At 45.7% G+C, this 206,058-nt stretch overlaps 1 protein-coding gene across 2 annotated transcripts; it reads right to left on the bottom strand.

The window, feature by feature from the left end:
• Window positions 1–29,412: 29,412 nt before the first annotated feature.
• Window positions 29,413–205,713, bottom strand: PARVA (parvin alpha). 2 transcript variants are annotated; one of them, XM_044258853.1, is made up of 13 exons: window positions 205,518–205,713; window positions 101,370–101,459; window positions 101,217–101,287; window positions 98,841–98,943; window positions 59,018–59,158; window positions 52,672–52,787; window positions 49,356–49,414; window positions 47,100–47,119; window positions 45,718–45,779; window positions 44,926–44,994; window positions 41,891–41,992; window positions 41,058–41,130; window positions 29,413–31,444 (listed from the first exon to the last, which is right to left on the bottom strand). In XM_044258853.1, the coding sequence occupies exons 1-13, from the start codon at window positions 205,651–205,653 to the stop codon at window positions 31,368–31,370; spliced, it is 1,119 nt and encodes a 372-aa protein (XP_044114788.1). In that variant the 5' UTR covers window positions 205,654–205,713; the 3' UTR covers window positions 29,413–31,367. The 2 variants fall into 2 exon arrangements, with proteins under 2 accessions (XP_044114788.1, XP_044114789.1); XM_044258854.1 differs by lacking the exon at window positions 205,518–205,713 and adding an exon at window positions 133,457–133,484.
• Between the last annotated feature and the right edge of the window lie 345 nt (window positions 205,714–206,058).

Raw genomic sequence — 206,058 nt, 5'->3', positions numbered from 1 at the left:
AGGATATGTTTGTTTCTGTCTTTCACATAAACTTTTAAGGTCTCTTTATCTGATTCTCAAAAATGTATTGGAAGTTTTGTTGGGTTAATTTACAAGTTAACTCAGGGGTGATTGACATCTTTATGATATTGAGTCTTGCCATCCACATGGGCAAATCTTATATTTCCTTCAGGAGATTTGAAAATCTTTCTTCATACAGGCATTACACATCTCATTATTATTACTTTTATTTTTACTCCTTTTTTTTTTTTAAAAGATTTTATTTATTTATTTGACAGAGAGAGATCACAAGTAGGCAGAGAGGCAGACAGAGAGAGAGAGGAGGAAGCAGGCTCCCTGCTGAGCAGAGAGCCCGATGCGGGACTCGATCCCAGGACCCTGAGATCATGACCTGAGCTGAAGGCAGCGGCTTAACCCACTGAGCCACCCAGGCGCCCTTTACTACTGTTTTTTCCCTGAGGTTGTCAATCTCAGAGACCTATGGAAGATGGGAAAAAATATGTTCTGAGCATGGTTGCTATATTTAAATATTTTTACATAATAATTTAAAGAGAGAGAAATGTAAATAACAAATCAATTTTGGAATGATGTGGGGGAGATTAATGAAAATGTACGAAAGGCTTTATGGATCATTTTACTTATTTTAGCAAATACTTCTATATTAGCATTCTTCTATATTATATATTAGCAAATACAGGCTTTACTATATGCATCAGGTGCTGTTCTGAGTACTTTAGGATTACTAATTCATGGAGTCTCACAACAACTCTATAGAATGAGTATATTGTCATTATCACCCTCATTTTCAAATGAGGAAACTAAGGTAGACAGAAGCTTGAGGTTGAGCTAGTTGAGAGGAGCACCTGGGTTCAGACACAGCCAACTGACCTGCAGGACCATGGTCTTCACCAGATGTTTTACTACATTATATGGAGGAACAGCTGGAATAGGGAATTGGATTATTATGCCCCCAAATATTGAAATACCAACGTATAGAGGTATCTTACAGAACAAATTTGATATAATTTTTCAGAACTTGAGAAGAACCTCATGGTATCATTGACACTTTGGAGATTAGAACATGGTGGGAGAAGAGTCACCTTGATTTCAAGAGACAGCCTTATGAGAAGGGGCCAGGATGGAATGTGGGTCACCTGAGTGAGAATCAGTGAACCTGGGGGCTGGTGAGGATACCTGTGGGAATCTGTGGCAGGCCACATGGTCATGGGGAGACATTGAATGATGCCATTTGACCCAACCAATAGAAGGGACACAAGTGGCACAGGTAGCCTAGATAACGAGGGAATCACTTTTTTGCATCCTGTCCCAGAACCTCACATTCAGCTGCCAGCAGGATAACTGACAAGAAGATTTGTGAATGATTTCATCTCCAAGAGCTCTAAGAAGAAATTCAACTCTTTCTTCTTCTGATCAGTGAGGAGAGATTGGGTGGCTTAATGGGACTGGGAGGAAGCTATGTTATATATAGCTATAAGGCTATAAAAATGATTTGGTCAAATGACCACATTATCTCCCTTCGTCAGAGATTAGGGTAGTCACATGTGTACACTAAAATTCAGGGTCAAAGATTCTAAACAGGTAAAAAGCAACATAAGCATGAATGTATAAATTGCTACTGTGAAGAAGAAAAAAATTGTGGGGAAGTTAAGAAGAGATGAAGAAGATAGTTGATGTTAATTATGTGCCAACTGTGCCTGTCTGCTTTACACACATGTTGTGGCTTGGGAATAGACCATTAAGACAATGAAGCATAATAGAAAGTCTAGAAACAGATTCTTGTATTTATGGAAATTTAATTTATGGCAAACATAGCACATCAGAGAATAGTGATAGGAACACTGGGTCTCCACTTAAAAAGTTAGAGCCCAAGTTACATCCTGAAATAGGTTCCAGATGGACTATAGAGTTAAACATAAAAATAAAATGTTAGGAGAAAAGAATAAGAATATTTTATCATTGTGAGTAGGAAAGAACACAAAATTCAGAAGCCATATGTAGAAAGAAACTGATGGATTTGATTATATCAAATTTTAAAAACTTTTGAGTAACAAAATATATCCTATCAAAAAAAAGCCCAGATGAAACTTTTTGTCACATTTCTAGTAATATTTAGTGTTCTAAAAATCAATAACTACAAGGGAACACAATACAAAACACTGGGCAGAGAAATGGAGCAGGTGATTCATAGAAAAATACATATGACCAGTAATCAATGGATAGAAGTGCAATGTCTCAGTAGACCAGGAAGTATGAATTAAATGAATGATGAAATATTAATTGTTTAAATGACTTATATGTTTAAATGACTTAAAAACTCTTGGGGAGCAGGTACATTCAAATGACGGTAGAGTGAATTAAATTGATACAAAATTTTTGGAGTGAGATGTTCTTTCTTTCAGACATAACAATTCAACCTTAGAATATTCATCCAAACAGAGAAGCTCAGTGATATGAGTCTGGCTTTGCCTTTGGGAGCAAGATTGCCTGGGGTTAAATCATTGCCTGTTTGCTTATTCTCTGCTGAGTTTTTTGGCAAGTCATTCAATGTCTTTCTCAGTGTTGTTGTCTGAAAAATGGGAATGATAACAAGAGCGCCAACCTCAAATAGCTGTGGTGGATATGACTTTAGTTAATGCATATAAAGTGCTTCTATTAGCATAGTGTGGCCCTAATTGTGGGTAACCATTGCTGTTACATAAACACAATGGAGCCACGATGTTCACAGCACTATTATTTGTAAAGGTAAAAAAGTTGGAAGTAACCAAAATGGTTGCTTCAACAAGGCAGAATAAATACTAGTGAAGGCCTGTAGGCAATAGAAGAACAAGGGAAGCTGGTTATTCAGTAGCTGAATCTTGATTGAGTTCTTACTATGTGACAGGTACCGCTCCAGCATTGGAAATCCAGTAGTGGATGGAACAGAGTCTTTGGCTGGAAAGGAAAATGCTCTGGGAAGGGCTGTTCAGAAGGCAGCTGCAGAACCGTGTGCTTAGAATGGATCTATTCATGATCAAAACTAATAACAATATAAAAACTGACAGATATGTGGAATACTCAGAAAATATTGGAAAGACGCTCAACACACTGCCGTATCTGATTCCATCTTTTCGCATCTCCAAAATCAGGATGTGTCTTACAATTGACGGCATTTCAGCTAGCATAAAACATGGCGTGAGCAAGGGTTATCCTGGAGGTAGGACCGAGGGCTGGGGGGTTATGACGAGAGACTTCTGTACTTATTCTATATCCTTTAATAATGTTTGACCCCTTCCTGAGAGAGAGTGATTGTGACTTCCTTGCGTCAGAAAGCAGCAAGAACAAACCAGTTGGGGTTTGAGGAGTGCCATCCAGACCAGGTGAAGGGCTGCGGTCCCATCCTGACGCTCAGGTAAACAGCCTTACTTTGCAAATCTTAACCTGAGCTCCTTCTCTTCCTACCTTGGCCTGGGGAACTTCTTGTGCTTCTGCTCTAGGCAATGTTCTTCTGGTTACAAGTAATACAAACCCATGCATATTAGCTGAACCAAAGAAAACAGGGGAAGGGATTATTAGAAGAATAGGTGGAGAATCCAATCCTTGATGAATTCAAGGATGTGACTTGGCTTGAACAAAGATGCCTTCAGGAGCCAAGCTCAGGGTCTTTCAGGGGTTCTCTCTGTCTTTCTGTTCACCTGGTCAGCTCATCTGGTCAGCTCATCCCCCTCCTTCTCTCTTCAGGCTTTTCCATCTGCAGGATAAAAGATGACTTTCCCACTGCTACCAAATTATATCTCTTCAATTTAAGTGATGAACTGCTACGTCTAGCATCTCCGGGCCCCAGATCTAAACTCCTGTGAGAGAGAATCTGATTATTCCCTCTGAGTCAGGTGTCCATTTATGATCAGTTATCTCAGGGGTGAGGGGCAAGGCCTATGTTCAGATAATGCTATAGCCAAGGGCTACTTTGTGGCCAAAGGCATGCAACTTCTCTGGAAGGCAGATTGTGGGCAGAGCAGGACTTCTTCATTCGAGCTCATGAAGAGCTATGTTATTTTCTTGATTCTTTCTGTTCTGGTCCTAAAAGGCTTGTAAGGTTTTGGTGCCCTGTGGTACTAACATTTCCCTCCCTAGATACTACTGTTTCTCCCCAAAATGGTCCCTTCCTTATAAGCTTCTTAGTCTGGCTCCCTGGCTTTGGGAGAGACTGCTAGTTTTGCTTTCAGCGGGCTTCATCAGGTAAGACTTCACCAACCAAGCCAGTGCCCTATTGGTTTATCTCTTAGCCTTTGGATATAGAATGGTCATTTTGCAAACAGCTTCCAATGTGTCCATTTCTTCCATATCCTAGCCTAATGGTGCTGAGATAACACAAAGTCTTTTCTCAACAGCCTAAGTCACTACAGAAAAAGTCTGTTCAAGTGTACCAATGCCACTGAGGGGTGGGGGTGGGGGGCGGAAGTCAGGACACAGGGCTCCTTCCTCAGAGTTAGAGAATTTCTCCAGAGAGATATTCTGGGGTACACACAGAAGTCTCTAGGCTTGAGCTTCCTTTTTAATGTGGTGTCAAGAAATTTTCTAGTGACCGGCTCTTTGAGGATGACTGAGAACATTTTAGGTTGCTAATTTTAAATGAATAGTCCAGCTTCCATCATCATCATTATCATCGATCAGATGTAGCATTTCTAAAAGCCTGAGTGAGTCGTAATGTGGAATTTTAGTGACTCGCCTGGTGTCTGGAGTGTGTGTTAAAAGATACCAGGAAGTCCTTGAGGAAAATGAAAATGCATTGGGTTTGAGTCCTTAGGGACAGCTGCAGGGTGGGGCAGGGGAAAGGAGGAGCGGTGAGTGGGGGTGGGGTGGAGTTGGGCCAATTCCCCTCAAGTCATTTTCTTTGGAAAATAGGAAGTAGAACTGAATCTAAAGATCAGCTGAAGAAGTGGGACTCCTTGATGAGATTCTTTTAATGAATTCATATCCGCAGCGGGGCTGGAAGGGGCCTGTGCCATTCAAGGCCTGGGCAGCTGTAGGAAAGAACTGGACAGGCCAGTTCCTGTCTCTATTTTCAATTGGAGCAAAGGCGGAGACTTTGCTAGTCCTCTGCAAAGCATCCTTGGACCAATGGCGCTCCATGCATTTTTCTGAGACTTTGGATCATTTGCAGTTTGCTCCACAACTCCCACACATTTGCCTCTTCGTGTCCCAAAGCTCTCACTGCTGCAACGTTCCCATAGGAATGTGGCCCCCTGCCAAGCGACCTCATGAACATTCCATTCATCTCCTTGGCTGGGAGGCAGCAAGGAAGCCAAATTGGCTGGTTTCTTAACCGTTTGGGTCCCGAACTCACCCTGAAATGAATGGTCAAGCTTGTTGGCCGTTTCCAATAACCAGAAAGAAACACAGAAGATAAAACAAAAGAGACGTATTTATTTATTCATATGATCCCATCCGAAAAAAAAAAAAAAAACCAGCTATTTTTAAAGGTAGCCTAATGAAAACCACATTCTCTGGTTCTCCTTGTTGTGAAATCATCTTCTACCAGAAAAGCATTTTGAAGTAATGAGGCTTTGTGAGGTGTGACTAAAAACAATGTGACTATAAAAAAAAAATTTTTTTTAAAGCAAACACAGCAGAATAGAGCCATCTAAATAAAGGTTGTTGCCTTCCAAGTAATCTCAATGGGACGTTATCCTGCCATTCCAAGATCCTCAAACATGTATAAAATTCCTTTTAGGGAATTACTGGCTTGTCTTGCTCTCACTGTTTTGCTTTCTGTTTATCATTTGTTCAGCATGTATTAGATACCTCCTGTGTGCCAAGCACCTACCAGACCCTGGGCACAGAGTGATGAGATGCACTCTCATTGAGTATTTGATAGGAGAAGGTTCTCAGGGACCAGTGGAAAAAGTTAGCCCGACCTAGGTTTGAATCCCAGGTTAGCCTGGTGCGGGTTGTGTAACCTCAGGCAACTTTTCTAAACTCATTGCATCAGTGTCCTTGTTTCTTTTCTTCTTCCTTTTTTTTTTTTTTTTTTAAAGATTTTATTTATTTATTTGACAGAGATCACAAGTAGGCAGAAAGGCAGGCAGAGAGAGCGAGAGAAAGAGAGAGGAAGCAGGCCCCCTGCTGAGCAGAGAGCCCGATGTGGGGCTTGATCCCAAGACCCTGAGATCATGACCTGAGCCAAAGGCAGAGGTTTTAACCCACTGAGGCACCCAGGCACCCCCGTGTTTTTTTTTGTTTTTTTTTTTTAGTGTCCTTTTTTCTAAAATGAAGATGGTAGAATCTACTTCATAGGATTGCTCTGAAGGGAAGATCAGATGAAATGTCTAAGTAGCGATAACACGAGGCTGATACAGAGTAATTGCTCAGCAAATGAGAGCTCTTGTGATTTTAACTGTTTGAATGATAGAGCTGGTTGGACCATCTTTCTTCACGCTAGACCCTGAATACAGTTTTTGAAAAACCAACCATTTTATCATCGTGTATCTGGGTAACACAAGGTATAAATCTCAAGAGTGTACAAAAATGACAAAAACTTCTTCTTCCTCTTGAGCATCTGCCCCTGGTTCTTCTCCCAGAGATGATCAATATGACCAGAATCTTGTGTATTTCCAGATTTAACTATTCTTGGGGATTATTTCATAATAACATTTATTAGATTTTCTTGGTGAATAACTTAAAAATTATTTTTATTTTTATTTTTTCCCCAATTAATTAACATGTAATATATTATTGGTTTCAGAGGTAGAGGTCAGTGATTCATCAGTCTTATATAACACACAGTGTTCATTCCATCACATGTCCTCCTTAATGTCCATCACCCTATTACCTCAACCCTCCACCCTCTCCCTTCCAGCAACCCTCAGTTTGTTTCCTGATTAAGAGTCTCTTTTGGTTTTGTTTTTTGTTTTTGTTTTTGTTTTTGTTTTGGTCTCCCTCTCTGATTTCTCATTTTATTTTTTCTTCTCTTCCCCTATGATTCTCTGTTTTGTTTCTTAAATTCCACATATCAGTGAGATCATATGATAATGGTCTTTCTCTGATTGGCTTCTTTTTTTTTTTTTTTAAAGATTTTATTTATTTATTTGAGAGAGACCGTGAGAGAGAGCATGAGCGAGAAGAAGGTCAGAGGGAGAAGCAGACTCCCGGGGTGGAGCTGAGAGCCTGATGCGGACTTGATCCCGGGACTCTGGGATCATGACCTGAGCCGAAGGCAGTTGTCCAACCAACTGAGCCACCCAGGCGTCCCTGATTGGCTTATTTCTTTTAGCATAATATCCTCTAGTTCCAGGGGCACCTGGGTGGCTCAGTGGGTTAAAGCCTCTGCCTTCGACTCAGTTCATGATCCCAGGGTCCTGGGATTGAGCCCCACATCAGGCTCTCTGCTTGGCAGGGAGCCTGCTTCCCTTCCTCTCTCTCTCTGCCTGCCTCTCTGCCTACTTGTGATCTCTGTCTGTCAAATAAATAAAATAAAGAATCTTTAAAAAAAAATACCGTCTAGTTCCATCCATGTTGTTGCAAATGGCAGTATTTCTTTTTTGATGGCTGTATAATATTCCTGCGCACGCACGCGTGTGTGTCTCCACATCTTCTTTATCCATTCCCCTGTCGATGGACATCTGGGTTATTTCCATAGTTTGGCTATTGTGGACATTGCTGCTATAAACTTTGGGGTGCAGTTGCCCCTTTGGATCATCACTTTTTTTTTTTTTAAAGATTTTATTTATTTATTTGACAGACAGAGATCACAAGCAGGCAGAGAGGCAGGCAGAGAGAGAGAGAGGAGGAAGCAGGCTCCCTGCTGAGCAGAGAGCCCGATGTGGGCCTCGATCCCAGGACCCTGAGATCATGACCTGAGCGGAAGGCAGCGGCTTAACCCACTGAGCCACTCAGGTGCCCCCCACTTTTTTTATTGACTGGACATTCATAATTGATTTAGCCAGTCCCCTATCAATGAACATTTGTTTCTAATCTTTGGCTATGACCACAATGCAACCAAGATCATCTATGTGCCTATCTTTGACTAAGGATGATGAACCATGCAATGGGCATCTAAGGCAGTATCATCGGAATAAAGTGTCTGGTTAAAGCAGATAGTGCTGATCTGATGGGGCACATTCTGAATTGTTTTCTCAAGAAAACTCACAATTTTAATTCCTAGAATATTTATACCACTCCCTAAATGCTACCTGTTTTTGGAAATGAAGAGTCTTCACAATAATATTATTAAGAATGGTGGCATTTTAGTTCAGACAGGATTGTTCTAAAGCCCCACCGAGATACATACTACATGGACGAGGTTTTCGTTCGTTGGCACCAACGGGTCAAGGATACAGAGATTCCAGACAGCCACTCTAGGAGCAGCTGTTAGGAAGATTCACACTCTAAATTTGCTGCCACAGCTTGAGACAGTGAAATGTATTAAAATGTGCCACATCGGTTAACATGGCTTCAGTGGGATGAAGGCTGCCAATTTGGAAAGAGGGCCAATGTTCTCTGGCGGCCATCTTTACTGATGCTCAGGCCCACACAGGCTGTGTGTAGAGTTGAATCAGAGAGAATGTATATGTGAGGTTCTGGCACAATCCATGCATAAGTAAGACTCGGGGATTAGCTTTCCTGGATGGGTGATTATTTCTGAATCATGAGAGAGGCACATGTGGAAAGGAGGCAGGGAAATGGAAGTCTTTCTAAGAAGTCTCTACCGTCAGAGGCGCGGATCCTCAAATGAGCTCCATGCAAATGAAAACCGGTCCCAGTGGCATCCTGAGCCAAAGAAAATTCTTGGTTGGGGTTGAAAAAAATGTCAGATAAATAGTTTTTCCTTGCTTCTCAGCAGGCCTCAGCTATCACTGCAATCCAGATCTGGCCTCTGAGCGGTTCTGGCAGGTTTATCTTGGACCAGCTGCTGTGATGAAATCGCAGTAATTCCAGGTTTCCCTCAAATCCAGACTGAGCCAAAGGCAATCCAGGCTTCTAGCATCCGGCTTACTTCATTGCCCTCTCTCCAGTCCCTCCTCCATTTTCAAGCTTCTGATATTTTTTTTTTTTAATTTTTAATTTCTTAAAAAAATTTAAAGTAATCTCTATAACCAATGTGGGGCTTGAACCCACAACCCCAAGTACAAGAGTCCATGCTCTACCAGCTGTGCCAGCCAGGTGCCCTGCTTCTGATTTTTTTTTTTTAAAACCAAGATAAGTGTGGTAGGGAAACCCTTCCAGGGCAGCCTGGAAATCTAGAAAATGTTTATTTCAGATTAATTCCAGAAACCACTATGGAGCACTGGTGAGTCTCCTTAGGTGGGTTACGTGGTGCGGTGCTGATTGTGGATTGTGCGGTGGGTTACGTGGTGCAGTGCACTGTGGATTGTGCATCTGACAATACCCCAGGCTTCCTACGTGAAAGATCCCACTTAATCTACTGACAGCACTATGAACTAGGAACTATTATGCCTATTTTACTAAAGAGAAAACTGGGTCTTAGAAAGGTTGAGTCTCCTCCCTGAGGACTCACAGCTGGTGAATAGAAGCGTCTGAATTTGAATCTGCCTCTGGCCAGAATAGGCTTCTGCTGATTCTTGCTAGGTCATAGCACTGGCCATGGGCAAGAAGGCCTTATTTAGAGTCCAGGAAATGAGACTGGGACAAGGAAAAACTAAGGTGAACAAAAGGGAGGAAACCAAGACCCAGGCGGATGGATACAGTATGTGGACAAAGTGACAGGCTTAGCGAGGGCTGCTTACTGAATTTCTTTTTCTTTCTTTCTTTCTTCCAATTTTATTTATCTGTTTGAGAGAGCAAGAGAGAGCACAAGCACGGGGGAGAGGGAGAAGCAGGCTCCCCACTGAGCAGGGAGCCTGACACGGGTCTTGATTCCATGACCTGAGCTGAAGGCAGATGCTTAATCGACTGGGCCATCCAGGTGCCCCTTTATTGAATTTCTTGTAATTTCTTTAAAACAGCCTTCCTGGCTAGATGGGTGGCTCACTGCTTGACCCCCAAATTCTGGGTTCCCAGGAGAATGGCCACAGATCTGGCTTAGGGCATAAAGCATCCTCAACCCAGACAGGGAAATGGACTCTGACCAGAGCCCACCTCACAAATCCAGCAGCTTGTGTTGGAGAGAAAGAGGAGGGTGGACTCAGAGTGGAGCTGTGGGTTACTGAAGCACGTGATGTGTAAGGAAGAACCTTTCTGAGCAAAGCTGGCTGACAAATGTCTTTTATTTTCACCTGTGGTATCTTCAAACATGTTCTTTGGATCATCCTTAGGTAGGTGTGGAGGGCTGCTGGTAACAAAGGTCTAACAGTCAAAATGGAGGAAATGCTGGATTCCAGAAATGACTCATCAATGATTCTGACCTGAGGAAAATTCATTATCTAAAAAGTAAAGAGAGAAGCAGTATCCCACTTCCTTGACAGTGGTTTCTTCCTGGCAAAGTCTCCAGCCAAGGGAGAGGAGACATTTTAATCTCTTGACTATTTTGTTGGAAACATAATGTGAGGTAGCAGAAGTCAGGAGAAAATAACAAAATTGCCCAATTTTGCATGTCCTGGTAGGGAAAGGGCAATCTCCATGGAGTAGAGCAAAAAAGACAAGGAGAGGGTCATCTGGGTGACTCAGTTGGTTAAGCAGCTGCCTTTGGCTCAGGTCATGTTACCGGGGTCCTGGGTTTGAGTCCCGCATCAGACTCCTTGCTCAGCGGGGAACCTGCTTCTTTTTCTGCTTCTGCCTGCCACACTGCCTGCTTGTACTCTCTTTCTCGGACAAATAAGTAAGTAAAATCTTAAAAAAAAAAAAAAAAGACAAGGACAGACAAACAAAAATTGGTCTTATGATAACTTTGGGGACCTACATATCCATATACTGGCTTAACATTTTTTTGTTGTTGTTTTGTTCTTTTTTGTTTTTTTATTGGTAAGCTAGAGCATTTAGTAGGTTGAGAGGCACAGAGAATACAGTTGGCAGAAAGAAGATGGTCTCTGACTTAGGTGCACCTGAATTTGTTCTTGGGTCTGACACCCAGGAGCTGTGAGACTTTGGGCAAATAAATCCTTTCTGCCGAACAGGATACAAAAATTATCCCAAGCCCTGGCATGAATGTTTTGTATTTCCAAAATGTCTAGCATATTATGTGAGTGGAGTAAATGTTGATTGAAAATAACAAGAGTAGCACTATTTATTATTTTTTTTAAAGATTTTATTTATTTGACAGATTGCAAGTAGGCAGAGAAACAGGCAGAGAGAGAGGCGGAAGCAGGCTCCCCACTGAGCAGAGAGCCCAACTCGGGGCTCGATCCCAGGACCCTAGGATCATGACCTGAGCCGAAGGCAGAGGCTTTAACCCACTGAGCCAGCCAGGCGACCCCAAAGTAGCACTATTTAATAATGATGATGATAATGATGATGATAACAAGGTACCAGATGGTAAGCTCAGGGGTAGAGGCCCTTTGTTGGTCATCTTTGTATCTCCAGCGCACTACACACTGCTAGGCAGGTAGGAGGAACCCCCTATGTGTTTGTTGCATTAAAAGTGAACTGGCTGGCTGAGCACCAACTACACCTTTGGTTTTGAATCCTCTAGGGATTATAGCAACGAGCGAGATGCAGGGCAAAGCCCAAGAGACAAGTGATCAAGTCTCAGAGTTCTCAGTCTCAGTGGTCTTCACTCGCAAGCTCCAGAGAATCTCCCAGGCTCAGAGAGAGTTGGTCAGCTCTCCCAGGCCACTTTCTCCTTTTTCCTTGCAGACGGAACCCTGTTTGTACTTAGGGTTCCAGGCCTCCACTCCATGATTCGGGGAGGTGCAGTCCTTATACTTCAAGCCAGTCTTTCTGGTGATCTCGTTCCATTTGCCTGTGAGTGGCTTCTGGGTTGCCACGAGGTTCTGTCCTGGCCAAAGAGACACCAGGAAGGAATGTCACTAAAGGTTGCCCACTGGATAGACAAACAACATCTCCCCCATTCCCCACCTCCCAAAAAAAAACACCAAAAAAACTGTCCACTGTCCAATAACTATTGCTGAGGTTGTCTCTGAAGCCTGGACCTGAAGCAGCCATCGGAAGCCCGTGTGGAGAAGCCCTGACCTCCCCTGACTGGGGCCGAGCTGAACGTGGGAAAGAACCCGGGTCCCCGATGACATCATGGAGCCACTGAATTCACCGGCGCTGGACGACTTTTTTTTAAAATTTTATTTTATTTATTTATTTGACAGAGAGAGATCACAAGTAGGCAGAGAAGCAGGCAGAGAGAGAGAGAGAGGAGGAAGCAGGCTCCCTGCTGAGCAGAGAGCCTGATGTGGGACTCAATCCCAGGATCCTGAGATCATGAGATCATGACCTGAGCCGAACCCACTGAGCCACCCAGGCGCCCCCCGGCGCTGGAATTCTTGTTACAAAGATGAGTTTTCCTTATGGTTTAGTGCAGGCAGGTCAGAACTTGTGCTTTTTTGTGGGCCAATGCCACCTAGATAATACACTCCTTCCTGGCCTTGTTAATATTGGTTCCCCTCACTTCCTCTTCCGGGAAACTGGACGGGCCTCCACCAGGAATCCTGTAGGAGGGGATCCTGCCGTGTGGGAAATGCAGCAGGTCCTTTCCAAGCCTGGCATTCTCTGCTCCTGTGCTCTGCGGAGAGGAGCTCTGCACTGCTGCTGGAGGGGGTTCCTCAGGGCCCTGCAGTGGGGGGCAGTAGGAGTGCAGGGCTTGGAGGTAGACAACCCGAGAGGCATTCTGGTGATTCCATTACTGGTCCTGCATCACGTCAGCTCTCAGAAACTTAGTTTTCTTACCTGCAAGATGGGGGTAAAAGTAGCCTCTACCCCAAGATGAGGATTAAATGAGAAAACTATCCAAGTGCCTTTGCATGTGAACTCCTATTTATATTTACTTTCAAGAAAAAATCCAAAACAAAGAACAGAAACAACAGGATTTGGTTACTTTACTGGAAACAGAGAAATGAAATATAAAGTCATTTGTTGGAAATTTGGGGAAAGCAGCGGTCTTCTCCAGGCAAGATTTCATGGTCTTTCCCTCACCAGCTTTTCTAACAAACACCACTCTTTCTAAGTGCGTCTAAAGAGCAGCCCAGCTGGGAGCAGAGGAGAAAGAGGAGTCCCTTGGACTGTGGCCTGCAGCCCCAGTGCCACCAGCTATTAATAGCCTATAAACCCTTGGAGTGGAGCCCCGGCCCCTCCCACCTCCACCCCCGGGACAGCAGAGGGGTCAGAGCACTGCCTGATATGGTCTCAGAATACTGGTGATCCCTGGAATTCTCCCAGTTAGGGAACTTTTCTCCGGCTGGGCTGGGCCTGGCTGGGCTTCCTCGTGCAGAGACCCCAGCCTGAACTGCTCGTCAGGTTCACATTCAGCGAGCATGTATTGACCTCTTTCTGGGTCCCCAGACCACACACTACCTACCTTGAGACACACGATCTCATTGTACCCTCCCAGCAATGAGCACAGCTATCCTATGGAAATGGAACCCAGCTCAGAGAGGGGTCATGGACCGTTCAAGGTCATTCAGAGAGGAAATTCGGGTTCTAAAACCCAAGTCATGGGTCTCCAAGCCAGTGCTCTAACATTTGTATTACATTGTGAAGTCTAGGGGACCTCTGGGTCTCCCACAAGACCACCCAGATCCCCTGGTCATGCTGGCCAGGAGGGTGGGGGCCTGGGAGTAAAGTGGGTCGGGGAGCGAGGGCAAAGCCAGCCTGACCCCTGGACTCTGGCCTGGAGAAGCTGACCTGGAGCAGCTCCCCTGGGTAGGGAGCCACGGGCTCAGGGAGCATATGGAGCCCCTCCCTCCTTTTTGGCACGGGCACCTGACCCTATCCCTTCCCTGCTTAGACCCCAAGCTTGACACTTGGGGTCCTTCCTGACCGAACTCCTGCTCCTCTTTCAATATTTACTCTGATTCTGTACCTTCTGTTCCCGTCCACCCCCACTGACAGGTGCCAGGATAGCATTTTGAGGGCAAGGATCGAATCTTAGGCCTTTTTGGACCCCAGATCCTGGCCCAGCCTCCAGAGCAGGTGTGATGCTCCGGAACTGCAGGGAGAGCTGGGTCCAGAGAGCTGGGCCAGGAGGGGTGCGGCATAGGACGCGGGGCAAGGAGGCCACACGCAGAGGAGGGCCCAGACTGCCCCTTCTTACTCTGGGGCTGAGTCCAAGAGATCCTGGGCCTGGGGTGTTTGGTCGTCTCTTCTTTAAGAGTAAGTGCTAGTGTCTGGAACTTTGGGGCTGTCGAGGGCATTTGGTCCAGGCTGCTTCCAGAAGGAGTTCTTCTCCAGAGTTGGGCACAAATATTAGACTGTGAGTGTCTGTCTTCCTGGGTGCGGATGCCAGGACAGCCTACGGAGAAATGACAGCACAAGCATTTCCTGAGTGCTGACAAGATGCCAGGAATTGTTCTGGGAGCTGGTGGCCCGAGAAGCCCACCCAGAGAGGAACCGATCTAACTCAGATGTCATTTTTCCCAACAAAGAGTAGGAAGGGGTGTCTTTTCTTTCTATGACCATAGCTTTCAGAGTCTGGGGGCCTGAAGGTTTGTGTTCTCAGTTCCAATCCTGTGTGCTGCCTCCTGTTCCAGGTTGGGCAAGAGTTAGGTCTTCGTTGGGGCCTCTGATAGAAGTGATTTTTTCCACCGTGGTTTCTCTGCCGCAGGGAGCACAGCAAGCGAGAGAGGGTGCAGCTGTTGGATCATGCTGCACCCTGGGGGGCATACTCTCTTCCATGTTCCCTGTGCTCTCCCTGAGTCCCTTAGGAGGCTATCATCCCTCTTATTCTGGATGAGAGGAGACAGAAGGAGACTCAGTGAGAAGCTGGAGCTGAATCTGGAAACGCAGGTTCTGTCCAGAGCTGCTGCTTTGGTACCCACATCACTCATTCAACTCATGTGGGGCCAGCCCCTCAGCCAGGGGACAGTACATGCTCCAGGCTTTGCCCTCCATGTCTGCCCCAACCGCCAGGGTACCAGGAAGCCACAGGATGCCCTTTGAAGGAGCACGTGGTCACTGAGACCTGATGAGCCAGCCACCAGGGGACCTGGGGCTTGCGCTGGTACGTGCTTTGGACCACGGACAGTCCTGTTCCACCCCAGGCTGAGTCATCCATGGACAGTCACATCGGGTCACTCTATAGTCTCATGTTACTTGTTTTACAGCATTTCTGGGGTTCTTGCAGACCTTCCCAAACCTCCTTTGGGGGACTGGTTTCATAGGCAACCCATACTGAGCTCACGTGCTTTCTCGCTTTTATTGCCCTCACTTCCTATTACAGCTGTGCTGTTTCCTCCCATAACCTGTCTCCCTAAGAAAGGAAAGAGCTCCTATTTCAGGAGGCTACCCCGTATGCCAGGCATGGTGACATATCATCTCTTTGACTTTAATCCTTATAACAAGCCTCTGAGAGTTTATTTCCATTTTTACCGTTCAGAATGCTAAGACGGAAGGGTTTAGTACCTTTCCTTATGCGGCTAGTAAAGGGCAAAGCCAGAATTTGAACCTGGCCTTCTAACCACACCTATACTTTCCCATACACCCAGGGTCTCCTAAGGAGCTTGGCCGCTACTCTGCTGGCTCCTCAAGGTCAAACCCAAGTTCGACCTCTGCGATGGCTCCCGACTGGCTCTACAGAGCTGCTCCAGACTCTCCTGTCCCAGGTGCTCTGCTCAGTCCTTCTTCCTAGTGATTTTATTTGCTGAGAATCCTAGGCTCTGAGAGCCGAGGGGGCCTTTGGAAGTCGCCCAGTTCCCCTCCCCTGGAGCCCGAGCCTCCTGCCCGATCCTCACTGCCCGATGCAGCTTCCTTGGAGGTAAGCAGGACATGTAGTGTTTCCTCTTTTTTGGATAAGGAAATGTTTTCAGAGAGGGCATGTGGATATTCTCCATTTACCCCTGCAGGCCTGCTTTCGAACTCTCTGTACCTTCTCTGTGCCCCAGGAGTCTGCAACAGCTGGGCTCCCTTGGCTTCTGGGCAGGAGGCTGGAAGGCTGGAGTAGAAAGGAGGGTGTGAGTGCTCTCCTGTTTCCTCCCTGCCTGGCTGGCCTCAGTTTGGCGGTGGTAAGTAGGTTCCTTTACCGAAAGCCACAGCTCCTGTCCAGCGGCCTCTGTTCCTTGCAGCTGTAGGTCTTACTGGGTCCCCACAAGACCCCTGTGCCCCTGGCCCTGGCACGGTCTCAACACTGCCCAACACTGCTGGTCTCCAGCATGTCACTAACCCTCAGCCCTGCCCCCAACCTTGAAAATCATTCCTTCATGGAATTTCCATGAACCTTCCCATTGTTAATCTTGCTCACTCCTTTGGAGTGGTCCATCCATTTCCTGGAGAGACTCACCTGAGACAGAGGGGAAGTGACTCACCTAAGGTCTCTTGGCCACTGAGAGGTGCAGCTGGTTTTTGAACATTGGGTTTAGGACTCCTTGTGCCTGGGTCAGTCATGCTCTCCAGTCTTAACCTTCTGCCCAAGACTGAGCACAGGTCTCCTGCGTGCATTCCTGGAGCACCATTGCCTACTCTGGGTTACTTTTGGGGGACTGATTACCCTTGGCTCTCCTTAGGTCAATATTACTGAATGCCTGAATACCCCTGAGTCAAGACCCTTCACTTTCTCCCCCTGGCTGGCCCCCCCTTCTCAAAGGCTATCATTGCTGACCCCAGATGCAGTTCAGTCGTTCAGCCTAGGAGTCAGAGCCCAGTCCTTGAGGGCTTTTCCTGGCCTGGGGCTCAGCCCTGAACTTTAAGGGATTTCCCTGAAGCTTTGAACCAGCCAAGCTCCTGGTCACTAGCTAGGCAGGGGGCCAGAACCGTTCCCCTCTCCTGATGTTGGGTGTTAGCCACCATGTCTGCCCACAGGATTGTCTCTTCCCAGGTCCCCTCCCCCCCACCCCCGCCAGTCTTGTCTGAACTTTGAAGCCACAGTGATTGTTGCCTCTGACCACCCTTCATGGTCAGGCTCCTGATCGCCAGAGCTCTGCCATCATCCACAGCGACAAAGTTCTGAGAACTCTCTCTCCTTGAAGAGGACCCCAAGCAATGGCCAGATTTTGGAGCAGAGATACTGACATCCCTTACTCCCGACCCCTAGTGAAGGGAGCCCGGTCTGGGCACGCTGTCAGAATCTGTCAGGCAGCGTGGACTCATCACCAGTAACAATTTCGTGGGGAAACAAGAATGCCAGGAAGGGAAACTAAGGCAGAGTTCAGCTGTGTTGTGTTGGGGGAATGGTGATAGGCCACTGCGTAGACCCAGAGCCTCTTAGGTGGCGGCCCCTAGGCATGAGTAAAGTAATGTCACTGGGCCACTGAGGGTGCCCCCTGTGGGCCCCGGGGCCCACAGGATGCTGAGCGTGTGGGTGTAGGCCTCCTTGTCCGAGATGCACACAGTCCAGGGGTGTGCGTGCACACACGGGAGCAGAGCCGGGGGCCCACAGGGACTGGTGCGCCCGCCCTCCTGGTTTTCTGCCCGTTTCTCTTGTTTGCCTACGCAGGGCTAATCCCTCCCTTCTCTCTCCCCACTGGTCTATCATGAGGCTTTTGAAAAAAAAAATCATTAAGTTATGTATGTAAGTCCCCAACATGCGGCTCAAACTCATGATCCTGAGATCAGGATTGAGCTAATTCAAGAGTCAGACACAGAACCGACAGAGCCCCTCAGGTGCCCCTAGCAATGGGGTTTTTATGTTCATATCTCCACCATCGTATGTTATCCTAGAAGGATCCTACTGTCTCCTCATCGAGCCCCGTCTTGAGCTGCAATAACTTTTACTTAGTCTAGTAGACAGAGCATGCGTGTGACCTATTTCTGTCCCCTTTGGGGACATCCCCAACTGGCGAGTATTTGGTTTAAATCCTGACTCTGCAAACCCCCTGGCGCCCCAGGTCTGGAATGGCAGCTGGCAGGGGCGAGAACTTGACCTGCAGAAGGAGTGACTCTGTCCAGGAACCACATTTGGGTTGGGACCCACGTGAGTCTCGCATGTGTCATGAATGAACCAACGACTCCACTTTCCTATAAGAGGTAGAAGCAGTGTGGCTTGTGCAAAGCACTCGGGCTAGAGAGTGGTGTGGACTTGGGTTTCTACCACTTCTGAGCCGTGAAACCTGGGGCAAGTCATCACGTTTGAGCTGCTATCTCAAACGTGACGCTAATTACCCTCCCTTATGGGCTTATGAAGATGAGCAGAAATGCTTATAGATAGAGTGGGTGTCAAGCATATTAGCCACCTGAATACCATCCTGCAAAAGTAGAGGTTTTTTTCTGTGAGGTCGGAGGCCCCTGGGGCTGGCTTAGCCCAGCCACCACGCGGCTCTGTAGCCCTGGGCAGGCTGTCCTCCTGCGAGATGGCAGGGCCGGGTGCCGTGATCTCTTGGTGCCCCAGCGACAGTGGTCCGGGGTCCTAGGTGGTGGGCTTGGAAATCAGGGTGATTGCACGAGGCCAGTGGGGGCGCGATGGCAGGAACACTAGTGAGCAAATGAGATATACCTGTCGGGAGCACAGATCGTAGGACCTACAGCTGTGAGGGACAGCCCCTATGAGGGGGCAGATGTGGTGAGCCTGGGGAGAGAAGCCAAGTGGCCAGGCGCCAGCTAGGCGGACTCAACTTTCTCACCGGAACACCGAGACACCCTGGATGGATGGAAGCAAGGTACCGGTCCTTCTGTCCCTAGGGTGCGGAGGCTTCCCTTGCTGAGGCCCCTGGTGCCGTGGGAGTGCCTGGGGGAGGTCGGGGAGAAGGGGGAATCAGTACCAGGTCCTGAGGAGGATCTGTGTGGGTGCCCTAGTACCCCAGCAACAGCCCTTCCCTCCTCTGGACACTTCTAGAGGAGAGATCTGGTGTGTTGGCTCCCCGGTGTCAGGGCTGGCCTGGCCCAGCCTCCCCCAGCAGAGGAGAATCAGTGTCTGTCTGTGAATACTCGCCCTCTGTACAGGGAGGCCAGAAGTTCTGGAGGCAAAAGCTGAAGAATTCGAAGCATTTATGACTTAGCGGGATTGTTCCCAAACTGCAGGCTTCTCTAAAGAGCCTTCTGGATTTCATTGTGGTTGCTTCTCAGCTCTTACATCCTGGCCAAGGGCATCCTGGGTCTCACTATTCACTATAGCCTCTGGCTCTAGGGTCTGGGCCTCTGTGAGGCTGGCTGAGTAAATGGGCGGGTGCTTGCAAATCTTGCTGCCTGCCCCGAGGTAAAAAGCACAGAAACTGAAGTTGGCAATTCTACCCCTTTCTACAGGGTCATCTTGGCCACACCACTTAATATTCTGGGTTTTTTGCTCATCTCTCACATGGTTTGGTACTGCTGAGAACCTAGGGTAGTGGCTTTTCTAGGGGAGAAAAATCTGAGTAGAATAATGTTCTTCTAGTGGCTGTTTCTCTTGAATTTGAATAGGAGCTGCTATCTTCTTACAGATTCTGCCTCTTGCCCTTATCCCCAGTTGCAGCTGATTGGCCCAAGGGTGAGCATGTGACCCAAACGAGGCCAGAGATTATCATTCAGGCAATTATCCGGAGCCCCGCATTGGTATCGTAAGCTATAAATTTTGTGCACCATGACCAATAGCTTTCCTTTCTGCTTCTGGCTTCCCTCCCCCTCCACTGCAGACATCAGTGAGAGTGCTGGATCTGCTGGATTGATTAGTAATGTCTGCATAAGTGCGTGAGGAGCACGGTGAGTAGGAGGCCATTTGCTGACGCTGGTCCTGTGCTTGGAGCAATAACAGCAGTAAGAATTCATACCTGTCAGGGCGCCTGGGTGGCTCAGTGGGTTAAGCCACTGCATTTGGCTCAGGTCATGATCTCAGGGTCCTGGGATCAAGTCCCGCATCGGGCTCTCTGCTCAGCTGGGAGACTGCTTTCTCTCTCTCTCTCTGCCTGCCTCTCTGTCTACTTGTGATCTCTCTCTGTCAAATAAATAAATAAAATCTTAAAAAAAAAAAAAAAAGAATTCATACCTGACACCACCTCTCAGCTTCACCCAATGTCCACAGCACTCCCGTTCAGTGCCCTCGACAAGCCCTAGGTCATACAATGGTTCTGCTCAAGCTGGAACGGTCACTGTTTGAGTTGGAGCACAGCTTCTAGCCTAGAGAGAGCGAGGGGGGAAGGAGCCCCAGAGTCAGCCAAGCCCAATCAAGCCCCATACTTAACATGTGACAGCCCCCAATTAGATCTCACTACAATGAAAGAGGCTCAGAGAGGTAAAGTGACTTGCCCATTAACACACAGCTAGTGAGTGTTAAGCCATGAACCCAGATGCTATGCTCTGAAGTTCCCAGGGCTTCTGGCTGTACCTAAAACGTGTGCTTGTGCACTCTTGGCTGCGTCATTCCTGGGTCACTTGATTCCCTGATACTTCGGAGAAAATGTCGAAGAAGATGGATGCTTGGTGGCTTGCTGGCTTTTCCCTGGAATTCCATTTTGAAATATCTCATGGAGTGATTGTAAATATGCGTCATTGTGGCACCTTCAGCTTAAAACCAGCATCCACGCAGAGGCCCGTGGGAGTAATCCTGATTGTGAGTGGAGGAAGCAGGGACTTTGGGGGGGGGGGCGTCACAGGCCAGGCTCACAGAACTGTGTGTTTTCTGCAGGGTGGCCAAGCCCATCGGGGACTGGGAACCAGGATGGCTGTCACCACGCTGCTTGGGTTCCCTGCTACGGGGTCCACACGCATTCCCTGAAGCAGATGTAGGAGCCACCTCCTGACCACAGGGTGGGGACAGGACAGGGAGGGGAGGGTGATTGGAAAGGGTGGAGGGAGGGCTCACGGGCAGCAGCTTGGTGGCCCTGGATAGGCTTGGTTGCTAAACACCCAGAGTCCGGCTGAGCACCTGGGCACTTTGAAGCACCCTCCTCCCCAGCTCTTTTGCCCAGCTCACAGGCTGAGCTCCTGCCTCCAGCCTTGCCCTCCATATGCCCCTGCCCCCCACTCCCACCACCATGGGGCTCCCAGGCCAGCTGGTCAGTCCCCTCTGTGAATGATGTCCCTTCCTTCTGATCTCAAGCCTTGCTTACTGCCCGGGCTCAGCCCTACCTGCTGCAGTCCTCCTGCCTGAACCGTGTGCAGCCTGTGGGAGCCTCACCCGTGAGATGTCAGTGGCTCTGGCTGCTCTCCTGGACACAGCGGTGCTCAGCTGTCCTATCCCCCAGGTCCCTTCCCTCCCTCCAGACACAAGCCTCATGCTCAGCTTGTCTCCTGCTTTCCGTTCAAGACTGGGCAGCACCCCAAATCTCCACTCCCAGGCAAAGGCAGGCCACTTCTTTGCTGGAGAGAAAGTGAGGATCCCCAGCCACTAACACCTATGCCCCTTCCCAGAGCACCCCAGATAACCAAGTGTTCGGCAAGAAAAGACACAGAACAGACCTTTATTATTTTTTTTTTGTCCCATTTATTTGTCCCATTGTCTAATGGGACAAATAAAACATCATTAGGTTTTGATGTAGTGGTCCATGATTCATTACAGAACGGACCTTCAAAGGAACACCTTCAGAGTTTTGAATTTTTCTTCATTCAGAGTTTCTACAGTTAGTTAAGGAACCCTGCTCCATTCCCCCTCTGCCAAACAACTAACTAGATAAATACATAAACCAAATTCAAGAGGAAACCCTGTATTTGAGATGTGAAAAGTTGGAATCAAACCCCACTGATCTTGCACTTGATCCTCGTCTCTAGCCTGTGTGGCCCCAGAAGTCTAAGGTGCTTGGGCATGTGGAGGCCACGGGGAATTATGGGAAGAATAAAGACTTCAGAGTCAGAACCAGGTTTGAGTCCCAGCTGGTGAACTTCTGTTTTCTCTTCCATAAAACAGGGGTGACAGTTGCCCCTCCCTGAGAGGTTTCTTGCCCAGTTGTCCACCAAAGCCGACGCTGGGCCTGACACATGGTGGTAACCCAAGAGTTTGTCTCCAGTCTCGGCTTGACCTCTGGAGCCCATCTGTGACTCATGGCCTCCTGGCCACAAGGGGCTGGAGCTGAGCTTTCCTGAGAGGGAGTATCTGTCCCCTGGCAACACCCTCCACTTTGTACATGGCAAGCCAAGGGGGTCTGAACCCCCTAACTCCCTACAAGGAGCCTAGCAGGGACTGTGGCCAGAGGGGGTCACGTGAAGCAGAAACCTGGGAGGAGATGCAGCCTGGTTCCATGTGGGGTCTGATTCGGGGGTCAGAGGACAGTAGCCAGGCTTGGAAGTCACTCGACTGTAGTAGGCACATGGGGACGAGGCCATGCCTGTTTTGTTCTCTGCACGGTGTCTGGCAGCGTGGGCAATACTTAAATCCTTATTGAACAAGTGAATAAATGAATGACAGCCTTATCAGTCAGAGCCTGGTTGCCTCAGGAATTTCTTCTAAAAACAAGCAAAGGAGAACAGCTGCTGGCAGGAAACAGAGGTCCTCTGGCAAACAGACCGGTCTGTCTGGATGCAAAGACTTAGTGATTGGTCAGGCAGCATAGAAGTGGATTCTGGAGGCCTTGCTCAGGCAAAGGAATTCTGGTCTGCGGATGGGCAAACCGCCGAGGGGACTAAGTTCAAGAGGTTAGAACCCAAACGCTAGAGCCTGGCTGTCCGGGCTCAATGCCCAGCTCCAGCACCCGTGAGGCACAGGACCTATATCCTGGGACTCTGTTTCTTCCCTTGTATGTACCTCACAGTCTTGTAGAGGGGACTCAGTGGGATTAGTGGTAGAAAGTCCACACTGCACGTATGCAGCAAGTACCCCTGTTAGTATTAGTGGAGAGGGGGCAGAGATGATCTGAGCTGGGTTTCAAGACGTGGAGGAAGGGAACAGGTGCAGGATGGATTAGCCCAGTGGGAGACTGGTTAAGAGGTCATTGCAATACCCAGGCATGAGGGGATGAGGCCTAAATTAAGGGAATACGTGGGGCATGAAGAGGAGAGCCGTGCAGATCGGGTGGGTCACAAAGAAGTAATCAGGAGAACGGACTGGCTATGGTGGAGGGGAAGCAGAAAGTTCGAAACTCCTCCCTGCATCTGAGAGCACCTGGGAAGAAGATGGCTCCTCTGGGAGAGATTAAAAGCAGGTATGGGGAGGATAAAATTTCAGGTGGGTGTGCTTGGTTGTGCTAAGGGGAGATGTGAGGCTGGAAGTGCCCAACCAGCTGGGTGACATATCGGGGTGGGGAAGGAGACAGGCCACAGTGGAAGCCAGGCAGAGACATAAATATGGAAGACACTTGTAGGCAGCATTCGCATTTGGGGGCTGGGGTGGTGGAAAAAAGCCCACCTAGGGTCAAAAGCACAGCAGCCAGAGAGCGGGAGAGAAGCAGCAAAGTATAGTGTGTGTGTGACCTTTGTAGCAGAGTTTCTGGAAGGAGGTGACGGACAGCAGTGTCAGATCTGCAGAGCCAGGAGAAGATGGGTCGGGGTGTGCCCCATGCTGACCATGCAGAGAGCCATTACAGCTGCTGAAAAACTAGTAGCATGCTCTAGGGGTTCATCAAAGAAAGGGGCAAGGGAGGAGGCAGAACCAGCATGGAACTTTATCTTTCCAAGAGAGTGTCCCAGAGAAAGGCGTGAATCAGGGCAGACGGTGGAATTGTCTGGAGAACAGGCTCAGGGGCAAGCTGTTTTTCACCATGGGAGTCTGCATGGTTTGGCGTGAAAGCCAAGATGCTGGAGGAGAAGGGAGCTGGTCCTGGCGGAGAGGCCGCCCAGGAACGGGGGCAGGAAGATGTGAGAGGCAGTGAGATGTTGGGATGCTATGGGAAACACAGGAAGCGAACAGCTTTAATGTCTTGGTAAAGGAAGAGGGGAAGATCTAGTGCGGGGAGGAAGTAGGCAGAGGGGTCTGGGGAGAAGGTGGGGAGCAGGAGTTTGGGGAAAGTCCAGGGAATCCATGAGAGAGGACAGAGGACTCAGCGAAGGTGAGGAGCATTGTATGGAAATTGAGTAGTCCACCATACGTGTCTTTTCTGTGATTCCCTGCAGCAATTCCATGCTGGGGAGCAAGAATAAAAATGTCCACTAGTGGGGCTGACCAGAGGGTGATATGGAGAGGCAATGAAGCTTTGAGTGCAAGGACAGAGTTCAAATGACTGGCAATGGACTGGGTCTGGATTTTGGGGGACTGACAGGCTGTTTGCTGAATAAAGACAGTGATTTCTCAGCAACAAGTATGACTTTAGACAAATGACCCTAAATCTCCATTTTGCTTTAGGGTTGAATTGTGTGTTTTCTTGGAGCAACAAATCTGTAAGGAATGTGAAATCACTGATCCTGGGGGCAGGTGTCTCTGAAGATTACATGGTAGCTGGGGCTGGGTCATTTTCTGGGAGAGTCTACCTAGCGGTACTCTGGTCCTATCTTGTCATGTCACTGAATTATTTTAAATGAGCTGTATCTGTTGCCTACCTCCATTGGTGGGAATGGAGGAATCTATGTGGGAGGGGACCCTGTATTTTCTGATCCCATTTTCTGCATGGAAAGGGACCGAACTCAGAACAAGAATCCCACAAATCTTCCCTGACTTGATTGCATTCTGGTCGTGTACAATCTGGGGCCTGGCCCATGGAGTTGACTGGGATTCCTGTTGTCTTGTGGAGTTTGGTGTCCCACTCATCAATACCAGGGCACACTCATTGTGTGGGGGTGGGAATCCTCGTGAAAAGAAAGGGAGAGAAAGTTCTGTATCTTATTGATATATAGCACCCAAGGCATGCAGGCCAGGAAGCCATTTGATCTGGATGGGTGAATTTTATGAAGGAAAGAAATTGGGCAGGTCTCCTACTCAGGGTGGTTGCTGGTGAGCTTGGTCTCTCACAGGCGATGACTGACCTGGTCATGGGTCTGGACAACAAGTAATTCCAAAGCTTGAGAGAGTGGGGGCATTACGGGGAGAGAACCAAAGGTGCAGGAAGTCGAGGCTCAGGGACGGCACACAGAATGCCACCACCCACGAGCCCACAGCATTGATCACAGACTGAGAGTGTGGACGAGCTGAGGGCACTGTGGCCTCAGAAACCAAGCTTAGTGCATGCTCACTGGTCACCATTGTTATTGTCCTTTATTTTAAGGCTACTGCCCCCAGTTCCACGAGAGTTTGTATTCTCCAATATCATGATGATTGAGGAAAGATGGGGTAACCTCTGAAGCTGGAGCAGAAAAAGGCTTCCAGAAGCTGCTTTTCAGAAACACTGGCAAGTGTTTGCCAAAGGCGGACCCTGTGTTTCTGTGGGCAGCTTGCAAGGCCATTGGCAGGGTTTCCGGGAAGACGTGTGAGAGCCTTTGAGTCGTGCGGTCCCAACCCCGTCTCCCATACCAAGCCAATGTGTAACCAATTAAATATCTATCCATTGTCCTGTCCGCCTCAATAAAACATGGCACTCTTTAAAAACGGTGGCCTTCATGACATTTGCGTGTCTTGGAATGTGGCCCTGGGCTAGCAAATCGCATCTGAAGATGTGAAAACATGAAAATCGATAACAAGAAATGAAAAGGTTGTTTCACTGATAAAACCTCATTTATCTTAATCCGAGGGGCTTCTCAGAATTTCCTAAGTGCCCTTTGAAATGCCAGCATCAAAGCCAGGGCCCACGTTCCCTGCACACAGAAGGCCCAGGGGAGCCGAGGCAGAGGCCTGGATCGCTCAGGCCTCGAAGCCTCCTGAGAAGCACCCTTCTGGGGCAGGCACCCTTGGCACTGGTTTCCCGCCCCACTGCTCCCCAGCGGGGGTTTCTGGGTTTGCTGAGATTTTAAAACTCCTAGTGAAGTTAATGTACCATGGGAGTGAAAGGTATTTCACAAGACCCTAACCGTGAAGCCCAAGTGACCCACTTCTGGTAGGCTTTATACAATGGGGGAGGCGTGCTAACGGTAATTCATGCTGACTAATGTGAACCGGGGAAATGAAATTATCATTCCACCTTCAGGAAGCCTATACCTACTCCTGTCCCCAGGCTGGATGACTGCATTCCTGCCACCGCCCCTCCCCCCACACTTGTCACTGAATCCACACAGGGACCCAAGGGCAACAGTCCTCTGTGATGACAAGTTTGGGAGCACTGGGCCCCAGGGATCAGCTTTCTGGCTGTTAGTCCTTCCCTTGGCTTCACGCACACAGCCCCAACCTGTCTTCTGATCCCCTTACCCCAGAGGGTAAGGGACTTGACTTTGATGAAGAGGACCAAAATGCAGGAGGGTGGGAGCTGGCTTGGGACTTCCTGTCCTGCCAGCAGCCCCAGGGAGATGGAGAATGAGGCTATCCTCAGCACACCCAGGCTTCCAGCTCAGGCTTGAGACCAGCTTGGGGCTGGGCAGGGGCTCCATCTCCTCTCCTGGTCTCCTTTGCTCTCCAGCTGTCACCCTGGTTTGCAGATGGAAGGCCAGTCTCAGAACCCCTGAGAGAAGAAAGCAGACTGCTTTCTCACGCAGTGGCCAGAAGGCTTTTATATATACATGGCTTGCCATTTTTCTGATAAAATCCACAGGCCTCTGCTACCTCCAATCTGGTACCCCTTCTCTCTGCCTCACTCCTTGTCCTCTGTCCCTACTGGCTTTCTGCAGTTTCCTCCAGGGAGACAAGTCTTCTCCTGGCTTGGGATCCTCATCTGAGCCAATCCCTTGAACGGCAAGCGCCTCCCATGAGTAGGTGTCCCTTCGGAATCCTCACTTTTTTGGAGACTTCTCTTGACCTCACAGCCTAAGTGAGATCTCTATTGTAGCTTTTTGTATTTGTCCTCAGCGGCCATCCCCATGATCAGAGAGGATTTTTTGTGTATCTTCCCGAGTGAGCTCTACAGAGAGCCTCCTTCACCACTGGACAGGGCACAACTAAGACTTCACAGACGCTCAGCATAACTCGTTGACTCTCTGGCCAACTGGCTACATGACCCGATGAGTTCCACAGAGCACTTATTCTGCAAATTTCTCAGGGGAGGAATAGGTCCCATGGTCAGATGTAACCCGGACACGCCCTAGTCTGTTTCCCTGTAGGGGGTCATCACACACCTCCATGCAGGAAACTCTGAGATGCACTCATGTTAGGACAGAAAAAGCAAAATAAATAAATAAATAAATAAATAAAACCAAAGCTGTAGAAGGTATTTGACTGTGACTTTTTTTTTTCTTTTTTCTTAACATCTACTAACATCCTGCAAATGTACTTGAAGACACCCTAGCAAAGCAAGGGACAGGAGAACGTTTTGGAACTAGCCTGGGTTTAGATATTCCAGGAAAAAGAGAAGAAATAACAGTTGAAATTTGCCATTTGCAGATATAATTTTGCATTCACAGATACGATCTTCGTAACAGTGAGCAACCTGCACGCACGAACTTGTCTTTTGCTGAGACTTAAATCTGCAGGTTGGGAGGCTCGTGGGAGGACACAGGTCCCTTAGTGGCTGAGCAAGTCTACCTCCTACACTTGATCTTAGCCAAAAGGCCGAGAAGCAAGTCTACCTCCTAAATGGCATTTCATTTCAATGCAGTTCTTCTGTTCTTAGTATTCTCTTGAATTTTCCAATAGAGCTAAGTGAATTTGATGGGCGTGGAAGTGGCGGGGCGGTGGGGGGTGGTGGTGTTGCATGCCATATTAGCATGAGCTAAGTTCTCAGGACTTATCACTCTTGAATAGCTAGGATATTTTATGTAGGTAGGGTTCCTCAGGTGGAGCTACGGTAGATGCAGTGGGTCTCCAATTATTTCTGATCAGCCCCTACTCAGGGCAAAACTGCTTGACCTACGGACTCCACCTAGTCTCATTTTGCAGTGGAAAAATAAATGAGTGATAATTTGGGGGAAGTGGATGATGTATACATTTGCTTCAGCGCTGGAGTTTGGACAATTCCTATTTGGACCACAATGTATACATGTCTTAGAGTCTGGTTATTGGAAAATTACAGTTCCAGAAGACTTTTGATGCAAATAAACTTCAGAATGCTATGTAGGGTTAACCAAGCAACCCACAACAAAATAAACTGATAATGATAAAGCTAAGCGAACAGTAATTCATAATTAGAAAGGACTGACTATAGCCCTTGCAAATTGCAACCAGCTCAAGGCAGCCCTGATGATGGGCTGATAGAGTCTTCTCCTAGATTTTGGGAACGTCCGCTCTGGGCCTGCACGTGGGAAACGGGGGTTTTCTGCTAGAACAGATGAGCATTGCTAGGCTTGTAGCAGAATCCACATGGTACTTAGTAACCATTAGTAACTTCTTAGTCGATTACAAATTAGTAGTCATAGTAATATGAACAAATGAAAACTTAAACTGTACACATTCACCCTAATAAGCTAAAGGAGGCCTTTCAAAAAAAAAAAAAATTCAGTATAGGTCACCTGAGAAGGTCTCTGGTAACATACCCCTGACCCCCAACACACTAGATCTCCATTTCAGCTTTGGAAATCACTGTCTAGGCAGCACGCCCTCCTTCCCAGGGAGGGTTTTTATTTCCTAGCTCAGACCAGAGATGTGCATTTGCATTCATGAAGCATTCATAGTTTCACTTGGAAAAGTTTTAACGTCCAGTGTAAATCTCCATGATACCACATTAAGTGAAAAAAGCCATGTGCATGGCAGTGTGTATAATATGCTATTGATGTAAAAAAAATGATTTTATATGTGTGTTAATGCTTTATATGTCCCGAGAATCTCTGGAAAGGAATATGCAGAACAGATTCAAACAGTTGCTTCTGGGGAAGGTTACTGGCTGCTCGGGGAGGGGAGGAGGCAGACTTGGGTTTTTTCCTAGATACCCATTCATCCTTTTAATTTGTACCATTTCTATATGAACTATTAAAAATATCAACAAATGGGGACGCCTGGGTGGCTCAGTTGGTTAAGTAGCTGCCTTCGGCTCAGGTCATGATCCCAGCATCCTGGGATCGAGTCCCATATCGGGCTCCTTGCTCAGCAGGGAGCCTGCTTCTCCCTCTGCCTCTGCCTGCCATTCTGTCTGCCTGTGCTGGCTCTCTCCCCACCTCTCTCTGATAAATAAATTAAAAAAAAAAATCAACAAATGTAAAAAATAATAAAAATACCAATTAATGTAGAAGAAAAAAGCCACAATAACAACAATAAAAAACCCAGTAAGCCCAAAGAGACTGGATTCTTGGTTTTTTTCTTTTTTCTTTTTCTTTTTTTTAAGAGGTAAATCCAATTTGATTTATTTATTGTTCCGATACTTTTCTTCACCTTCAAAAAACTGTTGTGTATGAAGCAGGAGATTCTAGAATCTAAAGGAAAACCTCTAGGTGAGGGGAGCTGACAGACCCAGGCCCTAGGCTTCTAGACTGAGGGAGAGGCCGCCATCTTGAGACCGGTTCTTTAAAACCTTCCCAGTGTTCTGAGGTGTTTCTATTACCACATAAATGCAAAACACAAAAGGGTGTTAACAAGGTCCCTTGTACTTTGTACATTGGCAGCTTGAATATAAAGAAAAAAGGACAACAAAGGAGACAGAATTTGTACAGCAAAGCATGTTTAAATGAATGCATTCCTCTTATTTCGTCCCGCTTTCTGACTGCTCAAGGAGACAAAGCCATGGTTTATCTTGATTTGTTATCAGGAATTTAAATGAGCACAAACAGAAATATTATACTATTTAGTGTGTTCTAATGAAAAATGCAGTATTTCGTTAATCATGTAAAGAATTGTATTCTTTTACATAAATTGGCACCAGAGAATGTATTGCCTTTCTCTCTTAAAAGCTCCTTATGCTGAGTAATAAGTATTTCCTAGAGCAAAAAATCCACAGAAGTATGTGGTGTATCTAGATTTTTATGGTTCTGAGTTATGGCCGGTAGACAGAGAGCAAGAAATGTTTCGAAGCTGGAAGGAAATGTTTTGGACAATATGGGAGGCCTAACTTTGGGCAGGGGTGGTGATGGAGACAGAGATCAAAATTAATTCCTCAAACTAGAGGTGGGCTTTGGGCAATGAGCTGAAAATAGTGACAAAACAGGCACAGACTTTGGGTGGGTATACAGGCTGGGGTCCATCTGGCATATTTAGGAAAATTCTATAATGAAAACATAACAGTAGAATGAGTTTTTATTTACCCCAAGGCCTTAGTCAATTTAAGGGCAGATGTTAAGTACCATAAGCCCCATTCCTCTACGTGGGGGTATTCCCACCCTATGTCAAGTGTGCAAATGCTTCCCCACGTTTCCTGTCCCTCTGGTCACTCCCACTTCAGCCCCTTTCCTATGCGTACAGAACGCAGCAGCCTGGGACAAGCAGAGTCCTGTATTTCAAAGTTAGGTTCACGGAGAGGGGACACAAGTAATAGCAAACCCACGAGGAAACCCACGCAAGGAGACGGCTCAGCTTGGGTCTAAATGACTTACATTTTTCCTCGCCTGAATTAGCCAGTAACTGCTATGTGGGCAGACTTAGCCAGAAATGGTCTAAATGATCAATTAGAAGGCAAAAAGGAGTTCCTTTCTTTAAAGTTCAAGGGTCCCTGTTGAAGAGCCCTACTTCCTAAGCCCTGCTCACATGGGCCTGCGCCCAGCTCTCTGTGGTGCCTGAGTATATTGTACATTTGCCTAACGATAATGAATTGAGTACTTATTTTGCAGGAAAATATAGGGCACTTCCATTACATGCAATCAAGCAAAAAGGCTGCAGAATGCACCACTCCATTAATTTTAAACAGAATTCTTCCCAAATGTCACCCTGAAACCCGAGTATGGGGTTATTACCAATCTGAAGGAATTAAGAGTAATTTTCATTTGTACAAAGTAGTTGAGGGACATGACTCCTGCCACACACACACACACAATTAATTGAGTTAAATTGGATTAGCCGATGCCAGTGTGAATCACTGAGCCCTGACCCAGCCTGCCTAGCAGTGAGATGGGGGAGGGAGGCGGGGGCTCGTCTGTCGTGGAGCACGCAGGTGCACGTCCCCTCCCCCAACTACAGGGTGTACCGTGTACTGGGATGGGCCAGTTATTAACGAACACGTTCAAGGAAGAAAAACAAATGTCAGGCTCTGGCAAGTCACCGAACCTCTCTGAGCCTCCGTTTCCTTGTCTATCAAAGGGGATGATAATATTTGCTTCAGTGGGAATCATGAGTATGTCGGAGCACTTAGCATGGTGCCCAGCACGTAGTTTGCGACCATTAAATGGTAACTATGACCTTTATCTTCATCTTCTGAGGGGAGTCTCTTGTGCCTAAACTGGTTCCCAAATCACACTGAGGAAATCCAGACCAGGCCCCAGGATGGGGACAATGGCCAGTCAGTCCCCAGGGGTCTGGGAGGTGTGAGTCAGCCCACTGAGTTACTGATCCTTTCCTTCCTAACTTCAGCCCTGCTATCCCTGGGTGGGAGCTGGACTAATGGGAGAGCACAGAGCTGGACACGGGAACAAGCAGGTGAAGACGGCGGGGGAGGGGGCCGGCATGCCCCTCACTCCAGGTTCCGGTACTTGGTGAAGAGGTTGTACAACACTCGAAGTGTGGATTTCAGGTCACAGTTGACAATGTCTGCGTAGAAAACAAAAACACACGTGCTTTGGTGGGGCCACAGAGCCCACAGCAGGTATCCTTGTCCCCTTTCTTCTACCACCCACCTTATGTGTCCAGCATGGTCCTGGGGTGCATGTCCTGACCCCCACCCCCCCTACCCAGGACATCATCTGGTGCTCCTGAAGAGCTCCCAGTCCTGCTGGGAGAGAAAAAGAGCCTCCCCACTAGCCAACCAGAGGCAGGTGGGTGGTGAGGGGCAGAGCTGCTGGGCACGGGGGTCTCACCTCTCACTGAAATAAAGCAGACCCCGGACCCTACAGGCTTTGTTCTGGAAACAACATCGCCAGATGAGGGGCCCCTGGCCTGCCTCCCGAGTCTCACTTGTGCCCCGGGCTTCTCTGCCTTCAGCTTCTGTCTCAGAGCCAGCTCGGAGTGGTGGGGAGGAGCGGGGGTCCTGGGGCTAGAGTGGGGGGGGGCAGGTGGGGAGTTATGACAGAGCTGCCTCTCCCTGAGGGAGGGAGGGTCCCCGAGGGCACAGGAGCCCACCTGGCGGTGATTACTCTGTCAATCGCTGTCAGGAGATGACACCAGACTGCTCCTGGTGAGGACAGGGCAACGCAGCTGGGTTTGAGGCTGGGAGTTTGTGTTTTCAGGAGAGTTCTGCCATGGGCTCCCCAGGTTTTATACAATCATTTCCTCCCTCCCTCCCTTCTATTTGCTGGTCACCTTCTTCTCTAGTTGCACCCACCCCCCCAGCCCCCTGCCAGTCCCTCTGCCCCTAGAAGGCCTCCTCCCTGGTCCTGTCTCCTCCGCACTCACTCCCTTGGAGACCTGGCCTTTGAAGAGCTGGAGGAGAGAGAACACAAAAAAAGGATCCTGCCTACTATTTAGGAGGGCATATTTAGGTAAAAATTAAGGAAAAGTGAAAGAGGAAAAAAGAAAAAAAAGTGAAAGCCCAGTGACTCTAGGAGCCAGGACAGCAGTTACATTTAGGAAGAAGGCTCAGGATCACATAGCGGGAAGGAGCGCCTGGGAGCTCGGTGCTGGTTACACAGTGGCTTCGGGGCTGATGCATCACAGACCCGAATGTCGATGTTTTATCTACCTTTCTGTATATGTGATGTCTTGCACAGTAAGAATGATTTTTTAAAAATCTAACTTTGCAGAAGTTCAGATGAAGTAAATGAGGTAAATGAAAATAGCAAATGCGGGCGCCTGGGTGGCTCAGTGGGTTAAAGCCTCTGCCTTTGGCTCAGGTCATGATCCCAGGGTCCTGGGATCGAGCCCCACATCGGGCTCTCTGCTCAGCGGGGAGCCTGCTTCCCCCTCTCTCTCTCTGCCTGCCTCTCTGCCTACTTGTGATCTCTCTGTCAAATAAATAAATAAATAAATAAATAAATAAAAATCTTAAAAAGAAAAAAAAAGAAAAGAAAATAGTAAATGCCCTCGGATTTGAAGCTGGGAAAGCTCCCGCTAAGCCACTGGGAAAGAAGGGACTGGGGAAGATGTCGGAAGTCTAGTCATGCCCTGGTCCATAGGAATGGGGACTCTTGGAGATCAGGCAGAGCTGGAGGCTGTGGCTCTGACAGGCTGGGTTGTGGCTCCCAGGTTCAAGCCAGGCACGCTCGGGCCCCAGGGCCCAGGCTCTAAAAGATGGACACTGACTGGGCCACAAACTGAGGCCCAGGGCCTAGGGTTCTTCCGATCGACCCCCCACAAGCCTCATTCCAGCTGAAACCTATCCTCTTCTACCCCAGCTGGGCTTGGACCCTGCTCCAAGTTCTCTAGCTGATGGACGTGTTCATGGCCTTCCTGGGACCACTTGGGAGGTCTGGAGCTCAGCTTCCTTTCCTACTCCCATGTCAGTTCAGGTGCAGTTATAATTTTTTCAGGCACATATCGAGCCTCCGTTAACATGAGACCCTGTCTGGTGGCTCAGCTCTGCCACCTTGCCCTGCCCATCCAACATACTCTCTGTTGGCAGGAGTCCTATGCCCTGTAGGCTGACTGCTACTTTTTCCTGACTGCTTGCTGTTGAGTAGCTCTTAAATTCCGCTCAAGTCAAATGTTGAGAAGTTCGGGAAGGAATTGCTGGAGAGCAGAGAGGGACAGAGCTGAGCTCAGCAAGGGAGTGGGCATGAATGGGAAGGTTACGGTGGCACTGGGACCATGGCAACAGGGTCCTAACTGGGCTCCTCAAAGCCTCTTGCCCTCTCCAATCCATGTGACCCACCATAGGTAGACTATTTAGTCTCTGGGTATGGTCGTTCAGGATGAACACTGGACAACGTTAGGGTGTATCATTCACATTTCCAGGGCATCATTACGACAGATCATAACATAAATGGTGCCCTTGAAGTTTGCAGCTCACAACTTGTATGTCCAAATAACGATTTCACTTAAGGTCCAAATCCTAAACAATGACTTTGCAAAGCATGGTGTGAACCTTGTCCACCTTTCCAGTCTCACTTCTTGCCACGCTCTCCCTCGTTCACTCTGCACAGGTCACATGGACTTACTTTCACTCCTTCCCAATGGCTGCACTCCTCCAACTTCTTGGTCTCTATACACAGTGACTGCCTAGATTACCTCTTCCAGGTGGCTGACTTCCCATCTTTCCGCAGACCTTGGCTCAAAGCACCACCTCCTGAGGGAAGCCTTCCTGACACGTGGCCTGGGTGAGGGTACCCTGCTTTATGGTCTCAAAGTCCCCCTGCTCTTCCTTCTTGGCCCTCCAGTGCAAAATCAGTGATTCGTGTGCTCATTCGATTTAGTCTGCCTCTTCCCTGGATGGCGTGGGACTTGACCCCAGACAGTCCTTGCTCTAGCACCTAGCCTAGTAACTGGCGTGCACAGACCTCAAGAGTTATGACTAGCTAGATGAATAAATGATTGCCCTGTGTCGTGAGAGCCAAGGAAGAAAATTCTGGGAAGATGAGATAGCCAACAGGGCTACATGCTCCTAAGAGGGTCAAACTGGAAAGAATTCCCAGGGACATGACTTCCACTGATGGTGTGGGAGGGAGCAAAGCCAAGTGCTGGGGGAGGCAAAGTATTACCCAGATGAGGAATGGAGGCAGTGGGCCTGGGCACAAAGGAGGAACTTGGGGGCCTGATGGAGGACAGACAAGGATGGAGGCAGGAGGACTTGTTTTCCCCTTTTAAGGCCATGCGAGTTTTGAGGTTTCTGGAGAAGGAAGATGTCCAATATGATGGGAGAATGTCTCAAACTGACCAATTATTTTTTTTTATAAACATATAATGTATTTTTATCCCCAGGGGTACAGGTCTGTGAATCGCCAGGTTTATACACTTCACAGCACTCACCATAGCACATACCCTCCCCAATGTCCATAACCCCATCCCCTTCTCCTAAACCCCCTCCCCCCAGCAACCCTCAGTTTGTTTTGTGAGATTAAGACTGACCATTTAATTTTAAGGCCCACTAAAGTTTGAGGCCCATCTTCATGATGGCTGTGTAACCCAGTTAAAGTCCTTTAACTTCTCTGCATCAATTTCTTCACCAGTAAAATTAGGTTTTATGAAAAACATCTAGAACACATTAAGGGCTCCCTAAATGGTCGTTCCCTTCCCTGTCTTTGCCTGTTTATAGAGCTGTTGTGCACAGCTGTGCAGTCTGTGTACTGCACAACTCTGAGGGTGGGGTGCCATTCACATAGAGTAGGCCCTAGGAAACCTGACTTCCTTCTTCCTACAGGCGATCGCCTTACTAAGAAAGCCAACTGTCACAGAGTTTCAAGCAGGTCAGTAGATGGGCCATCTCAGCAAGGAGAGGGCCTCTGGATTCCTGGGAATGAACTGTGACTCCATGCTGTGTAAACAGAGCCTCCTGAAAGCCCTGGCCTAATAAGCTGTGTGATTAGCAACTCAGTCCTGCCCTGACGGCCTCTGCGTGCTGGACCAGGGCCCCTCTCTGGGAGCAGTCCGGACGGTGGAGCTCCTATTTAGAAGCAACCAGAACAGAGGCGGGCTGGCTCTATGTGAGCAGGGGAGAAACAGATCAGACCCCAGGCTACTCCAGGAAGAAAACAGCCTCCAACCAAAGGGAAAACGCTCCATGTGTGCTCCTCTCTCTCCCGGTGGCGTGAGTGCCTCTTCCTGTTCATTAGATGACCAACCAAAATGAGCTCATGGCTCTCTAGCTGATGCAGAAGTCAAGGAAGGGGAGGGCAACTCGTCACTGTGGAAACTCAGTTTCTACCCAGGAGGACGGGGCCCTCTACGGCCATGCCCTCCCTGGACCTGCTTGTGCCCGCAGTCCCCCTCATCCCAGTCTGGGGCAGTCGTTGAGTGCCTTTCTCTGAAGCTTCCCTGCCGGGTCCTCAGATCTCTTGAGCAAGGTGGGAAGACAGCTGGTGGCTCAGTGCCACCAGGTGGTGGGGGCTGGAATAAGTTGGGCAGTCACAGGCCTGCTCCTGGGGGAGAGTCTGGCCCCATCCCCCTCCCGATGGAGCTGGCTGATCCTGGACTCTGCCTGCTTACTCTGGTGCTCCCTATTCCCCACTGGGCTAGGACCCATCCTCTGGAGATGGCTTGTATTGGTGTGGACCTGCTACTCTATCTGGGGATTTTGGTATTTTCTATACATATTTAAAAAAAAAAAAATGAAAGGAGACAAACATCCAGAAAAGCTCATGGAACATATATGGGCAGTTTTAAGTGTTTGAAAGAGATCCCTGAGGTAACCAGCACCCACGGCAGAAGCATAATGTTGTCAGTACCCTTGAAATGCCCCCCCACCCACATCCCGATCACAAACCTCTCGTACCCCGCAAAGATAACAACTATCTGGACTTCTTATTTTATTTTTAAAAGATTTTATTTATTTGACAGAGAAAAGAGAAAGAGCACAAGCAGAGGGAGCAGCAAGCAGAGGGAGAAGCAGGCTTCCCACTGAGCAGGGAGCCCGATGTGGGACTTGATCCCAGGACCCTGGGATCATGACCTGAGCCGAAAGCAGATGCTTAACTGATTGAGCCACCCAGGCGTCCCAACATTGGTACCTTTGAAGAGCAGATTTTAGTTTTGCCTGTTTTTATGCTTTGCATCAGCAGAATCATGCTATGTATATACTTTTGTGATTTTCTTTTTCTTAAAATTATGTTTATAGGACTTACCCGTGTTCAGTGAGCTGTTCAGTTTTGTAAATAATTTTGAGGTGTCATTGGTTTTATTGAGATAGCCCTAATTATCTAGTTCTGCAGGAAAAGCGTTTCTCCATTTGTTGTGGTTTGCAATCGTTTTCAGTGCCTTGAAGTGGTCGTGTTGAGTCCTTGTGTCCAGTTTTATATTCGCTCCTTTTGCAGAGAAGAATCACTGACGTCCTTGTGCTGCAGTACCTAGAAGTCCTTCCCCTGATTTCTTGGTTCATGTTTTATCCTTGCTGGGTATTAATCCGTGGTCTGACTATGCCCCAGTGCATCTAGTGTGTTGGGATGTGCAGTCCCATCTCAGCTACCATGATGGTCTTGGGCTAGTTTCCTGATGTATGGACACACATACCTATGCATGCAGTACTGCATCAGACGGTGTATTCGTCTCCTATTGCTGCTGTTAATGAATTATCACGGGTTTGGTGGCTTAAAACAACCCCAATCTGTTATCATACAGTTCTAAAGGTCATAGGCTAAAGTGCGTGGCACTGGGATAAAAAATCAAGGCCTCTGCAGGGCTGCAATCTCTTCTGGAAACTTCAGGGAGAATCAATTCTCTTGCCTTTTCTAGCTGCTAGGAGCTAGCTTCTAGAAGCCTGTTCTTTGGCTTGTAACCCCTTCTGTCCCCAAAGCCAGCGATGGCTGTTTGAGTCTTTCTCGTACTGCATCACGCCAATGCTGAGTCTTGTGCTTCCTTTGTGATTATACCAGAACTTTCCAGAAGCTCCAAGATCCTCAACTTAATCATACCTGCAAAGTCCCTTTTGCCATGGAAGGTGACATACTATCATATCCTGGGGATGAGGGTGTGAGCATTTTGGGGGCCATCCTTCTGCCTACCATAGAAGGTCATGCAAAACTTCAGCTGTTACATAAAGGCAAACTAGTGCTTGAAATGGTTGTGTTTATTTTCACGCGAGCAGTTTCTGTGGATGCCCACCCTTGTTAACACTTGAAATGCTCAGTTTCACATTTTTGCCACTGTCTGGTCTGCATGCTCGTCTCAGGGAATGGGGAAGAGAACTAAAACTGAACTACTTTCCTTATTTCCAGTCACTAACCAAGGCCTTCCCCAAACGAATTGATTCCTTGGAACTCAGCTTCTTATCACCTGCCTGGAATTTTCAGCATTGTTTGAAGTCTGGCCCCAACTTTTCAACTCTTTAAATTGTAGATATTCCATCAGCCTGCTGGCTGACCGACAGCTGTGGTTCCTAGCGAGTACTAGATTCCTTCTGTGTCCCCACTTGGCTCTAATGCTAGAGTCTTAACCATATCCAGCAAGGAATCCGCTTGCATAATAATGGGGCAGGCGTGTGTACTGGAAGACAGGTGGTGTGATGTCCTAAATAAAAAGCCACCAGCTTTATGCAGGGATTTCCACTGTGTCCTCGGCTGTGATCCTGGTGCTAACACTTGGGCTACTAAAAGTTGATGAAGGCTGGGCAGCAAAACTCATCTGGGATGCACACCTAGTTCCCAGGAGATTTCAAGGTTCAATGGAACTTTGAATGTCAAACAGCACGGCAGAGAATGCATTTCCCTGAGCTTAAAACCTTTGGCATAAAAAATGCCTCCACCATAGTTGATGTGATTTCAGAGACACCCTCAAAGAATCCTCCATGTGGGCACCTTTTGTAAAGTCTGCAGCATTTACTCTTGAATCTCACTTTCCAGGTAGAGGGGCAGAAACAGAGGGGATGCTGGGGTAGAGACCTCTTCCAAAGAACAATTTCACAACATGCCGGTTCAATTCTCCTTTACGCACTGGAAATTTTCAGCATGGGCATGATGCCCAGTGTGACAACAAATAAAACAGATGTGTTTTTCCATTGCCATGGGTCAGGAAGTCTCATATTAAGCAGTTCAGTCTGTAATTGTACAAGAAATGTCCTCTAAATGCAGAAATATCCCTATAGGTTAATTGATACTGGGAAAACTAACTGTTCCGAGGGAAATGAACGCCCGACAATGGACGTATGGGGGGGGTGGGGGAGTCCTGCTGATCCGTGACCAGGAAGTTTCCTATTAAGCGGCTCAAGAACACGGAAACAGAAATGCTGGCCAGAGCTCTCCCGCCGTCTCTCTCACTCTGAAGCCGAGTGTTCGTCATCTGACTGCGGGGCTCAAAGTCCATTCCTAATGGCCTCATGACGGCCAGTGGGACCTTGGCCCCAGAGGGCTGCTAGAAGGACACCTACCTTGGTAGAGGCCCTCGGCAGTGACCAGGCACTTAGAACAGGTGACACTAAGTGAGAATAACGGATTGACTTTTGTTGGCTAGAGCCGAATTTGCCCCAACTGACGTCCTTGTGCTGCAGTACCTAGAAGTCCTTCCCCTGATTTCTCGGTTCATGTTTTATCCTTGCTGTGACGAGGCATGACATGGGGACGCAGCCCGTGTCTTCACAGTCCACCTCTCTCCTCTGGTTTCCTGCTTTCCCCTCTGGCTTCAAGTAAAGGCATTCCCACAAGATACTGTCTTGAACCTTTTTCTTTTCTCTGCATGCTTTCCTGCTGTTGAGCTTCCACTAAGCGGAAGACTTCAATTATATAACCGCAGCCCTGCTCTTTTCCCCGAACTCCAGTTCTGCTTGGTTGATGCCTCGGCTTCCTAGAGCTGACATCCTAATGTCCCCTACCAAGCTTGCTCTTTCTTCTAGGGCTCCCCAATGCTGCCGATGGTGCCCCACAGCTAAACATCTGTTTTTCACACTGCCTTCCAAAGGATCTCCCTGGAACAGAGTTCTGATCACGTCACCTGCCTGCTTAAGAACCTTCCATGTTGGGCGCCTGGGTGGCTCAGTCGTTTAAGCATCTGCCTTTAGCTCAGGTCATGATCCCAGAGTCCTGGGATCAAGGCCCATTTTGGGCTCCCTGCTCAGCGGGGAGCCTGCTTCTCTCTCTCCTCTGCCCCCTCCCCCCTCCCCCCCTCACACTTTCTCGCTCTCTTTCGTTCTCTCAAATAAATAAATAAATAAATAACATCTTAAAAAAAAAAAAAAGAAGAAGCAGCTCCCGTCTCCCACTGCCTACAGAATAAAGTCCAAACCTTCTGCCTTGGCATCAAGTCCCTCTAGGACCTAACCCAGCTTGCTTCATCTTCACCAACCATTACTCAATTTCACTCTTACTGTTCCAGCCCAGTAGGTAGCTGCTTACATTCGTTATCAGGTGCCAGGTGCTCTGCGTCAGACACCATCACGCTGAACCCTGTCAGGAGCAAGTCTCTTGGAGCTCCATTTTTATGGACATGAAAAGTGGGCTCAGAGATGGTAGGTGAGTTGCCCAAGGCCACACAGCTGGCATGCTCTGCTCTTTCACAGACAGAGCCCCGCCCCCTACCCCAGGCAGGACTTGGGCTCACACTGTCCTCCCATCTGGGATGCTGGCTCCTTTCTCCTGTTCTCCAAATACAAAAGCCCTGTCTGATCTTCCCGGGTTATCCCCGCTGCCACCGTCTCCCTCAAACCGTCCTCTGCCCAGACTGAAGTGATGTCCCTTCCTCCATTCTCTCGCTCTCTTAGTGGTACGTCTTTCAAAAGCAGTTGTCACCACTGTCATTCTGTTGTGGTTACTGGGGGCATCTTTTCCCTCCCCTGAGGGCGGCAAGTGGCTTGAGGTCAGGTTACCGCTCTGGGCATAGCGCCATCGATGGGGTGGTGCGCCCCTGGACAGAGCCTGCCTCCCTGGATGTGGAGGCATGGGGGGAGGACTGAGTGCGGCAATGGGGAGGGAACGCACCCCATCCCTACTTGTCCACTTTCCTTTAAACAGCTAGGAAAGTGCAAGCAAAAGGACCCATGGATGGAAAACATAAAATTATCTACAACACAGTGTTGACTCACCAGCACTGATAAAATGGAATATTTCAGTCAGTAAGTCAATAATCATCCGTACCAAGAAGATTCCCAGGAGAGATGAGCCTCCATATGTACAGACGCACACAGCTCCAGTGTGAGCATGGGAGGGCTGCTCGAGCAGGCTGCTCCTTCTGCATTTTTATTCTGTCTTAGATTTGCAGTCCGAACCCAGTCAATCAGGCCTCCTCTCTGGGTGGAGTTGGAGTGAGTCAAGAACAGGGGAGGCAACTCTGCTGCGAGCAGAGGACTCTGGTATCTGCCCCTGCCTGGCCGGGATATAGCTGTGTGACAGGTCAGCACCCCGTCCAGGGACAGAAGAACCTGGAAACTAGCCACAGGGCAGTTCTGGTGGCCCCTCTGCTCAGGCCTTCCTTTGTAGTCCCATGCGTGGGATCTTTATTTGTGGTTCACAAAGGATCTCCAGGACTGAGCAGCTACGCCCTGTCCCACCTCCCCCGACACATGGCAAAGAAGACTTCAGAGAAGAACCCGTTTCCCTGATGTCAAATATGAGGCTTGTCCAGTGCCCTGAACACTCATGTGCAGGGACAGGGTCTCTCAGTCCCGTCACCAACCCAGGGAAGAGCTAAGTACCTTCTGGCCGTGGCTTTGGCTTTTCCAATCCTCCGTCTTGCATGAGCTCAAAGGCAAAGGAGACGTTCAAGACCTGGAAAGAGAAATGCGGTGTCTGTGTCATTGTGCCCGGATTCCTGGACTGTTGGGAGCTCCAGGCTCCTGACCCTGGGAAGCAAAGGAGCCAGAAGTATAGCCAGAAGGCAGAGGCCAGGTAGAAATGCGGCCCTAATGTGAAGGAGAAACAAAGCTACCAAGATGGGCAGGCTGTGCGGAGTGCAGGCTGGTCGGTCCCAGCTGGCTGTTGAGGAAACGTTCCTGGACAAGTTCAAGCTCTCCTTCCTGTCCTAGTGTGTTCCTGTGTCAATGGCCAGGACTTTGAACTTAGGGATATGAGTGTGAAAGGATCAGATGGCAAGACATGTTCGAGAGGCAGAGAGTGGTTTCTGCTTTGGACCAAATGTCCTCTATCTAGAAGGCAGGTGGGGCAGCCCATGGGGGCATCAGAACCAGGCTGACCATGAGCCTCAGGTCTGGCCAGCCTTACGGCCACCATTCCCATTCTGTCCGAGGGGAGATGAGGCTGGGCTGTGCACTCGGCAGGGGCGTACGGCTAGGGGGCCAGGGCCAGACCACAAAGGGAAGGGAGAACTGTTCACAATGCTCAGGGATCTGCAAAAAGCTCCTTCCCAGCTCAGCTGTTCATCAGAATGGGCCCCACATCCCACTGCCGAAGACTCTGGGCAGATGTGAAGCTGCAGCCTTTTCCCCCACATGGCCCCAGCAGGGGTGCGGGTGGGTGAGTGGGTGGGACACACGAGCTGGGGACCTCCCTTAATGTCCCCTCCCCTTACCTTCTGCTCAAAGCTGTCCGGGGTCAGGAAGAAGCTGTGCAGGGGCACAAAGTAGCCCTCCAGGAGCCCCATGAGCAGCACCAGGTACACCCCATCTGCAAACTGCAGGGAGAAGGCCAGGTGAAGGCACTGAGGCCCAGAGCCCCCCGGCAAGCCCCATCCTGGGGGCTGGTCAGTCGCCATGTCAGCGCCCCAAAGGCTACCTCCCCAGGCAGGCTGCTGGCCAGGGCTGAGGAGCAGTGGCCTGCGTGGTTTGCTTTGCAACAGACCCGCCCCATGTCTGGCTGGTCCCACACGGGAGCCACCGCCCACAGTCCTGGTTTCAGCGACCCAGCATGTATCGAGCACTGACCATGCACCCAGCCCTGATCTGGGACCGGCACTATAGAGAGAGGTCAGGTGTGGTCCCTGTCCTTGAGGAGCTCCAGTCGAGTGGGGAGACGATGGGGAGGAAAGGCAGCAGCTGCTGTGATGGAGGGAAGCACGCTAGCCTGTGTGACAGTGACAGAGGTCCTTCACCCCCCACTGAAGGTGACAAGGAAGGCTTCTGGAGGTGGTTGTGCCTGAATGGAGAGCTGAGGGATAAGTAGGAGTAGTTGGGGAAGTTGGCGGGAGGGCGGAGGGAGGCAGGAAAGAGGGTCCAAGGGCCACAGCAGGGTGACTTCTCTTTGTCAGTAGGGCAAGATGTCTAGTGTCCTAGAGGCCTGAGCATTCTCCTGTCTCACCTCGTTCTTGATTACTGTTCGAGAGGCAGCAGGGTGTAGCTGTTGCAAACGTGGGCTCTGGAGCCAGGCCTCCGGCTGTCCTACTTACTAGCTGTGAGACTTGAGAAAGTCATGTAACTTCTCTGTGCCTCATGTTTCTCATCTGTGAAGTGGGGACGATGACAGGGATAGTACTTACTTTGTAAGATTATTGGGAGGATAAACCAATTAATATCTGTAGAGTGCTAGAACCCTGGCATGTACCCAACACCTCCTAAATCTCAACTATTGCTATTACTCTCTGCGAAGACAGCAAAGCGATCAGGATCAACTCCCTGGCTCTTGTTGGCAAAACATGACTGTGTGCTGAGGGCCACAGCGAGAGGCTGAGGGCCTGGTCCGTTCCATCAAGGGCAGTTGGGAACCTGGTCTGAGGGACAGAAGACTCCTGGGCTAAGTGGGAGGTATAGGTCTTCTGCTGACAGGGCGGCAAGGAAAATGTGCACTGGGCAATTGGGGTGGGCTTTGAGGAGGCAGTGGGGGCCTGGGCGATGGGGGACATCTGGGATGAGTAGGTATTGCTGCAGGTGGGGGATGGCCTGAACAAAGATCTAGAGATCAGCTGCATACTTGAAATTAGAGAATCTTTTAAAGGAGGTGGGCCCCCCGAACCTTTGTGAACATCAATCCCAGTTGGTAAAGAGTTCTTAAGAAGTCAGAGTTCTTGGAATCATCTCAAGGAACTTAAAACTAGACAGAATTGCCTGGAACGTGGGTTGGACCCTCTGTCTGAACTTTGCTGGGTGATCTGGTGGTGGGTCTGTGACTCAGCCTTCATGATGGGCATATTGCCTGGCTTTGAACTTGACCTGGGAGCAGCTTTCTCCCTGCATCCATCCAGCTGGCCTTCAATTTCAAAGGGCAGGGCCCAAACATGACTCATCCCGGGCCATACCAGGGCAGACAGTGGAAGAGCAGACCCCAGCATCTGTGTCAGAATCAGGGCCCTCCCCCGAAACAAGTTAACCTCTTTTTTGGGGCCTCTTTTTGGTGGTGGCTGGAATGGACTGAAAATAAAAGAATCCAATCTGTCTACTCAGGGGAGGACACTGGGTTAGGGTCAGGGCCACTCAGAACTCTGCGTGCCACTGACTGAGACCGTTCCCATCCCTGACTGCTGGTTCTGATGACTTGGTGGTTGAACCTGCAGACAGACCCAAGCATGCCTGGTAGAGGCTCCCTTTCCCAAAACTCCTTACCCATGAAAACCAAAGTAGGAATTCCGGAACTCATGCTAGCCCTCTCGAGGGAGCATCACTTTTCTAGAAGGTTCCCTGTCTTCCAAAAGAGTAGATAAAGCTCACTTTATTGAATACAGACGCCATACATCCAGGGAGAGCTCAGTGACAGACCTGGGAATTGCCGTAAACATAACAGGAGGTGCCCACGTCCTCAAAAGAAAACCATACTTCAGAAGTTCATCACAGATGAAAGGGGGGTGGGAAACACAGTGTATTATATTGTCTTAGAGTATCTCCTGATAATGATTCATTATAAGGGCAGAGAAAGCTTTACAGTGGAGAAATCTGATAGAGACTAACCAAGTGACCAAAGTTCTGTCACCAGTAATGGGCCTAAAGGACATAGTGCCTCAGAAGAGCACAGTGTTACCAGGGTTGGAAGCGTTAACTGAAAATGCAGAGCCTGAGTCTAATAATGAGGGGAAAAAATTGAGAGATGGTCTATGTATGGATCTAATAGCCTGCACTCTTCAAAAATGTCCACGTCACACCAAAAAACAAAAACAAACCAAAAAAAAAAAAAAACCAAACAAAAAACCTCAAACTATGTTAAAAAGAGACTAAAGAGATGGCCATTGAAAGCAGCCCAAGAATATCAATATCTTTGACTCTGATGATATTGTCAAAAGCAGTCAAATACCCGCAACTTCACGTGGTTCGATGTAAATAGATTAACATCTTGACGTTACAGTTGCTTGAATTGGATAATTGCAATGTGATTATTTAAGAGGATACTTGTTCTTAGAGACATCTGCTTTAGTATTTAGGTGTAGATGCAGAGAACTAAACCCTGAATGTGGCCAGATGCAGACAACTGGTGTACATAGGTGAAGAGTAGGCAGATATTTACGAGAATATCCTTGCAACTTTTCAAAAGAAAAATTAGAAAAAAAATCAGCACTCCATGCAGTTCACCCCTCTGAGCGGAACAGGATGCCCCTCCCTTAGGAGAAGGCTTCAGGATCAGTATGGAAAGCCATCCTGGCTAGCTGTGCAGGGGTGGGGCACTCGGAACAGGGCTGTCACCCACCTGGGTTTCCAGTTCTGTGACCTCCAGGTTCAGTTTATTCAGATGCTTGTTCACAAAAGTGATGAGTGTCTAAAAGAGAAGCACACGCCGGTAATGAAGATGGAGACTCCTGCCAGGGTCAGACCCTGGAGGCCACCTCTGCGATTCTACCCTAAGGACAAGGACCAGTGTGATCACACAGGACAAGGCCCAGCTGGGGGTGCCAGCCAGGGATCACTGCTGCTCTGCATGAGAATGGGCAGCCTATGAGGCTCTTCTGCCAAGCTCCTCAAGTTCATAGGAAAGGACGGCCCCCCGTGTTTGTGGTCCCATGCGCTATGTGATTCAAATAGCCAGTTTCAGGGCTGTGAAAGGGGCAGAAAATCCTGAGGGCAGAATGACAGGTGCAGTGTCCTAGCCCAGGCTGGGGAGGGGGGCCAGAGAAGAAACCACCTCCCTGGGTCCCTCCTTCCAGACCTTCCTGGTGGCAAGTGCCTGTGCCCTGGGGGGTACAGAGGTCTGAGGGAAGAGGCCTGGTTGGCTAAGAGTTCCGTGTGGATGGGAAGGCAGGGTGCTCGTCATCTCAGAATCCCCAGGAGACTCTATCCTCCTGAGGGGAGAAAGGAGTGGATAAGGTATCCCGCGGGAACAAGAATGTAAAGCGTACCTCACTTACTCGGCGTGGGGAAGCCTGGAGTGTGCAGAGAGCTGGCGAGGACACCAGGGTCGGGCGGCCGGCAAGCTATGGGCATGGGCTCTAACGTCTGGCTGCAGCCCGCTCCCCTCCCTCCCTCCCTGGCACCTCCTGCTCACCTTTTTCACTACATTGAGTTTGTCTGGTGCGTGGTCAAACAAGGTGTCAAAGGCGTCACGTTCTGGAAAAACAGGAAAAGGTAGAGTGGAGCAAAGACCTGCCTCCTGGTGGGGAAGCCCAGCCAAGAGGGCTGGATGTCAGCGACAGGCAGGAATTCTTCGGTGCGGGACCCAGGGCGGGAACTCTGGAAGCTGGGCTGGGGGCAGACATTCTGGCTTGATTCATAGCATAGGGACTTTTCTCTGTGTCCACTTTCTACATCAACCCTCTCTTGGGCTGGGGTTGGGGGGCTCTGTCAGGCCGTTTGAATTGCGACTGGTCATGTCTCTTCACTATTTATATCCGTTACATCATGATTCAGTCACAGGCCTCAAGAATTTCTGAAGCTTTTTGGAGGCAGAATGTTTTCCAAACATCAAACCATGTCACCCCCTAATTTTCAAAACCAGGATGGCCACGGCAAGCCTTGTGGTGGAGTGCACAGATGGTTGGCATGGGAGCCCCGGGGGCCCGGGATGGAAGGTGTGCTCCTGCTCTCGAGGGAGTCCGTCATTTCAGACCTTGTGCCTCAGTTTCTTCATCTGTAAAATGGCATTTGAAAACAAAACCTCCCCCAGGAGTGGAATGAGGATGAAAGACAAGAACATGTGTGCGTGTGTTCTGGAAACTTGGAAGTGTCTGCTGATCTGAGTTTATTAGAGTATTTCAAACATCATCCACCTTAAATGTGGAATTGTCGAAAGCAGCACAGCCATGCCCCCTGCCCCTTCCTCCCCTTGCTGGAGCCCTCAGGCTCTCAGAATGCAGAGCGGAAACAGTGGGTAGGACTGGAGGCAGGGAATGAGAAGAATGTCCAGGAGGGACCTGGGCTGGGAAGCTTTGTGGTCCTGGGGCCTGCCTTTTCCTGCTCTTGCACCGATGAGTAAATCTGGGACTGCCAGAGGGGTGACTGAGGCCTCGAACATTCACAGACTATATAAACAAATGCGGAGTTCTGGGAAACAGGAGCAGTACGACGTGTGATGAGGAAAGAGGGACGAGACGGCTTCTAGAAAGTCCAGACTGAGGGGGAGAGTGGACTGTCCCGAGTGTGTACGTCTGCCTCTTTACTTCCACAACACACTTGGAACACAGGGGCAGGGCCTGTCCCGAGCCCAGCAATGCCAGTGGTCTGGTGACTGACAGGAGGACTGAGCCGCTGTGGCCAGGCTTCCTCTTCCCACCAGTGAGCTGACCCTCCCTACTAAGCCGCCCTGTCACCAGGCTGATGCAGACACACATGCAGGAAGCAGGCCAAGTGCCTGTTTTTCCCAGCGGCTCCAGAATTAACGAGACCCCCGTGGCAGCCACCAGCACCCGAGGGTAATCCTATGCAACTCACCATGCCTTCCAGAGAGCGCCCTGCAGGAAAAGGAGAAAGAAAACAGTATGAGTCTTCTGTCTCTGCCCTTCACTGAAGAGCCCACAAAGCTTCCTTCCTTGGCGTTTTATTCTGCACTAAGTCTCCAATGTCGGTCGCCTTTATCTCATGTCCACCTGTTTCTCCCTTCTGTTCCACAGATACGTTGGTGCTCGCACAAAGCCTGGTATAAATGACACTTGCACAACTATTTCTTTCCCCCTAAAATCCCACTGTTGCTTAACAGCTGAGAAGGAATATCAGACCTGGGGTTGCAACATTCCCAACCACTGCACTGCCCGGGCTGCTGTGGGCATCTGCCCGGGGACATCGCTTTTGTCTTTCTCCTGGTCATTCTGTGATTCCCGCCAAAACTGCACCTGCCATTGGCTCCAAATCAGTCTCTCGAAGAGGGCAGGGACTGGGACCATACTCATCCCGGCGAAGCGGCAAAGTGCTAACAGCACACGCATTACAACAGACTACTTAGGTTTAAATCCCACAGAGCCACTTGCTTGCTGTGGGACCTCGGGCAAGCTACAGAACCTCTCTGGGCACCAGGTCTCTTAGCTCTAAAACAAGGATGATAATGAGACACACCTCAGCCGGATGTCGTGAGTATTACATGAGTTAATCCATAGAAAGACTCTACGGTAATTCTCAGTATATAGTGAGGGTTCAATACATTTTTTTCTCTGTATGTTTTTGGTTCTTATCATATTGGTTTATTCCAACTGTGCACCTACTAAATGATGACTTAGGAGGAGTGTACTGAAAAGAATAACGAACTTGGAGTTCACTGTTGGATAGGCCAAGGACAACTGCTTCTCCACCTTTGGGATGTGGGGTCTTAGGAGGTATAGGCATTGCTTTGTGTATTTATTAGGAATATCAATAGATATAAAAGTGCTTCATAAACTGTTGTTTATGTTGTTGACTTCCACCATCATGTCATGTGGCAAGATGGCGGAGGGAGACCACAGGAAGCAGGGTAGGGAGCTGACGGATTACTCCGCAAACCCAAACCTCATGTCCCCTGGTTCAGGAGCTTCTTCAGAATGTGAAAGAGGAGGTGTAGACAAGCCCAGCAAAGGGCGAAGGGTGTGTGTGTGGGGGGCAGGTCTGAGCCAGAGGACATGAAGGACATGTCACAGGACCCAGGCTAGGGGAGTAGTGTGCCTTGTGGATCAGCCGCCCTCTTGACTTCCAAGAAGAGCCCCCAGAGTGATGTGGAGGCTGCCCGACAGGCTCTCCGTGGGCCATGAACTGGGCACCTTGGGAAGGGCCACTGCCCATCTCTGCCCTCCCCTGGTCCTGTTGAAGCCACAAGCACAGTGTGGCTCAGACAGGCAGCACCAGGGCCCTTCCTCAGCCACCACTGGGGAAGCAAGGTGCCTAGAGACTGGGCAAGGCTGGAAGGCAGAGGTCAGCGGCGGCAGAACAGCCCCGCTCTCACCACAGCGAGTCCTTACCACCTCTCTGGTTAGGCGAACGCTCCCCACTTCAGAGACACAGAAACCAAGGTCCAAGCAAGTGGCAGAGTCTGGATTTGAACTCAAGTCAGGCTGGCTTAGAGGTCCCTGCTCTTTCCATTTATTTCTCTTGTTCAAGGGAACACAGAGGAAATTTGGGGCAGCAGGGAATGCTGAAAATGGCCTTTGCCTGTGGCTCAGGCCTGCCCCGCGATCTTGAGAACCCCTTCCCGCCGCATCGTGCTTTTTCTACCTCAGAACAAACTTCTCTTCCCCCTGGCCAACCTCTTCCATATTCTGAGATTCCAACTGCTTAACGGAAATGAAAAAACACAAAACACCAAGCTACCACTCTGAGGTAGAAAAGGCCTTTCTGGGTCATGGCACGTGACCAAATACATCAGAGGCAGAAAAGGAAGGAAAAACTTTGAAGGTTCACACTTTAAATTCGACCCCATGTTTATGGCATGATGATTCCATGCCAGTTGGCTTTTTCGGGGGCACACTTTTTTCCCGGAGTGCCACAAAATTAGAATTTTTCAATCACAGCTAATTCCCTCTCCCCACATCCCCACCCAAGTTTGTATCTTAAGCATTGAGAGGCATGTTTTGAATGCACGGAAAAGGCTAAACTATAATCATTGGCTGAAGTCTAATCCCTCCTGCGATCCCAATAAATGAAAACTAAATATCAGCAAATGGATGAATTTCGGAGAAACATCTGTGTTCCATTAGAGGATCGCTGGCAACAATGGTGTTGACATACTCTGTGTTACCAGTTATTTCCTCTTGGATTTGCCGAGACTGGAGGATTCCTTCTCGTTTCTGAAATGGGGGGGAGGGGGGGCGGGGCGGGGAGGAGGAGAGAAAAATATGCTTTAGAAAAATACCAAAAAAAACCTGATTAGCATTCCTGATACTGAGAAAGTTACTGGTGTTTAAGAAATGAAACCCAGAGAGGAGATAGTGCCAGAAGCAAAACGAGGCCCCTGATTTCCTGGGACTGGACCATACCATTCATGCTTAGGCGCCATTAGTGTTTATTCCAAACAAGTTGGCTGTTTCTTGGATGGTGAATCTTTTTCTTTCTTTATTGGAAGACATTTTGCTGGAAGCAAACTGTTTGCCTCCTGGAGTCATCCGCAGTAAACCAAATGGAAATGAAGGCCAGGGTGTGTCTGCCCTCCAGCTGGGGCCACAGAGGGAAGGGAAGAAACACATTAAGCAGCGGGGCTGGGCGGAGAGGACGGAGGCCAACTGGGAGAATTTAAACAGAGGGAGAGTTTTTCGGTTTTGTTTTTGTTTTTAATGGATAAATAGGGGGGCTTTTCTGGGAGCTGTACAGCCCTCAGGTAACTCGCATTTTCTCTGAGAAAAGGGTAATAAACACTCTGGAGGCCCTCAGCTCCCACCTGCCCACTCATCGGCTCATCCGTCTGTCTGTCCATCTGTCATTTGTCCACCTCCTCCCAGCAATTTATCTCTTCTTTCTTTCTTTCTTTCTTCCTTCCTTTCCTTTTCCTTCCTTCCTTCCTCTCTCTCTCTTTCTCTCTCTCTCTTTCTTTCTTTCATGAGTCAGTGTCTTTCCTGTACAAGAGTCTATGTTGGGACTGAGAGCAAATACTGTGGCACATCTGACCTCACTTCTGACCTTGAGGAATTTAGAGTAAAACAGGATAGATGAAACAGGTATGTGAGAAAGATTTCCAAGAAAGAGTCTGGGTTTATGCCTGATGGCGCAGCTCCGTTATTCTAGCAGGATCCCCCCTTCACTCTCAAAAGCGTCGTACATCAATTACACAGTAGTCCCAGGCAGACAGGAAGGGCTGAATGCGGGACAGGAGCAGGCACTTTCAGTGGGGACGGTCAGGGACCCCTTGCAAGGGGAGGGCATCCTTGAGCTGGAACTTAACAGGACACAGAGGATTTGGCCAGTCACAGGGGAGAGAGCATTCCAACAGAAGGGATGGCCTGAGTGAAAAGGCAGGTCACGAGAGCACAAATGGGTCCGGGAGGCTGTCTGGAGGGCTGGCGGCTGCCATAACTCAGTGGAGAGTCAACTGCGAGCTGGTCTGGAGTTTAAACCTCATTGTGTGGGGATGGGAGCTAGCTAGTGAAAGGAGTGTTGGAGCTCAGGAAGACCCTCTGATAGGTGTAGGGAGGGAGATCCATTTCATCAGGTCTCTAAAGTTGTTCCCAGACACGTAGACGACAGCAGTTTGGGGATGGCAAGCGGTTGTCAGGGCAAGTTCATCTACAAAGGCAGAGAACAGTGTCCAGAAGGAGCCTCCAAGCGTTAGCATGTCAGCTGAAACCTGCCTTCTTGCCTTCTTACCCAAACTTCTAGAACCTTCTCTTCTATTCTCACTAGCCACAGAAATGAGTATCCTTGCAAAATGCTTTTATGGAAGGAAAGGTAGAGCTGGATAAAGGCCAAGAGCTTATCTGCGCTAGGTTAGGAAGAACAGATTATCAAAATAAAAAAGGAAGTAAACAAGAAAAATAAGTATACCATTTAAAAGGGATCCAGTAAGGATAAATCAAGACTTTTTCCCAATTCGGCTTCAACGTGTGTATGATTTTTATGCGGGGCTACTGGTATTTGTGCCCTTGTCTTGTGACATTTTTTAGAGACATAAAAGCACATCTTCAATTTCATGCAGAATTCACTGCTTTTGAACAGAATGGAAAGGAATAACCCTTCACGCAGCTCCTGGATTCACCTTAACCTATTAGTTGTGTCTCGAGAAGTCTCTCTGGGGCTCAGTCAGTGTCTTCTGGCTAATTCTGAGTCCTGCTTTTGTGCCTATTTAAGTCGACAAAGCACGACACCCCATACAAGCTGACACGCATAGGCACCATTCTGTGCTACCTTGTCCTCTCATGAGACCAGTTCGGTCCTTTTGGCTGCACTTAGCCTTGGAACCACACATTCTCATCTCCTCTGACCCTCTGGTCACCCTCTCTCTGCTCCTTAGGTGTAATCTTGTCTCCTGGCAGACAGGGCCAAAGAGGACTGTTCCTATTATATCCCCCTGATGTTTAGCAAGTTAGGTCCTCAGAAGGTGCAGAAGAAATCCTTTATCACCAGGGCATGGCCCAGCAGCTGACCGAGGAGAGCCCTCACAACCTCCTTCCTTCAGTTAACTTCTGATCCCTGAAAAAGCTCAGCTTTTGTCCCGGAGGCTTGGCCTGGCACGGTCAGGCCAAGCCTACCAGCCCTCAGGGCTCTTCCTCACCAAGGGACAGCAAAGCCGCCATATTGTTCTCTTCTCCAGAGCCCTGGCTAACCAGAGAGTTGCTTATTAGGGGCGTTCTCCCTCACAGCATGTTTACTTGAAAAGAACAGAAACAAGCAAACAGAATGCTGACCTTTCCTAAATGGCCATAAAGTTGGAAAATGAAATTGAATTTGGGTATGTAATGGGGTTAGGAGCAGAGTGAGAGAGTTACAGGGAAAGAGCACACCCTCACTGTGGAAATTAGACGCCATATGTGAATGGAAATTCCATCCAACAATCTGGGGAAGATGACCTGAGATCCCAGCCGTGCTTCTGTGGGCAGGTGAAAAGCAGCAGTGCCCTGAATACAGGCAAGGCCAGTCAGGGGCACTCTTTCAAACACAGACAGACACACAGACACACACACACACCCCTTCATACACATAGGTGTCTGTCTCTTCCCAATACCCGTGCCTCGTCTGTTTAACCAAAAAATGATTCTCCATGGCTTGTAGGGTTTACACACAAGGAATACATCTTTTCTCCTGACCCTACTGCACACACCTCACCCCCTCCAATACACAGTACATGGACACCCTCCTGACAACAACAGGTAAACCCCAGGCACGTGCCCCACACAAGGCTAGCCCATACTCAAGCCCATCAGTTAATGCCCGATAACTGATCGCTGCCACACGCATTGGACACTGCGCTCACATCCCTTCCCACAGACAGCACATCAAGGACACTCAGCATTCATTCCACTATCCTTGTAATAAGCTCCCCAGGCTGCCTTAGCTCCCGTACAAAGTCAGCCTCTATCCCCCTTTAAGGGCGCAGATGTTTGTCGTGCTGTCTTACCTGGACCACGACCACTTGGATGGAGACATGATCTGGGAGTCGGATTGGTGCCCGGAAATACTGGGACAGAGCAACCAGCAGATGCAAGATGGCTACCAGGCTCTTGGCATGGACAGCTGAAATAAAACAGGATTTTAAAATTAGAGAACCTTCTTCCAGATCCTAGGCAAATATAAGCAGATATTCAAAACGTAGCAGTACCATACCCAATGCACCTTCTATCGTCCCATCCCCGCCGCAAAGGATCTCATGGGCCTCCCCTTTTAGGCCCCCTCAGTCTTGGCCAAGTCCCATGGAGCTGCTGCTTGGATCATGTTACTTTTGGGTTTCCCATATAGTGCCTCTCCACTCTAATCCAAGTTTCCAGTAGGGACCCTGACAACTGCTGAATTTTGAGATCAGATCAGCCCTCTGCCATCCCCATGTTTTTGCTCATTCTATTCTAATAACCATGAGCATATCTGCTCTGCCTGCTCTCTCCCTTCCCCCTTGATGGTGAACTCTTTGGGTTATCACTACTCCCCGTGTCCCAGGGCTCTATCCCAAGAACATCCTCAACAAATTGAGCACTGAGTCAGGAACACTGGGGATCCTTTCCTTTGTTCAGGGCTTAGAGTCCCTCGAGGAAGGCACGACGCATCTAAAGGGCTTTGATGGTCTTCTGAACACTGTGTATGGTCTGCGTAGGCAGGGCCCCTTAGGGAAGGGCTGGGAGATGATGTTTATGACCCAAATAGCTTCTGTAGCTACAGAGCAACGGGCTGGATGTGAAACCACTAGGGAAGGGTAGGCCACCACTGAGTTGTAGCTTCTGCAGCAACAGAGAGGAGAACATGCTACGAAAATGACAATGCTGTGATGTAATGGATACACACGGGGTCAGTTCTCTGGAGCTTCAGTTCTCGCTTGACAAGCTCTGTATTGGTTTTCCTTTTCTTTTTCTTTTCTTTTCTTTTTTTAAAAAGATTTTTAAATTATTTATTTGACAGACAGAGATCACAAGTAGGCAGAGAGGCAGGCGGGGGTAGGGGTGGTGGAGCAGGCTCCCTGCCGAGCAGAGAGCCTGATGCAGGGCTCCATCCCAGGACACTGGGATCATGACCTGAGCTGAAGGCAGAGGCTTTAACCCACTGAGCCACCCAGGCACCCCTCTGTATTGGTTTTCTGCCCGCATGACCTTGGGTATGCCATTCAATGCCTCTGGAGCCTCAATTCGCTCCTCTTAGCAAATGGGGATAACAGTATCTATGCAGAAATACAAGTTGTAAGAATTTCCAGAGATAACGTAGGCAAAGCTTTCAGCACATAGCAGGTTGTGCTATGGAATGGTTGGAAGGGTTGATGTATTTTTTTTATTATAACTCAGGAGAAAATACCTGGCACATAGGCAATTAAGTCATGTCAACGATCTCCTCGTTCTTTCACCTAAAAGGAAAGATTCACCAGATACCTTACTTGCTTTCACAGTCCTACCGGCCTCGGGTTTCTCTTTATGGGGGGGGCACTTAAGGGAAGAACCAAACATGCTCATTTTGTGTACTTAGCCCACACTGGATCCATTACCAGGGTGTCATTCTCTCTGCCCTGGGACTGAGGAACCTGCTTCAGTAGAGTCTTAAGAAATCGCCAAGAAAAGGAAATGACTCAGACATTCCTTGGGCACTCATTAGTGTTGCTTGTTATCACTGCTGTTTCAAAGAAGGCTCTCCACTGACAGCAGCAGCCCCACACCCACACACAGCAGCCGATCTGCTCCTAACTCAGCCCTCCAGAAGACATTTTTCAGTTCTGGGCTTTTGGGCATCGACCGCAATTTCACCCACGTGACAGCCTCAAAAAAAAGGCTCCCAGCATGGGAGTGACCTACTGCCAAGGCGGGCTTGCTGCGGGGGTGAGGCATCACTGGGTTTGCCTGTCTGATCAGAACTGCCATATCCCTGGCCCGTCACGGAGGGCTGTAAGGCCATTGACTAACTCTGCTAGAGGAGGTGTGGTCGAAAAGCTGGCTCTTACACACGGGTGACCTGTACTTCATCTTGACCATCTCACTAATCAACACAGAGCTGTTTCATAAGTACCATACAGATGTCAGTCTCTTCTGATGAGGGTTTTGTCCCCTGAGGAGTTTTTTAAAAGAAGTAATTATAGTTTCTCTCTGTCTCTTTCTCCTCCCACCCCCTACACACACACTACATGTGCAGATATGTTAATTATTATGTAATATATCATCATTAAAGAATTCTGGAAAACACCATGTATAATAACCAGAGGATAGTTTAGACCAGTGGTTTTCAAAAAACAATTTTTTTTTTATTAAGCAGAGAAACCCTTTGTTTAAAAGCCATTAGGCAAAACAGATGAGAAAAAAAAAGTACAAGTGCTCCGTCCCCAAGTCCTAACTGCAGCCCACCCACGGCTGACTCTCTCCTCACTGATGCCTGAGTTCCTCCTGGCAGATCATGAGGTTGGGCCAAGCACGGTTTAATAATCACTGCTTTAACAAATTACGGTATATCCACACAATGGAATAGTTTCCATGCGCTGAAGATCACTGTTGAAACAATGTAACTATAAATATTAATAATGTAATGTTAAACAGGAACAATAGAAACAATGGAAATAGACACACTTATGGATATACAGATTTAAACACATACACACACGTATGCGCACACATACACACATATGCTTGTGGCCAAGACTTAGGAATATTAAAAAAATGAAAACATGGTAGTTTCCTATTTCAAAGTTTTCTTTAGGCCAAAGATATGTCATCTTTTTCCATTAAGACAAATCCTAACAACCTTTGCATATTTGGGTGCCCGCCTCATTGCCACCTCTGAACGTGTCTCCCGGTCTCTCCCTCACACTAGACAGAATCTAGAGCCACCGTGAGCTGGCGCTCAAGTCAGGAAGGCAATGTACAGATTGAGAGCAGGGCCAAGGCTCTGCTGTATAAACTGGGCACTCAGCCACTGTACTAAGAGCTGAAAAATTTCCAAGAAGCTGCCAAGTTAGAAACAGTCCTTCAAATAGGAGCTGTGGCGGAAATATAAACCCATGCCATTTTTTCAGGAGGCAATTTGACAATACGTATTATGACCTTAGAAATGTACATATACTTTGGCCCTAAAATACCATTCCTAGCTTTTAGCCTAAAGAAGTAATTGTGGCTATGAGCAGAGAGAACTCATCAGGCTATATTTATAAGGGTGAAAAAAAAAATCTCAAAATCCATCATTAATTAAATTACTTATGATATAACCATATAATATCCTGTTACACAATGTTAAAAGTGACAGAATATTTAAAGATTTGTCTAGATCTACATCTTCTAAACATATACAGACTGAGCTCATCTTTATAAAAATAAACTCTATTTACAGAAGTATACACACATTTATTTTCCTCTTTCTTACGCCACTGTGTAAGACTTGATGGAGCATACCACCGGGTCCCTATCTCTGGGTGGGCGGCTTAGAGGAACAGCATGTGCAGGCTTAGTGCACAGGTGCCAGACTCTCTGGCTCTCATTTCTGGCTCCGCCACTTACCACTCGTGTGACCTTGGACGATGATACTCCTTTAGCAAATATTACTGTGCTTAGTAATCACCAGTCACTCTTCTAGATTTTGGGGACTCAGTAGTGAAAAGACAAAAATCCCTGACCTCGTGAAGCTTACATAAATTGTTTCTTAACTTCTCTCTGGCTCTATTTTCCCACCTGTAAAATGGGCATAATAGAATTCTTACCTGAGATGAGTGAGGATTACAAGAATCAAAAGATGTAAACTGCTTAGAATAGTATAAAGCGTACAGAAAGCACCATAAATATGTTAGATGTTTATATTTAAATGTCTTTTATCTTTGTAAATTTTTAATAACAAAAATTGTTGTGAAGAAAACAGAAAAGGAAGATTTTCCTAAAGCCCTAGATGAAATGCCTTGGTAACTCATAGCTGTCCCTGCCACATTTATCCTGACGGGAAAGGCGATACAATGTCAAACAGCCAGAGAGGAGAACAGGAGGGACAGAACTTCCCTCTAGGAGTGGGGCCCAGCACATTCCTTACGGAAGAAGCCAGTGCTGCTTGTAAACAGGCATCGCAGGGAGCTGGCCACTGGGATAATTATCTCTCTGACCTAGTAATTCAGCTCCCTTTTGGAAATCTATCTGACAGGAATAATTTGAGAGAAGCAAAAAGAGACACAACTTAAGATATTTGACTTGGCCTTATCTGATAGAAGCCATAGGCCAGCAAACGTCTTGATAGGATCAACGTCAACATAGGATTTAAACTTACTATGGGATTATCTACCCCATGAAATAGAAGCAAAAGTAAGTACAAAGACCCCATGGGAATATAGGAAATACGATCTAATATTAAGAGAAAGCAAAATACCAGACTGTATGTGACTTCATCAAGGAAAAATAGGCATGGATATGGACAGTAGTGGGCAAAAAAATGGAAATAGCTAGATGAGAATGGTAATACAGGGGACTATTGTACTCACACACCTCTCCCTGCAAGAAATGAAGGCAAATGCGAACCAAACAAATCATTAAAAGCCACTAAACACAATGGTCTTCTGGGGCACCTGGGTGGCTCAGTCGGTTAAGTGTCCAGTTCTTGGTTTCAGCTGAGGTCATGATCTCAGGGTTGTGAGATTGAGCCCCGGGCTGGGCTCTGTGCTCAGCACTGAGTCAGCTGGAAATTCTCTCCCTTCCCCCCCACCATGCGTGTGCTTGTGCTCTCTCTCTCTCTCAAATAAATAAATCTTTATTTATTATGAAGATTTAAAAATTTACAGTAAAGATTTATTTATTTGAGAGAGAGCAGAGTGAGAAAGAACACTTGTTGGGGGGGCAGAGAGAGAAGCAGACTCCCCACTGAGCCAGGAGCCTAATGTGGGGCTGGATCCCAGGACCCTGGGATCATGACCTGAGCCAACGGCAGATGGTTAACCGACTGAGCCACCCAGGTGCCCATAGATACATCTTTAAGACAAAAACAAACAAAAAACCCCATTCTTCTATCTGTCTTTCCCAAGCTGGCTTCCCTGGCAAGTTAAGAGGTGTTTTGTTTTGTTTGCAGGGGTACATGGAGATGGTCCATATTTAGGAAGCAGGAAGTAGAAAGAGATGAAAGGAAGTGGGCTCTTCATTGGAAGACTTTCAACGCTTGTGACTGTTGTGGAGTTCCAAAATGTAGCTGCAGATCCTACACATGTAATCAAGGGCTCTTCCTCTCCCCCCGCACCCCCAGCACTATTAGCAGACCCTGGGGCAGCATCCAGGGCCCAGCACTTGGCCTCTCCTCCTGCTCCTGGGTGTTCGTCAGGCAGCGGATGCCCCATTCCAAGCAGCGTGTGCTGTGTGCGCCAAGATGTAATTATACAGCAGGAGACACGCGGCATCTCCCCTCCAGTGTCAGATGCTAGAAACTTGCTGAAGAGGTTGTGTCTGGCAGCTACTGGGTCTCTAAGTTGAGGGGTAAAGATTTCCTTTTCTCTCCCAAGTTAGAAAGGCATGCTTTGTTTTGTTTTCTGGTCTTGCTGGGTCGGGCAGGTGTCCATTCTAAGTTTTTATAAACTGGATACAACAAGGTCTAGTACTTAACCCCTTGATACTTAACAGCAGAGAACACCATCTAGATGATTTTTATTAATCTGAATTCTTCTTTTGATCTATTGCAAAGAAGAAGACAACTCTGGACTCCCTCCAGGAAGCTGTTATTGCCACTGGGTTCACCGGATTTGCTGAGGTAATGCTGATTCTGTTACGGACTCATAGTGTCTGTAGCAGACTGGCGGGCCCTTAAGAAAAGAAAGGCCATTCACATTTTCCCAGGTCCTGGAGCTACACTGACTGTGCAGCCTGAATTTGAAAATCCCCTTCCAGGGCCTGCGATCTCAGCCAGATCCTTGACCCTTCTGGAAAATAGAGGGCTGAGAGGAAGGTCATGGGCTTAAGAACAGAGTCAAGTCCTCCCCACCCCACCCGGGTCAAGAAGTAGGGATCCTCACCTCCTCCCCACTCTATGAGTTAGAGACACAGCTTTCTCGAAAGGCTGTGCTGGGGCTCAGGGGGAGCTCAGTCAGGAGGAGTCACAGCCTCCTCCCAGTCTCCCACCTGCTTGCTACGAACAGCCTTTCACAGAAGCGCACACCGGACTTGGTTCTTTTCCCGGCAGTGCAGAGGAGAAGTTCTCTGAGGAAGGGCACGTCTGGTTCAATGTTAAATGGGTTTGCACCTCCCACCGCAGGCCTGCCAGGTCCCCGGATGGCCTCTCAGGGAAACCAAGGGGGTGGGCACCACAGCCCCATCCTTCTTTGTGAAACTCACAGTCCACGTTCCACTTGATGCTCCTGGGAGGAAGTTTCAGGGTTTCGTTGATCTTCTCCAGGACAGTCTGCAGCTTTTGCTTCTGAGCTATCTCAGACTGGGTGACTTCGGCAACATTCAGCTTCTCGCTCTCAAGCTTCTCTAGGGTGACAAGGGGGAGAGAGAGCAGCCGTTACCTCCAGCCACAGACCACCCCAACTCACGTGTGAGCTCGCTCATTCATTCCCTCCCATGTACACCTGCGCTCGCACGTCTGCTCGCTCCACCAGTGTATACAGAACATCCGTTATGTGAGGGACACTGCCCTCCCCTCAGCCAATGGTGGCACTGGTGACACCAGCATGGTGAGAGCTTGCGACTCTCTTGAATCCCCACATGATAGGCTCCCGGGAGCACAGAAATGGGGCATGTAACCCAGCCTGTCATAATTGAACCCTTCTCCACCACTCTGGATTCTTCCCTCTTTTCAACGCTGCCTTCTCCAAGCGTACTCTGGGACCCAACTAGAAAGCCTTGTGTGCCTCCCCTGGGCCTTTTGCACATTTCTGTCCTGTGCGTATAGGTATGTGTCGTGCTGAATCACATTTATCTGTTCTAAGCACCTTTTCCCTTATAAACCCACCTGGAATGTAACTTATTTGATGTGTCCTATTTCATAAATTCTAAAGCATACTCCTCCCCCCCACATTTTAACATGCTCTGTTATGAAATCAGAGCTTCTTCAAATTAATGGCATTCTACGGTTGTGGTCCGCCAGGTGGAAGACAGGAGCTCTCACTGCTTCATGTGGGCACCTTGGGTCCTAGCTCTTTACAGTGTGGCCACTTTCTTGTCTCAATCAGCCTAGAAGAACACTTTCCAAAAGTAGGAAATAAAAATTCTAAGGAAAAAGAAAGCTTTGGGTAATAGCAATTTAAATGATTTTTCTTTTTTTGAGTGGTACTTGTAAAATGGTATATTTTAAAATCAATTGTTCTTGAATGCAACGGCACAACCCCTTAATACTTACAGACAAAACAGTCTAATCATTTCATTGGTCTGAATTTTTATGCATTAAGACAAATTTTGGATTTCCAAACGGGAAGTATTAACTGCTATTGGATTCACCTAATCTCTCCACAACTCCTTTAAGACTGATAGAATTGACGCTCTGAAATAGGTTTAAAATGTCTTTTTCCTTTGTTTTTAAGGACTACCCTATAAAAGAATTAAACTTTATGCCAATGGTTCCCCCCATTGCTTATATAATATCTTTTATTTTTCAGTAGTTGTAGCTCATCCAGAACAAATATCCCTCGGGTAATTCTTTGAAGATGAGATTGTCCACTGGAGAATTTCCACAGTTTTTGTGGATTTAAGAATTCTTTTGTGCACCTGGATAGAATGGGCTCAAGCTCTTCTAATTTTTGGAGGCCTGAATGTTCTCCTTCTCTTCTCTTGAGTTGCTTACGGCCATCATTCTTTACTTCTAAATGCCAGGGATGTAATAAGCCTATATTTAAATGTCTTCCCCTTGATTGTTCAAATGTGAAGCGACTATGTGTGCCTTTTCTATTTTTAGGCAGTGAATTCTTATCTTGGATCCTCTCCTACTGAAGAAATGACAAGTTGTTTGTATCTTATGTTGCAATCACAATTTTGGTAGTTTGGTAGAGGCTGTCCAAAGTACTAGGTTAAGGAACCTTCTGAAACCTTCTCTTGTCTAAGAAGAAAAGATCACCAGGTTAGGATAGTGATGAGTGTCTTGGGAGAGCGCTTGGGGTAGGCGGGTGGGTTAGGGTAGGGGTGGCAGCGTCAGAAGCACTCTCCAGCTGGCCACGTTGTGGTACATAATGGCCCGTGATTTTTCATATTTATAACCTTCTGCTGGCATTGGACTTCTTAGATCGCTGAGTCTGTTTTCTAGCTCACTAACTTTTTTTTTGCACTGTTGTCCATTCTATTCTCATTTTTTAAAAAATTGGATTTTAGACATTACCTACTAGAATACTCGTTTTTTCTGTTTTTGCTGTTATTTTTGTCACAATAGTAACATTATGATCTTCTTAAAATTAAGAAAAGTTTGATTTTTAACATCTGGCATTATTCAGAGAGAGACTTTTTATGGTTTGCTTATTTCTTTTGCATTACTAATTTTGGAGAAAATGTAATTCTGCTTTACTTTTTTTTCTACTTTAGTTATGCTTTGGGTTTTTTGCTTCTAATTTTTGTGGGGTATTTTATTTTAGGCACTGATATGGGTATAATGTGGATTTGAGTAGATAGAATATCTTGAAGTAAACTTTATTAATAGTTTTAGGTATATCTTTTCATGTTCACACACACAGAGTTGTCTTCCTCTCATTCTCTTTTAATGAAAGTGAGATTACAGTGTATATATTTTTCTGTTACTTTTTTATTCATTCAAACATTTATTATGAGTATCTAGGTCAACATATATGGATATAATTCATTTTTGGGGTAACTTTTGACCACTTTTACCTACTCTGTCCACCCCAACACCTTACTTCTGGCAACCACCACTGTTCTCTTTATCTATGAGCTTTTTTCAAAAAATAAAAATTCAACATATAAGTAAGATCATATAGTATTTTACTTAGCATACTGTTCTCAAAGTTCATCTACGTTATTGTAAATAGCAAGATTTCACTCTTTTTTATGACCAAATACTACTCCACTGTATAAATATACATACACCGTGTTTTCTTTATCCATTCATCCGTTGATAGACACTTAAGTTGTTTTCATTTCTTGGCTCTTGTGAATAATGCTCCAGTGAACATAGGGATGCACATACCTTTCAATTAGCATTTTCATTTTCTTCTTTAGACAAATAACCAAAAGTGGAATCAGTGGATCTATGGTATCTTCATTTTTTATTTTTTTTTAAGATTTTATTTATTTAGTTGACAGACAGAGATCACAAGCAGGCAGAGAGGCAGGCAGAGAGTTGGAAGCAGGCTCCCCGCTGAGCAGAGAGCCTGATGTGGGGCTCGATCCCAGGACCCTGGGATCATGACCTGAGTTGAAGGCAGAGGCTTTAACCCACTGAGCCACACAGCCGCCCCAATTCATTTTTAATTTTTTAAAGAACCCCCATACTGTTTTCCACAGTGGCTGCACCAGTTTACATTCTTAGCAACAGTGCATGAAGTTTCCCTTTTCTTAGCATCCTTGTCAATATTTATTATTTCTTGTCATTCTGGTACTAGCCATTCTGGTACTAGCTCTTCTGACTCATGTTAGGTATTATTGTGGTTTTGGGTTGCCTTTCTCCGATGAGTACTGATGTTGTGCACCTTTTCATGTGTCTGTTAGCCATCTGAGAGTCTTCTTGGGAAAAGTGTTTGTTTAGATCTGTGCATTGTTGATTTCGAATGTCTCCCTCCCACCCCCCCCTTTTTTTTTACTGTTCAGTTCCATGAGTTCTTTAAAATTTGGATATTAAAAACCCTAGCAAATACCCCCCCCCCCACTTTGGTAGGTTGCCTTTTCATTGTGTGGATGGTTTCCTTTGCTGTGCAGAAGCTTTTAATTTTGATGTGGTCCCACTTATTTTTGTTTATGTTGTCTTTGCTATTTGTGTCAAATCCAAAAAAATGATCACTAAGACAAATGTCAAGGAGATGACTGCCTAAGTTTTCTTCAAGGAATTTTCTGGTTTCAGGTCTATGTTCAAGCTTAAAGACCCATTCTGAGTTAGTGTTTGTGTATGTTGTAAGACGGTGGTCCATTTTCATTCTTTTGCATGTGGCTGTCCAATTTTTCCAATACCATTTATTGAAGAAACCATATATTCGTGGCTCCTTTGTCATAAATTAATTGGCCATATATGTGCGGCTTTATTCGCAGGCTCTCTATTCTGTTCCATTAATGTACGTGTCTGTTTTTATGCCAATACCATACTGTTTTGACCACTGGAGCTTTGTAATACCATTTGAAATCAGGGACTGTGGTGCCTCCAGCTTATTCTTCTTTGTCAAGATTGTTTTGGCTATTAGAGGTCTTCTGTGGTTCCATACAAATTTTAGGATCCTTTGTACTTTTTTTTTTTTTTTCTGGACAATGTATCTTTACTTCTATCTATCTATTTATTTTCATTTGCATATAATTGACACAGAATGTTATAATAGTTTCAGGTGTACAAAAGAGTGATTCAGGGATGCTTGGGTGGCTCAGCTGGTTAAGCAACCACCTTCAGCTCAGGTCATTATCCCAGGGTACTGCGATAGAGTTCCACATCGGGCTCCCGCTGCTCTGCAGGGAGACTGCTTCTCCCTCTCCCTGCCACTCCCCCACTTGTGCGCTCGCTCTCTATCAAATAAATAAATAAATCTCAAAAAAAATAGTAATTCAACAAGTTTACTATGCTATGTTCACTACAAATGTGGCTACCATTTGTTTTGCTACATCTCCACTACAATATCATTGATTATATTCTTTATGCTGTCTTTTATTCCCATGACTTATTTCATAACTGGAGGCCAATTTCTCACTCTCCCCTAATTCTGTGAAAGCTACCATTGGAATCTCAATAGGGATAGGATTGAATCTGTAGATTGCTTTGGGTAGTACATTTTAACAATATTAATTCTTCTAATCCATGAACACAGAAACTGCTTCCATTTGTGATCTTCAATTTCTTTCAAGAATGTCTTACAATTTTAAGTGCAAAGGTCTTTCACCTCCTTGGTTAAGTTTATTCCCTGGTATTTTACTCTTTTTTGATGTGATTGTACAGGAGACTGTTTTCTTAATTTCTTTCTGACAGTTTCTTGGTATATAGAAATGCAACAAATTTTTATGTATTGATTTTGTATCCTGGAACTTTACTGAATTTGTTTGCTAGTTCTAACAGATTTTTTGGTGGAGTCTTTGGGATTTTCTCTGTACAGTATCATGTCATTTACAAATAGTGATAGCTTTACTTCTTCCTTGCCAAACTGGATGCCTTTTATTTATTTTTCTTGTCTAACTGTTCTGGCTAGGAATTCCAATACTATGTTGAATAAAATTGTCTAGGGTGGGCATCCTTGTCTTGTTCCTTAAAAAGCTTCCAGCTTCTCACCATGGGTATGTGGACTTGTCATACAGAGCCTTTATTTTATAGAGATACATTCTCGCTGTACCCACTCTGTTGAGAATTTTTATCATTAATGGATGTAGAATTTTGTCAAATGCTTTTTCTACATCTGTTGAAATGATCACATGATTTTTATCCTTCATTTTGTTAATGTGGCATATGACACAGATTGATTTGTGGATATGAAACCATTCTTGCATCCTTGGAATAAATCCCACTTGATCCTGTGTATGATCCTTTTAATGTATTGTTGAATTCACTTTGTTAATATTTTGTTGAGGATTTTTAAATCTATGTTCATTAGGGATATTGTTGCCATTTTCTTATGGTGTCCTTGTCTGGTTTTAGCATTGGGGTAACACTGGTTTTGTAAAATCAGTCTGGAAGTGTTCCCTCTTCTTCTATTTTTGGGAAGAGTTTGAGAAGGATTGGTATTAACTTTTTTTAAACGTTTGATAGAATTCACCAGTGAAGCCATCTGGGTCCTGGACTTTTGTTCATTGGGGACTTTTTAATTACTGATTCAGTTTCCTTACTAATAATCAGTTTGTTCAGATTTTCTATTTCTTCATGATTTAGTCTTGGTGAGTTGCATATTTCTAGGAATTTATCAATTTCTTCTAGGTTGTACAATTGTTGGTGTATAATTATTCATAGTAGTTTCTTATGATCCTTTGTATTTCTGTAGTATCAACTGTAATATCACCTCTTTCATTTCTGATTTTGCATCCTCTCTCTGTGAGTCTGGCTAAATGTTTGTCAGTTCTGTTTATCTCTTAAAAAAAAAAAAAAACAGCTCTGGGGCACCTGGGTGGCTCAGTGGGTTAAGCCTCTGCCTTCAGTTCAGGTCATGATCTCAAGGTCCTGAGATCGAGCCCCTCATCAGGCTCTCTGCTTGGTAGGGAGTCGGTTTCCTCCTCTCTCTCTGCCTGCCTCTCTGCCTACTTATGATCTCTGTCTCTGTCAAATAAATAAATAAATAAAATCTTAAAAAAATAAAAAGCTCTTAGTTTCACTGATCTTTTCTATTATCTTTTAGTTTTAAAACATGTCTCTATGATACATGTCTCATTCAAACATACGAGTATCTTTCTATGTCAGTACATATTGATAAAACTCATTTAAAAAATCAACCTAATTATTATGGGACATAACTTATTCAACCATTCCTCTGTAGATACATAGTCTGGTTATAAGCCACTTTTTTCCCATTTGTATTAAAGTTTCAATAAATGCATGTGTGGGTGGGCATGTGTGTATGTTACCAGCTGATTATTGCTAGTTAAAAGAAAAGCTGTTGGCTTATAGATCTTCTTCTTAGAGTCATCTTACCAAATCTCCTTATTAGTTCTATTATTGTTTATTTGAGTTTTTAGCATTCTCTGGGTATGGAAATAAGATAAAACATAGTTATCTCAATGTTGTAAGCTTATATCATTTATTTCAATTTCATAACATTTTAAAATAAAAGATTTGAGAACCTCTTCCACTATTTCTACCCCCTACTTTATTTTTAAAATACTCAACCCCCAAAATTTAACAGATCCACTCAAATATCCTTATAGTTAAATAGTAATTGCACTTATTGTTGCTAATTATTTATAGATAATTTCTTTTTCAAGACTCCTGGTTTTTCTCTTTTGCTCTTTATTAGCCTAATTTCAGCTTGCTACATGAAAATTTTCTATTGCTGAAATTTTATTTTCCCATGAAATTGTTTCTTTCATGTTTCTATAGTTCTGCAAATTGTTCATCATTAGTTTAACTTGTTGTAAAGTAATAGACATGACTTTGAAGTAGGATGCTATTTAGAAAATTTTCTCAGGATTATTTTGTGAATCTTTCACTTGTTTTTGAAGTTAGCATCCCAGTATGCTTTTGGAGAAATTATTTTTAGAAAGCAATGAAATAGTATTCAAAAGTTCTGAAGTATCAAGTCAGGGCAGAATAAACTCAATTACTCTGAATGGTGGAAAAACAGATCTTCTAAGAAACAGAGTTACTATATATAATATACTATATTAATGTAACTATTCTTCAGAGAATCAGAGTACATAAAATACTCTTTCCAGTATGAGTGATTCCTGAGTTATTGCATTTGTATTTTCCAAATATACAGAGAGGCTTTGTTAGAAAATTTTAAAAAATTGTATCACGGCCAGAGAATTTGGTCTGTATAATAATATGTTGAGACACACTTTATGGACATATTCAAATTCTGTAAGTGTTCCATATGCAGTTTTCTGAAAGAAAGAATAATCCAGTTTTGGTATGGCTGGTTAATTGTATTCTCAAAATCTCTATCCTTATTAACTTTTTTCTAAATGTGTTTATTAATGGGTATATGTTAAAAATCTAACACTGTGGTGGCAATTTATGATGTCCCTGTAATTCTGATTGTCATTTTTATACAGTGATGTACAAAAAATAGGTTTAAAGTGTCTGTATTTTCCTAGTAGCTTTATTCTCCTCAATATGTAGAGACTTTCTACAGTAATTCTTTTTATCCTAAAATCTGTTTTGTCAGATGTTAAAATAGTTACCCCAGCTTTCTTTTAATTAGTATTAGTCTAGTGTATGCAATTATTTCCACTCTTTAAACCACCCTAATGCAGGGTTTGAACTCACCACCCTGAGATCAAGACCTGAGCTGAGATGAAGAGTCAGGTGCTTAACCTACTGAGCCACCCAAATACCCCTAATTATTTCCACACTTTAAACCATTCTTTGTCCTCATAAATTAAGAGTGTCTCTTGTAAACAGCCTGTAAAAAAATATTGGGCTATCTAGTCTGAAAATCTCTGTCTTTTAAATGGATAAAGTTAATTTATATTGAAAGAGTTCATCAATATACCTGGATTCACTTCTACCAACTTACTTTTGACTTTCTATTATTCTGCTTTTCTGGTTTTTTTTTTTAATTTTTTCAATTTATTTATTTTCAGAAAAACAGTATTCATTATTTTTTTCACCACACCCAGTGCTTCATGCAATCCGTGCCCTCTATAATACCCACCACCTGGTACCCCAACCTCCCACCCCCCCGCCACTTCAAACCCCTCAGATTGTTTTTCAGAGTCCATAGTCTCTCGTGATTCACTTCCCCTTCCAATTTACCCCAACTCCCTTCTCCTCTTTAACACTCCTTATCCTCCATGATATTTGTTATGCTCCACAAATAAGTGAAACCATATGATAATTGACTCTCTCTGCTTGACTTATTTCACTCAGCATAATCTCTTCCAGTCCCGTCCATGTTGCTACAAAAGTTGGGTATTCATCCTTTCTGATGGAGGCATAATACTCCATAGTGTATATGGACCACATCTTCCTTATCCATTCGTCCGTTGAAGGGCATCTTGGTTCTTTCCATAGTTTGGCGACCGTGGCCATTGCTGCTATAAACATTGGGGTACAGATGGCCCTTCTTTTCACGACATCTGTATCCTTGGGGTAAATACCCAGGAGTGCAATTGCAGGGTCATAGGGAAGCTCTATTTTTAATTTCTTGAGGAATCTCCACACTGTTCTCCAAAGAGGCTGCACCAACTTGCATTCCTACCAACAGTGTAAGAGGGTTCCCCTTTCTCCACATCCTCTCCAACACATGTTGTTTCCTGTTTTGTTAATTTTGGCCATTCTAACTGGTGTAACTGGTGTAAGGTGATATCTCAATGTGGTTTTAATTTGAATCTCCCTGAGGGCTAATGATGATGAACATTTTTTCATGTGTCTGACAGCCATTTGTATGTCTTGTTAAAATGTCTATACTGCCTAGAGCAATCTATACTTCTAATGCCATTCCGATCAAAATTCCACCGGTATTCTTCAAAGAGCTGGATCAAATAATCCTAAAATTTGTATGGAATCAGAAGAGACCCCGAATCGCTAAGGAAATGTTGAAAAACAAAAATAAAGCTGAGCGCATCATGTTACCTGATTTCAAGCTTTATTACAAAGCTGTGATCACCAAGACAGCACGGTACTGGCATAAAAACAGACACATAGACCAGTGGAACAGAGTAGAGAGCCCAGATATGGACCTGCAACTCTATGGTCAATTAATCTTCGACAAAACAGGAAAAAATATACAGTGGAAAAAAGACAGTCTCTTCAATAAATGGTGCTGGGAAAACTGGACAGCTATATGTAGAAGAATGAAACTCGACCATTCTCTTACATCGTACACAAAGATAAACTCAAAATGGATAAAAGACCTCAATGTGACACAGGAATCCATCAGAATCCTAGAGGAGAACATAGGCAGTAATCTCTTCGATATCAGCCACAGCAACTTCTTTCAGGATATGTCTCCAAAGGCAAAGGAAACAAAAGCGAAAATAAACTTTTGGGACTTCATCAAAATCAAAAGCTTCTGCACAGCAAAGGAAACAGTCAAAAAAACAAAGAGGCAACCCACGGAATGGGAGAAGATATTTGCAAATGACAGTACAGACAAAAGGTTGATATCCAGGATCTATAATGAACTCCTCAAACTCAACGCACGAAACAGGCAAACATATCAAAAAATGGGCAGAAGATATGAAAAGACACTTCTCCAATCAAGACATACAAATGGCTATCAGACACATGAAAAAATGTTCATCATCATTAGCTTTTCTGGTTTTTTATCCACCCTTCCATCCTTGCTTTCTCTTGGACTAAGGTTTCTATTTTCTCATTTCATTTTTTCCCCATTGCTAGTAGGGAGGTTTACACTCTGTTTTATTATTTTAGTGGCCACCCCCCAAAATTTATCATGTGTATTTAATTTAATAGAAATAATATAGGCTTGCTCAATCTGACCTATTGCACTTAGCCTGTGTACTAAATAATATGGGGCTTGAGATACTTTGACTCTAGTCATACTCTTCCTGACCTAAATGCTATTATTGGTATTTTATCTTAATTTTAAAAATCAACAAATTAGACATCATTTTGATCATTTATATTCATTTAATTATTGCTTTCATCTACCCACCATGGTGATCTTTTTTATTGTAGATATAGGTTTTTATTTCATTTTATTAAAAAATTTTTTTGAGTTCACACAATGTTACATTAGTTTCAGATGTACAAAACAGTGACTCAACATCTCTGTATATTATGCTATGCTCTCCACAAGTATAGCTACCATCTGTCACTATACAGCACTATTATAATATCACCAACTATATTTCCTTTGCTGTATATTTTATTCCCATGATTTACTCATTCCATAACTGGAAACCTGTATTTCCCATTCCCCTTTGTCCATTTTTGCCTATCCTCTACCCCTTCCTTCTGGCAAGCATGAGTTTGTTTTCTGTATTTATGGATATGATTCTGCTTTTTGTTTATTAATTTGTTATGTTTTTTTACATTCCACATAAGTGAAATCATATGATATTTGGCTTTCTCAGTCTGACTTATTGTACTTAGCCTAATACCCTCTGGGACCAACCATGCTGTCACAAATGGCAAGATCTCAACGTTTTTTCATGGCTAATATTCTACTATATATACATATATACACACTTCTTTATCCATTCATCTGTCAATGGGCACTTGGGTTCCATATCTTGGTTATTATAAATAATGCTGCAAAAAACACTGGGGTACATAGATCTTCAAATTAGTATTTTTGTTTTCTTTGGATAAATATGTAGTAGTAGAATTATTGGATGGTAGGGTATTCCTATTTTTAATTTTTTTGAGGAAACTCCAAACTGTTTTCCACAGTGGCTGCACCAATTTACATTCCCACCAACAGTGCACAAGGGTTCCCCTTCCTTTGTATGCTCACTAACACTTGCTATTTCTGGTCTCTTTGATTTTAGCCATTCTAACTGGTTTAAAGTGATACCTCATTGTGGTTTTGATTTACATTTCCCTAATGATTACCGATGTTGAACATTTTCTCATGTATCTGCAGACTGTCTATATGTCATCTTTGGAAAAATGTTCTATTCAGGTCCTCTGCCTATTTTTAATTGGATTATTTGATTTTCTTGGTGTTAAGTTGTATAAGTTCTTTACATATTGTGTATATTAATCCCTTGTGAGATATGTCATTTTAAAATATCTTTCTCCTTTCAGTAGGTTGCTTTTTTGGACTTTTGTTTTTTTCTTCACTGTGCATACGCTTTTTGTTTTGATGTAGTCGCCCTAGTTTATTTTTATTTCCCATATCTTAGGAAATATATATAGAAAAATGTTGCTATGGACAATGTCAAAGAAATTACTGCTTAGGTTCTCTTTTAAGATTTTTGTGGTTTCAGGTCTTACATTTAGGCCTTTAATATATTTTGAGTTTATTTTTGCATGTAGTGTAAGAAAGGGTCCAGCTTCATTCTTTTGCATGTTGCTGTCCAATTTCCCCAACACTATTTGCTGATGAGACCATCTTTTACCCATTGTATATTCTTGCCTCCTTTGTCACACCTTAATTGACTACATAGGCATGGTTTTATTTCTGAGCTCTTTATTCTACCTACCACATGACCTTTGCTCATCATTTTTTGTTACATTTCAGATCTTTATTTTGGGTTCATTTTTCTTGTTCTGGAATACATCCTTTAGAGATACCTTTTAGTGAGGGTCTGTTGGAAGTAAACCCTCTTATGTTTGCTTAGAATGTCTTCATTTTCTCACTTAAAAATTTTTTAGAATTAAATTCAATTAACATATAGTGTATTATTAGTTTCAGAGATAGAATTTAGTGATGCATCAGTTTCACAGAACACCCAGTGCTCACTGTATCAAGTGCCCTTCTTAATGCCCATCACCCAGTTACCTCATCCCCCACTTGCCTCCCCTCCAGCCACCCTCAGTCTGTTTTCTATAGTTCAGTCTCATCTTTAAAAAATAGCTTTATTTCTGGGTAGCTTATAAGTTGGCATTTTTTTCTGAATTTTGAGGATTTCATTTCAATATGTTTTGGCTATTGTTGTTCCTGATGAAAGACAGCTTTCACTCTGTTGTTACTTTATGGGTAATCTATCTTTTCTCTCTGCTTTTAAACATTTCTTTATTTTCAGTGTTTTTTTTACAAAGGTTTCATTATAAAGTGTGCAGGTATAGATTTCTTTTATTTATCCTCTTTGGGAGTCTATGAGCTTCCTTAATCTGAAAATTCATATTATTCATCAATTCTAGAAAATTCCCATTCATATATCTTTAAATATTGCTTATTCCTCATTTTCCTTACCTTCTCCTGCTAGGATTGTAATTAGCTGTATGTTGGATTTTCTTAGAAAATCTCTGTCTTTTAATTCTCTTTTTTATTTTAGGCACTCTTTTCTCTCTAAATTGCCTTCTGGGTAATTTCTTCAGTGCCAACTTCCAGTTCACAAATTCTTCCTTTAGCTATGTCTAATCCATTGCATTTTCTAATGACTACTTTTTTGTTTTCATATCTAGAAGGTCTGTTTGGTTCTCTTTCACATTGACTTGTCCAATTTTGATAGCTAGTTTTTAAAAAAAGATTTATTTTTATTTTATTTATTTTAGATTTTATTTTATATTTTTTATATTTATTTATATTTATATTTTATATTAGACTTAGATTTTATTTATTTTTATTATATTATTATTTTATTTATTTTATATATAATACACAATAATTTATTAATTATATTATTTATTTATTTATATTTTATATTTATTAGATTTAGATTTTATTTTATTTATTTTAGAGAGCAAGTGAGCATGGAGGAGGGGTGGAGGGAGAGGGAGAGAGAGTCTTAAGCAGACTCCATGCTGAACACAGAGCCCAACTCAGGGTTTGACCTCATGATCCTGAGATCATGACCTGAGCTGATACTTTGCTAGCTGCACCACCCAGGTGCCCCTTGATAGCTACTTTTTAAAAATCATCCTTTCAATAGCCTTGTAAAATTTTTGTTTTGACAGATTTAAATATATTTTATATTCCTGGACTGATCAGTAGCTAACATATAGCATTTGTGGGATGAATTTACAGTTTATTATTTTGTTGATCTTTGTGCAAAGTGGCTTGCTTCATATGTGTTTAATTTCTGACTTTTAGCTTTTTTGGAATTTTTTCTCTGGGAGCTCTTTGTGACCTGGGTTTAAAGTTCATTCCTCTGAAAGGACATATGTTTTCTTCTACCTTGGGAAGCATTAATAATCTGGAATAACTTTTAACTGCATATTAATCTTGGTGGTTTTTTTGACAGTATAGCAAACTTTAATTTTTATTTTAATTATTCTTATTTTTAATTGGAGTACAGTTGACATATTAGGCTCGATGAACAATGTAGTGATTCAAATAATTACTTAGATTATGAAAAGCTCGCCATGTGTATCTATCATTGGTCACTATATAAAGTTACCCCAATATTATTGACTATGCTCCCCATGCTGTACCATTCAACCTCATGATTATGTATTTTATAACTGGAAGTTTGTACCTCTTAATCCCCTTCAACTATTTTTCCCATTCCCCAAGTCCCCTCCCCTTTGGCAACCATCAGTTCTCTGTGTTTGTCATTCTGTGTTTTTGTTCTATTTTTTAGATTCCACATATAAGTGAAATTATATGGTATTTGTCTTTCTCTGACTTATTTCACTTAGGATAATACTCTCTAGGTCCATCTATGTTGTCCTGAATGGCAAGATCACATTCTTTATAGCTGAATAATATGCTATTGTGTGTGTGTGTGTGTGTGTGTGGTGTGTATGTGTGTGTATATATGTATATCACATTTTCTTTATCTTCTTATCCATTGATAGACACTTAAGTTCTTTCCATAACTTGGCTATTGTAAGTAAAGTTGCAGTAAACATAGGGGTGCATGTATCTTTTCAAATTAGTGTTTACATTTTCTTTGGGTAAATATCCAGTAGTGGAATTATTGAATAATAACAGGGCATTTCTATTTTTAATTTTTTGAGGATCCTTCATATTGCTTTTCACATTGGACGTACCAGTTTGCATTCCCACCAAGAATGCACAAGGGTTTCTATTTCCCCTGTCTTCTCCAATACTTGTTGTTTCTTGAGTTGTTTATTTTAACCATTCTGACAGGTGTGAGGCAGTATCTCATTGTCATTTTGATTTGCATTTCCCTGATGATGTGATAATAAGTATGTTTTCATGTGTCTGCTGTCCATCTGTACGTCTTCTATGAAGAAATGTCTATTCATGTCTTCTGCCATTTTTTAATTAGATTATTTTGTTTTGGGTATTAAGTTGCTGAATTCTTTATATATTTTATATATACTTATATATTTTGGATACTAACCCTTTATTAGACACATCATTTGCAAATATGTTCTCCTATTCCATAGGCTGCCTCTGAATTTTCTTCATTGTTTCCTTTTATGTGCAGAAGATTTTTATTTTGATGTAGAACCAATAGTTTATTTTTTTGTTTCCCTTGCCTCAGGAGATGTATCTAGAAAAGGGTTGTTATGGCAGTGTCAGAGAAATTACTGCCTGTGCTCTCGTCTAGGATTTTTATGTTTTCAGGTCTCCTATTTAGGTCTTTACTTCATTTTGAGTTTATTTTTGTGTATAGTATAAGAAAGTCATCTAGTTTCATTCTTTTGCATGTTGCTGTCACCAACATTGTTTATTGAACAGACTGTCTTTTTCCCACTGGATATTCTCACCTGCTTTGCTGAAGACTAACTGACCATATATTTGTGGGTTCATTTCTGGGTATTCTATTCTGTTCCATTTATCTATGTGCTTATTTTTGTGCCAGTACCATACTATTTTGATTATTACAGCTTTGTAATATAACTTGAAGTCTGGAATTGTGATACCTCCAGTTTTGTTCTTCTTTTACAAGATTGCTTGAGCTATTTGGGGTCTTCTGTGGTTCCATACAAATTTTAGGATTGTTTGTCCTAGTTCTGTGAAAAATGTTGTGAATATTATCATAGAGATTGTATTAAGTCCATAGATTGATTTAGACAGTCTAGATATTTTAATAATTAGTTGTTCTTCCAACCTATGAGCATGGAATATTTTTCCATTTCTTTGTGTTGTATTCAATTTCTTTTACCAATGTTTTATGGTTTTCAAAGAACAAGTCTTTCATCTCTTTGGTTAAATTTATTCCTAGGTATTTTATTCTTTATGGTACAATTGTAAATGGGATCACTTTCTTAATTTCTCTTTCTACTACTTCATTATTAGTGTATAGAAATGCAAGAGATTTCTGTATATTAATTCTGTATCCTGTGAATTTACTGAACTCATTGATGGCTTCAAGTAGTTTTTAGGTGGTTGTTAGGGGTGTTTCCATATAGTATCATGTCATCTGCAGATAGTAGAGGTTTTACTTCTTCCTTACCAATTTGGATACATTTTATTTCCTTTTGTTATCTGACTGTTGTGGCTAGGATTCCAGCACTATATTGAATAAAAGTGGTGAGAGTAAACATCTTTGTCTTGTTCCTGACCTTAGGGAAAAAGCTGTTTTTCTCCACTGAGTATAATATTTGTTGTGAGATTTTCATATAAGGCCTTTTATTATGTTGAGGTATGTTCTCTCTAGACCTACTCTGTTGAGGGTTTTTATCATGAATATATATTGTACTTTAGTCAAATGCTTTTTCTGCATTTATTGAAATGATCATATGGTTTTTATCCTTTCTCTTATTGATGGCAGTGTATCACACTGATTTGCAAATATTGAACCACCCTTGCATCCCAGGAATAAATCCCACTTGGTTGTGGTAAATCATTTTTTCATGTATTGTTCGATTCAGTATTTTGTTGTGCACCTATGTTCATCAGAGATATTAGTCTGCAGTTCTCTTTTTCTGTGGTGTTGCTATCAGGGTAATGCTAGCTTCATAGAATGAATTTGGAAATTTTCCGTCGTCTTTTATTTTTTAGAATAGTTTGAGAAGAATAGGTGTTTACTCTTCTTTAAATGTTTGGTAGAATTTGCCTGTAAAGTTGTCCAGTCCTGTACTTTGGTTTGTTGGAAGGTTTTTTGTTTGTTTGTTTGTTTTTTTCTTTTAAGATTTTATTTATTTACAGACAGAGATCACTTTATTTATTTATCATTTTATTTACTTATTTATCATTTTATTTATTTATTACAGACGGAGATCACAAGTAGGCAGAGAGGCAGGCAGAGAGAGAGGAGGAAGCAGACTTCCTGCTGAGCAGAGAGCCCGATGTGGGGCTTGACCTCAGGACCCTGGGATCATGACCCAAGCCGAAGGCAGAGGCTTTAACCCACTGAGCCACCCGGGTGCCCTGTTGGAAGTTTTTTGATTGCTGATTCAATTTTATTGCTAGTAATAAGTCTGTTCAAGTTTTCTATTTCTTTCTGCTTCAGTTATGATAGGTTAAATGTTTCCAGGAATTTATCCATTTCTTCTAAATTGTCCAATTTGTTAGCATAAGTTTTCATAATATTCTCTTACAGTCCTTTGTATTTCTTTGGTGTCTATTGTTATTTCTCCTCTTTCATTTATGATTTTTAGTTCTTTCTCCCTCTCCCTCTCTTTTTTGATGAGTCTGGCTAGAGGTTTATTAATTTTGTTCATCTTTTCAAAAATATCAGCTCCTGGTTTCATTCATCTGTTCTATCATGTTTTGTTTGTTTGTTTGCTGTTACTTTTTAGTTTCTGTACCATTTATCTCTCCTTTAGTATTCATTATTTTCTTTTTTTCTGGTTTGGATTTTGTTTGTTCTTCTTTTTCTAGATCCCTTTGGTGTAACCTTAGGTTATTTATTTGAGATTTTTCATGCTTTTGAGGTAGGCCTATATTGCTATAAATTGCCCTCTTAGAACCATTTTTGTTGTGTCTGAAAGATTTTGTACCTTTGTGTTTTCATTTTAATTTTTCCATGTGATGTTATATTTCTTCTTGATTTCTTGGTTGGTCCATTCATTGTTGGGTAGCACGTTATTTAACCTCCATGTATTTGCACTCTTTCAATCTTCTTGAATTTGTTGAGACTTGTTTTGTGGCCTAATATATGATTTATTCTGGAGACTGTTTCATGTATACTTGAAAAGAATGTATATTCTGCTCTTTTAGGATGGAATGTTCTGAATATATTGCTTAAATCCATCTACTCCAGTGAGTCACTTGAAGCCAGTTTCCTTATTGATTTTCTGTTTGGATGATCTGTCTGTGGATGTAAGTGGGATGTTACAGTCCCCAACTATATTGTATTACTACTGATTACTTCCTTTATGTTCATTATTAACTGTTTTATGTATTTGGGTGCTCCCATGCATAAATATTTACAATTTTTATATCTTCTTGGGTTGTCTTATTATATAGCGTCTTTATCTCTTGTTATAATCTTTGTTTTACAGTCTATTTTGTCCAATATGGGTATTGATCCCTGGCTTTCTGTTGACATCCATTTGCACGATAAATGTTTCTTCAACCCCTCACTTTCAATCTGCAGATGTTTCAGGGTCTGAAATGAGTCTTTTGTAGGCAACATATAAATGGGTTTCATTTTTTATTTTTATATATTTTGTGTGTGTGTGTGTTATGTTAGTCACCATTCATCATTAGTTTTTGATGTAGTGTTCCAAGATTTATAAATAATGGGTTTCATTTTTTTAAGATTTTATTTATTTGTCAGAGAGAGAGAGAGAAAGAGCACAAGCAGGCAGAGTAGCAGGCAGAGGCCAAGAGAGAAGCAGGCTCCCCGCTGAGCAAGAAGCTCAATGGGGGCCTCGATCCCAGGACTCTGGGATCATGACCTGAGCTTAACTAATTGAGCCACCCAGGCATCCCAATGGGTTTCATTTTTTTAAAAATTTTTTTAAGATTTTATTTATTTATTTGACAGAGAGCAATCACAAGTAGGCAGAGAGGCAGGCAGAGAGAGAGAGAGGGAACAGGCTCCCCACTGAGCAGAGAGCCCGATGCGGGACTCGATCCTAGGACCCTGAGATCATGACCTGAGCCGAAGGCAGCGGCTTAACCCACTGAGCCACCCAGGAGCCCCTGGGTTTCATTTTTTAATTCACTCCATCACCCTACATCTTTTGATTGGAACATTCAGTCTATTTACATTGAAAGTAATCATTGATAGATAGCTTTTATTGCCATTTTATTATTTTGTGGTGTTTCTTCTCATTTTTCTTTGATCTTTTCTTCTCTTACTTTCTTTCATGGTTTATTGTCTTTCTTTGGTGACATACTTGGATTCCTTTTTCTTTATTCTTTGCATATCTAGTACTGGTTTTTTGATTTGTGGTTACCATCAGGGTTATATATAACATGTTCTGCATATATCAGTTTATATTAAGTTGATGCTTGCTTAAGTTTGAACCCATTCTTTACTCCTTTCCTCCTCACATTTTACATATATAGTGTCATATTTTACATCCCCTTGTGAATCCTTTGACTGGTTTTTACAGATACACCTATTTTTACTGCTTTTGTGCTTTCTACTTTTCTTACTCTTACTTATGGTCCTTCCTTTCCATGCAAAGAGTCACTTTAACATTTCTTGTAGGGCTAGTTTTGTGCTCATGAATTCTTACAGTTTTGTCTGGAAAGCTCTTTATCTCTCCTTCTATTCTGAATGATAGCCTTGCTGGATAGAGTATTCTTTGCTGCAGATTTTTCACTTTCAGCACTTTGAACATATCATGCCCCTCTCTTCTGGCTTGTAATGTGTCTGCTAAAAAAATCTGCTGATAGCTTTATGGGGTTTCCTTTGTATGTAACAGAATTTATTCTTGCTACTCCAAAATTTTTTTTATCACTATTTTTTTTTTTTTTGCATTTTAATTACTATGTGTCTTGGTGTGGACTTCCTTGGGTTGATTTTGTTGGGGGACCTCTGTGTCTCCTGGATTTGGATATCTGTTTTCCTCCCCAGATCAGGGGAGTTTTCAGCTATTATTTCTTCAAGTAAATTTTCTGTCTCCTTTTCTCTCTTCTTCTTCTCCTGAGATACCTATAATGTGACTTTTATTATACTTGCAGTCATTGGGTTCCCTAAATCCAGTCTCATTTTGCATATTTTTTTCCTCTCACTAGCTCAACTTGATTAGTTTCCATTATACTTTTTTTTTTAAGATTTTATTTATTTATTTGACAGAGAGAGATCACAAGTAGGCAGAGAGGCAGGCAGAGAGAGAGGAGAAATCAGGCTCCCCGCTGAGCAGAGAGCCCGACGCGGGACTCGATCCCAGGACCCTGAGATCATGGCCTGAGCTGAAGGCAGCGGCTTAACCCACCGAGCCACCCAGGCACTATCTTGCAGGTTATTAATTTCTCTACTTCTTCTAGCCTGCTACTCTTTATTCCACCAAGAGTATTTTAAATTTCATTTATTGTGTTCTCCATCTCTGTTTGTGTTTTTTTGGTCTCTTTATTAATGGTCTCACTTACATCCTCCACTCTTTTCTCAAGTCTAGTGAGTATCTTTATGATCACTAGTTTAAATTCTCTATCAGGCATAATACTTGTATCTACTTTAGTCTCCTACTATGGTTTTGTCCTATTTTTTTTCCCTTGGGGCATATTACTCTGTTTCCTCATTTTGTCTAATTCTGTTTCTCTGTGTTAGGAAAGTCAGCTAAATCTCCTGCTCTTGAAGGTAATGGCCTTATGAAGATAAAGTCCTATAGTGCCCTGCAGTGTAGTCCTCTGTTCCCTAGGACTTGGTGCTTCAGGAAGTGTCTCCTCTGCGTGTTGTGCATGCCTTGCTGGTGTGTCCTCTGTGTTTTTTTGTTTTGTTTTTTGTTTTTTTCCTTCAGTCTAGTCTTCCGCAGAGGCTCTTTTTGCCTGTTGTGGGCAGTTTTTGGTCCCCAGTCAGACGGGGCACATTTAACAAGATGTGAGCTGGTCTGCTTTTGAAATAAGACCTGCCACCACTGGTACTCAGCCCTGAAAAATGTGGGTCAGGAGAGGTGGTATCGGCAGAGTTTGTACCAGTTTTCTTGCGAGAGGACCTGCAGGACCAGTACTGAGGCAAGAGTGACTGGGAAGGGTGATCTACTGAAATGTGGAGGGGGAAGGGGGCAGGACTTGGTTAAGCAAGTTAGGTGGTGAGTGTAGGTGCTGTGCTGTGTTGTGTGTTTATGCAGGGGGACAGGGGAAGTAAGTGGTGGCAGCCAGCTCTTTTGTTCCTGGAGGGGTCTTCCTATGATCCCTGACTCTCCAGACCATGCTCTGAGATGAGTAAAGAACCTTCCCTCTTGCGTGCTGCAGGGGTTTTTCAAAGTGCAGTATCTCCATGGGTTATTTGTCCTGCTGTCTCTTCATGGGCTGGCACTCCGCTTCCTAACGCTCTCCCCACTCTCCTGGAACAGACCTTACTGATTTTTTTTTTTTTTTTTTTTAAATTCCAGGCTTTAAGTCCTGCTAGTTGTAAGAACTTATGAGATTTGGCCCCTTTTGCCTTCAATGCCAAATATGAGGATTCATCTTCCCTATACGGGCTCCTCAGTGTGATAGTCTGTTTTTTCACGCCCATGGCTCTCTCCCAATTGCCAACAGCCACAGTCTTTTTCACTCCCAGGCTGTGTCTGCTTGTCCTATCTTCTTCGATGTGGCCTCTTCTCTACTTTTAGTGGAGTTCCTTTTGCCAGTCTTCAGGTCCTCTTCTTGGTTATTTTTGCTAATGGGAGTATTTTCTAGTTGTATCCACAGGATGAGGTGAACTTAGGGTCCTCTTACTCCACCGCCATCTTTTCAGCCTCCTACTGTCTACGTTTTCGTAGAGGAGTTTCATGGTTTAAGGTTTCACGTTTAAGGCTTTAACCCATTTTGAATTTATTTTTGTGTTTGATGTTAGAAAGTGGTCCAGTTTCAATCTTTTTCATGTAGCTCTCCAGTTTCCCCAGCACCATTTATTGAAAAGACTGTCTTCTCCCCATTGTATATTCTTGCCTCCTTTGTCATAGATTGACCAGATAAGTGTGGGCTTATTTCTGCACTTCCTAATCTGTTGTATTGGCACAAAAATAGCCACATAGATCAATGCAAGTATGTTTTGATTACTACAGCTTTTTAGTATATCTTGACATCTGGGACTGTGATACCTTTAGCTTTATTCTTCTAAAGATTGCTTTGGCAATTTGGGGTCTTTTGTGGTTCCACACACATTTTAGGATTTTCTTCTTACAGTTTTGTGAAAAATATTGTTGGTATTTTGATGGGGATCGCACTGAATATGTAGATTGCCCTGGGTAATATGAGCATTTTAACAATTTTAACTTTTCCAGTCCATGAGTGTGAAATATCTTTCCATTTGTTTGGTGCAATTGAAAATGGAGTTGTTTTCTTAATTTCTTTTTCTGAGACTTTGTTATTAGTGTATACAAACACAAGAGATTTCTGTATATTGGTTTTGTATCCTGATACTCTATGGAATTAATTTATTCGAGTAGTTTTTCTGGTGAACTCTTTAGGATTTTCCAAGTATAATATCATGTCATTTACAAATAGTGATATTCTTACCTCTTACGAATTTGGATGCCTTTTCTATTTCTTCTCTGATTGCAATGTCTAAAACTCCCACTTCTAGAGTGGCAAGAGTGGATATCCTTGTTTTGTTACTGATTTTAAAGGAAAAGTTTTCAAGTTTTCACCACTAAGTATAATGTTAGCTAAAGTTTTCATATGTGAACTTTATTATGTTGAGGTATGTTCCTTCTAAACCAATTTGTTGTTTTTTTTTTTTAATGAATGGATGTTGAATTTTGTCAGATGCTTTTTCTGCATCTATTGAGATGATTACATGATTTTTATTCTTTAGTTTAATGTTGTGTATTACATCAATTGATTTGTGAATATTGGTCCATTCTTGCATTTCTGGAATAAATCCCGTGTAGTTGTCATGAATGATCTTTTAATGTACTGTTGAATGTGGTTTGCTAATGTTCTGAGGAGGATTTTTGCATATATGTTCATTAGGGATATTGGCTTGAAGTCTTCCTTTTTTGTAGTGTCTTTCTTTGGTGTTGGTACTAGGGTAATGTTGTCCTCCTCAGAATGTAGGGGATGCTTTCCTTCCTCCTCTTTTTGGAATAGTTTGAGAAGAATAGGTATTAAGTCTTTAAAGGCTTGGTAGAGTACAGCTGTGAATTATTCTGGTCCTGGCCTTTTTTGGTTACTGATTCAATTTCATTACTGGTAATGGGTCTGTTCTTTTTATTTCTTCCTCATTCAGTTTTGGAAGACTATATGTTTCCAGAAATTTATCCATTTCTTCTAGGTTGTCAAGTTAGTTGGCATATAAGTTTTCATACACAGCATTTTATAATTCTTTGTATTTCTGTGAGGTTGTTACTTCCATCAATTTTTATTTTATTAACTTGGGTCATCTTTTTTCTTGATGACTCTGGCTAAAGGTTTATCTATGTTGTTTATCTTTTCAAAAAACCAGCTTTTGGTTTTACTGCTCTTTTCTATATATTTTTTAGTCTATTTCATTTATTTCTCCTCTCATCTTTATTATTTCCTTCTACTACTGTTGGGCTTTGTTTGTTCTTTCTCTATTCCTTTAGGTGCAAGATTAGGTTGTTTTGAGATTTTTCTTGAGGTAGGCCTATTTATTGTTATAAATTTCTTAGGACTTCTTTCACGCGTCCAAAAGATTTGGACTTCTCTATGTCCATTTTCATTTTTCTCCATGTATATTTTGATTTCCTCATGGACCCATTGGTTGTTTAATAGCATACTGTTTAGCTTCCATATGTTTGTGTTTTTTCCAGTTTTTTTTTTTTTCCTTATGATTGATTTCATACTGTTGAGGTCAGAGGAGATGCATAGTATGGTTTCAAATTACACTTGTGGCCTAACATGTGATCTTTCCTGGAGAATGTTACATTTGCACTTGAAAAAAATGTGGATTCTGCTGTTTTTAGATTGAACGGTCTGTATGTGTCTGCTAAGTCCATCTGGTGTAATGTCACTCAAAAATACTGTTTATTTTTTTAAAAAAGATTTTATTTATTTATTTGGGAGGAGTAGGGGAGGGAGAGGAAGAGAAAAAGAATCTGGTCTAATGTTCAAAAATAGTTTCCTTATTAAAAAAAAAAAAGATTTAATTAATTAATTCATTGATTTGGGAGGGGGTAAGGAGGAGGGAAAGGAAGACCAAAAGAATCCCAAGCAGATTCTGCTCTAGGCACAAGAGCCTAACACAGGGCTTTATCTCATGACCCTGAGATCATGACCTGAGCCAAAACTAAGAGTTGGTTCTTAAACAACTGAGACACCAAGGCACCCCAATATTGTTTCTTTATTGATTTGCTCCTTGGGTGATCTATCCATTGACGTAAGAGGGTTGTTAAAATTTCCTACTTTTATTATCACTGCCAAGTTTGCCACTTATTTGTTAATATTTTCTTTGTGCATTAGGTGCTCCAAAGTTGGGTGCATGGACACTTACAGTTGTTATAGCCCCTTGTTGGACTGATCCCTTTATCATTATATAATGGCCTTGTTTTCACCTTATTGAAGCCTGTTTTAGTTTTTAAAAGATCTTATTTATTTATTTATTTGAGACAGAGTGAGCATGCATGCACAAGTGGGGGAGGAAGAGGGACAGAGGGAGAAGGAGAAGTAGACTCCCTGCCAAGCAGGGAGCCTGATGTGGGGTTCAATTTCAGGACCCTGAGATCATGACCTGAGCTGAAGGCAAACATTTAACTGACTGAGCCACCCAGGTGTCCCTTAAAGTCTGTTTTAAAGTCTATTTTGCCTATGTTTATATTGCCACTCTGGCTCCCCCCACATCCCTTCTTTTTTCATTTGCATAAAATACTTTCTTCCATTCTTTCACTTTTAATCCTTATGCATCTTTAGGTCTGAAGTGAGTCTCTTGTAGGCAGTATATAGATTGGTCTTGTTTTCTTTAAATCCATTCTGCCACCCTATGTCTTTGAAACATTAAGACCATTTACACTCAAAGTAATTACTGAAAGTATGCACTAATTTTCAGTTTGTTTTGTGTTTTCTGTTCCTTTCTTCTTTTGCTCTCTCCTTGTGATTGATGGCTTTCTGTAGTGTCATGCTTGGCTTTCTAATTTTTGACATATATATAATAGGTTTCCATGAGGTTCATATATAACAATCTAAGTATATGACAGTCTGTGTTAAATTGATGGTCACTTAAGTTCAAACACATTAAAAAAGAATTTTTACATTTCCCCCTCTACATTTTATGTATATGTTGTCACATTTACATTTTCTTATTCGTAATTTTCTCCTAATTATGGCCTTTCTTTTCCACTTAAAGAATACCCTTCAACATTTATTCTAAGGCCAATTTTGAGGTGACAAAGTCCTTTAATTTTTATTTGTCAGGGAATCTCTATCTGTTCTTCAATTCTGAATGATAATCTTGGCAGGTAGAGTATTCTTGGTTGTAGGTTTTTTTCTTTTCTCACTTTGAATATAGCATCCCATTCCTGGCCTGTACAGGTTCTGCTGTAAAATCAGTTGATAGCCTCTAATGGAGTTTACCTTTTATGTAGCTGTTTTCTTTTCTGTTGCTGCATTTGTTCACTTTTTTAAAAAGATTTCTTTTTTTTTTTTAAGATTTTATTTATTTGACAGAGAGAGAGAGAGAGAGAGATCACAAGTAGGCAGAGAGGCACGCAGAGAGAGGAGGAAGCAGACTCCCCACCGAGCAGAGAGCCCAATGTGGGGCTCGATCCCATGACCCTGAGATCATGACCCAAGCTGAAGGCAGAGGCTTAACCCACTGAGGAACCCAGGCGCCCCCCCCCCAGCCTTTTTTAAAAGAAATCTCTACACCCACTGTGGGGCTTGAACTTCTAGCCCCAAGGTCAAGAGTCACACACTCACCAACTGAGCCAGCCAGGAGCCTCGCTCTTGTGGCTCTAAGAATACTCTTTATGGGCACCTGGGTGGTTCAGTGGGTTAAAGCCTCTGCCTTCAGCTCAGGTCATGATCTCAGGGGCCTGGGATCGAGTTCTGCATCAGGCTCTCTGGTTAGCAGGGAGCCTGCTTCCCCCTCTCTCTCTGCCCGCCTCTCTGCCTACTTGTGATCTCTGTCGGTCAAATAAGTAAATAAAATCTTAAAAAAAAATTCTCTTTAATTATTACATGTCATGGTGAGAACCTCCTTAGGTTCATCTTTTTTGGGGTTCTCTGTGCTTCCTGATCCTAGAGGTCTTTCCTGACCCAGGTTAGGAATGTTTTCAGCTATTATTTCTTAGAATAAGTTTTCTGTCCCTTCTTCCCTCTTTTCTTTCTGGGACCCCTATAATGCAAATTTTTATTGTGCTTGATGTTGTCCAAGAGATCCCTTTACCTATCCTCATTTAAAATTTTTCTCTTTTTTTCTCTCTCCCTTCCTCCTTCCCTCCTACCTTTCTTTCTTCCTATTCAGCTTGGGGGTGTTCCATGACAATGTTTGTCAGATCACTGCTATTCTTCTGCATCTACTAATCTGTTCATTCCCTCTAGTGTATTTTTCATTTCAGTTACTGTATTCTTCAACTCTGATTGGTTCTTTTTTATATTTTCTTTCTCCTTGTTGAAGTTTTCAGAGTCCTTCTACTTTTCTCTGCATTCCAGTAAGCACCTTTATGATCATTACTCTATACTCTTTATCAGGCACATTGTTTACATCCTTTAGTTCATTTAGTTCTTTCTGAGGTTTGGTTTTGTTCTTTCATTTGGAGCACATTCTCCTGTCTCCTTAGTTTGCTTGACTTCATTTGTTTCTATGAATTAGGCAGAGCACTACTTCTCTTAACCTTGAAGAAATGGTCTTGTGTATATTCATTCCCAGTGTAGACTCTGTGTGCCTGGTTACTTTGGCTGGCTAGTTGGAGCTGTGCCTGCCATGGGCTATGAAGTGGGTATGGGCTGGAGTGGTCTTGGGGCTCAGGGTGTGTCCTGACAGGGCAGTTGTAGTGGGCATAAGTTGGTGCATCCCTGGGGTATCCGTACAGTGGGCATCCTAGAAAAACAGTTGAAACTGAAGTGGGTGCAAGCTGGAATTTCCCAGGGCTCTCAACACAGAGGTTGGCCTCTTGGGTCAGCTAGAGCCAAGGTGGAATGCAAAATGGGGTGTCCTGGGGTACTCCATGCATGGGATGCCCTGGCAGGGTGGCTGGAACCAAGGTGAACACAAGCTGGGAGTTCCCAGAATGCTTTGCATATGGGTCATCCTAGAGATTGGCTGGAGTCAAAGTGGGCATAAGTTGGGAGGTCCCAGAATACTCTGTGCTGGGGGTGCTCTAGCAAGCCATCTGAAGCTGAAGTGGTCCAGGCCTGGAGTGTTCTGGGATGCTGTGTGCTTGTGTCACCTTGGCATGACTGAAGCTGTAATGAGATGACCAGGGGTGTCCTGTTGTGTGCTTTGCTGGGGCCACCTTGGTGAGACAGCTGGGGCTGGTATGGGCTGGGGACCCATGGCTTGTTGAAGTGATAAGCCAGCTAAGGCACCCAGACCCTGCTCCCATCCAGGTTATCAAGGTGGAGGGGGGAATCTAAACCATAGTGCTCACCAGCTCTTCCAACCCAGAGAGATTTCCAGTAGCTTTTCAGTGGTTTGGCAGAATTCTAGGGCTGGCTTCTAAATATTCCAGTTGCTCTTCTGATTTGTTGTCATTGTTTTCTGTGCCCCTGGGTGTTGAGACTGGTGTGGGCTAGCAGCCTGGGGCTCAGTGGGTGGCAGGCTGGCTATGGTGCTCACCAGCTCCTCTGACCCAGAGAGAGTTCCAGCAGTTCCCTTGCCATTTGGCAGGGCTCTAGGGCTGCTTCATTTATATTCTAGTTGCTCTTTTAAGCCAGGCTTTTTTTTTTTTTTCCTGTATCCCAGGGCAGATGAATCTGTTAGTACTTAGTACTGTCCTTCCCCAGTGCAATTCACAGCATCAGGGGTGAACGCTTCCCCTTGCCATGTCTCTGTCTTTTGTTGTGCAGCTGTTCAGTCAGCCCATTCTTCAGAAGGAATTGCCCTATAAATAGGTATAGATTGGGTGAGTTGAGGATCTTCCCAAGTTGTCAGCTTGGACCAGAACTTACGGTCTCTGTCTTTTTTTTTTTTTTTTAAGATTTTATTTATTTATTTGACAGAGAGAGATCACAAGCAGGCAGAGAGGCAGGCAGAGAGAGAGAGGAGGAAGCAGGCTCCCTGCTGAGCAAAGAGCCCGATGCGGGCCTTGATCCCAGGACCCTGAGATCATGACCTGAGCTGAAGGCAGCAGCTTAACCCACTGAGCTACCCAGGTGCCCACTGTCTCTGTTTTAAAGTCTATTTTGCTGGTGTAAACATTGCTTTTTGTTTTCACTTCCACTTGCATGGAATATCTTTTTCTATCCTTTCACTTTCAGTGTGTATGGGTCTTAGCTCTGAATTGAGTCTCTTGTAGGCACCATATTAATGGGTCTTGTTTTTTTATCTCTTCCTCCACGCTATGTCTTGGATTGGAGCAATTAGACTATTTACATTTGAAGTAGTTATTGATAGGTATGTACTTATTGCCATTTTGTTAATTATCTTCTGGTTATTTTTGTAGGTTCTCTGTTCCTTTCTTCTTGCTCTCTTGACACTGATGACTTTATTCAGTGTTACACTTGGATTCTTTTCTCTTTATTTTTTATCTAAGAGAGGTTTTTGGCTTTTAGTTACCATGAGGTTTATATATAATAGCCTATGTATACAGTAGTCACTATTAAGGTGATGGTCATTTAAGCTTCAGTGTTTTCTAAAAAACTTCATTTTTACCCCTTTCCCTCCATTTATGTATATGATGTCATATTTTACATCTTTTTGAGTCCCTTAAATATTTCTTAAGATATAATTGGTTTTATAGTTCTTGTCTTTTAGTCTTCATACCAGCTTTATTCCCTTTAGTGTATGTCTGCTTTTATCAGTGAAATTTTTTCTTTTCCTAATTTTAAAAAGTCCTAATTATGGCCTTCTCCACTTAAGGAAGTCCCTTTAACATAAGGCCAGTTTAGTGGTGATGAATTCTCCTTTAATGTCTGGAAACTTTATTTCTCCTTCTGTTCTGAATGACAACTTTGCTGGGTAGCGTATTCTTGGTTGGAGGTTTTCTCTTTTCATCAGTTTGAATATAGCATGCCACTCTCTTTGGGCCTGAAAAGTTTCTGCTGAAAAATTAGCTCGATAGCCTTATGGGTTTTCCTTTGTGTATAACTGTTCACTTTTCTCTTGCTGCTTTTAAGATTCTCTCTTTATCGTTTTGCCATTTTAATTACTATGTGTTTTGGTGTAGATCACCTTGGGCATGTTCCTGTTGGTGTTCTCTTTGTTTCCTGGACCTGGATGTCTGGTTTCTTCCCCAGTTAGGGAAGTTTTCAGCTGTTATTTCTTGAAATAATTTTTGCCCCCGTGTCTCTCTTTTCTCCTTTTGGAACCCCTATCATGCAGATGTTGTTATTCTTGATGATGAAGAGTTCTCTTAACATATCCTCATTTTCTACAATTCTTTTTTCCTTTTGTTGTTCATCTTGAGTGCTTTCTACTACCCTGTCTTCCAGATTACTGGTCCATTTTTCTGCATCCTCTACTGTTGATTCCTTCTAAGGTATTTTTCCTTTGTTGTTATTCAGCTCTGCTTAGTTATTTTTCACATTTTGTATCTTTTTATTTTTATTTTTTTTGAAGTTCTCAATGAGTTCATTCACTCTTTTCTCAAGTTCAGTGAGTAGTTTAGGACCACTGCTTTAAACTCTTTATCAGGTAAATTGCTTATCTTCATCTTGTTTAGCTGTTTTTCTGGAGGTTTGTCTTTTTCTTTTGTTTGGATCATATTCCTTCTATTCTGTCTGACTCTCTGTGTTTCTTACTATGTATTAGGTAGGTTAGGTATGCTCCTGGTCTTAAAAATAGTGGTCTTCTATAGAATGCATCCTGTGGTGTTCAGTAGCAGAATCCCTCCAGTCACCATAAACAAGTACTCCATATATGTCCTCCATGTGCGCTGCGTATGCTCTCCTGATGCAACTGCTGTGGGCACATTGGTGAGCAACACTTGCCCCTGGCATGGCTGGCTGCAACTACTGTGGGTATGATGGTGGGTGGGACTAGCTCCCCTCTCCCTGGGGAGGGAGTTGCTCTTGAAGGGCACCTGTCAGGAATCTGGGGCTGCCACACCTAGGGGCAGGAGCTGCTTTAAAGATAAAACATGGATGGAGAGTGTCAGAACTGGTTTTTACAACTGTCCATCTAGCGAGGCTGAAGGAGGGCAAGAAAAATGATACCTGCCAGCACCTCCATTCCCAGAGAAAGCTCCTGCAGATATCTACCTCACTCTGGCACACATCTTAAATTAAATAACTCTCTTTGGTGTACATCCCAGGCAATTTTCAAACTCCTACTTCTGTGCTGGGTCTCGGTCAAGTGATACAGTGTGTTGGCCAGGGGCAGAGACTTGGCCTCCTAACCCACCACCCCCCAAGTTAAACCCCAGCAATTTTCAAAGCCAGACATTATGGGAACTTCATGGTATAGGCCCCCAAGGCCAGAGGTGCCAGATTTGGGTCTTGACCTCCTTACTCCTCAGGGAGGACCTCTAGTGCCTGTAATATCCCTCCCAAATGTAGGTCACCACTGTTCCAGGGGTTTGGTTCCCTTCCATGTCTTTTCTATCCTTCTCAATGTGGCCTTCTCTTTAAGCTCTTAGTTGTAGAGAGCTGCTCTGCTAGTCTCAACGTCGTTTTCAGAGAGAGCTGTATTACATATTAGTTGTTGCTTTAATGTGTCTGTCAGAGGAGGTGAGCTCAGGAGTCTTCTACTCTGCCATCTTCCTCTCTCCTTTCCATCTTGGGGCTTTTAAAGCCACATAAGTAGTGTGAATCCTAGCCCTAAATCTGTGTGGGTACAGACATTTGATAACGAATTATCAAGGGGAGATTTTTTTGTTGTTCCACACACATCCAAGGCTGAGACATTTATCCTTACTATCTGTGGGACAAGATTTTCTAGTTTACCCACTGAATTTGTTGCCGTTCAGAGACCCTTGGCTAACCCCTGGGTCTCTGATCCAGCTCCTCCAGGCTTTTTTCTCTTGACCCTGTATGAGTGACCTATTAAACCTTAGGCTAAAAAAAAAAAAAAAAAAAAACAAAAACCAAAAAACAGACCTTAGGCTATAGGCCATTAGGAATTAATACTTATCTTACTGGATTTATATGTCCTTTTTGGCATCAGAAAAATCTCCTTCCCTTCCACACCAATTTAGCCATGCAATACAAAAAAATATTTTTAAATTCTTATGTAGATTTTTAAAGCATGCCAAGAGGATTTGTCTGAACACCCAGTTAGCCATAATATTGAACACTAAAATCTATTTTCTTCTCTTATTAAATAGTATATCCAAAACATAATGGTAGTGAGAGCCATCATCTCTGACTTGTTCCTAATACCATATCTTTGACATGTCAAGGATATTCACTGTTAATTTTATTTAATACATTCACTGTTAGTTTCCATCTTTATATAGCTTCCTTTTCTCATGGTTTCACTTGGGATAGCTGTTAAAATGTATCAAGGATTATCTGACATTTGATAGATTATATAACTCTTGAATTTTTAAAATAAGATTGATAATATACAAGCACAGAAAAAAATTCAAGCTATGAAACTTAAGTCCCTTCTTCCCAGAGTAGTCTCAAGTTCCCTGGTTCCATTCTACAGAGAGTTAATTGTGACAATTACTGAGATGTTCTCTACATACCCAAGCATAAGATGTGCCCCTCAACTCACACACACAGTAAACTATATGCACAGTTCCACACTTTCACGTAATAAGAAACTTTAGAGAGCTTCTCTACTGCTTACAAATAAAAGAATAAAAAGAAAAATACTGCCATCCAGCTTGCAGCCAGAAAATACCTCCTCCAGTTTAAGAATAGCAGTACTCATTTTTTGCAAGTATTCTAGAATCAAGGACTGTTTTAGTGGGAAGACCTTAGAGCATGCTGTCCAAAAGAACTTACTAGTATGAGACAGATATTCATGTCTGCACCATCCAAATAGTCACTAGACATACCTGGCTCTCAAGGACTTGAAGTGTAGCTGGTAGGAGTAAATACATTTTTACTTTTTCTTTTCTTTTCTTTTTCTTTTTTTTTTTTTTTTTTAGATTTTATTTATTTGGCAGAGAGAAAGATCACAAGTAGACAGAGAGGCAGGCCGAGAGAGAGAGAGAGAGAGAAGGAAACAGGCTCCCTGATGAGCAGAGAGCCCGATGCGGGACTTGATCCCAGGACCCTGGGATCATGACCTGAGCTGAAGGCAGAGGCTTTAACCCACTGAGCCACCCAGGTGCCCCCTACATTTTTACTTTTGATTACTTTTAATAGCTACATGTGGCTAGTGGTACTGTATTAGCTAAACTGAAAGGTTGTAGAGGCCATCCTCCTGGTTTTACAGAAGTGTGATCTGAGCTGTAGAGAAATGATGTAGTGGTAGAATAAGATTGGAACTTAGTTCTCCCGTCCTTCTCTTCATTCCTCTTAGCACGGCTTCCACTTCAGCCTATATACTTTGGGGTATGGGCACATGACTGTCAAAACCAGTATGATCAGACCCTTCCAGATGTTGCTCCTCCTGGGATTCAAGGGGTCATCCCCATTCAACATGCATCAGTTTCCTTTGGCTGCTTATTCCTTACATCACCAGGTTTTCTTGAAGCCTTTCTCCAACTATACAGCTCCCCCTCTAGTCTGAGATGATCATTACCTCACAAGGAGGTGCTTTGCTGGGACTTCCTCCACTTCCTCTACTGCTCCTAGGTCACCTCCAAAAACCCCATTTCTGATCATGTCACTTAGCTCACAAGCCATCAGCAGTTACCACTGCCTACCCACACAAGGCAGTCTCAAATTCTTTGTTCAGCGTTCTCTATAATGCAGACTCTTCTCCTTTCTCTAATTTTTTAAAAATTTAAATTAGGCCACATAGCGTACTTCATTAGTTTCCGATATAATGTTCAGTGATTCAACACTCAGGGCTCATCACACCACGTGCCGTCCTTAATGCCCTCATTTTAGAATGGTTTTTGGATTTCTAGAAAAGCCAAAATTATAGCTCAGATAGTTCCTGCACATCCCAAATCCAGTTTCACCCACTGACAACATCTTACATTACTATGGTATCTTTGTCACAACTCCTGAACTGACTGTTGCATAGGACTATTAACTCCATATATTGAGTTTCACTAGTTTTTTCCAAATGTTCTTTTTCTGTTCACGCTTACTCATCATTGTCGCCTTTAGCATTTAACTTTTACTTCTTTGAGGGGGTTGTAAATACGTGAATTATTCAGTGAAGAAGAGCTGTCCCTTTCCTCTCATTTATTTAGCTGTTTATAACAATATGAGCTTAAGGATATTGATTTTACACTTCAGACTAGAATCCAATACTACTGTCATTTATTATTGTGCTCATATTATTCCACCATTAGCCCCTGGGCTGTTTTAGGTCAGTCCTGAATACTCCCGGCATGCCACCCACACACACATGTATTTCCTCAGCAACTCTTTTTGGCACTGCAACGTGCTCCAGTCCTCAAGTTTGCCAATTCTCCACATACCCTGGTTTTCATTATTGGAGAATGGTGCAGGAAATCAAGATCTGGGTCTCTGGCATTTTTCTAGGATCCTTCATCTCCTGCCTCTCTGTGTCAGCCACACGTCCCACACAACCGATGTCGATGACCACCTACCCATGCACTCCTTGTCTGCACAACCCTCTCCCTCCACTCACGCCATAATCAACAGGGGCTTACCAGCAACACTGGGCTGTGCTGATTAAAATGTTCTATTCCTTCTACACCTGGTTGAAATCCTCCTTCCACAAGACCCCATTCAAAATGCCCCCCTCTTTCATGGCACTTTTCCTCAATGACTCCATATCCTACAGCCCTGTACTACCAGCTACTGTGTCACAGCCTCAGTGACACAGCAACACATGGACTTTTCTATCCCCAAACTCAGCAGTTAGCATGTAGCAAAGGAAATGGTTGTTCCTTAATGACTATTAATTGACAAGAGTAAGGGCAGTGTAAGATGTGCTCTCCAGGGTCTATCAGGGACAAAGACACACACACACTCTCAAGTGAAACAAAAAATCCTTCTGCATTTTCCCCTCCCTTCCCCTATGATCCTCTGTGTATTTCTCAAATGAAACAAGCTGAAACCAGAGAGGGAGACAAATCATGAGAGACTCTTAATCTCAGGAAACAAACTGAGGGTCACTGGAGTGGAGGGGGGTGGGAGGGATGGGGTGGCTGGATGATGGACATTGGGGAGGGTATGTGCTATGGTGAGCACCGTGAACTGCGTAAGACTGATGAATCACAATCCTGTATCCCTGAAGCAAATAATACATTAGATGTTAATAAGAAATATTAAAAAAAAACAAAACAAAAACCCTCCTGCAGAACCTTTATGCCCAAGGCACTCTTCTCTATCTCATGCTTGAAGATCTCCTGTTTACCATCTGCTATTGGGAAAACCAGGAGGGAGAGCCTTATGACTTTCATCCCTCAAAACAGGCAAGGACATACACATGTTTAAAGATAAGAATCAGTTAAATAAAACATATCCTAAGGAAACTCACAGGGCTCTCTCCCAAGTCAGGAAAGCTTATGTTCACATGAAAGGATTATCTCGCATGGGCATTTTTCTAGGATCCTTCATCTCCTGCCTCTCTCGGTCCTGTCTACCTCCTAGGTGTTGGGGATGCAAATCCAGCAAGCTTCTGTCCTGAGATATGGGAAGGGCCAGAGCTGTTGGTGTGAGAGACAAGAGAGGGAGGAGGAAGCATCATAAAGGGGCAGACCCAGGTGACCAGCATCTGCGTTCCCGCCGGCAGCCACATCAAGGGTACAGAGAGACAGCCAGTCACAGGGGAAGCAGGCCCTCAGGCAGATGTGTACCTTCTCGTCTTCCTGGATGATGTGGACGCCCCTTCCCAGGGCTCCCTCGCTCATCTCCAGATGGTGTCCAGCGCACCGTCCATTTCCATCTCCGACCCTAAAGCTCTCTTGCCCAAGAGCTTCTCCAGCAGGAATACAACCTGGAGGCTTTTAATTCTTACACGGGCAGTCCTCACCCACTGGGGGACAGTGCCTCTGCCTCTCTATCCTGGGAAGGACGACGTGAGATGTGGCCACCTGGTTTCTCAGAGGGAAAACCATGGGACTGAGAGCTGGGGACAAAGGGAGCTGCCGTCCATATGAATGCACCCTCAAACGGGCCTGTCTCTTCCCCTCTTAGGTTGCCCACCTGATTATTTTCTGAGATGACCTCTCATATACACTTCCTCCATCCATGTCCTTGTCCCAGCATCTGCTTTCAGGAAAACCTAAATAAGGAACTCCTGCTAGGGCAAGACCCAGGGAACAGAGGCTGCTGGCCTAGGCAGCTCAGAAAGAATGACTGGGTGAAGGTATGTCAGGACAACCTCCCAGACATGCCTGGGGTCTCTGAGAAAGACAAGCAGGGCAGACAGTGCTGTGGAGCAGGGGTAGGATCTGACTGCGCAGGGGAGACCCAGGTATGAGCCCCCCTGTCGTCTCAGGGATGCTCATCTATTCGGGCTTTCAGCAAGACCATAAAATACAGCCTTTTGCCAAAAAATTCTTGCGTCCAGATCGTGGTCACGTCTAGGTTCTGAGTCCTTGCCCTGAGAAGTCATCAAGCTCATTTCCTGGATTCCCGATCCATACCTTGCTCCCGAAATGTCACTCGCTCAGCACATCCGGGCTCCTGGAGGTCCCTGTGGCATTTCCACTTTCCTCTACGTGCCAGTGTTCTATAGCTAGTTTCCCAATCCCAACCCCAGCCCCTCCTACTCCCATGCCCAGCCCCAGGACAATTTGAAAGTGGATTTCTGGAAATGATCATGCCGGATTCACCTTTGTACTCCCAGGTCATGGTTCTGTACCTACGTATAGATGTCTATGTGTGCTACAGAGAGCAAGTTAAAAACACTCAGATGCCCAGATCCTGATTTCTAAATACCATTCTCTAGTAAAAGAAATCAGAGCTCTGTGGAGAAATGGCTGATTCGAGGGCCAGAGTAAGTAAAACATAAGATGAGTCCGGCCATCTCATGATGCCAGAAGGTAAGGAAGTGCTAAGAAAAAAACCACGGGGTGGCATGTTCAAAAAAGCCAGAGGCCAACCTGAATGAGCTTCCAGTGGTCAAAGGCTGGAGGTACAGGAGCCCCCCCCCACAAAAAAAAGTACTATTGGATTATAATCTAAAGTATAAAATAAGCACCCTTGTGTCCATACTGATAAATAAGGAATAAACAGGAAAAGTTGCCTTTATTCCCCATTTACTTAACAGAAAGATTCTAATTAATAAATGTGGAAGGAATGGGTGCATCTGGGTGGCTCAGTCAGCTAAGCAATTCTCGATTTTGTCTCAGGTTGTGATCTTGAGGTTATGAGATCAAGCCCTGCATCAGGCTCATGGTGGGTATGGAGCCTGCTTAAGATTCTCTCTCTTGGGGCACCTGGGTGGCTCAGTGGGTTAAAGCCTCTGCCTTTGGCTCGGGTCATGATCCCAGGATCCTGGGATTGAGCCCCACATGGGGGCTCTCTGCTCAGCGGGGAGCCTGCTTCCCTTCCTCTCTCTGCCTGCCTCTGCCCGCTTGCAATCTGTCAAATAAATAAATAAAATTTTTTTTTAAAGATTTTATTTATTTATTCGACAGAGAGAGATCACAAGTAGGCAGAGAGGCAGGCAGAGAGAGAGAGAGGAGGAAGCAGGCTCCCTGCTGAGCACAGAGCCCGATGCGGGACTTGATCCCAGGACCCTGAGATCATGACCCGAGCTGAAGGCAGCGGCTTAACCCACTGAGCCACCCAGGCGCCCCTAAAAAAAAAAAAAAGATTCTCCCTCTGCCCCTCACTTCCCCACTCTTCTGCACATGTGCTCTAAAAAAATTAAATGAATGAATGTAGAAGGAATGAAGAAAGCAGAAAATCCCCACTGGATCAATCACAGTAATAATCAAGGCAGATAAGATCCACCACTTAAAATCAGCAGGGAAAATTTAAGGAAAAACAAGATATTTGCATAATTTTAAAATCATCTCTCCACCCCTAAATACATGAATCACTAAGAGAAAAATAGTAACTTCGCAATGAAGAACTCAGACAGACACCCCCTTAACCAAATGATCAGGGTTAACTCACCAGTAATAAGACAGAAGGCTAACAGCAAGCCCTCCCTGATCCGATACACTTGAGAGGGACTGTCACGTCTGCGGTATTCCCTGAAATACGTAACCTTCCTCTGATCCTCAGAAAACATCAGACAGACCCAGGTTGGGAGACTCTACAAAATAATCAGTCCTTTTCCCAAAGTGTCAAGGTCACGAGAGACAGGAAAGGCAAAGACTGTCACAGCCTGGAGGGGACAAAACGAACGAACGCGGTGTGCGATCCTGGATCAGATTCTAGAGCCGCAAAAGGACATGGATGTAAAAAACTGGTGAAATCCAAATAAATTCTGTAACTTATTAAGCACCATGCTGAGGTTGATTTCTGAGTTCTGGCCCTTGTACGGTGGTCTGGTAAGACATTTGCGTTAGAGGGAGCCACGCAGCGGGGTCGGGGGCTCGGGAGCTCTGCATTCTCTCTGCAAGTCTAAAACTAGTTTAAAATAAAAGTAAAACAAAACAAAACAAAACAAAACAAAAAAACCCCACTGACAAATGTCCTATGAAGTGTTAAGACAAATAGTAAAATATAAAGAGGATCTGGAAGCCCTTAGAAGGCTACCAGGGCAGGAGGCAGCACGCTACAGATTAAAGGCTTTTTGGAGCCAGAGAAGCCACAGTGGCAGCAGTGGGGCTGCAAAGTCGTGGAGAAAGTTCCAATGACCTAGCACATAGGGAGCCGGTACTTTCAAGTGCTTCACACATCCGACCTCGGTGAGAAATGGGATTTCTACCTGGGAGTCCGGTTGTCACCATTTTTGACCAACAGACTATAAGGGATGAAAGAGAAGGAGCAAGAGAGGAGGACTCCCAGGTTTTTAATCTGAACAACGGGCTATGAGGTCATGACACCATCTACCCCTTGGGAAAGGAGAATGGCTTTGGGGGGGATGGGGAAAGATAAGCAGCTCCATTTGGGGCAGGCTGATCCCGAGGGGCCTGGATGACACCCAGGTGGGCATGACTGGAGGCAGAGGGACGCCTTCCAGCTTCAGAGAGGGATCCTCAGAGAGGTGACGGCTGGACCAGAGAAGCAGATGAAACACCCAGGAAGAAGATGTGAGAGAAAGAGGGGAGGGGGCAGCATTGGAAGACTGAGGAGTTCCCACCATTACGCAGAGATGAAAAGCATATCAAGAAGCTGGGGGAACTGGGGTGTGTGGGAAGCCGCAGAGAACCAGGGGGGCATGAGATCCCGGGAGCCCCCACGCTGGGGGACGAGGGTGAGGCGTTTGGGAGTGCCAGAGGCCACAACATAGGAGGTAATCAGAATCGATACTGGGGGCCTCAGAAGGGACAGCTGGGGGAGAGGTTGGGGTGGGACCCAGCTTGTCCCTCAGGGGGGAACGAACGTTCAGTGGTGGGGAAGCAGACACAGTGGCAAATGTTCTTTTGAGATAGTTGCTGAGAATGAGGAAGATAGATAGAAAAACAGAGGGGAGGTCGAGATTGGAGGGGTCACTCCTCCCAGGCACCCCCGATGCATATTTTTACCTGTAAACTTGTTCTCTCCACCCGGGTAGCCTGCCTGGAGCTTTTCAATATGGCTGCCCAGCCATCTGCCTACAAAGGGTCTAAACCTAGGTTGACAAGAGCAGCATGACCCCTTCAACAGGAAGGTCAAGGTCTGAAATAATCCAATGTGACTGCTCCATGCCTGACTTCGGGCTCCACGGACGTGACATTGGGTGGTTCTGGAACCACGTTCCATCACTCTGAGGCCATGTTCCCCCCTTGCCTTGAAAGCCCTACACAGAGCATTTCCAGGCACTTCCAGAAATCTGCTGGGGGAGTTAAAAGCAGCAGTCACTGAAAGAGACGCTCAGTTGAGGCTCTCGGCTTTTCAACACGGACACGTGCCAAGCCTTTTCCTTTCTGTATTCAGTTGCATTTACAAGCCTTTAAATATTAACACTCACTGATATGGATGTTTGAGGAACAAATCAGCCTAGCTTCCTAGAAATGACCAGATTTTGTATCATTCATTCATTCAATACACAGCGATTATGTGCCCGCTACAAGTCACGGGCACAGTACTAGCCCTGGAGACGCCAGGATTCATATGTACGATGTGGTGTTCCTACCCTTCAGGAGCCCATGGACCTTTCCCTGAATAACACAGAACGTCAGAAAAGAAAGGCAGGTGTATTACGTACACATTGGTATGTGTGCATGTGCATCCCCAGGGGAACACAGAAAGTGCATGACCATTACTTCCAGATGTGACTGTTGGAGGTAGCAGAGGCAGACACGCTCTACGGAGTCCCGAGATTTGAGGATGAACCGTAAAGGTTTGCGCTGCCGGGGAGAGGGAGAAGGGCCCGAGGCGGGAGGAACAGCATGGGCGTGAGCATGGAGATGTGAACAGGTGCGGTGTGTGTAATAATGCAACAAGGGTAGTCATGAAAATAATAAAACCAGTACTCGTGAAAATGATGAAAGACATTGCTGGGGCACTCACTGCGTGTCAGGCACAATCCTAAGCACTTTCTGTTGCACAAGCCACATGTGTGAGCGTGTCCAGACGTGAGGCTGAAAAGACAGCGGGGGGTCAGCCAGAGGAGACGTCTGAATTCGGTGCTACAGGGCCCGCCTGGGTCCCCCCGGGGAAAGGGGAGAGCAAGAACTGGAAAGACTACCCTTGGGTTTCGAGAAGGCTCCTCCTTGTGTGCCGTGGGTGTGGGCTGGGGGCAGTGAGCTGGGAGGCACTGAGCTGAGGCCGGAGGCTGTTTCAGGAGCTCAGACAAGTGAAAACGGACGGGAGAGTAGACGCAGGAGACAATGTGGGCAAGAAGAAACGAGCCCTGGAGGTCCCCCATGTATCTGGGGTTTGCAAGAAAGAGGGCAAGAAACACCAGTGGGAAAGTAGATGAGCTCAGCGTGAGGAAAAGTCTGAATTCATTCAGGCTGAATATGGCCTTTCAACACAAAAATCTCCCCTGAATTTGCCTTTCTCCCCCTGGAGGACTTATATTTCCACAGCAACACTGAGAATGGGCACACACCTCCCCAGAGACAACACACCTGGACATGCAGAGGCCCAGGCTCCCACTTACGTGCCCCTGAACTAGAGAGGGGTACACAGAGGTGTACACAAATGGGTCCACAGCTCCTGGAAGTATGCGTACATAGACACACACACACACACACACACACACACACACACATAGGTCTACACATACACACATGCGCACACACCCATAGGTGACAGAGGTATGTACAAACGTGCTTAACCCCCACACATGTAAACAGACCTACAGAGGCCATCCTGCACAGTTTCCCAGAGGGTATAAAGCATGTTTTCTAGGACACAGTGTTTTTTTTTTTTTAATCTACCGAGCTCATGGCCTTCAACTGCTAGGGGGAGCAGCTCCATCTGGTCATTGACCTCCCTCTGCAATTCATTCCTGCAAAACAGATTCCAGGAGCACACCTCCAGGCTCCACTGGTCTGTCATCCCACACTGTGCACAGTCCTAGCCCACCACCTGGGAGGCGCTGTGAGCTGAGAACGGCTCCTCGGGAGGAGTCGGGGACCAGCCACCTGCCGATCCAAGCTCTCCACCGCAACCTTCCACCCCCTTCTCACCAAAGAGCTTCTGCAGGACTTGTCCGTCATATAAATCTTCAGCCAGATCTTTCACGATGATTCTTTCTCCGACGAGTACGTCATTAATCCAGTCAATTAATACCTATGGGAAGGGAGACCAAAAAAGAGAAGAGTCATGGGAATTTTCTCAAAGATCAGCTTTCTTATCCTGGATCACTAAAATCAAAATGAACTTCAGATCTGGAGCACAGCAGAACCGTCCATGTGACATAGTATGTAGACAGAGTGCTGTGAGCCCTCAGGGCCCAGTTATTCTTCTGGTGTTAAGGGTTTCCAGTGCTGGTGACGTCAGTGTCCCTGTTGATATCTTTCGGCCCCTTACCATTCCTTACCCCAATGGAAAGCAACATTCACCTAGTGTTCAGCTGTGTAGCTTACACCAGGCAATGGTATGGGCTTTGGAACATTACACAAACTGGGGTTAGTGACCCACTAACTGACATGTGTACCCCCGCCATCTACGAATCTAATGCAGGCTAGTTCCTGCTCTGAGCCTCTGATGGCCCACCTCTAAAATGGAGGAGGAAAAGACCTCCCACTTGAGGTAGCAGAAAAAAAATCACCAAGGGCAAGGGCCAAATGTTCAGTAAAGGTACATTTTATGAATAAAGCTCTTACCCATGATGACATTTAGCCAGGGGTTATTCCCACCCCTACGTTCAGGAGGGGAGATCAGACACAGAAGTGAACATAGCTGCCAAGGTCACGTTGCCGACCGTGGACAGAGACAGCAACCGAACTCTCGTCTATCCTCCTCAGAGGGACTGTTCTCCTAGCCCCAAGCCACCTCTCTGTGAGGCCAGTGCTGTCTCCTCTCTCTCAGCAGCTGTTATTACCCGAGCACCCTCCACATCAAGCACCGAGAGGAGCCATTCCACGGGCCTCTCGTTTAGTTAATCAGCACAACACCCACGAGAGGGAGGCAGCATTTGTTTGCTCTTTCAGGTAAGGAAACGGAAGCTTGCTCAAGTCCACTACCTTTCACTTTGAAATTTTTCAGCTCATGTGTTTTGTGTTTATTATTTATATATAGTAAAATTAACTCATTTTAAAGATACAGCATGGTGCGTTTTGGTCATTGTACATAGTTGTGCAACCACCACCACAACCGAGATGCAGAGCTGTTCGCTCAGCAGAGGAAGGTTGGGCTCTTCGCCCTCAGTCCCCTTCCCTGATGACAGGCCTCAGGCAACCACCATAATTTTGCATAAATGGAATCACACAGAACATCCCCTTTTGGGCTTGACATCTTTGACTTAGCAGAAATAGACTGCCTTTATCACAGGGGCAGTAGCTGGGCTGGGCTTCCATACCTGTGGGGAGCCTAGGGCCTTCACAGAATGTTGTTCTGTATTGCTCTCCTGTTGGTAGCAGCTTCCCTCCTTACCCTTCCCCCCGCCCTCCCTCCAGCCATCCCCCAACAATCCCCCACCCACACACCCACCCAGCATTTATAAACACCTGCTTCATGTCACAGTCTGTGTTGGATCCTGGGGTACAATGATGCAAAAAGAGGTGGTCTCTAACCTCAAGAAGCTCATCATTTAGAGAAGGAGACAGACAAGTGTCTAAGTAGTAGCAACTAGTCATTGCGCGGTGACTCTAAGGGGACAGTCTGAGGTTGAACAGGCAGCTAGAGCATGAGACCCCAAATGCCCGCCCCCAGGAGCAGGGGCTTCAACCTTCAGCTGGTAGGAATCCACACACAGTGTCTGAGGCAGGAAAACGATAGACCTGGTTCGCATTTTGCACGAACCACTTTGGCATCCAGTGCATTTTGTCCTGTTTTGAATGCAGCTTGGAGAAGCTGAAGAGGAAAAGCACAGGATGGGGAAGCCAAAGGGGGAGGCATGAACATTTTCCAGGGGACGACCACAGGCCAGCCCCCTCCCCGCCCTGCCAGGCACAGTGTACATGATGTAATTCAATTTATTCCCTTCTGTTTGAATTCCATCCCCTCTACTCAGCTGTGACCATACACAAACCACTGGCTTTTCCAAGACTCACTTTCCTCACCTGTAAGTGGGGATGATAGTAAGTCCTATTTTGCAGGGTGCCTTTGAGGGGCCTTGGGACAAGCAGTGGAAAGACTGTGTGAACATGAAGATCGTGGCAAATGTGAGCTCATTTGCACTAACTTCTCTGGCACCTGGGATCAACACCATTTATCGGGCAGCTGCCATGTGCCACTTCTGTTAAATTGGAGATGTCCACCTATGGGACCACGAGCTGCCCATGACTTTCAAGTCACTGTGCAGTGGCTCCCGTGAGTGCCTGCCCAGAGCAGGGGGTCTACAGATGCCTGTTGAGCCGGGGGGGGGGGTGCAGCTGATGCCCCTCCTAATTTCTTCTTACCTTCATTAGTTCTTGCAGTTTGGGGTCGCTGCGGGAGTTTGGGTCCACCATTGTTCGCACTTCATTCTCCTCTTTAAAAGGAAAAGACAGTCAGTGGGGGGTGGCTTTATCTGAAGGCATTAAGCTAACCCAGAAAACAAGAGACCCAGTTACCCAGCATAGTGTCCTCTGGGTCCAGCTCGAAGGGGATCGGGCTGAGGGGCAGATTGATGGCGTTCATGCCTTCCTCCTGAAGTTCCGATACTGCAAGAAGAAGACAGTCAAAGTCACACTGCAGCCCGCCGAGGACGGGGAGGAGCTCCCTTACAAACGTGTTCAGAAGGACATTAATATGACCACAAAGGTTAGCCTACAGCTGTTACTCAGCCTGCAACAGAGTCCCTGCCTTTCCTTGCGAAGAGGACCAAGTAGTTCCCTTCAGGTCACCTCTGCAGACTGTCACCTCACTCCCTTTCCTCGGGGCAACAGGGAGGCCTCTGCCTGCTTCCAGACGTCATCTCAGGATAAACGCAAGTAGGGTGGGCACTCACATCTTTCTGAGGTTTCTGCCTGCCGCCTCCTGCCTGCCCCCCCTCCCAGGGCTTTCTATCGCTGCAGAGTAGGTGCCCAGTAATTGTCTGGGTGAACAAGGTCACCAAGCCGTAAGCCATTTCCACCCTCGGCACAGGTCTCCTCATGCTCCTCTCCTTATCTGGCTTCCCTAACTATTTTTCTGATTATCTTCCCTTCCCTTTTCCCAAGTATTTTTTGGATTATCCTACCTTCTCTTTTCCCTCCACCTCACCCCAGCTGCTGCTCTAGGACCCCTCAGTCTGGCATCTTTCTAGGCTCTGGTCCTGTCCCTTCAGCTCTAATGAGTAGGTGCCCCTGGCGCCAGCCATCTCCTCGCTTAGGCCCATTTCCTCAGCTGAATGTCAAGAGCCCGACTGGAAGGGTGGCCAGCGAGTCCTTCTCGCAGTTTTCAAATCCTAGATATCTACAATTCCACTTTCCTCAAGGAAAACAAAAAGAGGTCAATGGCCACTGAAGACTTATAGCCTACTCTCCTCGCCATGTGCCCACCGCCCCCCCACACCCCATGAAGCCTCAGTGAAAAACAAATCCCTACTATAAAACCACTGAGGGGCGCTTGCTAAGCACTGACCTTGGATCACCTACTAAAATCAAAACCTACAAAATCTCCTCACCTCTATTCACTTCCAGTTTGGAGAATTACTTTTCACCAATGAAGCCCCAAAAGACCATTTTCTCTAATGGTACTTGGTCACCAAAGGGTTCTCAAAGAACTAATATGGCAGCAGTGATCAGCCTTAATAAAAGCAATGTCCCATCTCTCCATTTCATTTCTTTTCTTTTTTTTTTTTTTTTATGGACTCTGGCCTCCCTGATGGCCAGTTGCAAGAACCCTTAAGCACAAGGCAGCCACTTACAAAGAGTTCTTTCATATTCGCACACTCACTGATGTTTGCAGTTGGACTGGGGACGAGATTGCCTAACAAAGACAGTGAAACACACTCTACCCCAAAGAGACACAACTTGCATTATGAAGCTGGTATTTAGTCCCGTTGCTGTGGGCTCTTGACATTCACACGGGAGATCAGCCAGTCACGGTCTTGAATCTGCAAATTTGCAAATTTGCAGACACCCACCACTCTACATAATTCCCCTCATCAAACATAACTGAAAGACATAAGCCACACCTTCAAGGCTAAAATGGTTCTAGTAAGCATTGGTTCACGTTTGCTTTCCAGTGAAAAACAAAACAGACTCCCGCAGTATCATGAGACTCCTACGATTTCCTCCAATGTTCCTCCTCAGACGGGCAGTGTGCTTTCTTTTCCAGGCTGTTTCTCACAAAGGAGGAAGGTTTCCACTACTGAACAAGCATTACTGCGCAAGCAGAAGTGAAGTCTCGCTTAAATGTGGGCGCGAGGCTGGGTGTACTGGCAGGTAGACACTCTAGCTCCTGCCCAGGACGTTCTCTACCTACACTACCGACCCCCAAGGTCTACACTGTCAGTACAGTAGCTACCAGCCACACACAGCTGTTCACATGTAAATGAATTAAGAATTCGGTTTCTTCATTGTACCAATCACACCGCAAGCGCCCAGTGGCCCAAGCACGGCTAGTGGCTACCATCTGGACATCACAGATGTCATGATGTCCTTCATTACAGGAAATTCAGTTGGATGGCATTGCCCTAGTGGCTGATGTCCACATTTAATCTCCAGACAAGGCCTGACCCCGAACTCCAGGCTTACCCCATGTCTCCTCTTTAGTCTGTTTATAGAGATCTCAAATGTATCCACACACAACATGATTGTCAACACCCCCACCCCCACCACAACAAACACTAAAACGAGACCGCTGTTTCCCAGCTCTTCTCTTCTTCAGTAAATGGCGCCACCATTCATACAATGGTTTAAGCCAAAATCTAAAAAATCACCCTTAACTTCTCCTTCCTCATGTTTTGCATCTAATATGCTGGCAAGTTTTTTGGGCTCCACCTCTAAACCAGGATCCAATGCCAACCTCTTCTCACCATCTCCACCACCCCATCCTGGTTCAGGCCACCAGTATCTTTCACCTGGACAACAAGAACCACCTTACAACTGGTCTGCTGCTTTGCGATGCATTTTCCCCACCCCGTCTACTTCCCGCAGCACAGTCAGAATGATATATAAGGATGTAAATAGCATCATCCACTCTCCTGCGTTAAGCCCTCCTGTGGCTTCCCCTCATACTCAGAATGAAGCTCCAGCTCCTTCCTAACACCCACAAGGCCCTCTGAGTAGCCCCCTGCTCCCTCTCATGTTTTATTTTCTTCAGAGCACTCACCACATCCTGAAATAAACATTATTCATGTGTCTATTGTTGTCCCCCACGTAGCCAGAAAATAAACTATGGGAAAGCTGGCACTTTTTTCTCTTTTGTTCACTATTTGATTCCCCAAAGAGGAGCCAGAGTGCCTACATTCAAATCCATGATCTCCTAGCTCTGACCTTGGGCAAGTTCATTGACTTCTTATACCTTAGTTTCCCCATCTGCAAAATGGGAGTGATAATATTACCTACCTCCTACGGTTGTTGAGAAGGTTAAATGAGTTCATATAGATCAAGCACTTAGGAGAGTGCCTGGTGTTTGGTAGGAATTGTGTGAATACACTGTGGGAGGGGGCTCAGTCAACTGAGATCTGAATTGTGATTTCGGCTCAGGTCATTATCTCCGGGCCATGAGATGGAGCCTCGTGTGGGGCTCTGCTCTCCGTGGGGCGTCTGCTTCTGTCTCTCTCGCTCTCTCTTTCTCTCTCGCTCACTCGCTCTCCTTCTGCCCCTCCCCCTGCTTACAGGTACATGCTCTCTCTAAAATAAATCTTTCAAACAATTTTTAAAAACCTATTTGTTGAGTCAACGAAAAACCCAAACTGTTAAGACCACCATTTGCACAGGTTATGCCTTGAGCCAGAATTTGCCAGAACCGTGTGGTAGATGCAAAGAAGGATTCTAGCTTGTTCTCTGGGAATAACAACAACAACAACAACACACACAAAAAAACATTTTGGCCTGACCCTGTGTGTGCATGTGTGTGCATATGTGTGTGCTTCTATTTTGTGAGGAGAGAAAAGCCGCATCTGTTCCAAGCCTGTTGTATGGCCTGAGCCAACCTGTGAATATAGAGATATTTACACCTCCAAAATGCAACTAGAAATGTACTATCTGCAGCAAGGACTCCTAAAAGGTGGGTGGGTCTGAACAGGATCTTTTTTCTTTTTTTTAAATGTGTACATCATTGTTAAAATGTTTTCCGATGAAAAATCCCCAGTCAGAAATACTCCCCTCCGCCCTGCCTCTTTAATTCACTCACAGAGACATAACAAACCCTACAAGAAAGGCTGAGATATGTTTGCAATTGGAAATGTTTTGTGTTTTCTTTTTTTTTTTTTTCAGGAAATGATTCGGTACAGGAACATCATTCCCATCCCATTAACTGCTGACTCGGAGCCAACTGTTTGTAAAAGTGAGTGTGCAAACTGCCCTGTTCAGGCCTGGCCCCTGCCCCATGGGGCCGCATTAGCCGCCACTTTCCCAAAACAGCCCGCGCCTGCTTTGGAGGCTTCCTTTCTATTAAGCTCAAGCAGGACCCAGCAGAAGCCCCTTGCCCATCCCTGTACTCTGTAAGAGAAAAGAGCTGCAATTGAATTTCTCCGGCACAGACTAGGAATATGATGTTTATCCCTTGAACCTCCTCTAACAACCTAAAACTGGGGCTGAATGTGCGGCCCTCGGTATCTCACAGTGCCATTAGTCATAACTTAATAAACAGATTAAATGCCCAGCTGAAGGTCGAGCTCGGGAGAACAGGGTGATTGCCTCAACTCCTGCCTGACGTGCTCGCCTTTAGAGAGGGGGCTTTGGCTTTTCCGGGAAAGGCAGGCTGGCTCTGGGTCCAGTGGTGCTGCGGGGAAAGTACACGGATGGGCTTTGGAATCTAACAGCGCTGGATTTGAATCCTATTTCTATTTTTATCAGCGGTGGGATCCTACATAAATGATCTAACCTCCCTGAAATTCAGAATAAAACAATTCTCTGTAAAACAAGTCGTAGCTGACACTGCTGGTTTCCTCCCTAATATTTGATTTGACTCTATTTCCCTGCTGAGAGAAACCTCATTTTGTTCCAGGGTATACTTCTCCCTCCTAAATTCCAGGGGAGATCCTGACTGGCGTAAGCTAATCACAATAATCTTAATCCCCCTGATAGTGACTGACTCAAGCATGGCCAAATGATAGAACGAATTGAGAGAGAAAATTTCTAGAAGCTTCTGACAACAGTTTTCCTCCATTTTAAAGAGAGGTCCAAAGAAGGGAAGGTATCCTTCTCATCATTATTACATCAGGATGCTATGCCTGGAATTGCTGCAGCCATTCTGTAATCACGAGGTAAGTTAGCCCAAATCCAAAGAAGAAACTAATATGCTAAGATTGGCAGAGAAGAAAGAAAGGGGTTCTTGTTGATACTGTTAAGCCACCATCCCTGGAGCCACTCTAGCTTTATGTGTCTTGTTATAAGAGAGATAATAAGCTCCTTTAGTGTTTAAGCTGGTGGAGTTGGCATTTTCTGGGGCTTGGAGCTCAAACTCCCTAATTAATACACAGGGCACCAGGATTATAAAGTTGATAGATGAATAGCGTAGGTCTACAATGAATGGTAATGTTCCTTTCCTTTTTACCATAAGAAACAGAAGAGCTGCAGGCATCTCTTGTACTTCAGAATACACACAGGGAGTCAAGAATACCACAGAGAAAACAACTATGGAGAGAAGAATGGACAGAGGTTTCTAAAATTACGAAAAGGGTCCATTTAGGCAAAGCCAGTAATTTCATTCGCTCAACTAGTAAACATTACTAGGCACCTCTTCTGAAGCCGATCTGGTGCCAGCACTGGGAATACATGCCTGAGAATTGGACAGGGATCTGCCTTAATCTGCTCACAGATGGTGGGAGGGGCAGACACATCAACACAACAAGCGCGATGCTGCCCATAGGGGTAAGCGCCACATGACTGCGGGGCTGCGGGAGCCGGGGCAGAACGAGGGTAGCTCTGGATGGAGGACTGGGGAGGATTCCTAGAAAGGGCAAATTTGAGTCAGACTTTGAAAAATAGCAATTTTCATTTGACACAGGGGCCCCAAGAAAGGCACACCTTCTGAAAAAAAAGATCAAGGTGTGGAAAAACAGGGTAGGTGTTGAGAGTGATGATTATGCCTGATCACTGGGAAGGGGGGCAGGGAGCGGAGAGAGGGGAAGGAATCGAGAAGCAAACAGCTAAGTGAGCTCTAAAGTGTCAGGGGTCATGAATTCTTCTGTTCCCCAGCACCCCCTGGACTATGCTCCCTGGGTCTATAGACAAAACAGCAACCAAACCAAACCAAACTGAATATACCAAGGGAGCACAAGAGAATAGCTAGAACGTTCTTTCTCCTTCAGTGCAAGTGGGCACCAGTGAGATATTTGGGCTGCTCTAGATCCTTATCAGGACTCTGAGGATTAAATCTGGTCCTTCTGAAAGCTAGGAAAGCTCTCTTAATTCCTAAATGGATCAAGGGCCCCCACAGACATTCTTGGCAGCAAGACAACTGACTTGATAATGGTCTGGTCAGCAAGCCCCAACAATTTTTGTCTATGTGAAAAATCAGCCTGGGGGCGCCTGGGTGGCTCAGTGGGTTAAGCCTCTGCCTTCGGCTCAGGTCACAATCTCAGGGTTCTGGGATCGAGTCGCGCATCAGGCTCTCTGCTCAGTGGGGGGCCTGCTTCCCTTCTTCTCTTTCTGTGATCTCTTCCCTTCCTCTCTCCTACTGTGATCTCTCTCTGTCAAATAAATAAATAAAATCTTTAAAAAAAAAAAATCAGCCTGAAAGAACATCAATCAAAACACTAGAGCTGGGGCACCTGGGTGGTTCAGTGGGTTAAAGCCTCTGCCTTCGGCTCAGGTCATGATCCCAGGGTCCTGGGATCGAGCCCTGCATCGGGCTCTCTGCTTAGCAGGGAGCCTGCTTTCTTCTCTCTCTGCCTGCCTCTCTACCTGCTTATAATCTCTGTCAAATAAATAAATAAAATCTTTAAAATAAAATAAAAATAGAAATTAAAAAAAAAAACACTAGAGCTAACATCATACTTAATGGGGAGAAAACAAATGCTTTCCCCCTAAGACTGCGAACAAGGCAAAGATGTCTCCACTCACCGTGCCTATGCAAAATCATACTAAAAATCCCAGTTCATACCATAACACAAGAAAAGGAAATTAAAGGTATAGTAATTGGGAGCAAGGAAATAAAACTATCTTTGCAGATGACATGGTTATCTATGTAGGAAATCACAACTGACTGACAAAAACAAACAGAACAAAAAACTCCAAACTCTTAGAACTAGTAAGTAATTATAGCAAGGTTGCAGACACAAGGTAAATAAATACGCATGTCAATTGCCTTCCCTTGGGCCAGCAATGACTGCTTGGAATTTGAAATTCGAAACACAGTATTATTTACAGTAGCACCAAAAGATGCAATACTTAGGTATAAAACTTACAAAATCCATACAGAATTGATATGCAGAAAATGACAAAACTCTGATATAAGAAATCAAATAAGATTTAGATAAATGAAGAGACATTCAGTATTCATGAATTGCAAGACTTGATACTGTTAAGGTGTCGATTCTTCCCAACTTCCTCTATAGATTAAATGCAATCCCACTCAAAAAACACAAAAGGTATTTTGTGGTTACCAACAAATGGATTCTCATGCTTATACAGAGATGAAAGACCCTGAGTAGCCAACATAATATTGAAGAAAAATGACAAAGTTGGAAGACTGACACTACCAAACCTTAAGACTTACTAAAGATACAGTAATCAATACAGTGTGGCACTGGAAAAAGAGTAGACACACAGATCACTGGAACAGAGTAGAGAACTCAGAAACAGATACATACAAACATATTCAATTGATCTCTGACAAAGCAGCAATGGCAATTCAATGCAGAAGGGATAGTATTATCAATGTATGGTATGAGAACAACTGAGCATCTATATGTAAATAATGAATCTAGAGACAAACCATCTACTTTCTGCAAAATTTAACTCAAAATGATCATAGGCCTAAGAATAAAACACAATACTATAAAATTTCTAGAAAAAAATTTAAGAAAACCTGGGTGACACAGGGTTTGGCAATGACTTTTGACGTACAACACAAGGACAATCCATGAAAGAAAAACTGATAAACTGGATTTCATTAAAATTTCTATTCTGCAAAAGATATTGTTAAGAGATTGAAAAAACAAGCCACAGACTGAGAGAAAATACTTGTAAAACATACACTAGATAAAAGACTTATATGCAAAACAACCCAAAAAAACCCTTAAAAATGGAATAAGAAAACAAACCAACTACAAAATGGGCAGACCTAAACAGACATGTCACCAAAGAAGGTACACAAATGGCAAAAAAGAATATGCAAAGAGGCTCAACATCCCTTGTCATCAGGAAATGACAAAGCAATAAAGTACCACCCCATTTTTTAGCATGGTTAAAATCCCCCAAACTTAACAACATCAAATGCTGACAAGATGTGAAGCCACAAGAACTCTCATTCGTTGCTGGTGGGAATGCAAAATGATACAGCGATCTTGGAAGACCACGTGATAGTTTTCTTACAAAGCTAAAGTTTTACCATATAATTCAGCAATTGTGTTCCTAGTATTCACTTGTATTGAAAACATATATTCAGGGGGCACCTGGGTGGCTCAGTGGGTTAAGGCCTCTGCCTTCGGCTCAGGTCATGATCCCAGGGTCCTGGGATCGAGCCCCACATCGGGCTGTCTGCTCCGCAGGGAGCCTGCTTCCTCTTCTCTCTCTCTCTGCCTGCTTCTCTGCCTACTTGTGATCTCTGTCTGTCAAATAAATAAATAAAATCTTAAAAAAAACACAACCATATATTCACACATTTATAGCAGTTTTAGTCATAATTGCCAAAAACTTGAAGCAACCAAGACTTACTTCAACAGGCAAATGGATCAGTTGTGGTATATCCATATGGTGAAATATTACTCAGTAATTTTAAAAAATGAGCACTAAAGCCATGAAGAGAGGCGGAAGAACTTTAAATATATAATTCCCGAGTCAAAGAGGCTAGTCTGAAAAGGTGACACAATGTGTGATTCCAATATAGGACATTCAGAAAAGGTAAAACTATAGAGACAGTAAAAAGATCAGTGGCTGCCAGGGGTTTGAAGGAAGGTTTGAATAGGCAAAGTACCGAATATTTTTAAGAAGGTCAAATTATTCCGGATGATACCGTGACGGTATATACATGATTTTATGCATTTATCAAGCCCACAGAATTTTATAGTACTGGGAGTAAACCTCAATGTAAACAAATTCAAAAAATCGTTTAGGTGGCTGGCAGCTTCAAGGGTGGGAGGTAGACTGTGATGCTAGAACCTAACAGAATTGCAAACGTGGGAGACAATCTCACTGGAAGGGGTGAAGGGGATGGTGCTGACCTAAGTATCATTGGAAATGAGTGATGTTTGTGAAACCCAAGTCAAAAGGAACCGCACATAAGCATGGACTCTAGTTGATAAAGTTATTTGCCATGGGGGTGCCGGGCAACAATTCTGATACCGTGACACATGGACACTGGAATCGAATAATTACATAAACAAATGGTGGATGGTTGGAGCCAGGTTTCTCACTGTTGGAGTGGGAAGTTATAGACAAGCGGGAAAAAGGCTAGGATGATCTATGTCGTGATGGGTTAGAGACGGCGATAGCAGTAAGCACTCACGTTTAGCTTTATATATACAGATGATTACAAACAGAAATATCACGAAGCAGGAGAACGGTTGACCCCGAAAAAACAGGTTTGAACTGTATGGCTCCATTGTCACGCATTTTGTTTTTGAGTTGACAACAAAAGCCACAAGGCATTTATTTACAAGGACTCAACCCAGTCCCCACCAAATCGAAGGTAGCATTAAAGAGGTTGCACCTGCTGCCATCTGAATAGTTGGAGAGAACTCCCCACCCCCACCAAGGCGGTCAGAAGGCCCTAGGGGCCCTAGACCTGGGAAGGCAGGTCACGCATATGCCACCAGAATAGTCGGGTCTAGCACCTGGGGCTGGCCAGCAGGAGGCTGAGCTGAAGTGAAGGAATGTGTCTAGAGGGCATGGTGGGTACTGTGCTCGGAGCCCCATGTCTGTGGCACCCCTGCACCGAACTGTTCAGGCTCCAGGGCTGCACTGGGTTGGCTGCAGACATTGGACCCCCTTGGGCTGGGTAGGGACCCCTCTGTCGTGGCAGCACCCCAGCCCCTCAGCCTCCTGGGGGCTGGTGTACTCATGGGTAGCCACAGCTGCCAATGGCCCCAGGCCAGTGGTACACCTCCGGGTATACGGAGCACTGTACTGTGCCTCCAGACTGCTGTCACACCTACAGGTGTGCCTGGTGGCTGCCACTGCTAAGCTGAGGCCACCAGGCTGCAGAATATGACCATCTTGGAGTGCCAGGCCCACTACCACTTCCCTTTTCCCTCCCTGTCCCAGCCCAGCCTGGTGCACCTATGGGTGGATTTTTTTTTTTTTTTTTTTCAGTAAACATAGCTGGAGTACTGCATTTCTTCCTTCTGGTTTTCCTAATAACATTTTCTATTCTCTATCTTACTTTACTGTAAGAATATAGTATATAATATATAGAACACAGAATATGTGTTAGTTGACTGTTAAGAAGGCTACCAGTAGCTAAGTTTTTGCAAAAGTTATATATATATATATAAAAGTTATATATATATAGTTATATATAGATTTTCTTAATTATGAAGGGGTCAGTGCCCTTAACCCCCTGCATTGTTCAAGGGTCAACTGTACATACTCGGGTTAGTTTCTGACTCTATTAGCTGAGAAGTCCTAAAATGTAATGGCACTCCAGTAGCAATGAACATACCTGGCTCCAGATCCTGGTTTCTAGTGGTTCTCCAATAAAAGGAGAGCTTGTTGGAAAGATGGCTGATTCTAGGATTGGAAAGGGAATCTGCAAGATCAGTCTGGAACCAGAAAGGAAAGAAGCTGGAATAATCCAAGCAGCAAAATAAATAAAATAATATTGGGTTATATCCCAAGGCACAAAATAAATATCCATTTATATCCATACTGATATAAATGACTGTATTAATTAATACATGGGGGAGAGAAACCTCCTTTGTAGAATTCCAAATAATCTACATGGATCCCGTGTCCTCAGAGAAGGAAAGCATAACCCTTTATCCCTTAAAAGTAGGTCTTCCTTCCAAACAGTACAATAGGGAAAGGAGGAAAGGAGTGACTTTACAGTGTAGAATCCTGACAAACACTAGCTACGCCAGGTGATCAAGGTCAACATCACAGTCATAACTCATGACATTTGAGGTGATGTGATGAAAATAGCATTTACCTCTGTGCTCTTCCTTTTCAAGCCCATGAGCCCGGGGGAAACATTAGACAGATTTCAATAGATGGGCATCCTAAAATATGTTTGACTAGTGTTCCCTCAAAACTGTCAAAGTCATCAAAAACAAGCCTGAGAAACAATCACGGTCAAGAAGAGCTAAGGAGGCACAATGACTTAAATATAATGTGGTATCCTGGATGGGATTCTAAATCAACAAAGGATATTAGATAAAAACTAAAGAGATTGGAATAAGCTATATACCTTAGTTAATAATAATACATCAACACTGGTTTGTGAATTTTAAATGTCTCCTACTAAGGCAAGATGTTAATAAGAGGGGAAACCGGGTGTAGGTTATAGGGGAATTCTTGGTTCTATCCTTGTAATTTTTCTGTAAACCTAAAATTACTGTTAAAATAGTTTAAAAAAATCAACCTGAATTTGCTATTTTTCCATCCAAATATAGTACTCACAGGGGTGGGGGGAACCCATGATGCTATGGGACACATAGGTTTCCTTCATTACCAAGGAGATGATGGTAACTTAGTCAACAGTTGAGCCCTATAGAAGCATCTGTACAGGAGGCAAAACACAAACACCACTTCGAAGCCCTACAAGTGCAAGATGTACTCATTCCCAAGTGGGAACTGAAGTTTCCAGGAAGAAAGGACATAGTTTATGTGTCTCCAGGGCTGAGATGCGAAGACAATGCTTCCGCATAACTTAAGGATGCCTGGCAAGGCCATTTCTGCTTGCCTACTAGTACAGACATCACTGAAAGTACACTGGTCTCTTTAATGATCTTAATGCTTTTCTCTGGAAAGTATGGTTTTTGTTTGATTTTTAAAGATTTTATTTATTTATTTGACAGAGAGAGAAATCACAAGTAGGCAGAGAGGCAGGCAGAGAGAGCAGGGGAAGCAGGCTCCCTGCTGAGCAGAGAGCCCAATGCGGGGCTCGATCCCAGGACCCTGGGATCATGACCTGAGCCAAAGGCAGAGGCTTTAACCCAATAAGCCACCCAGGCGCCCCTGGAAAGTATGTTTACCCATGGGCCCTGATGGGGGTTTTCACACCAAAGGCTTTTGGGTTAGTTTACCATTGCTGTGGTAACACATGACAAATAGTGGGTGGCTTGAAACAACACAGACTTATCCTTTGAGTTCTATAGGTTGTAAGTCCATCATGGATCTCTGTGGGCTAAAATCAAGGTGTTGGGAGGGCTGTGTCCCTTTCCAGAAGCTCTAGGGGAGAGGCTATTTTTTTGCCTTCTCAAGCTTCCAGAGGCCACTTCTATCCCTTGGCTTGTGGCCCCCTTCCTCCATTTTCAAAGCTGGCAATGGGGGACTGGGGGCCACATCTTTCTCATGTTGCCTTGCTGAACTGCTACTTCTGCCTCCCTCTTCCACTTTCAAGTACGCTGCTAAGTATACCAGGCCCATCTGAACAATCTGGGACAATCTCCCTATTTTAGGGTTGACTAGGTAAAAATCCTACCTGCAACCTTAATTTCCCTTTGCCATGTAATGTAATATATTGACAGATTCCAGAGATTGGGCTATGGTCATCTTTGGGGTGGGAAGGGGACTGTTATTCTGCCTATAACAGCCTTCTTGGTTAAGGGGACAAGTTCTGTTCTTAATACTCACCCTTGGGTAACACATATGGGTTCACTTTTCCTCCATGTGAGATTGCCAACAGAAAATGCAAAATTCCAAACCTTTCCATCCCAGCCCTTAAACTAAAGTTTTATTACTTTTAACTAAAAGGATACTTGTTTCAACAGCCATAATATAAAGCATCAGGGAAACATGGGAGCCAGCCCGTGGTGGCCTCAGCAGACTGTCAGGGCCTCAACACACTCCCCTGTACTTGATGCCATGCTTTAGTCACCAGGGTCTGAAATCTGGCCTTTGGAGCATAGCCAAAAAAAAAAAAAAAAAAAACAAAAAACTTAGAGGCTGGTGTTGTGATGGGGGCTGACAGGGAGATCTATAGTCTTTACGAGTCTTATAGTTTCCACCAGAGTCTTTGTTTTGGTCAGTTTTATAGTCTCTACAGACCTGGAAGGCTGCCAAGCAAATGGCCTTTGGACATTTGTTCATTGTTCAGCCAAGCACGTGATTTAGCTGCCCTCCAATTACTAGTAAACAAGGAGGGAGACGGATGCACCATTGGCTGGCTTTGGGCGGTCAAAGCAATCTCAACCAAAACATTGGTGGAGCTCTCAAGTAAGTCATGGGAATGCTCCTGGGGAACAATACATCATTATTCTTTGTCTTTGGCCATGCTCTGTCCTGTTATCTCTTTACATTGAGAACCAGAACCACTTCCTTGGTCTTAAAGGAGACCTACTCCTACTTAAGCAGAAGGTGGTAGAGGTGCCAGCCTGGGAGTTGATAAACTCAAAGCCATTGTGCATGTGTGTACTCCTGTGTGCCTCCAAACACCTCCCCCTTACATCAACCTTGGGGAGACCACAGAACTTGATCTGGCATATGGCCTAACTGCACGTAAACCATGGGTACAACGAGCAATAGGACAGCCTGGGTGGAATTGGCACGCCGACTATCTCTTTCCCTCCTAAACATGTATGGGCATCTCTCGTGCCGGGGGCTATGGATCCAAAGATAAACAATTACTTCCCTTCTAGGGTCAGCATGTTCCTGAAGGACAGTTCTTTTAGGGGTCCGTAGAGCCCAGCGCAGGGCCAGCCACACAAGAAGCATTCAGTAAGTGCTGGGAGGATGCTTTAGTTGGGGTGGGGGTGGGGGGGAGACACATACACAGACCGCAATGCAATATGAATAAGGGCCTCCATGTGGTTCTGACCTAAGTCCTGAGGGCAGAGTGCCTTCCAGCATGGAGGGAGCCACAGAGGAGTGTGTGGGAGACAGAGGGGCCATGGGAGGGCAGGGGAGCCCTAGGACATGCTTCAGCCTCACCTGCTTCCCTCTTTGTGCCCTACCTGAGTGAAGTTTCCTTTCTTCATTATGTTCTCTGTGGCTCTTGGACCTTCATGTCGGTATCTTTCTTATTCATGAATTCTTTACAGCCAGTTGTTCGTTTTTGCGGTGGCTCAATGCTGCTTAAAAAGCACAACATCAACCACTAGTCCCCTTAAATTCCCAAGTGGTGGCCGCCATGGAAACAAGCCCTGGGGGTGGCTAGCGAGTGACCATGGCACTGCTGTGTCCTGACTGGCTCAGTTCTCTGGTGGACTAATTCTAGGTTTACCTGCAGGCCCGTCAGGGGTTTATCCTTAAGGAGCACAATGTGGGGCACTGTCTCTCAAATGGACAACAATGATGACTAGAAGAGAAGACACACAGTCACACTGCCCTTCCTTTGTACCAGACATGGAAACATGGCACCTTTTTTTTAAAAACACATATTAACATATTTAATCTTTCCAGCAATCCGAGGAGTAGGTGCTGTTATTATCCCCACTATATAGATGAGGAAAATGAGACCCAGAGAAGGTGTGTAACCTGACCAAGGCCACACAGCTAGAAAGCAGAACTCAGTGGGTCTTAGGTCACCTGGTTGCAGAGTTCACATCCTTAACATTATGTTATAGGTTGTCCCAGTTTTATGTAATGACATTCTCACTCATTCATTCATTGATTTATTATGAAAACACCTAGAACATGGTCACTTCCGCCTTCCCATGTAAAGCTAGGGGAAAGTTTCATGGCGGATCACCTTGCATATACTAAGCCCTACAGGTTGTCTGGTCACCCTACGGAGGCTCGGCCTCTGTAAAAGCAGATTAAAAAGGAAGTGATACATGAGCAGTAATTTTGTTTTGTTTTAAATAATAGGGTGATTTATTTCTGGCTATAAAAGAAAAACAGGCTCATTAAAGAAACCTTTGCAAATACAAAACAACGAAGAGAGGAAATAATCCTACTGCTTAGAGATAAACCCTGTTAACGCGTTGTATTTTGTTACCAGGTTTTCTGTTTTACACACACACACACACGCACGCACGCACGCATGCACATAGCCCATGGCTCTCTAGCCTTTTACTGTATCACAGAATCTCATCATCTTTCCTTATGCCATCAAAAACATCACTTTAAACACTGTTCTCAATTTCTGTCGAAGGGACACACAACATTACTTAGCCATTCTGTAACTGCTGGACATTTAGGTGCTTTCCAATCATGGGGGGAGGTGGCAGAGTGGGGATAGGTTGAGTCATTCCCCAGCTATGAAGGGTGAGGGGGCCTCCAGTGGAGGGAACAGCAAGGGCAAAATGTGGTGCCCATGGGGAACTAGATGCACAGCCCGTGTGAGTCAGGCCACAAGCTATTCCCTTTCAGGGGTAAGGAAGCTCAAGTTCAGAGTTTAAGAGACTTGCCTGAAAGTTTCCTAGAAAATGATTTGAATGGTTATTCATCCTCTCTCCCCCATGTCTTGGTTTGGAGGCTCCTGAAAGTAGGAAGGGAACACTAGAGAAAGGGGGCCAGGGGCAAGGGGTGTGACGTGAAGACGGGATGGGGCGGATGACGACAAAGGGCACATGTGGAACTGAGCTGAGCCCCACCCCCGTGTGGGCTCTCTAGGAGCCTGTAGGCTGTCTCCAGGAAACCTCCCCACCAAGCTAAGGTTCCCCAGTTAAGGGTGCTAGCTTTCCACACCTCAGGCTGTGCTGGCTGCTGCCTGAGGGGCTTTAGAAGCCACAGCCCTGAGACGGAGCAGTGAAGGGGCCAGGCTGTGGCGGGGTCTGCTGTGTGTACCAGTCATCACAGCCAGGCTGAAACCAGAGGGGCCTGAGAAGCTCACGATCATGTACACCCGAAATCTCCGTGGGCCAAGGGCCAACACAGGTGTAGCTCCAGGTGACCGGGGAGCACCAGGAGGGATCTGGGAAGGCTTCAGGAAGACAGCGGTGCCAGACCCTTTTGTGGACAGACCTCTGTTCTTTCCAGATCACTTCCCACCATTTGTAATCACACATCCATGTGCATATCTGTAGAACACCTGTCTCCTCCATTCTCTAGAGCGCTTCGAGAGGACAGAGGCCTTGCCCACCACGGCACCGCCATCAGCTGCCGCACAATGAGTGCTGAGCGTGTGTTTGCCGAATGAAGGACTAGTACGGGGATGCTGGTCCAGGGGAATTCTGCCCTTCCAGCAGAGTCCCATGGCCAAATCAGCCTCTTTTTTTTTTTTTTTTTAAGATTTTATTTATTTATTTGACAGACAGAGATCACAAGTAGGCAGAGAGGCAGGCAGAGAGAGGAAGGGAAGCAGGCTCCCTGCTGAGCAGAGAGCCCGATGAGGGGCTCAATCCCAGGACCCTGAGACCATGACCTGAGCCGAAGGCAGAGGCTTAACCCACTGAGTCACCCAGGCGCCCCCCAAATCAGCCTCTTATAACCTTCTACATCACAGCCAGACATTCATACTGGGTAGGTCTGGGCTTTAAGAAGAGAAGGATACGGAACTAAACACAACAAGGGAGGGAGCAGAGAGGGCATGCGCCGGTTGGTTCTGAGTATGAGGGTTCGAGATGTGGAGTGGGAGGTGTTTTTGCTTATCACTGAGACCTCCTCAGCATCAGTGACTACGTCCTATTCCCAACTGGAAGTCCGAGACTATCACACCAGAAGTGGCAAAACGCTGCCGGTCGTTGTGTATCACAAGGACCATCGAGGCTTCCTGGTATGGAAGTTATTATTTTTTTATTATTTTTTTCCCCCAAACCCAACAATCCATGTTGACAGCAAATCCTCGTAGAGAACCTATTAAAAGAAATTGTAGTAAATCAGAGATGCTTGCCCTGCCTGTCTGGCATTCTGCTGATTGCATGCCTGACACTTCCACGGTAGCTCCCTTTGGTGCAACCCTCCATTTGATTCAATTCTACGGGTAATTATTGAGACTTGACAACGTGCAAGGCAATGTGTTAGGAGCCTCCTTCCAGGGCATCTTCCAGACCGAGAGCATAATTTAACTCACAGACAGAATAAACATGCACAACTGAAGCTCAGAGTGAATGAGGCCACAAGAAATGGTCAAGACCGTTCAAAGAAGATAACATTACACCCAGGGGACAGAGTGTGGGACAGCAGGTACCACCCACTTGTTCATCGGTTGAAGTATGCATTCAACAGCATTGCTGGCAACTTTCCTGGGCCAGGCACTGTGCTGGATCCTAGGGTCAGAGGGATGAATAAAACCCAGCCCTAGCATATAGCCTCGTACTCTGTGGATACAACAGGAGTATCACTTAACTCATTTGGCAGTGTAAATCAGGGAGGGCTTCTCAAAGGAGATGCTTTATTTTCTTCTTCAAGGAGAACTAGGGGTTTAGTAGGTGTAGAGGGAGCAAGGCGTATCAAAGAGCAGGAGACAGGAGAGAAAACACGTTCTCATGAAGATTGCCAGAGAGTAATGTGTCTGTGGGGTGTTAGAGAGTTAAGCCAAAGACCAGAACATACAAAATGTAGATTTAATCCTGAAGGCAAAGGGCGGCCATGGAAGGAAAAGAAAAGCAGAGTTTTTCAAGTTTGCAGGATGTCTGCGGGAAGTTCCCAAGTGCGTCTATATAAGCATACGCCTTCCTGGGATGTACCACTATCAGGCAGTCTGAGCTGGCCTGGGCTCTGGAGGAAGACAGACCTCAGCTCAACCCCAGCTCTGTCTCTGGTTTGACTTTCCTTCCCCCCTAACATGGGAATCATAACACTTAGCTCACTGGTTTGTAATGCAGCTTTGATGACATAATATCACACCAAATGCCCGGCATCGTGGAACATGTCTACGCGCACGTTCGGTGCCTCCCGACCTTCTTCCCAGCGCACTGGCATTGTGTGTAAGCACAGGAGAGAAGGACTGATCAGGGATGGCCTGGGGAAATAGAAATGACTTTAGCAGGAGCTCAGAAACATAGCTGGAGGAGATTTTAATCATTTCCTTGTCCTGGGTTTCAAACAGATGAAGAAAGACAGCACAGTGAAAGAGGGAAGAGAAGAAGTCCCGTTAGTGCTTTATGATAGAGAGGGTGCTTTGGAGCAAGGGACAGACTGAAAGTGCCCAGACATGTTGGAGAAGGAATATCTCAGGAGTTTTATAGAGCCTGGAACGTGGACACTTGGGAACAGGAAGAGCTCTCTGGTGATAGGAGTGGGGGTGACAATCATGGTGGTCCTAATGCACAGTAATGCTGCTGATGACAGTGACTATGGGTTGGACGAATTTTCAGAGGTGGAAAAAAAAATAGTGCTCAGTACCCACAGCATCTGGATTGTGGCCTCTAAATAATAATTCCTTCAAAATCCCTGAAAAGAACACAGGCAACCTCTTCGACCTTAGCCACAGCAACTTCTTCCTAGACACATCACCAAAGGCAAGGGAAGCGAGGGCAAAAATGAACTACTGGAACTTTGTCAAGATAAAAACTTTTCCACAGCAAAGGAAACAGTCAACAAAAGCAAATGACAACTGACAGAATGGGAGAAGATATTCGCAAATGACATATCAGATAAACAGCTAGTATTCAAAATCAATAAAGAATTTATCAAACTCAACACCCAAACAACAAATAATCCAATCAAGAAATGGGCAGAAGTGGGCGCCTGGGTGGCTCAGTGGATTAAGCCGCTGCCTTCGGCTCAGGTCATGATCTCAGGGTCCTGGGATCGAGTCCCGCATCGGGCTCTCTGCTCGGCAGGGAGCCTGCTTCCCTCTCTCTCTCTGCCTGCCTCTCTGTCTGTCAAATAAATGAATGAAATCTTAAAAAAAAAAAAAAAAAGAAATGGGCAGAAGACATGAACAGATACTTCTGCAAAGAAGACATCCAGATGGCCAACAGACACATGAAAAAGTGCTCACCATCACTCGGCATCAGGGAAATACAAATCAAAACCACAGTGGGATACCACCTCACACCAGTCAGAATAGCTAAAATTAACAAGTCAGGGAATGACAGGTATTGGTGAGGATGCGGAGAAAGGGGACCCTTCCTAAGCTGTTGGTAGGAATGCAAGTTGGTGCAGCTGCTCTGGAAAACAGTATGAAGGTTCCTCAAGAAATTGAAAATAGAGCTTCCCTACGACCCAGCAATTGCACTACTGGGTATTTACCCTAAAGATACAAATGTAGGGATCTAAAGGGGCACTGCATCTGAATGTTTATAGCAGCAATGTCCACAATAGCCAAACTATGGAAAGAGCCTAGATGTCCATCAACAGATGAATGGATAAAGAAGATGTGGTGTGTATACACACACACACACAGAGAGAAGAATACTATGCAGCCATAAAAAACCCTTGAAGTTTTGCCATTTGCAAGGATGTGGATGGAACTAGAGGGTATTATGCTAAATGAAATAAGTCAATCAGAAAAAGACAATTATCATATGATCTCACTGATATGAGGAATTTGAGAGGCAGGGCAAGGAGGCCATGGGGGAAGGGAGGGAAAAATGAAACAAAATGGAACCGGGAAAGGAGACAAACCATAAGAGACTCTTAATCTCAGGAAACAAACTGAGGGTTACTGGAGGGGAGGGGGGTGGGAGGGATGGGATAGCTGGGTGACAGACACTGGGGAGGGTATATGTTATGGTGAACGTTGTGAATTGTGTAAGATGGATGAATCACAGATCTGTACCCCTCAAACAAACAACACATTATATGTTAATTAAAAAAAGAAAAAAATAATAATTCCATTTCTACCCAGAAGGAATCAGAGCTCCTTGGAGAAATGATTGATTCTAGATCCGAGGCAGAAAATATGTGAGATGAGCCTGGAACATCTTATTGCCAAAACCCATAAGCTATAAATTTTCACTAGGTAGGGTCCTATCAAAGAGGCTTCCACTGGCTAAAGACAGAAAAAATGGAGTGCCAATAAGGACAACAATGGCAATAGAAATGCATCAAATATATTTAAACCCATAAGTTAATAATAATAAAACTAGAGAAACAAAACACAGTATGACACCTCTTAAGCTGCCTCTGAAGGAGGTAGGTAACCCACTCATTTTTAAAACTGGTAAGTAAAGGGAAAGAAAATCTGACATTGAATGATGATAGAATAAATGAACTAGAATATAACCATTTGGACATCTCGAAGGAATTAGTGTAATGATGGCCAATGTCTCCTCACAAATGAGACACAACCAGATGTAATATCTCCCCTTCCCCTGACCCCCAAAGAGACAAACCACCATCAGTTCTAGATCTACCTGCCAATCTTCAGGAAATATAGGGGTCAGAGGAACATGTTAACCGACACCATTAAGATGCAACTGGTAAGACCTAGTCTGTGGGAAACTCCATAGGTTTCTACAATACAGAGGAATAAAAGATGTGAGAGAATATCACCCAATCGCAACACATGAGTCTTATTTCACTCTTGATTCCAACAAACTGTAAACATAATAAAAAAATGAAACAGTCAAAAGTATGGGTCTGAACAGTTGAGGATGTTAGGGAATTATTAAATTCTCACCTGCAGGTAATAGAATTCTATTTTTAAAAAGAATCCTTATCTTGAAGATCTACAAATGAAAAATATGTACTAAAATGATCTATCTGGGATTCACTGCAAAGGAACCTTTTGGTGGGGGCTAAGGGTCAGACGGAGGTAGACATGAAACAAGACTGACCGTGGACTAATCATTGTTCGAGCAGGTGATGGGCTCCCTGGAGTATGCTACACTATTCTTTCTACTCTTGTATATGTATATTAAGAAGTTCTTGTTTGTGTTTCTGCCATGTTACATAAGAACTAGATTCTGGGTATAGGGAGCAGAAGGAACCCACAGACTTGTTTTGTAAAATAAAGAGGCAGATCAGAGCAAACAACTGAGCAGAAGGTCAGTCTAGAAAAAAAAGACAACTAATATAGCAAGCAGAGATTAATACTTTCAACATGACGACCACATTATAAAAATCCATAATAACAACCTATCAAAGCCCCCAAGGAAAGTTAAATACATTATATGGCAATTTATATGAAGAAAAAATATGTAAATATCTAGTAAATATTGGGGCAAACACTCACCCCCATGGCTTGGCCAGAGGAAGTGGGGCAACAATGGAACACCTGTCAGGACCCCCTCTGCACCTTCTTACCCTCAATGTCTGCTCCCCTACCATCCCAATCAATCAAAGGGCCAACACTGGCTCTTCTTAGGACCGTGGGGGTCAGCTCTAACTTCCAGAGCCCTCAAAAACACCTGCTTTCCCCCTCAGAGTTGCTATTTTTTCTGACTGTTGACACAGATGCTTCCCAGAGAGTAGAAATTAGTGACTCTAAGGTGTAGACATTCATCAGTTGGGCTGTTAATCCGTGATGAAAGAGCCCAGGGAGGAGCCACATCTTCCCTAGCCATCTTCAGGAGAGCCAAGAAGGCTCACTCATGTGGCCAAAAGGTGTTCATGGCTACTCTTTTCACTCCTTTATGAATTATGGTCTTTCCAGAACCTAGATCAGGGAGCCCACACTGATATTAACCTTTAACCTGTCAAAACCCATGCGGAGGCTTTCCAGCCCAGCCATAAACCCAAACATGTGAATGGTCACACCACATCTAATCTGGGTGGAAACGGAGTGGAAAGTCTTGCCAAGAACTTTGCATGCACGTCAATCAAACCCGTTTCAGTCCTTGTCTTAATAGATTTATCCCAAACTATTTGGGAAACTGGAAAGGCCCATTAGGCATTATTGATTATGAGCTCTTCAAGGAAGATATCTGTCCTATTCATATCGCTGTCACTAATGAGAGTCACAACACTCTCTCCAGTCTAGCTACGGAGCTGGCTTAGGACAAGCATTTAGCAGTCTAATTGCTCGCCTGGGGCCAAAAGCTTCACTCTCCACGTTCACAACACACACTTAGATTTACTCTTAACTCAGGAGCAGAGGGCAGCAGGCAGCTCTGACTAGCACTCCTTTGTTTATTCATTTCTTTGTCCACCCTCCTCTCGTCCCCCACCCCTAAACATCTCCCTCCCTCCCTCTCTCTCTCTCTCTCTCTCTCACACACACACACACACACACACACACACACCCTCCCTCCATAGTTAGCTCTAACAACAGAGCGAGGCTGAGGCAGGGCAGGTGGATATAAACAACGTTCAGAGGCAAAAGGAGTGGACACCTCCCATCTCAGACGCCCCAGCACTGGAGAGGAGCCCAGAGCTGGCCAGAGCACCCCCAGCTGAGAATCACCCCCTGCAGCCACATGTGCAACTTTGTCCAGGCTCTGACGTACCTTTAGGGCAGAGAGCCCCACAGCCCATGGTCCAGGGTGTCAGCCACAAGCATGGTACTTCTGCCCAGAGCTCACCACTCCCTGCGACAGCCCACAGCCCCCTGCCGTCAGGCCAGTTTTCAGAGGTCTGGAGGTCTGCGGAGCTATAGGATCTTTCCAACTGTTTCCTGAGGAGAATGCTGCCTGCTGGATGCCACTCTCGGCTCGGTGCATCAGTCGAAAACAAGTGGCTGCCTATATAATTTAATATCATGCCACGGGAGACTCATGGACTTGCTGCAAAGCAAGCAGGATTCTGCCTCTTGCCTCTTGGCAACTGGAAATCCAGACGGCCTGCTGGTTTCGGCCCGGCCTGGCTCTGCACCTCCAGCCACCCGTCAGAGCTGGGTGCGTGTGGAGGCCAGGCTCTGTGTTTTCTTGAGGTCACTACTATGGAGAAGAGGAGAAGAGAGCCTCATCTGCGGTGACCTGGAATTTCTTAGTCCAGCCACAGACTCCAGGTGAGAAGCCTCTCCTGAGGCAGGCTAGGGGCTACAGCTGGGTGAGCCCAGGCTACCCTGGACACAGGGCAGCCATGCTGTGCCCTCAGCCTTTTTTCAGTGGTTGTGGGGAACCTGTCCTTTCAGGAAAGGGAGCCTAAACTTGTAGTTAGATAAGGAAGGTTGGATGAGGAATTTAGGTAAGTTCTAATCATGAACTTAGCAACTTGTGTTGAGAACAAGAAGAAAACTCTTGAATTTGAGTATTGGTCGCGTGGCCCTTTGAGTTGTTGGCTAGTTGGTCTAATGCAAAGAGCTGCTGAGACGGGGGCATGCCCCGGTGCTGTGCACGTGCGTCACTTACAGATGAAGTAGGGAGACGTCCCAGCGCTGGCACTGGGCTAAATGGATTCCCCAGATCCTGGGACCAGTTCATCTGTGCCCTGACAGAGTTCTGCAGAGACAAGGGGCCAGTTCCCAAGATGCTGGATCCTGGGAGACTCAGCAGGGATGCCTATCACTGTGGTCAGTCCTCCAGGACCCTTGCCCCAGGGGGAGGGGAGAGACTCAGCAGGGAGACAGAGAGGGTCTTATGGAGCATCCAGCCGAGGGAAAAGCCCTGGGCTGGAGGGAGGCACCACAGCCAGTCAAGCAGGGGATTCTAAACTTCCTGCTCCACTGGACCCCGAAGACCAAGGTATGGATCGTGCTGGGAGACAGTGTTGCAGCTGTGCTCAAGGATGCTCAAAGCTCAGGAGGGCCAGATGCCTGAAAAAGGCTGCAGGTGCATTTTCCAGGGCAATGTGCTTTGTGCTCCTAAATGAAGGGAGGGGAGTTGGGCTCGAGGAACTTGTCCAGACCTTCTTTTGTGGTCCCCTCTAGCAGACTGGCGGCTCCAGACTGTGGAGGACATGTCGTTTAGGGGTCACAGGGATAGGAGGCTATCTGGGGTACTTTCCCTCTTGAAAAAGAGTAATCCTCTAAGGTCCTACAGACCCTTTAAAAGCTCTGAAAGAGAAATCCTGGGATATAATTACCACGCTACCCATAATCATTTAAAAAACGGAGCCTTTTACAACCACCAGCTTTATGATTATCCTTTAAGAAGCACCATATTCTTCAAAGAGCCCAAACCCAAAAGCCACAAAGTATGCGAATTTAGCTAACATTTTTGGATTCATAACGATCACGTGGCTGGCATTCGACTGACCTCGCACATATTATCTCATTTAGTCTATGGGATGCAGAATTTATAAAAGCAAATTTATGTCATACCTGCTGCCTAACACATCAGAGTATGTAAAGGAGAAGTCTAGAAATAGCACTGCAGAACGGGACTAAAAGGTTTTGATTCACAGCAAAGGAAATTTAATTAAAGCATGTAATGTCAATTACTGTCATTCATAATCATGTTATACCTCCCAAGAAATAATACAGATAGAAAAGTCTAGAGTTACCTGCCTGTTTGATGTAAATAGGATAAAATTATCTAAGTTCTGAAAATATCCAGATATCAGAAGAGAAAACAACAAAAAAAAGATTTCTACCTAGTGTCATGTGTCATCAAACTTCATTAGGAAGGGACATGAGTACCCAGCCACAAGAGAGCCCATCTCTCCTCTGAGACCAGGTCATAACAATTTTCCAAGGTGCCTGGAAATCTGGGGTTTAACATGGTCATGATTTTTTTTTTGGCTGCTATAAATACATGCTCCTGTTCATTCTGACAAGGCCAGGAGAGGCCAGAGTGGTTGCTCTGGACCCATCTCCACCACTTTTAGCTCTTAACATGGTGATGAGGACCAGACCCTTTTGTAGGGGTAGTTTTGAATTCCAGTGGAGGCAGGAATCTCAAGAAAGCACCAGGGCAAAGAGCATCCGTGGGGCTCTAACACACTGCCACTGCATTCCCTTGTCGTTCGATCACTAGTGGTAGATCCTGGGCTAAAGAGTGGGGTTACTCCAAGGAGCAAGAAAGCAATAAGGTCCCTGCATTCTTAGGGTCACAGTGCTGTGGTGGAGATAGGCACTAATTATAAAAATGTACAAATTTATATTACAAGGCAAGCTCCATTGAGCCCCAGCTTCTGCATATCTATCCCAGGGGCTTGTGGCAAAGATGAAATGGGTCAAGATGTGCAAAGCCCTTGGCTTTATATATATTAAGACAAATCCCATTGCTACTACGAAGACTATTCTCATTCCCGAGTGGCCTCACCAGTTGCCTAGCTGCGTGACCTTGGGTCAGTTACCTAACATCCTCATGTTTCACGTCTCCCAGCCGTAAAATGAAGCAACAGTAATTCCTAACAAAAAAGATTAAATGAGTTAATTTGTAGAAAATGTCCGGGAAATGCCTGACATGTAGTAAGAGTTTGATAAATGTTAGTTGCTAGTGGTGACGTCGGCTCCTAACGTGCTTACAGTCTATCGCAGGATTTCTCAATAGAAGCACTACGGACGTTGTGGAACGGATAATTCTTTGTTTTGGGGGGCGGTCCTGTGCATTGTAGGGTGTTTAGAAATATCCCTGGCCTCTACCCGCCAGATGCCAACAGTATCCCTCCACTCCTGCCCTAGTCGTGACAATCAAAAATGTCTCAAGACATTGCCTAATGCCCCCAAAGAGGAAAAATCGCCCCCACAGAGAACTACTGGTCCAGCTGGAACGTGTAATGGACCAGGAGGAAGGGAAACAGTGAAGATCTAGAGTCTGTGGTCATGAGGAAAAAAGCAATAGGAAGTCAATAAGGGAATCTGTCCTCAGAAAGTCAGCAAAGGCAGCTTAGAAAAGAGGCCATAAATAGTGCTCTGTGACCATTTTGAATCTATATTCCTTCTGATAAATACAAAATCACTTTATTGAGATTGGAGATTTCAGAACAAATTAAACATCATGACTAAACCCAAATTAAAGCAACTATATATACCAAAGATCATTTCCCATTATATACAGTTCCCTTCTTTCACCAAAGTCCTGCTAGAGGCTCTTGGCTAAGTGTCACCCTACACTGATTTAGACAAGCTGGGGAGGGAAGAAAGGGAAGGGGCCAGAGAAATGGAACCTTCAAGGTCACCCCTGAAGAACTTTGGAGCAATGATCTCTGACATCTGTGGAGGGGAGTCCAAATTTTAACCAGTGATCTGCCTCCAAAGAGGTACAATGTCTGATCCACCTTGATTCCCAGCTGCTGCATCCCATCTCATTCCCATGACTGAGACCACCAGACCCTCCTCGGTAACTCACTCTTGCTCAGTTTTCAGGCTCCAACTTGAACTGAGGCTTTCCTGGGCTCCACAGCACCATCCTTTGACCCCAATACAGTGCTTCATTCCAATACTAAAGGCAGTCGCATTGCATTACCCAAGATCTTATGGTTGACCTCCTGCCTTGATCCCTGTCCCAGAATCTGCTTAGCACATTACCCCAAGCCCTGACCAAGTACCCCCACCTAGAGTCAGGCTGCCATCTGCTTTTCTGCCCATCTGAGCATCTTCCCTTCAAGCTCCTGCTGCTGGACTCAGTCTACCCATTGGGAGAGCCTACTGTTTCACTGTGGACCCTTCACTGATGCCGCTGTGCTGGAGTGGTACTCAGAGATCGCTGTACCCCGAGGTGGCCAGACCGTATCTTCACTGTGAGCATGTGGACCAGCAATCCGAGTGCAATCCTAGCACTGAGGAAAGAGTCAGATTCACGTCCCGTCCCTCCCTGCCTTTCCTGTTCTGTTGCTGGCTACTGGCTATGCCCCCGTATGCCCAACAGAATCACATTCTTTGTGTCTGGTTATCACTGTAGTGTGGTGGATGAATCAGACGACAGCTCTGCCCAAGTGACTCAGGGAAGATGTGGACACGTGATGAACCGAGCTCCTCCCATTTGCTACGCACCCTATCAGGTGAGGGGTGGAGAGGAAGATGGATACTTACCCAGGTTTATTCTGCGCTATGCATTCATTTATGTGCTTTACATACAACTACTTAATTTTAACTCCCAAATGTCCTAAGAGATAGACATTGTCAAGAATGTGTTCCATATGAGGAAGAGGCGGTAAGGCACCTGAAACGCGGTCCTGCTGAATTCAAAACTCTTGCCCGTTCCCTAACAACCAGGCCAGTATGGTCTTTGGGACGCATACCTGGAATTCTACAGGGTTTCTATTTTCTCTTTCTTTCACCTTTTATTTATTTATTTACTTATTTTAAAGCTTTTATTTATTTGAGAGGGAGAGAGAGATAGCAAGAGAGAGCACAAGTGGCTGGAGAGGGAGAAACAGGCTTTCCACTGAGCAGGGAGCCTGATACAGGACTCAATCCCCAGACCCTGGGATCATGACCTGAGCGGAAGGCAGACGCTTAACTGACTGAGCCACCCAGGCACCCCTCTTTCACCTTTTGTAAATTTTCTTAATATACATGGGATCCACTCTCAGACATGGCAACTGAACTCAGAGCACTCACACCACCTGTCCTCAGGATCCTTCCTCAGATTTGCTTCTGCTGTGAAAATTCAGGGGCCAAGCACTTTATTCAAGGTCACAGAGAAAACAAGCTGCGGAATTCCACACTCTCAAGGGGTCTGCATATAAGTACTTAACGTCGACAGAAGTTGCTGCCCCAGACAAGCTACCTGGACCTGGATTTCCCAGTGGAAATCAGTGCACCCCAACAGATGCAGACCTTGGAGTTCAGCAGTGTGCTCTGGCCTCTCTCTTCCCGCTGGGGACGAGAGGCATGCCAGAGACTGCAGTCGGCCACGCGCCGGCCGCCTGTTCATAGGAGGCACACGGGGTTTGGTATTTGCGAGTTTCACATTTGCGCAATGAACCCTCCCCCTGCCCCTCCTCCTTTTAACAGATTATCATTTAAGGCGTTAAAAATACCCCCCAAACTAGACACTAGAGATGACATTGGCTTTTCTCCTCAGCGAGGGTAACTCGATTGATCTTTATGTGAATGAACTTGGTAAGATTTTATGGTTGAGTATGTACTGCTGCATTCAAGGACTTGAGAAACACACAGAAGGAAGTTCACCACCTGTTAGCACCAGGCACCTGGGCATTCATCCGTCACACTCAGGACACAAGGAACAGAGACAGAGGACAGAGGGTTCTGCAGACGAAGGATACAGCACCACACTGGAAGCAGCCCCCATCCTGAATGGAGATCTATCTAAAGAAGCAGCCAGCATTGACCCCGGAGACCATCTACAGAAGACCAGAGTCAGAGCCCTGTTCGGACTCTTATTTTTGTGGAAAATCTGGCTCCATTTAGACTGTCTACACCCACAATAATGCAGCAATCTGCCAGACACCACAGAATACACTTTTACTATAGGAAACCAAGGACTAGACAATTTAAATTTTTATCAGATCCTTATTATTAGACAAAACTAGCTTTCCCATGACCACAATCGGTACTGCCATAGTTTCACTGTATTTTTTTCACTTAACACTTTAAATATACTTTAAAATTTCAACACTTTAAAATATATCTGCCCTCATCACAAAGTGAACATATTTGGACTTTAATGATAAAATATTTTATTTATCCTAGACTATTATATTTAATCATTATACAATTGTTGGCAATTTAGGATGTTTTGCTATACATACATATATATGTGTGTATATATATACACACACACACACATACTCACACACACACACATATATCACAAAATTGTGGGTGATTTTGGTTGTTCTGGTCTAGCTTAAACATATATATCTATATCTATATAATATATATTTATTTAACTTATACTAAAATAAATATTTAACTAACTAACCAACATGGTCTCCTTAGGACATAGTTCCAAAAATGGATTTACTGAGTTAGGGTGGGGGACTATTTTTGTGATCTGCGTTCCATATCATCACACTGTTTTCTAGGAGGACAAAGGAAAGGGAACTGATAATGCCTTCTGCAAGCATGTCTCAACAAAGCCCTGCCCATGTTCTATTTGATAGCTTTTGTTTATTTTTGATAATGTGATAGGTGTGATATGGTAACTCAAAGCTGTGTTAACCTGATTTATTAAAATCCCTCCCTGGGATTTGCTTGCAGTGAAGGTTCCGCTTGTGTGAATCGTCTACTCCTGGCTTTGACCATCTGTCCAGTAATGTCTTGATGGTGCCCCGTAAGCTTTATATAAAATTCCGAAGCGCCTGGGTATTAAGTTTTTAGCTGTTTTATTTACTGCAACTATTTCCCCAATCTGTTGCTTCACTTCTCATCTCTTAGTTTTGTTGATTTTTGTTGTACAAAAAAAAAAAGTGTTTTCTTTTTTCAATGTAACTGAACCCACCAAACTTGTCACTGATAATTTCTACAATTGCTTCAATAGTCAGAAAATTGTCTTTTCTCAACAATTGGGATAAGTATGCCATTAAAAAGGAAAAAAATTCTTAGCTTTTTAAACCATCTGGCATTTGTTGTGGGATAAGGATACAGTGACCATATTTTCTGAATCAGAAATTGGAGCATGTGATCTGACAAGTGCCAGTATTCTTATGGGCAAAATGGGACAGAATATTTGAAATTGAGACTGTCCTGGAAAATGGAGGACATATGGCCCCTGTATGTATGGAGCAACCTGTTACTTTTTAAGGTACTAAGCCAGGCCCTCTCTCCTCAGCTCCTGTCAACTCTAGCAACAGAGATTTTTCACTCGAGGCTCACCTCACCTGAGTCCTGAGCCCAGCCTTACTAGGGGCTGTCAGGATGTCAGTAGGGTCCGTTCCAGCAGAAAAAAGAATCCAGAATTAGTTATGTTTCTAACCTATGCTGTTGCCCCTCTACATCCTTCTCTTCATTCATTCCCCTGCTTCCTGCCCACGAGGGGCTTCATGAATGGGCATGCTGGCCTTCTGCCTTCAGCTGAAGTCAGATCCATGGGAAGGGCCCCAAGAAGACCAGGAGAGAGAGAGAGAGGAACTTGAGATATTTATTTCCTGATTTCTGATTCTTGCTGTGGAGTCACCACGACCCAAGGACACAGGCTCTTTCTGCTGGGTGGCCCCCCTCATTCCGTTTGTCCCATCTATGGATTTTGGTACCCACTCAGGCCTGGTCAGCTCTGCTGGACCCTTTCATGGTGGAAAGGATCTCTCAGTTCCCCTCCACTGACTACAGGATGGCTCCACCGTGGACAGGCCACCGGCATTGCAGCCTAGCCGCTCACACCATCTTGCAGTCCTAATGCTGCCATTCTGGTTATACGCCGTCTCAGCTGCTTTCCCTTCCCCCAGACCAAGGTCTTGGAATGCCTCAAGGTTCACCTATCCTGGCAAGAGCCAGTGACTTCTTCCTGCAGGAACAACCTGAATGCCAGAAACTATATGATGCCTTTGGGACACTCCGGACTGCTTGTCATTATACATAAAGATGGGATCAGTCATCTGATGACTGGCTGATCCCATCAGTCAGCACTGGCTGATAATTATTAGCACTTCCTCTTCCTGGTCCCCCACACCTTCATCAGTGGAGTCTCATTTCGTCTTGGCCCTTGAACTTGGGCTCAGGGTGCTATCTGGAATACCTTGCCATGCCTCCTTTTTCTGCTCACCCACCTTTAACCACAGCACTGCCTGATGCCGTACTGCGCATTCCCACTGACAACCTGGATTCCACTTCTGCCAAGTCCATAGCACTTGGGGGGCAACCCCGATACACCCACTTTCCAGGGAAACTACAAGCACAGAGTCCAGGAACAGGAGGGTCAAACGTGCCTCCCGGCAGCTGGCCCACGGGGCTGGAAGTGACAAACCCTGCGTCAGCTTGACAAGCACCCATGAAGCCAGGCTCGGGACCATCAGACAAGGCTGAAAAGGACAAGGCCAACGGGAATGCAATCAGAGACAGTAACCTGGGCCAGAGACAACAGGCAAATGGTGATCCACGTGCATGAGACGATCTGGCAAGGCTCTGAAGGAGACGCAGGGCTCAAGCTACAACTTGAAGGTAGAGGAAAGGAAGCATGTCTGGCAGCAAGATCTTCGGGACAGAAATCAGCAGCCGTGGTGACTGTATTAAATCACTGTTGGCTAAGGGCACGGGTGGCGGGGGGAGAGGGTTGGCGAGGTAAGATTGTACTACACCTGCTCCTCTATGACAGCTGCATCCCTGATTCCCTGGGGCCCAGAACAGGGCTGAGCAAGGGTGGCATCAATACATGCTATTTGAATAAAGAAATGAACAAATGCCCTTAACCCTATTATGGCCAAAAGCAACACAAACCACTTGGATAAAACCATCCAATGGCTATGGAAACTGCCTTTGTTTCATGCAGGGACCATGACACCTCCAAGGTGGGTTCTTGTCCCCTCGGGTCCTCATACTTGAGCTGCCTCTGGTTTCTCGGGGAGCCCCGTGAGGAGCTCAAAAGAGCTCAGGTAGCAGGCTGCACCATTGAGAACTCTAACCTGCAATGCTACACACATCTGAGCCTTGTGGGCTTTCTGTCTTGGGCCTGAGGCTTCCATCTGCACAGTGGCCAGCCCCTCCTCCTTTTCTAAGCAATTTCAAGCTCTTAAAATACAATGTTTTCCCCTGCATTTCCTATATCTGTCTGGGGCTCCACATACCTTTTCTTCAGACACTGACCATCCGCCATCCCGGGTAAGTCTCAATGTCTTCTTATTCTTACCACTAATACAGTCCAACAGCTTATGTTTGCCTGATGGTTTACAAAGCTTGCCCACATGTTTTACTCAATTCTATCACCCTGCTAACCAGGTATCATGATCACCAATCGTTACTGAGACTCAATTGTGTCGGGTCCCCCGGCAGCAGCACCCGGCACTACCCGAGTCTAGGACTCCTTATCTTCATTCACAGTTGCTGCCTCTTTATTTCTTGTGACTCACTCTACAGATAGGGCCAAGCAGAGCTGATGTCCTCCTGTCTCTGTCATTGAGCTGGCCCATGCAGCACATGAGGGCACCCGTAGCCTACAGGGGTAAGTCTCCTTCCAGCTCTGAGGCTCTCAAGGATTTGATAATCTCACAACCCTTCAACCTGCTGGCAATTTTCACAAAGTAAGCTTTCCCCCCATGACTGCCTGCTCCCCTCCATTTACCACATGCTGTTTGATGCTCAGCTACTACTCTCCATTGTTAGAAGTTAGACAGTGAACTAGAGAGCCATTGCCCATCTCCGAGTTCCTACCGTGTTCCGGAAAACATGTGTCACATCGCACAAATGGAGGAGCTAACAGCAGCAGAGGAAAAATCACCAAAATGTAACTGTTTTGTTAAATCCTACCTCCCCCAGCAGATCGGGTCAGTGACCTCTCTCTGAGTCACAAAAGGCTTTCGAACTTGTTCTGATTTACATCTACAGGAAACGGAGTTTATGTCTTGTCTTTTTCTTAAAACATTTTTTTCTCGTTCTCAACCACAATTTATTTCCTTCTATATGGAATTTCTTGATAATACCTCAGGACAAAAATATACATTCATAATAGCTTTTCAGCTTCATGGTGCAGGATTAACCAAAACCACTCATTTCAACAAGAGGCTGGAGGCTTTCAGCCAATTACCTTCAGAATGCATTCTGTGAGATTTAGCTGGGCGGTCCTCTCCTCATCAATTAAGTCATGGGAAAAGGCTCGGGATCACCATGATCTCACTTGGACAGTGAGCTGCAAGGAAAAGCATTTAAAAAAAAAAAAAAGTTTTGTACCAGAGTTTGGAGGCAAGGAGCTATTTTCATTATTTTTGGCATCTGAAGTATGGCAGATGGTCTAATCTTTTACATCTCTATATTCTGAACTCTATTCCAGAGGAAAAATAAAGAGCCACAGTTTAGCAGAGGTCAGGAAGACACATTTGTAACTGCAACTCCCACCTCCACCCCCCAAGACTAGGCCCCTATGGACTATGGCCATTGCTCTTTGGTCGCAAATTACAGACACCCCCCCCAAACACACACACATTTTCTCCCCTCTTCAAGTTAGTTAATTAAAGGAGATTAAAAAAATAAATACTATAGTACGCAGAAGGCTAAAATGGTCCCTCAAGATTCTCGATCCCAATGCTAGTACTGTAAGTATGGGAGACGTTATGCTCTGATCATGTTAAATTACACGGCAAAAGGAATTTTGCAGATGTAATTAAGTTCCCAGTTAGTGCAGTTTGAGTCAATCAATAGATTATCCAGACAAGCCTAGAGCCTAACCTAGTCACACAAACCCTGTAAGATGATGGAATTTTCTCCTGCTGGTAGCAGAAGAGGAAGTCCGAGAGCTGTGGGAGGGATTTGATGTGGAGGGGGCCACACGGCAAGGAGCTGAGAGGGGCCTCTTGGAGCTCAGAGCAGCCCCTGCCAGAAGCCAACAAGGAAATAGGGACTCCCTCCTACAACTGCAAAGAACTGAAGATTGCCAACAAGCTGAAAGGAGTCTGGAAGTGAATTCTTCCCCAGGGCCTCCAGATAAGAGGCCAGTCTGGCCAATACCTTAATTTCAGTCTTGTGAGACCCTGAGTAGAGAACCCAGCCCACCCGGACTTCTGACCTACAGGACCGTGAGAGAATAAACGGGAGTGGCCCGAAGCTGTAAAATTTGTGAATTTGTCCTGCAGGAAGAAAAAGCCAATACACAGCCTCAGACACTCAGTGAGGAAACAAATACAAGTACGGTTGGGACACAACGGGAAAGAGAGAAGCCTTCCAGCCAGCAAAACTTTCTCTTCCCCTTTTAAGGACACCTGGGCTCTCTGCCCTTGGTTTCTCTCTCTCTCTCTCTCTCTCTCTCTCTCTCTCTCTCTTTTTTAAAAGACTTTATGTATTTATTTTGGGCAGGTGGAGAGAGAATGCAGATGTGCATGCGCTTGTGCGCGCACACGGGTGAGCATGGGGAGGGACAGAGAGAGGGAGAGAGAGAATCTCAAGTAGATTCCCTGCTGACCACACAGTCCAGCTTGGGGCTTGAACTCAGGACTATGAGATCATGACCTGAGCCAAAAGCAAGAGTCAGATGCTTAAACAACGGAGCCACCCAGGCGCCCCAGCTCAGCTTCTCTCTTGATCTTGACCGGCTGCCAGTGCTTACACATGATGAATATGGCTGTCAGCCCCAAGTCTGACGGACCCCACATGGCCAGAACCTATCAGTAACCGGAAAAATCACTTGTGTCCTTCGTTCAGATTCCTGAGGAAGAAGCTGGTCCCTGGTCCTTCATTCATCCAGCAAGTAATAACTGAGCACCTACAACGTATGAAGGATCATTCTAGGCGCTGTGGGGAGGCAACAATGAACCAGATCAATACCTCACAGAGAGTTCACGTTCTAGTGAAGGGGGAAGATGACGAAAAGGCAAGCCAACACACATGTTATGCCAGCAAGGATAGGTTACAGAGGAAAACAGAGCAGGGTGACGGCATGAAGAGAAACAGGAAGTGCTGTCTGTTAACAGGTAGTAAGGCCTGGTGGGAAGGGGGGGGCATTTGAACAGAGATTTGAGTGAAAGAGCAGGATAAGCAAATACATGGCAGAGGAACATTCGGGAAGAGGAAACAGAAAGTGAAAAAAGCTATGGGGTGGAAACGGACTTGCACGCGTAAAGAGCAAGGAGGCCTGTGGAGCTGGCATGGAGGAAGCCAGGGGAAATGACAGGAAATGGTGGGAGAGACCGCATGGGCCAGCACAAGGAGGGTCTAGAGGCTGTGAAATGGACCTTGGAAAACCACTAGAGTTGACGGGGACTGGCCACTCTCAGGTCAGGAACCCAAACAACGTCTAAAGCATGGCCTCCCAGGCCCGCCCCTTCAGCTGGACCTCTGGGTGCCGCCATCCCCAAAGGCGGCGAGTCAGGTAGAGTCAGCCTTCGTGCCCCCAGCATAGCTAAGACCAACCCTGGTTAATCCAGTCATGTTTCAAGCACTTCGTAGAGGGGAAGGCTGAGGCCAAATGAAGAAGTCCACAGGCAGTAATGATAAATGCAGTGAAGTCTGTGTGAAAGGCTGCTCCCGACAGACAGCTGGGCCCTCCTCCCCTCTCTCCTGCCATGTAGTTCTGAAGAAGAATCAGCAGAGAGGTCCAATCCCCATGCATCCTTATGTCCCAGGAGAGGAGAGTGCATTAGGATACATTCAGCTCAGAAATCAGTAGTTACTCTTTATACAGTCCCCCTGGGACCAGAACTAGTGGGTGTCTTTTCTGCCACAGACTCACACCTGTCCACCCTCTGTCCTAAACACAGTCTGACCCACACAGCCCCTCTCTTTCCTTGGTCATGAGCCACTCGGGCTCCACCGTGCCTACCCCAGCTGCATTCTTCCTCAACTGTCTGGTGAACGGGCTGAGCCAACCCCTAGCTTCGAACTGCCACTTCTCTCCCTTTTCTTCCCATCCTGGTCCACGTTTTCCTAGAACAGATCCCACAAACATTCACGGAGAACCGGCCTCCTGACACTGTGCAAGGTGGGAAGGATTCAAGCCCTGCATTCAAAATCTGATTCTGCCACTGATCAGCTGCCGTCTTTGGGGCAAATACCTCCATCTTCTGAGCCTCTTCTACAAAATGCAGATACCCACCTCGAAAGGTTATTCAGAGGTCAGGGATAATGGAAGTGATGTCTGTGGAATGAAGCTGGACACAGAGTAGGCACTTAGTGGATACCTGCTGAACAGGTGAATAAATTCATGAATGGGAAAGTCTGAAGTCTATCTGATGATTGGATACTGAGGAAGAAATTAGAAACTAGAATGAATGCTCCAGCAGTAGTACAAGGTCAAAGAGTGAATGGGAAGCAGAGACCATGCTGCTGTCCTCCCCTCTTTTCTTCCCTTTGCCTTCTCAGCAGGCATTTCCTAAATAGGCTGCCCCAATTCACTTCTGGGTTTCAGCTTCCACGTCTTCTCTACACATTCTATGCATAGCAGCTGAATGGTCTCCTCCTTCCCGAAGGATCTTGGATGCCAAGCATGGCCCTGATGCTCCTTTATCTATAAAATACATCTACCATGCTCTAGATCCACCGTCCAAAACTAATTCCATTGGATTCATGAGAGCAAACCTTCACTGAGCACCTACTGTATACAAGGCGATGTGGATACAGAGATGAAAAGGCCATGGTTTCCACACAGAGTTCAGATTCTAGTGGGGGAAGCCACCAAGATGGTCGGTGCCTACAGTAGCCTGATGTCCACTGGGCAGTGGCAGCCTGAGGGCTGATTCGTCTCTGCTGAGGCCTTGGGGTATGGGGGGAAGTTGGGGAGAGAAGGCTTCTTGGAGGGAAGGGCCCAAGAGTTGACCTTTGAGAATATATAGTCTCTTGCCTGGCAGAGGAGGGGAGAGGACATCCTTCCTCTACCTCATTTCTTCCTTCCTAGGGACATTTTACCTTATTCCTCTAGAAGAGTGTTGATCAAGCAATCTAAAGAAAAGGACTAGCTTCTTTCTTTTCTTCTCTCTTTTTAATTTCCACATCATTGGAGACGGATATTTTGCAATATATGATAAAATAAGTTACCAAAAAATGGTGAAATAACAAAGCACACACAAACCCAAGCACATGGACTGCATGCTCAGATGCTGCCGCAATGTCAAATTGCTATGGAAGGTTCTATGGTGGGGGCAGCGGCATGATGGTGAGAATATGCTTAATGCCGCATTTTAAAAATGGCCACAATGGTAAGATTTAGGTTGCTTTATTTTACGACACAAAAAAGTTTTGCTTTCACTTTCATTTCCCAGTGGTAACTTTGGAGTTTTGGAGGTTTGTTTTTTGTTTGTTTGTTTGTTTGTTTTTGTTTTGTTTGTTTTGTTTTTTTGCTTTCAATTGTGTGAAACTACGATTTCTAAGGGGAAATATATATTTGGTCTTCATCATCCCCCATCTCTGGTACAGAGCTCCTAAACCCTTGGAATTTCCTAGGTGATAAGAGCAAAGTTCTGATAGCAAAACAAGCCCCTTTCAACCACACCTGAATTGATGTTAATCAAGGGACTTTTGGAAAGCCCCAGGGATGGGGACTGGGTTCCCTGGGGAAACAACCTTGTTAGAGGTTGGCACTTAACCCCACCCCATGACCTCTGGGAGTGCGGAGAAGCTGGAGATTGAATCAATCACCAGTGGTCAATGATTTAATCAATTTTGCCCATGTAATAAAACCTCCAAAAGCCTCCCCCCCAACACACACACACACACACACACACACACACACACACACACAGGACAGGGTTCAGCGAGCTCCTGGCTAGTAATCGCAGGGAGGTACTGGGAGAGTGGTGTGCCCGGAGAGGGCATGGAATTTCTGGGCCCCTTCCCCCACAGCTTGTCTTATGCTTCTCTTTCATCTGGCTGGTCCTGGGCTATATTTGCTTTTTTTCTTAAGATTTTATTCATTTGAGAGAGAGAGAGCATAAGCAGGGGGCAGGATAGGCAGAGGGAGAAGCAGACTCTCCCCTGAGCAGGGAGCCTGACACAGGGCTGGATCCTAGGACTCTGGGATCATGACCTGAGCCCTGGGTAGCCGCTCAGCTGACTGAGCCACTCAGTGCCCCCTGCCCCACCCCGGTTATATTCTTAATAAACCAGTAATCTAGTAAGTAAACTTCTTTTCCGATTACTGTGAGCCACCCTAACAATTAACTGAACTTGAGGAAAGGACTGTGGGAGCCTTCAACCTATAGTCGGACAGTCAGAAACACAGGTGGCATCTAAAGGAGGGGCGGAGGATGGGGAACAGACTTGTAGGAGTTTTCCTTCCCAACCTAGCCCTGTATGTCTTCCAATCAGGTTCCGATTCCTTCAACAGTCTGTCCAATGCCTCCCTGGCTCCATCCTTCCAGTCAAAAATGTCTTCTAAATACGGAAGCTAAACAAATCTTCCGAAAACACAGTTTCACCATATTCTCACTCAAAAATATTCAGCAGCTCCCTGGGGCCTCTGGCATCGATTTTAATTCTCCCACCTAAGTTTAGCAGAAGCCTCCTACTATATCACTCATTACTTGCTTTGTGCGAACATTACATTTCTGTTCCAGGCAGTCAAAGATCCTCCCAGGCTACTTGCCCCATCTGCTCTGGCCCACACTTGTCTCTCCATCTTCGGAACTCCTGCCGCCCACCATCAATGAAACCCGGGTGAGAGATGGTTACTGAACACACAGAGGAAGGGAATGCGCTCTAGCCGCACGGTGTGTGGTTTCAATCAGTCTGAGAGCAGGGACCACTTCTGCTCATGCTCTCCATTGACTCCTGAACCTAGTGTCATAAAAGAGGGATTAAGTGATTTTTGAAGGGCTGCCTTGGTTACGGGTTTATGGTTAGCCCAAGAGCATATGCCTCTATTAGCTCAATCAACCCACTGAACTAAGTCTAGCAAATCATGGTATCTTCCTAAAATGTGCGTGATCCCTAACCCCGGGGAAGAAGAAGATAAAGTTATCTGCTTTGCCAGTGAAAATGTGGGGGTACAGCCCAGAGAGAAGTCAATTGCCCAAGGTCACACAACTGGTAAGAGGAGAGCATGGTCTGAAACATAATGTCTAAGTTCAAACTCCCCGTTTCCACTACACACCCCAACTTTTGAAATGGCAACTCTTCTCCAGGTTCCAGGTACGTCCCATTCATTGCCCCTGGTGGCCTGTGAGATTGTGAACACCCAACACGGCGCCTCAAACCCTCTGCTAATGCCACGGGCTTGCCCACCTGGAGCCCACGGGCCCTGACATGTGCTCTTACCGCCCAAATGAACACTTTCCAGTCCCGGGCCTCATGCCCATCATCTCAGAAGCAGACTGCTAGGCACTAGCCAGTCATCTGGGTATTTTGTTTCCCATCTGTGTTTAATGAGAAGGATCTTTCCAGAAGTGGCCTTTGGTAGGGTCCAATCCCTTCATTTCATCCCATGTTGCAGGATGAGGGTCTTGGCCGGGGTGGGGGTGGGGCAAGGGGAGCGGCAGAGGACAGGAACTAAGGAAATAACACTTTTCAGGAAGCAGAAAGAAAAGGGAGAGCCAGTGGGGAAAATGGAACAGGGATTCAGAGAGCGGGAAGCTGCAGGAGATACCTATCACAGCTGAGGAAGAAGAGCTCGGACACTCCAAGAAGCAGACGGTTGAAGAGAGACCCTGTGAGATGAAGAAAGAAAACTGGGAAATTGGAGGGTCACAGGTAACCTTCGTTGGAGCAATTCTGATGGCAGCAGAAGCCAGACTGCAGTGTGATGCATTCAGGGAAACAAAAAAGCAGCACTACCGACGAGTGTGTCCGACATTGGATGAAGAAGGGAAGAGAAGGAGCCGACGGACTGCAGAGCAGGGCCGGGGGTGGCAGGGAGGGCTAGGGTAATGTTAGAAGCCAGGGGCTTGTCCCTAGTCATTTAGACAGATTAAGTGATTATCCCCAGCAGCTCTTAGCAGGCCCTCAGCAGGCTCAGGATAAAGGCGGGTGAATTGATTGAGGCTGGGGATTGCTCAGTTGGAGCAGAGAAAGAACAAGCCCAGTGGAGGTGGGGGCAGGGGCAAGGGAGGATGCTGGAGAATGTGGCTAGAATCCACTACCCACCAGGCTGGGGTGAGAGGGGACCGAGGGTCTGGGAGACCAGACGGTCAGGAGCTAGAAGTCCTTAACGTGGACAACAGGGCAGTCGAAGCAGTGACACCGAAGGCTACAGTCGGGGAAGGGAAGTTCAGAGGACAAGTGTTGGGGATTCCAAACAGGAGCCTGGCAGCAAAGCCATGTGCCGGCATGGACAGCACGGTCATGGGAGCAGAGAAGACAGAGGAACGACATGGCTGGGGGACAGACCAGTAGGCCACTACCAAGTTCACCAGGGAGGAAGGAAGGAGTGTGTGACAACACCTCGTGCCCAAGTCCTCGGTGAGTGTGATGCAGCCCCCAGGACTTTGTAAGCAATGGGAGTGGGCTGATAGGCATCTTTTAGGTTTCCGAGGGGTCCTGGAGGGCAGTGAATTGCAAGTGTGCACGGAAAACCAGAGAAGCCTGGGAAGAAAGCTGTGTCCTGGAGACCGGCCGGGGTTTCCAGGGAAAACAGGTGAGGAATGGGCTAAGGGGTTACAGGTGTCTATAAGGTGTACAGGGGGGTTTCTTGACAGTACAGGTGTACAGGGGGGTTTCTTGACAGTAAAGCTAGGACTCCAGAGGGAGAGTCTAGTGGAAGAGTTGAGTAGAAGGGCCTGGCAGGAGATAGGGGGAGCTGAGCCAGATGGGAATAAGAAGAAAGAAAACACAAATGAGCAGAGGAATGGGCCCCATCTTGTGTCGGGCCCCACATAAAGGGAACACAAGCCAGTAGACTACTCTGAGAAGTGGTGTCCATTTTCCAGAGGCCCCTTGCTCCCCAACTGGCTAATTCTGGCCCTCTCTGCCTTCAGACCTGCAAGAAATGAATGGGCTGGACCCTACCAAAGGCCACTTCGGGTAAGATCCTTCTCATTAAACACAGATGGGAAATGAAATACCCGGATGCCCCTGTCACCTGATTGGGTTCCAGCAAGTGCCACAGAGAAGGACAACGGGCAAAAGTCAACCTTGGCCTGGTAGTGGTACACACACCAGAGGTGCCAGGAGAGGGGGGAGTGAGCGAAAACAAAAGGACTTCATTAAACCTAGTTTATTACTTTGGTTGGAGAATATTCCTCTGAGGGTTTAAAAAGGCATAAATGCCTTTATAATCCTAAAAAGCACGCCGTAAAGGAAAGCGCAGGCCTGTCCCAACAAGCCCCCTCTCTGTGCCGGGCCCATTCTGGGTAGCCAGCTCGTACGTAAAGCTCACAAATACATTCTGGGGAATAACGAGGGTCTAGTTCTAATTAATCTGGCCCAGCCCGCAGCTGAGACAGCAATCGAAGCAACGGGAATGTAGAATTTACCCACGCTCCTCCAGCCGCACAGCGCCCCTCACTTCCCTCCCACAGGGAACGTGGGGCTACAGAAGGGCCCCCTGGCAGTGTGGTGGCCTTGCCCCGTGCCTTTCAAAACAGGATGAAATAACTGCTTACGTGGCCTGATATTTTCACTGGAGGGCACTTGGAAAAATCAGAATTTGAGAGCAGCCTGCACACGCGTCTCAAGGCCAAGCGTGGCTTTATGAAAACCGCAGAGCAGAGGGCTGACGGTGCTCAGACCCACGCACCATCGAGGTAAGGCAAGCTAGCTTTCCGCCTGCCTCCCATTTCTCTCTTTATTTTTATCTGTGGGATCAGGAGTGTTGGAGAGAAAAGGGGAGGCCTGGTAACAGCAGCTTCCCCGTCATTCTTGGTTACTTACATCTGTGGTCAATTTTCCACACTTTATTCCATAAAAGGTAAACGAGGCACGGTGCTTGCAACACGATAATCTAAACAATATGAACCATGTTACTGTTCAAGACCATCTGGTTGATCACGCTCAGCCCCAGACTTTTAACTCCTTGAGGTAAGAAAGATGCCAAGCCCGCCATGGTCAGGCCCTCCTCTGGTCTTTTCCTCCAGAAATCTTTTCCTCCCTCCTCAGGTCAATTAAAACAAGGATCACTACAGTCTCTGCCAGCCCTAATATTCTAGGCTGGCTGCCGGTGAAACTCTGTGTGCTTTGTGAATGAGCAACTCGCAAAAGGCTTCTACCAAATAAATGCCTCTTCTCTTTCTCTTTAAAAGGAAACATTAAAAGCTTAAAAAAAAAAAGCCCAACGCACAACCCAAACTAAAACACTCTCTCAAGTGCTGGGGTTGTTTCTTTCATTTCTGACTCTGCTACTTAAAGCCGAGGGATCATTTACATAATTTTAATTTTAAAAAGCAACTGACACCAGTGAAGACAGAGTAAAGCCCATGCTTTGCTTTTATTTGGGCTTACACATTCTCTGGCCATCTGTTATTCAAGAAAGTTGCAAACTCAAATAAGAGATGGGAAAAAATTGGAAATCAGATGGTGTTTTTCATCCTTTGGGTGGGGAGCTAATGATAAGAGATTCCGGGAAAGTTTCAAATGGGTAAGGTCATCACAAAAATGAGACTTGGCCTCCCTCGTAAGGTGCAGCTTTTCCACCTGCAGAAAAAATTCAGCATTTGACCCAGAGGTTCAAGGGCATTTTATTCTTCAAGTGGGTCATTAAGAACTCTAGCTTTCCCTAGCAACCTCGAAGTGAATTAAAGCCATCAAAACAATTCCATTTAATACACCTTTTCATATTTTAAACCCTGTCTTGCCGTATTCCAGCAGGGAAACAACAGAGCCCTCATTTCTGACTACGATCTCCTTTGTGTGTAGCCACAGATCAGACCTAAGCAGTCAGCTTTCTGGAAAAAGCTCTTCTCAGAGGTCAGGGTAGAAGACACGCTCAAACACAATGGCTATGCCAGGCTTCAACAATAAGGTCTAAAACAAACAGTGCTAGAACTACTATGAATTCCCTCTTCAAAGAACATTCTGGAAAATCTCGATATGAACAGAAGAAGATGTAAAAGCCCAAGGGATGACCATTTGGCAAAACATATACAGGAGAGAAGGTAGCTCTTCGTGCGTCAAACCACTTTCCATCTCATGGCCAGGATGAAGTTTTTTTTGTTTTGTTTTGTTTTGTTTTGCTCTGTTCTGGGACCTGTGCAACCATGTGCAACAGCCGTCCTTCCTCCCATCCACCTTGCAGGCTGTCTCCTCCGGACGCAGGGTACTGAGCTGAAGGAGTTAACAGTCACCCAGACAGTGCTTGGGAGACAAGGTTTCATATCCCATGATCATAAATCTCTTTCAAGGCAAGTTGGAATCAGGACTCGATTCTACAACAGCTCCTAAAATTCAGCATTCATCTTCAATTAGATCAAGTGACATTCACATCTATTTATACTCTCTTCATTTCCCCACACATTTATCTCATGAAATGACAACTGGAAAACACTCCTGTCCTAAACATGCACATTATTTAAAAAAAAAAAAAAAAGTTACTGAACGACATTGAATAATTAGTCAATAGGCCTCTTATTGGAATTCACTTCTAATGTAAATTCTTAAACATCTGTGAGCAATGTTTTTAGGGCAACAGGCAAGAAAGAGAATGAGGAGGGAAAAAAAAAAAAAAGACCCACGATCTAATTACTTGACTTCAAGAGTAATTCCACAACCCAAAGTAAAGTAGGAAACATTTCATGGCAGCGCAAAAACGATTTTATTATTATTGGATATTGATCACACTACAGTTCCTTCGTAGAATCCTTTCCCTTCCCACTTTTTTATGATTTTGGTCAAAAGGCAGGAAACCCTAACGGCAGCTAGTCCCCAGACCTCTGTGAGGGGCAGGGCTGGAACCAGAACACGGTAAGCTGGTAATTCCCAACAACTAATTCCCAACTGGGTTCGGATGAGCCCTCGGGTTTGGAACCCACAGCAGAAGAGGAGGAAAAGTCCCCATGGGCAAGTGAGGCACGGTGACCGAGCACTGATGGCAGAGAGAAAGTCACAAGAGTCAGGGAGGTCACTAAGGGTGAGGTGGGGCACGGGGTGACACAGGGTGTGAGGACACAGACACAGTGAGGCCCAGGGGGACAGAGGGTCTAATGGGCGGGGCTGGGCATGTGACATGCAAGTCACAGCACCCAGGCTTTTAAAGGAACTGGGAAGTGGGGGGACCTAAGTGAAGCTACCTGCGAGCCCGTCGTGGACTGGCGCAATCAGAATCACTGGACCCTGGACACACTCGCTCTCCAACCTGCTAAGTTCTTCTTTAGTAAAAACAAAATGGGTCCCACGGCCAGGAGGTGGGCCTCAGCCTTCTGGCCGAGGTGGGGGCTGAGCACGCAGGGTATCCTGCAGCTCAAACCCTGTGGCTGGGCGGATGCAGGCAGGGGCACAGTCCAAATACTTAACAACGGGCAGAATCCCAGCACTGTCCTCTCTGATGCGGACATTGGTCTGAAGGCACCTGCTGTGGCTGGACTGGGGGGTGGGGGAGGGGCAGCAGGGCCTGGGGAGGGGACGAGGTCACCTGCAGGAGGCTGGGGGGCACTGGTGCGGATGGGAGATCAGTTATCTACCAACCAGAACAAAAATAAACTTCCGGGAGCCAGCATGGGGAGTGGGGCAGACAGGTTATTCCCACCTCCCACTTGGCTGCTTTTCCACATCTGTGTGAAAGGGATGTTGCTGAAGAAAGGGAAATAAGGCCGTGGGCGGAGCCAGGGGGAGCTTGTTTTGTCAAATTTCTCAATAAAAGTTTGCGTTTGTGATAGTAGGAATTGTGCCTCTTTGTTCTTGTGACTCAGCGGCTGAGAGCCGAGAAGGTCGTGAACTTCTCCAACCCGTCAGGCAGGTTCGGGTTTCCTTCGGGAGGCAGGGCCGGGAGGGAGGTTTTGAAGAACGCTAGCCCAAGTGCACTGTTTGTAACTGTCCTAGGTCAAAGCCACGCAGGCCCTCCCTTCTTGTTTTTGTCTTTACAGAAAGGTACCGTGGAGAGAAGCGCGAAATGCACAGTTCTAGGGAATACATGGGTGGAAGTCACGAGAAGGGGGAGTCCTGAGGCTCAGCTGAGGCTCCGTGCAGCCCCAGGCAAGAAAGGAAGCCCCCCCTTCTCCCCCCCACCCCCCTGCAGTGCGGCATTCAGTGGGAGGCAGCCTGGGCCAGGACCCCAGCGTGTCTGGGAGGGGCAAGGTGAAGAAAGGAGGAGACACTCACCCTCTGTGGGAAGGAAGGCAACGGTATGGTAGAGCCAGATCCTACCAGCTCTCCATGATTCAATTGTTAAGAATTCCTGGGGCCGGTTGTGAAAAACAGCCATGATTAAAATCTATAAGGTAAACTTATAATGAAATACATTATGCTTAAAAACAGAAGTAACTCAGACTCATCACTTATTTTATCCGTGCCCTTGAACTTACTTACATGTAGGGTCTCTATATGGGAGAAATGCCACATAAGGGTGTGCTATTGTGTATCTCTCTCCAATTCCACGTTCAAGGGTCTCACAAAATTGACCACCGTGGGGGTATGTGTGTCTTGGAAATCAGCAAACATTACAAGTCAGGGCTTGATTTCTTGTTTTGCCGATTATCTAGAGTTAAGAAAGTGACGGAAGAAATGTCAATAATGCCAATTAAACTGAAAAGTGAGTCACATCGGTAGTTATTACATTGTGAATAGTGTTCTTTAAAAAAAGAGAGAGAGAAAGAGAGAGAAAAGTGCTCTCCTAATATTTGAAAACTCTTATCTGATTCAGCAAAGATGTTCATGTCTTTGGTGAATGAGTAAGTTCTGACATACTTAATGCTGAAGGGAAAGAGGTTTCAGTTTAATGAACATGCACAAGGGTGAAAAAGAGTTTAGCAGATCACATTATCTGATTTAGTAACAATGAGATGGATTGGGAAAGAGTTCATGGATGAGGATGAAATTCTACTGAAACGGTTGAATGGCACCCACAAGTCAGCTGTGGATACAAGAGCTCCACAAAAATCAACAAAAACATTCTGTGAAAACCAACTGGCTCACGGTGTTTACAAGAAGTATTGGACATATTATTATTTGTGAATCTCGCGCTACAGATCCTTTATATAGAAAAGTTTCAATTTATACATGCATTTACACACACACTTATTTTCCTGGAGAGCTTTTTTTTTTATTTTAATTTTTTTTTTCAAGATTTCACTTTTTTTTTTTTTTTTTTTTTTGACAGAGAGAGAGAGAGATAGAGAGCGAAAGCACAAGTAGGCAGAGGGGCAGGCAGAGAGAGAGGGGGAAGCAGGCTTCCCGCCAAGCAGAGGGCCCCATGCAGGGCTCAATCCCAAGACCCTGAGATCATAATGTGAGCCCAAGGCAGAGGCGTAACCCACTGAGCCACCCAGGCACCCCTCGAGAGCTGACTTTTAAACATTTCCCAGCACCCAACTGAATGAGGGTGTCAGCAAACGCCTCCCCCTGCCTTGGGGAGAGGTTTTATTTTCTCCAATCCCACTGTCACCGGGTTAGAGGGTAAGCACTTTTCCCGAACTCTGAACATGATTCTGAATTAATACATGTCACACTCTCCCTACCAACCCACATAATTTACTCCTCCCCCAAATTCCTGAAGCTTCCTCTGTTTTTTAATTCACATGGCACTTCGCAAATGCTACCTCCCCACTGGCTTTTCAATTTACAATATTTTTTATTTATGCCCCCTCTCGTTTTCAGGCTCAGAGGCTTTTTGCCATGTCTTTTAAAGGTGCCTGCCGAGCCTAGGTGCTCAGAAATGTATTCATTCAATTAGTCAACAGGTCAGCATACGCTCAGGGACTCTGACCTCTGCACTAGACACTTGGTCAAGCCAGAGATTTGGAACCACGTGACCAACTTGCCTGTCCTCGAGGATCTCACAGCCTCCTGACGATGACGGTAATGGTTATGTGAGGGTGGCCAGGCTTTGCTAAGGACCAAATACGCACTCGGCGCTGTATCTAGGACTTGGCATATAATGTCTGGACCCACCATATTTGTGGACATGTGGCTAACTAGGCAAAGAAGTGAACTTGAAACTGACCCCTGGTCATCACAGCTCTTGGGACCCTGCTCTGTCCTGTCTTAGTAATGCCAAAGGTCTGCGAATGAGTGACTGGCCTAGTATTAGCCCCTAGTTATCCATCCCCTTGGTTTCTTTTGTCCTCCTGCTCACCTTACTAACCTTCCTTCCTTCCTTCCCTATGAGGGACTCTCTATGGAAAAGGAAACTGTGGTGACTTGAACCTGGTATACGCAAGCAGGACTGCTTTCCTAAGGTCTATAACCTGGTCGTGCCTCACGCACACAGCCTGAAACCCCGTCCACCCATGCTTACGTCTCTGCTCACCTTCCATGCCGTCTGCAGATTTCCCAATGCCCTCACAGACAGCAAAGGGTAGCTCACCCACTGAAGGAGGTCACATAGGCGGGTCATGAGCCCTGTCCTAGGTTGTCCATAACTGGGGAGACCTCTCCCAGGAGGAGGGAGTACCGAAGAAGGCGGCCATGAGATGGGAATGGCAGTCACACTTGGCTACCCTCTCCCCCTCTTGTCACTCTTTGAGCTTCTGGGACACGCACCAAGACTGGACCCAGTCCTGGTCCCTGGAAACGAGCATCAGGCCTCCTCCCATTCCCTCTGGGTAACCTGATGGAGTTGTACTTCTCGCCCCTGTCATTCACCCTTTTCTCAAGGGAGACAACAGTTCCAACATGGTAGCTATATTTGAGGTTTTCCCCTAAAACCTTCCAAGTCAATTCACCCATAAATGTTTCACTCTGACTTCACTCAGTCCCCTAGGTGATCCACATCCGTTTCCCGAGAATTCTTATGCCTTCGTGCTCCAAGAGTTACTTGTTGAAAATGTGTCTGTTGGGGAAGAAGAAATTTCTAAAGCAGATTTAAACCCTTCCCTGCTCTCTTCAACAGAAAAGGCTACACGGAACGTAACCTTTGCTTCTAGTACTGTGAGGCCATCTGTCCTGCTGGTAATTGTTGATTTGGGCTAAAACAATCACGTGTTCATGGTGACAGTTTTGTTTTTCTATTTTGGGGAGGGATTTGAACAGGGTCAGGAGGGACTGGTCAGACTTCAGCAGACAGGGAGAGGAGGGGAAGAGAGGAAAAAAGTGGGCGCTGGATCTCACATCTGATTCCACAACACTAAACTGTGAACTGACTTCATTACCTCTTTACTCACTAGTTACCTATTTCAGCTTGGCAGGCTAATTTAGCAAGGAGTTATAAACAATATTCCACACAAATGACACATTACTTTTAGAATAATTGCATTTCCTTTCTCAGTTCTTATTTTCTTTCCACTGTATCCATTAAGGAAAAGCTTGTTTTATTAGTCTGATTTGCATTTCATTTCTGAGCCTATTTTTATTTCCTTTTCATGCTGTGCTTTTGCTGATTACTTTCTTTTCTAAATTCCAAATTCTTTAAAATGAGACTTTAAAGACTTTTTTAAAAGGCCTAAATAAATCATACCTATTTATTCCCATGTATCATTTTTCCCTTTCTCCATCCTTGCCCCACCCCCCAAATATCATTTTCTCTCAGTTACAGAGCACCCCCGGTCTAAGCTACGACCTCGCACCTGTACTGCTGAAGGAGACCCCGAATTTATCAGCCTGCTCCTACGCTGCCCAACTCCATAAGCCACACCATGGCAAACTGATGCTGTGGCAAAGCCACCCAGTGGTCAGAGCTTGGGCTCTGGAGCATCAAGACAACCTGGTTATATACTGGCCCCTTTACAAATACACTTGTGACTCCAGGCTAGTGGCTTAACATCCCTGGGCCTTGGTCACCTCAACTGGAAATTTTTCATATTATAAGTACCTACATCATACAGAGATTCTCTGCATTCAACAACATATGTATTTTGCTTGGGGCAATATTAGGCTCATATATTGGTTTAGGAAATTCTCTTAAAGTGTACATCAGATTGCTTAAAGCCGGTTAATATTCCAAATGCCCAATCCAGCACCATACGGGCACTTTGGATCTGGGCCTGCCTCAACCCATGTCAATTCCCCGCAACTTCTTTACATGCTCTACTCATACATTGGCCTTTGGTTGTTTCTCAAACCCACAGAGCTCTTTGATACCTCAGGGCCTTTGTACATGCTCTTCCCTCTACCTGGCTGGATCCCAGCAATTGTACCTTAAGTCCCTTTGTGTTTTTTGTTTTTGTTTTTGTTTTTTTCCTGAGTGCTGTTAACCAGTCTCCAAGTTAATGTTGGTCCCCAAGCACAGGGCACTTTCGTACTGGGGTTTTACTTTCTGGTGGCTCCCTCCCCCTTCTGTTTATCCTCCCCTATCAGTCCAAGTGCTCCCAACACCTCTGTACCTCTCCACTGACGATCTTCTGCCCCTGCAGAGATCCAGAAGTGTACAATCTTACATCGCAGACAGATTTCATGGGTGTTCAGAGTGCTCTGGAAGATATTTAGCTTAATTCAGGGGACTGGTTGAAATAGGGTCTCCTAAGACAATTGTCATATGATCTCCCTGATATGAGGAATTTGAAAAGCAGAGTGGGGGGTCTGGGGATAGGGAAGGGAAAAATGAAACAAGATGGGATCGGGAGGGAGAAAACCATAAGAGACTCTTAATCTCACAAAACAAACTGAGGGTTGCTGGGGGTGGGGGGGTAGGGATAGGGTGGCTGGGTTATGGTCATTGGGAAGGGTATGTGCTATGGTGAGTGCTGTAAAATGTATAAGCCTGACAATTCACCTGTACCCCTGGGGCAAATAATACATTATATGTTAATTACAAATTAAAAAAATTTTTTAAAAATACCACAAAAACAAATAGGGTCTCCTTCTCTTCCTCCATCTTGCCCCCTCCCCCCTTCATTCATATGAACGTAATGTAACACATCCTTCAGCTCTCCCCTTAAATGTCACTTCCTTATCTGACTGAGGGCCCGCCCAGCCAGCCAGGCAAACTCCATTCGCATCCTTCCCTTTCCTTTGTAGCACTTAGCACAATTTCTTACAACATCTTTATTTGGTGGTTTACTTATTTAATACCAATCCCCCTTACTGGACAGTGGACACCATGAAGCCAGAGGCCATGTTCATTTTGTTCAACCCTGTATCTCCCACCTGTGGCACATGGGAGGGCGGAACTCAGCAGTTACCTGTTGAGTGAGTGGCAACGAGTGGCTGAATTCAGTTGGGAAGAAAAGTATGGTCCTTTATGGAAACTCTTTTGCCTGTTTCTCCAAACTAGTTATACTAGTTAACAAAAGTTACTAAAACCTGCCCCATGGTCAGAGATTTTGCTGGTCTTGCTGATATCGGAGTAAAAATCACTAATGTTTCAAGACACTTATTCAGTAAGTAGCTCTGAAAGTCTGCCACATGCTTAACGCGATATACTAGCCTGTGTCTGCTGAACAAAAGAAATGAGAGATCTGAAATCTACCCTCACTCCTCTCCCTACAGGGACCTCAGACACAGGAGAGGTACATAATAACACAGAAGATAATTAGATGATACGACAAGGCTGTGAATAGTCATTTGCCAAAAAGAATGACACACTCAAGAAATACATTAAGATGAGTGCAGAAAGAAATCACTGGAAAAAATCACAAAGACAGGAACTTTGCTGGGGCAGCAGCGGGGGTTGGGGGTGGGGCCAGGGGAGGTCCTCAGGGTGAATGAGGTGAGGCCGAAAAGGGCATTCTCTGCAAGGAGAAACTGGTGGCTGAGATGAGGGAACGTGGTCACTGTACTGGGGCATGTGTGAGAGGACGGATCCGGTGGTTCAAGCTGGGGAGTGCAACACGGGGGGACTGAGGGGTGGGAGACAGCCTTGAAGAATCCTATGAAGAGGGGATACGAAAAGCTGCATTCTTTTCAATGGCCAATATCACGTTTATCTTGTCATACAGCATTCTGCCCTGTGTTTCACAGGAGAGGTTTACATTGGATGGTGCTTACTGAACTAATTATGTTGAGTGAAAAAACCAAAAAGTTCTGTCCCCTCCATACAGTTCTGAAAGACGCCCCTAATGGGTTCTCCAGAGAATATCTAAATTTTCGAATATCAGTTACATAAAAGGTTTCAAAATACAGACAAGATTAGTATATTATGTAAATCATATTAGGGAGTAAATAGGATCTTGATCTAAAACACTTGAGGACAACACTGAGTGAGGGAGAATGTAGGACTACCTTATACAAGAATATAGTTTAATAAACCACAAATAATTTCCTACAAATAAAGGGGAAATGTTTAAAAAATAAACAAGCATGAGCCATTGTACAAAGACAGAACCAGCACTAGGGGAAATTATTAGGACAATTCAACACTTTTATGTTAAAAAAAATCAATTTTTAAATCTAAGAATTATTTTGGTGGATGCTGAGAAGGTCATCATTAACATTCAATGTTAATTATTTTTAAGAAGCCTTCAAAATAGGAAGAGAAGATGGATACCTTAAGACAAGATCACAGATTTAAATCTGAGTTTCAATATTATTATTAAAAAAAAAAAGATTTATTTGAGAGAGAGAGAGCATAAGCAGATGGGGCAGAGGGAAAGGGAGAAAGAATCCTCAAGCAGACACTACACTAAGCACTGAACCTGATATGGGGCTCAATCTCAAACCTGAGCCAAAACCAAGAGCCAGACACTTAACCAACTGTGCCAGCCGGGCACCCCTCAATATTATTCTTCATGTGGAAATCACAGATTAGCACTGTACCTTAACACTTTCTGCAACGATGGAATATTTATTTGTGCTGTCCTGTGCAGTCCTAACAAGTCACATGTGTCTACTGTGTACTCAGATGTGGCTAATGTGACAGAGGAACTGAATTTCTTACTTTATTTAACTTTTAATTTATTTAAATTTAAATGGCCATGAATAGCCAGTAGCTGCAAACACTGCCAGAAGCCTAAGATGCCCTTCTCCGCACTCCCATTGGAGGTAATATTAGAAAATATTGCAAGACAAGCTGGAAAAGAACTGGAGAATAAATAAGGGGAAGGCAGAATTAGAAATACCACATTTTTGTCAGGATATAAGATCAATGCACAGAATCAGTTGCATTCTCTACACCAACAACAAGACAGAAGAAAGAGAAATTAAGGAGTCAATCCCATTTACAATTGCACCCCAAACCATAAGATACCTAGGAATAAACCTAACCAAAGAGGCTAAGAATCTATACTCAGAAAACTATAAAGTACTCATGAAAGAAATTGAGGAAGACACAAAGAAATGGAAAAATGTTCCAAGCTCCTGGATTGGAAGAATAAATATTGTGAAAATGTCTATGCTACCTAAAGCAATCTACACATTTAATGCAATTCCTATCAAAGTACCATCCATCTTTTTCAAAGAAATGGAACAAATAATTTTAAAATTTATATGGAACCAGAAAAAACCTCGAATAGCCAAAGGGATATTGAAAAAAAAAAGCCAAAGTTGGTGGCATCACAATTTCAGACTTCAAGCTCTATTACAAAGCTGTCATCATCAAGACAGCATGGTACTGGCACAAAAACAGACACATAGATCAATGGAACAGAATAGAGAGCCCAGAAATAGACCCTCAACTCTATGGTCAACTAATCTTTGACAAAGCAGGAAAGAATGTCCAATGGAAAAAAGACAGCCTCTTTAATAAATGGTGTTGGGAAAATTGGACAGCCACGTGCAGAAAAATGAAATTGGACCATTTCCTTACACCACACACAAAAATAGACTCAAAATGGATTAAGGACCTCAATGTGAGAAAGGAATCCATCAAAATCCTTGAGGAGAACACGGGCAGCAACCTCTTCGACCTCAGCCGCAGCAACATCTTCCTAGGAACATCGCCAAAGGCAAGGGAAGCAAAGGCAAAAATGAACTATCGGGATTTCATCAAGATCAAAAGCTTTTGCACAGCAAAGGAAACAGTTAACAAAATCAAAAGACAACTGACAGAATGGGAGAAGATATTTGCAAATGACATATCAGATAAAGGACTAGTGTCCAAAATCTATAAAGAACTTAACAAACTCAACACCCAAAGAACAAATAATCCAATCAAGAAATGGGCAGAGGACATGAACAGACGTTTCTGCAAAGAAGACAGCCAGATGGCCAACAGACACATGAAAAAGTGCTCCATATCACTCGGCATCAGGGAAATACAAATCAAAACCACAATGAGATATCACCTCACACCAGTCAGAATGGCTAAAATCAACAAGTCAGGAAATGACAGATGCTGGCGAGGATGTGGAGAAAGGGGAACCCTCCTACACTGTTGGTGGGAATGCAAGCTGGTGCAACCACTCTGGAAAACAGCATGGAGGTTCCTCAAAATGTTGAAAATAGAACTGCCCTATGACCCAGCAATTGCACTACTGGGTATTTACCCTAAAGATACAAATGTAGTGATCCAAAGGAGCACGTGCACCCAAATGTTTATAGCAGCAATGTCCACAATAGCCAAACTATGGAAAGAACCTAGATGTCCATCAACAGATGAATGGATAAAGAAGATGTGGTATATATACACAATGGAATACTATGCAGCCATCAAAAGAAATGAAATCTTGCCATTTGCGACAACATGGATGGAACTAGAGCGTATCATGCTTAGCGAAATAAGTCAAGCAGAGAAAGACAGCTATCATATGATCTCCCTGATATGAGGAAGTGGTGATGCAACATGCGGGCTTAAGTGGGTAGGAGAAGAATCCATGAAACAAGATGGGATAGGGAGGGAGACAAACCATAAGTGACTCTTAATCTCATGAAACAAACTGTGGGTTGCTGGGGGGAGGGGGGTTGGGAGAAGGGGAGTAGGGTTATGGACATTGGGGAGGGTATGTGCTTTTGGGTAAATTGGAAGGGGAGGTGAACCATGAGAGACTATGGACTCTGAAAAACAATCTGAAGGGTTTGAAGTGGCGGGGGGGTGGGAGGTTGGGGTACCAGGTGGTGGGTATTATAGAGGGCATGGCTTGCATGGAGCACTGGGTGTGGTGAAAAAATAATGAATACTGTTTTTCTGAAAATAAATAAATCAGAAAAAAAAAAAAAAGAATGCAACCTCAGCTCCAGATGATGAAGATTGTATTAATGAAGCAGGAGATGATGATGATAAACAGGGCAGAGGCAACAGGGGAAGATGAGGGAGATAGGAGACCAAAAACAAAATAAACCAAAAGGAGAGAAGAAAATAATGCTATAAAAAGGAAATGAGGGGCGCCTGGGTGGCTCAGTGGGTTAAGCCTCTGCCTTCGGCTCAGGTCATGTTCTCAGGGTCCTGGGATCAAGCCCCGCATCCGGCTCTCTGCTCAGCGGGGAGGCCTGCTTCCCCCTCTCTCTCTGCCTACCTCTCTGCCTACTTGTGATCTCTCTCTCTCTGTCAAATAAATAAATAGAATCTTGAAAAAAAAAAGAAATATCACATTTTTGCTGGTGCTACGATAGAGCAAATAGAAAATGCATGATCAAATACATACCATTGATGTAAAGCTAGGAAAGGCAATGAAAAACGGTGGTATGCCCAATACTGAAACAAATGAAATACTTGAGAATTTATGTATCTAGGTGAATAAGGTATCTAGTGAAGTAAAAACGATAAAATCATAGTAGGAAAAATAAAAGAATACCTAAATAAACAAAGTTACATCCATCGCTCCTCACTTAGAAAATTTAGAGTAATGTCAGTAACATTAGTTCATGAAAAAATAGATTAACAAGAGAACAATTGAATTCCTGCTAGAATGTTCTAGAATGTAATAAATCACTAGCAAAATTAATAAGGAAAAATAAATACATAATAATACCAAAGAAGATTGGAGGAGGATATAATAATTAAATTTAAGGATATATTATAAAGTGATCTTCATCAAGACTGAATTTTGCTGGATTAAAGCCAGGACAAAGACTAATCAAATAGTGATTCCAAAGATGGATTTAAGCACCAGTAAGTCCTTGGGATACAGCAAACAAAACAAAGAATCACGGTAATGGATGAAGGAATCAGTCTTTAATAAATGCTGGTGGAACAATCTGGCATCGCTATGAAGAAAAGTGGATTGTATTCATAACTCGCCAAGTATGATAATACTTTCCAAATTGGTCAATGAACTAATTAAACACAGAGAACACTGAAAAAAAAAAAACCTGTGTATTTATGTCAGCTGTAGCAGAGAGAGAAATCCATGCCTACTGAGAAACAAAATAGTATCCTAAGACTAGAGAAAGGTGAATTCAAATATTTTTAAGTCTAGTTAAAGTCTCCTTAATAAAAAGTAACAAATACAAAGGGAGCAAAAGGAAGTTCCAAGCTATGACACAGACTCTGAGTAAATATTTAAGATCCAAAACTAGGAATGAAATCTTACATTGTGATATAAACATACATTGCCATCAGCAATGAAAGCCCACTTGACAGAGAGCTAAAGGGACAGAGGGGGAAAGAGAGAGAGAGGAGGAATGTTAGTAAGTTGCAACCCTGTGCCAGACACTTTCTATGTCTGCACTATGGATCCTGGGAACCACACTGGATAAACCAGCACCTAGGAAGGTGTTCAGTCTCACTACTAAAAAAGTAGTAACTGAACACCTATTTAAAAACAATACACAATTGGGCAACACTGACAGAGCTGTCGGGAACACGTGTACTTAGCCACTGTTGGGGCCACTGCAAATGACTCCTGGGTTTCCACAGGCTGTCTGACTGTATAGAACAAGAACCATAAGCCTTTGATCCTTAATTCCTCTTGGGGACTACATCCCAAGCAAGTAACACAACAGGAAAAGAGAAACAAGAAAGAAGAGTAAGAAAGGTGAACAAAGTTTCTAACAGCGGATCAATAAGACCAAAGTCAAATTGGTTTAAATGTCCGACCCCAGGGGAACGGGTTTAGTAAATTTGGCATAATAAGTCATTGGGGTTCTATGAAGTTATTAAACACTGCAAGTGAATACTAGATCTATGGAAAGAGGAGTAAATGTCGAACAAGCGTAAGACTCCTCAATAGGAAAGCACTGCAAAACATTTCCAATTAGACACAGAAGATGACAGTTTGACAGCTGTGAGTCAGCTGTATTCCGGCTGGAATACAGGCCAGTGCAGGAGAAGTCAGGTTAAAGCTGCAGCAGCTGGCTTGCATGGTCACCTGGTAAGGCTTTGAATTCTAGCCATAGATCATGAACCGCTCAATCAAGAATGCTCCAGGCCTGACCTGTTCCAGTATTTCTAGAGCAAAGAAAGTTTAGCTCCAAAAGAACATAGCCAAAAAAACATAAGATCAGTCCCAATATTTTTAGAGTGCCTCCTTTTGGTTTTTCCAATTATCTTGAGGATTAAGGAAAGGAGTGTCCAAATTCTATTTGTGCAATTCCAGCTCAAGAATTTCAGCCATTGTTTTCAATTGAAATACATAATTGAGTCAAAACACTGCAATTAGGGCATTGAGAGTTTGACTTAACACTCCCCTTGTAATCATCCCCAGCCTGCCCACGAAGGGTGGCCTTGGCAGTTAGGTGTCAGCGGGTGGTCAGTGAGATACCCTGGTAGGTCTCCTAAGACCACGTGAAGTCCATTTCAACAAAGCTGTTCTGTAATTACCACAAAGGTAAGAGATCTTAAAAGGCAGATTAAAGAAAAAAGTTATCTGTTGTTAACCTGGTATTTAGACACGCATAGAAAGAATCTGATGAATGTATTTGGAGTAACTGCCTCACACGTTCTCTCTAGCAAAGTTCATTCATTCTCATGGCTTAATCCTCCAACCCCCACCCTGAAGTCCAGTCCCCTGTCTTTGCCTAAAGTGTTCTAATTGGACATAATGTGAACACTTGTATTCAGGGCTAAGATGTCTGTAATCCCTGTTACTGTGCTTGGATGTCCTCATCGGGGCCACTGTCTGTCTTTGGGTCTGTCCCATGTCAAGCACTCCATAATGGAAAACCCCTGCATCCAGCAGGCTACAACACGGAGTAAATTCAGAACAGTACCACTTCTCAGAGCTGCTACAGACTGAAAAATACTACAAGTCCTAAACAGGTTGATGTGAGTAGACAGTCGACAGTTGCTTGGGGGACCACTGAAGGAAACAGGAATTTAAGAATCCTGGCAGTTAACTCCTTCCAACCTTGCTGGGAGGCAGTGGGTGGCGTGAAGAGCACAAGCTCTGGACCCGGATGCGAGTTACGCCACGTACTTAGCTGCGTGACCATGAACAAAATGTTTCGCTACGCGTCAGCGATTTCCTTCCCATCTATCAACTGGGAATAACAGATTGAGTGCTTTAAGAACTATAAAGTGCTTAGAACAGTGCCTGGCACATAGTATGCCCTCAATAAATGTTAGCTATTCTCATCACCCTCATCATGCACTAAAAAACAAGTCTTTGGGCTCTGGATCTGAGCTCACAGAACAATCATTGCTGCAAGTAGAAAGGGTGGGCAAGTAGAAGCAAAGATGGAAAAAAAAGATCTGGAGTAGACAAGTATCACTATAGTGGCCGCACACCAGGCGGCAGTTCTAGAAACTTCTACCTGCAGAGCCTCTCCTGCTGCCTTAGGTGCTGAGCACTTTCCACATTCCTCCTTCCTTAAGGTCCAGTTGCCATGTGGTGGCTGCTCAGTCTGTAGTCTCTGACTTTTCTGCTTTTTCAGAGTTCTTATCAATGTGCATCCTTAAAATAAACCCCCATTCCTTGAGCTCATTTGAGTAAGATGCTTGGCCTCTCTGAAACAAGAACAACTTGCTATGGTTTTTGTTTTCTAGATGAAAAGTATGGCACAGAGAATGTCATCAATAATGCTGCAATACAGCTATGTGGGGCCAGAGGGTAACCACGCTTACCCTGGGGAGCAGGAATGATGTGGGGAATGGTCGATCCACTGTGTGGTACACGTGAGTGCTCGCTTCGGCAGCACATATACACTGTGTGGTACACGTGAAACCAACATCCTATGGCAGCGAGGCATCAATTATTTAAAGAGAAAGAGAGAGAGAGAGAGGGAGAGGCTATTTCAACAGAAGAAAAGAAGATGCCAAGAAGCATGGAAGCAGAGGAAATTCACTGCAAAGCCGGCCGGCCCCTGGGCTCCTCCCTCGCAGCACAGTGCCCTTGGAGCTGAACTTCCTCCTGGCTCGGGGAACTGACTTCAAGGACTGCTGCAGCTTTAAGAGCGAGGGCCTCTCTCCATCAGATGTGCCCCGCCTCTCAGGGCTTGGCAAGCAACAATTGGCAATAGTGGCCAGAGTTCTTCCTACCACAGTATATGTCCCTCCATTTTAAAACTAAATAATGGAAACCAATGGGCATTGCATGTTTCTCTGCCTGCTCTCTAGGGCTCCCATTCCGCCTGTCCCCTTGCCTGCTCTGGCTGAGCTGGCTTCACTCTTACTGGAACCCTTACAGGGAAGGCTGAAAGGGACTAAGAATTTAGCTCCGCAGTCATTTCCTCGGGTCTCTGAAAAGCCCTCCCTCTCTGTTAATTAGCAGCCTGGGCTTCCTCCTGGTCCTGCTTTCTCCCCCTACACAGTTGCAAAATCCAGTTTAACCCAGTCTGTGGAACCTCCCTTCTCCCCAGCCAAGAGAATTTGTCAACTTCCCTGCTCAAATTTCACCCAGTAATTCCTTCCCAAGTCTGCACCCCTTCCCCACCACCCCCCCTTGGATCCTCAAAGACCCATCATTTCCCCCATCTTCTCCTAATTTTTTCTTATTTGGACTTTTTGGCTCCCAGCCCTTGAGGACCCTTTCTTTTTTCTGCCTCAAAGCATGTCTGGTAATACGGTATTCAGTATTCTCCTGATTTTGGGCTGAGATCCAATCCCAAATTGCCTTCCCTCGGTTATACTTTATCTTTTTTATTAAGTCTCTCTGTACTGTTCAACACCATGCAGAGTGGCGGTTTCAGTCTTCGTGTCTCACCTTCCACAGAAACTGAGGAGAATTTGCTTCTTTCAGCTTTCTTCAACTTTAGATCACTCCAAAAGAAACCCTTGGTCAGACAGGACACCAAGAGCTCAGGCAACAGAAGCAAAAGTAGATAAATCGGACAATGTCAGAATTTAAAACATCTATGCATCAAAGGACACAACCAAGAAGAGTGAAAAGACAACCCAAGGGATGGGAGAAAATATTTGCAACCCGTATATCTGCTAGGGGTTAGTATCCAGAATATATAAAGAACTACCATAATTCAACAACAATAACGAAAAGCCACCTCATCTAACTAAAAAAAAGGTTAATGGACTTGAATAGATATTTCTCCAAAGATACACAAATGGCCAACAAGTACATGAAAAGATACTGAAGTTACTAGTTATCAGGGAAATGCAAACCAAAACCACAATGACATACCACCCAACACCCACTGGGATGGCTCTTCTCCAAAACCCAGAAAACCAGTGTTGATAAGGACATGGAGAAACTGGAACCTCTGTGCACTGCTGGTGGCAATGCAAAATGTTACAGCCACTATGGAAAACAGTATGGAGGTTCGCTAAAAAATTAAAAATAGAACAATCATATGATCAGCTATTCCACTTCTGGGTTTATACCCAACAGAACTGGAAACAGGGACTCAAACATTACAACAGCCAAAAGGTGGGAGCAACACACAAGTCCATATGTTCACTGGCAGATAAATGGATAAACAAAAACATGGCCTATGCATACAAGGGAATATTATTCAGCCTTAAAAAAGAAGTAAGTTCTGACACAGGCGACACCATGGAAACACCTCGAGGACATTACGCTAGGTGAAATAAGCCGGTCACAAAAAGACAAATATTGGGTACCGAGAGTCGTCAGAATCACAGGAACAGAAGGTAGGATGGTGGTTTCCAGGGTCCGGGGGTGGCGGGGTTAATGGGAACTTGCTGTTTAATGAGCATCAAGTTTCAGTTTTGCAAGATAAAAGGGGCTGTGGAGATGAGTTGCACAATAACGTGAATGTCCTTGACACGACTGAACTGTGCAATGAAACATGGTTAAGAGGTAAATTTTACACTATACGTATGTTACCACCATTAAAACAACAACAACAACAAAAAGAACCTCCTTGGTCACAGCCTGGTTACTTCACTAATTCACTTACTAACTTGGGCAAGTTACTCCATTTCTCTGTGGTTCGATGTCCTTATCTGTAAACGGGATTTGTCATACCTACCTCACGGGCCATTGTGAGGATTTAAGTAAATTACCGCACCTGAAGTGTTTGTAAGAGCGCCTGGCCCAAAGCATTCTTCAATAAATGTCATTTGTCACAGCAGTAATCATTATCATGATTACAGCGAGCGAGCGAGGCGCTCCTGGAAGCATTTTCCTGTTACCACATTGAGCCTTCAGTAACCCCACGTCCACCCCCAAGAAAGCTGCAATGTCACAGCTGACATTGCAGAGAGAGGCTCAGAGAGGTGAAGGGATCCGCCTGGGTCCCACAGCCCGCGGGTGGCAGGATGAAGATTCGGTCCGGCTCCAATGCGGTTGGGTTACCTCACAGGCAAGAGGTGATGCTCCTGTCAGAACGGGAGCTTCCGTCCCAAGCATGAGCTCGGGCTGCAGGAGGCTGTGGCCGGGACGGCTGAGAAGCTCGGCTCTACTCCAGGCCCACAACCCACCAGCTAAAGAATCCAACGGTCTTTGGTCCTCCTCCCACGCCCATCCCGCCCCAGGGATGACCAGCTGGACCTAACAAAGACACAAGAAGACCGAAGTGGGAAGCTGGTCCCAGAGGTCACCACAGCCCCCAAACACATGGAAGCACAAGATCCAGGGGGAGCCCCCTGAGGCCTGCGGTGGTCAGGGTTTGCCGGGGCAGCCTGGCCAAGCCCACACTGAGGGAGCAATCCCATGCCACCCAGCCAGAGACCGGAGCTGTCTGTCCTGAACAAAAGCCCAGGTAAGTGGCCTGTGTTCCACTTTGGCCTCTCACTGGGCCCAGGCCCACCTCCTGAGTCCCGAGAATTTCTGACAATGGGGCAGGAATTCAGTTCCCGATCTTCCTCAGGGCCCAGAGGAGTGTGTCAGCAGGAACTTTAGAATGACTTTGTGTTGTTTTTTTTTTTTTTTCTTTTTCTTTCAAATGAATGTTTTCTCCTCTCCACCTGACTTAGAGTCTTATAAAACCCCTAAACTGGCCTTGAGTGGCCCACGGTCACTTCCCCTCAGAACCTGGTGATGCTGGGATGCTGAAGCCAGAGGAAGGGGTGCTGCCCGGCCAGAGGTGCCCTGCCGCCCCACGCCCCAAGCCGGAAGGGTACCTGCTGCCTCCTGCCTTCTGAGGACACTCAGGTCAAGCTATAAGCAAGAAGGAAGACCAGGCGCCAGGGGGCCCTTGAGGCAAAAAAAGATCCAGAAACGAGATTTTGACATTTGGTAGTTTTTTTCCCCTCCCCGCATTGGGAGGGGCTCTGTAAACACAAACTGAACTTGGGCCCTTCTCTGTGGAAAAAAAGCTTATTAAATAAATCCTCTCAGAGGGAAAAATTCTTCTCTCAATATGAAAATGGTTTTTCATATTAGGCAGGTAATACATACTCACTGTAGAAAATAAATTAGGAAACACAGACAGAAAAATTAAACACAGACAGAAAAATTAAAATCCCTCCAAACCCTCCCCACCTTCCAGATTTAATCACTGTCAACAGTGACATATTCCCAGACTTTGCTCAATGCAAATATATATGTATCTATATCCATTCCATGTTAATAATATACAACTGCATTGTATTATTGACATTATAGTATATACTATATACTATATAGATAGTATACAGTATATTACTATACCATAGGATTGGTGTCCAATCACATATGATGTCCAATGATTTCTTAAGAATAAACTCATAAAAGTGGAATTGCTGAATCAAAATGTTTTTATAATATGCATATATCTCCCTAATTGGTCTGTTTCATTGATATACAAGTCTCCTTAAAGTGACAGACTTTAGCACTGTGCTTATAATCTGAACCAGCCCCTGATTTACTCAAATACAGTTCTCCATTATAAGTAGTTCCAAAATAGAACTCCTTAAACTACTTGTCTATGAGCTCAGAAATGACTCAGTGGCATTTAAGAAATACACAATTCTATCTGACTTTAGTAATCAGCTAAACAGAGATCCACACGACAGATGTACCAGGATATCTGTCATGCAAAATATATTTGTGCAAAATCAAACTTAACTACCCACCGTCTGATCAGCCCTCCTCCTCTGCCCCTCCTTTCTCCTTCTTCCTTCCTTTACTCCCTCCCTCCCTTTCTTTCTCCCATCCATCTGTCCGTCCATCCATCCGTCCATCATCCATTCATCCATCTTCCTTCTTCTCCCTTTCGAGATTACTTCCCGTCTTTCATTTCCATTCCCTCCCTTCTCTGTCTTTCTGTCCTTCCTTTCTCCTTAATCTTCTTTTCCTTTCTGAGGCAGTAGGGCATGCTTTCTCAGAGCAGACAGCGCGGGAGCTGGGTGAAGGTCCCAGCTGCACCGAGAGCTGTATAAACCGTCTGTGAAATGCTCAGTTTTTGGTATTCATTATTTAAGTTCTGTGGAAACGAGCGAGCTTTGAAGTCTACTGACTCATCCTCCTCTTTAACTTCTTATTTCCTGTAAATGATCCATTAGTTTTTGGCAAGGTTCATGTCACACAGCATTCCCATCACAAAGGGCTGCCCCACAACCCTGGACAATTTTAAGCCTGACTTTTGCCGTGGGACTGGAAGCAAGATGGGGCTGCGTAGACCCTGCTTCCTTAAAAGTTGCTTCCACCAGCCCTAATGCTGCCTTGAATTAATAATGCGAAGCACATGCTGCATCTGCCTGCTGGAGGGTGACAGAGCCTAAGGGCCGAATCTATTGTACAGATGAAATTTTTTTGAAGCTAGTCACACGGGCTAGTCAATCAGTTTCGCCAGGGGGAAAAACTACCCCCCAGTCAATCCACTTCAGACCCCTTTGCCAAAGCAGCCCCTTCGGCACAGCATTAAGATGTTGAAAGGGGAAACAAATGGAGATTATAAACAGTTCTCCTAAGTTCCCAAACTTTCTGCCCCTACGGAGGCATGCGTAGATTAGCGTCAACCAAGGAGTGGGAGAGGCCAAGAGCCCTTCTGCAAAGATCCAGAAAGCTCTACAGGACTCTCGTGGATTTCAGAGACCAATCAATCAGAAGCTTCTTCTTTAAAAAAAAAAAAAGAAAAAAAATTATATATATATATATATATATATATATATATACACACACACACACACACACACACACACACAAAATAGGGCGGGTGGAGGGCAAGAAATACTATCCTCGGCAAAACGCTAGATTTCTCGCTCCGTTTTTTTTGCTCCCTGGCTGAACGGGAGCAGAAAGATATCCCTTTGATATCAGAGCAAATAAAAGTTTGAATTACTGACTGCTCATGCTAATGCTGAATTTTACTACCACCATATTTCAAAATGAAATTATTCTAACATCTACGCCTCAAATTGAGATCTGTGATAATATACACTGCAGTCCAGAAAACGTCTTCGGTTCAGATGATGTCAAGGCTTCACTCCCACCCCCACCCCTTAGGAGTCAACACTGGCTGTTGCTTCTCATCTGCTAAAACTCTCCTCATCCCTCCCAATAAATTTCAGTATTGGTGACATCAGAGAGCGCTGCCAGGTTAGCAGAGCACATCTGGGGTGGGGGTGGGGGTGGGGTGGAGGTGGGGGTGGGGAGGGCAAGACCTCTTAACCGTCAAAGTGGTTGGTGTTTCTTAAAGGGGCAGTATTGTCAAAACGCGGCTCTCTGCTGTGATTCATCACAGCCAAGGCTGAGGAGAAAGCTGAGCCTACAGCACGCACAACTCACACAACTTGGTTCTTCCCACACTGCCGTGTTGGAAACCTGGTTTCCAGTTTCTCACTCAGTCTCTGCTCCAGGGGCCCCAGGAGCCTGGTGGGAGGACTCAGAGATTTCCGGGGCTCCCAGGCCCACCCCCTTCAGTGCAGCCATCAGCTCACTTGTCAGAAGCAAACTCTCTCCCCCAAGTGCTGAGGTCCTTGGCACTGCCCTACCACCCTCCACACTTGACCCCATCAGGGGGCAGGCCGGTGAAAGGAATGGGGGGCAGCCCACCCGTGCCCAGGCAGGCTCCTGGGTCCAGCCCTAAGCTCTGAAAAGAACAGAGCCCTTCAATCTGAGTAGTTGTTCCTCTGATGGAAGCGGAAGGAATCTTCTCCCAGAGCCTTCATGTAGCAGAGCTGGAGGCCCAGTGAAGAGAGGCTCCTCCACCGTCCTCAGGGCGGCTAACCCCCCCCCCCACTGCCGCCCCCGACCCGCAGCACTTCTCTGCCCCCTCACAGGAGGCCAGAGGCCAAACAACATTAGGGATCCAATTCCATTTCTAAAATTCCTTCTCACAATTCCTTTCACTTCCTATGACTAGATCACATGTTGGGAAGAACCCGTTTGAGTCTATTTTCACTTTCTAAGCACAAACGAGAGGCAAACAGAAAAAAAAGAGGGGGGATTCTCTGCAGCCCCAAGACAAGACCGGCTTTCTCCCCAGCTGCCTACTCAGAGCACTGCGCGCACGGAAAGGTCACCTTGCAACCAAACCCTCTCCGAATGTACTCGAATTGGGCTACGAATGCGGCTACGGGCTCTCGTTTCATCCTGCGACTCCTTCAGCTGGACATTTTAATCGCAGTTACAGAAACTTAAGTTCCTCCAGAGGCACTAAAACACCAAAGAATTTAGAACGTTACGGAAGGCTACCTCGAAGCAAACGAGCAGGAGCCTCTTAAAATAAAAATTTAACACGTAAACCACTCAAACCCCTTGGAGTCTGCAAGAACCACAGCAAACTAACTGCTGAATCTCCGACCCGGGACGGAGGCTGCTGTAAAATGTAAATAATTCTTCACTGGCATCTCTAGCTTTTCTGTTTTAATTTTGGAACTGGACTATAATTATCTCTTATTTACTAGAGTCGCAAATACTGCCAAAGGGAAAAGAAACCACTACTTTTGGGATGAAGTTGCTGACAAAGGTTTGACAAAGAAAAATAATTAATAGCTCCACGCTGGCACGGGTGAATCTCGCGCGCGCGGGAAGTGAACTTGGCAGAAGGTGTGCCAGGCAGGGCTGCCAAGTGGCCTGCAGACCCCACGGGGCCCAGCCAAGGGCACTGTGCGCACCCGGTCCTGGGAACCACAGTGGCTTCTACTGGGACTGAGGCTATCATGGGGGACAAGAGTCCAAATGTCCCAATGGTTTTTGCACAACCTCCTTCAGTCATGGCTGTGTGCAGAAATTGCTTTGCTCTCCGGTTACAAATTCTCTTTTGTTTAAGAAAGCTGTCCGTGGACGATTAATGTCTTTCAGCTGGGGGCTCAAGTGTTCTCCAAGTTTGGTTCTGGGCTTTACCATTTAGGATTCTCATCCTCAGAAATGACGGAAGAGCCTTCGGGACAGGGAGCCACCGGCGCCAGTTTCTCCGAGCCTCCCTATGGGCACCGAGGGAGCACAATCGTAACTGAGGGGCCCAGACACAGGAGAGCTGCGGGACGATTGCGTGCAGCTGGGTCAAAACCCAGAGGAGGAGGAGGGGGAGTCTGTCTTCTTAAAACATGGGAGTTTGCATGGCTTGGAAGAACACATATTGTTAAAATGTCTATACTACCCAAAGCAATCTACACATTTAAGGCACTCCCCATCAAAATATCAACAGCACTTTCACAGAACTAGAAACCATCCTAAAATGTGTATGGAGCCACAGAAGACCCTGAGTAGCCAAACGAATCTTGAAAAAGAAAAACGAAACTGGAGGCATCACTATTCCAGACTTCAAAATATACCACAAAGCTGTCGTCATCAAAACAGTACGGTACTGGCACAACAACAGACACACAGATCAATGGAATAGAAGAGAAAAATCCTGAAACAAACCCACAAATATATGGTCTACTGATCTTCAACAAAGTGGTAAAGAATAAACAGTGGGAAAAAGACAGTCTGTTCAAGAATGGTGTTGGGAAAACTGGACAGCAACATGCAAAATAATGAAACTGGACCACTTTCTTATATCACACACAATCATAAACACAAAAATGGATGAGAGACCAAAGTAGGAGACCTGAACATAAAAATCCTAGAAGAAAGCATAGGCAGCAATTTCTCTGACACCAGTTGCAGCAACATTTTTCTAGATAAGTCTCCTGCAGCAAAAGCAAAAACAATCAGGACGATATCAAAATAAAAAGCCTCTGCACAGCCCACTGAAAGGGAGAAGGTATTTGCAAATGGCACATCTGACAAAGGGTTAGTATCCGAAATACATAAGGAACTGACAGAACTCACCACCTCAAAAACAAATAATCCAATTTAAAAATGGGCAGAAGCCTTGAACAGACAGACATTTCTCCAAAGAAGACATGCAGATGGCCAACAGACACAGGCAGTAATCACATATACTAGGTATTTGCCCAAAGAACATGAAAATGCTAATTAAAAGAGATACATGTACCCCAAGGCTTTTTTTTGTACCCCCAATGTTTACAGCAGTATTGTTTATAGTAGCAGGATATGAAAACCAGTGCAAGTATCCATCGACTGATGAATGGATAAAGGAGAGGCAGTAATATATATACAATGGAATATTATTCTGCCACAAAAAAGAATGAAACCTTGCCATTTGCAATGACATGGATGGATCTAGAGAGTATTATGCTAAGTGAAATACGTCAGAGAAAGACAAATACCATATGCTTTCATTTATGCAGAATTGAAGAAACAAAACAAATGAGCAGAAGGTGGGAAGTAAGAGAGAGAGATGAACCAAGAAACAGACTAGTAACTATAGAGAACAAATGGATGGTGACCAAAGGGGAGGTGGGCAGGGGGATGGGCAAACAGACAATGCGGATTAAGGAGGGTCCTTGTCCTGATGAGCACCAGGTGATGAAAATAAAAAGTGTGAGTTTAGAGGTTCCGTCATAACTTCACTTTTTAAAGTAAACTTTTTTGTTCAAGTATAAAAGTCTTTTTTTTTTTTAAGATTTATTTATTTATTTGACAGATAGAAATCACAAGTAGGCAGAGAGGCAGGCAGAGAGAGAGGAGGAAGCAGGCTCCCTGCTGAGCAGAGAGCCCGGTGCGGGGCTCGATCCCAGGACCCTGGAATCATGACCCAAGCCAAAGGCAGAGGCTTTAACCCACTGAGCCACCCAGGCACCCCTGTTCAAGTATAAGTCTTTTGAGTACAAAAGGAATTACATTCTAACAGTATCCCCCTGTATTCTTGTAGGCTAGGAAGTGTATGGCCCCAGAACAGTAAGACATCATTCTTTTCACCATTAATGATGGATTTACTTGTAATGTCTGTATATTTCTGTCTTCTGTAATTATCCCTTCCCTTCCTCTCATCATGTTTTCAGATTAGCAAATATTTTAGATTCTTTTGGGGTGTGTTTAAGGGACTTATAAGGGGTCAGGTCTTAAAGCCTTGACAAATCGATGTGCTGAGTCTCAATTTCTTCATCTATGAAATGAAGTTGATATCTATGTGGCAGAATGGGCAGGGATGATGCTGGTCGAATTCCCTTGGATGCCCCAAGAGCCATGGCTGGCATAGGCAGACATCTCCATCCCAACGTTGGCCTGAAGTAGGCACTCCATACGTGAGGTCTATTGTTACTATTACTACTGTTAATAATATCAGCCATGAGAAGGACATAATAGTTGTTACTGACCCCAGAAAGCAATTTCTAATTCAAGCTTCACTGTCTCAAATTAACTCAGCTTTTTTTCCCCCCGTCCTCACAGAATTCAAAAAAAGCCTGGAAATTTTGGCTCCAACGTCTCCATGATAATCTCAGCTTTTAGGACTAACCATTAAGAGTTTCCAATCCAAGGAGAATGATGAACAATGAAGTGGAAGCAGAAATTGGGAAATGTGAATGAAGTCCAGGTCTGTTCGTGGCTATAACAAGATCATCTGCTTCTGCAAACATTATTTCTTAGCTATCAGTATCTTTTGTCCCAATTTCTGCAGGCAGGGACCTCTGGGAGAAAGAGCTCGACTGGGGCCCCACACATGTTTTCAGAACACGCTGGTACACCCTGTCCTTGGTACAGAGCCTGGCACATCGGTAGCAAAACAGACCTCTCTTTTGACACACTTTCTACGTGGAATTCTGTCGGACCCAAGGCTTGCGGCAGAAAGCCACTCCTAAGCCTTCCTGTTGCTCAGGGCTTAGGAACTGCTTCCCGGAGCCCCCTGCTGGCCCTTTCCATTTTCGCACTGTGTTCTCACACCCCTCTGGGGCAGGGAGAAAGCGGCTCTCTACCCAAAGGGCCACCACGGGCATCGCTCATCCACTGGGGTGGCCCATATTTTTAGGACAAAAGCAACATGAATTGCATTAAGGCTGGTACAGATACAGCCCTTCTCTCCGATGCCACTCATTGGTTAAGCATCTCTTGAGTACTTACTGTGTGCTGGCCCCACCATGGGCATGAGGAAAAAGGATTACGGTTCAGTTGCTGCTCTCAAGAAGCTTCCAGTCTGGAGGAAGAGGCAGAGATATGACCCAGGAAGGACAGTCTAAAAAGAGTTGTGCCAAGTTTTGGGGAGACCCTGCGGATGGTGCTAGTCATCTTAGGGAAAGTAGGACAGGCATCTGAGAGGAGGTATGTGTTTAACTGGATCCTGGAGTCTTTTCTTCGAGATCAGCAATTAGTGAGGCTGAGAAGGGAGGGAAGGCATTCCAGGTAGACGAAGGAACGTGCCCCAAAGCCCAGACCTCTTCAGAGAAGCTGGGGTGCTTGCAGCAGGGCAAGGAGACTGGGGAAGAGGGCAGGGAGGACAGAGGGCCAGGAAGGCCACACCCAGGTGCGTGGACTTCATCTTCCCCATTGTGACTTTCCAAACTGTGCCTGAAGCTTCCCACAGACATTTGATTCTAATTTCATGGATGCTGAGGCTAACAGAACAGAAAAGTACAGTAGCCATCCATGACCCAATGACTTCAAATTTCTGTGCTCAATCCATCTAACCAGGAGAAAAATATCAGGTAAATTCCAAGAAAGGGCATCTTGCAGAATACCTACGAGACACCAGCATCCCAGAAAATAGGCCAGGGCATCAATCACAGGGGAAGTCCGAGAACTGGTCAGGAGTGGCCTGAGATGGGACAGTTCAACGTAATACACTATCCTGGATAGAATCCTGAGACAGAAAACAGGCATCACGAGGCAAACACGGAAAAAAAAAAAAAAAAACCTAAAAAAGTACAGACCTTAATTAGGGGTTACGTATCAGGATTGGCTCACCACTTGTAACAAATGTGCACCCTAACGCAAGACGCTACCGGTAGCGGAAAACAGGAGTCGGGCATACGGGAACTCTGCTCTATCCTCACAATTTTCTCTGTAATTCTAAAACTGTTCAGAAAAAAAAAAAAAAAATGTAATTAAAAAAAATTTCTGTGTTCATCCAAACAGCCAAGCTGCTGTCCCTGATGGGCTTTATGATAATGAAGTGTTATAAATCAGAACTTAGAAAATCAGTGTGTAGGCCAGGAACAACAACAGTACCTAAGCCTAGCCCAGTACTCTGCCGAGTCCTTTACGAACCGTGTGACCCCACAAGCTAGGTACTCCCAGCGTCCCCATTTTACAGAAGAGGAGAATGAGGCCCAGGTGCTCAGACAACCAGGTGGTAGGGCCTGGATTTGAAACTAGTCTGTCTGAGGCCACAGTCCATACGCCTGATGACGACCACACACTTTCCTGCTTCCTGACTTTCAGTTTTATCAACAGTTATTTCATTGACCGAGACGATTCTCTAGTGATTTTATTCATATTATGACTGTTCCTCTTGAAACATTCGGAACCACAGCTACATTTGGGGTGGTAGGAGGAGGGACTAGGTCAGAGGTAGGGTGTGGAGTGAAAGTTCTGGCAGCCGTAGTGTGAAGGAAGGACTGGGGCAGGCACTGAGCCTCTGTGGCTGTGATCTTTCTAACAATGTCTCCAAAAGGAAGAGGAGAACCAACTGGAGAGAATGAACTTCCCTAAAAGGATAAAGCAAAAAGCCTTGCCTTGGAACCCTTTGTATCCAGGCCCAACCAATCAACCCACAGGCACTGCTCAGCCCCTGCTTGTGTGCCTGGCCCGGGGCCTGCCTCTGGGCTCCCCGTGTGCTCCCTGGGCAGACAGGATCTGATGGTGAGTAAAGGGAAAATAAGTGCAGCCTGAGCAAAGGAGGGGGCCGGGCCCAGAGCCCGTGCCAGGGGAGGAGCCGGGTCTCAGAGGGACTACTTCTTGTCAGCTGTGGGCTGGGGTGCTGCATGGAGGAGGCAGCCTGGAGGCTGGGCCCTGAAGACTGGGAAAAGGCAGATGGAGGGAGGGACTTTAGGCAAGGGGGTGGGGAGGGGGGAGGCTGAGGCCAGAAGGCAATCCCAGCCCTCCTTGCAGCCCCTGTTCCTGTTCCGAAGTACTGGGGCTCAGAGCCCAATCTCTTCCCCTGAGCTCTGTAGCTACCCCTGCCCTTGCAGATCAATGAAAAGCAGGACTCGTGTCACCAGCATGCTTGAAGGTTGTAACGTGCCACCTAGAGGCACATAAGGAATTTGGTACCCCTAGAGGTTACGGAAAACACCAGGTGTCCTAGCTGGTCAGTTGTCCCAGAGTACAGGTGCTAAGCAGTAGACAGTGAACACAACAGCGATTTAAAAATTCATGGGTCACAGGTCATGTGGGAGTGTACTAACCTGGAGGTTTAGAGTATCTAAATCCTTGTATCCATTTCCTACGGCTGCTGTACCAAATCACCACTGATTTCGAAGCTAAAAACAACACAGACTTCTTATCTTACAGGTCTGGCAGTCAGAAATCGAAATGGGTCTCACCGGGCCAAAATCAAGATGTAGGCAGGGCCGCCTTCCCTTCTGGAGGCTTTTGGGGGGAATCCACTGCCTCACCTCTTAGAGCTTGTAGCGGCCTCCAGGATTTCTGGTTCTCGGGCCCCACACCCTCTTCAAAGCCAGTAATGTTGCATCTCTCTGACCTTCCAAGGTCACATCTCCCTTGGACTCTCTTCTGCCTCCCTCTTGCACTGTTAAGGACCCACGCGATTACTCCGGGCCCTAGATAATCCAGGATGTTCTCCCATTTGTAGGGTCAGCTGATTAGCATCTTAATTCCACCTGAAACCTCAGTGCTCCCTCCTTGTAAGCTAACATATGTACAGGTTCCGGAGATCGGACATGGACATTCTGGGGGCACCATTAGTCAGTCTATCATAAACTTCACCTTTAAGGTCAAACCATAGGAGGTAACCATTTTTCTCCACAACAGGAAAATAATAATTACTACTTATCAAGCACCTACTGTGTACCAAGTACACCACTAGGCACTTTACATACATTATCTCATTTAATTGTAGTTTATGTTCAACGAGGAAGGCTCTGTTACAAATAAATAAAGCAGGTTGTGTTGCGCACCTGCTAAAATCCTCTAATGGATTTCCGTATGTCCTTAGGAAAAACTCACAGCATTTCCTGATGGCCGTGTGAGGCCCTAGAGAATTCAGCCTGGGCTCAACTCCCACCCCCATCTCCCACCAGCCTCCCCGTGACCTCCATGCTTCAGCCATTGCGGGCCTCCTTCTAGTTCCTTGAACCTCCTGCTGACGTGTCCTGCTGCAGCGTTCGCCCACCAAGGTCTTCACACAGCTGGCCCTCTCGTATTGCCCAGATCTCTGTCCTGTTCAGTGCTACACTCTCAACTCCTAAAATAGCACTTGGCACACAGTAGGCACTCCGTACATATTTATTAAACGAATAAATCTGAACTATGGAAATGAGGAAATGAAGTGATGATGCCCGAGATCCCAGAGCTAATCAGCTGGGATCCCATCACGGGCCATAGTCTACACCGAGCCTCTCATGGGACCACCCCCCAAGCTTCCACCCGAAATCTACAGTGTAGGGGGAGGTGCAGGGCTGGAAGACCAGGATCAGCTCTCAGGCAGACCCCCACTCAGAAAAGAGTGCCACAGGCCTGCTGACCCGGCTGCCGTGTCCCAATCAGTCAGTGAGCATAACCAAGAATTGTCTGTGTGTTTGGCCAGGAAGGCAACGAGACAAGGAGAGACATGGTCACTGCAAACCAGAAATTCCTAATCAAGTCAAAGAACCCCATCCAAATCATGAAACAATCAGATGCACCCGAAGGCGTGTGGTCCAGGGTCACTGCTACGAAAGGAAGGGCTGCAGGGCCAGACATGGGTCGGCACCACGGGGGCCACAGTGGTTGGCTTTAACCAGCAGGGCCAGGGGCCGGTGGGGGTGGGGGGTGGGGGGTGGGGGCGGTGCACAGGCAAAGGCACAGACCCTCCAGTTGGCTGGGGATGGGTGCAGGCAACCAGCAGAAGCTGCACGTGGGGAAGCAGAGGAAAATAAAGTCAGATGCTGGAGGTCTTAAAAGCTGGGCTGTGGAATTTATACTTTATCCTTTAGAAAGATGGGGAGTCCTGGCAGATTCTGGAGCAGGACAGAAGCTTGTGTTTTTAGGCAGACTTATTTTAGCAGTGGAAGGTAGCGCGGACTAGACAGCAGGAAGACCTGTTCTCTACTAGGCGGATTCTGGGGCTCTGCTCCCGCGGATTAAGCGCTGGCCTCGTGCTCAGGGCCTTCTGGGGGGTTAAGAGGTGCACACCCTGAGTGACCACGATGCAGGCAGAAGCCAACACCCCGGGCTACGAGCTCGTCCTGCTGTGGATCATCTGGGCACTGGGAACACCCGGGAAAGGAAGAAAGCACCCAAGAGGGATGAAAAAGCCCTGGAAGTTGTGACCTGTACCCAGAGCCATAGCAATCTCCTGCTCCCCCAAGCCCCGAAGTGAAGAGTTTCAGTTTTCTCACTTTAGAAAACAACTTTCGAAGCTGGCTAGAGGGGAAGGTGGGTGGCTCAGTCCATTAAGCCACCCGACTTTTGATTTTTAGCTCAGGTTGTGATCTCAGGGTCGTGAGACTAACCCCCCACATTGGGCTCCACGATGGGCATGGGGCCTGCTTAAGATTCTTTCTCTCTCTCTCCCTCTACCCCTGCCCTGCTCACCCCCCTCTCACTTTCTCACTTTACCTCTCTCTCCCCCAATCAAAAAAAAAAAAAAAAAGAAAGAAAGAAAGAAAGAAAAGCCTACTGGAAAGAACTTCTGATTCACCAAGCATGTTCTAAATGAAACCTTTAAAAATATCCCTTCATAGCCCTTAGAGGAGACAAGCACTGCAGCTCCAAAGAATGACAATCCCTATTCCCACAGCCTTCTCCTGGCCTCCGTCCCACCTGCAACGCCTGCACTAGAGAGCGACAGAGTCACCATTTTTCCTGAAGTTGTCCAACACAGAACTGGGGCTTGAGGAATCAGCCTTAAAAAAGACAAAAGCTGGTTCCAAGCTCCAAAGGAGTTGATCCTTCCACAGTCTAATCATCTTCTGCATACATTTTAAAAAATCAGAATTTTCAGTTCGCTTTGCTGTCATTTGTGGGGAGTCTAAACGGATGTCATCAGGTTTCTCTGTGGGTGTGACAGCAACAGCAGCTGTGAGCGCCATTATTTTAAGGCATGGCAGGGAAGGCCATTGAACCATGGGCTCCAGAGCTTGAAATCCCAACCCAGCTAACCCCACGGAAGAACTCTTTAAAAATTCCTTACAGGGGCCTCTGAGGAACCGAATATGGGTATCAGCAAGAGCCAGCAAGCCAGCAATAATCAGGAGAGCATTATGGCACCAATATCGGAGGACTTCTGTCCCTTCTCAACATATGCCTTTGTTCCCCTGCCACCGGCAGGAGCAACAGGAGGAGACAGCCAAGCAGGAGTAAAATACCCTGCCAAGCCCACCGCCCACTCCCCCAAGCCACCATCACAGGTGCCTGAGTCAGGGGGCAAGCTGAGCGCACAGCAGGGGCAGAGCAAGAAAAGGGATGGGCAACCGAAGTTTTGATTTCAGCCCCAACTAGACCACCAAACCTACGTGATGACATAAATAAGATGCCCTTACAGCTGGAAGAGACTGGACAGTCATGCAGTCCACCTAAAATGTTACGGAGCATATTTTAAAACTGTGCTTGCACAAGAAAGAGCTTTTTCCTGATTGAAAGCCTCTAGTAGTCCACCTATTCAATCAATTTGCTTAAAGATCAAAAGAACATTAGAATATCACTTGGGGGAAGCAAATTAACCAAGAGAAAAACACAATGCCCAGTTTCGATGAGAGTGAAGTGAAACAAGTCTCTACATACTTCTGGTATATTTTAAGTCCATTCAGGCTGCTGTAACAACATACCCCAGACTGGGTGGTTTATAAGCAACAGAAACATATAGGTCACAGTTCTGGAGGCCAGAAGTCAAAGATCACGGCACCAGCAAGGTCAAGTTCGCTGGTGACGACCTTCTTCTCGGTTTATAGCTCTTCCTTCTCCCTGTGTCCTCACATGGTGGAAAGGGCTAAGGATTATTGTGGACCCCCTTATTAGGCACTAATCCCATTCAAAAGGGTTCCACCCCCATGGCATAAGCACCTCCCTAAGTTTCCACCTACTAATAACATCACATCAGACATTAGGGGTTCAACAGATGTATTTTCGGAGGACACCAACATTCAGACATAGCATGGTACAGATTTTTTTGGGCAGTGCCTCTCAAACTGTGGTGTCCACACAAGTCACATGGGGATCTACTTAAAATCCAGATTCTGACTCAGTAGGTCTAGGGAAAGGCCCAAGAATCTACCTTTCTCAGGAGCTACCCAGCTAGCCTGGTGCAGGAATTCTGGCTTGAAAAGTACTGTCCTAGAGAAAACTTAGCAATGTATATCAAAAGCCTTAAAATCTCCATAACTTTTGAGCTACTAACACCCCATCAATGACATATTCTAGGAACTAATAAGGAATACATAAGAAGAAAATGCACTGGGGCACCTGGGTGACTTGGTTGGTTGACTGTCCGACTCTTGGTTTCAGCTCAGATCATGATCGCAGGGTTATGGAATCGAGCCCTGGGTCAGGCTATGCTCAGCAGTCTGCTTGGGATTCTCTTTTTGCCTCTCCCTCTGCTCTTCCCCACTGCCCGCCTCTCTCTCCTAAATAAGTAAATAAGTCCTAAAAAAGAAGAAAATGTACCCAAAGATGTCTATCATGAATAAAACCAAAATATTTGACAACAGCGAAGTTCCTAAATAAATCATGGTGAAGTCATTGGGTGGAAAAAACCAGCAAGTATCAACTTCTTATAAAATGTTTCATGCTATGGAAAAATATTCATGTCAAGCAAAGTGGAAAAAATCAAAATACAATTGGGGTATATGGTATGTGATGGTCAGTTTTGTGTGTCAACAGGGCTAGTTTATAGGACCCAGTTACGGACCCAAACACCAGATGCTGCTATAAAGATATTCTGTAGATGTAGGCAACATCTACAACTGACTCTGAGTAAAGCAGATTGCCCTCTGACATGTGGGTGGGCCTCATTTAATCAGCTGCAGGCCTTATAAGCAAAAACTAAGGTTTCCCAAAGACAATGGAATTTGGCCTCAAGACCACCCGGAGTTCCCAGATTGCTGCCACAGATTTTAGGCATGCCAGCCTTTACACTCATGTGAACCAAGCCCTTAAAATAAATCTCTTTATATATGTGTTTGTGCTCGTGTGTGTATCTGTGTCTCAATAAGTATATGCATACGTATATGAGCATATAAGTGTATGTGTTTAAATACATATACATATATATACATATATATCCCCTATTGGTTCTGTTTCTCTGGAGACTTCTCACTGATACACAGTATGATTCCAATTTTGTAAAAAAAAAAAAAAAAAAAGCTAAAAACAAATATATGTATAAATTACACTGAAAAAGCCTGGGTCCCATAACTGAATCTATAGCATGATTCTAATTTTATTAAAAGAGTAGGTATACAAATGATGCAAGAAAAGGAAACATATCCAAATATTAATAGTGAAAATGACTAGGGTTTATTATAATGTGTCTCTATGCTTAATATTTTTTCCTAAATTTTTTACTCTAAGCATGTGTTCCTTAGGTAATCAGGGAAAATACAATCACCATATGATTTTCCAGGGACACTGCACAATTTTAAGTGATCCTCTCACCTGCTACTCAAGTTAAACATTTTATTCTTGGCCTTTCCTCCAGGCCTGTCTCAGCCCCACTTTCTTGTGGGTCCCATTCGGCTTCCTGCCCCTTCCTTTACTCTCTTGAAGTGAAAACCCAAGCTTTTGCACAGCAAAGGAAACAGTAAACTAAACCAAGAAAACCGACAGAATGGGAGAAGATATTTGTAAATGACATATCAGATAAAGGGCTAGTACCAAAATCTAGAAAGAACTTATCAAACTCAACACCCAAACAACAAATAATCCAATCAAGAAATGGGCAGAAGACATGAACTTCTGCAAAGAAGGCATCCAGATGGCCAATAGACACATGAAAAAGTGCTCAGCGTCACTCGGCATCAGGGAAATACAAAGCAAAACCACAGTGAGATACCACCTCATCCCAGTCAGAATGGCTAAAATTAACAAGTCAGGAAATGACAGATGTTGGTGAGGATGCGGAAAGAGGGGAACCCTCCTACACTGTTGGTGGGAATGCAAGCTGGTGCAGCCACTCTGGAAAACAGTATGGAGGCTCCTCAAAAAGTTGAAATTAGAGCTTCCCTATGACCCAGCAATTGCACTATTGGGTATTCACCCTAAAGATACAAACGTAGTGATCCGAAGGGGCACATGCACCCAAATGTTTATAGCAGCAATGTCCACAATAGCCCAACTATGGAAAGAGCCTAGATGTCCATCAACAGATGAATGGATAAAGAAGATGTGGTGTATATATATACAATGGAATACTATGCAGCCATCAAAACCCCCCCAAATCCTGCCATTTGTAATGACATGGATATAACTTATTTCACTAAGTGAAATAAATCAATCAAAGAAAGACAACTATCATATGATCTCTCTGATATGAGGGATTTGAGAGGCAGTTTTGGGGGGGCGGTAGGGGGGAGGGAGGGAAAAATGAAACAAGATGGGACCAGGGATAGAGACAAACCATAAGAGACTCTTATTCTAAGGAAACAAACTGAGTGTTGCTAGAGCAGTAGGGGTGGGAGGGATGGGGTGGCTGGTGATGGACATTCGGGAGGGCATGTGCTATGGTGAGTGCTGTGAATTGTGTAAGACTGATGAATCACAGACCTCTACCCCTGGGGCAAATAATTCATTATATGTTAATAAAAATAATTTTAAAAATGGGCAAGGGAGTAACTTTTATCATCCCTACTTTGTAAATGAGGAGACTGAGGCTAAGAGGGTCTGAGTGGTTGGTACACAGGTGCCCACTGATAGCTGTCCCAACCCTAAGTTTCCCGTTCGTAAAGCGGAAAATGAGACATGGGTGAATAATCCTCATTACTGTCCCACACTGACCGTGTGAGTACCATGCCAGTTACATCACGGGATCTTCTCCCTGGCCTTCCACAGCAGCTTTAGGCAACAGAATCATTAAGCTCCAGAGAGGATGAGGACGGCAGGGTCAGACGCCAGGACCGATGTGGCTCTGGGCTCTGCCACATGTCCGAAGCACTTGATGACTCAAGCCCCACAGCTGGAAGCAAGCGAGGCCACCCACATGGTCCCAAATGGGGCCAAGTTCAGGGCTCTCTTTCCACTCTCAGCAGCTTGTCCACTCCCCACCTAATTATAGGCATAAGGCCCTGACTGGCTGCTGTCCCTGTGCCCATGAAGGGATGGCCCCATGGCAGAAGACTTAGGATCCAAGAGCAATTATCTCTGCGGCAGCTTCAAGTTCTCGGATTGGCTTCCGGCACTGAGGCTTTTCCTCTTCTCTCCTCCTAGGTCTGTGCAGACGGAGCATGTTCCTGAACCCCTTCAGGGCTGGACCCTAATGTCCCCCTTGGCATGTCCAGAGAACTAGGCCCTGCTGTAGCAGCATCTTTGCAGCAAATGGGCTGATGTCCCCAAATTATGAGCTCTGCACCTCCAAGCACAGTGCCCTCGAGTATCCTGCTGCAACCTGCAACCCCAAGACCCAGTGGTAATCCAGGCTGGAATAATACCCAGTGTTTGCTGAAGAAATGAATAAACACAGTGCACATAGGCCATAACTGAGATCCTGGCAAATCTCCTAAGCATTTTCCCAATTAAATTTTTTAAAAAGAGCCATAGTAAATGGTGAGCTAGTTGGGCAGCCACCTGGGAAGCAGTTTATAAGAAATGTTACAACTCCCTGGAATAAACTGGAAACATGGTATCAGTTAAGTCAGGTCTCCCCATTCTGCTTCTTCCATAGCTGGCAAAATAGAAATCAGTCCCACTTCCATCAAAGAGGATAGCGCACTTGGTGGGAGGGGAGGATAAAAAAAAAGTCCGACTGCACTCGGAGAGCATTGCTGGGTGAACCTCTTTGCAAGCTGCAAGGTGTAATTAGAGGCCACAACAGGCCACCAGGCCCAAAATCAGCCAGCTGACAGCCACCTAGTCAGCAGGTCCAGGTCAGCTAAAATTTTGCCAACACACTAACCCTAGACATTGGAGTGATTTTGTAGGAATAAATAATGTGTTTGAATAACTAAATTTTAACTCCTTTACTGTATTTTCCAAGATCTTGCTTAGTTCAGAAACTTACATGAAATAAACACATGTAATCCGCTAGTTTACATATAAAGAAACAGGCTTACTAGCTTTATTTATATAAATCACAGCTTCTCCCCATCCCAACTGCATAAATGCTGACACTGTACTTCAAGTATTTGATGTCCCACCAAATCAGAACCCCTCCCGCACACTGGAATGCTCAGAGCACTGGCTGGGCAATGGGGGTAAGGGGGCTCCTATCCCAGCATGTGCAAGCCTCCAAGAATCAGCGGCCACGAAGGTCATGCAGTATCCCACCAATTCAGGGCACCTGCTCCACATCCTGGTGTGGAGCCTCTATCGGTTCATGACAAAGCTGCAAAAGCCAGAGGTTTCCTTCTGCCCCTCCTCCCTCTATTACGATTAACAGAAATAGAAGAGGAGGGGGATGATTTAATGGGCAGAGCTAACTACCAGTTAGGGAGAAGGATCAAGAAGTACCTTCTCAGCCACGCCAAGTACATCGCAGAAAGGTTACCATAAGCATCAGAAAAATGTGTTCGGATTTCTGGGACAGATAGGGGTCTGGAATGGAGACTCAGCCACTGACTCACAAGATCAGAAAGGTATTAAGCTTTCAAACAGAAGGTCAGACCCAGGAGGAAAATGAGTTCCTTCTATACATACATGTGCATCACCAGCAGCAAAACAGACCGGAACAGCTCCACAGTCACATGCCTGAAAGCTCAGTGCCAGGCACCAACAGGTACTAATTATCTGACGTCGCAAGAAAGGTACTAGGTAGACTCTCCTCAGCCTCTAGCTAAGGCCCAGTGAGGTCAGGTTATTTACAATTTTCCAAAAGTGAGCGACGCCTGGGTGGCTCAGTTGGTTAAGTGTCTGTCTTTGGCTCAGGCAATGATCCCAGGGTCCTGGGATCGAGTCCCGTATTGGGCTCCCTGGTCAGCAGGGTACCTGCTTCTTCCTCTGCCTGCCTCTCACTCTGCCTGCTGCTCCTCCTGCTTGCGCTCTCTCTCTCTTTCTGAGAAATAAATAAATAAAATCTTTAAAAAGAATTTTTTTTTTCCAAAAGTGACACAGGTAGTAAGTGACCAAAGTCAAAATGGAAATTAATGGCATGGAACCCATCAGAATTAGTCAACACGGACTGAGCTCTTCCCACCTGAGCTATCCATCTGCCACTCCACATCCCCTCTCTGCCATGGTTGGGTTCAGTCAGGGGATGTGGTAGAATGTCCCCTCCCCAGCCCTTCCCTGTTGGGCAATGAGCTGGCAGGGACTATGGCCCCAGCAGCTGGTCAGCACCCCGTTCCCTTGTCCCAGAAGGCTTAAGGGCAGTCCGTGTGCCCTGCTGTTGTTGGCCCTGGGGTGCTTCACCCTCACTGGTTCCCTTCATTCCCCCCACAACTGCTCCTAAGAGTGTGCCAAGCCCCCCCACTCCCTGCCAGGACCTCGGTACTCTGGGTACTTTACACACATTTTTATTTCCGACATCAATCCTAGCAGATGAAATTATTCTTATTCTATAGCTAGGGAATTTAAGGATTATGATGGGTTCACTAAGTGCCCCAAGCCACACAGTTCACTCCGTGGCAAGGCTGGGCTAGGCACAGGCGGTCATACCCCCGTGCCGGTATTCTCCTTAATGACTGTGCAATACAGTCCTCTCACCAGAGATGCGTAAAATGTCTCCACTTATGGGGCTCCCTTGACCATGATCTATTTTAGTAAGAGGAAGAAACACTTCCAGTGCCGTTAAAGACTGACCCTGGGATCACAGTTTCCCAACTCTGCTCCTCCCTGATGGTTATTGATCTACCACTGGACATAAAGGAGGGCTGGTAGGCAAAGAGCTACAGTTCAAAAACCAGCCCTTATATAAGGTGTGAGTGATAGCTCCCATTTCACAAATGACCGATGCTTCAGGACAATGATCCCCAGCTTCAGGGGTCCCCAAGATTCATGACCAGGGGGACCACCCATGCCACAGAAGCTGGCCTGGCTCCCGCATTTCCCATGGTCTGTTGTGTACTGCTAAAAACCATTCTGCAAGGGGTTGCTATGAGCTTCTTGAGAAACAGGATCCCAGAGGCAAAAGAAATTTGGAAAAACTGATTGCTGTCTTACTTTGCTGCTGCTTTGGAAAATCAGAGTGTATTAGGCTTTAATAGGAGGAAATTAAGTTCTTTTAACCTAGCTTTTCTGAACATAATAAACATAGTTTTCTAAACAAAATTTGAACATAGTGTGCTTTTTTGTGGACACATATTAATAGCTTTCCTATGTATAAAATTAGATAAACCTTCTTCCTAAGTTCCATTTATATCCACATGTTTTAGCTAGTTTAGTTATTTGCCTATAAGGTTACTACAGGTTCCATTTATGGTCTTTTGCATTACTTGAAAATTCTACTGAGCCAGGGAGGGGGCCCAAGGCTTGTCAAGGGGAGAATTGGCTGCAGGGGACCCCTTGGTCCCACCATTACTGCCACACTCCGCCCTCGGCATATACTTTGAAAGGGCACACTTTGGGGCATATGGAGATACCCCTGCCTTTTTGATAAATATCTCCTAACGTAATTATAAAGCAAACAAGTCCCTTTGGGAGAAATACAGGTGAGCATTTAGTGCCAGACTTCAGCCAAACTGCCCTCGTCACTCCTCAGGCCTCGCTTGCCCCCCACTGCTAACATACACAGTAATATGGTTAAATATTGAAGGTCGGGCATCTAGAATTTCCAAATCATCCAGATTTCAAAAGGTCTTCCTACTTTTCCCATAATTACAACAAAAGTACCTCAGAAATTCCAATGGGTTGATAGTTTCAAAGACTGATTCATTCAAGCTAGCATGCAATATTTCCTAAATAGATTTTAAAAAAAAAAAAAGGAGAACAAGAGAAAGAAATTAGAGAAAACATAGCTGTGGACATATTGGCGATACTCAAGAAAAGTCCCTGTGTTAGTTCACGGGCACTGTGACAACAACACACCCTCGCCTGGGTGGCTTCGAAACAACAGAAATACAGCTCAGTTTCTGGAGGCTGGGAAGGGCAAGATGGAGGCAACAGCGTGGGTGTGTCTGGTGAGAACCTGTTCCTGGTTCATAGCCCGCACCCCTTGCTGAATCCGCTTCTGGTGGAAGGGCCAAGGTTACTATCTGGATCCTCTTTTATAAAGGTGCTAATCTCCCCCAAATGATCTCCCGAAGGCCCCAGAGACTAACACCATCACCAGGAGGTTAGGATTTCAACATACAAATTTGGGGCATGGCTGGTACTCAAATATTCAGACCATATACTTGCTACATTATTGGCATACAGTATTAGGTAAGAATTCAGATGGGTTTGTTTTTTTTTTTAAGATTTATTTCTATATTTGTTAGAGAGAGAGAGAGCACAAGCAGGCAGAGAGGCAGGCAGAGGCAGAGGGAGAAGCAGATTCCCCACTGCGCAAGGAGCCGAATGTAGGACTTGATCCCAGGATCCTAGGATCATGACCTAAGCCGAAGGCAGTGGCTTAATCCACTGATCCACCCAGGCATCCCAGATGGGTTTTTCTAAAGATGAGGACCACCAGCTAGATCATATAAAAGCATCCCCCAATTCTGGCAGCAGAGGAAAAGAGAAGGACCTCAATAATGGAGATACCATACATTAATAGGTACAGACTTTATTTATGGGTTTTGGCTTCCAGTCTAAAGTAGCGTGAAATCTGTGCCAAGTCATAATATTTTGTTCTAGTGCTCAACTGAGTATAAAGTCAAAGAGTACACATAAATGGCTACAAGCATGGAAAATGTTCAACCTCATCAGTAATCAAAGAAACTCAAAACAATTAAGATTGTTCCCTTGGGGCGCCTGGGTGGCTCAGTGGGTTAAGCCGCTGCCTTCGGCTCAGGTCATGATCCCAGAGTCCTGGGATCGAGTCCCGCATCGGGCTCTCTGCTCAGCTGGGAGCCTGCTTCCCTCTCTCTCTCTGCCTGCCTCTCTGCCTACTTGTGATTTCTCTCTGTCCAATAAATAAATAAAATCTTTAAAAAAAAAGAAAAAAGATTGTTCCCTTAATTCAACAATAAGAATGAATGCAGAAAAGGACATAGTTAGCAGGCACTCTTGCAGACTACTGTGGGAAGCACATATCAGCACATCCCTTTTAGAAAGTCATTTGGGGGGCACCTGGGTGGTTCAGTTGGGTGTCTGACTCTTGACTTCCACTCAGGTCATGAGCTCAGGGTCATGGGGTCAAGCCCTGCATTGGGCTCTTCACTCAGCGGGGACTCTGCTGGAGATTCTCTCCCTCTCCCCCTTCCCCTGCGTTCTCTCTTTCCCTTATAAATAACATCTTTTTTAAAAAAGTAATTTGGTAATATCTAACAAGAAATTTAAAAGGCTTTATATGGGAGACTGTGGACTCTGGGAAACAGTCTGAGGGGTCTGAAGTGGCGGGGGGGTGGGAGGTTGGGGTACCAGGTGGTGGGTATTGTGGAGGGCACAGCTTGCATGGAGCACTGGGTGTGGTGAAAAAATAATGAATACTGTTTTTCTGAAAATAAATAAATTGAGAAAAAAAAAAAATAAAAAAAAAATAAAATGAAATTTTTAAATCAAAAAAAAAAAAAAAAAAAAAAAAAAGGCTTTATATTGTTTGACTCAGTCATTTCCATTCTAGGAAATCTACCCCACGGAAACAATGTTAAACATGGAGAAGTAATTATACTAAAGCTATTTACCATCATATTTTTATCATGGCAATTAACTGAAAACACACCAAACTCCATGAAAGAGGGATTGGGTTAGTAATCTATGGTACATCTTCCAGATGGATTATTATTATTCTCATTAAAGATTATACTTGAGGGGCACCTGGGTGGCTCGGTCCTTGGGCATCTGCCTTCAGCTCAAGGCATGATCCCAGGGTCCTGGGATTGAGCAGCTTCCTGCTTGGCAGGAAGCCTGCCTCTCCCTCTCTCACTCCCCCTGCTTGTGTTCCCTCTCTTGCTGTGTCAAATAAGTAAATAAAATCTTAAAAAAAAAAAAAAAAAGGTTATACTCAAATTGGGACAGCTGGGTGGCTTAGTCAGTTAAGCATCTGCCTTGGGCTCAGGTCACGATCCCAGTATCCTGGCATCAAGTCCCACATCAGGTTCCTTGCTCTGAGGGGAGTCTGCTTCTCCCTCTGCCTGCCGCCCCCCACTCCCCACCTGTGCTCTCTCTCTCACTGAGACAAATAAGTATATAAAACCTTTAAAAAAAAAAAAAGATTATTCTCAAGACTAGTTTACAGTAATATTGTCATGGGAAGTGTAGTGAGCAAAAGAAATGTCTATACAGACTAAAAATAAACAAACAAAAAAACCAGAAAAATACTGGAAAATAAATATGCTAAAATCTAAACAGTGTCTAAGTCAGTGCTGCTGAGAGACCGGCATGAGTCTGTGAACCATGTGTCACTTCACATGACCAAAAAAATAACTGAGAAACTTCTAGTGATCTGCTATTGCTGTGATATCCAAGCACGAGCTCCCAGGCACTGTGTAGGTCAACAGGGCGCAGACCAGCTTGAGGGCTGTCACCCTGAGAGGTACAGGTTACATGAGCTACGCACCAGTCACACACGGGAGGACCACAAACCGTAAAGTACAAAAAACAAAAAAAGAACCAGCCTTTATCTGGACCACCAGTCAAGGGATAGTATCATAGACAAAGACTGACCTTCGTCTATTTGCATTCCGGTGTTATAATGCTATGTTGCTATTACGAGAAAAATGAACTTTTTTTTAAATGCAAGCACAAAGCAGAAAAAAATATCACTTAACTGCTGTATCTTCGGAAAACGGTCTTACAGAAACGTACAAACGTATACTGAGAAGCCAAGTGATACAGTGGTTAAGAAAGCAGCTGTTGGAGTGGACAACCTGGGTCCGAGTCCCAGCTCCGTTACTGACGAACTAGGGGTCAGCCGTCCAACATCTCTGTGCCTCGGTACCTTCGTGCCTAAGATGGGGATGATAACAGAAGCTATCGCTTAGCTACTGATGGGGTTTGGCAGGATGAAAGGTGTCAACATATGTAAAACCCTACAACACAGTAAGCTCTACCTAAAGTTCACGATTATTATTACAGACCATGGGCAGGGGTGAGAGCCACAGCCAGACCACGTTTCCTAATTTCTTATTTGCAAAATTGTCAAGAGGAGGGTGGCCGGGGTACCGACCACAAGTATCATTAAGGTTTTTGGGGGCGCTGGCTTCCGTGCTAAGCACTGGAATTAAGGAATTACCTCCTTAATTATGAGCAACCCTAAGGATTGGTACTGAACTCTTCTTTGCCCTTTTGTCAGGGAGAAACTGAGGTTCAGAGAAACGAAGTGACTCGCCCAGGGTCACCACACCATTAGATCTGGAGGGAGATAGACCAGGGCGCTGGGCTAGGCATAGGAGGACAGGGGTCCCTAGAGGCTAGACCATGAGCCCCTTGAGAGCAGCCCTAGGCCTGCTTCCCAGGGGCAGCCAGGGTCACCAGCCCGTTCAAAAGATCGGGTGCAGAAGGAAAAAAACAAAAAACAAAAAACAGGACTTGCTTCCAGCCAGGGCCCTGGCTGCATCCCCCTCACCCAGCCAGCAAACAACAGCTGGCCTTCCTCCACGGTCTGGTCGGGGTGTTGCACTCAGGGAGTGATTCAAGCCCTGAGGAAGGCAGCTCTTGGAATGTACCAGGAGGATGTAGGGGCTCATGAGTCATTCCTCTCCCCTCCTTGCCCATGGCCCTGGATGCAATTTATTATCTTCGTCACTGGGTTTTCTGCTCCTGGTTGGCTGGGGGTTGGTGAAGCAGTCATCCCTAAAAGGAAATCAGTCTGTTGAAGGCAGAAGGAAGGGCATCAGCGGCGGCACCCAGCTGTTTCTGGGCCTGGAGGAATTCAAGGAGGCATAAAGGCCTGGGCCAGGCTGGTGGACGCTTAGCAAGACCCTGGACTCAGATATTCACTCAAAGATGCTCTTGTGGGACTTTCTCTGCCAGTGCGAAGTCTTGACCTCTGCAGCAATGAAAGACCCTTCCAGAAAAGCGTGAGGCCAATGTATTCTGAAAGTTAGAGGACAGAAGTCCTTCCCTCAGAGAATGGGGAGCAGGGGGCCCACGTGTAGAGAGACAGTTAAGCACACATAGGATTTTGCCTTATAATCTAAAACATTCTGTCTGTACCAAGCACTGAGGACAGAGGCCTGAGAATTTGATGCCTAAAAATGTGTGGCCAAGGAAAAGCACTCCCAGTAAAATGAAAGATCAGGTTGACTTTTCACTTCCACCCTCTCTTTCAAAACTCAATTCTCCACAAGAAAGAGGAGTTTTAAAGCTTGGGTAGCACTTTTTTCCCCAGCATTTTCTTTTTCAAAAGCAATTTGGTAATATCCAACAAAATCTAGGCCTAACATAAGAAATTAAAAAAAAAAAATTTTTTTTTAACAATCTAGACCTAACAAATTTTTTACTCAGCAATTCCATCTCTAAGAACTTACTATACAGACAAACAGATACAAAATGCTTTTGTTTGCAAGCATGCTTAATGTGGCACTGTTTAGAGCAGCGAAATACCACAAAAACCTTAAATGTGCACTGATAGAGAAATGGTTAAATTTAACTATGGCACACCCAGGCAAGGCATAAAATTGTTTTAAAAATGAGGTGAATCCATATGTGAAAGACCTGTGTATACCTTGGAGATAATGCAGGCTTGGTTCCAGACCACCACAATAAAGCAATTATCACCACAGAGTCAGTAAAATGAATTTTTTGTTTTCCTGGAGCATATAAACATTATGTTTACACTATATTATAATCTATGATTATATGTGCAATAGCATTACATCTTTAAAAATGTACATACCTAGGGCGCCTGGGTGGCTCAGTGGGTTAAGCCGCTGCCTTCGGCTCAGGTCATGATCTTAGGGTCCTGGGATCGAGTCCCGCATCAGGCTCCCTGCTGAGCAGAGAGCCTGCTTCCCCCTCTCTCTCTCTCTGCCTGCCTCTCTGCCTACTTGTGATCTCTCTGTCAAATAAATAAATTTTTTTTAAAAATGTACATACCTAAACTAAAAATATTTTATTGCCAGAAAATGCTAACCATCACCTGAGCTTCTCGTGCGTCATAATCACTGATCACCGATTGCTGCAGCAAATGATAAAGTTTGAAATATCACAAGAATAACCAAAATGTGACACAGAGACATGAAGTGAGTAAATGTTGTTGCAAAAATGGCACCCACAGACTTGCCTGATGCAGGGTTGCCACAAACCTTCAATTTGGAAAAAAAAAAAAAAATGCAACATTCACAACATGTGATAGAGCAAAGTGTAATAAAACCAGATATGCCTGTACCCAAGAGGGATGAATAGGTAAGAGGAAAAGTATAAACTGCTAAACACCCTTTACCATGACATTCCAGTTGTACAGAAAGAAGACAAGTGTGTATGCTTGCACAACAGCACATTCCTGACGCACAATTATTTCATTATTATATACTATTATTATTATTACTGTTATTATAGGCTACACCAGTCTATCTAAATCCTGACTATAGAAAAGCAGAAAGGAGCCCTTCCTTTTCAATTTATATTTCGGGCCTCTTTGATTTTTTACTATAAACATGCTTAGCTAGTTTAATGAAAACAGGAGCTTTTTTTTTTTTTTTTAACAGACAGAGATTCCAAGTAGGCAGAGAGGCAGGCAGAGAGAGAGGGAGAAGCAGGCTCCCTGCTGAGCAGAGAGCCAGATGCGGGACTCGATCCCAGGACCCTGAGATCATGACCTGAGCTGAAGGCAGAGGCTTTAACCCACTGAGCCACCCAGCCGCCCCGAAAACAGGAGCTTTATGAAAAATAATAATAACTCCATAAACAGGAGTTTAAAGAAAAATATTAACTGGCTAAATCCGAGAGGTGAGTTCCATGAGCACAAAGATAGAGGTCTTCCTCTAGAGCCTTGACGGTGTCTGCCAGGGGATCGGATTTCTAGAATAACCACAGAGAGCGAGGTCCTTCTTTAAACACTTTGCAAGCACATACTCCTTTCATCTCCATGACAACCCTGTGGCAGAGGCGGGGGAGGGTAGTGTGGGAATGGTAGGAGTACCATCCCATTTTACCGATGAGGAAGCCCAGCTCAGAGAGGATGATGAACTTGTCCCACGTCACACAGGCGGCATGTGGTGGGACCAGTCTGGTGCACTCCAGAGTCCAGAAACTTCCTTACCAGGCTGCCCCTCAGTGCAGGGGTTGCATTGCATTGATTGAACAAATGGACAAACCAGAAAAACTGCCAACATCTTTTAAGACTAGAGAAACTAAAGTATTAAACAGTTACTCTTGTTATGGTTAATCCATTGTTACTAATTATTATTACTGATGCATGAAGAATCAACACTATGCAGAAAAGCCAGCTGTGTTACCATGAGCAAAGCACTGGACTTGAGCTTGAAGAAAGCAACTCAAATCCTTCCTCTACCACTTAGGGGCGGAGACCTTGAACAAGTCACTTCACCCAAGCCTCCATCTGCTCATCTGTAAAGTGGGGATGACTGACCCTCCTGGGGTTCCTGCAAGGATTAAATGTTTCATCACAGCCCAATGCCCTTGTGTGCTGACACATGTTGCATACGTGTCGAGCATGGAAAAAAGTGGGCTCAGAGCATCACCAGCCCGGCCTCCCTCCTTCTCGACCTGCTGAGTCTGAAAAGGGAATGGACAAATTCTGTTCATATATACGCCAACGATCTGAGGAGGAAATCAGGGTTTTTAATTGTTCTGATCCTGCCTCTAGAATATTGATTTAGGACATTTAATACCATCTCCAAATGCCAAGCTTAATTTGCATCAGGTCAGAAGCTGGGCTGCAGAGCCCTGGCTGTTGATTTTAGGCAGGGACTTGGGAGGGCCCGCAGCTCACCTTCCTCCTGGCCTGCAGCCAGCAGAGAGCTGGCTTCACCTGGGACTCAGAGAACTGGCCGACTGAGAAGGCCGCGTCTTTGATGGATTTTCAGTGTTTAATTAAAGTGCAGCTGGGGCCCGGGGCCGTGCAGTGCCTTTCAGTGAGACAGCTGTCGCAGGCTGCACAGCAGGCCTGTGCGGAGGCTGCTGGGCCAGGGCAGAGCCCACCTTCCGCCTGGATCCCCCTCACCCCGGGAGCCCATGCATCTCCCTTTTGGAAGCCCCAGGCTTGTCTTCAGGAGCTCAGTTCCCCGGGCCCTCAACACTGCCTTTGGGAGAATCTCAGAATTCAAACACGGGCCAATGGCACCCAAACAGAACCTCCTCCCCCGCCGCAACCCGAAAGCCTGCTTTAGAAACCTTGTGGGTTGCTCAGCTGTTCTTCTTTTTTCCTTTAAAGATTTTTATTTATTTGAGAGAGAGAGCGAGCATGAGAAGGGAGAGGTCAGAGGGAGAAGTAAACTCCCCACTGAGCAGGGAGCCTGGTGCAGGGCTCGATCCTGGGACTCCAGGATCATGACCTAAGCCGAAGGCAGACTCCTAACCAACTGAGCCACCCAGGTGTCCCTGCTGCTCAGCCATTCACCCCCATAACTTCACTTACAAACAAGGGGGCTACAGAAAGCCCACTCATTAAAGTCTTATTTTTATTATAATTATTACAGAAAATTTCAAATATACACCAAAGTGAGAGGCCGTACAGCCAACCTCCATGTACTCATCATTGTTCTGCAGCAATGAGCAAAGTGGGGTCTCCTTTTGTCCAACTACACCTCAACGCCTGCACTGCATTACCCAAAGCAACCTCCAGACATTTTATCGAGCCACATTTCCATAGGCACCTGGAAAAGGTCAGGACTCCCTTCTTTTTTAAGATGACTACGATGCCGTTCTCACCCCCCACAAGTGAATAATGATTCCTTTATGTCATTGAATCTCTAGTGAGTGGTTGTTTTTTCCCAATTGTCCCACAAATCCCTTGTAGAAACTGATCCTTCTGGAGCAGGATCTAAACAAGGTTCTAGCTGGGGTTTGGTGGCGTGGGCTTTCTCACCTTCCCTTCAAACCCCGCCGTGGTCGGTGGTTTCGTGCAAAGGCGTGAGAAGACCAGACATGCCACTTACTTACACCGGGAAGCCTACCCAAGTCCTGGGCACTAGCCTCCTCACCTGGAGAACGGAGAATGGGAATAATCATAATCCCCTATATCTCATGGGGGCATATGTGAGGATTCAATGAGACAGAACATGTAAAATGTAGAGCACAGAGACTGGCACTGAAAGACAATGACTTTGATAGAATTTGATAGAATTCCCAAGCACAGCATCAGAGTAGAAGGACATGGAGTAAAAAGTGGTTTAACTCTCCACACTCTTCTCAGACTTTGAGCTGTTGTTCACTGTAAGGTGGTAGAATATTCTAGTGAAGAGCAAGTCTCCGGAGCCAGACTTCCCAGGTTCAAATCCTACATCTTCCACTCGCCGGCAATGGCAAAATGACGCATGTATTTGCCAGAATTCATTTCCTTTCCCGCTGGGCAGACAACTATGTTTCTTTGCCTCTCTCGCACTCATGTGCAGCCTCAAAACTGAGCTCTGGCCAGTGCTTAAGTGGGCGGAAGTGATATGCATCAAGCCTATGCTTGCCAGGTCAGAACTTCCTATTGTAGTATTGCTCTCTTCCTCACCAGGCCCCCTTGATTGGTGAGGACTCAAAGAACCTCGAAGAAAGAAGAGCAGTAAGATGAAAGGCAACTAGGTCCCTGAATGACCATGTGGAAGGCAATCCAATCAAGGGGGCTGGAGGTGGGCGCTGGCTGGCTCAGTTAGTAGAGCATATGACGTCTGATCTTGGGCTTGGGAGTTCAAGCCCTGCACTCAGTGTAGAGATGACTTTAAAAAAAAAAAAAAAAAGAATGATGCCATGGGATTCTGCTATAAGCAAGAAATAAGCTTTTATTATGTTAAACTTCTGAGAATCTGGGGGCTTATCTCTTATAGCAGCTAATGTTACCTTAACTAGTACATGAGCCTTGACCTTGGGCAAGTTACCTGGCCTCCCTGTCCTTCACTTTCCCCATTTGTAAAGGGACAAAGCTGCTAGTAATACCTATTTCTTGGGGTTGTTAGGAAGGTCAAACCTTAGTGTATCTGAAGCGTGTACTACGTTGTCTGGCCCACACAGCATCATAAGTGCTTGCCCCTGATGCCCTGATGGTATTTTCATGGTTTTTACTATGATTATTTGAAATGTAATAGTATACCATCAGGAATTTCCCACATTTACAATCTGGGCCTAAAGCTTTATTCCAATCAATTTCCAATTTAATAATGACAGCCAGTGATATAACAGGATTATGATCATTTGCTTAACAGGAAATATTTCAGGAATACAGTCATTCTGTAAGATGAATTGCACCTCATACAGGATGCGGCAAGTCTCTGGCACTCCCGCCAACATGAAAAAAACAAAACGCGGGAGGATAAGACTTTCTTGGCGTGTACCTTTCTGGGTGAGCAGCCAGAGCCCTCTTCATGCTTACGACTGAGGAGATGTGCACTGAACTCTATGGACCTGAAAACCTGGGCACCCAAGAAGATCTCCAAGTGTCCAAAAAGCACATGAAAAGATGATCAACCTCGTGACCTTTCAGGGACATGCAAACGAGAACCACGGTGAGCTACACTTCACACCACCGCAATGGCGTCCACCAAAAAGGAAAGACAGTGACGAGTGCCGGTGGGGTTGTGGGGATGCCGGCCCCCTCCTGCCCTGGTGGTGAGCGTGGCCAATGGCGCAGCCCCTTTGGAAAAGAACCTGGCAGTTCTTTAAAATGCTAAACATATTCTCTTGTACTCGAGAGAAATGAAAACATATGTTCACACAAAAACTTGTACATAAAAATTGATAGCTACAGTCTTCATTCCAGCAAAAAGTGCAAACTATCAAAATGTCCATTAATGGATGAATGGATAAACAAAACGTGGTATTATCCATCGAACAGACTACTTTTCAGCCATGGAAAGGAACAGAGTACTAATATAGGCTACGTAGACGACACGGATGAACCTTGAAGATACTACCCTAAGGGGATGCCTGAGGGGCTCAGTCAATTAACCATGTGCCTTAGGCTCAGGTCAGGATCCCAGGGTCCTGGGATCAAGCCCTGCATCAGGCTCCTGGCTCAGCAGGGAGCCTGCTTCTCCCTCTACTTGCCCTTCCCCAACTGTCTGCATGTACACATGCTCTCTGACAAAGAGACAAATAAAATCCTAAAAAAAAAAAAAAAAAAAATACTACCCTAAGTGAAAAAAGCCAGTTGCAAAAGAACACGTATTGATTATATGATTCCATTTATATGGAACGTCCAAAATAGGCAAGTCTGGTAACAGCATATAGATTAGTGGCTCCTGGGGGGAGGGGGCTTAAGGGAATTGGGATGGAAGGTGGGGTGACTGCTAATAGGTACAAGGTCTCTTTCTGGGATGACGAAAATGTGCTAGAATTGCATCCATGGTTGCACAACTGTGAATATACTAAAAACCAGAGTTACACTGTTTAAATGGGTGAACTCTATCTCAGTAAAGCTGCACCCTCCCCCATTCCTTCATAGAGCTCAAACCACCTCTCCTCCAGACTTGAACTGCCACCAGAAAGCAGAGCACACACATCCCCCATCTGAAGCCTTTGAGAACACCATGGCCTGTGTTAAAATGCGGCTTCACCTCTGTGTGCCGCAACATACCCATGCTAATGACCCTAGAGCTCAGGAGAGAGGTCACGGCTGCAAACAGGGCATGGGGGGTTACCAACACACCCAGGCAGGAGGTGAGATGGTCAGCCGCACTCCCACAAACACTGACAACCCAATGATGCCACACACACCCCCCAAACACAACCGTCTGACCCCAGAGTTAGAAGCCGTGTTGGTTCCCCCAGCCCTACCTCTTGAAGACCGTAAGCTAGACCATGAATCCCAGTCATACTAAATAGGCGAGGGAGCTGGGAGCCCAAAATCACTTAAATTGATGTCATATCATTTGAAAAGCTGACACTCAGGCCTTACAAATTGAACGACAATTGCTATCCATCCAATTCATGGCTCCGGACTCCTGTTTCCCACCTGCTCCAACACCAATTTAAGCAATTCTGAACTTTGATCTCCACAGCAGAATGTCTCAGATTTATTGAAGTGTCAGGTCCCAATTGTGCTAACATCCACCCCTGGCAGGGCCATTACAAGGTGTGAAATCTGGGTGCCCATCACCCCCGCACGGGGAGCACAGTGACAACCACAAGGAACAGATCGATCTGCCGCTCTGTAGTCATCGTGGGAGCCTTGCAATTTACCATAATGACAGGCGTGGAGGAAAAGCAGGCGGAGGGATCGTTCTGTTCCCCAGGTCCTTGGATGTGTGCTGGAGGGGCTACTGAGTCCACCCGCAGAAGCCTTGCCACTGTCAGCCAAGAGGCACCTGCTTCTCCTTGCAAAGGGCTATTTCGGCACTTGCCTGTGTCCTGGGTTGCTTTCAAATGCAACTGTGTCACCCTCCTTTCATGTTTTGCAGACAGCATCACAACTGTGGGTTCCTGCTGCCCCTGCTTCTCCCAGCTGTCACTGGTAACTACCTGTCGCCTACAGGTCAGCCCCTCTAGGGCTGGGAGTCAGGGACAGCTCAGGCTTATAGGAAAACCCCTCTCCACTAAAAGGAAAGTAGATCTCCAAACCTGGAATGTAGGGGAGCGGGGGCAATGAGTGAGGCAAGACACAGGGTTCCTGCGCGAGCGCTGGCACACTCCTCGCCTCCCTCCGCCTGTGGGGCCAGGGATTCCAGAGTCCGCGAAGCCTGCCCCCACCCCTCACCGACTCAGCTAGGGCCCTGACTTGCCTACTAAGTTCTGCCAGCGTCTGCCTCCAAGCCCCTGGATATGAGACCCTACCCTGGACTTGAATAAGCCCTTCAGATTCAGAACTCAGGCACTCAACAGATGCCCAGAACCTCAGGACCCTGTCACCTCCAACAAACCCGGAATACCCGTCCCCTTAACTTGGAGATTGGCACCACAGACCCTCTTCCTGAACCCCTCTCTGTGTCTCTCCACAGGGGCTCCCAGCCTGCCCTACTGCCAAAGCCATGTTGGCTAAGCCAAAATCTGCTTCAGGAAGAATCGCTTCGGGTTGAAAAGTCAAGGTCATATTACAACTGGCAGATGAAGGGTTCTACCCATGCATATATCCCTGTATACCTGGAAAAACTAAGCCCAGAGCCTGCCCCGTGGCACACCCTGGTGTTTTGGGGAGCCCTGCAGCCTGGGTTTGTGTCACTGAGGGAACAGAAACAGGCCTGTGGCCTCATTTTTTTGTAGTCCCACATCAACATTATCCCCAGGGGACCCTCTGCGTTCATGGCTCCGTTCACGGCTCCTCGGGGTCCGACTGGGTTTTTCGGAGAATAGAGGAGGGGAGGGCCCTCTGGATTTTAAAAGAGATAAGGGAATGAGCGAAGGGAACGGAGTAGAGTTCAAGGCTGAAAGAAAGGCTCTGACACACCGCACCCAGGGAGGGAGTCCGCCTCCACAAGCGACTCCCCAGAAACACTCCCTGGGGTGCTGGGTGTGATCATTACATGCTCCAACTGGCTCAGATCCACTCTTAGCAATGAAATGAGACACCGGACTGCTGACTGCTAATGCAGGTTGAGGAAACTGAGCCCTGGAGGCATCGGCCCAGCCTGCTCTTGTCAAAATCCATCGGAAACTCTGAAAGCTCTGAATCCTATCCCTTCTTTTGTCAGCCTGGGGCAGGGAGGGGTTTCTTCCTCTGGCTTCAAGACCCAGCTTGCAAGTGTCATGTGTCCTAAGGAGCCCTCAACCCTGGCAATCTTAATTTGTCCCCCGGAGCCCTTAGCTCACAGTCTTGTCATGACTTCCCATTTGTGGTTACCAGGGGTGAGACAAGTCCAGGAATTCAGCAGTTGGGAGGTAGGGAGGGAGAGATGAAGGCGAGGAGGGACTTTTAAATCAAGGCTTCCTTGGATCTCACATGAAGGAGTGAGAACTCAGTACTGCGGGGGCGGGGGGGTGGGGGGGTGCTGGGACTCTCAGGGCAACTTCAAGGATGACCATCCCCAAGGAACCTTGGGCCTTGTTAGAAGAGCAGACACTTGGGATGCTACACTGGGCCACATGTGGATGAAGGATGGCCCCAAGAGAAGGTTCTGAAATAAAGATCTGCCTATCCTAGAGCTCACTATGAACATGTTACTGACTGGGAGGGAAACTTTTACTCCCCTACCCATTCCCCCTCCCATCCTACCCCATCCTGCAACTCAGGGACCTGGTCCTGCTGACCAGGAGCCTAACACTGTTGGTTTTACTTTCAAAAAGCCTAAGGGGAACACCACCCAGACTCAAAAATAGGAATCTCTCTTTGGTTATCAGTTATAAACTATCAGGGTTAGGTAAGCCAGAGGTCACCCTTTGACCCTACAACTGTACTTCTGGGGCTCCAAAGAAAATGATTCTTCATTTCTAAAAACGTTTTAGGTAGGATGATTTCTAGAAAAAAATAAGAGGACCAAAAGAAATGCATCAGTGAACAAGAGGACATTCACTCAATGAATATTATGCACCCATAAAAAGTATGTTTAGTGAGATATGCAACACAAAATATATTGATACAATAAACGAAAAACAGAGATACAGAGATCTATGTAATATACATGGTATACTTACAATTATTAAAAAGAAAAAAGTTACAAGGAAGAAAAAGAATAGACAGAGGTAAATCAAAATTCTAATAGTGATTGTCTTTGGGAGGTGGAACTCACATGGCCATTTTCTATTTTCCCATAAATCCCCAAAGCATGGGTTAATTTTATAACGGGGGAAGAAAACCACTTTTATTGAAAAATTAGATGCTAAGCAATTTGGTTCCTTCTTCCTTCCCCTAAGAGAGTGTGCGGTAATGAAGAGTACTTTTGTTTCAGCTGATTAAGTTCACTGCTTCTTCCGTCCCTACGGCTGGTTTGAAGGGAACACAAGGTCTCTAGCCACAAAGACAGGTACTCTAAGGCTCTGACAGGCTGGCGTGTTCCCAGCAAACAGAATTACCGCTTAGTAACTGCTGGTGGAACCAGATTTTCGGCAAGTCCTATGGCGATCTGCACCCCCTGCAAATGCCTGTTCCAGGCCAGCACGCAGAAGAAGCGGCTACAATTCACTGCTTGGGCCTCCCGCTAATCTCTCCCTTTAGGAGGTCCTTTTTCTGAGTGGGTCAGAGTGGGGAGCACGGCAGGGTGGAGCTCTCTCACTAAGGAGTCATGAGGGCGGCCCTGCTCTGGCAGGCATTTGGATTTCCCTGGTTTGGCAAAGCTGAGAAGGGCAGGGGGGGTGGGGGGTGGGGGGGGTCGACCAGCAGGCTCTGGGGAATTACAGGAAGTTTGAATCTCTTGCAGTTTCAGTCTGCACCTTTTTTGGTCTCCCCCAAACCTTGCCCAGAGGCTGTTTCACCTCAGCCCTCCATCATTTAAGCTTCCTCAGGTAATCGCGCAACGCCATTTTCACAGAGGAAGCCTTTCTGGATGAAAACAAAGAGCAGCGGCCTCTACACACTCAGACGCGTCTCCACCCTTGACCAGCAGGCCACCACCCCCGCTGCCCCATCACTGCCCAGAGATTCTAGGGCCCAAAAGTTCTGGTCTTAAGAGCCTTAGCATGCTTGTCCAAGAGTAGAGCTAAGTGACAATGTCCTTCCACAAAGGATAAAGAGATTCCTGGTGGGAGGAGGCAGCTCGCTCTCTCTCTCTCTCTCTCTCTCTCTCACACACACACACACACACACACACACACACACACACACGTGTGCGTGCGCAGCCAGAAGTTGAGGCCCAGATGAAAGCAGGGGACCCAAAACTGTCATTCGAACTTGGGCAGAGTTTGAAATAAGCTGGGGACACCCTCAGGAGGAATCAGATGCCCACTGACAATTCAGGAAATTAGTTCACCATTTTGTAGGGCGACTGTTAAGTACCTGAAGCCAGGAGAGACACGTGCTGTGCCAACATGAGCGCGACGGACAGAACTCCTGCCCTCTCAGAGACCACAGGGAAAAGGAGGGAAGGGAGGAGGTCCAGGGCCCAAGCTGGATGAGGTCTCCCTGTCCTGGGGGCTCCAGTGGTCAGACAAAACCTTCATAGGGATTTCTTCCTGATTTCGGAATGTAGAAAGCACTGAACACTTAACAGTATATTTTTGCCCTTCTTGAAGTATTTTATTCTTAAAAAGTTTTTTTAATTACTGAAATTGTTATATACTGACATTATTGTCTCCCAAACGTGTTCTTTTTTCCATGACAGTGACTAGTGATTTTAGATGCTTACACGTGTTTACATGAGGATTTCATCTCTTCTGCACTAATGGCTAAAACATAATTACGAACTGTGCTTGTTAACCAAATAGAGATATTCCATGAGACAACAATTCCTAATATGGAGGTGTCCTTGGGCCAGGGCCCGCTTATCCTCGTTCCCATCTCCTCCTCCCGACACAGAGGTGCCTTCATTAGCAGAGGAAAGAAAGAGGTCTTTGTGATGATGTCATTCCCAGACCACCCTACACAGACAATAAAACTGAATTTGAGAGAAGCCTGGTGAAATAAGAGCTCGGAAATCATAGAATACCAGAGCTGCAACGGCCCTGGGAGCTTACGTAGCCTAATCCGCTGATGTGAGAAGTGGGCAGAGAGGAAGAGGCCTAAGGTTACATAACATGTTAGCAGGGGGACTATTTTCACCAAGGTAAATATGGGGAAACTCATCGCATGGAAACTCCAGTATCATCATGTGTTAAATATTACGCCGGGCAGGGGGCCTATGGGAGGGGGGCCAGCCCTCCGCATGGCCTGTGACATGCACAACCACAGAGGGCCACAGGGCAACGTGGCCAGTGCCACAAAAGAGCCACAGACAAAGGGGCGTGGGACTACAGAGAAGGAAGCACTCACTTCCCAGGAGAGCTGAGGACAGCATTCGGCAGAAGGGGCTATCTGAACTGGTTTTTAATGACTGAATAAGAGTTTGTTGTATAAGGAGAGGATGAAGGTCATGCCAGAAATATGGAAGAGCACATATAGAGGTGAACACATGTGAAAGGACGTGATGTGTTTGGGGAATAAAGAGGTTGGATGCGGCTAAAAATGGAGGCTTCCTGAAAGGGAAACAGAGGCAAGACCAGAAGGGTGACTAAGGAGCAGCTGGGGAGATCATGAACGCGCTGAGGGGGTGTGATCTTGCTGTTAGCAAACAACAACAGTATATTGGCCAACGGATGAAGGTGGATTGAACTGAAAAGCAACAGAGACAGGGAGACCAATGGAGTGGATACTGCAACATTTCAGGTGGAAACTAAAAATGTTAAAATTAAAAAAAAAAAAAAAGAAAGAAAGAAAGGGTCTCGAAGAAGACAAAGAGCACTTCTGGGGCTAGACCCAAGGTGGGAAGTGGGGTGGGGCAGGGGACCACTGGCCGGGGCCGTAGCTTCAAGCTTTAAAAGGACTGAAAAAGGGCACCTGGGTGGTTCAGTGGGTTGGGCCGCTGCCTTCAGCTCGGGTCATGATCTCAGGGTCCTGGGATCGAGTCCCGCATCGGGCTCTCTGCTCAGCAGGGAGCCTGCTTCCTCCTCTCTCTCTCTGCCTGCCTCTCTGCCTACTTGTAATCTCTCTCTGGCAAATAAATAAATAAAATCTTTAAAAATAATAATAATAAAAAAATAAATAAAAATAAAAGGACTGAAAAAGAACATTTTGTGACACATGAAAATTACATGAAACTCAAATGTCAGAGTCCAGCTGGAGCACAGCCACACATGCTCCTTTGCCTCCCGTCTATGGTAACAAGGGCAGAACCCAGGACAGGCTGGGGGACGGGGGTGGGGGGGCAGTGAGGTCTGTAATATTTGCTATTTGCCCTTTAAGAGGAGGTTGCCGAGAGGAAGGGAGCCCACGGCTTCGGGCACCTGGTGGGATGGTGGAAAGAGAGAAGCAGACTAGGGCAAGTGGCATGGGTAATAGCGTCCTCGAGGGTGTGTGGAGTTGGAGGGTCTTGTGAGAGACCCAGGACATGGGGGAGAGTGGTGTCTGCCCTACGGGTGAGAGATCTGGACTTCAGACATCGATTTGAGAAGCATCAATGGGCAGAGAGTCATTGAAGCCCTGGGAGTCAGTGAGATAATCCATGGGAGAGGGAAAAAAAAAGAATACTCCAAAACAGAGAACAAAGCTGGGGAAGTCAGAGCCCCAGGAAATGGTGTGAGGGGGTAAAACAGGCACAAAAAACTTGAGAAGGACTGAGAAAGACTAGTCAGAGATACAGGGAACAATTTCAGTGAGAATAAGGTCAAGGGAGATGTTTTGAGGAAAAGGGAAGAAGAAATGTCAACTGCCACCAAAAGCCCAAGTGGAACAGGGATGGAAAAAGAGACTGTGGGTCCTTGGAGCCCTCAGCCTGTGAAGCTTGCCCTGTGGAACAGGTGGATGCGCTCCACTTTCCTCCATCCCAGGGCCACTCCTGCTCAGCCTCTCTCCATGGGTCCTCCATGCTCGAAAGCCTCAGGGACAGGCCCTGGGCCTCTTCTACTTCCTAGCCCAGACACCACCACCCCGACCCCAAGCCCGGCTCCCGGAACCAACTGTGAATTCAACATGGCCGCTGCGAAGTCCAGCAGGCCCCTCTATTGAACAGCAACCCCCCCAACCTTTCTCCCCAAACCATATCCCCCTGCAACTGCTCCAGCTCAGCGACGGTCAGCTCTCTCTCTCCACTGTTCAAATCCGGATCCCTGGAGTCATCTCGATTCTCCTCCCATCTACCATCCAATCACTCGGTGAATCCTACCCACTGCACATCTTCAAACTACACTCGGGATTCAGCGCCCACGCCTCCACTCCAGGCCCCCACTGCTCTCCCCCACCTGCGAGCTCATGTCCCTGCTTCCAGCTCGGCCCCCGTGGTCACGCAGCACCACACCAGAGCAATCCTACTGAAACACAAGTGCAGTCATGTTATTCCCCTATGCAACCCCCCTGAAACTTTTCCATCTCACTGAGTAAAGCCTCCAGGCATACGATGGCCTCCAGGGCCCTACACAACCCGCCCCTACCCTCCATCTAACCCCTGAGACCTCACCACCTTCCACAACTGTCCTCACGCTCTCCTCCAGTCACAGCAACCTCCTCACTGGCCCTCCACATATCAGATCCACTCCTGCCTCAGGACCTTTGCTTTTGCCATTCCCTCTGCCCGCAGTGCTCTTCTCTAAGACATACACATGACTCTCTCCCTCTCCTCCCTCAGACCTTTCAGAAATACCCTTCTCACAGAGGTCTTTTCTAGACATCCCATTTTATAGTGCCAACCATCTCTCAACCCTCAACACTCCGTGTTCCTTTGTCCTGCTTTATTTTGCTCTAAAGCCTCTGTCACTACTCTAATACAACACAATCTACCAATTGATCTTGTTTATTATCTGTCTCCACTACTAGAATATTAGCTCCATGAGGGCAGAGAATTTTGTGGGGTTTTTTTGCTTTTCTTTTTTGTTTTTCTGGGCCATATCCCAGCACAATGCCTAGTCCATGGTAGGCACTTAGTAAATGATTACTAAAAGAATGAGGCTAGTGGGTCAAGAAGTGACTAGGAGATAAGCCAGGGAAAGCCGTTAAGGCAACTCTTTAAAGACCCGCATTCGAGTAGCTTGAGAAGAAACCAGTGTCAGGAGATCTTCTTCAAATGGGAAAGACTTGGGCGTATTTGCAGAATGTCAGGGGCTAGAGAGGCATAGAAGAGACGGAGGGTATGAGAGCAAAGGAATCTGGCTAAGCCAAGTCTGGGAGGGGGCAGAAATGAATGGCCTCACAGACAAGGGGACAAGGGACCTCTTTGTAAGGGACTAAGGCAGGCAAGGAGCGTGAGAGGAGGTGTAGATCCAGGGGAGCAAAGGGAAAATGAACAAGTTCCTACTTGGGCCTCAGTTTTCTATTTCAAGGTGTGGGGAAGAGCTTGGGTGGGGAGGGTTTGAGGCGGCACTTTGGAAAATGAGAACACACACCGATTCAGAGAAAAGAAAATTGTTCAGCAGGGCTCAGGGTTCCCCCCACTCCTGAAACCATTAATATCTTGCAGAGTTTGGGGAATATTCCCCAGTTACAGTGGAAAGCCGATGAGAACCACGGTGGTAAGTCCCAGTGTTCTTTTAAAATTATTACGTTAAAGCCCTTATCGGATACTTTGGGCACCAGACAAAATGTCAAACTCTAAGGGATAATAAATGGGTAAGTGATAGGAATAATCATTGCTGCTGACCCAGCTCAGGGCACTTCCAACTAGCAAATACAATTCCAGATGGTGTCCCTGGAAAGAGCAAGTCTTGAGGACAGATCTGGAGAAAGAGGAAAGGTGATCCTTTGGTGCAAAGGACTCTGAAAGGCTAGTCTCAGGACCTACACCAGAGGGCTGCATATAGCATACAGCATAAAGGAGGGCTGGAACCACAAAAGAGAAGATCCACAGAACAAAGCCACTTAACTACAACTCCTGGCAATGGGCCCAGATACGCTAAAATGCTGAAATAGGGGGTGCCTGGGTGGCTCAGTTGGTTAAGCATCTGACTCTGGATTTCAGCTCTAGTTGCGATCTTTCCATGCTGTAATCCGGCCCCACCTGGGGCTCCCCAGTCTGCTCCAGAGTCTCCTCCTCTGCCCCTCTCCCTGCTTGTGCACAAATGCTCACACTCGTCACTCTAATGGATAAATAAAATCATCTAAATAATGCTGAAATACGACATTATAGAAACAGAAGTATCTGGTGTACAAGGAAAAATCCCTAATTTCCAAAGGGACCAAAGCAGGGTTATAAGAGCTTCATAGTCATAAGATCCTAGGCTATCTGCAGAATCTGTAGAATCTCCTGGAGTCCATAACAAAAAGACTACTTAAATTTTTTTTTTAAAGATTTTATTTACTTATAAATAAAATAATATTTTATTTTAGGCAGGCAGAGAGAGAGAGAGGAAGGGAAGCAGGCTCCTTGCTGAGCAGACAGCCCAATGTGGGGCTCGATCCCAGGACCCTGGGATCATGACCTGAGCTGAAGGCAGAGGCTTTAACCCACTGAGACACCCAGGCGCCCCGACTATTTCAAATTTTAAAGACTCAAATTGAGCTATCGATTTGAATAGCTACCATTTATTATTCATACCATACTATGCATATTCCATGCTTTATTCCCATTTTATGGATGAAGAAACAGAGGCTTCAAGAGATAAGGAAGTTGTCCTAAGTCACAGCAATAAATAAGGGGTTGGACCAGAAATCAAACCCAAGGATGTCTGGTCTCAAAGACCATGCTTTTAACCCCTATTTTCTCCTTTTTTTAAGATTTTATTTATTTATTTGACAGAGAGAGATCACAAGTAGGCAGAGAGAGAGGGGAAAGCAGGCTCCCTGCTGAGCAGAGAGCCCAATGTGGGGCTCGATCCCAAGACCCTGAGATCATGACCTGAGCCGAAGGCAGAGGCTTTAACCCACTGAGCTACCCAGGCGCCCCTATTTTCTCTTTCTAAAGTTATTATTTTCTTATTGAAAACACAGGAGTGATGACTACTTTTAATGTATTCTAGACTTATACGTCATTCTATAACGACTTATATCAAAAGTCACCCTATGATGTATGTAGTGGGCATTTTTAAAAAGATATATTTTTATATTACTGACTGAATATTCTTACATGTATTATGTCTTTCCAATCTTGGTATCACAACAGGTGTCAAGTGAATGAATGGCAGTCCCTGGACCCAGGAGAACTCCATGCTCAAGGTCACACTAGTGACCCTAAGGAATCATGTTCTAGAACACTAGTACGGGAAAAGTAGGAGAAAACTCTTTCTGCAAAGCACAGAGCTGTGAGTTTTTGCAGGATCCAGAGCAAGATCTAGCCTTACTCTTACTGAAGTGATGGGTAGTGGGCCCTTGACAGGGAAAGCACTGATCACTGAGACGCAGCACACACACACAGCTGCCTTCTTTGAGCTCACAGAACTACCATCCACAGCGGCGAGCAGTTGGGGCTGAGTGGGGGTGGGCCCCTGTAGAAGAAGCAAACTCACCATTTATATCAGCTGTATTAGTTCATAAGCTGAACGACAAGAGTCAGGACTTAATAGTTAAGGATAGCAAGAGTAAGATCTTGCACCTATTTCAAAAACCCAACAGAGTAAATCTGAGACAGGGAAGGGAATGGTTCAGGAGCCACAAGCATGAAACGGTTTTTAAGTAATCTGGTAACCAGTTCAGTGCGAGCTAACAGTGTGAGGTAGGCGACAGAGTAAGGAGAAGCAATACTAGAACCTGGTGTCTGGGCTAGAACAAAGGAGGGGCCAGCCCCGTTCTAACCTGGGTGGGCTGGACTAGACTCTGAGGCTACCATGTGGGTTTCTGGGCCGCTTACTCTGGAAGGGTCTGCTGGTTATCTACGTTTCCCTGCGTGCCCCACTATGATTGCTGCACTGCTCTGTGCCCTGAGGGAGCGGACCCCTACAGTTGCACTGCTCAGGTTCCTTCCCTCTGGGTCCAGCCAATGGGAAGTAGCCGCAAGAGATTCAAGGGCAAGAAGAGAGAAGACACAGTATCTCTTGTACTCCTGTCTCCTCGTTCCACCTCCCCATCACTGCCAGCCACTGTGTCTCTCTACAGCCATAGTTGCTGTCAAGCACCCTCCCCCTTCCATAGTTGCAGCCCTCTGTGGGTTCCTGTTGGCTTCTCTTGTCCCTTCCCATCTCGAGGTGGTAAAAGCCTCCACCGGTCTGTCGCTAGGCCCTAGGTTCCTTACTATCCTTTCTGGCTTTGCTTACCCCTGCCCTCACCTCTGAAAATGGAGCTTTTATGACAGTATTTTCCAAATCCCAACTGAGCTGACCTTGTCTCTTGCAGGGCTCCCAAATGAAACTGAAGGGATAGGACGCCAGCAAGCCATAAAATCATGCCTATGAGGACCGACTATAAGAACAGAGGATGTTTGTACTGGTGAAGGAAGACTCCAGGAAACAGGCTAATCCCCTTGGGGGAAAAAAAAAAGTGAAGAGCTACGATCAGATTCATTCTTCTGGCTCCAGAGATACTCTCTCTCTCTCTCTAGGTGGAGACCAACTCTGTATTTTTACAACTTTTCTAAAGAGTTAGCAAAGGTGGGCTGAGCACACCCGGTAGGTCAGGAGCTTCAGAAACTCTGAGCTGTTTAGTCCTAGCTAGAGAGCCCATACCAGGCCTATAGCAGGAAAAGGTTAGATGGGTAATTAAGGGCTTTCCAAGCAGGATTTCATGATTTGCTACCAGCTATATACTACTCAGACAGTGGTTTACCAAAATAACCAAACCAGGAAAAACATTTTGGGGCTGTGTTTCACTGCTTCTCGCTCCTTTGTGTTAGTTGGATAACTCTCAGCACGGAAGTTCTTTTTACACTAGAAGGTAACTCAGAAACACGGAACTCACTTTACATCACAGCATCACAGCCTTCAAAAGCAATATTCCCAAACCACCAAGCAGCCTATGACAAATTTTAACCAAGCAACTTCTATCTACACATCACTAGAGCTTCTTCTGAACTGTCACTTAATTTTCCAAACCAAAAACCAAGATGTGAACTCTGCCAATGAGACAAAGCATTTTACATGCAAATGGTCCTGGAAAAAAAAAACAAGATCACTTCCATTCACCCTGGTGGGGAAAAGAAAATGATTTTTACAAGACCCCTCGACTCCTGAGTTCACAGGGTCACAGTCCGATGCTGAGTGTGTCTAATCCAGGCTTTCCCCGTAAGAGTTTGCCACTTATTACAGGGCCCGGCCGCTAGGAAAGCCACTCATTCATTCAACAAACATTAATAGCGCCCTGCTGGGCCCCGCCGGCGGACGCAAGATCCAGAGGCCAACTCTGCTTCTGGAGTTCCGTGGGGCCAAGCAACGAGCTGATCTCAAAGGCCAACGAAGGCAACGAGCGAGCGTGCGGCGCCCAGGAAAGTTTCCGCAGGAACTTGGAGAACGCCAGCCTTCGGGCGCCGAGAGGGCGAGGGCGGGGGCGCGGGCCTCCCCGAGGACGCCGCCTCCGCCTGGGGGCCCCGCCGCCTCCCGCGGCCCCGCGGCTCTCGCCCACAGCCCAGTGCGGGCGTCCCCGGGCCCCGGGTCGTCGCACCCCAGCGCCGCCGGGCCCTGACGAGCAGCACCCCCACCCCCGCCCCCGGCCACCCGGAGCTGGGCGGCGGCGGCGACGAGCCGCGGGGCGCGCTCAACCCCGGCCCCGCGTTCCGGGCAGCGCGCGCACAGCGCCGCCACGCGCCCCCACCGCGCCGGGCACCCGCGGCGCGCTCCCGCTCGGCCCCGGAGCCCCGGCCCTCGGCCCTCGGCCCTCAGCCCTCGGCCCCGGCCCTGCCGCGCGCCAGGCCGGGCCGCACTCACCCTCCTTGGCTTTCTTCCTCCGGGCCAGCGTCCCTCCGAGTTTCCCCAAGAAGGAGTCATCTTTCTTCCGGGACGGGGGCGACTTAGGAGTGGGGGACTTGGGGACGGAGGGCGATTTCTGCGGGGACGTGGCCATGGCGGCGGAGCGGGCAGCCGCGCGCGGGCCGGCCGGGACGCGGAGCTGGCGCTGGGCGGGTGCGGCGGGACTGAGGCTGCGGCTTTCCAAACGGAAGCGGAATTATTCCAAGCATTTGAGGCAGCTCACGCTCGCCTTTCCCTTCCCTCTCTCTCTCCCTCGCGCCGCCCTCCGCCCTGGAAGGAGCTGCGCGCTCGGGGTCCTCGGCGGTTCGGGCCTGCACCCGCGCCCCTTGACTGCCCGGAGCCGGGAGGGTGCCCCAAATCTGCCCCCTTGCAGGCCGTGCGGCCTCGTCTGTGTGTGTATGTGAGACCCTTCAGCCTGGGAGCGCTCCAGCCTGGAAGCCACATGTTCCCCGGGCTCTGCACCCACCACCGGTCCTGGTGCAAATCGGGGCTTGGGTGA

This window comes from Neovison vison, chromosome 7 (genome assembly GCF_020171115.1).
Source record: "Neovison vison isolate M4711 chromosome 7, ASM_NN_V1, whole genome shotgun sequence".
Taxonomy (NCBI): domain Eukaryota; kingdom Metazoa; phylum Chordata; class Mammalia; order Carnivora; family Mustelidae; genus Neogale; species Neogale vison.
The sequence above is the reverse complement of the archived record's forward strand: the minus strand, read 5'-3'. Positions and strand labels throughout refer to the sequence as shown.

What these genes read in the sequence shown, in the direction of transcription:
- PARVA (XM_044258853.1), bottom strand. Translation starts at nt 205,653, where the DNA reads ATGGCCACGTCCCCGCAGAAATCGCCCTCCGTCCCCAAGTCCCCCACT. An exon ending in GAGGAAGAAAGCCAAGGAGG is followed by an intron (nt 101,460 to 205,517) that starts GTGAGTGCGGCC and finishes TTCTTCTTGCAG; the next exon opens with TATCGGAACTTCAGGAGGAA. An exon ending in CATCAAGTGGAACGTGGACT is followed by an intron (nt 52,788 to 59,017) that starts GTGAGTTTCACA and finishes GTTTTATTTCAG; the next exon opens with CTGTCCATGCCAAGAGCCTG.